Here is a 245,738-nt window from a genome sequence, read left to right as displayed (position 1 = left end):
AATTACTGTAAAAGAATCAGGCAAGAGGACTACTGGCAAGAAAAGGAGCATTGATGCTCATTTGGAGGCCGCTAACAGGGATGCCCACTCTTCAACATCACTAAAGCAATCTACCATGGGTGAATCTGTCAGATTCCATCACATGTTAAACGCTTCCAAACGTTTCTGCGCAAATCAGGAGATCTTAAGACAATTGCTCCCCGACTCCATAATCCTCCATTCTACACACTTTTGATTCAGTTCCCTGACAGAGTCCCATGGAGCCCATCAAATGGCACAAAACGACCTCCACTGGTCACCCATGGGACTCCACCTGTAAACTGTTTCAAAAGTGTGTAGAATGGAGGATGATGGAGTCAGGGATCAATCTTCTTAAGATCTTCTGATTTGCGTGGAAATGACTGGAAACGCTTAATTTAATGTGTGATGGGTCCCATGGGTGACCAGTAGAAGTCATTTTGTGTCGTTTGATGGATTCCATGGGACTCTGTCTGGAAACGTGTTCAAAATTGTGTAGAAATGGGGGTGAGGGCTGCATTTGATAAGATCCTACAAGTCTCTGGTAGATTAGGCTTCAGCATTAGAACATCATCTGAATTGGTAGTACACATGAAATTACCAAAAATCATAAAGAATGTGTCCCTGACATAAGAATGCATTTGTAGTCAGAATATAGATTACCCTTTTTATGACTCTGACATAATGGGAAACAAAACCTGATAAGCTTTCTATCAAAGTATTTGAGTGAAAGGAGCAGAGGATGCAATGTTAGATTTCAGACTGATAATTTATTAGATGAAGATTGCTACTACTGCATATCTACACAGAATATTGCAACATGCAGATCATCTGCACTGATTGGCAGAGTAATATAAAATAAGATAATAAACTGAATTTTTACATCTCCTCACAGACAGATTACTCTGTAGCCTACGCCTATATGGCTATATTTTCCTTTAGTTTCCAAGATAATGAATGGCAGGGTGGTACTGTCACACCCAGTAAGCAAACAATGGTAGAATAATGATAATTGAGCCAAGCCAGACTACGAGAATTATTGCAGAGCTATGATTTGGGTGACTGTTGTTCTTAGATAAAGCACTCTGTTTTGGTGCTAAAATCCTACCAGTCGGAAGGTCAGCAGTTCGATCCCGGGCAGGGTGAGCACCCGCCGTTATCCCCAGCTCACCTGTCCACCTAGAAGATTGAAAGCAGAAATACGAGTAGGTAAAATAGGTACCGCTTTTAGCGGGAGGTATTAAAAAGGTGCCCTTAAAAGGACATCAATCAAAGGAAAGTTCCTCAGCATGGAAGATGGAGCGACAGCACCCCCTGTGGCCAGAGGCAAGCACAGCCTCTAAGATACTGGAAATAAAATGGGTTTATTTCCCTTAGCTCTTTTTGTGTGTTTGTACTTGTTAATTGTATAATCAGCATTGAATGTTTGCCATAAGTATGTTCTGTAAACCGCTCTGAGACCCCTTCGGGGTGAGAAGGGCGGGGTAAATAATAATAAATAAATAATAAATACTTGTATGATGCATAGGTTAGAAACAAAATACCAGTTAAGGGTTAGTTCTTTATAATGGTCTGATTTTTGTTTTTACTTATGAATCATACAATTACTTTTATAAAAACGTAATAACAATAGATTTTGAATTATCAACAAGGATTAGTTGAATCTCACAGAGAGCCAACATGGTGCTGTGGTTTGAGTACTGGAATAGAATGAGAGAGAGCAGATTCAAATCCCTTCTCAGCCACAGAACCTCAACCACATAATCCCTTCTTAGCATTCCAAAATATACAAATAATACTTTTAGAACAATTTTATAGACTTATTATGCCTGAGGATAGGAATTTGATATAATTCTGTTACTCACAATTTAGGAATTTAACTAAGGTCCATATTTTAAGCTTTATGTTATTTCACATTGTTTCTTAGCAGAAATAGAATATGCAGCAACGCAATAAGCATCAGAGAGCAATGGAATTAGTGATAGATTTCTAACTATAGACAAATGTATTAAATGACTGTATGCATAGATAAATTGTATGAATTTATAAATAATATATATCATATATTTTAAAATACGTGCATTGCAAAATCTGAGTAATCACTCTACTACCCAGAGTTGCAAACATATACAAACCTCTACTGTAAATGTACTAATTTCAAAAATACCTGACAAAAAATTAAAAATGTCTGCAGGAATGCTAGTTGTCCTTTCGATCTCCAGATTAGTTCAGTGTTATTACATTGTTTTATCAGTTTTGTGGGTTTGTAATTACCATGCAAATCCACGTGGACCTCAGAACAGGTTTCAACAGTCCCATTTCCTCCCCAGACATGAGAACTGACCGAACAGGTTCTAGGGCTTTGCTTGGAAGAGAGAAGTTAGTTTAGGGATAGCGAGGGTGGGAACATAACCAATTATTATTGCTTGGGGAACTGTGTGTTAAAAGCAGCAGCTCCTGTAAAGAAGATAGTACAATCCTTCTTGACGTTTCCATGAAAAAGACAACTTCAGTTGGACTTTTCAGGAATTATTTCTGTTTCAGCAAATACGTTGGAGCAACTGGAGAAGTTTGTCAGAAGATGGAATAAATGGATGCTTAGTCTGAGGACAAAGGAAAGAGCTCTGGACGGCTGGCTACTTGGGATCTTTATTTTGGAAGAAGGAAAGAGCTCCTGGTGTTTGGCTACCAGGGATCTTTACTGAGGGAAAAGGAAGATTCGTCTTGAGAGAAGAAAACTGAAGAATCTCTACACAAAGAGGAAGCACAAGAAGGAATACCATCTTACAATGTTTGGCTACCCAACAACAGAAACAATGACCTGGCTTCACAAAAGCTATGGGAACTCCCAAGGGAGTACAGGGCAACTGAAAAGTCGAATAGAAGATCTCAAAAAGCCTTGGAAGAAGGAAATCAGCCCTTCCATGTTGCAGCACAGTGAGACTGCTCGACTGGCTGTGGATGCCTTTCTGGAACAAGGAGAAGCTGGCTACCTACAAGCCATTGCTCAGGAGAAGGAGCTGCCCTTTCTTTCCATGCTGGACATGGATTACATGAGCCAACACAGCCAAAGCATCCCTGAGTCTCCAATGAAAGGTCGTGAATCAGGGCTCACTAGAGAGGACAGCGCAGACAGAGCTTCACTTCTCTCCGGAGTCACATCTGGGACCTATTTTCCATTGATGTCTGATGTTGATCCCCCACATCTAGAGCTGGGATGGCCTGCGACAGTCCCCATCACAGCATACGATCAACAAGAAGTCAGCTTGTATTTCCAACGAGACAAGGCAAATAACGTTAAGGAAATACTGAGATCTCTAATAAGCAAAGCCAAGTCAGTAAGTAGACCATTTGATATTATATAAAAGGGGAAGCCAGGGCTAACCAATGGGGGTGAACATTTATTGAATCTCTCTCTAGGGTATTGTAGAGTAATATAGAAAATAGGAATCAACAACAAATGTCGATATATTATATTATATTATCTCTTTATTTGTCATATTTCATGTGACTTTTGATTTGGGAAGAGCTGTAACTGGAGGAAGGAATGAGTTTCATGCTTTTATTATATAGGATTGTAGGGAGCAAATTGAAATAACACCAGAAATGACATCATCCTCTGACCCATGCTGGGGGGCTCTGCACCCTGAAATGGACTGATAAGACACTATTCCTGTTCAAACTGTAATCTGCCATTGAGTGGCTAGTCCAGGCATTCGCAAACTTTGGCCCTCCAGGTGTTTTGGACGTAACAGTTGAAGTCCAAAACACCTGGAGGGCCAAAGTTTGCTCATGTCTGGGCTAATCTGTATTATTGGGGACATTCTAAGGAGTCTGGAAATAGAATGAATTTGTGATGCCCAATGATGGCATCACAAATCATTTTGTCCACTAATTTGATTATTTACAATAAATGCAGTGCGGGTCAGGTGTGTGGACTTCATAACAGCACACAACAGATATGCTCGTCCATGTCCTAGTATTATATGACAAATTAGAGAATTGTCATTAAAATGTAAACTTTATCTGCTATCTTAGTTAGGAAAATATTCAGGTATGGAGAAAATGTTTATTCCATCATAATTATTATGCCCTCTGAGCACCAGATGCCAAAGGCCCATTGTAGCTCCAGAGCCTGTGCTTGGCCATCTCTTAACCTAGAGTTCTCCAAACATTTAATGTTGATGACACACTTTTTACACATGCATTATCTTGCAAAACAGTAATTCCATTTTACTGGCAAACCAGAGGTGAAACCAACCCTTACAAGAGATACAGAGCTGTACATAAATTGTATAAATGAAATGTATGGGGACACAACAAATATCATTAAAAACTTTCCTTTATATTTTTAAGATATATGATTTGTAAGATAATAACATACATTTCCAAGATTTTTGTCATTTCTCATTACATTTACATGGCACACCTACACAATGTGGCTGACATACTAATGTATTATGACACACAGTTTGGAAAGCTCTGCCTTAACCGTTGCCACAAAGGACTGTGGGCAGGAATCAGTCGAGGAATATATGTGGAAAATGTTACACTACAAGGACCAACCCACATGGCTCCTTTGAGAAAGATATATGATTAGTATTCAGATTCCTGTTGATTCCTGTCCTCGCATGTTCCTCCCACAATCAAAATTTCAAAAACGTTTCTTAAGAATCAGTCTGAAATATTAATCTCTGTGTTAGATCAGAAGGATCCAAAAAAGATTCTTTTTGTATTAGGATAGCATTAAGATTAATAAATGGTGAATTGTAAAAGACCTATGAATAGATTTGAATATTAATACTGTTCTCTAGACATAATGTGTATAGATTTCAATATAGTGTAGATCCATTTAACTGTTTCTGAAGAATTGTGGACCAGTGGTCCATAAGAACGAGACTGTGGTCCACGGACTCACCATTACTACACTGTTGTCTCAAAACCATGTGGCAATGAAAGCAACGGGTTTTGCAAACTCTCTTAGAGTGCCAAGACAACAGGGATGTCTGGAAGGGAAAAGCTGACTAAAGAAAGACGAAAGATTACTACTGCTACATCAACTCTAGATAATTAAACATGGTTCTCTGTAAGTGAACAGAACGACTACTGGATGGCATATGCTCTGTATTAGAAACTAGAGCTGATGTGGTCTATCCAATGCAGTTTTCTGAATCAACACCCCAAATAACCAAACCAAATCTAAAGTTGACCAAAAACTGATTTGTAATCCTTTTGTATTAATGTTGGAGAGTGATCCCTGGTCAAAGTGGTCCCTGGTCAAGTAGTCCCTGGTTAAAGGGTTTCTGGTCAAAAACAATTTTGGGAACCACTGCTCTAGAGCATTGTCATGAATTTACATTGTTCTAATTTGCACTGTTTTATGTTTATCGTAAGCCACCTTGAGTCCTTATATTAAGAAAAAGATGGAATAAAAATTAAAGTAAATAAAATAAAATAAATCTAGGATATTCTACAACCAAAACAAAATCTTAAAATATAGATTTTGCTAAGAATACATTCTGAAGTGGTGATTATGTATTATAAGGAAAACCTAGCATTTTTCTCATAATGTAAATACGGAGATGGGAGGGCTTGATTCATCCCTACACATTGATTCTCTACTGTAAATGGCGTTCCCTCAACACTTTTCAGTAGTCCAAAAGGTAGAAAGCTTTAATGGTAATCTATGAATGAATGAATGAATGAATGAATGAATGAAGGAATGGTTTTTTAACTCCTCCCTGCTACAATTTTTCCCTCTATAAGGGCCTCTTTCATTCCTGCACTATATCACAAATACACGCCTTATGAACACATAAGAAAAAAAAAACAAATGTCAAAAATGCCTGAATGGTTAGGCATTGTGACAAAAGTAGCAATTTCTCTCTGTTCAAATGTCCAGAGACCGGGAATAACTGTCTATATCTACCTTTCTTTAGGAAGACCATATACATTTTGTCCATTTGTGCAGCTGTAGTACAATAGACAATAAAAATGTATTTTCAGACTGCAAGAAAGCACTTTCCATTGCTCCACCCTGATAATATCTTCCCTGTATAGAGAGAGAAAGAATCTTCACAATACTCTTCATTGGTTTTCTATTTGTAGGCAGGGTTATATTTGGAGGAACCATTCAGAAATATCATGCTTTTGTCTGAAGTCTGAAAGGTGAGGTTAATTCAATCAGCTCAGAATTTGCCTATCCGAAATTTGCTGCAGGAGTAGGTTGGGCATACCTTAGTTCATAGCAGAAACAGAAGAACTGACAAGGGCTCCTCAGGCGAAAACTCATTTGGTGCAAATACACAGAGGTAGTTGTCATTTATGGTTTAGATCAGTAGCGGAGTTGCTTGCTGGAATGTTGTCATTACAAAATCAGCAAGGAAGTGAACACAACAGGATTACCATGATCAGAATTTGTCACGGTCTTCCTGTATGCCTAAGAATTAAATAGAGGATATAGAAGTAATAGTATATAGACTCATCACTATAGCACTTGGATGAGAAAGACACATATTATAAAATCAACCTTTCTGTGCAACTGCAAATGTCAAAGGTTATGATTACATGGCAAACATTGACACAGCTAGAGCATCAGTGACAGGAGAGCCCTGACTGACTGATGGATCTTAATACACATACATTATATGAGTATACACATAAACAAAGTATTTTATGGGATACAGATCCATCGGGGAAGGTTCCTAAGATACATGTGAATACAAAATAGCATTTCCAGAGAAGAGAATCAACATGGAAACAATCTAGAAAGCAGGAAGAGATGTGAGTCTTATGCAAAAATAAAAAAAAATGAATCACTTTCTTTGGAAGTATTTTTGCTGGCTTATTGCCATAAAATCAGCATTGGCATATGGCAACCCTATGAATGCATGGTCTCCAAGACACCCTGTTATGAACAGCCCTGCTTATCTCTTGAAAACTCCATGGCTGTCCGTCCATCCGCCTGTAATGTATGGGTTATTGTAGGTTTTCCGGGCTACAATAACCATGTTCTAGAAGCATTCTCTCCTGACGTTTCGCCTGCATCTATGGCAGGCATCCTTAGAGGTTGTGATGCAGGCGAAACGTCAGGAGAGAATGCTTCTAGAACATAGCCATACAGCCTGAAAAACCTACAACCTCGTAATTCCAGCCATGAAAGCCTTCAACAATACACCTGTAATGAAGTCTTCCTCTTTGATTGCTGCCCTTCATCTTACCCATCATTATTCTCTCATGATGTCTCCAAAATATGACCTCAGTTTGGTCATTTATTTTCGAGGGAGACTTCAGACTTAATTTGCTCTAAAATCAGCTAATTTTTCTTTTTAGCAATCTATCATATCCGTTGCACTTTCTTCCAGCACCCAAACCATCAGTTTTCCTTACTGTCCAGTTTTCACAACCACAGAGAAAACAGAACTATTACAGCACAATCCTGACTTCATGTTCAATCCTTACACTTGAAGATTTTTTCTGGTTCCTTCACAGCTGTTATTCCAAATATTAACCCTCTTTTGGAATTTTTGATAAGTCTCCATTATGACTAGGCTCGTATATAGAAAATATTTAATAATAATAATAATAATCTTTATTTGTACCCCAAAGGGACTTGGGGAAGCTCATAGAAGCACTCCAAATGCCACATACAGACAACAATACACAAGTATACATATAATGACAAATACAATAAACAGTGCATAAAAATCCCACTGATAAAATTATAGAAGTATGTGTTTAAAATTTCTAAAACACAGTAGAACCTGCAAGTAAGCGGGCTATCTGTTGTAACAATCAAGGTGTGGGGCAGTACAATCGATTCATCACGTTGACCATGGATTACTAAGAATCAAAGGCCTGTCTGAAGAGCCATGTTTTTAGACTCACCCGGAAGGCCTGAAGAGAGGGGGCTAATCTAATTTCTTTAGGAAGGGTATTCCTGAACTGGGATGCCACCACCGAGAAGGCCCTCTCTCTTGTCCCCACCAACTATACTTGAAATGGTGGTGGGACTGAGAGAAAGGCCTTCTCAGCAGATCTTAATGCCCACACCAGTTAATAGAAGGAGATGGTGTTTAGAAGACAGGTTGGACCCGAAGCGTATTGCAATGTCTCAATCTCCCAATTTAAAGTTATGTAAATACTCTATGTGAAAACCTGCATTGTCTACTAGCTTGAGTGTTGAACCAGGACTTTGGGAGACTCAGGTTAGAAGCCCTTGGACATAGAAACTTAGTGGGTGATCCTGGACAAGCCACACTCTCTTAGCCTCAGAGCAAAGGCACTCCCTTCAAACAACACATCTTGCCCAGACAACCCTGTAATAGAGTGCAATAAATCAGAAATGACTTGGAGACACAAAACAATAATAAATAATCTCTGATTGTGGTTTCATTTCCTTAATGTTCCTCATTACATTGAGGTTGTTCCTAATTTTTATTGTATAGATGCTTTCTCTTTTGCATTTCCTCAACAGTTCCATGTTTTTGCTATTTCTACTAGTAATATAGTGTCATCTGCATGTCTTAAATTATCAATGTTCCCTCTACCATTATTCTACCCTTTCCACTTTATCTAAGGAAACTGAAAAGACAAATGAATGCATTTTGCTAAGATTTATACTCAGCTGTGCTCAATGGGTTTAGTAAGGAAAGGCAAATAGGGATGCAGCCTGATATGTTGATTCTTTATTGTTCATTCATATGTTTGAGGAATTATATTCTAAAAACACAAGACTAGTATTTGTCTTTCTAAAACATTTCTAATCCTTTCCTCCTATCTGCATAGGTGATTGCAATTGTGATGGATCTCTTCACAGATATGGAAATACTCAGTGATCTAATGGAAGCGTCAAGCAAGAGGCACGTGCCTGTTTACCTGATCCTTGATGAAAAAAACTTGAAATACTTTGCTGAAATGTGCACTAAAATGGATCTCACAATGGACGACTTTCCAGTAGGTTTCTTTATCATTAATGCCCTTCTCTCTCCCCCCCCCCCCCACCAACACACACACACAACTGGTATTCATCAAGCTTCTAATTCCATGGCTGACAGATTAATGGATGGAATAGCAGGGTGATGCTTGCCATTTAAACTGGTATGCATAATATCAGTAATCACATTGATATATCATCACAGCCCGCTGTTTCCTTTGTAAAGGAATTCAATGCTGAATAGATATTCAGATGACAGGCATAAATAAAAGAGGACCTTTTGGACAGTGGTGGATTGACAGGGGAAATGTCACGTGTTTCATTTTGTCTGTCTTTTGCCATTTGCATACATAGAACTCGGAGAAGGGAAAGTATGGAACAATATTCCCATTATGAATGCATATAAAATTACAAGTTATGGTATGCTACCTTAATAACAAATACTTTACAATGTGAACTGCCTCTGCTGAAGAATACTTTGTTTAACCACAGTTGGCCCTTCACGTTTGAGTTTCTGACTTTTGCAGATTTGATTATTCACAGATTTGATTAAGATATTAAGTCTAGGCATTTTCAAGTCCTCTAGTATCATTCTGTGGCTAGCGTCAAGTGCTGGAGGACCTAGTAATTCCTAGAGAGGCATTCTTCCAAGTGAAAAGCATTTTTAAATCAGATTTTCCCACGTTCACCGGGCTCCTGTAAATGTGGAGGGCTGGCTGTAATGTGAAAGCTGTATGTCGTAGGTGGCATCTATGTCATTCATTTAATGAACAACATTGCATTTTTAATGGTGTGTCTTTCTGCCAAGTGGATAAGAAGAAGAAAACAGGAATTAAAAACAAAATGAGACCATAACTTAAAACTATACGCTATCCCAGAATACTTGTAGGATGTCAAAATACACAAAATAATCTATGTCAGGAAAAAATAATATGCAAGGTATATGATATTCAGTACATAGTTCAGTGTATTCATATAAAGTGAAGTGAAAAGGAGCAACCGCTCTCAAACATATTACAGTTATTACAACCATAACTTAAAAGACAATTAAAAGCAGAATAAAAGTAGCCAGCCACATAACTCCCTTCAATAGGAGACTGGCTTATCCACCAAACACCTGGCTACATTATAAAATGGCTGTCCCTGCCAAAAAAAAGAAAATAGTATGAGAGTCAAAGGGGCAATGAAGATCTCTGTATGGTTTTCTTCATCCACTTTAGGCAATACTGAATGTAATGGTGCTAGGCGAATTTGTTTATCAGTGGTTCCCAACCTGTGGTCCATGGACCACCAGGGGTCTGCAAGAACGAAAATATGATCTGCAGTCTCACAATTTCTACATCGTTGCCTTGAAACCACACAGCAACAAGAATGACTGGTCTCGCAAAACCCTCTTACCCACGAAAGATTACTACTACCACATCAGCCCTAGATTATTAAATATGGTTTTCTGTGGGCGAGCAGATGGCGACTACCCGATGGCATATGTTCCATATCAGGAACTAGAGCTGATGTGGTCTGTCCAATGCAATTTTCTGAAACATCATGCCAAATAACCAAACCAAATCTAAAGTTGACCAAAAACTGATTTGTAACCCTTTTGATACTAATCTTGGAGAGTGGTTCCTGATCAAAATGGTCCCTGGTCAAATGATCCCTGGTCAAGTGGTTCCTCTTCAAAGTGGTCTCTGGTCAAAGTGGTCCCTGGTCAAAAAAAGGTTGGGAACCACTTGTTTAAATCAGAGTTGTCATGTGGATGGTGGTGCTTGGCCAGAGCTAGAGAACCACTATCACCTCACAAGTATTTTTTGGCCAGACAGGCTCATTTCTGAGCTTCTAGTAGAACACAACTGAGAAGTAGAGCATCCAATGATATATTCCATTGTGATTTAGCTCCTTAACAGTACATTTGTTTTTTAAAAAACACGCACAAAACATACACAATAGGCCTATTGCTGTCATGCCTAATTTTGTCTTCTATAAATAAGGGTGTGGACTATTGCCCTGATGAATCATTCTTAGTTCACTTGATCCAATATTCTGTTTCCATTTTTAATGAACACATTGACTATCCTCCTTAACATTTAGCATGTTGGAAATCCAAAGACAAGAGTCCACGCTCTTCTAAAAAGTAGTACTCTGTTATACTGGGAGATTTTTATTTATTACTTCTTTGGAAATACTGCATTCTAACTTGTAGCTGTTGTTAATAAATTCACTATGATCATCTCAAGTCTTCTTGAGATGCCATAACTTTCCAATATTCAAATAACAAATAGTAATCCATAAAATGGTCCGAGTCCTAGAAATTATTTTCAGTATTTTATAGTCATGTAGTATTTCCAGAACATTCCCCATCCCATAAAGCAAAACAGTTCCTTTTCCCACACCTCCAGCAATTATTGTACGCTTTTTAATACCTCCCCACTTAAAGCTGTACCTATTTATCTACTCATATTGCTGTTTTCGATCTGCTAGATTAATAGAAGCTGGGCTGATGGCAGGAGCTCACCGCGACTCAGGTTTGAGTTTGATCAGCAAGATTTTCTACAGCTGGTGGTTTAACCTGCTGTGCTAAAGCCCGGCCCAGTCTATTATACAGTATATACCTTGTGAGCAAGTAATAGAGATGTACAAAAAAGCACTGCAAACCTTGATGATTCTGGGTTTTATGTAAACTTTTGCTAAAGATTCATTAAAATACTTATTGAGACACATACTGCAACAACTAGTTGCAAGTTTCATGTTGTGTATGTATTATTATGTACATACATAACATCATTCCAGAAAAGTCCATCTGTCTTGGCAATTTCTATCTCCATGACTTCTGCTTTTCATTTCAGAACATGCGGATACGCTGTGTGAGTGGAGACACGTATTACAGTAAAGCTGGCAAGAAGCTCACAGGGCAAGCACTTGAGAAATTTGTGCTAATAGACTGTGAACAAGTCCTTGCAGGAAGTTACAGGTGAGAAGTCATGAACAATGGGTCTAAGGATGTTCTTGCATGCTAAGAATACTTTTTGGAGAGGACAGCAATAGTGTTGTTTTGGAATCTGTGCATTTGTATAACATATTCTCTGTCATTGGAGGTATTTTATTTTGTTCTGTCCTACTACTGGTGAGCTAACGATTATATAAATAGTAGGCCTGGGTAACAACGCAAAAATTTGTTTCTAAAATCGATTTGCATTTGGGGGTTTTTTTTTGTTTCTATATTTAAAATAATTACAAAATTTTCCTTTTAAAAAGTTTGATATTTATGAAATTTCGTAAATGGTAAAAAATTAACGAATCGATTTCCGAAACAATAACGAATCGATTCGTTAATGGCGGACGCGACCGCGAAATACGCTAAAAAACTTCCAAAAACTTCTGAAGCTTCCCTCTCCCTCTGTTCTTGACTGTTGGTGTGATATTATAAATTTTTTTCACTAATTAAACCATAAAACTGGCCCAGATGCGGAAATAATAACGAAACGACCTCAGAACAATAACGAAACGAATACAATAACGAAATACGAAGCATTTACAAAACGTGTTTAAAAATTCGTTTTTTTTAATAATTGCTCCAGAATGGTTCGATATCGTTTTGTAATTGGAAAAATTAACGAATTATTAACGAATTACGAATTAACGAAACGAAACCGCCCAGGCCTAATAAATAGTACTTCCTTTTTATCTTCACAAGTTTTGTGATTGACCCATATCTTCAAATATATTTTCAAATACACAGGTATACACATGGAACATGGCAGAATTTGGAAGAATTTGGACTCATAGAATTCTGGGAGTTATTGTAGTAATAACTGGTGCAATTTATTAATTTATATAATCAATCAATTAATCAATTTATATAACTTCAATTCCTTTGAACTGGATTGGCTCAGTGGGTTAAACCCTTGTGCCAGCACAACTGTTGACTGAAAGGTTGGAGGTTCAAATCTGGAGAGCGGGGTGAGCTCCTGTCTGTCAGTTCCAGCTTTTGATGTGGGGACATGAGAGAAGTCTCCCACAGGATGGTAAAACATCTGGGAATCCCCTGGGCAATTTCCTTGAACATGGCCAATTCTCTCACACCAGAAACGACTTGCAGTTACTCAAGTTGCTCCTGCCATGAAAAGAAAACGCCTTTTTGAAGTTATTTTATCTTTATTTCAAGTTACCAGATTCCCCCCATCCCTATCTTGGAAGCTAAGCAGGGTCAGTCCTGGTGGGAGACCACTAAGGAATAACAACAGCCAAGGCTGTATTTCAGCAGAAGGAAACGCAAAATCACCTTTTGTATTTCTTGCCTAAGAAAACTTCAAAAAGTTCACATGGCTGACATAAATTGGCAGGTGACCTGAAGGCACACACAAACCCAAAGTATAGCTTTCATATCTCACTTTCTGTCTGCATGCCATTCCTTTGGCTTAGTTTTTATGAGGAAATAGTTTTACTAAAAAAAACCCTCAACAATAACCATCTTGTTTTTGCTTGACTGATAATTCCTCTAATCACCCAATCTACCCCTGACTCGTCAGCATTTGGCATATCAGAAAAGCTTTAGCAATAGCTTTCTTCTTGTCCTTCTGTTTGATTTAATGAGCAATCTGCCAAACTTATGAAATCTTCCCACAGTTAAGAGTCACCTGATACCAAGATGGGGCCTCTTTTCTGCATAACTGTGAACAGGAAGGATTATAATATTGACTATCTTGAGAGTCAACAATGATGAAAATCAACTTGTCTAGTCATATTGGCCGCTGTGCTTGATGGTGAACTGTTAAACTCTGAAAGCATAGTTTTGGTTATCTTAAGAAGGAAGATCTTTATAAAAGGTCAGAGGCTTTCAGTTACTTTTCCTGCTAGTTCCTAGTTCTTGAAAACATGTTGAAGGGCTAAACTTTCATAAGAGGTTATTCAAGTCCTACAGCATACAGAGGGTTTTTACCTTGACCCCTGAGCAATGCTTCAAGCTAGAATTGACAAAGTGCAAACACTCTTCCTATTTGCGGCTACAGTCAATCTCTGTAAAAATCTACTGCCTAAGAGTTGCCAAGTCAAGTAGTAGGACTATCCTTATTTCAGTGGCCTTTCTTTACAATGCTTCCTGAAGAACTATCGGAATAGATTTAGAAGGTCAAACTGGAACACCAAGGAGGATAAATCCAGGAATCCTGGTGTCATTGGGACTAAGTGATTCTTTAATTTTTGCCCATCATTTTGGATTCATGATCTTCCTTCCATGAATAGAATTGATACACTCACTTTTGTGTGTGTGTGTATGTGTCAGGAGCAACTTGAGAAACTGCAAATCACTTCTGGTGTAAGAGAACTGGCCGTCTGCAAGGACATTGCCCAGGAGGCACCTGGATGTTTTGATGTTTTACCATCATTGTGAGAGGCTTCTCTCATGTCCCCGTATGGGGAGCTGGAGATGACAAAGGGAGCTCATCCACGCTCTCTTCGGATTTGAACCTACGACCTGTCGGTCTTCAGTCCTGCCAGCACAAGGGTTTAACCCATTGCACCACCAGGGGCTCTGATACACTCACTGAAGGAGCTACTATAGTAGAACTTCTACATAAGAATGTCCCAACATAAGTATATTTCATCTTACAAATCCTCGCTCAGCCTAGAGTGACATTTTGACATAAGAACGCTGTTTGATCTATGAAGAGTGCAAAAGAGGATTTTTTGCCCCTAAACCAGTTCTAACAACAAGGTAGAAAATAATAGAATCATAAGACCCTAGAGTTAGAAGAGACCACATGGGCCATCTAGTCCAACCCCCTGCCATGCAGGAAAAGCACAATCAAAGTAACCTTGACATATGGCCATCCAGCCTCTGTTTAAAAGCTTCCAATGAAGGAGCTTCCACCACACCCCAAGGCAATGAGTTCCACTGCTGAACAGCTCTAACAGTCAGGAAGTTTTTCCTAATTTTTAGATGGAATCTCCTTTCCGGTAATTTGAACCTATTGTTCCGGGCAGGCATGTAGCCAAGGGAGGGGGGAGGGGCTTGAGGGAATTCAGCCCCCCCCCCCCCGAAATTCTCATGATGGTCCGTGAGAAGGCCTTACTGGTACATTATGTTTATTCATATCATGATCTGATCACCATGCTCAATATATCCCATATGCATGGGGGTATTGGGGTAACAATACAAAAGGTTTGCTAGGGTAGACGCTCTTTCACTCAGGCTCAGCCCCCCCCCCCCCGAATCAAATTCAGCTCCCCCCGAATCAAAATCCTGGCTACGGTCCTGGTTCCAGGTACTAGTTTCCAGGGCAGCAGAAAGCAAGCATGCTCCCTCTTCCTTATGACATCCTTTCACATATTTATACATGGTTATCATATCTCCTCTTAACTTTATCTTCTGCAAGCTAAAAATACCCAGCTCTTTACGTTTCTCCTCATAGTGCCCTAGACCTTTGATCATTTTAGTTGCCCTCCTCTGGACACCTTCCAGCTTGTCAATATCTCATTTTAACTGTGGTGCCCAGAACTGGACACAGTTTTATTCCGGGTGAGGTCTGACCAAAGCAGAATAGAAAGGCACTACGACCTCCCTTGATCTAGACACTATACTGCTTTTGATGCAGCCCAAAATCCCATTGGCTTTTTTAGCTGCTTCATCACACTGTTGGCTCATGTTCAACTTGTCCACAAAGACTCCGAGATCTTTCTCACATGGGCTGTTGTTGAGCCAGGCTTCACCCATCCTTTATCTTTGCATTTCATTTTTTTCTGCCTAAGTGTAATATCTTAAATTTGTCCTTGTTGAAATTCATTTTGTTAGTTTTGGCCCAGCTCTCTAATCCGTTAAGGTCATTTTAATTCTGATCCTGTCCTCTGGATTATTAGCTATCCCTCCTAATTTGGTGTCATCTGCAAACTTGATAAGCATGCCCTCTAAACCTTTATCCAAGACATTAATAAAGATGTAGAACAGTACTGGGCCCAGGACCAAACCCTGCAAGTACTCCATTAGTCAACAAATTACAACAAAATGACAGAAAAAGCATTTCAATAGAGTAATGTTATGTAGTAATTACTGTATTTACGAATTTAGCAACAAAACATTTCAATGTATTGAAAGAGCTGTGGATCTGGGCAGAAGGTAGACTGCACTGGATAATACAGAACATTGGATGAGTGAAGGTTGGATAATTGAGACTCTGGTGTACCACTGTATCTGATTTACAGTGATCCCCCCTCCTTTCCTCATGCTATAGTTCATCTTATTCAACAGGGTCCCCCAACACTGTAGGTTTTTCAGAGAGCCATAGGAACTGCAATGAGGATAAACGGGTAATAGAAAAGTCCACTTCCACCAGCCTAGCTGTTCACACTTGAGTCTGTGTCCAATTACTGGAATTTATAATTGCTACCTTTCAGGTTGTTCCTCATTTTTGTTGTATAGATGCTTGGAAACCACAGACTATAATAACTTTACCAGTTTGTTTGCATAGTCAAGTAATAGTTTTAGTATTGCCTAATGGACATCAAGCACATGAACCCATCTTGAGATAATGATCTTCAAATTGTTCCACGGTTCAACAGCCTAACGCTGAAACAGTACCCATGGTATAAATTACTATTTCTGTCCAACCAACTTCCATGTTTTCTTAAAGCAAGTAATATTTGAAATTTGAGTAACAATATTGGTAGTTAATGATGTTTCTGGATATTTTCTCTTTCAGTTTTACATGGCTGTGCAGCCAGGTCCATACTGGCTTGGTAATACACTTCAGAGGAAAAGTTGTCGAATGTTTTGACAGAGAGTTTCGATGCTTATATGCGGAATCCAGATCTGTGAATCAACTCAATATCCCCGTTGCTGAAAGGTCCATATTGTCTTCTCACAGAACCTTGAAGAACTATGAGCCAGTTTTAAAAGGGTTTCACCAAAATGAAAGTGAAACCTCAAGCCCCTCCAGCAGCCTCTCCAATTACAGCATAGCCAGCATAAAGAAATCGCCATATTTAAACCAGGCAACGTCCAAGGACATTTCAGGCTTACTAGGGATTAGTAACTCGAAATATCAGCCTAGGGAGCTATCAGATTCTAGCTGCAGTGCTGCAGCTAAATTAAAGTATCAATTCAATGAAATCTCTAATTTGCCAAGACTTAAAACAAATTTTCTATCAGCATCATCGCCAATACTAGGCGACAATACAAGAAATGGGCACGATTTGCAGTTTCGGCCTGAGAATATTGGAACAGCCAGCAACAGGGCATTCCCATATAACCCTCAACCAAAGGACAATGTAAGCAAAATACAGAATAATGAAAAAACAGCAACTCATGGATTCAGCAAACTAGATCTCATTTACAACCCAACTAAATCATTGAATAGTGGCCTGAAAGTCTCAGTTCCTTCTTCTTCTGGTGTCTCTGATGATGCAGCAAGAGAAAACAAGAGCAACATACACAGAGATGAAAAAAGGATGACTCTTGGTCACAGTAAATTGGATATGATTACCAATTATAACAAATCAAAAGCAAAACAAGTTCACAGTCGATTTGAGATGTAATCTGTGATGTGGTATTAGCAAAATGTTTATCATAGCCAAACGTGCCATGCATTTGTAAAAATTAATTCCAAAATATAGAAGCTTGATATCTGTTTATTATTAATTGATATAGGTGTCAAAAACATTTCTAAAATACTGAGATGTCTTTGTAAGAAGTTTAGAAAAATTGTCATATATGATATATGAGAGCTAAAGGAACTCTGGTACTCCATAATTCTAGAATTAATCTGAAAGATAAAATACCTTGAAAGCTGGAAATAGGAACAATCTGAGATGTCTTCCTTCTGGACATATTTATTTACTGGTTCTCAGATAACTAGATTACTAATTAATGGTGGTTTGAGTGATGGATTGTGGTCAATAAACTCATTGGATGACCTTGGAAAAGATGTTATCTTTCTGGTCAATGCCAATGAAAGTAAATTGCAGGGTGGGGCATCTATATAATCCTGAACAATTTGGAGAAAGGATATAATTGAAAATGCTATAAACCAGTAAATAAATATGAGCGGAAGAAATCACTCACTTAAAAATAGTACACTGGTTTTGGTACAACTCTTTATCAGAAGTGGAAATCTCACCATAATACAAAAATGGTGCTTCCTGTTTCCTAGTAATTGACTTTTGTCATTCTGTTTAATAAATAATGTTAGTTGTACAATGCAATTATAATAAAGATCTCTGAGTACTGAAGACTGATATTAACTATGTAAGAAGACATACCAAAGGGTGGGTATAAATGACTGGAAATGTCCTGAACATCACTTGTGTAACCTGAATTAGGTTTGCATTCTGTCTGACTTCTGATTTTTTTTTAAATTACAGGAACACAATCTCATATCAGTGGTCAATCAGATTTTCATAATGGGTGCCCACAACCCCAGGATAGTTCCTTGTACATGAGTCACTGAAAAGGAATTAAGGCACAGTCCAGCCAAAGTCTCTTTTATTTCCAAGGGAAGTTAATTGCTTCATTATCTAAAATCAGCTAAACTTAAATATGTTTAGCTTTGACTACCTTATGCTGTTACTTAGTAGGGAGGAACAGGTTGTTATCACTAACGCTTACTATTTCTCATAATTGAAATTGGATGTGTTTTGTCTGTCTGGTTTTTAGAATATGTTGAGCTAGTATAGCCAAGAATTTCTGGGCTTGCTGTGGGAATCTTTTGGAAAAATCACTCATTTTAATGTTCTCTTCCAATTCTATAATTGTATGACAGAGAAAGAAGGAGAGAAAGGATGTTGGACAGGGTATTAGTGACGCCAAACAAGGAAACAGACTGCTACCAGTAATCTGGCAATCTTCACAGTGAGGCAAATGGATGCATACATTGGGTTGCTGTGAGTTTTCTGGGCTGTATGGCCATGTTCCAGAAGCAATTCATTCAGTTGCTTCCGACTCTTCATAACTTCATGGACCACCCCATGCCAGAGCTCCCTGTTGGTTGTCACCACCCCCAGCTCCTTCAAGGTCAAGCCAGTCACTTCAAGGATAACATCCATCCATCTTGCTCTTGGTCTGCCCCTCTTCTTTTCTTCCATTTTCCCCAGCAACATTACCTTCTCCAGGCTTTCCCGTCTTCTCATGATGTGGCCAAAGTACTTCATCTTTGCCTCTAATATCCTTCCTCCAGTGAGCAGTTGGACATTATTTCCTGGAGTATGGACTGGTTTGATCTTCTAGTGGTCCAAGGCACTCTCAGAATTTTCCTCCAACACCACAGTTCAAAAGCGTCTATCTTCCTTTGCTCAGCCTTCGTTATGGTCCATACAGCCCAGAAAACTCACAGCAACCCAGTGATTCCAATCACGAAAGCCTTTGACAACACATTGATGCATACATTACTCAAGGTTTATGAAGGGAAGGACAGAGTGAGAAGAATGAGATCTGGAAAACTGAAGAGAAGAAGAAACTGAAACATATTTTCTCTTAAATATAGGAAAGGCAATAAATTTGCTACTTTGGGGAACACTCCTGAAAATGTTCCTGGTGCAGTAGTGGAGGGACACTCTGGGCACTGAAATGGGCATAGTTTCCCTACCCCTATCTCTTAAGTCCCATCTACACTGCTATATAATCCAATTTCTGAATCCAGGTTTTCTGCTTTGAATTGGATTATATAGCAGTATATACTCATATAATCTGGATTCAGAAACAGGATTATATAGAAGTGTAGATCCAGCCTTAAACAGAGGGATTTAGGACCTTTGCCACTGCTCAGATAATATGGATTCTGTCTGGGGTAACTTATATCAACTTCTAGTACCCAACACAAGGATAGTTAAATGAAGCAGGCCAGGTTATCATCAGCAATCCACTGGACTATTTTAAAGTATGGAAATCATCCTGGGAAATGAGCAGTCTCTTTTGGCACTATTAAGCTACTTATGGTAATTGCTCGTAGATATCTAAGCATATACATGCCTTTTACGGGGTAACAAATTACATTGTATATAAGGTATCATTCATTTTGTAAGGATTTTCATGGGAATTGAACTATCTGCATCCATGTAAGAACATTGTTCTTTTAAACCATTTATCATAGCTTCTAATCCATCATAAACTTTATCATTGCCGTAAGGCTGATATATGCGGTATAAAAGAAAAGCAAATAAATAATAAATAAATTATCATCAAGTTCTTCCTTAATTTGCTTGTGCCTGATAAGGCATTATAAAATCATTTCATAAAGGCTTTAACTTGTACAGGATTCTGTCCCTTGTATTGACTGACTATTCATTAATATCGTGACAGAAGTGTTTTGGATTTTCATTTTTGTTTAGATTTTGGAATATCTGTAATTGAATAAAGTACATAATCACATATCTTGCAGATGACACCCAAGTCTAAACACAAAACAATTTATGTTTCATATCCATCTTATAGCCTAAAGGTAATCTTGTACACAATATTTTAATAATACATGAAACACATTTTGTGTACATGAAGATATATAAAAACAAATATGTCATTATCTCAGCCACCCATGTGGATGAGTCTGGAATACTTTGGATTTTGATATGCAGGATAAGGAATACTCAATCTATATAGTCATAAATCTCTTAATGATATAATGAAGGCAATTTACACAGGATATAATATATTTTCATCTGAGGAATTTACACAGCTTCAACAGGCTTCAGCAACTACACAGGTGCACAAGGAGTATTCTCTTAATGGTATTCATACTACTACTACTACTAATAATAATAATAATCATCATCATCATCATCATCTTCATTTATACCCCGCCACCATCTGCCCAAAGGGGACTTGGGGCAGCTAACACGAGGCCAAGCCCAAAAATACAATACAGCAAAAAATTAAAATAAAATAAAAATACAGAATGCAGACAACAAAAATGACATCAGAATAAAATACATACAGTAGCAAAATAAAATAAATAAAGCCAATTAACACATTATAAAATCGAACAAAATGGGCAGGCCAAATGGACGAGGTAAAATGATAAAACCCTGGATGAGGTAGGAAAGAAAATATATAATTGAGGGGGGGGGGGGGCAAAAAGAGTAAACAGTGGGGTAGGCTTTCAGTATAGGACAGGGGAAAGTGCATCATAGGGGCAACATTATAGATGGAGCAAACAGAAATGGGATAAATGGTCACTCTCCAAATACTTATCTAAGTATATCTATGCTTATAACCATACCAGTAAGGAGCCCCCGGTGGTGCAGTGGGTTAAACTCCTGTGCCGGCAGGACTGAAGACCGACAGGTCGCAGGTTCGAATCCGGGGAGAGGCGGATGAGCTCCCTCTATCAACTCCAGCTCCTCATGCGAGGACATGAGAGAAGCCTCCCACAAGGATGAAAAAAAATCAAATTATCTGGGCATCCCCTGGCCAACGTTCTTGCATACGGCCAATTCTCTCACACCAGAAGCGACTTGCAGTTTCTCAGGTCGTTCCTGACACGACAAAAAAACAAAGCAACAAAAAACCATATCAGTACCAGCATAAATTATTATTTTAGGGCAACATATCAGGGCAGTCACCAGTCTTTAGTTTATCAGGAAGGCTTTAATCAAAACATCTAACGTATTTGTTAAACTTAATAGTAACATGAATTAAGAGTACTATTATAATATAAAAAAGACCATTCTAAATAGAAATTTTAATTCAGTTTGCATTAATGTGATTTTTGAACTTGCATCTTCTTTTCAAGCTGGATAATCCTGGGGCCAATATTCTTGCTCAAAGCTACACACATATCATCGTTTACTTTCAATCGATTCCTGGACTTGTTTTTGATTACAGCAAAGCAGAAAACCCTTGTCCACATAAATAAGTTGTGGAGTAGAGCATAAGATAGCACAAGGCGATTCCTCAGATTTTAGTATAAAAATTGCTTTTTTACACCAAAACTCCTCAAGAGAATCAAATTCAAACACGTCCTTCCAATTTCTATCATTTTGAAATTCAATTAGCAATTCCTGGATTTCTTCTGCAACCTCTCCAATTTCATTCAATTTAAATAAGACAAAATTTATATGAATATTGAGGACTCAAAGTGAGTAAAACAACTGGAGTCATCAAATCATTAAACAGCAAAATAGAATCACTAACACAGCTGAGCAAAATAAAAGAATGTGTGTGGCATGAGTGTGTGACACATGATGTCAATGGCTTGCTTTCCCTCTGGCCTCCCGTAAAATCAATGCAGTTCAATAACAGATCTGATGAGGCAGAGAAGGCTAAAGACGTTGTAAAATTACAGTTCCCAGAATTTGATTACGTGGAGCCATGGCAGTTAAAGGGATGGTAAACTACACTAATTTTACAGTGTAGATTCACTCTAGGACCTCAGAATGTGTTCCAAGACCCACTGTGGATACCTGGAACTACAGATAATAATGAACCCTATATTTTGGTTACATTTGGATTAGAAGCATACTATAGAACAGTACTGAAGGATTTAAAGAGGGTCACAAACATGAATGTTGTTTTTGTAGATAAGGTAGTCATAGTATACAAGGGATTTTTTTTACATTCCTGAGCATTTGTTATCATTCTCAGACTAACTTGTACTGTACCCAATTTTCCACTGACACAGAAAGAAGAAAAAGAGAGATACGTGTATTTGCAATTATCAAGTTCAATTATATCCTGTATACAATGAAACTGAAGACGCCAAGAAGTTGACAACAGAATATTCACTGGCTTTTCATGGCACACCAGTTCTGCCAGGTTTGTAGCAATATAAATGCTACAGGTCTCCCTTAGGAACAGCTTCAGAAGAACGGTGAAGACTGCCACCTTCTGTCGAGTTGTTCAATTAACTGGTGCCAATTTGTTCTTATGGGGCTAGGGGCTTGGAGGTGAAGCAGAGCTAACAAGCGTACCACATGCCACCAAAGTAGAACTTTTTGCATAACTTTTTTAAAAGCCAGGGTTCTGGGAAGAATTTGCTTTAAAACAGTGATTCTCAACCCAGGAAAGCTTTGAATTATGCTGGAATTAAACTCCACGCTGGCCAGCTCTTCTGGGATTTGAACCTCAACAGATCTAGCCCCCGACTCCAGTTGTTTTAGAACAAAATATTGTTTAATTAATCAATCCTAGACACCTTAGGCATGACAGAAGAGAAAGGTTGTAGGCTGAACTTGTTCGTTCTTATTAGTACTGGAACCAGAGTGTTCCAGGGTCTAGTGAAGCTACCATCCCCAGCATTTTATTTTATGACAGTTAGCATTGCAAGTGTGTCAAATGGCTCATTGCAAAACAGATAGCTTTTCATGCAAAGGGACCGACTGGGACCCACAAATCCCTCTTTATTTCCTCAGGAGCAGCCTGACTTCTGCCAGTATGGGTTCCCAGGCTACCCCCTGAGCCCACTCTGTCTGCATTTCCTCAAAAACTCCATAGTGGGAGGCCTCTGCCAGTACGGGTTCCCCTACCCTCTATGAGTTCCTCATGTGCCTGTATGTTATTAATAACTGTATGTACATATATGAAATATGAAGCAAGCTGACATCTTTGTGAACTCTGACCAGCATTCCAGAACCTGGGCACCTCAAGCTGCCCCAGGTCTTCATCTTTGTTTAAATGGACTTTCAAGCACCTCATATTATGGACAATAGATCTGTAGCCCCAACCTCAAGCCTCGGAAGATCAGGTCACTTGAGAATTGGGAAACTTATGGAGATTTTTTTTGTCATGTCAGAAGCGACTTGAGAAACTGCAAGTCACTTCTAATGTGAGAGAATTGGCTGTCTGAAAGGACGTTGCCCAGGGGACGCCCTGATGTTTTGATGTCTTTACCATCCTTGTGGGAGGCTTCTCTCATGTCCCCGCATGGGGAGCTGGAGCTGATAGAGGGAGCTCATCCATGCTCTCCCCAGATCGGAACCTGCGACTTGTCAGTCTTCAGTCCTGCCGGCACAGGGCTTTAACCCAATGCGCCACCGGGAGCTCCACTTATGGAGATGCTAATAACTTCTCATAAAGGACATTTCCTCTCTGCGAGGAGAAGGGAATGTTGCAGCCTTCCTAAAACAATGACATTTCCGGGTTGTTGTAGGTTTTTCAGTTTGTATGGCCATGTTCTAGAAGCATTCTCTCCTGACGTTTCACCTGCATCTATGGCAAGCATCCTCACAACCTCTGAGGAGAGCAATGTCTAATCTCGATAAAATAGTGAATAGTAGAGACATCATACTGGCAATGAAGATCCGCATAATAAAAGCAACGGTATTCCCCATAGTCACCTACGGATGTGAGAGCTGGACCATAAGGAAGGCTGAGCAAAGGAAGCTTTTGAACTGTGGTGCTGGAGGAAAGTTCTGAGAGTGCCTTGGACCACGAGAAGATCCAGCCAGTCCATACTTCAGGAAATAAAGCCTGACTGCTCATTGGAGGGAAGGATAGTAGAGGCAAGGATGAAGTACTTTGGCCACATCATGAGAAGAAAGAAAAGCTTAGAGAAGACAATTGTGCTGGGGGAAATGGAAGGGAAAAGAAAGAAGGGCCAACCAAGGGAAAGATGGATGGATGGCATCCTTGAAGTGACTGGCTTGACTCTGAAGGAGCTGGGGGTGGTGACGGCCGACAGGGAGCTCTGGCGTGGGCTGGTCCATGAGGTCACAAAGAGTCGGAAGCAACTGAACAAATGAACAACAACAAGACATATTTACTATTGTAGGGGCAACAAAACCAGAATATTTCCCAAAAAGGCAGAAGCCCCCTTTCTAATAGGGAGGGAAAGGATGGACACCACGAAAGTTGATTCTTTTAAACTGCAAAAAAACTATTTATTGCGTGGCCATAGCAATAGCGACAAACAAGCATACAGGGATGCATCAAAGGGTTTGTCGCAACCCCCAATGGGGCTGCAGAGCATTTATAGTAAATGGAATATACATTTTCATTGGTTCCCAAAGACAAATCGTTTCATTGGTCTAAGTTAACTATACAGGGATCCTAACAATGGCACAACTATAACATAACTATAGTCCATTGTTCTCTGACCATGACTGTATCTTATCTGTTAGTCTGTTGCAAACATGGCTTCAGAGCGACTGGGAAACTTGGGGGTTCTATCTAGCCAACAGCTAGCTGGTTTTGTCCGGATATACTGTTATTCTTGAATAGTAACTTCTTCTTTGGAGCACTGATTTCTCAAACAATCGGCATTTTCTGTGAACATAGGCCTACTGCAGAAATAGGCCAATATGGCAGTAAATCATGACATATGGACAAAGGGAAAATATCTGAAAATTCCCTTTTTAAAACCACGTCCCCTCCACTACCAAGGATAAGATGGATAGATGGTATCCTTTAAGCGACTGGCTTGACTTTGAAGGAGCTGGGGGTGGCCATAGCCAACAGGGAGCTTTGGTAGTAGGAAGAAGCTGAATGAATAAATAACAAGATATATTTTGGGTAATGAAAAACACTTCTAAAGAACTGCTATTTTATGCACAGACATATTATCTGTTTCCTACAACAAAAGAGATTCCATCTGAACACGAGGAAGAACTTCCTGACTGTGAGAGACGTTCAGCAGTGGAACTCTCTGCTGTGAGTGTGGTGGAGGCTCCTTCTTTGGAAGCTTTTAAACAGAGTCTGGGTGGCCATCTGTCAGGGGTGCTTTGAATGCAATATTCCTGCTTCTTGGCAGGAGGTTGGACTGGATGGCCCATGAGGTCTCTTCCAACTCTTTGATTCTATGATTCCTAACAGATTGGAGACAACAGGTCCTAACAGGTCCTGTTCAGTCTAACAACTGAAGCCAATTGCCTTGGATAATTACATTTCGTTGTACGTATACCACTGGAAAAGATTAAACTCAAGCGGGTTTTTGGCTCTTCTCTACAAGGTTATGATCTCTAAAAGGTCATGCTTTTCAAAAAAATTTAAAAGTGGTGTCCAATTGCAATAATTCCACCCTTTGTCTCTATTTTAAAGCATGGCTTCCAAGATTGGTAGGTAGTTGAGACATCCTCAAGGTCCAGCCACCATTTATGTCATTCTGTCAGGCTGACTCAAATAACAGCATATATTGGAAGTCATAGTTTTAGAACAGAGACAAAATGTCCTTGTATAAATTGTAAAAGTTCTTAACTTGCTAATGAGAAGAAGAAGATATAGCAGGCATGGGCAAATTTGGGCCCTCCAGGTGTTTTGGACTGGTGGGAGTTGAAGTCCAAAACACCTGGAGGGCCCAAATTTGCCCATGCCTGAGATATATAATGGGGAGGGGGGAGACAATGATGATTGTGAATATGGACTCGGAAACTCACTCCTTCTTGTCACTCTAACCAGTATCAGTCTATATTCCAAGTTGACAACGTGGTAGAATGAACCGGAACTGACGTCATTCAGTTTCCAGGCGGCGGCTGGTTAGTTCGGCGGTAGGCCGCGTGTAAGGGGTTCCCTTCTCTTCCTTCCTGCTTTCCTCCTTCTTCGGTTCCTTCGTTGGCGGCAATGGCGGTGCGGGCCAGCTTCGAGAACAACAACGAGATCGGCTGCTTCGCCAAGCTCACCAACGCCTACTGCCTGGTGGCCGTCGGGGGCTCCGAGGGCTTCTACAGGTAACGGAGGGGCAGGAGCCTTAGGCCTTTCTAGGCCCCTCGGCGGCCTTTCCCTCTACAGTGGCGCCTCAGGCCTTCTTCTGGCTCGAAGCCTTCTGGCGGAGAGGAGAACGAGAGGCACTCCAACCTAATCACCAATGTTTATGCCTCAAGCCAGGTCTGGGCCAACTTGGGCCCGCCAGGTGTTTTGGACTTCAACTCCCACCATTCCTAACAGCCTCAGGCCCCTTCCTTTCCCCAATCAGCCGCTTAAGCGGCTGAGGGGGGAAAGGAAAGGGCCTGAGGCTGTTAGGAATGGTGGGAGTTGAAGTCCAAAACACCTGGTGGGCCCAAGTTTTCCTTTAGCCAAACCCTGTCAAATTAAAAACATTTGCTGGAAATAATTGTGTATCATTAGAGTAGTGAGCTCACTTTTGCGTGAGTCCATTATATCCGCTTTCAGGGGTCTCTTCCTCTTCTCCCTGAGAATACTAATGATTCTGTGGAGAGCTTTGTTGAAAGGAAAATTGATTTTTATTTCCTCATTCAGGCAGGCTTAACTGGCTCCCTGTTCTCTTGGTGTGGTTAAATCAGATTCGTAATTCAGCTCTAGAGACTTTTGGGCCTGGCCTCATTTCCTGTGGAAGGGCTTTTGTTGTTCATTCATTCAGTTGTTTCCAACTCTTCGTGATTTCATGGACCAGCCCACGCCAGAGCTCCCTGTTGGTCGTCACCACCCCAGCTCCTTCAAGGACAATCCAGTCACTTCAAGGATGCCATCCATCCATCTTGCCCTTGGTCGGCCCCTCTTCCTTTTTCCTTCCATTTTTCCCTGCATAATTGTCTTCTCTAAGGTTTCCTTTCTTCTCATGTACTTCATCTTTGCCTCTACTATTCTTCCCTCCAATGAGCAGTCAGGCTTTATTTCTTGAAGTATGGACTGGTTGGATCTTCTCGCTGTCAAGGCACTCTTAGAACTTTCCGTCAGCACTACAGTTCAAAAGCATCTATCTTCCTTTGCTCAGCCTTCCCTATGGTCCAGCTCTTACATCCATAGGTGACTATGGGGAATACCATTGCTTTAACTATGCGGATCTTTAGCTGAAGGAATGATGTATTTTTCTCTTCCTAGTGTGTTTTTATAATTCTATTTTGACTCTTTTTTGGACTTTTATACTACATAATATTCTACATATTCTATTTTGTGAGTTGTCTTGATGATACCCATTCATAGAAAAACAGTAGAAAACTGAATAAATAAATACGTTGCGTTAAAGAGCCTCTAATTGTGGCACATAGGCTGGACCTACACTGCCCTATAATCAAGTTTCAGAATGTGGAATAACTACATTGAACTGGATTATAGGGCAGTGTAAAGGTAAAGGTTTCCCCGTGACATTAAGTCTAGTTGTGTCTGATTCTGGGGGGTGTTGTTCATCTCCGTTTCTAAGCTGAAGAGCCGCTGTTGTCCGTAAACACCTCCAAGGTCATGTGGCTGGCATTACTGCGTGGAGCGCTATTACCTTCCCACTGGAGTGGTACCTCTTGATCTACTCACATTTGCATGTTTTCGAACAGCTAGGTTGGCAGAAGCTGAGGCTAACAACAGGAGCTCATCCTGTCAGTGAATTTGAACTGCCAATCTTCCGATCAGCAAGTGCTGAAGCTTGGCGGTTTAACCCGCTGCGACACCATGGTCGTTATAGGGCAGTGTAGACTGTTAGAATCCAGTTCAATGCAGTTAATTCACATTCTGAAACTGAATAATAGGACAATGTAGATCCAGCCTTAGAGAATTCTAACAGGTAGGAAAGGACTCTGCTGAATTGGACGGAATCTACTGCAAGCCCTCCCCAAGGCATCATATACATTGTCAAGATTTGCATGAGCCACTGGTGTCAAAGATTTAATTGAATATTAATGGATGCAGGAGGTGTTTTATGGCCTAGAAAATGTAGCATTCTTCCAGTAACAGAAAATCATGCATGGTCCATGGGCAATGTGTCCATGAGACCATGTATGTTTCTAGTCACATGTACATTTCCTAACCCTAGATGTAGGCCTGATGAACCTGGAGCAATAATACTTCATTGAAGAGCTAACCAAAAGAAACTCCCCTAAGCAGATATAGCAAGCGCCTGCTTCTTTCTTTGCCTCATCTCCCATAGTCCTGCCGGTCTCCCTTATCCAAATCCTTTGGACCAGAAGTTTTTTGGACTTCTTCAGGTTTTAGAATGCAGTTCTACCCCCATATCTGCAGGGGATGCGTTCCCAGACTCACATTAATATGTGCATTCAAGGATAAGAGCAAATCCTATTAAAATGAAGGACCTCTGGCCCAAGAATACCCTAGAATTGTGCTAGATGAAACATAAGTTGTTCATTAACTCTAGTATTAAACACTAGTTTAAAGGTCTTTTCAGTTCCCTGTGTGTTTTGAAGCTTTGAATGAACTAAACAGAAGAAATCAATCTTTCTACACTATCTGAACATGCTTGAGCAGTCAAAAGTTATGTAATCATGAAGAGTACATTAGGATTGAAAAGTGATCCCTGGAATGGTGGAGCCTGTTCCTGGAACGTCTATGAATCTTAATAGAAAATCTGACTCATACTTTGAGCTTGCAAAGACAAGTACCAATTTCTTCTTGTTTTCACTTAATTGCAGTTCACTGTTACTGGTTTGCTTTGCATCAAGCATGTAAGCAAGAAAATGTGCAGGACTTTAAGCCATGCTATATATCTGTTTATAAATTCCTCCTTAAAGTTCTCATATTGTGTCGTTACACTGAACTTACGGGATTGATTCAGCTCACTCATCAAGACAACAAGCAGCATAATATCAGGAGCATTTCCCAACTGCTGATTTGGGAATTATATAGACAAGTTGGTACCCTGTATATAGGAGTTTAGCACTACACGAATATAGGTCTAAATCAGGAAAGTAAGTAGCAAAATGCAGTCCAGATGTTATGGTCACTGGCATAAATTATTTTCAAATAAGGTTCTTTTAAAGCAAATTGTTTTGATTGCACTTACATTAATTGAAGGGTTTCTTTCTGAGTGGCATTTTTTTGCACTATAATAAAATAAAGTGTTTTTAAAAAAGCAACTAATGCTGATTTAACAATTAACAACTGCCAATAAACACAAAGTCAAACAGTTGTTGATCCAGTAAGAGAGTTGGAAAACTGTGATAATAACCATGAATAATCAGTTTAAGAAATCAGAATTGTTGTTTGTTTTTTTTAACTAATTTAAGCAAAGATTTAAACCAGCAAATCTGTGTTACTATCCCCCTTTCCTCAAAGGTGAAAGGGTGGGAAAACTGTTTGGAGTATTTTGAATTTCTTGATAATGGAGTCTCAACCTATAGTTAATCTCTACATGCATGTGAAAATGATCAAATCTCAGCTTTCTGTTACTTTTTACTACCATACCATAGAACAAAAGGTTGGGTGATACTAAATTATAGTGCTGATTATAGTGTTGACTATTTGATATACAAGATAGCCCTTTCAGACTTTATAGAGCAGTGGTTTTGGCCTACAACTCCCAGAAATCCCAGCCAGTTTATCAGCTGTTAGGATTTTTAGGAATTGAAGGCCAAAACATCTGGTGACCCGCATATTGAGAACCACTGTTACAGAGACTGTAGTCATGGACCACCTCCTGTATTACTTCTACTGCTACTATTGTCGTTGTTGTTATTATTATATTTCTACCCTGCTTTTTCTCTCCACAAAGGAGGCTCAAAGCGGCTGACATTAAAAGCATTTCAATGCAATTTGAAATCCATAAATATGCAAACATTAAAAAAGAATTAAACATCAACGATTTTTTAAAAAAGTTAAAAACATTTATTTAAAACATAGGACACATTTCTGATACTGAAAGAGCACTACCGATCTAAGTAGATTCTCCCAGATTAGTGATAAGAGAATGTGATATTTTGCTCCTTTAGGTGCTATAACAAAATATGCCATGATGTGTTAAACTGTCAATTGATACAAGCAGTTATATTGTTTTTGTTGCAACAAATTTGAAAGTTGCACATGTTCTTCTTTTGTAAACATTGTTTGCTTTCTTTTAGTGTATTTGAAGGAGAGCTTTCTGACACCATCCCTGTAGTCCATGCTTCTATTGCTGGATGTCGGATCATTGGCAGAATGTGTGTGGGTATGTTGCATTACTTGAATTATTTGGGCTCTTTGTCTAGTCTTTTATACTCTGACATTTTCTAATAAAACAGAGGAAAAAAGAAAACCATAATAGAAGCTTTAAGGATATGAGCCTATCATAGAGGTCTTCTTGAGGTAATTTGAATGACATGCTTAACACACTCCAGTTTCCTTATTTATTTATTTATTTATTTAGTTTATTTATTTATTTATAACTTGGGAATGGATTAGATAACATACTGTTTTTTAATTTAATGCCTCTGTCTCTAAATTTGTCAGGAAGATTTTTTGTATGAAGGTGGGTTCACTCTCTCTTTGCTATGTGACTTATTTACATTAGCTTCTCACATGTTCTGCACCTGTTTCCTTTGTAGGCATATGTACAGTATGGACCAAATTTCACAAAGGTGTCTGATGTGTTAATAACTTTTTGGAGGAAAAAATTGAAAAGATTTCACACATAATGTATTGTAATATAATGTAATTTTTTCTCCTATATGATGCCACAGTGTTTTAAATTTAAAACAAAAAATAAAGGAGTTATTAAGTATTGGAGCCCCTTTGTCACTTTTGGCCCATGCTGTATATATACTAAGATTCTGTTCAAATGTTGTGTAAATCCCTGTCAACATTCTTCTGTGAGATTTCCACAGAATTGCAATGCAGTTTAGCAGTGCCAGAGTGTACCCCATGGCCAATCCATATGCCGAAGTCAGTGGGTGTTCTTTTTCCTGGCCATTCAACCCTGCCAGATGATGCCCATGTCTCTCTGTTACTGCTTGGTTGTAAGGATTCACTTAAGCTTTGTCAAGCTGGATTGTACACTTGATGAGAGGTTTTGTTGCACATGGAAGTTACCTAGAGCCTACTTTTTGCAATAATTGAAGAATCACATGACTTGGTATAATAAGAGGTTATGCCAGCATTTTTCAACAGCATTCCAAGCATAGTCCATCACTTTTGACAGTGGTGTACCATATAGTTTATTTGGGGAAAGAGGCAATGATGGCATTTCAAGAACTTGTGCCAGATGTACCTTATTCCCTTCTAGCCTATGGTTCTTTTTTGTCCACTAATAGCTTTGTTTATGAAAGGGGGAAAATGAAGACTGAAATTCAGATCCTTTATTTCTCTTTATATCTTTTTTTCCCTGGTGCCAGGAGCGACTTGAAAAACTGCAAGTCACTTCTGGTGTGAGAGAATTGGCTGTCTTCAAGGACATTGCCCAGGGGGTGCCCAAATGTTTTACCATCCTGTGGGAGGCTTCTGTCATGTCCCCACATGAGATACTGGAGCCGACAGACAGGAGCTCATCCCACTCCCCCAGATTTGAACCACCGACCTTTTGGTCAGCAGTCCTGATGGCACAAGGATTAATCCATTGCACCACCGGGAGCTACATTCTTTATTTCTAAAACAGAGTGTTTGTTCTTTTTTATTTTTAGGGAATAGGCATGGATTGCTAGTTCCAAACAACACCACAGATCAGGAACTTCAGCACATTCGAAATTGCCTTCCAGACTCAGTGCGAATCCAGAGGATAGAAGAGCGCCTCAGTGCCTTGGGGAATGTCACTACTTGCAATGACTACGTAGCACTGGTTCATCCCGACATTGACAGAGTAAAGGAATTGTTTAATCAGAATTATTAAACTTTTTAAATTTTCTGCTTATTTTAGTTTCGTGACTCCAAGTCATTTCCAACTTACGGAAACTGTAAAGCTAACCCTATCCGGTGGTTTTCTTGGCAAGATTTATTCAGTTTAGAGGGAGTTTACCAACAGGATTCCAGCCATTTTGCCTTAACATCTTAACATTTTCGTTAATGCACTGCGAATTTTGTTTTTTAAAGTGAACATTTAATTTGGTCTAAATACTCTGAAGTCATCAAATTCTCAAAAATGAGAATGCCACCCTGAGTCCCCTCAGGGAGATAGGGCGGCCTTTAAATAAAGTATTATTATATGTAAATGTGTTATAGTTTTTCAGTTGATAATCACTCAAATCAGATGCCAGATTATTGATAAAAAGTTTGATGCTCTGGCAGTCCTATTTTTGATGTTCCCAATGTTGCTTTTCCAGGAAACAGAAGAGATTTTAGCAGATGTACTGAAAGTGGAAGTATTCAGACAGACTGTAGCTGAGCAGGTCCTAGTAGGAAGTTACTGTACTTTCAGCAACCAAGGAGGACTGGTGCACCCCAAAACGTCCATTGAAGATCAGGACGAGCTCTCCTCATTGTTGCAAGTCCCACTTGTGGTAATTATGTTTTTTTTCAGAGGCTAGAGTGGTTGATTTCATTATAACGTTCTGTGAAACACTTTGCAAGCTTGGTTTTTCAAGTGCTGTCAGCATCACCAGTTTGGGTGGATGGATAGACATCTTATTATGTCACCATCACCATACCTAGATTGGCATTCTGTTTGGGAAAAGCTTTCATATGTTTCCCTTATGCCTGCATATATCATTTTTCGGTCACTACAGAGCTTGGTATCCCTTTCTTCTTCCATAGTACCCAAAGTCTCCTCTGCCCAGATCGGCCATTACATATATGGTGAAGAGCAGGCAAGGTTACAAGAAGCCACTCATGGGCAGTGAGGGAGCACTCTGGCATTGAAATGATTGCTTATGCTGGAGGAGTGTACTGATGAAGCATTATGTTCCACCAGCTTGATGAAGAATCTTGGGCACAGTCTCCTTACCTAACCCCTTTCTGCTCAGGTGGAAAGCCTACTTCAGGGTTAAAGGAGAAGCAACAAACAGAATGAAACACAGTATATTTATACTTTGAGCATCCACATACTCATGGAACGTGCAGTATGCTTGAAATAGAAGCACTTGTTTGTGGAGGGATATTTGTTCCCCAAAAGCATGCACTTGTTTGCAAAGGCCCAGTGGTTTCCACAAAAGTAGTCTTTGCCATTAACAATTTGGGTCTGGATGCTGTGTCATATGAGACTATAAAGCTTCATAAATTAAATCAAATATGCCTCATAGCTCCTGAATCCTTAATTCTTGCCTGTTCAAATATATCCTGCCTTTCCAGTAAGACCTTTTTCAGGTAACTCATGACATAGATTCCAAACACTAAATGATCTGTTACTAATGGATTACTAAATTCTGGCCCATTATGTATCTAGCCTTTGTTGATGATAGTTTATATTTAAGCAGTATTCTTTTTATTTGGACTCGCCGATCGGTGTGAGAGGAAATCCCTTAACCATTTCATAGCAGTCCACATGCCTGCCCCCCCCCCCCTCTCTCTCTCCAGGCTGGGACTGTTAACCGTGGCAGCGAGGTGATTGCGGCTGGAATGGTGGTGAATGACTGGTGTGCCTTCTGCGGCCTAGACACAACCAGCACAGAGCTCTCTGTTATTGAGAGTGTCTTCAAACTCAACGAAACACAGCCAAGTGCCATTGCCACAACTATGAGAGATTCTTTGATTGACAGGTATTTTTATTATTTATATTTTGCCTTCTTCTGGCTTATGTCCTAGGTAAGTCAAATATTGATTTACTTTTAAAACAAGTCATTGTTTCCTTTTAAATTAGGTAAGTGCATTGAGGTGAGTGATAGGTCAAGTTGTTACTTTAATACAGCTTCCCTGTCATAAATGGCGGCTTGATAGAAAGATAACTTGTGTTATAATAGGGCTGCTTGTATCACCTCCAGAAGATCATCATTTTTATAGGTAGCATAAGTACTTCTTTCATCACTTGAAAAGGGGAATAGGTTTCAGAGTATTGTCCATTCCTTGTTCCCTTTTTTGTATACCAGTTACTGTTTTCTGTGACTTGATTATCAAGGCTAGGGTTTTTGACAGTTTTTAAACCCTTCAGTCATGCAATCTGCTATCAATACAAGGATTTTATATTTTGTTGGTGGCTTAGGGAGTGGTCATAGGAGAGTGAATGTATTGGAAAACTGTTTTTTTCCCATGTATTAATATGGCATGTCTGATTTCCTCATCAGCATAAGTATCCCAAGTGGTGTTGGTGCATAAGGAATGGCTGTCCTATCAATGTTGCGTCCAATTGCCTTTGATACTTTATAGGGCAGATATGAAAACAAACACAGCTTTCCTTTAGGTATTTTTGGATAACCTTCAATTTGTTTTGTTTTTTTTTGAATAGCTTAACATGATGATCTCCCTGGCCACCGTAGAAGCTCTGCAGTAATGAAAACGCCTAATCACGATCGCAACACTTTCCTGGAGTCAATGTTTTCTTTAAAACTCCTGCAGTCCCAGAACAGAAGGACTTATACCACAATCTGCTTCAGAACCATATTGTTATAAACCTCTTTTCGCAAATTTTGAATGAGAAAGCACTCATGTATTCATTGTTTTGTCTGTGTGTTCATTTGCTTTCATTCAATAAGGTAATCAAAACATGTTTATGGTTTGTAAGAATACGCACCATCACATTGTTCAAACTATCATCTTTTCCTGCTCGTGAGGGATTTCTTCGTTCCAGTGTGGAGCTGTTCAAAATACCTTCCACTTTCCCAGCAGGCCAGATTAATAGAGTTTGAAGTTTGAAAAAACCAATTGTAAAAAAAAAAAAGTCAACACATTTAGTACTTCTAGCTGCCAGTGCCATATATCTGTGTAGAAATGCACAAAACCTATGCTTAAAAAGAACATCCGCTAATCAGGGAAGAATCCTTTTCCTCAAGGAAATAGTAGGCCTGGGTAAGAGGCATTTTTGAGCTGTTAATTCCACACTGTTGACCTCTACCGACCTCTCTGCTGTGTGTGTTATAAACATCAAGAGAACTGTTGAGTACTTATTTCTGTTATTGCACAGGGCTTTAAAAACCTTAGGAACTAGATGTTTTATGGTGAGGAGATGTCAGTTAAGTGACTCAACACTTTAAGCTCTAATGTTAAAGCCAGAATAATGTTGTGAACATCAAATTAAGACTTCTGAATAGATGCCAAGAAAATTAATATTTAAAAATACTTAATATATTAAAGAATCTTATGCAGGCATTCCTTGAGTTACAAACATCCAACTTACAAATGACCCATAGTTAAGAACGGTGGTGAGACAACAGGAAGTAAAAGAAATCTACCCCTCCGATGGGAAATTCACTCCTGAAAGAGTTATCATGGGGAAAAGGTGTTCTCCACTGAAGCTTTATCATCTATCCTTGTTTCTACAAGCCAAAATGTTCAAAATCCAATTATCACAGGAAGTGAGGTGAAATCTTCTCAACGGGCACAGACAGCAAAACAAACTCAATAGGGTAGTAACCCTTCCCTATGCTAGCCAAAGCTAAAGCTAGAGTTACACTTTAAAATATACCTGTTCCAATGTACATACAAATTCAGCTTAAGAACAAACATACAGAACCGATCTTGTTCATAACTTGAGGACTGCCTGCACTTAGTTAATGTGTTCGTGTGCTTCTGAGATCCAATGTGATGTAGCGGTTTAGGTGCTGGACTACAATTGGGAGACCAGGACTCAAATCCCCGCTTGGCCATGGAAACCCACTATGTGACCGTGGGCAAGTCACATCATCTCAGCCTCAGATGAAGGCAAAAGCAAACTCACACAGAACAAATCTTCTCAAGAAAACCCAGTGGCAGGTTTGCCTTAGGATCACCATATGTGAGAAATGACTTGAGGGTGTATAATACAAAGTTTCTTACTATGGCTCTCTTTATGCAATGCTTTTGACACAAAAAATTATGGCTGTTGATAGTTGATTTCTCTCCCCTCCCAATTAAGTGTAAAAAATTATTGCACCCTGGTTATTTCCCACCAAAACAGTTTGTGTAGTGAGCACAATAATGACATGCTAAGAATGTCCCATAGGAAAAACAAAATTGTGTGAGGATTTTACTCTTCCAAGCTTTTGAAAGCTTTTGCAGTGTGCATTAAATTCTAGGTTCTATTAGGTTCTACTTGTATTGTTCATGTATATTCATAATAATAATGCAAATAACATGTTGACACCCTCACTAACTCTGACCTGAATACACAAAATCAATTCCTTATATGCACTGTAGGGCACCATGGCTAAAATTAATATGGACTATGTAAAAAAAAGGGGAGGGGGCAGTATGCATTGAATTTTTTCATGGGTTTCTTTTTCTTAAATTTAAACTATCTGGCATGAACCTAAAACCGTAGCACACCAAGCTTTATAATTCTGTTGAAAACTGAAATTGGAGCACTGGTAAACAAGGAAGGGAAAAGGTTTGCTTCTCAACTTGCTATTTCTCCTCTAATGCTCATATGTGGGACTTGGTTTAGTATTTTTGAATTCTTCAGCTTTAATATATCCGTTGATTATGTTCAGAAAATGCAGACCCCTCCTGGCTAGTTTTAAATCAATCCATCAAATGGAGCATGACCCTAAAACCAATATGGTATAACATACCCATATCCTTCTGGTCCTTGGTTTTCCTCAAGTGGACTCAGTTTCCCTATTCTCTTTGGAATAATTGGGATCAAATATTAATTAATACAACTCCTAGTTTGATCCTGGTACAAATGGTAAAAGATGGTGTAAGGTGTTGGTGTTGTCTGTATAATAGAACCATTTCCAGAAGCTTGAATGACACAAACACAGCTTGTCATGCATGACTATTTGACCATTTGCGTATGTAGACAGACTGTATAGATCTGAGCAGTACAGATGTTTCTATATGGCTTGTATGCAATTTTGGGCATGACCTAACCGCACAACTTCACATAAAACATTCCATTTTTTTTAGAGGTATAGTAACCATTTTGAACTGGTACTATTAAATTAAATAGTACACGCCAATATTTACATCCAATTCCTATAATTTCTGAGTGGCCTGCAGAATAACAGCAAACATGAAAATGTTCAAAAAGAGCAAAAATATGACAACTAGCCAACAAAATTGACAAAAGCCATTACCCTGGGAGATAAAAACTCTACAGTATAATACCATACTTGTCCACAAAGGAGCATTACTTTTGAGCTCCCAAACAGCTTATATCTGCATAAGGAGGAATAGGGTTGCAGCTTTCGTTTGTGTAGCCCAGGTTGGACAATTGTTGGGTAATAGAGGCCTAAAACCCCGAAAGACAAAACCCCTACTGCTATCATCTCTAAACCTTGAATCTTTTGACCCAAAGTGGCCACTGCAATCCTATAAGGCTTGTAAGGCAGTTTCACCAAATTTGTGCATCCCTTTGACATGTTGGTCCCAAGTGAGGCCTTCCTGACTTTTTACAACTGATTTATGTTAGAAAAAGTTATTTTCTGAGACTAAGCAAGGAATCTTCTGCCACAGAACTCTGGCCTATATTAGTCTAGGGCAGGGGTCCTCAAACCTGTTAATCCAAAAGCTGGTTCGTGGTCCTTCAGACTGTTGGGGGACCAGACTGTAGTTTGCCGAGGGGTGGGGTGGGACATGAACGAATGTGATATGCACACTGCACATAACTTATTTGTAGTTAAAAAAAACATGAAAGGACAACAATATTTAAAATGAAGAACAATTTTATTGTCAAAGGCTTTCATGGCTGGAATCACTGGTTTGTTGTAGGTTTTTCAGGCTGTATGGCCATGTTCTAGAAGCATTCTCTCCTGAAGTTTCACCTGCAACTGCATCCTCAGAGGTTGTGAAGAACAATTTTAATCAACAAATTTACCAGTATTTCAATGGGAAGTGTGGGCCTGCTTTTGGCTGATGAGATAGTCAAGTTAATTAGGATTGTTGTTGTGTGTCAAGTCATTTCAGACTTAGGCCACCCTAACTCTAAAGTTTAGGGTGGGGGTTAGGTAAATGACCTTAAAAAGCCACATCCAACCACGGCCATTAGTTTGGGGACCCCTGCTCTAGGAGGTGTTTGAATATATGGGCGCAGGGGTCTATACACATGGTCTTGTGGGGATGTATGCAGCCTGCATTCCATGAGTTCTCCACTCCAGTCAAGCTCTTGCCAAGTCCTGAGATAATCATTCTTAATCTTACATGGAAAGCCAAACTAGGCACTTTCTATTCAGGATTGCAACAAATATATTGCATCATTTAAAATGCAGTGCAGTTTCCCTCACCTTTTAGAGATAATATATTTGTATCACTATGGCTTACATTGCTCAATAAAAGATTGATACTTAAGGGAATAAATGCAGAAATTGTGACCTACCTACACCTTCACTTTCTTACAAGACAACCTCATGAGTAGGAAACTCCAATTGAATGGGGTGACCCGCAGCATGGAAATTGGCAGGAGCTGCACACTCATTGGGAACTGCTCATGGAAAGAGACTCCTTCCAAATTTGGGTCATTTTGTTTTCATCCTGTAGTGAACCAACACATTACTCAGGATCCTCCAATTCTTGGGAAAAGCATTGAAGGCCCGTTAGGGCAGGAGGATGGCAGCTGCTCTTTGGCCAATCTTTTCCATGTATAGCAGTGGTTCTCAACCTGTGGGTCCCCAGATGTTTTGGCCTTCAACTTCCACAAATCCTAACAGCTGGAAAACTGGCTGGGATTTCTGGGAGTTGTAGACCGAAACACCATAGGTTGAGAACCACTGATGTATAGGATTCAATCAACTGATGGTGATTCATCTAGAGTTTTCCCTTTAAAGACTTGGCTCAGAAGAGATGGCTGCCTTTCATTCATGTCAGGTTATTGAGTAACTAAATTGCAAGTTTTTATACCTTCCTTCTCCATAACTGTATATTTTATTGCTCTACCCAAAAATCACCATCACTGAAAAATGTCAACATTCTACCATGTATGCCACTTACTTGCCCCTAAGTGAAAGGATGAAAACATCACAGGACATACATTTAATATTATAATGGTAACAATTTATTGTTGCCAAATTAAAATAGTGGTAATATGACATTTAAATATTAATTACATGACAGATTCTTAAAAACAAGAGCATTAAGAACTGCATTCACAATTAGTGTTTGAATCCAATTGCTTAGTCTTCCAGACTATGACTGAATTCAGAAATTTTGCTTATGTTAGTTGCTGTTTGGATTGGATCTGGCTTTAGAGCTGTTTGAAGTTGTGTTCTACACAGATTTACCTCCCAAGAGCTCTTTGTATGTGTCTGCTGTTGAAGAGTGGGAACATCAGCTAATTACCATGAATGTACAAAACATCTGACCAGCAGGTATTGGAAAATGGCACCCAGGTAATTGCCTGGTTCCTGAAATAAATTAAAATCTTTCAGAATGATTCAGCCTCAGGATGTCTTCCTCAGACACTGAAATGTACCTTTTGTGTCCAACATAATTTTCGTCTTGATGAGATAAGTGTAGAAAAAAATGACTTGTTGAGAGGTGGTTGGCTACACTGGCAAATGCTGGGTTTAAAAGAGGGCACTGAAGAAGATTGCTCAGGTGAATTGAAAAAAGGTTGAAGCAAACTCCTCTTGAGGTCTCCGACACTCACTGAGTGGGTTGGTGAAAAATGTCACACTGAGACATACACGGCACTGAGGCAGTCAGTCAGAAGGAAAGCGGCTCCACCGTGCAAGGCCACCTGGGTTTAGTTGATTTTCGTTCTTCTTCTTTCAGGCCCAGAATTCTATCTGACGCATCTAAGTCTCTTGAAGAGTTTTGTTTGTTTGGCAGGCGATCCTGTGATCCCTCTTTTTTATGTCTGCAGTCCATCGTCTTTGTCACGTGAACCCAAATGAGCCGCTGAGCCTGTCATACCCATTCTTGGACAGGCCGTCTGTAGTAGGTCACACTTTGCTGAACCTCTTTGTTTTTGAACTGGAAGATTGTGTATACCAGAACAAGGATACACAGAGATAAAATGCAGGGGATCACAACTGCAATTGCATTGACAGTGCTAGGCACATCGTTTATAGTCACCATAATATCCACATCGTCATGGGAAAGGCGTCGGTCTTTGCTCCGCTCAACCTCCTTTTGGTTACAACCCATCCAGTCTTTGAGGATTGATCTGGGGTACCCTGGCTCCACAGTCAGCCTCTGGTTATCGAACTTCCAGTATTCCTTACCTTTGTAAAAGTAGGTATAAACTGGAAAACAAAGCAGAGATTACTCCATATTAAGCCATTCCCAGGTTAAAAAAGAAAAACAAATCGGAAAATGGGAAGAAAATAAACATCTATTAATTATTTTAAGTACTATGAAGGCCTTGGAAGGGACATGTGCCAGAAGGACAAAAAATTCTAACCACATGTGTCTGAAGCCTCACAAAAGATCACATTTTAGTGCAAAACTCAACACGACAGGAATATATTAAAAGAGCAACACTGGCAATACTTACACCCTTCTTTGCTGACAAAAGCTCCTTGTGGGGCTTGGGGAATCCCTTTCCATACAGTGATTGGTTTGGGATAGCCTGGATCTGTTGCTCTCTTGTCTTCATTGTACCTCCAATATCGGTCTCCTTTGAAGAAATACGTTTTGCCTACGGGTTCCCACCGTAAAGCTGTGTCAATTCCTTCCCGGGGAAGACAGCTGCCCAGTTCCACCAGGCTATGTGGATACCCAGGTTCCGCTGTCACCTCCTTAAAAACCCAATATTTATCTCCTAAGTAAGAGAGGAAAGAAGAAATATACTTTTGTTATTACTTGTCCTTTCCCTTCCTCCCAGTATGATCTCTGGCAAATCAGAATGGCGCCTGGGTTCTTCTGCCTTGCTTGACTGCCAGTTATGGAAATGCTTGCCCCTTGCAGTTATTCTGGGAGGAAGGGATTGCACAAAGAAATGAACGCCAGGAAGAACACCCACAACAAAACATCTCCTCTTCTGGAAGGTTACCATGTGTGCATAGATTTTTTGTTGTGAGTTTGTTGCCGTGAGCGTTTAAGTCATTTCTGACTTATGGAGACAATAAGGCAGCCCTATATCAGGGTTTTCTTGGCAAGATTTGTTCAGAGGGAGTTTGCCTTTACCTTCCTCTGAGTTGAAAAAGGATGGCATCTGCAAAAGTCACCCAGTAGGTTTTCATGGCTGAAAAGTGATTTGAACCCTGGTTTCCAGAGACATAGTTCAATACTCAAATCACTACACTATATTGGCTTCTCAGAAAAAGTGGTCTCCCATATAGGTTTTAGTTGATGCTTTGGATTATTTCCATTTTTAATTGTGGAAAAATTCTGCAGTGTGTATAATGTTTCTGTTTAGTGATTTTGCAAGTCAGATCTTCTTGTTTCTAAGATAAAGGTATTTTCCCTATCCGTGAATCTGTTTTCCATTTCCATCAATGAGCTGCCAGAACACTCCATGCCCTTGGAACAATTTCAAGCCTTACTGCATGAGTTTTTGCCATTTTATACATTTAGTTCAGAAGTCCATTTTGTTTAATGTGGCTCACTTTCATTTGGTTGGGCACAGGATCACAGTTTGGCAGCTTAATTAATTTACTTCTGAGTAAATTTTGTTTTTCATAGAATCATAGAATCATACAGTTGGAAGAGACCTCATGGGCCATCCAGTCCAACCCTCTGTCAAGAAGCAGGAAAATCGCAATCAAAGCATCCTCGACAGATGGCCATCCAGCCTCTGTTTAAAAGCCTCCAAAGAAGGAGCCTCCACCACACTCTGGGGCAGAGAGTTCCACTGCTGAACAGCTCTCACAGTTGGGAAGTTCTTCCTAATGTTCGGGTGGAATCCCCTTTCTTATACCTTGAAGCCATTGTTCCGCATTCTGGTCTCCAGGGCAGCAGAAAACAAGCTTGCTCCCTCCTCCCTATGACATCCCCTCACATACTTGTACATGGCCATCATGTCTCCTCTAAGCCTTCTCTTCTTCAGGCTAAACATGTCCAGCTCTTGGAGCCACTCCTCATAGGACTTGTTCTCCAGACCCTTGATCATTTTAGTCGCCCTCGTCTGAGCACATTTTTGTATGCAACACTGCAAGTTTGTGTTTCATCTTTGCTATTAAGAGTTAAGATTTTTCTGTTCATTTCTACTCTTGTCTGTGTGTCTTGTGCATGGGACGTGGCTAAGATCCACTTGCTGCACAACAGAATAGAGGGGTAGCGTGACTTCCCTGAGAACTTCTGTTGAGAATTTATGTGATATAGTAATGTAAGTGCTGGACTTCAACTCCAGGACGCTAGGATTTGAATCCCCAGATGAGCTTGGGCACGTCATACTCTCTCGCCCTTAGAGGATGGCAACGTTAAAATTACTTTGAACATATCTTGCCAATACCCTTGTATGAAGGCATACAAAAACAATTTACTACTTCCTGTGTATTTTTAACTAGGCCTTTTAACAATTTATCTGCATATTATAAATATTAGTGAGACAGCCCAACAATGAAAATTATGAACAAAATGAAATTTCTTATTTTTTTTCCAAAACTGACTTTTCTCTTGTTAATTTGATAATGTACACAGCACAGACACTGCATCAATTACATTATTTTTAAAGGTTATTTACCTTTAAAGAAAACAAATTTTCCATCAGATCTTTCGTAAGCAGCATCAATTTTTGCAGGAAGCCCTTTCCAGAATTGTTCAATCTGCATGGGATAGCCTTCTTGCACACGATTGTTACGAAGACGCCAAAACCAGCGGTCCTGATGAAAAGGGAAACATCATTTTGAGAATATAGGTCATAATTTAACATGTTGTTAACAAGATCAATTTCTCCTTAAAATACCTTTGTGGACATTTTACATCAAGGATGGAAAATGTGGCTCTGGGACTACATGTGGCCTCTAAACCCTTGCCTCCTCTGGGCCATACTATTACAGGTAAAAGGGGTGAATTCCCATTCCTTGAAGTGGTGACTCACCTTTTTAATGGGTCAAAGCATTGTTTAACATCTAAAAATGTCCGTTTCTCAAAGCCAGTAGTGAACTTCCAGCTAACTCTGGCTGGGGTTTATTTTACCATTTTTGCACTCCACGTGGCTCTTGGAGGTCCCAGAGGGAGAAAATTGGCTCCAGACTTACACCTCCATTATACCACCCATCCCAAGTGGCCAAAGCCTGATGTAGAGGGTCTTCTGTTCTATATGTATATTTCAAGTTTTATATGTAAAACTTGAAATTATTTGTATTACTATCCAGAGCTGCTAAAAGTAATGTTTAAGACAACAAGTGTGGTTCAGTGGTTTGATAGCTGGAATAAGACTCCAGAAAATCATGGTTCAAATCTCTGCTCAGCCATGGAAACCCACTGGGTGTTCTTTGCCAAGTCACATTCCCTCAGCCTCAGGGGAAGGCAACGGCAAAGCTCTCCTGGATCAATCTTGCCAAGGAAAACCTATGTGAGGGTCACCATAAGCTGGAAGCAATTCCAAGGCACGTGGCAACAATGGCAAAGCTCAAATTTCATGGAACACTGCTATGTTCCTTTCTCTCTACCCCATGCTGCTTGGCGTATTCCCAGGCCTGCTGTTGCACAGTATGGTACCAAATTTCTCTTCCATCTTCCCAACCATCCTCTCTCTCCCTCCCTGTGTTTGTGTGTGTGTGTGTCTGTCTCTACATCAGGGAGTATAACACACAAAGGCACATAATATCAAAGGCCAACCAACTTATTTTGGCAGTCACCTCCAACATCCCCAGAAGTAAAACAACATTAACTACTGGATAGATTCCGTTTTAGCCCTAAACTAAACTTATCAAAACCATAGGATTTCAGTTAGGTGAGAATAACAAGTTCAATGTGTTGTCGAAGGCTTTCATGGCGCGAATCATTGGGTTGCTGTAAGTTTCTCAGGCTGTATGGCCATGATCCAGAAGCATTCTCTCCTGACATTTCACCTGCATCTATGGCAGGTATCCTCAGAGGTTTATGAACTATCTCTTCAGTAAGGAGCAACAGCCCCCCCCCCCCATGGCGAGAATTGAGCACAACACCTTCCAAGATGCCAAAAAGATGGGGAAAGCCGATACACACACACACACACACACACACCTCTTATCTATGTATAATTGTCTGTCTAGTTGTGTATAAAACAGCACTGAATGTTTGCCGCATATGTATGTTCTGTGATCCGCCCTGAGTTTCTGACAAAAGCTCCTTGTGGGGCTTGGGGAAGGGCAGAATATAAATAGTGTAAATAAATGAATATATAAATAAACACTGTACAGTAAACAAATAAATAAACACTGCAAGTTCTGGTTGTTTCTTCAGACAAAGACTGCAAACAAATCCACTATGTGGCATGCATTAATTTACAGAACTACAAATATTAAATGACAATGAGTTTTGCTGGCATGCAAATGATGACACATTTCTTTCCAGTATAGAAGACTGAATCAAAGGTTGCTCTGATAGGGAAGTTGTTATTACCTTAAAAACAAACATTTCTCCTCTGAACAAAGCCACAGTGTTAAAGTTCCCATCACAAATGTTGGGTTTACTGCCTGGAGAAGAAGGCCTATCTCCTAAAGGAGGTCTAGGAGGTCTTGAATGTCTATCATGTTTTCTTTCTGAAGTGGAATGGATTCTACGGACAGGAAGGGTTGGTAAGGGTCTGGTGGGTTCCAATGGCTCGGCAGGAGGACCTAAACAAAAAGGAAAACAGCAGGGTTGGAGAGCCAAAGACAGAAGAGACTCGTATTCAATCACAGAAAGAGCTGAGTTTGCTGGATGCAAATAAATAAATAAATCTTTGTCAGGCTTTTTGTAACATTGTCTATTAATATTGTCCAATATTTGTACATTACACAGCATATCCATTGGTCTCATTCTCTGTCCACAAAGTCTCCAGTCTTTAGGTCTTCTGTATCATTTCACCCCAAACTCTTAATCCATTCGCTTCCATGGCCAAACCAAAAAGCTTGCATGATCCTCAAGGAATATTTATCGTACTATTTTGTGATCAGTGCTCTGATGTGCTCTCTTGTGCTCTCTTGCCTTGGCTGCTTTGACTAAAATCTATTATTGGCTGTGCTAAATATAACCCCCGGTATCTGCAGGTGAATATGGATGTCTAAACTAGCCCTCTTTCTATCTTTGGAAGCTTTCCACAGCAATAGATAACTCATAATTTTTTCGTGTCTAAGAACTTTAAGGTCTACACATTTATCCCTAAATTTTTCATGTAACCCTATAATTTTGCACGGCATCCTTGAGGAAAAACACAACAATATCCCATTCCCACGTTACAAAATGGGCCAATTAACCTCTCTTCCAATGAGAAGACCTCTCCTTTCTACAGTCTTCTCTTTTTTCATAGTTATTTTTCTCTTTACTAGTGTTTTGGGAGGTGGTATCAATAAAGATGTGCATTCTGGAGAGGGCAACTCCCTAATGACTATGGTAAGACTTCCATATCCTCAGGGGATACATTCCTAGAGTGTTCGGATACACAAAATCACATATAATAGCAAACTCTGTTAAAATGAAGGACCTGAAAGCATAGACCTAGAAAATGCCAAGAAAGGATATATTTTGTTGGGTGTGGATAAATGGCATGGTGGATACTTGTCCCACCAATAAAAAGACCATACTCTGCATAAAAATAGGGGGAAATCAAGCAAAGAATCACGAAAAATGGCAGACTGCTGTGAGGGAAGGAATAGTCTTCTTGGGATAATAAATATACTGTAAGTAAAGCACACATCTGCATATATGAACAAAATGAGAAGTTTAAAGAAATGGCACAACTTACCATAGATCTTCTGAATTCCTTGGAGATCATCCTGTGGTAACTTAAAGTTGTGCGTTTCCATGTACTGATAAAAAGGAGCCATGATAGCACTAGGGTCATTAGAGTGCTCAAGGCCTAATGCGTGACCCAATTCATGCACCGCAACCAGAAAGAGATCATTTCCTACAGAAGCAAGATGTATAATAGTTAATGTCTATATCAACGCTGGGGAAAATGTAAGCCTCCCAGGGATGAAAACTATAATACACATACATTTGAACCAATACAGCTACCAGTAAGAGATTATGAAAGATTCTGTTCAGTTTTTTGCACTCTTCAGACAAGCAGTCACAAATTAAGACAATACCAGTCAATACCAGAACTTGTACAATAAATAGATATGGAATGATGTGCGATTACTATTGGCCCAGGTTACACTTGAGATTATGTGATTAATTGTGAAGATATTGTCTTAAATGTTTGTAATTGTTTTAATGTATTTTATAGTTCTATTTAAATGTTTATTTTAATTGTACATTGTTTTATGGCATTGAATAGTTGTCTATGTGTAAGACGCCTTGAATCCCCTCCAGGGTGGAGAAAGGCGGGATAGAAATGTTGTAAATAAATAAGTAAATGTCCAACACACAAAAAATAAAGCTTCCTTGCAAAATACATTCTTGGACTTTCCATGGAAATGTGAAGTTGTGGATAATGGTGAATCTTATTGAAATTAGCAACCTGCAGCAGAAAAGTACCATAGAATCATGCTAGAGGACTTAGTAATGCTTAGAGAGAACTTCTCTCTACAGTCTGAGCACTTACCTGAAGGAATTTATTTACCCTAAATAAATATTTAAATTGCTTCCACCAGAAGATGACCATAGAATCTTTCTGGAAGACCTAGAAATGCTTAGTCAGAACCTCTCTCTAAGCATTTCTAGATCTTCCAGTGAGATTCTATGGTCAACTTCTGGTGGAAGCAAATGACAAAATCTTGGTGGATTGCCTAGGAAATAAGTGAAACTGCAGGTATTTGTGCCATGTATACAAGGGTCATAGATTAGATTCTGTGTTAGAAGAGACAGCATCATAACAAGGGGTGGTAAACTGCACTGTATGTCTTTTGTTTTAACATTCAATGTGTTTTTATTGCTTTAAAAATATCACATAAAGTCAATGGCTCAGTTGCAGGGATGTAATTCTGTCCCAAGGGAAGACAGAGCAATTGTAATAATTTGAGGAAATGGATTTTCCCATAGAAAACAGCATTCCTTTGTAGAAAATGTTCTAATTGAAGACTTGTTCTGCACAAAATGTGTATTGTTTGCACATAAAAATATAGGGAGCCACAATGGCGCAAAAGGAGCCATGGTGGCACGGTAGGTTAAACCCTTCTACTGCTAAACTGTTGATCTGAAGCTTGGCAGTTTGATCCGTGAGACAGGATGAGCTCCTGTCTGTCAGCTCCAGTTCCTGCCAACCTAGCAGTTTGAAAACAAGTAATGTGAGTAGATAAATAGGTACTACTTCAGTGGGAAAAGGCAAAGAGACACTTTAGGCAATCTTGCCAGCCACACAACCAAGAGCCTGTCACACAGGCTCTTCGGCTTGAAAAATGGAAGACAGCACCTCTCCAGAGCCAGATATGAGCTCCGCCTCCAGAAGCCAGAAATGAAAGGAGAAGCCTCTGCCTTGGTTTGTGTTTGTGTATCTCTGTGTATGATTGTAAAGGCATTGAATGTTTGCCTATGTATGTAAATGCTGTAATCCACTTTGGATATAAGGAGATAAGGGAAGAATATAAATAAAGTAGAATCATAGAATCATAGAATCAAAGAGTTGGAAGAGACCTCATGGGCCATCCAGTCCAACCCCCTGCCAAGAAGCAGGAATATTGCATTCAAATCAACCCTGACAGATGGCCATCCAGCCTCTGCTTAAAAGCTTCCAAAGAAGGAGCCTCCACCACACTCCGGGGCAGAGAGTTCCACTGCTGAACGGCTCTCACAGTCAGGAAGTTCTTCCTAATGTTCAGATGGAATCTCCTCTCTTGTAGTTTGAAGCCATTGTTCCGCGTCCTAGTCTCCAAGGAAGCAGAAAACAAGCTTGCTCCCTCCTCCCTGTGGCTTCCTCTCACATATTTATACATGGCTATCATATCTCCTCTCAGCCTTCTCTTCTTCAGGCTAAACATGCCCAGTTCCCTAAGCCGCTCCTCATAGGGCTTGTTCTCCAGACCCTTGATCATTTTAGTCGCCCTCCTCTGGACACATTCCAGCTTGTCAATATCTCTCTTGAATTGTGGTGCCCAGAATTGGACACAATATTCCAGATGTGGTTTAACCAAAGCAGAATAGAGGGGTAGCATTACTTCCTTAGATCTAGACACTATGCTCCTATTGATGCAGGCCAAAATCCCATTGGCTTTTTTTGCCACCACATCACATTGTTGGCTCATGTTTAACTTGTTGTCCACGAGGACTCCAAGATCTTTTTCACACGTACTGCTCTCAAGCCAGGCGTCCCCCATTCTGTATCTTTGCATTTCATTTTTTCTGCCAAAGTGGAGTATCTTGCATTTGTCACTGTTGAACTTCATTTTGTTAGTTTTGGCCCATCTCTCTAATCTGTCAAGATCGTTTTGAATTCTGCTCCTGTCCTCTGGACTATTGGCTATCCCTCCCAATTTGGTGTCGTCTGCAAACTTGATGATCATGCATTCTAGCCCTTCATCTAAGTCATTAATAAAGATGTTGAACCTCCAGCAAAGGATCACCGCCTTGTCGGGGCGCTGGAGCTTGAGCACCTCAATGATGTCATGAGCGAAACCGTGAAGGGACACCCAAGACGGGACGGTTGTGGCAGAGAGGTCAGACCAAGCGTGATCCCTGGGGAAGGCAATGGCAAACCACTCCAGTATCCTTGCCAAGAAAACTAAATGGACCAGTACAACCAGAGATATGTCGGTATGCCATTGGAAGATGAGACTCCCAGGTCGGAAGATGGCCAAAATGCTACTGGGGAGGAGCAGAGGATAAGTTCAACTAGCCCCAGATGTGATGACGCAGCTAGCTCAAAGCCGAAAGGAAGGCTAGCGGCCGACGGTACTGGAGGTGAACGACGAATCCGATGCTCTAAAGATCAACACACCATAGGAACCTGGAATGTAAGATCTATGAGCCAGGGCAAATTGGATGTTGTTATTGGTGAGATGTCAAGACTAAAGATAGACATTCTGGGGGTCAGCGAACTGAAATGGACTGGAATGGGCCACTTCACATCAGATGACCACCAGATCTACTACTGCGGACAAGAGGAACATCGAAGAAATGGAGTAGCCTTCATAATTAATAAGAAATTCGCTAAAGCGGTGCTTGGATACAACCCAAAAAATGACAGAATGATCTCAATTCGAGTGCAAGGAAAGCCTTTCAACATTACAGTGATCCAAATATATGCCCCAACCACAGCTGCTGAAGAAGCAGAAGTAGATCAGTTCTATGAGGATCTGCAGGAACTACTGGATAATACACCAAAAAGAGACATTATTTTCATTACAGGAGACTGGAATGCCAAGGTGGGAAGTCAAATGACAACAGGGATCACAGGCAAGCATGGTCTGGGAGAACAAAATGAAGCGGGACGCAGGCTGATAGAATTTTGTCAGGAAAACTCGCTGTGTATAACGAATACTCTCTTCCAACAACCTAAAAGACGGCTTTACACATGGACCTCACCAGACGGTCAACACCGAAATCAGATTGACTACATCCTTTGCAGCCAAAGGTGGCGGACATCCATCCAGTCGGTGAAAACAAGACCTGGGGCTGACTGTAGCTCAGATCACGAACTTCTTATTGCCCAATTTAGAATAAAACTAAAGAGATCAGGGAAAATACACAGACCAGTTAGATATGATCTCACTAACATTCCTAGCGAATATACAGTGGAAGTGAAGAACAGATTTGAAGGACTAGATTTAGTAAACAGAGTCCCAGAAGAACTATGGACAGAAGTCCGAGACATTGTTCAGGAGGCGGCAACAAAGTACGTCCCAAAGAAAAAGAAAACCAAGAAGGCAAAATGGTTGTCTGCTGAGACACTGGAAGTAGCCCAAGAAAGGAGGAAAGCAAAAGAAAACAGGGATAAGGGGAGATATGCCCAGTTAAATGCGCAATTCCAGAGGTTAGCCAGAAGAGATAAGGAACTATTTTTAAATAAGCAATGCATGGAAGTGGAAGAAGACAACAGAATAGGAAGGACAAGAGACCTCTTCCAGAAAATTAGAAACATTGGAGGTAAATTTCAGGCAAAAATTGGTATGATAAAAAACAAAGATGGCAGGGACCTAACAGAAGCTGAAGAGATCAAGAGAAGGTGGCGAGACTATACGGAAGATCTGTATAGGAAGGATAATAATATTGAGGATAGTTTTGACGGTGTGGTGAATGAATTAGAACCAGACATCCTGAGGAGTGAGGTTGAATGGGCCTTAAGAAGCATTGCTAACAACAAGGCAGCAGGAGACGACGGAATCCCAGCTGAACTGTTTAAAATCTTAAAAGATGATGCTGTCAAGGTGATGCATGCCATTTGCCAGCAAATATGGAAAACACAAGAATGGCCATCAGACTGGAAAAAATCAACTTATATCCCCATACAAAAAAAGGGAAATGCGAAAGACTGCTCAAACTTCCGTACAGTGGCCCTTATTTCTCATGCCAGTAAGGTAATGCTCAAGATCCTGCAAGGAAGACTCCAGCAATACATGGAGCGAGAGTTGCCAGATGTTCAAGCTGGGTTTAGAAAAGGCAGAGGAACGAGAGACCAAATTGCCAATATCCGCTGGATAATGGAGAAAGGCAGGGAGTTTCAGAAAAACATCTACTTCTGCTTCATTGACTATTCTAAAGCCTTTGACTGTGTGGATCATAATAAATTGTGGCAAGTTCTTAGTGGGATGGGCATCCCAAGCCACCTTGTCTCTCTCCTGAGGAATCTGTACAAGGACCAAGTAGCAACAGTCAGAACTGATCACGGAACAACAGACTGGTTCAAGATTGGGAAAGGCGTACGGCAAGGCTGCATCCTCTCACCCAACCTTTTTAACTTGTATGCAGAACACATCATGCGATGTGCGGGGCTGGATGAATGCAAAGCTGGGGTGAAAATTGCTGGAAGAAACATTAACAACCTCAGATATGCAGATGACACCACTCTGATGGCCGAAAGCGAGGAGGAGCTGAGGAGCCTTCTAATCAAGGTGAAAGAAGAAAGCGCAAAAGCCGGGTTGCAGCTAAACGTCAAAAAAACCAAGATTATGGCAACAAGAATGATTGACAACTGGAAAATAGAGGGAGAAACCGTGGAGGCTGTGACAGACTTTGTATTTCTAGGTGCAAAGATTACTGCAGATGCAGACTGTGGCCAGGAAATCAGAAGACGCTTACTTCTTGGGAGGAGAGCAATGTCCAGTTTCGATAAAATAGTAAAGAGTAGAGACATCAGACTGGCAACAAAGATCCGCCTAGTCAAAGCCATGGTATTCCCTGTAGTAACCTACGGATGTGAGAGCTGGACCTTAGGGAAGGCTGAGCGAAGGAAGATAGATGCTTTTGAACTGTGGTGTTGGAGGAAAGTTCTGAGAGTGCCTTGGACTGCGAGAAGATCCAACCAGTCCATCCTCCAGGAAATAAAGCCCGACTGCTCACTGGAGGGAAAGATACTAGAGACAAAGTTGAAGTACTTTGGTCACATCATGAGGAGACAGGAAAGCCTAGAGAAGACAATTATGCTGGGGAAAGTGGAAGGCAAAAGGAAGAGGGGCCGACCAAGGGCAAGATGGATGGATGGCATCCTTGAAGTGACTGGACTGACCTTGAGGGAGCTGGGGGTGGTGACGGCCGACAGGGAGCTCTGGCGTGGGCTGGTCCATGAGGTCACGAAGAGTCGGAGACGACTGAACGAATGAACAACAACAAAGATGTTGAACAGGACCGGGCCCAGGACGGAACCCTGCGGCACTCCGCTCGTCACTTCTTTCCAAGATGAAGAGGAAGCATTAGTGAGCACTCTCTGTGTTCGTCCACTTAACCAATTACAGATCCACCTCACCGTAGTTTTGCCTAGCCCACATTGGACTAGTTTCCTTGCCAGAAGGTCATGGGGGACCTTGTCGAAGGCCTTACTGAAATCCAGGTATGCTACATCCACGGCATTCCCCGCATCTACCCAGCTTGTAGCTCTATCGAAGAAAGAGATCAGATTAGTCTGGCATGACTTGTTTTTGATAAATCCATGTTGACTATTAGCGATGACTGCATTTGTTTCTAAGTGTTTGCAGACCGCTTCCTTAACAATCTTTTCCAGAATCTTGCCCGGTATCGACGTGAGGCTGACCGGACGGTAGTTGTTTGGGTCATCCTTTTTTCCCTTCTTGAAGTGTATTATTATTATTATTATTATTATTATTATTATTATTATTATTATTATTATTATGGAAACCCCCACATGCACATTTCAAACAGAATACTTCTTGAACTGAGAAGATTCTTGTCGGCCCAAGTTTCTTCTTGTCAGAGTTTTCAAATATTTGGAACATTTTTTAAATATTTAGAAATTATTTTTTTAAAAAATCCTTTTTATCCCTATTTACTGAGATAATTGCCATTTTCTAGATGATCAACTTCTCTCCATTCAGTTAAAGCCCCCCAGAAATGAACCACAAGCTTCAGTCCTAGATGAATGACTCAGTACATTCCTCAATACACTAAATCCCCCTCGATGGACTGTCACCTTGTCGTGGTGAGGGGGCTTGCGTGTTCCGATGAACCTGTAGGCACAACAACTGGAGTCGTGCACTCCCAGGAGTGGCTGCGGGGGAGGTTCCAGACCAAGCACAGTCTGAAGACCCAAAGACCTCAACGGCGGAGCAGGCGGAGGATAACATGGTACATGTTACAACGGCTGCGAAGGCGGAAGAAGGCTGCAACAGACTGAGAAGCCACGGTCATTGTGTTAAACTACATCACCAGTGGAAACTCACTCTGTGAAGTCTGTGTGTTGATCAGCTGTGCACTGACCTCCACACATTAAAAAAATCCACGCACAGGCGTCTTCCAAAGAAAATAAAAACCAAGCAACCAAAGTCCCATGGCGATCAGCGAGTGGCGACGGGGGCAGGACTGTGAAATCTGGAAGCCCCTAGTCACAGACTGGCACATGGGCGGTGGGTACGGACTCAGTCGTTCTACCTCAAGGTCCGAGGCAGTTGAGTAGTTCGGCAGCTGTATCCGCGACTGAGCAGCCCTATTGAGGACCCACTCTGCTCACCCCACATGGGGAGGGGGCTAGAAAAGGTGCCCCAAACATAGTCTGCCTCACTCATCCCTGACTGGACTGCCGCGTCCAGTGGGGTCACCACCCTGCGGCCAAAAAAGAAAAATGAACTTTGGTACGTGGAACGTACGGACTCTGATGGACAACAGTGGCAGTGAACGCCCCGAACGCAGAACTGCCATCATTGCAAGGGAGCTGGGACGCTTCAACATCGACATAGCAGCCCTTCAGGAGACCCGGAGAGCAGGAGAGGGACAGCTGAAGGAAGAAAAAGGAGGCTACACCTTCTTCTGGAAGGGACTGCCCGAAAAAGACCAAAGAATGCACGGAGTTGGCTTCGCCATCAGAAATGATCTGATGAAACATCTGTCCGAAGCACCCACTGGCATCAACGAACGACTCTCAACCCTCCGAATCGATCTTGCCAAAAACCAACGGGCAACCATCATAAGTGCCTATGCACCAACACTAGATGCTGACGAAGACATCAAGGAGAAATTCTACTGTCAGCTGGACACCGTCCTATCGGGGATACCTAAGGAGGACAAAATCATCCTCCTGGGGGACTTCAATGCAAGAGTCGGGCGAGACTTCGACCTGTGGCCAGGGACCATCGGAAAAGACGGGGTTGGAAACAGCAACTCAAATGGCATCCTGCTTCTCACCAAATGTGCGGAGCACAACCTTGTCATCACCAACACGCTCTTCCGCCAGAAAAACAAGTTCAAGACATCATGGAAGCACCCCCGGTCAAAGCATTGGCACCTCTTAGACTATGTAATCACACGCGCCAGAGACCGCCGTGACGTGCTCCTCACAAGAGCCATGATAGGTGCTGACGACTGCTGGACTGACCACAGGCTAATTCGATCCTCGATGGCTATCAAGATCGCCCCCAAGCGCAGACTCCAAGGAAGGAAGACAAGGCGCAAAATGAACACCCAAGCCCTTCAGGAGCCCTCCAGACGAGCCCATCTCCAAACAGCACTCAAGGACCATCTACCCACAGAACACCCCGAAAATGTTGAGGAACATTGGAACAAACTGAAGACCTCCATCATCCAAGCCTGCAAAGAAACTATTGGATACCAAGCCAAGAAACATCAAGACTGGTTTGATGAAAATGACGTCGAGATCCAACAGCTAATTGACAAGAAAAGGAAAGCCTTCCAAGCATGGCAGAGAGACATCAACTGTGCTGCTAAGAAAAAGATCTATGCTAGTGCAAAAGCTGAGGTCCAAAGAAGGACAAGAGAACTCAAGAACATCTGGTGGACAAAGAAGGCCGAAGAAATCCAACACCTGGCAGATACCCATAATGCTCAGGGATTCTTCAAAGCCACAAAGGTAATCTATGGACCAAGAAACCATGGCATACAGCCTCTACGCTCATCAGATGGAACCAAACTCCTGAAGGACCAAAACTCAATTGCACTACGTTGGAAAGAACACTACCAAAGCCTCCTGAACCGCAGCTCCAATGTGGCCGAAGAAGTCCTCTCACAAATCCCACAACAACAAACCAGGGATGAGCTTGCAGCACTGCCTAGTTTGGAAGAAGTCAGCAATGCCATCAGCCAACAGAAGAATAACAAAGCCAGTGGACCAGATGGGATCCCTGCTGAAATCTTTAAAGAGGGAGGACCTGAGCTAACACACCAACTCCACCAGCTCATAGAAAAAGTGTGGGTGACCGAGAAAATCCCAGCAGATTTCAAGGACGCCACCATCATCACCCTCTTCAAAAAAGGGGAAAGAACAGACTGCGGAAACTATCGAGGTATCTCCCTTCTAACCTCCGCTGGGAAAATCCTCGCAAGAATCCTTGCAAACCGCCTTCTGCCCCTCTCAGAAGACACCCTCCCAGAATCCCAGAACGGCTTCCGCCCCTCCAGAGGAACCGTGGACATGATCTTCACTGCACGACAACTCCAAGAAAAATGCAGGGAACAAAACCAACCCCTGTACATGGCATTCATCGACCTTGCAAAGGCATTTGACACAGTGAATCGCAGCGCTCTCTGGACCATCCTCCACAAAATCGGGTGCCCTAACAAATTTGTGAACATCCTGCGGCTCCTCCATGATGACATGATGGCAACAGTTTTGGACAGCAGTGGCTCCCAAAGTGACCCATTTAAGGTGGAATCTGGTGTCAAACAGGGATGTGTTATCGCCCCAACTCTATTCTCCATCTTCATCGCTATGATACTTCACCTTGTTGATGGGAAGCTTCCCACCGGAGTGGAAATAATCTATCGGACAGATGGCAAGCTATTCAACCTCAGCAGACTGAAAGCCAAAACCAAGGTTACAACAACATCTGTTATAGAACTCCAGTATGCTGATGACAATGTCATCTGTGCGCATTCAGAAGAAGATCTACAAGCCACTCTAAACACCTTCGCAGAAGCATACGAGAAGCTGGGCCTGTCACTGAACACTGAGAAAACCAAGGTGCTGTTCCAGCAGTCACCAGCCGTCCCCTCTCCAATGCCAGTAATACAGCTTAATGGTGTAACATTAGAAAATGTCGACCATTTCCGCTACCTTGGCAGCCACCTCTCCACCAAAGTCAACATCGACGCCGAAATACAACACCGCCTGAGCTCTGCAAGTGCAGCATTTTCCAGAATGAAGCAGAGAGTGTTTGAGGACCGGGACATCCGTAGGGAGACCAAGGTGCTTGTCTATAAAGCCATTGTCCTCCCAACCCTGCTCTATGCCTGTGAGACGTGGACAGTCTACAGACGTCATATGCAACTCCTGGAACGATTCCATCAGCGCTGCCTCCGGAAAATCCTGCAAATCTCCTGGGAAGACAAGCGGACAAACGTCAGTGTGCTGGAAGAAGCAAAGACCAACAGCATTGAAGCGATGGTCCTCCAACATCAACTCCGCTGGGCCGGCCACGTTGTCCGGATGCCTGACCACCGTCTCCCAAAGCAGTTGCTTTACTCCGAACTTAAGAACGGAAAACGGAACGTTGGTGGACAGGAAAAGAGATTTAAAGATGGGCTGAAAGCCAACCTTAAAAACTCTGGCATAGACACTGAGAACTGGGAAGCCCTGGCCCTTGAGCGCTCCAGCTGGAGGACAGCTGTGACCAGCAGTGTTGCAGAATTCGAGGAGGCACGAGTGGAGGGTGAAAGAGAGAAACGTGCCAGGAGGAAGGCGCGTCAAGCCAACCCCGACCGGGAACGCCTTCCACCTGGAAACCAATGCCCTCACTGCGGAAGAAGATGCAGAGCAAGAATAGGGCTCCACAGCCACATACGGACCCACAGGGAAATCCATAATGGAAGACCATCTTACTCGTCCAACGAGGGATCGCCTAAGTAAGTAAGTAAGTAAGTACACTAAATTGTTTTCAGTGCCTCGTTTCTTAAATTGTATTTCACATCAGGCCTGTAGTTTAAATAATGTTCTTAAGGATTCCATGCGGTTTTAATATTTATCAGCAGACTTTCATGTGAAGCTAGCGTATGTATGAGAAAATAAATACATGAACATATGGACATTTTTTACATAGTTAATTTGCAATGACCAAGAAGATCTTCTTATGCATGCGAGCTCTAATGAGCAAACAAAAGCTTCAACAGAAGGTGAAAGCACACTCATGTTGTTTGTTAACTCTTTCACTAGTGCTATCAGAAGATTTATTGCACTGTTACACCACAATTGCATCCGGGGTCTCTGTACATTGGTTTGGGAAATCTGGTCAATAAAGAACACATAGGCAATTTTGCATAAATCTTAGTGGTGTCCAAGAATTTGTAACTCTTACAGTTTTGAAAATTCTTGTACAAGACCTTGCCGAATGGAAGACTATATTTGGATATGGGCTCACCTTTCCAGATTCTCTCTGCTTGGATAGCAAACAACCTGCTGGGTTTCATCCCTGGATTGCACAAATCTTTGTGTCATCAAGTTTCCAGTCCTCGGTGAGTAGCTAGACTAGAGACAGGGCCAAACTCAGGGATTCCTTTCCCCACCTTCCTAGGCATGTTTCCGACAGGGCTTTGACTTTGTTTTTACTGCTAGCCACTGTCTCCTCCTTTTGATAATGTAGTAATGGAATTCTGTGAGGGAACTTCCTTTTAAGTTTGAATTGCCCTGGGAAGGCCATGCAGTCTCCACCATTCTTCTTCTGCTTTTCTTTCTCTCACTGAAGACGCATTTTGCCTCTCTATAGGTAAAATGTAGCTGCATGGACTTCACCTTTTACTTTCTTTAGAAGATGAGACTTAGCAAGATAGTTAGCTCCAAGGCTTTTTTTTTATATCAAGAATGTATTTCTTATTTACTTTAATAAATCCTTTTGAACCTAAAATTCTGACTCTGCAATCCTGAGCCATCCTAAAGATGAAATACACATAAGTGACCTGTTCTACATGAAGGAGAAGAAGAGACCTGACTGCTTTTGTATCCTGTCTTTACCTGCTCTTGGTGGTGCAATGGGTTAAACCCTTGTACCAGCAGGACTGCGGACCAAAAGGTCAGCAGTTTGAATCCAGGGAGCAGGGTGAGCTCCCAGCTGTCAGCTCCAGCTTCCCATGCTGGGACATGAGGATGGTAACACATCCGGGCATCCCCTGGGCAATGTCTCTGCAGACAGCCAAGTCTCTCACACCAGAAGCAACTTTCTCAAGTCACTTCTAACACAATAAAAAAGTTATGTTACTTCGAATGTTTTCCTTCCACTCTCTGCAAAATACCCACTCCTGCATTAAGCATAAGGACACTGATGGATCCAAGCTAATGTCTCCCTATGTGCATACACCTCTCTTTCATTTCTTTTGCTGCTTCTTATTTAAGACTGTAGGAGTTCTGAATAGCAATCTATTGCACACATACTTTGTAATATTGCCTGGTATTTTTTTTTAGATATGCTGCAAATAAATGATTATATGCCATCAAGGAGACCATTCTTCACACGAACTCTGCCCATTTTATGAGCTTTCAGGATCAGAGAAAGTAAAACCAAAATTAAATGATCAATAGATCTGGCATATTGGTGCCTCTCTCAATCCGCTTATAATAGGCTGTGGGATTCTTTGTGGTCAAAACAGGAATAATGTGGTAAATAAAAATAAAACAAATAGAAAGCGAGCAAGTGATAAAATAAACATGATGTGCAGTTAGGAATAATGGCGAGTCCCGTCCCCCCCCCCCCCCCACATAAAATAAAATGTAACCAATTTTAACAGTTGTTAAAACTGTTGTTTAAAGAAATCCCCGAAACAGTCAAGAATCCATTTTGCCTCAGTACTTTCATCACAGCTGAGCAATTAGACTTCCCCAGTTCTGTGAAACTGCCTCCGAGGGTGGCTGATTTCACACTGTGGTATCAGCTCAATGAAGACCACACTGGGGCTTGAAAGATTTGTATTTCTAACATAATCAGTATAATTAGAAGAAACACTTCTAAGTTCAAAGTTGGAGCTTTGTTTTTAAAATTAACCATATTTATAGCACAAGCATTAGGCTCAAACACAGCACCGCACAGAACTCTGCAAAATATGAAGCAATCCGATCTGGGGGTAGAGGCAGCATTGCAAATATGTTCAGGCCCAGACTGAGGGTCCATCCAGACAGTACCCAAAACACGAGGTTCCCCATGTTAAAAAGGGGGGTGGCTACATGACATTAGCAATAAATGCGCGCTGATTCACTACAAAGGAGGAAAACTGCCGAAAATTCTCCTTTTATTTCCTTTTATCGGAAAATGTGTATATTCGCATCACCATATATCCCTACCCTCACCAAAAACATGAGATTTCCTTCCCCCCTCCCCTGTGGAGACTGCCCCAGCACATGTTTAGAAGCTTTCTTTGGAGGCTTTTAAACAGAGGCTGGATGGCCATCTGTCGGGGGTGCTTTCAATGCAATTTTCCTGCTTCTTGGCGGGAGTTGGACTGGATGGCCCAAGGGGTCTCTTCCAACTCTATGATTCTTTGTCAGCTTCTAAAAAACCCAAAACAGCTGATCAGCTAATTGGGCTGTCAAACGGACACACAGCTGATTTAAAGGAAGCACGAATGGAAAGCAAATACAACTCCCTGAAACTCTTTTATTTTAAACTGCATAATATTAAACAGAGCTTCAAGAAACAATTAGGGGAAGGGAGAAATCCTGCAGAAGTTTTTTTTTAATCCACTCTATTATGTGCTGAACCTCATATGTGCACATGCAAATCTGCTTATATTTATATTAACATATTTGCATGTGCGCATATACAATTCAGTGCATAATGTGTCTTTTTTTAAATCCCCCAGATGTCCCCTGTCTGCCCTCTATCTTGTTCTGATACAGAGGAGGCCTGTCAGGATGGCGGGGGAAGAAATCCCAGGACCTACAGGTCTGTGTGGGGACTCGTTCTCAGGTCCCGGGTTTCTTTGTCCTCCCTCTTAAACCCATATTTTTGTGCTGTCTGGAAGTTCCCGAAAACAATTATTTTGCCTATCACTCTATGTACAGTAATCAAATGAAACTGAGTCTTCTTGCCTCTTCCACTAGTTATTTCTGCCTCAAAGGCCTCTGAATGCAATTGATATCACTGTAATGTCAATATATATTGTACACGTTTAAAATGTCCATGCTGCTAGCTGTGAAAGAGTTAATATTTGGGGCATTATGAAGCATGCATAGAACAGACAAGGAAGATGTTGCAGAAGACTAGGAGGCTGAACACTGAATTGATAAGCTGATAACAGTGGGGTATAAATATAGCAGACACAATTTGTTCTGCTCTTTTTCTTCTCTCTTGCATCGGGACCATGCTAACAAGCGTTATTGCAATGAATGAAATGTAACCAAAGATAAGAGCCGCTGCTGAAGCAGAAACAACTGTCTGAAGTCAGGGAACTAGGTGATAAGAAGCAAGTTGGCCAGCAAATTGCATTGTTAGTTGAATATCTAGTACGTGTCTAAAATCCAACTGAGTAGACCAGGCATGGGCAAACTTTGACCTTCCAGGTGTTTTGGACTTCAACTCCCACAATTGTTTGCCCATGCCTGGGGTAGACACTGGTGTTTGCATATGACACAACTATAGCTCTATGATTTCACCTTAACTGGCGTTTCTGCATCCTATAGAATTTTGGGTTGGGTAAACAGGATGTTAAATCAAGAAGCTTATTTGTGTTTTTTTAAATGCAAAAGTAAAATCTATTCCTCTCTATTGCTGAAAAATCAATGTTTTTAGTGCTTGTTGTAACCTGCCTCGAGCCACAAGGAGAGATGGATAAGAAATATTATTAATATTATTATTACTTTAATTTTTAAAGTTCTCAAACCTTGACATGCTTTGAAGTGACAAATTGAGCACAACATGTGGTTTGACTTAGCATTAAATGCATTTGAAACACTTCATGAGACATCTACTGGCACTTGCTGATCATGTGTTTTTATGTAGAATCTCAACAAACATGACATCTATTTAATCCTATATGAATCAATATGTCAGGTCTGCCTTCAAGGGAGAGCTAATTTCAAGAACGCTCTTTCACGTTACAGGGTTAACTCCCGGTTTTGGGGAAAGCAAAGCTCCTGTCCACTACTAGCAGTATTTGGACCAATTCCCACAGGAAATTCCTGAATGTGTGTAATGACATCTTTTCTGAAAGATTGATGCTGATTGAAAATTCATTTTAAAGATACTGTTCAAATACAACACTTGAAATCTTACCATCATGGTTAGAATTTCCCAGCGTCCATGGCTCATCCGAGTCAAAATGGGTATCACCTCCTATTCCTGGGCCAGGAAAATAGGCATGGGCTAGAAATCCACCCTCCCCATCAAAAGGTGAACTGTCACCATGAAAACCAGAAGCAAAAAATATCATGATATCGGCTTCCTTTCTGTCACTTTTAATTTCATGGTAAGGAACTTCTTCAAAGGTGAGTGGAGTAACCCGCTGCCAGACATCAAATGCTTGCCGGATAGCTTTCCTTGTATCAAGCTCTCCAACCTTCGGGGTGTAGTTGTGGACACTGTATGGAGAAGAAGAGGAGAATTTTAGTCTCTGGTATTATTTTATTCTCTGGTATTAACAAACACACTCCAGGTTGAACTGCTGTGAGTTTTTCGGGCTGTATGGCCATATTCTAGAAGCATTCTCTCCTGATATTTTGCCCACATCTATGGCAGGCATCCTCAGAGGTTGTGAGACCTCACAACCTCTGAGGATGCCTTCCATAGATATGAGACCTCACAACCTCTGAGGATGCCTTCCATAGAAATGAGACCTCACAACCTCTGAGGATGCCTGCCATAGATATGAGACCTCACAACCTCTGAGGATGCCTGCCATAGATATGAGACCTCACAACCTCTGAGGATGCCTGCCATAGATATGAGACCTCACAACCTCTGAGGATGCCTGCCATAGATATGAGACCTCACAACCTCTGAGGATGCCTGCCATAGATATGAGACCTCACAACCTCTGAGGATGCCTGCCATAAATATGAGACCTCACAACCTCTGAGGATGCCTGCCATAGATATGAGACCTCACCATCTCTGAGGATGCCTCAGAGGTCCCACAGCTCAGGAGACACCAATGGCCCTCCCTCTAATGACACTGCAAGTTATAGTGAGAGCCATGAACATGCCCAAGAGCCCTGCCAATGTCCTCCACAAACAATCCTGTTGCCACCCATACAGAGAGCATGTAACCCCTCTGCTACACCAGCTCCACGGGCTGCTAGTCTGCTTCTGAGCACAATTCAAAGGGCTGATTTTAACCTTTAAAGCCCTGTATGGTTCTGGCCCAGACTACCTGTCCGAATTTATCTCCCATTATGAACCATCATGAAGTTTAAGATCAGCTGAAAGGGTCCTGCTCTCAGTCTCACCACCATCGCAAATGCAACTGGTGGGGATGAGAGACAGGGCCTTCTCAGTGGTGGCCCCCGCCTGTGGAACTCCCTTCCCAGTGACATCAGACTGCCCCCCTCCCTCCTGTCTTTTAGAAAAAAACTTAAAACTTGGTTATGTGACCAAACATTTGAATAATAGAAACAGGAATTGGGAATATGATTTAATGTGATATGAATGACAATGGACCAACCCAGACACTGATTTTAAACCGGTATGATTTTAAACAAATCACCGGGTTGTGGCGCAGCTGGTTGGGAGTCAGCTGCATTAAAATCACTACTGAACAAAAGGTCATGAGTTCGAAGCCAGCCTGAATCAGAGTAAGCTCCTGACCATTTGTCTAGCTTGCTGTTGACCTTTGCAGCCCGAAGGACAGTTGCATCTGTCAAGTAGGAAATTTAGCTACTGCTTATGCAGGGATGCTAATTTAACTAATTTACAATGCCATAAAACTCTCCAGCAGCATGCAAAAGAATGAGGAAGTACTCCATTGGCATCACAAGTGGATGGTAAAGTGACAGCTCCTCAAAATTCAAAAAGCATACCCTCATGAAGCTGGAATGTTAAATAGCCTCTGTGTGTCTGTGTCTATATATGTTGTGTGTCGATAGCATTGAATGTTTGCCATGTATATGTGCATTGTGATCCGCCCAGAGTCCCCTGCATGGTGGGAAAGGCAGAATATAAATATAAATATAAATAAATAAATAAATAAATGTTTTCATTAATGTAATGTATTTTTAAATGAATCACTTTAACTGTATTTTAATATTGTGATTAGCACTCAGACGGGTGCTTGTTGTGAAGCTGCCCTAAGTCTGTCCGTCCCTCCCCCCCCCCCCCCCCCGGGAGTGTGTGAGAAGGACGGGTTACAAATGTATGAAATAAATAAATAAATAAACAATATATGCATGGATATTTCAAAGGACACAACTACAAAGCATTCATTTTTTTGAGAAGCTTAATTTAATTATGATATTGATGAACATTTCCTCCTCCTTTGAAAAAGAGGCTGTGAAAGGCATGCCTTGTGACATTGCTATCTATTAAGATTCACCTAGGTAGACAGAATGGTAGCTTTCTCCCTGAAGGGACTTGGTAATCACTTCCACCTTGAAAGTTTGGAATAAATTAAGAGAAAATAACTACCGAAGTCGTCTTTTGAGCTACATTTAGAAAGAGTAATATGTCGAACGTTAGATCAAAGATAGCAAAAATGTAAGATTAAAGGGCTTTAAAAGGAAGAAGGCGAGGTCATGCTGCCTTTGAACAAGAATCTGATCAGATCGGAGGGCCTCTTCCTCTTTTTTCTCCACCTTTTGCAAATTAGTTCTTTTGTAGGACATTCTCCAGGCAATTTGACTTATTGGTACAAAAAGTAGTAAAATGCTTTCTAATAATACAGGAGAGAACAGCATATCAGATTTGGGATATGGCATAAGACTAGATAATGAATATTCAAGCAGCCTATACTCTTTGTCTTCCCAATTTCAAAAAACAGGCAGTAATTCAAATATTTTAATTAAGCAAGAGGGAACTCAGTCACCATTCCCAAAGCATAGATGTTCTACCCTCTCTTTCAACTTCTGCACAACCTGAAAAATAAGGTCTGCCACTAGACAGAGCACAGAAAAAATGCCTTTATCAGAAGAAAAAGGAATTCAGACAAAATTAATAAAAACTGTTGGGAATCGGAACTGTTAGGCCCAAAAAAATAACCCTCATTTGGGGAGATTCCACCATAAATATAGCAGACTGCTAGAAGCAGACTTCATAACCAGCGTGTGGTGAGTCAGGATTAGCTTTCGTTCAACAGGATGGCACAGGATTACACAGTCGCAACTTTAGGTTCAAAATATTTACTGAAGTAAAAAGAAATCCATTCTAGATAGAAAAGGGTCTTGGAGCTAACTAGCTTGCTAAGTTCATCTTCTAAGGAAGGTAAAAGGATAAAATATCAAAAGTATCCATGCAGCTTCATTTTGCCTGGAGAATGGGAAAATGCATCCTCACTGGAAGGGAGACAAAAGCAGAGATAGGGTAATGGAGAATGACCACATGGCCAAAAACCAGGGCAATAAAAATACCTTTAAAGAGGAAGTTACCTCATCCCTCATAGAGATTCCATTGATACATCTTCGGGGGGTGGGGGGTGGATATAGCACTTCCTGGAAAAAGCATGCACAGGAATGTGGGGGAAATGAATCCCTCATTCTAACCCTATATCTAAGTCTAGCTACTCATTGAGGACTGGAGACTTGTGCAGTCCAGGGATTAAATCCAACAAACCAGATTTGTTAATATCTGTATTACCTTCAAATTTGTTTACTCATTCATATAATGCAAGTTTGTGAGCTAGGCTGTTTTCAAAGTTTTTACCAGATGACAATGATTTCACACCAATACTGGGTTCATAATTGCTGCGGCCACACCACAATCTACCTACTGGACAGTCTTCTGGAGATGTGCTTCTTCATTCTTAACTGAGCTACTTCTTGAATCGCCAGCATGCAGTTTACCCTCAGGACTGTACTCAAAACCTTGCAAGCCATGGACATAGCCTCCGAGGTTCCATGGAAGTAATCATAATAAAGCTTCTTAATTTAGAACCCAGAGTTTCTACATACTTTTAACAATCCAATATTCTTTAATCTGCACGCTTGGATGTCCCTTCATAATGTAAACTCTGGTCAAGGTGAAGCTAGGGGAAATGAGGTTGAACTTGCAATTTAGCAGTGATGGAGAAGGGACAAAGCAAAGTAACATGAACACTGTTCTCCCCTCTTTGCATAATTTGTACATTATAGCTAAAGCTAATATAATGTTTCAGCAAAGATGGGTTATTTATTGTGGATACCTATTTATGGATGCGAGAGCTGGACCATAAAGAAGGCTGAGCGAAGGAAGATAGACGCTTTTGAACTGTGGTGTTGGAGGAAAATAGGTATCCACAATAAATAACCCATCTTTGCTGAAACATTATATTCACTTTAGGGATGAGGAAATATTTCAGCAATAGAAGTGTTGGAAATAGCAACCTTCTTCAAGCCTCCATTAGTAATTTGTTTGTATATGATTCAGTTTGCTTACTGTATTATATATGTATGTCTTGATATGCAGTGTTCCCTTTACTCTATGCTTTCCTGAGAAGCTGTAGGAGGGGCTGCAGACCACATGATCAGATCTGAGACTGCTCAGAGCTCAGACTCCATTTTAGAGGCAACTGAAGAAAACACATCTGAAGAACTGCTATATTTTCTGCATTGGCATAATCTCGGTTCCTAACAGATCAGAAACAACTGGGTTATCAGTCTAACAACTGGAAACCAAATTGACTGTCATAAGTACATGTGGTTATATACCACTGAAGAGAAGATTTTACTCAAATGAATTTTGGCTCTCCTCTGGAAGATCTTACTTTTACAAAAGGTTATGATTTTCAAATGGTTATGAATGCCATTTTTCTCCAAAAGGTTACAGAGATTCTGGTTTTCCAAAAAGAAATAAGGCACTTTTGGTTCACTGTGCTTCAAATTGTCTATCATAGATTACAGGGAAAATATGCCAGAATGCCAGAATGACCTGGGAAATTATAAAGTCATGCCTAGAGAAACAGACTGTGAAACACCATGAAACCCAGTCAACTACTGAAGTATTAAACTATTAGATCATACCTGTATGTGATGTGCTTTTGTCTCCATTTTTGTCCAGTTAGTGCATATCGCTTACTCCTTCGTCTATGGCTTAGATGGGGATGGTCAGGAACGCCACAGCGAGGCTTCTTCATCCACCTGGAAAGCAAAATATCCCCAGAGTCTGGAAAAATGAACTAAATGATATGGTTCTGAAGTATGCTGACCTGTTTGGTAGCTCAGCCACAAGTAATAAATGCCAAGTGATGGGCAATTAAGGTGAGCTAGATGAGCTACCTATCTGCCAGGGTAGATGATTGTACTGCCTGGAAAAGGCTGCCAAATGTAATAAGGAGATAGCTTTGCACTGGCCAGTACTAATGATATTTCTCTCATTTCCTTACTCTGTTGACAGTTATAAACAAGTTAAATGTACCATATCTTTCCAGCATTGCCTTCCTCCATAAGGAAACTGAAAAGATGGCCTCTCTGGAATGTCCAATCATAGAGGGAAGACAGGAGCATGACATTACTGTTCAATAGTCAAAGCTTTAGGATCCATCCCCCCACCAATCGCTGGCCAGGCCTACCAACCAGAAGGCATTGTACAGGGTTAGTCAAAATGCATAGGCCAATAAGCCATTCAATTGAATAGCTTATTGGCCTATGCATTTTGACTAACCCTGTATTGTGCATCTATTCCACCTTCTTCTACTAAACAGGTGGAAAAGATGGCTTATGTGAAAGGAAAACATAGGAAGAGTGCCAATGAAAGACAATGATATCGCTGTAACATTTTGTGTTTCCAAGAAGGGTACTTGCATAATTAAGGAGCCCCTGGTGGTGAGGTGGATTAAACTACTGAGCTGCTGAACTTGCTGATCGAAAGGTTGGCGGTTTAAATCTGGAGAACAGGGAGAGCTCCCACTGTTAGCCCCAGCTACTGCCAACCTAGCAGTTTGAAAACATGCAATTGTGAGTAGATTAATAGGTACCACTTCTGTGGGAAGGTAACGGCGCTCCATGCAGTCATGCTGGCCACATGATCTTGGAGGTGTCTACGGACAATGCTGGTTCTTCAGCTTCGAAATGGAGATGAGCACTACCCCCCAGAGTTGAACATGACTAGACTGAATGTCAAGGGGAAACCTTTACCTTTATGTAATTGCAATAGTTAAGTCTTGTCTAAAAGAATTCTTACTCCCTCAATAAATCAATGCATTTACAAAATATCGTCACTGCATTTCATATTAGTTGAAAGTAGGATAAAGGACAGGAGAGAAGGCTTTCTATATGATTATGTGAATGCGATACCAGTTAAAATTAGGCTCAGTTTATATCAGGAGATATATTTAGAATGGTTTACAACATACAGCCGTAATATCTCTGTGTGGATAAGATCGTAAAATTAATTTCTTAAAACTTTGCTAATCACCATGAAGTGGGCCACACTGTATTCTGTGTTATCTATGAGTCTGGTTTTGTTTCAAAAGATCTATATGATGCACAGACTTCATACTTGTTAAACCAATTTAGTTAAACCATTGCAAATCCCTGTGTGAATACTCTTATTTTGGATTTAACATGGATTATGCCGGCATCAGCCTGTTTCTAGTTAACTCTCTTTAGCGAGAGAATAGATTCACTTGGTTAGCTGTCTGACCCAAGGAAGACATAAACCATATGGGATAGGTAAGTTTTTACACAACTATTGCTGATGAATCTAATTTTCGCAAAGACAATACTTTCAAGGTGCTTTCAAACACCACTTACGCAATAGTGGTCTGGTCCAACACTCCTGTTACTGGGATGCCATAAAACCTCTGCATAGTGGTGACTGCAGACTGCATAACTTTTCCTGAGTGCAGAGCAGACATTCGGGTGTCAGAAGAAAGCAGATAACCATAGGTTTTCAACCAGTTCTGAAAAATACAGGAAAAGAGCAAAGACCAAATCATTATTTAGCTTGATTTGATATTCCATATATGAGAATGTTAGTGTTGTTATTTAAAGAGCAATATATACTGTTAGTTTAAATTGTGAACTAAGGCAATTTTCTTCATTCTACTCTGCTCATTCGTTTGACTTGGTTCATTTGACTATTTTGGGATTTGAAAGGAAAGCGCAGCATGAGCAAAGTCTAAGCCCAATAAGCACTGCTAGCCTGGTAGCTTCCAAGAAGCGGCCGAATTATCGTGTGTGTGCAAATTTAATTATTTCCTCTGTCCACAGAACATTAGTGTTCAGATCTCAATCTCAACTGATATGCTTGCTCGTTTAACTAGAGTAGAGTCTCGCTTATCCAATCTTCACTCATCCAACATTCTGTATTATCCAACCTGTCCGGATCCACAGCTGTTTCAATACATTGCAATGTTTTGGTGCTAAATTCGTAAATACAGCAATTACTAAATAACGTTACCATGTACTGAATTGTTTTTTTCTGTTGATTTGTTGTAAAACATGATGTTTTAGTGCCTAATTTGTAAAATCATAACGTAATTTGACCTTAATAGGCTTTTCCTTAATACCTCCTTATTATCCAACATTTTCCCTTATCCAACGTTCTGCCGGCTTGTTTATGTTGGATAAGCGAGACTCCACTGGATATGCAAAATATTGTGAAAGAGATTTACCAGACACACTCTTTTTACAAACTTGATTTGAAAACCTGAATGTTCCAGCAAGCATTCGAGATTGATTAGTCCCTAATTATACATGCCCAGTCCCTAAGTTGCCAGATAGTACTCAGTTTTGCATTTCATTCACTTCCCTGGCCTTATGATACACTATTTGCACTATCCCTTTCCAGCCCTTTTATATCTTATTCATGCCCATTTTAGAAATCTTGGTCATTGTTTTTGTTGAACCTGTTCAGATGGATCTCCAATGTAATGTATTCTGCTATGTCTAGTCTGTTTTATCTCGGCTGTTATATTTTATGATGCACCTATTTTAATGTGCTTTGTTTTATGGATTGCTTTTGCTTTTATGTTTTGTGGACATCTTGTCCCATTTGTAAGATGTCCCAAGTCCCTTCAGGGAGATGGTGGAGGGTTTAAGAATAAAGTTATTATTTTATTGTTATAAATGGCAGAACTTGCTGGTTGGGAGATTAGCAGTTCAAAACCATGGGACTGGGTGAGCTCCCACTGTTAGCTCCAGCTTCTGCCAACCTAGCAGTTTGAAAACATGCAAATGTGAGTAGATCAATAGATACCGCTTTGGTGGGGAGGCAACAGTGCTCCATGCAGTCATGCCAGCCACATGACCTTGGAGGTGTCTACAGACAATGCTGGCTCTTAAGCTTAGAAATGGAGATGAGCACCACACCCCAGAGTTGGACTCAAGTAGACTTAATGTCAAGGGGAAACCTTTACCTTTACTTTATTTTATCACATTGATCATTCATAATCCATTAGGAGGGCATTCCACATAATTTAATAATGGCAGTGCTTTGAGCTAGGTGTTGTTTTGGTGAGAATCAAATTAGAAAGTGGTAAAAGGGAAAAATAATGTATTTAATAAGATGAACAGTTTTTAAGATATTCTAAGCATGAATTCAGAAAGGAACACAGAAAACTATTTAATGTCAGGTCAGACTACTTGGCCATTCTAATTGGCACTCTTCTCAGTTGCAATCATTTCCCATTCTTGCTACTTTTTAAAAGAAGATGTGAAGACGTTTCTTTTAACCTGCTCTTATAGTTGCTATTCCAGTTATTATTATGATTATGGAAATAGATTTAACTATTGTGCTTGTTTTCTTTTTATTGGTTTATAATGTTGCAGCTCAACTGCCTTGAGCATTTTTATAGTAGAAAGGTGAGATACAAAGGTAAAGGTAAAGGTTTCTCCTTGACATTGTCCAATTGTGTCCAACTCTGGGAAGTGGTGCTCACCTCCATTTCTAAACTGAAGAGCCGGCGTTGTCCGTAGACACCTCCAAGGTCATGTGGCTGGCATGACAGCATGGAGCACTGTTACCTTCCCACAGAAGCAGTACCTATTAATCTACTCACATATGCATGTTTTTGAACTGCTGGGTTGGCAGAAGCTGGAGCTAACAGTGGGAGCTCACCTCACTTCCTGGATTCAAACTGCCAACCTAGATCTTGGGAAAGGATCAATTTATGAACAAGAAGAACTCGTTGCCTTGATTCCTAGTGTTGGCAAGAAGACAGGCGAAATAAGGACCAGCACTGAGCATATTATTAGTACACAGAGCATGTTATTAGTACATTAAAATCTGCAAAGGATTTCTAACTGTAACATTACATCTGCCAGGTAAATAGTTTAGATGAGAAATTGAAAAAAGATTGAAAGTGTGTTAGTTTCGCTTTGAAAGCAAGCCATAAAGCAACCTTAATTGGTATCTCTACCTATGTATCTTACAATACGCTTCAACAGCGCACAATGCACATGGAGATTGCAATTCTGATGGTAAGGTGTTTGCAGACCTGTCAAGTATTGAGCAAAGATCACAAGTTAAATTCAATATATTTTCAAGGCAGTAGTGAAGTAACAGGAGATGTTATCAAGCAAATGTAACCTTATTGTTCAAACGTCACAGATTATTGTAAACAAATGGTCAAGATTATGACAGCCAAATGAAACATTCGATTAAGCTAAATTAAAATCCCTTAAAATCCCTTCAACAGAAAGAAAACCGTTAGTGATGTTGCGGCATGTGGAAACACAGGATGCCATTCTTTCTTTCGATTGTGCTGGATTTCCACAAAAAAATCCCCTATAAGATCATTTTGCTTCAATAGTCCTTCAAACACATTCATAATTTCCTTTTCTATTTACTTAAGGCTGTTACCTCCCAGTGTGGAACACATCTCACCACATTAAAACAGTGGATGTGGCTCTTAATGAGACATGCAGCATTATCACGGGGTGCCTGCGCCCTACACCACGGGAGAAATTACACTGCTTAGCCGGTATTGCACCACCTGACATCCGCCGGAAAGTAGCAGCCAATAGTGAAAGGACCAAGGCAGAGACATCTCCAGCTCATCTCCTGTTTGGGTATCAGCCAGCACGTCAACGACTTAAATCTAGAAATAGTTTTCTAAGATCAACAGAGACACTCGCTGGAAGACCTCAGCAAGCGAGAGTCCAAAAGTGGCAGGCTCAAACCCAGAACCTCAACCAGTTGTTGATACCAAATGAGAGACTCCCCCCTGGGCACACAGAGGACTGGGCGACTTGGAAGGCGCTGAACAGACTGCGCTCTGGCACCACAAGATGCAGAGCCAACCTTCAGAAATGGGGCTACAAAGTGGAATCCTCTACATGCGAGTGTGGAGAGGAGCAAACCACTGACCACCTGCTGCAATGCAACCTGAGCCCTGCCACATGCACAATGGAGGACCTTCTTGCAGCAACACCAGAAGCACTCCAAGTGGCCAGATACTGGTCAAAGGACACTTAATCAACTACCAAACTCACAAATTTTGTATTTTGTCTGTTTGTTTGCTTTGTTCTGTTAGAAATGTAATATAATTGACTGGTTGCCCTGACACGATAAATAAAAAATAAATAAATTCCTCTAGTCACCAGAATAACTACTATATGAAAAATGGGCTGATTCTTGGTCACTTTAGTTGAGTCACATTTTTGATACAGAGGAATTGATCAGCAACTGAACATACTAGAGAGGTTTGGGAAGAATTTATAGGAGTTGTAGGTACTAGAATGTATAGTTTACTTGCAATCTAAGAGCACTCTGCAACTTCACCAACGATGGACCTCGAACTTACCACACAGAACCCCCATGACCAACAAAAAATACTACAAGTCTTTGGATGGATTTATAGGAGTTGTAGTTCACAGTATTTATATTCCGCACTTCTCACCCCTCAAGGGACTCAGGGAGGATTACAATGCACATATACATGGCAAACATTCAATGCCATTAGACATACAACATATATAGACAGACACAGAGGCAATTTAACATTCCAGCTTTCCGGTTTCATGATGATATGCTCAATTCCGACCACAGGAGGAGGTGCCGCTTCACTGTCCACTTGAGTCCTTGATGGAGTACTTCCTCATTCTTACACACGCTGCTGGAAGGTTTTATGGTGTCCTAAATTAGTGAAATTAATCTCCTCGCATAAAGCAATACCAAAATTTCCTACTTGACAGATGCAACTGTCTTTCGGGCCGCATAGGTCAATAGCAAGCTAGACTATAAATGGTCAGGAGATCACTCCGACCCAGGCTGGCTTTGAACTCATAACCTCTCAGTCAGTAGTGATTTAATGCAGCTGGCTACTAACTAGCTGCGCCACAGCCTGGTCCTGTTAGGAATGGCGGGAGCTGAAGTCCAAAACACATGGAGGGCTGAAGTTTTCCCATGCCTGAAATATACAGTACATTTTCTGATTAATGTATATATGGGCAGGAGGACTGTCAGAGGCACTAAGCGAGTTATGTTTGAGAGAATCTAATTTATTCGCATATCCCAGCTGAGTTTTCCCTTCTCCTCCTCGATTCATTCTTCTCGGTTTCTATAGCCCTAACTATTCTCTTGAGCTCACAGAATAACAAAGCTCTTTGCATCCTTGGCTCATAGCTTTGTTTGGTCACACTGGAATATGATGCAAACTGGCTTTTGGAAAGACAGTTGGAGAGAAATACAGCCTCAATATGTGTAGTGCATATGCTACATGAGTCGTGTGAGCAAAAGGGAGAGAACAAATCTAAAGCTTGACTGAGTACAGAACAAAGGGAGGGAAGGTGCAGGAGAGGGAAGGATAACTAGGGACAATATGAACCAATGCAATACTGCAGAGGGTGCTCATGTTTGGTTTCCTGCTTATTAAGGTTATGTTCCAAGCTATTAAGGATATGATCAATATTATTCTAGAGCTTGGGGAATGATACATTTTGGGACGATTGCTCCCTGAATTCCACAGCCAGCATGGCTAGCTATCATTCAAAAATATTAGTCCCAATCTCTCCATTATTACCAAACAAACATTTCCGTTTACTTGCATTAAAAAGAATCTTAAGAGGTCTAATTATATCAAGAAACATACCGACAGGGAGGTAAAGCACTAATTATTTTCATTTATATTGTAGTTCTGAATGATCTAACAGCAGCACATTATGAAATACCATAGGGGCCAAATCAGGCACAGCTACAGAACTAAAACATGTTTCCTGGAGCCTTTTGCATCTTGCCAAGAATTGTTGAACAGTTTGATACAATTTTGAATAACATTAATTACCACTAGGATAGAAATTAGCAAACTGCTTCACATATATTACAGTGTTCCCCCTCTACTTCACGGTTCGCATTTCGCAGACTCCCTGTTTCACGGGTTTTTGCCTCCCAGTTTATGAATGGTTGCCGTTGCCCAGAGTGGCATTCTAATCCCGCCTCCTGGCAACGATGGAGTGTGAAAAGGGGTTTCACTCTCCTCCTGGGGAGAGAGGGAGCCAATCAAGAGAGATTGCAAAGCAAAGCAAAGATAGCTAGCAAAAAAAGGTGTGGGGTGCCTTTAAATCTCTCCTCACTTCTGCCTCACCCTCGGAACTTGATATACATATATAGCGTCCCTACTTTGTGGATTTTCACTTTTCGCAGGTGGTCCCAGAACAGCCAATCAAGAGAGACAGCCACAATAAGTGAGGGAACACTGTATATTTAGTGACGTTAAAACATCTTTGTAAGGGATGTCAGTTTTAACCCTGTCATATCACAGGGAAGGTCTTTGAAGCCACAAGAACAGTGTTTCTCAACCTTCCTTTTCATCCTCCCCTAAGAGCCCACACCGTCCTTAAGATCTTCCGGGGACGGTCTTCTCTCGCTCCCACCCCTGTCTCAGGCATGGTTGGTGGGAACGAGAGGGCATTCTCGGTGGTGGCCCCTCATCTCTGGAACTCCCTCCCCAGGGAGATGATGCTAGCACCCTCCCTAACCACATTCCATAAGGAATTAAAGATGTGGGTGTTTTGTTGTGCATTCAGTTGAAAACTCCTGTGACAGATGATTTCAATCATGACCTTAATCATGACCTGAATACAAATTCCTTTATTTATTACTACATTTTTAAGTTAAGTTGAATTGATCCTGTTAAATTGCTCTATTTCTGTGCTACCATTCCTATGCTACTATATCGTACTATCCACCTTACTGGCCACCTTATTCTTTAAGTAGTCTTGCATATTGCCCCCCCCCCCCCAAATGAGTCTGTTGTTGCTTATGATGTTTGCTTATTATTGTTTATGCTGTTTTGTGCTATTTGTGCTCCTGTTATGAATCATAATGTACATATCTGATATGCAGGATGTATTTTCATTCACTGGACAAAATTTGGCACAAAATTTGGCAATACCTGATACGCCGAAATTTGATTACTGGTGGGGTTTAAGGGGGGGGGGTGATTTTGGGAGTTGTAGTTGCTGGGATTTATAGTTCACCTACAATCAAAGAGCATTCTGAACTCCACCAATTATGGAATTAAACCAAACTTGGCACACAGAGCTCCCATGACCAATGGAAAATACTGAAAGAGTTTAGTGGCCATTGACCTACAGTTTTGGAGTTGTAGTTCACGGTTTTGGAGTTGTAGTTGTAGTACCTCCAGAGAGCACTGTGGACTCAAACAATGATGGGTCTGAACCAAACTGGGCACATATACTCAAGATGCCCAAATGTGAACACTGGTGGAGTTTGGGGAAAATAGACCTTGACACTTATAGTTACTGGGTTTATAGTTCACCTACAATCAAAGAACATTCTGAACCCCACCAATGATAGAATCGGGCCAAACTTCCCACAGAAACCCCCCATGACCAACAGAAAATACTGTGTTTTCTGATGGTCTTTGGCGATCCCTCTGACACCCCCTCGAGACCCCCTCCCAAGGTTCCCAACCCCCAGGCTGAGAAACGCTGCACTAGAAGACTTCTACCTAATGCTAACTAATGAGTTTACGCAGGAATCTGAATCTGAGCTCAGGATTTCCTGGCTCATAAATCAGGCCTCTTCAACTCTGTCTTTATATCTCAGGACCTGATCCCAAATTATCTGCTTATCCCAGATTATATGGCAGTGGATACTCATATAAGCCAGTTCAAAGCAAATAATTTGGGATCAGATCCTGGGACATAAGGATAGTGTAGAAGATACGATGCAATTATTATAATTATTACAATAATCTTAAAAAGTGATTCCCCAAATTATTATTCTAAATCTATATTATCAAAACTGTTTTTTTTTTCAACTTTCTTCCCCATCCCGCTCACATCCCTTTACCTGAAACTGGAATGACCAATAAATTGAACCAGGCTTCCTCTGTTGATCTGTCACAATTTCCTTTTCACAGCTTGTACTATATCATATCAATCTAAGACATTGTAAGCTATGGGGACACCAAACAATACTGAAGGAAGGCTAACATGACTAACAACCCATTATGAATACTTGCTGCACTAGGAGATGATTCCCTTGGTTAGAATACACTGGCTGCTGTTTCAGCACAATGTCACAAAAGAGGACACTAGGCTGGCATTGCAGAGAAACACGTCAGTGCAAATACTCAACCAATCAACCAAACATTCAACCAAACCGAACCTACTCAAGTTCCAAACATGGTCTCCCCCTATTGCCACTAAAAAGAATATATAGGCTAAAAGAGAAAGAAATGCCGGTGAACCAAAGGAGCAAGCACCTAGAAAAGTATCTACCATATATACTCAAGTATAAGCTGACCCAAATATAAGCCGAGGCACCTAATTTTACTACAAAAAATTGGGAAAACGTATTGATTCGAGTATAAGCCGAGGGTGGGAAACGCAGCAGGTACTGGTAAAATTCAAAATAAAAATAGATACCAATAGAATTACATTAATTGAGACATCAGCAGGTTAAATGTTTTTGAATATTTACATAAAACTGTAAATTAAGATAAGACTATCCAACTCTGATTAAACCATTATTCTAACTTTCTTCAATGTAAATGTGCTCATGTATCCTTCCAATAATAGAGTAAAATAATAAATGCAATAAATATAATAATAGAGTAAAATAATGGAAATCTAATAATAACAATAATAAATAGAATAAAATAATAAATATAATAATAATAATAATTAGAGTAAAATAATGAAAATGTAATAATAACAATAATAGAATAAAATAATAAATGTAATAATAATAATAATATAAATAAATAAATAGAGTACAATAATAATTGTAATAACAATAATAAACAGAGGAAAATAATAAATGTAATAATAGAGAAAAATCAGAAATGTAATAATAATAATAATAATAACCCAGAAAAAAAAAATAACTTTGACTCAAGTGTAAGCCGAGGGAGCGGGGCTTTTTCAGCCTAAAAAGAGAGCTGAAAAACTTGACTTATACTCTATATATGGTATTTCTATTTGGAATAAATATTTACAGATTTGTTTTAAAGCCTCACACAAAAAATAAGTTGCCTCAAACTACTGTGTTTGTGTTTTAAATATATCCTTAACTTTTACATTGAATACATTTAAAGCATTTTATATGTATACCTATTCAAGATATCAACTGATAAATTAGGCTTAACAACAGAAATGTATCATTGTTGTTAGTCATCTGATTCCAAACTGCAATGATATTTTCCAGCCTAGTGCAATATTTTGTGAGATGTAATATTTGTTGTTGTTATAAATGAAGGAAATAATAATAATAATAATAATAATAATAATAAACCTTCTTGCAGCAAGATTGTGAATACCTGCCTTAAATTTTATCCTCTATCAATCACTTCCACTACTTAACAAATCTATAACAATACAAAATAAGGGTATATCTATGCAATTAGAGCAGTTTTATCTCACTTTAAGTATCATGTTTCTACTTTATGAAATGCTGAAGATATAGTTTGGTATGATATCTTAGGAATTTAGGATTCCCAGAGATGATTTCCGCTTAATAAAAGGATTCTGCCAAACATTTTGGTGTCTGACTAGTCTATATTTCCCAGAATTTATAGGATGGATCCATCAGAGTTAAAGTAGTATCAAACAGCTATATGTATATACATTGCAGATACACCTAACAGCGCCAAGGAATGGTCACTATTATTCCAACATTTCATATATCTGAACGTTATACTAATTCAGTAACATACCAAAGTAAATAAATATAAATATAAAGGACTCGTTTGGTGGCTACTCTTTTGATTAAGGAATACCTTTTCCAGGAAAATAAGGATGGTCCAGTTGTGATATTTTACCACGTTGTTCGTGTTTTTCATGACTGTATCATAATGTATATACAACAACAACAAAACATTTTATTTATATTCCGCTTTATCTCCCTAGAGGGACTCACAGCGGATTACAGTATACATATAAGGCAAACATTCAGTGCCTTTTTACATGATAAACAACGGCATACAATAACACAGATAAAGTAAAGGTCTTCCCTTTTTTTCCATCTCCGGAGTCTGGAGGCAATGCTTAACTCCGGCCATGGGAAGATGCTCTTGCTCTATTTTCCATGCCAAAGGAGTCTGCTGTCAGTAGACATCTCCAATCTTTTTTCTGGCATGTCTTCCTGCCGAGGCGGTACCTATTGATCTACTCGCATTGCATGCTTTCGAACTAGTAGGTTGGCAGGAAGCTAGGAGTGACAGTCGGGAGCTCACCCCGACTCATGGCTTCGAACTATAAACATCAACAGGACAGAAGGTGGCATAGAAATCATTTATTTCTTTTGTAACCCAGTGTTCCTGCACTAGAGTACCAGTATGGATATGATATGGAAGGAATACTACATCAGGTATAAGGATATATTCTTCACTAAGTTTCTTCTCAAAGATAGTAATGAATAATTTCAGCAATTTTCTTCCTGCTATGAGACATTATTTCACTCAGGTTTCAGAGGCTATTTGGAATTCAGGATTTATTATGCATAACATTCATGCATGGTTGATCAGAAAACAACATTTTATTCATGAAAATTAATTCCTGAACAGAAAAATGTATTTCCTATGCAAATGTATCACGTGAAATTCTACATATATAAATAATACATTTACAGATCTAGTATTTTCTGCACAGAATACAGCATTATCTACATGGGAATTAATTCTCCATTGAAATATTATTTTTCATACAGAAAATTCTGCTTTCTGTGCAAAAGAACTATGAGTAAGTTTTGCACAAAATATTTATTTGTTTGTTTGTTTGTTTATTTCTAGCATTTATATGCCGTCCTTCTCACCCCCAAAGAGGGACTCTGGACAACTTACAACAGGCAACCATTAGATGCCAAACAATACATTAAAATACACAGTTACAATTAAAACAGCAATTAAAACAATTATAAACATTCAATTTAAAACAGTCCGGCGGTTCAAAATCATAGTCCAGGTCAATCCATTGCAGTAACTTAAAACATTATCTTCCCAGTTGCTACATCTACTGCTCAGATGCTTGATCCCACAGCCAGGTTTTAAGTTTTTTGCGAAAGGCCAGGAAGGAGGGGGCAGACCTAATTTGATTGGGGAGGGAGTTCCACAGCCAAGGAGCCAACACAGAGAAGGCCCTATCTCTTGTCCCCACCTGTCGCACCTGCAAAGGTGGTTGGACTGAGAGCAGGGCCTCCCCAATGATCTTGATGTCCTTGGTGGTTTGTAGAGGGAGATACGTTTGGACAGGTTCAGTAAATTAAGTCCTGAAGAACAAAGATTCTCATCAGTCAAGAAATCTTTTCATCAGGAGTTTCACAACACTCAAAAAACCATACTTTTCCACCATTAAAAATATTTTGAATAATTTTCCATCCCTACTAAACTATTGGGATTCCTAGCCACATAAGGCTCTAATGAAAATTTCTAGTAGCTAGAACAAGGCTCAGAAATTAATAGATAGGCAGAATAAAATAGAGAGATAGGCAATGCAGTTTTTTAAAATTTTATATAGTACAGTTCCACCAGAGTTAACCCAAGCAGCCAAATTCCATAATAATTTGGTAACTAGAATCATGTTCATTCCACGTGTAACACATTACAGAGCTTGGGATGTTGGCTGACTACAGCCATTCCTGTCTAGGAATCACCGCAGGTTAAGAACGAGATGACTCTGGTAAAAATGCCCCACTGATTCTGGGGCCACGTGGCTCTCCTTTGACAATGCTGAATAAAATAGTGCTTCCAGATGGACAGAGTCCAACTCTAGCAATTAAAAGGCACTGTGCAATTATTTTATCTATTTGGTCTTAATGGAAATTCTGCATTAAGGAAAAATGTGGCAAAAGGACAAAATAGACAAAAAACAGGATCATGAGCAAAAGAAATTGATAATTCAGTGAAATAGGCAGGGTGATGGTGTGATAAAAGCCACATCTGAAATTGCTCAGCAGGCATCTCTAAATTGTGAGTTTGTACTACAGATAATGCATTCTTATCTAAAATATGTTCTACATCAATCGACCATGACAAATTCTAAAAACTACAGACCAATGCTATAATTAACACGTTAATTTGGTACCAATTCTGCCCTCTTAAACTGAAGGTCATGGTTACAATAAAACACACATAGTCGCTTTAATAACATCCACAGGACCTCTCTACTGATTCCTAGAAATGCAGTAACGCTAATAGGACAAGACCACAATAAATATCTTTGACACCAGGTATGAGCAAACTTCGGCCCTTCAGGTGTTTTGGATTTCAATCCCCGCAAATCCCAGCCAGCTTACTGGCTATTAGGAATTATGGAAGGTGAAGTTCAAAACACCTGGAGGATCTAAGTTTGCCTATGCCTTTTCTACGCAGAAATATAATTCATTGATAGTTTAGAACAGTGCTTCTCAACCTGGGGTCCCCAGATGTCTTTGGCCTACAACTCCCAGAAATGCCAGCCAGTTTACCAGCTATTAGGATTTCTGGGAATTGTAGGCCAAAAACATCTGGGGACCCCAGGTTGAGAACCACTGGTTTAGAAAGAGATCTTGTAGCATCTCGGAAAAAGAACTTGGTAGCAGAAGCTTTCATAGACTGTTTACTTCCTAAGATGCATGGAGTTAAGTGCCTAGGACCAGTCCTTTACAGGCAGACCGTATGGATGAATAGCCATAGAAATGCAAAACTTATGGGAATGGTGATGGGGTTAGCAAATTCAGCTTTAACTATGGTCACTGGGGGACAAAGACAAAACCTCCCAATCTCGAACAGTTACTTACCTACAAAAGAAAACAGTTGGGAAGACAGGTACAAGACACTGCCACAAACCCAGACTTACTCAGAATATGTCAACACAGGACCTAATTTCGTCACCCATAACATTAAAGGTGCTTTCGTATGCTCATTCTCTAATATCATATATACGATCCTCTGCCAACAATGCCCTTCAACATTCTACACTAGACAAACAGGCAGAGGACATAAATCAGATAATCAGAATGGGAATATATAAAAGCTAGTTGCAGAACACTTCAGTCTTCCAGGGTTTTCCATCTCTGATCTCAAAACAGCAGTACAAGAACAACAAGAACAACAACAACAGAAGATAGAAAAAAGAACAGTGGAATTGGAATATAGTCTACCAACAATGGTTTGAACAGAAGCAATGGTTTCCTGGAATACTACTCATATTATAGGTTTCATGGCTATTGCTGACAACGAGGATGAGGGAGAAAGATGACTTGTCTCAGCATTCGAGTTGGGCTCAAATACAGAGCAACTGCACATGCAGCTAGACAGCAAACAGCCCACCACTTCAGAAGAGGAACAACAGCAACTCCAAGTGGACAATGAAAGACTTACCACTCCGGACCAGCTACAAGTATTCTGGACTGGCTACAATTAAGGACAGATGGGATTCAAGTGCAGAGATCTAGACATTTGGCTGAGAAGAGGGCCAGAAAGCGAGATAACTTGAGAGATCTGAAAATGTAGCTGAAGTTTGGAATAACTAGTTGCTGGAAGCAACGCCGGCATTTTAGCTGCAGCCTGAAGCAACGTGTCTTGAACTTTGAATCTTTGAAAGATGGACTGTACTCTGGATGTTGAATTCTGGATTGTAAACTATTTTTGAAAACTGTATTGATGAGATCTCCTGGCTTTGGAATATTGGAAATGACATCCCTCCTCCTTGCTTAGATGATTTATTATAATGTGTTGACCTCAGACTGTGCTTGGATTACATTTGTGTTCTTCACTGATTTACAGATACATGCTAGGCAAGACTCAGACAATAACACTAGTAAGCACCCTAGACTCACAAGGGCCAGTTTATCACATCTTTTTTTCTAACATCACACAACATCCCAGGACCTCTCTCCACCATATGGTTTACTCACCTTGGCTTAAGGGGACTTCTTTCCTCCTGTTTTCGTCCCACAAGAACCACAGTTAAAACTGAACTTATCGCTTCATCACCCTACACGTAGATTTTGCATTTCTATGGCTATTCACACACAGTCTGATATAAAGGTCTGTTCCTAGACACTTTACTCCATGGATCTGAGGGTGCATCTCCACCGCAGAATGAGTGCAGCTTGACACCACTTGGACTACCATAAATCAATGCTATGGAATCTTGGGACACCAGCATTCTTGGGCCGAGGAGGCTAAAGACCTTGTAAAACTACATCTCCCCTGATTCCATAATTCCATGATACTGAGCCATGACAGTTAAAGTGGTGTCAAACTGCACTAATTCTGCAGTGTATATCCACCATTAATCTAAGTAAGGCTTATGTTACCAAGTTCTTTCTCTCAGCTAGTCTCTGAAGTGCTACAAGATCTCTTTGCATATTTACATCTTATACAGGACATTTGACTATTTACATCAACACATCCCAAAGTAGATATTTTGAATGTTTCTTATAACAAGAGCTATTCTATTCTTCCTCTTCCTGATTCATTCCATCATGCTGGCTAGGCTCTTCTTCTGGAATATGTTTCCTGCAGTCTGTTTGTTTCTCATTTCTATTGCCTACAGGGTTGATGTTTTTCTGTGCTTTCTTTAGAAGGCCATGCTACCTCTACGATACAACAGAGGGTAAGCCTGTGCCTAATCATGTGTGACAGTTTGGAGAAGAAGGGTACATACTAAAAATTGAAACAGAATTCAGTGCCTCAGACATTACTGTTCATTTAAATAGAGTTTTAGGAGACACACTGATAATACATTAGCAAATCATGTTTGTTTATTTCTAGCATTTGAATTAGAAAGTGAGGCTGAGAATACTAGTTGTTCCTATAGTTCAAATGGCTAGAGTACAAAAGGTTCAGGATTTGAACACAGGAACCAGTTACATTTTTGCCATCTCCATGAATAATAGATTCTAAGACAGTGTTTCTCATCCTTCCCAGTGCCACGACCCCTTAATACGGTTCCTCATTTTGTGGTGACCCCCAACCATAACATTATTTTCATTACTACTTCATAACTAATTTTGCTACTGTTATGAATCATAATATAAATATCTGATATGCAGGATGTATTTCCATTCACTGGACCACATTTGGCACAAATGCCCAATATGCCCAAATTTGAATAGCGGTGGGGTTGTGGGGGGATTGATTTTGTCGTTTGGGAGTTGTAGTTGCTGGATTTATAGTTCATCTACAATCAAAGAGCATTCTGAACTCCACCAACGTTGGAATTGAACCAAACTTGGCACACAGAACTCTGACGACCAACAGAAAATACTGGAAGAGTTAGGTGGGCATTGACCTTGAGTTGTGGAGTTGTAGTTCACCTACATCCAGAGAGCACTGTGGACTCAAACAATGATGGATCTGGACCAAACTTAGCACGAATACTCAATATGCCCAAATGTAAACACTGGTGGAGTTTGGGGAAAATAGACCTTGACATTTGGGAGTTATAGTTGCTGGGACTTATAGTTCATCTACAATCAAAGAGCATTTTGAACCCCACCAACAATAGAATTGGGCCAAACTTCCCACACACAACCCCCATGACCAACAGAAAATACTGTGTTTCCTGATGGTCTTTGGTGACCCCTCTGACACCCCCTGGCAACCCCCCCAGAGGTCCCGGCCCCCAAGTTGAGAAACACTGTTCTAAGAGAATATGTCTAGTTTTATTAGAAAATATAAACTGCACTACTGTTGTAATTCCTTTTCTGCGCATTTATGTATTTCCTTTCTTTCTTTATTATATTTATATACCATCTTTCATGTTTTTGATTTCTCTCCCCGTATATGCTCAATACAGATGTCATAAATGTGTAGGTATAAATTTATTTATGTGTGCATATTTATCACATAATACATAATTTTGGGGGTACTTGTCAAAATAGATTTATGGTAATTAATTTACTGTTCATTCATGCTGGCAAATTAACTTTTGCCCATTCAATTCACAACTAACATGGGATCTCTCCACAAGAATAATACAGCTAAGGTTAAGCAACTACAACTGCAAAAGCAATTCTACATGCAGTTCCTCAATTATAAATCTCATTAAAGGCAAGGAGACATATTCAAACATTATTAATAGGACTTCATTCTTGGCTGTCACACAGAACTACCAAGAGAGAGACAAAAATATTATAGTAATGTTTACATTAACAGAATCATGTGTGTCAATCCAGAAAATTTTAGTCACTCGAAGTAACTGTTGACTGGTACTAGATAATTTAACAATATTTAAGGTAATTGATCCAAAACATACACACTCATCCATCAAATCCCTACAGAAGATTCTACAGCTAGGTCCCTGGTCAGTACAAGTGCACTCCCCCATTCCCAAGTCCAATGTAGCCACAGCATGTGTGTGTGTTTAATACTTGAATTTCCTTTTTGGTTAGCTAATCCATGCTAAAACTGAAGCCCAGAGCACTATGTCTGGTGTACCCAAAACCTTGAATTCCTGCATTAGAATTCTTGATTTCCCTTCCCTTAACTGAAGAGTGTTCTTCTCCTCTATGGCTTTGGAAATTCAGAGAGACTTTCAAAAGGGTGCTTACTATATAGCATAAAGGGCTGCTGTTTGAACAACACAAATTGCAAGATCCCTTGGGTGTTCTGCCAGACACTACAAGCAGTGTGTCTATGTTATGAAGCAGACTGGTCATGCATCAAGTGTTTTATGCATAGGTCAGGGACACCAGCTGTCAAAGCCTAGTGAAGGTTGTACAACTGCAGAGGTAACTCTGTGGGAATGTAAGAATATTAGGGGAGGGTGGGGGAGAGAACATCGCAAACAGTAGCATTTAGAAAATGGGTTGTCCTTATTTTATCCCTACAATAGCACCTGTCTAGTCAGAATTGTCACAAAATTCAGAACATAAAATACAATCCCCTTGTTCCTTTATGTTGCGCAAAATGCTAAAATCATACTTGGAAGATGCCTCATGGATCATATAGTACAGTGGTTCCCAACCTGTTTTTGACCAGGAACCACTTTGACCAGGGACTACTGGGCCAGGGACCATTTTGACCAGGGACCACTCTCCAACAATAGTACCAAAAGGGTTACGAATCAGTTTTTGGTCAATTTTATATTTGGTTTGGGGTTCTGATTCAGGAAATTCCATTAGATAGACCGCATAAGTTATAGTCAAAGGCTTTCATGGCCAGAATCACTGGGTTGTTGTTTTTTTGGGCTATATGGCCATGTTTTAGAGGCATTCTCTCCTGACGTTTTGCCTGCATCTATGGCAAGCATCCTCAGAGTTAGTGAGGTCACCTTTGTAGATGGCTGATTCTCTCACTCCAGAAGCTCCAGAAGCAACCAGAAACTCTGAGGATGCTTGCCATAGATGCAGGCGAAACGTCAGGAGAGAATGCATCTAGAACATGGCCACATAGCCCAAAAAAACCTACAACAACCCACATCAGTAATAGTTTCTGATATAGAACATATGCCTTAATCAGCGACAAGGAAGGAGTAGCAGGTGGCGCGAAAGAAATGGAAATAAAATAAAATAAATAAAGAAGAAGGAGGCTCACAGACCAGATTTTTGTCCTCGTGGCCCACTGGTGGTCCACGGTCCACAAGTTAAGAACCACTGATCTAGCCCAACCCACTTAATGCATAATTTCCAGCTAAAGTATCCTCAGCAGGTAGCTCTCCATCCTCTTTTTGAAGAATCCCAAAAAGGAGGCCCCATCACTTCTCTAGAAAATTTATTTCCTTGCAGAACCACTCTTACCATCTTGAGGTTTCTTCTAAAGGGCTTTAGCACAGCAGATTAACCACCAGCTGCAGTAAATCTTGCCAACCAAAAGGATGACAGTTCGAAGCCCGGGTCAGGGTGAGCTCCTGGCCTTTAGCCCAGCTTCTGACTACCTAGCAGTTTCAAAAACAGCAATGTGAGTGGATAAATAGGTAATGCTTAAGCAGGGAGGTATTTAAGACACTCATAATGAAATGCCAGAAAAAATGCTGGCGATTCGATTCAGGAGAAAGTTTTCAAACAAAGCTTTTTGGCAGGGAAAGTGGAGCAGCAGCACCCCCAACCCCTGTGGCCGGAACCAAGCACAGACTCTACAATGCTGAAGATGGGAAAGCCTTTATGTACCTCTACCTATGCTGTCTGTCTTGTCAGTGTATAACAGCATTGAATGTTTGCCATATATGTGATTTGTGATCCGCTCTGAGCCCCCCTCAGGGTGAGAAGGGTGGAATATAAATACTGCAAATAAATAAATAAAAAATAAAAATTCTACTGTTCCTGTAATCTCAAACCATTAGACCTGGTCTGATCCTTTAGAGCAGCAGAGACCAGGTCTGCCCTTTCTTCTCTGTGACAGACCTTGAGATATTTTAAAAGTGTGAACCATGTCACCCTTCAGTCTTCTCTTCACCAAGCTGAACATGCCCAGCTCCTTCCAGTTATAAAAAGTTGCCTCACATCGTACTTCAGATGTGGTCTTTATTTATTAACAGGGTTACTACTGAGACAGACTGCACACAACAAGTAAAAGAAAAGCTTGCAAAAGGAAAAGGAATAGATCAACATCCCAGCCACCTCCACACACAGTTACTATGTTCAGCACAACAATGAACACTAAGTCATTACTACAACAGCTTTTCTATGTACGTGTTTTTTAGCATATGAGCAATACATACTCTGACAGACAAACAAGGTAACTCAGAGAATAACCAAAGCCACAACTGTAGACATATAAAGAAAATACAACATATACTTAGGGCCCTTCTAGACAGGCCCTATATCCCAGGATCTGATCCCAGGTTTTCTGCTTTAAACTGGGTTATATGAGTTCGCACAGGCAGATAATCTGGGATAAAAAGAAAACCTGGGATCAGATACTGGAATAAAGGGCCTGTCTGGACGGGCCCTAAGTTATCCGAGGCCCCTTCCACACAGCTGAATAAAATCCCACACTATCTGCTTTGAACTGCGATACATGACAGTGTGGACTCAGATATTCAAAACAGACATTGAGCGTTATTCTGCCTTGATATTCTGGGTTATATAGCTGTGTGGAAGGGCCCTAGGACTCTTAAGCAAGGGGCAAAAAATACAGCATTCACAAACCTATTTTTATAAGACAGCAACACTGTGTTACATTACATTTGTCTTGGGGCCCTTCCACACAGCTCTATATCCCAGAATATCAAAGCAGAAAATCCCACGTTATCTGAGTGTGGACTCAGATAACCCAGTTCAAAGCAGATATTGTGGGATTTTCTGCCTTGATATTCTGGGATATAGGGCTGTGTGGAAGGGCCCTAAGTCTCTATTTGCTTTTAATGACTGCAATGTAATATTAATATGGTCAGTTTATGGTATAGTATGGGTATAGAATCATACAGTTGAAAGAGACCCCAAGGAACATCCAGCCCAAGCCCCTGGCATTGACTGTTTAGAAATACAGCCATTTAACCCAGAATATCGGAGCCCCCGGTGGCGCAGTAGATTAAACCCCTGTGCCGGCAGGACTGAAGACCGACAGGTTGCAGGTTCGAATCCGAGGAGTGGCGGATGAGCTCCCTCTATTAGCTCCAGCTCCTCATGCGGGGACATGAGAGAAGCCTCCCACAAGGATGATAAAAACATCAAAATCATCCGGGCGTCCCCTGGGCAACGTCCTTGCAGACGGCCAATTTTCTCACACCAGAAGCGACTTGCAGTTTCTCAAGTCACTCCTGACACGACAAAAAAACAAACAAACAAACAAAAACCCAGAATATCAAGGCAGAAAATCCCACAATATCTGCTTCGAACTGGGGGCCCTTCCACACAGCCCTATATCTCAGAATATCAAGGTATAATATCCCACATTATCTGCTTTGAACTGGGTTATCTGAGTCCACGCTCAGATAACGTGGAATATTCTGCCTTGATATTCTGGGATAAAGGGCTGTGTGGAAGCCCCCCCAGTCCACACTGCCATATATCCCAGTTCAAAGCAGATAATGTGGCATGTCATTCAGCTGTGTGGAAGGGACCTTCGGCATCCAAAGAAAAGGGTCAGGCAAGGAAAGGTTAACACAAAAAAGCTTAAGTGCAAACACAAAAAAAGCTTACAGAAGCTGCAAGTACAAACAATTTTCAACGTTTTGAAAACATCTGTCCCATATTCACTGTCCCAAACACAGAGTTGGAAGAGACCCCCCAAGGGCCACTGAAGCCAACCCCATTCCGCCATGCAGAAAGACACAATCAAAGCACCCCGGACAGATGGCCATCCAGCCCCTGGGTTGCTGTAAGTTTTCCGGACTGTATGGCCATGTTCCAGAAGCATTCCCTCCTGACATTTCACCTGCATCTATGGAAGACATCCTCAGAGGTTGTGAGGTCCTTACTTAAAAACCTCCAGAGAGGAGATTCCATCATGCTCGGAGGCAGTCACATATTCCAGTGCTGAACAACTCTTGGACAGGAAGTTCTATATTCCTAATATATAAGTGGATTGGTATGGTTTTGGTTAGGCTTATTGTGAACAGAAACTCTCAAGCAACCAGAAATTACACGCATGGGACACCTATCAATTCCCATAGCTGCTGGTTAACTGAGGGCCCTTCCACACAGCCCTATATCCCAGACTATCAAGGCAGAAAATCCTACAGTTTTGGAGTGTGGACTTAGATAACCCAATCCAAAGCAGGTATTGTGAGATTTCCTGCCTTGATACCCTGGGATATAGGGCTGTGTGGAAGGGCCCTGAGTCCACACTCTGATAATGTGGGGTTTCTTGCCTTGATATCCTGGGATATTGGGCTGTGTGGAAGGGCCCTGAGAATTTTTTATACTCCTTCTTGGTTTTCTAGAATCATAGAGTTGGAAGAGACCTCATGGGCCATCCAGTCCAACTCACTGCCAAGAAGCAGGAATATTGCATTCAAAGCACCCCTGACAGATGGCCATCCAGCCTCTGTTTAAAAGCTTCCAAAGAAGGAGCTTCCACCACACTCCGGGGCAAAGAGTTCCACTGCTGAACGGCTCTCACTGTCAGGAAGTTCAGATGGAATCTCCTTTCTTGTAGTTTGAAGCCATTGTTCCACGTCCTAGTCTCTAGGGCAGCAGAAAACAAGCTCCCTGTGACTTCCTCTCATATATTTATGCATGACCCTCATCATTTCTCCTCTCAGCCTTCTTTTCTTCAGGCTAAACATGCCCAGCTCTTTAAGCCGCTCCTCATAGGGCTTGTTCTCCAGACCCTTGATCATTTGAGTCACCCTCCTATGGACACATTCCAGCCTGTCAACATCTCCCTACATTGTGGTGCCCAGAATTGGACACCAAAAAGGGGCTGGTGAGCATGTAGATCAGGCATGGGCAAACTTTGGCCTTCCAAGTGTTTTGGACTCCAACTCCCACCATTCCTAACAGCCTCAGGACCCTTCCTTTTCCCCCTCAGCCGCTTAAGCGGCTGAGGGGGAAAAGGAAGGGACCTGAGGCTGTTAGGAATGGTGGGAGTTGGAGTCCAAAACACCTGGAGGGAGGGCCCAAGTTTGCCCATGCCTGGACCAACAAAACAAAACAAAGCCATTGCGCCCGTTTCTGTGAGATGGGAGGGCATCTTTTCCCGATCCCAACGTTTCCCACTGAACCCCCAACCCGTTTCCTCCTCGCCCCCATGCACCCAAATAAATCGAAGGGGCGGCCTGGCTAAGCGAACCAAGGAAAGGCAAAGGGGCGCCTGTCGCCATGCCAGGAGAGAGGGGAAGGCAGCCCCTCCCTGCCCGCACAAACAAGAGAAGGAGGCTCCATCCTCCCCTTCCCTTTCTCAGTCTCTCTCTGGGGGAGGAATGTCTGGGAGGGAGAGGGGAGGGGGACCCCAAAGGAGACCCCAAAGGAGACCCCAAAGGAGACCCACCCCAGCGCAGCTCCCTCCCTGCCCATCCATCCATGCATCCTTGTATGTACTATCTATCCATCTGGGCATCCCTACCGGGCCGACGCTGCTGTCCCCGGAGGCGCAGAGCAGGGCGCTGAGGAGGGGCAGCAGGAGGCGGCGGGGGCAGCAGCACCCCCAGGCCGGGGCCCCGCGGCATCCCCGCTGCCTCCGCGCCATGGCGGGGCCCATCCCTGCACCTGCTCAGGAGGCAGGCAGAGCAGGGCCCGGGCGAGCGCGCATGCGCCCAGGCGGCGGCGGCGGCGGCAGCGGCCAAAGAGGTGGTGGGGTTGGCACTCACTGTCGCGAGGCCCTTCCAGCCCAGCCAAAGGAGAAAGAGGGCGCGAGGGGCGCGCGGGCATTGGGCCTCGCCTCGCGCTCCCTGCCTGCCCGCCTGCCTGCCTCGCGCCTCTCTGGACCACTGTTGCAACCCAGGCAGGCTCTTCTTAAAGATGCACTTGCAGGCATGGGCAAACTTCGGCCTTCCCTCCAGGTGTTTTGGAATTCAACTCCCCAAATTTTTGGCAGCTTCAGGCCCCGCTTATGCAGCTAAGGGGGGAAAGGAAGGTGCCTGAGGTTGTTATGAATTTATTTATTTATTTATTAGGTTCTTGTGGGTTTTTCGGGCTATATGGTCATGTTCTAGAGGCATTTATCCTGACGTTTCGCCTGCATCTATGGCAAGCATCCTCAGAGGTGCCATAGATGCAGGCGAAACGTCAGGAGAAATGCCTCTAGAACATGGCCATATAGCCCGAAAAAACCCACAAGAACCGAGTGATTCCAGCCATGAAAGCCTTCGACAATACATATTTATTTATTTATTTACTAGCTGTACCCGCCACGCGTTGCTGTGGCCAACCTTCCCTCCTTCTTTCTCGCCTTTCTTTCTCTCCTTCCTTCCCTTTTTTTCTTTCTTTCTTTCTCTTCCCTTACTCTTGCCTTCCTCCCCCCCTTTTCCTTTCCTCCCTCTTCCTCCCCTTTCTTCCTTCTCTATCTATTCTTGGACTGCAACTCCCAGCAGTCCTCCTGATCAATCTATCTATCTACCAGGCATGTAGCCAGGGCGGAGGGGGGGGCGGGGCTTTGGGGACTTCAGCCTCCCCTCCCCCGAAATTCTCATGGTGGTCTGCGAAAATGCCTTACTGGTACATTATTTAAACCAGGGGTCTTCAAACTTTTTAAACAGAGGGCCAGGTCACAGTCCCTCAAACTGTTGGAGGGCCGGATTATAATTTGAAAAAAACATGAATGAATCCCAGTGCACAATTTTAACACATATAAATTTATTAATATTTCAATGGGAAGTGTGGGCCTGTTTTTGGCTGATGAGATAGGATTGTTGTTGTTGTTGTGTGCTTTCAAGTCATTACAGACTTAGGTTGACCCTGAGCGAGGGCCAGGTAAATGACCTTGGAGGGCCGCATCTGGCCCCCGGGCCTTAGTTTGAGGACCCCTGATTTAAACTGTTATGTTTATTCATATCATGATCTGATCACCATGCTCAATATATCTCGTATGCATGGGGGTATTGGGGTAACGATACAAAAGGTTTGCTAGGGTAGACCCTCTTTCACTCAGACTCAGCACCACCCCCACCCCCCGAATCAAACTCAGCCCCCCCCCCAAGCAAAATCCTGGCTACGGGCCTACTACCTACCTATCTCTATCTAATCCAGGGGTCCTCAAACTAAGGCTCAAGGGCCAGATACAGCCCTCTAAAGTCATTTACCCAGCCCTCGCTCAGGGTCAACCTGTCTGAAACAACTTGAAGGCATACAACAACAACAACAATCCTATCTCATCAGCCAAAAGCAGGCCCACACTTTCCATTGAAATACAAATAAGTTTACATTTGTTAAAATTGTTCTTCATTTTAATTATTGTATTGTTTTAAAGTGTTTTTTTGCACTACAAGTAAGATATGTGCAGTGTGCATAGGAATACCTTCATGGGTTTTTCCCCCCAAATTATAATCCGGCCCTCCAACAGTTTGAGGGACTGCAACCTGACCCTCTGTTTAAAAGGTTTGAGGACCCTTGATCTAATCTATCTATCTAGAGGATTGCTGGGAGTTGGAGTTCAGGAATAGGAAATTGGAAATATGCAGGGATGGGGATGCTTTCAAAGAAATCCAAGGAGAAGAATGCTTGCAGCTTGGAAGCAGTGCATTTGGATCATCCTCCTTTCCTGAAGGTCCTGGTCTAGGGGATGCTGGGAGCTGTAATCTGGAAGAGAGTGTGGATAATATGCTATTGTGTGTTTTGTTTGCTGGGGGAGTCGTTTTTGTGCATGCATTGCAGCATCTTTTTGCCTTTGGGGCTTTTAAAGTCACTTCTGCTGTGTTTTTCAGTGTTTTTATGAGTAATGGTCACTTGTTGGCCCGATAGGTGTCTTGTGTCCAAATTTGGTGTCAATTCGTCCATTGGTTTTTTAGTTATGTTAATCCCACAAACTAACATTACATTTTTATTTATATAGATTTACCATATTTACATACCACCTTTCTCAGCCCGGAGGCAACTAAGGCCGTTTTTCAATCGGCAAAATTCAATGCCCCCAACAACATAAGATATAATTAAAACATTAACATATAATATAAACCATATAAAAGCAACAGAGACAATAAAAACAATAAAACACAAGTCCTCAACGTCTCATTATTAAAATCATTTTTCAGTCACATCGTCCAATCGTTCCATGGATCTAAATTATCCTGTTACACTGCATCTGCCAATGCTTGCTCAAAATGCCAGGTTTTAACTCTTTTTCAGAATGTTAGGAGGGAGGGGGCTGATCTGATATCCTTAGGGAGGGCGTTCCATAGCCGAGGGGCCACCGCTGAGTAGGCCCTGTCTCTTGTCCCCGCCAGTCGTATCTGCAAAGGAGGTGGGGTCAAGAGTAGAGCATCCCCAGACGATCTTAGAGACCTTGATGCTTCATAGGGAGAGATGTGTTTGGACAGGTAAGCTGAGCCCAGGCCTGTAGCCAGGATTTTGATTTGGGGGGGGGGGGGGCTGAGTTTGGTTTGGGGGGGCTGAGTCTGAGTGAGAGAGGATCTACTCTAGAAACCTTTTGTATCGTTAATCCAATACCTCCATGCATATGGAATATATTGAGCATGGTGATCAGATCATGATATGAATAAACATAACAGTTTAAATAATGTACCAGTAAGGCCTTCTTGCAGACCACCAGGAGAATTTCAAGCCCCCCCCCCCCCCCCCCGCCCGGCTACATGACTCAGCTTTGGCCGGATCCAGGAACTGTGGGATTTGAAGTCCAAAACAAACTGGAAGACCCACGTTTGCTCATGCCCGAGATACACTTTATTAGGCTAATTTATCTTGCCAAGTGTGAAGGTTTAAAGAGAGCTTTCAGCTTTAATAGGTAAACGTAAAGATTTTCCCCTGACATGAAGTCCAGTTGTGTCCGACTCTTGGGATTGGTCCTTTAAAGCTCATGCATGATTTCTTTTTATTGGTTTATAATGTTACATCTAAGCTGCCTTGAGCACTTTTTACAGTAGAAAGGTGAGATACAAAGGTAAAGGTAAAGGTTTCCCCTGACATTAAGTCTAGTCGTGTCCAACTCTGGGGGTTGCTGCTCATCTCCATTTCTAAGCCAAAGAGCTGGTGTTGTCCATAGACACCTCCAAGGTCATGTGGCCAGCATGACTGCAAGGAGCGCCGTTACCTTCCCACCGGAGCAGTACCTATTGATCTACTCACATTTGCATGTTTTTGAGGGCCCAAGTTTGCCCAGGCCTGAGATGCAATTTATTAGGCTATTTTATCTTGCAAAGTTTGAAGGTTTAAGCAGAGCTTTCAGCTTTAATATTTAATATAATATTTATTTACCATATTTATACCTTTCTACAGACATCATACGCAACTCCTGGAATGATTCCATCAGCGCTGCCTCCGGAAAATCCTGCAAATATCTTGGGAAGACAGGCAGACAAATGTCAGCGTCCTGGAAGAAGCAGAGATCGTCAGCATTGAAGTGATGCTCCTACGCCATCAACTCTGCTGGACTGGCCACATTGTCCAAATGCCCGATCACTGTCTCTGAAAGCAGTTACCCTACTCCCAACTCAAGAACAGGAAACATAATGTTCGTGGACAGGAAGATATTGAAAGTTGGGCTTAAAGCATAGACACAGAGGAGTGGGAAGCCCTGACCCTTGAGTGCTCTAACTGGAGGTTAGCTGTGGCCAGCAGTGCTGTGGAATTAAAAGAGGCATGAAAGGGGGAAACATGCCAAGAGGAAGGCTCATCAAGCTAATCCCGACCAGAACTGCCTTCCACCTGGAAATCAATGTCCTCACTGCTGGAGAACATGCAGATTAAGAATAGGACTCTACAGTCACTTACGTATCCACTGTCAAGACACTGCACTTGGAAGGCCATCATACTCAGATGAGGAATCACCTGAGTTACCATATTTATACCACGCCCTTCTCAGTCCTGAAAGGACTCAAGGCTGCTTTACACGTAGGCAACTATTCAATGCCATAAAAACAACATACAATTAAAAATAAACATTTAAATTAAAACCACATTAAAACATTTAAAATATGACATCAACTATTAAAACCACACCATCCACAATTGTAATCCGGGGCCTTTCCAGTGGTCATTGCACATATTACGTATCCATCTAATGCACTACAATTATTCTCCGAAGGCTTAGTTCCAAAGCCATATTTTCACTTAATAATAATAATACTTTATTTATATCCTGCCTTATCTCCCAGGTTTACAACAAGCCGTGGCAAACATTAAATGCTGCACCATACTAAATAAAACTTTATTTATATTCCGCTCTATCTCAGGGCGGATTCCAAACATAAAAGGCAAACATTCAATGTCCGAATACAACAAGACATCCATAGTGACAAAATTTAAACAACCCAACATATAAACACAAATTATAACTTAACAACTAAAATTAAATAAAAAACACAGCCTGTTATAACAGACATAAGACAAAACATCAAACATCGAATGGAAACAATAATTTCCCATTTCCTTGGGGTATGAGCAAACAAAAGAATGAATGAACCAAAGTCACCTGAATCCCAAAACACACCCAACATCCACATCACAATAATAATAAAGACAGTATCAAACATTAAACAAGGACATAACTAAGTTACATTTTCACAGTGAAACATTCATAACAGAATTAAATTGTCCAACCACTGAAATTGTTCTGTTTAAAGTTATAAACTACCTGAGCTAACTACTAAAGTGAGGAAGGTATACTGATTGCAAGTAGTCAAGGGTGCATCTAAACTGCAGAATGAATGCAATTTGACACCACTCTAATTGCCATGGCTCGATGCAATGGAGCAGGCATGGGCAAACTTGAGCCCTCCAGGTGTTTTGGACTTCAACTCCCACCATTCCTAACAGCCCCAGGCCCTTTCCGCTTAAGTGGCTGAGAGGGAAAAGGAGGGACCCTGAGACTGTTAGGAATTCTGGGAGTTATTTTATTTATTTCGTATCATGCCTATGCTAGAGCCATACATGCAATTTAGCTATGTAGGTCCTTTATAAACCTTTTCACATTGGTTTTGTGGAGTTTTCTTCCATCAATTCTTCAGTAGTTTCAAAATTATAAGCAACAAATAAGAAAAGCTATCTTAATTAAACTAATAATAGCTATTACTAAGAATATTCTGTATTTTATAGAACTCACCAGGATCAGAGATCAGGTGAACAAAAGAGAGATTGTTTTGTAATGACTTTCACTAGGTAATAGTACATTTTTATAGAACAGGTTGAGAGTGTTTATCCATACTTAAACTAAGCATGCTTGGTTGTCATTCCCAATATTTTAAAAGTCTCAGCAGTCTTTCATCTTAAAGATGCTAGAACCTATCTGATCTTGGAAGGTAAGCAGAGTCAATCCTGGTACTAACCTCGTACTTGGTTGGGAGACCACCACTTAATATTAGGCACTATAGGTTTCCAGAGGAAGGAATTGGCAGAATAATTTCCGAGGATTAAAAAATTCTAAAATCAGGACAGTAAGTAAAGAACAACATTAAAAAAACAGTGAAATTCCAGACAAGAAACAATCAGGGCCAGCTAATCACCTCCTAACAAAGGATTACCCTGGGCAGGAAGCAGCCAAGCCCTGAAGCTGCAAGGCTAGTCAATGCTAATCAAAGTGATAAATTGCAACATTTACACTTGCCTCCAACAGACAAGAGTTCTTTCTCCCACCCTGAACATTCCACAGATATATAAACCCTACATGGTTTCCAACAAATCTCTGAGGCCATACAGCATGGAAAACTCACAGCAACCTAGTGATTCTGGCCATGAAAGTCTTCGACAACACAACTTCTGAGAATTTCTTGCATTCCAAAAAATCTATAAAATCCATGGGGTCGCCAAAAGTCAACAGGTGACTCAAAAGTACATTTGCAGTCTTTCTCTCAAACCAGATTTTCTTCACCTCATCCAGGCCCTGACAATAGGAACCTAGCCTTTCCTGTACCAGCCTCTGCCTCCTACCGTTTGTAGCTTTTAGGATGATTAATTTTCAAAGACTTGTCCCCTTCTCGGGCCTTTTGTCTGAAACCTGAGGTGCTGAGCTCTGCGGTCTGCATAAAAATTGATCAGAATCTCACAGCATGACTCCTTCTGTTTGTCAAGAGAAACTTCTTCAAAACGGCATTCGGTTCTGATGTGTTTCACCTGATTTATTTAAAAAGCTGTGTGTGCACAAGTAGTTGTAATTTGTTGGGAAAAAAGTATTTTCTGTTTCCTTATGTGTAAATTGACACAAGGGTATTCTATATTCAAAGGTCTATAAACATTCAGATTATCTCTCCCCCCCACTCTATATATAATAGTATAAACAGAATGTGTTTCAATGTAACTTTCTGGCAAACTGTGTACAGTATTGAAAATTCCTTCTGTTGCTTCCAACTGTGTTGAATCCATTTAAAGTGAATGTTTAACATCCTGAACCCTTTAGAGCAGGCATGGGCAAACTTCGGCCCTCCAGGTGTTTTGGACTTCAACTCCCACAATTCCTAACAATGGGTAGGTAATACTGTATGTCTTTATTCGCCAGGAGCACCTGGTGCCATAATGGATTAAACCAGTGTTTCTCAACCTGGGGGTCAGGACCCCTGGGGGGGGGGTCGTGAGGGGGTGCCAGCAGGGTCACCAAAGACCATCAGAAAACACAGTATTTTCTGTTGGTAATGGAGGTTCTGTGTGGGAAGTTTGGCCCAATTCTATCGTTGATGGGCTTCAAGGGGCTCTTTGATTGTTGTTGTTGTTCATTCATTCAGTCGTCTCCGACTCTTCGTGACCTCATGGACCAGCCCACGCCAGAGCTCCCTGTTGGCCGTTACCACCCCCAGCTCCCTCAAGGTCAGTCCAGTCACTTCAAGGATGCCATCCATCCATCTTGCCCTTGGTCGGCCCCTCTTCCTTTTGCCTTCCACTTTCCCCAGCATAATTGTCTTCTCTAGGCTTTGATTGTAGGTGAACTATAAATTCCAGCAACTACAACTCCAAAATGTCAAGGTCTATTTTCCCCAAACTCCACCAGTGTTCACATCTGGGCATTTTGAGTATTTGTGCCAAGTTAGGTCCAGATCCATCATTGTTTGAGTCCACAATGCTCTCTGGATGTAGGTGAACTATACACCCAAACTCAAGGTCAATGCCCACCAAACCCTTCTCATGTTTTCTGTTGGTCATGGGAGTTCTGTGTGCCAACTTTGGTTCAGTTCCATCATTGGTGGAGTTTAGAATGCTAATTGATTGTAGGCTAACTATACATACCAGCAACTACAACTCCCATGAGAGGAGCCTCCCACAAGGATGGTAAAGCAACAAACATCCGGGCATCCCCTGGGCAACATCCTTGCAGACAGCCAGGCCCGTAGCCAAGATTTCGTTTCGGGGGGGGGGGGGGCTGAATTTTTTTCAGGGGGGTTTCGGGGGGGGGGCTGAGTCTGAGTGAAAGAGGGTCTAGCCTAGCAAACCTTTTGTATCATTACCCCAATACCCCCATGCATATGGGATATATTGAGTACGGTGATCAGATCATGATATGAATAAACATAACAGTTTAAGTAATGCACCAGTAAGGCCTTTTCGCGAACCACCATGAGAATTTCGGGGAGGGGGGGGGGCTGAAGCCCCCCGAGCCCCCCCCCCCCCCCGGCTACATGCCTGCAGACAGCCAATTCTCTCACACCCGAAGTGACTTGCAGTTTCTCAAGTTGCTCCTGACCCACACACAAAAAACCCCCACTAATTTAATTTAGATCATACTTTTCTCCCAATGTGGGACCCAAGGCAATTGAGACCATGAACTGAGACAAGATACAATTACAAGGTGCTTTTGCCAGTGTGCTGTAGCAGTTTGAGTGCTGGGCTACGACGGGATGCATGAATTCAATGCTCCACTGGATGACCTTAAGCATGACTCTCGCTGAATCTCAGGGGGAGGCAAAGGCAAGCCTATTCTCCACAAACCTTGTAAAGAAAGCATATAACAGGCTTGCCTGAGGGTTGCAATAAGTCAGAAATGACTTGAAGGTACACAGCAATAATCTAAACAGTCCTAATGATAAACACGTTTTAAACAATTACATATACTACCATATAAACCTGCCAGTATTTTAGAACAGACCTAAATATCCTAAAGGCACCACATATCATCTGATGTTGGAAGCTAAGCAGGGTCAGTTCTGATTAGTAATTGGATGGGGACTGCTAACAAATACCTGGTGCTGTGGGGCATATTTCAGAGGAAGGAACTGGCAAGAGTTTCCTTGTCTAGGAAACTCCTATGGAATTCATGGGTTGCCATACGTCAGCAGAAGATTTGAAGGCATATATACACATTTTAAAACACGAGTAAAATAATTTTAAAACACAACAGAAACAGCAGAGATACATTTTTGGTATACCCACTTTATCACAATGTGCCTGTTGAAGAAGAAAAAAGGACTTTATCTGCTGGAAAGAAGAGAGCCAGCCTTGTATCTCTTGGGAGGGAGTTACACATCCCCTTATTTCACCTAACGTGGTGAGACCAAGAGAAAGCTCTCTCCTGTGGATCTTAAAAATCAGGCAGCTTCAATTAGAGAGAGATAGGTATTCAAACAGTCTGGATATAAGTTGTGTATAACTTCATAAATCATAGTTTGCATCATACTAAAAAATGTACCAATATATATCATTTATTTCCTGTGACCTGAAACTGTATAGCTACTAAGAAAATAAGATCTGTATCTCATTTTCAGGGCAGGCGCTTGACAAATAGGATTGTGGGACTGCCCTCATTCCAGTAGTGATTGTGACAGGACTAGTAACAGGGACTAGCAATCCATTAATATGATTCTGGAATTGCAAAGAGATATACATCGGTGGCCCAGAAAAAAATCGTTGACGGAGTTATACGAGTGGAATGAGTAAGTGGTTAGTATTGTGTTGAATTGCCCCTTTTCTAGACATGTGTGTCTTCTTTGTGAACACTCAGAAGAAATGATTATTCTTGCTGTTATTCTACCAAACATCTGGAAGGATTAATGTTGTTTTTCCAAGGTGTCCAGTGACTATATACAGTATCAGAGCCCTTATGTTAAAATAGAACATATTACACATTTGCTCAGTTTCTGCCACCATTAGATATTATGTTCCAATGGCAATACTCCTTTTTTTAAAAGGCCACAGCGATATTATGTTCTATCATCTGAATATTTTTTAGTTTAGCAAGCTCATAGAACAGGGTTTTTTTTTCGTGTCAGGAGCGACTTGAGACACTGCAAGTCGCTTCTGATATGAGAGAATTCGCCATCTGCAAGGACGTTGCCAGGGAACGCTGGGATGTTTCATTTACCACCAAAAATTATCTGTTAGTTCTCTGGCTGAGAGATGGAACTTGTTTAAATGGATGTACTACCTATACTACCTAGCATGTTGAAAGCATCTTTGCTAGTCACCCTTTAACTCTGCTACAATGGAAACTGTATGAGCAAAAGGTTTATGAGCAACCTAGGGTGAATTTCTTCAATGATATGTAATAAGTCCTGTTTTAAACATCTGAATTATTACCATATTATTTCTGCACATTTCTTATTTTTATGTGACCCAAAAAAACTAGTAAAATGTGTACTTTTTATAATTCAGGAGAGCCATAGATGATAAGATTCTTTGTACATCCATACAGATTAATTTTTTAAAAAGCCAAAGGAGTATTGCACCAATAAGGATTGTAAATATCAAAACCTTGCTCTCTCACCAACTCACTAAACAGGATTGGGCCAAGATAACTTGATGCCTAAGGTAAAAGACGGCAGCCATTCTGTTTCCTGTAACAAAGACAACCAGCCATTGATTTTTTACTTCAGCACGAGCAAAGGGACAGTATATGCCACCATACTGGAGAACAACAGCGTAGGTGGCATATGCATGTTACGTGGCACAAAGAAGTCACAGAATTTTCATTCAAGCTAATTATGAAAACCATTTCCACAGATACTGAATGTTCCTTTTATTCCTCTTATGAAAATGGAATGTTTTCCATGACTGTTTCACTGACTCATCTTGAGATCAAGAGCTGGATGTTCAGGAAAGGATCATTAGGCCACTTGAGAAATGCTGGCAACCTTGTCCATACCACCCCTAGCAGTCCACAGCAGCCTGTGGTTGGCTCAAATGATGGTTTTACAGAAAAACAGAAAGGTAGTCTGCAAAAAACAGTGACATAGCAACATCAGTTACTACCACACTGGAAAGAGCTACCATTCAAATAGTGCTGCATAAATTTGTATGACATCTTCCCATTCAAATAAATTTTTATGTGTTCCCTCGCTACTTCGTGGTTCACTTTTCGCGTTTTTGCTGTTTCATGGGTTTTTGCCTCCCAGTTTATGAATGGTTGCCATTGCCCAGAGCAGCATTCCAATCCCACCTCCTAGCAATGATGGAGCGTGGAAGGGGGTTTCAACCTCCCCCTGGGGAGAGAGGCAGCCAATCAAGAGAGGTTGCAAAGCAAAGCAGAGATAGCTAGAGGGCAAAAAAGTGTGCAGTGCCTTTAAATCTCTCCTTGGTCCTGCCTCACCCTTGGAACGATATACATATATAGTGTCCCTACTTTGCAGATTTTCACTTTTCGCGGGTGGTCCTGGAACGTAACACCCACGATAAGTGAGGGAACACTGTAATCAGAAATGGAAAAAAAAATCAACTGAAAGTGAAGTTGCTCTGAAAATAACTAGATATCTTAGGCTAAGGCGGAAGAAAGGCTGAGGCATAAGGCTCCTCAAAATATTAGCAAAGTTTAGGTCATGTTACTCCCTGCCTTGCCTATAAAAATGTTTTACGTTGCCACTGACATAAAGAGTTCTTCATGGTCTTTCTTTAAACTCAAAGAGACAGATAAGGAGACATATTTTATTCAAACAATTTCCATATGAACCTTCCAAGCTACACTCATTTCACTATGTGAGATGTCACAAATTAATGTTTCTTCATTAAAATGAGATGGGAAAGGTTTCTGAGAGTAGTCCATATTCCAGTATGTAATTTAAATTGATTAGCCACTCCACTTTTTCTTAATATATTCACATACAGCACAAATGCATATAGCAGGTCTATACAGCAAAAGCGGTAACAACAATGTTTCCAAGAGTCTTTGGTTATGCCTCCTCAGAGACTGAGGGGAAAGAAGTACGTCTTTTAGTAGGTGCATATATAATATTTGCACCTTGTCAACACAATTTTGTCTGCTCTACTGCATTTATTGTTCCTTGAAACCATCTTCAGTAAACACTATCAAGAGCCTCTTCAGCTTTTCCGTCCCAATCCTCCTGTTTCAATGGAATCATGTCAGACAGAAGAATGGTATAGATGGAGAACAGGAAGCGATGTTTGAATGTTGTGGTAAAACCACTTTGTGGTGACTCAAATTTAGAGAAGACATTTTCAGCAGCAAAGAATCAATCAATATTCTTGAATGATCAGTTAGGGGCCATTCACAATTCCCAAACATAACAAGCACCGCTGTGCCATCTCTTCTTTGCTTTTTTTACATCCAATTCAGGTACTAACCTATCCTTCGAAAACTGTAAAGGACCAACATACGTTCACAGCCTTCCACACTTTATGAGGACATTTTCACCAGTTTAATGTGGAATGGTAACAAAGGCTAGAGAAAAGGACTCATATAAGAAAAGTACAATCTCTTGAAAAAATGTGCAAAATGCCAAATACAGGAAATTTTAGATATCTGAACCAAGCTCAGCACACTGCTTGTCTGATATGTGGTTTGCTAATGATTCGATGATGTCAAGTAGGAGAGGTTGACTGAGGGCTCGAAGATTTGGCAACTTGGAGACCTTTTTTGGAGAGGAGAGAGAAAAAAAACACACACACTAGTTATTTCTGTAAATCCAGTCATGCCTGAAACATGCACAGTCATCAAATTCACATGTATTACATTTGCCATCATAGTCTAATAACACCGCTGCAATGTTCGTAAGGAGAAAAATTCAGACCAGCTGTGTCACTGCAAAGGTTATTTAAAAAACAAAATAATCTTCCACTGGTGCTTTTAAAACGGTCTAAAGCTTTGATCTTATACTTTCATAAGAACTCTGTTATGATCAGCATTTACAATTACCATGAATGATCAAATTAATATAGAGGCAACAGATATAGTTTTCTAGAAAGAAGTTATTTGCTTTTGCTTTTTGCTAGATGCAATCAATTAACTATACTTTACATCCACCATGGAGCCTTTCAATGCTGGATGTTACAAATCCATGCTGCTCTATCCTTTGTTCCTCCTCTTGCAACCTTCTGCCCCTATGGGGTTTGTTAGTGCTCCAGAAAAGATCTGAAGGGTTTATGGAAGAGGGACAACTGCCATTCCTCCCAGTTTTGTTTGTTGTCAGGAGTGGCTTGAGAAGCTGCAAGTTGCTTCTGATGTGAGAGAATGGGTGTCTGCAAGGAGGTTGCCCAGGGGACGCCCAGATGTTTGATGTTTTACTATCCTTGTGGGGGGATTATCGCATTACACCATCCAGTTTTGTTGATAGAAGCCCTTCTGGATGTAGAAATATACAACTGGATCCTTGCCATTAAGCATTGAATACTTTCTTTCCAGATCCAAAGATTGTATCAAAATCAAGATATTATTTTTCACTTAAAGAAAACTGACTGGTCCAATGTTAACATATAAACCTATCATACTGAGTTTGATATGTATTTCATTTGTCATAACACAAGGAACTTTAACCCTGAGAAACACCTTTTGTGGCTAAAACCTCCTGTCTCCTGGTTCTCACCTTTCTCAAATTAAGCAGAAATGTGGTTTTGGTAAACCATTTTGTGAGAGACTTTCAAAGCCAGTAGAAAAAGATGTTTCAAATCACAGCTATTAAAAGATGGAATTTTAAAACACCAGCACTGGTATTAACACTTTATAGCAGAGTAAAAAAGCAGACAACTGATGGCTGAGATTGTAGAGAAAGAAGATTTTCAGCAAGTTGATCGCTGAAATATTTGACTCTTATTGACATGACACATGTACACAACCCATGAAGTGCATACTGTCAAACTCTTTCTTAAAGTGCTCCCATTATGTTGATTCATTTATTTTTAAAAAGAAAAAATAATGAAAAAGAAGGCTTTAACATGTCCTTGGTGACAGATAGATACAAATCAGTGAGTACAAGGTGTATTTGCAACCACTGCTGATGGACTGAATACAGCAGAGTTAATTCAGTCTCACTACGGTTGCATGTTACGTATTTCTTGACACTCGTCAGATTCACAAAATTTGTTACTGACAAAGGATTCCACTATATCACATCATAATTGCTTGTTTTGAGAGCATAGTAAAGGTAAAGGTTTTCCCTGACATTGTCTAGTAGTGTCTGACTCTGGGGGGTGATGCTCATCTCCACTTCTAAGCCAAAGAGCCGGTGTTGTCCATAGACACTTCCAAGTCATGTGGCCAGCATGACTGCATGGAGCCCCGTTACCTTCCTGCAGAAGCGGTACCTATTGATCTACTCACATTTGCATGTTTTCAAACTGCTAGGTTGGAAGAAGCTGGGCCTAATGGCAGGACCTCACCCTGTTCCCGGATTCGAACCACCAACCTTTCAGTCAGCAAGTTCAGCAGCTCAGCGGTTTAATCTGCTGTGCCACCAGGGGGCCCTTGCTATGCAATTCATATGTGGAAAAGAGGTTGGCTTGGACAAATCAAATCCTTTTTTGAATTTGTGTCAATCCTGACCAACAATGTAGATGTTTTATGATTTCATGAAAACAATATTAGCAAAATTTCCAAAACATATACTCCCTTTGCACAATTAACTGAAAGTTCTAATTAAATGCATTGCTAGAAAGAACATTATTGAGCAATATGTGAAAATATCAACAAAAGAACAGTTGAGAGTTAAAGACAGACAACAGATAACAGAAGGGGAGCTGAAGAAATTGTTCAAAAGTTATCCACAAATGTATACCATGTATGTTATCTATATATTTGGCAGTATTAAAAGCAGATAATAAAAGTATAGCAAGGGAGGAACAAGAATGAAATGTCAGACTACCTTAAGCTGTTTTCAACCATGGCAGAGAAAGGGGACAGCAGATGCCCAGAACCCCAGAAAACATCCAACCAACCTTGGTGAACTGGTGAACAATGATATGCAGGCAGTGTCTCTTCATATCCAAAGCCTGAGTCTTGTCAGCTGCCTCTAAAATCTTAAACAAAACATTTTAAGATGTGTATGATTATTTTCTGGAAAAAAATGTAAATTTGAACATTTGACAGTCTATATAGAGGGGTTTTGTAACTGGGACAGGAATCTCCCTGGAGCTGTGTACTAACGGTACACCTTCTATGGCATTAATTGTACGAGGTTGTATCGTATCTTCTACATGTTTGAAATCTACACAAAATGTATCTTCCATTTTAAGGAAATCTAGATACACAGTCTGCTATTACAAGGATTAGCCTAGAACTTCCGTAAGTCTAGAAACTAAACATGTCCAGGTTCTTCTTTTGCATGTGAAGGAGGAGGACTAATGTAGGCTACTCCATGTAAGTCTGAGGCTTGTCGTGGTGTTTTCTTATGAGATAAGTCTGAACTGGAACATGACAAATACTGAGATCATAATATCACATGGATACACTAAACTGTTATGATAAGCCTACTATTGATTGTTCACTCAGAAACAAATTAGGCCTGTCACAATTTTAAATTATTTTCAGAATATGGTTGGGAGATGTATAATCCCTGCCATGTTTTAGACTATAACTCCCATGTTCCTGGCCACAGCTAATGATTACAGTTCTAATCCAGAAACATCTTGCATGGACATACATTCACAATCCCCAATTCAGAACAAGCCAGATATACTTGATGTTACATGAATAATGTCACAGGTATGCAGAGGTTTGTGTTTAGGAAGTACTACATTTAATTTTCAGTACGCTATGGCAATGAAATTTATCTTGAGGATAGGAATATATCATGCAAAAATGTATGGCCTTTTAAATGGATTATTTCCAACGGAAAGAAATATGCTGAGGATAAACTGCAATTAGTTGCAAATTGATCTGATGGCATTTATTACCTGGAGCACATTTTCCACCGTAACATTCATTTCCAGATTCTGCTTACAATATGCTTGGAGTCGGTTATTGTAGAATCCATAATAATAAGGGGCAGCAAAGAGGTAGCTAAAAAAAGCCAGTTAAAGAGAATTCATGATTCGAGTTGCAAGGAACAAAGGAACCATAAACCTAAATGGAATGGCAATAAGGACAAACAGGGATTTGACCTCTGCCTGCGTTTTCTAATGTGTTATTGTTGTAATTGCAGCTGGCTGCCTCCTTGAAAATTGTCTTTGGCTTTGGGCCATGCATAGTGCTGCCACTTAAACTATGCTACATATGCAGCAGCTGTTACCCAATTTCCCGTGAACTCAAACATTCTAGAAAGAGAGAGTGTAAGCAGAAAAAAGGCACAAAACTGGTGCCCTTGGAGAAGATCGTTGACAACCTTTGATTCGTGGACTTTGAGGCTAAAGGGCTGGGGCTTTCTGATTAGCAGAGATGATCTTATTTGCCAACTCTGATCAGTTTCTTTGAACTTGGCTGCAGTCACACAATAGAAGAAGGTGGGTAAATGGGTGGGATAGGTTTTGCTTGCAACAAAGTAGTGTCATGCGCTATTCCCGTTGTAATCCAAAGAACTCGAGTGGGCAATTAAGAACCTTTCACTTACAGTCACAAGAGCAAACAGATGCAACTGATGAAGAGAAAATTACTATATGCTGCCGAAGGCTTTCATGGCCGGAATCACTGGGTTGCTGTGAGATTTCTGGGCTGTATGGCCGTATTCCAGAAGCATACCCTCCTGACGTTTCGCCCACATGCATCCTCAGAAGTTGTGAGATATCACACCTAACAATTATACTGATGTTTAATGATTTATGTTACAATTGTTTTTAATTGCCCTATACTTGTCTCGTGATGTTTTGTATCGATGTTGTTCACCGCTTTGAGTCGCATGAGGGCTGAGAAAAGCAGAATATAAATAAAGTAAGTAAATAAATAAATAAACAATCTCTGAGGATGCCTAGAATCATAGAGTTGGAAGAGACCTCGTGGGCCATCCAGTCCAACCCCATCCTGCCAAGAAGCAGAAATATTGCATTCAAAGCACCCCTGACAGATGGCCATCCAGCCTCTGTTTAAAAGCCTCCAAAGAAGGAGCCTCCACCACACTCCAGGGCAGAGAGTTCCACTGCTGAACAGCTCTCGCAGTCAGGAAGTTCTTCCTAATGTTCAAATAGAATCTCCTTTTTTGTAGTTGGAAGCCATTGTTTCGCGTCCGAGTCTCTAGGCCAGCAGAAAACAAGTTTGCTCCCTCCTCCCTATGACTTTCTCTCACATACTTATACATGGCTATAATGTCTCCTCTCAGCCTTCTCTTCTTCAGGCTAAACATGCCCAGCTCTTTAAGCCGCTCCTCATAGGGCTTGTTCTCCAGACCCTTGATCATTTTAGTCGCCCTCCTTTGGACACATTCCAGCTTATCAACATCTCCCTTCAATTGTGGTGCCCAGAATTGGACACAGTATTCCAGATGTGGTCTAACCAAGGCAGAATAGAGGGGTAGCATGACTTCCATGGATCTAGACACCATACTCCTATTGATGCAGGCCAAAATCGTTTTTTGTTTTGTTTTTTGTTTTTTTACCGCTACATCACATTGTTGGCTCATGCTTAACTTGTTGTCATGTTTAACTCCTGCCATAGATATGGGCAAAATGTCAGGAGGGAATGTTTCTGGAACATGGCCATACAGTCCAGAAAACTCACAGCAACCCAAAATTACTATAGTTAGTTACTATAGTTCTCCTTCTTTGGGAATATGGCTACAGGCAATATCAAAGTACCTGCATTTCTCTACACTAGAATTCCTAAATAAGGTGAGGGTAAGTAGAATTGATGGGTTCCATTTAGCCATATCCCAATATTTCAATGGAGGAGCTTCTTTAATTTGCAAACTTTGCAACTGATGCTACACACACACATACTTGCCCTATTAAAAAAACCTGAAGACACAACTAAAGCAGGCACCCAACAAGGCTTCAGTTTGAAATATGAGGGAGAAAGGAACTTCACCTGAGCCGTTGGACTAATGGATTCAAAGCATGATCTCTATTAAGTTAGTTGTGCTTTCTTCTTGAACATGTAGGGATACTTAGCTCTTAACTTCTAAATCCTATTATAGTCTTTCAGTCTCATTAGAGCTTCACCCTAGATGGAAAATATATTTACCACTAGCTTGCCTAGATTCAATTCTGTATGTCTCAGAAAAATGAACTGGAAATAGTACAACTCAATAACTTTAAAGTTTGTGCAGGTATGGAAGAAAGAAACAAATCCAATGTATCAAATCAGATAAAGGATACAGGGAGTCTTCAGGAGGCATGTTCACTTCACCATAATAAATATATCTTAGCATAGATTCAAATGCTTGCTTGCTTGGAACCATTTCACCAATGGAAATATTAACCTGTCCATCTTCTGGCATGAAAGAACGAAACATGGCTTCAAAATAACTGGGAAAAAATGCAAACATGGGTTTACTTGGAAGACAGTACTTAGATGGCTGCCTTTCAAAATGGAAGAAAGTTTCAAATGGAGTGCCTCGGGGTTCTGTCGTAGGGCCATTACACATCAACACTTTTTACCAATTAGATGATGGGGTGGATGGGTCTTTATCAAGTTTGCAGATGATGCAAAAACTGAGAGGGGCGGATAACACACTGAGAGGGATAGGAAGAGAAATCAAAAGGATAAAGATAAAATAGAAAACTGGGCAGAAATTAGACACCAATGTAAAATTCAACACTTAGGTCACAAAATGCAAATGCCAAGATATAGGATGTTAGATACCCAACTTAGCAGTATTACATGTGAAAAGGGCCTAAGGGTTATTGTTGATCATAACTGAACATGAGCCAGGACTGCAATACCATAGCAATAAAGGCGAATGCTATTTTAGCCTGCATTAACAGAAGCATTGTTTCAAAGTCAAGGGAAGTAATAATGCCACTATAATTCTGGACTGGCCAGGCTCATCTGGAGTAGTTTGTTTATTTTTGAAATTCTGAGAGAGATATAGACAACTTGGAGCAGGTTCAGAGAAGGATAACAAGCATGGTAAGAAGTATGGGAAACAAAACATATGAGGAAAGGTTGAAGAAGCTGGGCATGGACTGCTTGGCGAAGAGAAGACTGGGTGTATGGAATATGATTGCGCTTTTTAAATACCACAGAGGGGAAGAGGCAGGACTGCTCTCTGCTGCTCCAGAGGTAGGACCAGGTTGTAAGTTATGGTTGTAAGTTACATGCAAATAGATTTTGATTAAACATGAGAAGGGACTTCTTGACAGGAAGAGGAGTACAGCAAACTGTTAAGAGAGGTGTGGGGGTCTCCTTCTCTGGAGGTCTTCAAAAAGAGGCTGGACAGCTACCTGCTAGGGATATTTCAGCTGAATTGAACAGGGGGTTGGGTTCAATGGCCTATGAAGTCCCTTTGAATTCTATGATTTTATGAAAGGCAAAATTGGTTGAATCATTAACCTTGGAATTTTGGTTACACAGAAACTCAGACCTTGAAAGAAAAACAAAACTCCCACATCTAGATTTAAGGGAGATTCTGAAAACAGAAGTAATCATGATTTAGATGTTTATTTCTATAAGTGATAAGAAACACAAGGGCAGCAAGGAAGAAACATGTATGCCTGAGGGCCGCTTCCAATCTTACAGAGCCAACACATAAGAGAAAATAATATTCTATCACCCAGAAGGGCATTGTCTGCATTAGTGGACAACATATTTGAGTGGACGTACCTGGAGCGGGCTGCAAGAATAGCTTTATGAGCAGGTCTTGGGTGGCCATCTAAGAGTAGAATAATATCACAAAATTCTAATCCAGCACCTTCCAGATAAGCTTTCATATCCTGAACCAAGGAGGTTCCTAAGGAAGAACATGAAGGGAACAAGAGTAACAAATACTGGCCCAAACAGTAAGAGACTTACACATTTAACTTTAAGTGCATGGCTGGGAACACCTACAAGAACATGGCTGAGTGAGCTCAGTCAACCACAGTCAAATCAGATAATTTGAGTAACGACAAGCAAAAAAGTTACTTGTAATTCTTAAGGCTAGAAAGTTTTTTACACAATAAATCATTTGAGGTCAAATGTATCCTAAAATGTTGCTTATCAGCTAATAGCCATCAAGCATATTACCCGTATTTACTTAAATCTACTGCACACCTACATTTTCAAAACCCTGAAACCAAAAAAAGTATTTGCTGCCAAATATAATGTGCAGTGGCAAAAAGTGCACTTTTTGTAATTTGTTCCAAAAAAGTGTGCATTACAGTTGCTGTGTGTTTAGAATGCCTTCTTCAAAAATAAGAAGTGTTAGATAATCAAATCTTCCAGCAACGGAAAAAGTAACAGGTAATACTTAATGGAAAGATGGGAAAGAAAGGAAGACAGGAGGAAATTGGAAGAAAGATGGAAGGAAAAGAAAAAAAGGAGGATGAAAAGGACGAAAGGAGATGGATGGAGGTTACAAAAAAAAGAGAAAGGAAGAAATTGGAAGGGAAGGGAAGGGAACAGGGTGGGATGGAGAGAGGTAGGAAGAAAAAGATGGGAAGAAAGAAATAGGAAAAGGGAAAGAAGGGAGGAAGAAAAAGAAGAAAGGAAGAAAAGAAGAAAAGGCTGAGGGAGAAAGAAAAAAGGTGAGAAGGAAGAAAGAAGAAGATAGAAAATAGAAAGGTAAGAAAAGAGGGAGGGAGGGAGGGAGGGAGGGAGGGAGGGAGGGAGGGAGGGAGGAAAGAAAAATGGGAAGAAATGGAAGGAAGAAGAAAAGAGGGAAGGAAAGTAAGGAAAAAGGAAGAAAGAAAAGGATGAGAGAGGAAAAGAAAAAAGGATGAGAAGGAAGAAAGAAGAAGATGTATGGAAGATAGAAGGTAAGAAAAGAGGAAGGATGGAAAAGAAAGGAGGAAAAGGTAAGAAGAGGGAAAATGGAAGTAAGGAAGGAAAAGAAGAAAGGAAGGAAAAAAGGAAGAAAGGGATGAGAGGAAAAGAGGAAAGGAAGAAAAGAAAAGAAAGCAGTAAGGGCAGAAAGAAAATAAAGAGGAGGAGGAATGAAAAGGGGATAGGAAAGAGATAGAAAGGAAAGAAAAAGGAAGAGGGAGAGATGGATGACAAGAGGGCAGAAGGGCGGAAGGGAAGGGAAAGGAAGGGAGGAAGGAAGGAAGGTAAGATGAGGGAAGGGTGGAAGGGAGAGAGAAAGAAAGAAGGAAAGGAAGGAAAGAAAAGAAAGGGAGGGAACGGTGGAAAGGACAGAAAGAAGGTTAAAAGGGGGGGGGGTGCCTGCCACAAAACAAGGCCGCTGCTTCCTCCTCTGAACCGAGTGCATGCCCCCTTCACCTCTGCTCACCAGAGAAGAGGATTAGGAGGAGGAGGAGGAGAGGAGAGCTCCCTTACCCTCCCCAGTCATTTCTTGCTTTTGCAGCAGGAGTTTCAGCAGGAGACGCAGAGCAAAGCTGCTACTGCTGGACAGCGGCGCCTCCTGCTTCAACTCGTGCTGCGAAAGCGAGAAATGACTGGGGAGGGAAAGGAAGCTATTTCTCCTTCGACCTCCAAGTTGGGGGACGAAGGAGAAATTGCTTGGGGAGGGAAAGGGGCACCGTTTTTCCTTCGTCTCTCAGCTGAGAGGCAAAGGAGAAAGGCTTGGGGAGGGAAGCCCCTGCTTCACCATCAGGTGGAGGCTGGTGAGTTCACTAGTCTCACCTGGTGGAGGAACAAAGACACCTTCAGGAGCACAATTGTAATGCGCCATCAAATCTAATGTGCATCTCAATTTTGGCTAAACAATTAAGCCAAAAAAGATGGGCATTAGATTTGAGTAAATACGGTAGATAATGGGCAATGTATTTTGTGTTAAAGCATACATTCAATAATCTAATATAAGTCTATGATACACTGGCTACTGCAGAGCTTAAAGATAGTAAACTTGAAATTCAGACATGAAAACAAAAGACAATTTAGAATGTGAATTTTCAAAATAAAATTTTGTGTGTGACCTTGCTTTTAAAAAAATGTTTAGGAAGCATAAAACTGTTAGAGACTGTGAACCTAATTTATACACAACTACAAGACAATCTCTGTATGAGATACAAAAATATAAATATGTTGCTGCACTGCTAGAGAACAGCATCTTCCTTACCATTAGGGTTTATTATAGCTCCCTTTAACTGAAGTAAGTACACCTTGGACTCAAATATTTTTTAAAAACCATTTGAAACATTGCAGTCATATGAATAAGAAAATACTGGTTATGTATTTTATTAATATTATTATACCTTATGATAAAGGTGAAAAGTCAATTGTTAAAATTTTCTCTGATTCATTCTTGCTAGTAAAAAAAACACACATCGATCAGCTAAGAATGGGTAACCGATAAAAGATTTTCTATACACTGGCAAAAGCAAAAAACTAGAAACATAAAACAGTTATGAGTTACTATATAGTTCATAGAAAGCTGGACCGAAGTAATCTAGGGAAGAAGGAAGGTTTTTAGATTATATCCCCTCAGATAGCATGCTTTCATTTTCAGTGAATGGATCATCATCAGTAATGTAAGAGATTAGCATATATACTTGAAAAGATTATTTACAATTGCAGATGGACTACCAGGGAATTTTTCTCTTTCCTCTCATAGTTTTGTCCAAGGATTATCCCCTGTAAATCACTCTGGCTTTAGGTTTAAAGAGGAGATTCTATCAACATTAAACAAAGAGAGACAACTGGAATAAACACATTGGCAGAACCAGTAGCATTCTCTGTTTATGGTATTTCAGCTCATAATTTGTATAAATTGCTGTATCACTCAGTCAATTTACTAGAGCCATCAACAGATGGGAAGATGAATTTATTTCATTCTAAGGTCCTTTAGCAGAATGTAGCATCAGTTTATCTCTCAGGTCATCAATACGAGGAAGCCAACTATCCAATTTTGTTTCCCACAACAATACACTTATGATTTTAGATAAACTGTATATCAAGACTCTGCTTCTTTGAGGATAGTACTCCTTCACTGGACTGTTGTGACAGTTAAACAAGCCATGCAAGCAGTATTAAACTAGAACAACTGAAGGTATTCATGACCAAGATTTGGATCTTTATTGACATATATGTAAGAACCTTACCAATATCAAGAGGTTGGTCAGAATGTGTTCGAAGTGGAGGCTGCTGCTTTCTGCGTACTATTTCCACTATCAAAGCTGAAGACAGGTGTTCAAACTCTTTCATCATTATCACCTGATTAAAGTGTGATTCTTTCACCACAAAATTCAGACAGTGTTCCTAGGAGAAAACAACATTAATTGTTACTTGAACAAACACCACTACTTTGTAAAATAGTAAGAAAACAAAAACAAAAGATCAATTCAGGGAGTGCTGTGGTTTTTCACTTTGAATATGTTTTAATGGCTTTTAATTGTGGAATTTTTAATACTGTTTATATTTAATTTTGTTTTAATGTTTGTATATGTGTATATTTTAAATTGTATGCAAATCCTTTTCTGTTAAGTCACTTTGAGTCCCCTCTGGGAGAGGTAAAGTGAGGTATAAATAAATATAATAAATAAAATTGTATTTGGCATATTTTTTCTACAAGTCTTCCACTGTTTAAATAGAGTTATGTTGTTGTTGTTATTACTATTACTATTATTATTATTATTATTATTATTATTATTATTATTATTATGGTGGTGCAAGTGTTAAACCACTCGGCTGATGAACTTGCTGATCGAAAGGTTGGCAGTTCGAATATGGGGAGCAGAGCAAGCTCCTGCTATTAGGCCCAGCTTCTGCCAAACTAGCAGTTTGAAAACATGCAAATTTGAGTAGATCAATAGGTACCGTTCTGATGGGAAGGTAACAGTGCTCCATGCAGTCATGCCTGCCACATGACCTTGGTGGTGTCTACAGACAATGCTGGCTTTTCGGCTTAGAAATGGAGATGAGCACTACCCCCCAGAGTCAGACACAACTAGACTTAATGTCAGGGGAAACCTTTACCTTTACTATTATTATTACTACCAGTTTTTTTCTCTTAAAAAGAATCACAGAGGTGAACAGTAGTAAAAACAATGCAATTTAAAATCTAAGCTAGCTAAAGAATTAAGTAAAAGGTAGAAGTTTTGGACATCTTTACATGTATCAACTATTAGTAATAGTATTAAAACAAATCTAGCTTTGTCCACTTTGATTTTGGATTATGTTGTAGGCCTAAAACTCTGTATTGAGGAAAACACTTCATCTTGAACATCTCCTGCTTTAGTTCCTGTGACTCAATCATTTTTAATTCACTGTTATTTCCAATGGCTGCAGTTTTCTCTCCTAGCAATGTACAGAAAGCTCCTGTAAGCACAAACTGCTCAAACTGCACACATTTGCTGACTCAACAACAGCTGGAACAAATAAAATACTTATGGAAGTAGGACAACTCTATAGATACTTCCCATTATGATGAGTGCAGCTGAAAACCAACAGGCCTAGTACTGTAACTCACTAAAAGGGAGGACATTTCAAAATCACTGATATGGGGTCAGATACTGAAGAACCAGTTTTTCACATGACATCTATGGATTTAATGCTACCTGGAAAAACTGCTTTCAATAAACTTTTGTTCATAGTCTTCCACAAAACTTACCTTGAGCTGATCTAGCTGAAGTTTGTTGGCATTCTCGCACACCACAAGCACATTCTGGAGATCTACTGAGGCCTCAATGTACTGGACACACAGCTGTTCCAACCGTGAAAGCTTGAAATTAAGGGCCAATTTGTAGACATCCATGATTAGCAGAACATCTTGCACATGCCCTGAACAATACAAAAATAAATTCATTCTATATAATTGTGAATTTTAAATGAAATTTCAAATAATTTTATTTGTATTTATTGTTTTAATTGTATAGTCATATATTATTATTTAATTTTTTTTAAATGTTTGTATTTGCTTTGTTTTCAATAGTGATTAGATTGCATGTGGTTGTTAACCGCCCTGAGTTCCCACAGGGAGAAAGGCAGGATAAAAAGAAAAATGACGAGGATGAGGATGATGATAAAGGTGGGTAGAAGCTGTAATTACAGGTTGGGAAAGGAGTTAAGATCTTGAGCTTGATATTAACACATTGCTCTCATTGGATTTTAGTAGCCTAATATTCAAATATAATTCAAACACTTGAGCCCCTTAACATAATTGCAGGCAATGAGTATCTGCAAGAAACAACCCAGGAAGAAGCAGAGTAAGAAAAAATGCATGCTGCTCCTCCAAGAAATAACCTACCTTTCCGTGGATATTTGATTTTGTCTGTGTAGAGGAACTGCATGAGCACCTCAAATGGCTGGGCTTCAGCTTCCCGGATAGTCACTTCCAGCAGGGGTTGCGGGTGGCAGAGTTTGACACTGCTGCCAGCTGCTTCCTTCTGTGGTGACCCTTGTCCTTCTTCATCAAGTTCTTGCTTAGATTTCTAGTATAACAAGAAGGAAGAACCAATTCTACACAATCCTAATCTTGCTATGTATAAAAGTCGGTAAAGATTTTCCCTGACATTAAGTCTAGTCATATCGGACTCTGGGGATTGGTGCTCATTTCCATTTCTAAGCCGAAGAGCCAGCATTGTCCATAGACGCCTCCTAGGTCACGTGGCCAGCATGACTGCATGGAGCATCATTACTTTCCTGTCAGAGCAGTACCTATTGATCTACTCACATTTGCATGTTTTCGAACTGCTAGGTTGGTAGAAGCTGGGGCTAACAGCGGGAGCTCACCCTGTTCCCTGGATTTGAGCTGCTGACCTTTTGGTCAGCAAGTTCAGCAGCTCAGCAGTTTAAACCGCTGCACCACCAAGGGCTCCCATGCTATGTATAGCAGTTTCTAAAATCTATTCCTCCATGCACTCATACAAAAGTATCAAGGGAAATGTTTACACCAACCCTATCTATCTATCTATCTATCTATCTATCTATCTATCTATCTATCTATCTATGGAAAATAATGCTTTCCTCTACATCAGTGGTTCTTAACCAGTGGGTCCCCAGATGTTTTCGCCTTCAACTCCCAGAAATCCTAACAACTGGTAAACTGACTGGAATTTCTGGGAGTTGTAGGCCAAAACACCTGGGGACCTACAGGTTGAGAACCACTGCTCTACATAATGTTTGTTAATAAAACTAAGAATATGCTTTTTCTAGACCAAACAACCCTGTTCAGGCATTCATGTAAAAATCTGGAGAGCTAAATAAGTAGTGACTATTTAAATATCAATTCCCAAATATTTCAGTGCAACTGACCAGAAGTACACAACATGTCAGCTAGGAATCAAATCACAGAATTGTAGGACTTGGCCACGGTAGTCCACACTCTGGTTACATCCCGTTTAGACTACTGCAACGCTCTCTACGTGGGGTTGCCTTTGAAGACGGCTCGGAAGCTTCAACTAGTCCAACGCTCGGCAGCCATGATACTAACAGGAGCGGAGCGCAGGGAGCATACCACTCCTCTGCTGCACCAGCTCCACTGGCTGCCGATTTGCTACCGGGCTCAATTCAAAGTGCTGGCGTTGGCCTTTAAAGCCCTAAACGGTTCTGGCCCAAGCTACCGATCCGAACGTATCTCTGCCTATCAGCCCGCCAGGACCCTAAGATCTTCTGGGGAGGCCCTGCTCTCTATCCCACCTGCTTCACAGGTGCGGCTGGCGGGGACGAGAGACAGGGCCTTTTCTGTGGTGGCCCCTCGGCTGTGGAGCGCCCTTCCCATGGAGGTAAGATCAGCCCCCTCGCTAATGGTGTTCCGAAGGAGATTAAAAACTTGGATGTTTGAACAGGTATTTGGTTAATCAGTGCAATGAATGTGACGATTACAGGAATGAAAATATGGACGACGAATTTGGATCACGACTCTAGTTATGAGATGCATTGTGTTGTTATTGTTGTGTCAATATTGTATATTGTGCTCTAATGGTTTTAAATTGTATATCGTTGATTGATCTTATCCTTGTTGTAAACCGCGTTGAGTCGCCTGTTAGGCTGAGAAACTGCGGTATACAAGTAAAGCAAATAAATAAATAAATAAATAAATAAATAAATAGGAGTTGGAAGGAATCACAATGTCTCCATGTACTTGTCAGTTTCACTTTGATAAGGCAGGACTGAACTGTTTAGCCAAATGCTGTTACAAAACCTTCTGCAGACCTTTGTCCTCAACACACAAAGCGCTGTGGTGCTGATGAGTGTTTTGGGATGTTTGAGAGCAAGGCTTGGTTCCTCCCCCCCTCCCCTCCACACCATACAGTACATCCTCTGCGAGGACTGGGAGTCTAAAATCCATTTCTCTGCAAATCATACCTGTTTCAACCGTTCTTTTGCTTGCGTAATTTTCTTTCTGAGCCACTTACAGCGAGCAGTGACAATGACAGTATGCCCTCGAACTCTCTCTTCTTTCTGCGCAGAATAGAGAAAAAGAACCTGTATTTTTGGCAGACTGTTTTAAGATTTGATAGATTGTAATCATATAGTTCTTTTCTTTTTGAAAAAAAAAGACAGGTTGCTGAAACAGCAACTGTTGTTCTCTCAGTAGTCCTCCGAGTGCAGTCACTCATGGGTTCAGCATCTGCATAGCAATTACCAAATGTTTAAATATGAAGTAACTTCCTTAAAATCTGAGTTCTGCCTCAGGCATGTTTTTTGTGGGGGACATAATTTATCTTCAAATCGAACGCTTGTGGACGATCAAAATGGTTTAAACAGTGGATTTTAATGTCAAGATAAATGATTTTAATGTTTATGTATGTATATAATCTATTTATGACCCGGAACTGAATGTTTGCCATTTGTATGTTGTGCTCCACCCTGAGTCCCTTTCAGGGTGAGAAGGGTGGGATATAAATGTTTTAAATGAATAAATAAACACTAAACTTTATTTCCTATCTTGTCTTTGTCCCAAATAAGCTCATGGCCATTAGGGATATGGTTTTTCATTTTACAGACCATCTTTCTATGCCATTTCACAGCACCACATGTGCTGTGGAATTGTAACAGTGTCATTTTCCTTTCCTTGCATGGTTTTTACCATCTTTTGCTTGACAAAGAAGCTTCTGAACTTCAAAAGGTAATACAATTGATGTAATACAATGGACTTTTTCTTCTAATAAGACCCAAGCAATATTCACAGATGCTCTTTCTGTATTATAGGGAAAGAACCTGAGTGGGAAATTCTTGCCCCTTTGGTTGTGTGAGTAAAGGATGGGAGAGAGACTCTCCAAAACTAGCCTGGGTATGTAGAATCTTCTGGAACAGACCCAGTGTAGAACCAATGCATGAGATTGCAAAGAGGGCATGAAGAGTACCCATGTTATGAAAACAAACAGATCCATAATTGACAACATGAATTTAAAAATGACCTTTAACTGTATTTCTCAATCAATTATGCTGATACCAGTTATTATGTATTTACTGACATCTTTAAAATCCAGTAACTATACATAAAATGAAGAGAAGCGATGACAAAAAATATATAGTTCTCAGTTTCCCATCTTCTAAATTACATCACGGCAACCTGGTCATAAATTCAAAGCTTTCAGTATATTTCTTTACTTGCTTTGTAGTAGATAGATGCAATGAAACATTTCTTTATCAATAGCACTCTTAACATATATACATTTTAAAATAATTGAAAGGGACGAAGAATTATGCTAATAGCATTGTTCTGGATATTATTTCAATAAGATATAAACAAAAACAAAAACATTTTGGAATTTCTTTTCCATCTCTAGTGTGTTCAGCATTTTCATTGGAACGCACCTCTCCAAGAACAAATTCCAGATCACTGAATTGCCTGGTTTCCCAGAGTCTCCCATAGTCATCATGTAAAGTACATTTTGGATAACAAGAAAACTGAAAATAAAAATTAAAGTTTTGTTAAACGCTGGAAAAGAAGTTGACATTAATTGTACTGTTGCATTATATTAACTGCAGGTTTGAAACATCACAGATTCTCTGTATTCAAAATCAATGCTGCCCACTAGCATTTTTGAATTAGTCCTCAGTTAGTTAGGCAGAGCAGGAAACACTTTTATCACATTACCAAGATTTTATGGTCACATAAAAGAATATACTATACTGGTTCCAGATCTCAGAAGCCATCCAACTGCAACAAAAATTAATACAGTACACTGCTAAACACGTCTGTTATCTGCCAATGACCTGGGCAAGCCTAGGACAACCATGTCCCATCTTTTTGGGAAAAAAAACCTTTCTTTTTTATCTAAGGCTCTGAATACTGGTCAGAGTGTTTTATGCATACTTACACACATTCTTCCTAATTACAAACTCATGCTTGAAAGCAGTTTTTTAAATGGCTTAAAAATAATTGAAAACAGTTGGCCTTGTATTTCCTTCTGCTCACTGCAGTTTAGCATGAAGACAAAAGTAAACATAAAGCCTTTAAAAAGGAATTAGTCTTTGATTAAACTTGATTACACAAAATGTTTTTACATATTACCTGAAATCTATACATTTCTCCACTCCTGATATTATTATCCACTGTTCCACCAAAAATGTACATTGCATCACAAATGACAGCTGCAGCATGGAACAATCTTCCAGTTGGCAACTAGAAGGAATGAGAGAAACTGCATAGGTATTGTAGCTATCACACATATGAAAGAATGTCTCCTTCCTTCCTTTGATTCTTGCTGTCACATGACATGGATTACGTCTCTGCACAATCCAGAGAATGACATGCAGGGCAGAAAAGATCAATCTACAAATACCTTTTTCCTTACAATACAAAAGATAAAAGAGCTTTATCTCCATCACATCTGAGCAAGTTCTCTATGACTAAAACCCAAAACGGAACAGTGATCTCACCTCATCCCCTTCTATTAAGACAACAACAACAAAGAAATAACAAAACATAAAAATCACTAAAGTCCAGTAGGAAATAATGGTGCGGCCCGTGCATCCCACTTACAAGTACTTCAGTGTCTAAGTGATACTTGAACGGTTAAAAAAGTAATCAAAAACGAAACTTTTTTACCTCACTATCGGGACTTGCATGGATGACTTCCCAGGTCTGAGAATCCACATCATAACAGTGAAGCTCATTAGGCAATGTGTTGTCTGCAGCACCGCCAAACACGTAGAGATGGCGATCAAAGGCAACCATTGTGTGGCCATATCTTCTTTGGGGAGGAGGAGGAGAGCCTCGTAGCAAGTGCTCAGTAGGAATTCTTGTCCAGCTGATATTAGAAAATAAAGGCAAGTTACAAAATGATTATTTACTCTATAACCCATCTTTCTCCAGGGATAAAACCCACGGTAATTTTCAGTATCTCAATCCTTAGAGAAAGGTTGAATCAAATATATTTCACTGTTTAATCTTTGCATTTGTGTTCAGTCACTGCAGACTGCAATCCAACTGGTTATGCATCATTTCTGGCTAACATTTTCCTTTCTTTGTAATAACTGCTTCACAAATTTTGCCTACAAGATCATGAATATTTAGACTGCAACTCTAAACAGAATTAGGAAGTAATTCCCAATAAATGCAACAGGACTTATATCTGACAAACTATGTATAAGATGACACTGTCTTCTTTGTAGCTTCTCTTACACGGGGGTTGTTTGCAAGCCACTAAAACATATTACATTGTTGGAGAAAGAAATTAATAACTAGATGTATTAAATGTGCATAGTGTAAATGAGATAAATTACACATGCCTACAAAAGGGGAGGGGGGAAGAAGGGATCAATTCATGGTATTTGGGTCCTGAGTGGAGAAGTGCTATACTTGACGAAGGCTTTCATGGCCGGAATCACTGGGTTGCTGTGAGTTTTCCAGGCAATATGGCCATGTTCCAGAAGCATTCTCTCCTGATGTTTTGCCCACCACTTCTTTGGTTTAGTTAGTCTGCAGTGCCTTACATATTCCTTCATTCGTACTTGGGCGCTGAGTTTAGTGGTCCCCATTTAGACTTGTCCACAACTGCATGGTATACGGTAGACTCTGACTTCCAGAAAAGTCAGCCATAGCAGAGTACTTGATGAACTAACCTGGACATAGCATATTATTTGAGAACACAGAAATGCTGGACCACTCTAACAACCACTATATCGGGCTACACAAAGAAGCCATTGAAATCCACAAGCATGTGGACAATTACAACAGAAAAGAGGAAACCATTAAAATTAACAAAATCTGGCAACCAGTATTAAAAAAAACTCTAAAATTAGGACAGTAAATAAAGAATAACACTCTGAAAACAAGGGAATTCCAGACAAGAAACAATCAGGACTAGCTAACACCTCCCAACAAAGGATTCCACTGGGCAGGAAGCAGCCAGGCCTTGAAACTGTAAGGCTTTGCAATACTAGTCAAGGTGATTAATTGCAACATCCACACCTGCCACCAACAGACAAGAGTTCTTTCTCCCACCCTGGACCTTCAACAAATATATAAACCTCCCTTGTCTAGTTTCCAAAATACCTCACAACCTTCGTGGATACCTTATTTATTTATTTACTTCCTATATTTATACCCTGCCCTTCTCACACACACACCCCCGGGGGGGGGGCTCACAGAAGCACCACAGGATGCCAGCATCATAAAACATTCAACAATACATTAAAAATATTAAAACAATAATTAAAACAATAGATTAAAACATTCCTATTAAAAATCAGAATCCAAAATCCAAGTCCAGGTCAATTCATTATCACAAGTTGCTTAAGTCTTCTTTCACTTGCTGCCATTCAGTGGTCGAAACGTCAGGAGAGAATGCTTCTGGAACATGGACATACAGTCTGGACAACTCACAGCAACCCAAGTGCTATAGTATTTCAGCTTTCTGGTTCCAACTCTTAGAAAGATCCGCCAATAGCATGAGATATTATTTATTAGTAACATCATACAGGAGACTAAAACTGTCCAAAGGAAATATCTTGGGTCTGAATTACATTGAAGAGAATTCAAGGGAGCTCTGGTCTTCAGATCTAATATTAACAGGTGTACATCACTGCATCAACAAAACCTTACACCACAAAATCATCATCACATAAAAGTACCACAGGCTTTCAAAGGCTATGCCTGCAGCACTGAAGCTCTGGCAAATCCTACAAGGTAGGTAATGCTTTGAAAATGGCTCTGGGTTTGTAATGTTTCTATCATATGAGGATTAGATCCTAAAGAACATAAAAATATTAATATAAATAATTTTAAAAGGATTGTCAACAGAAGGATGGTCATCAGGTAACATAGAAACTGTACATGGAATGGGTGCACTCTGCATTAATGGAGGGACCATTCTCAACACTGAAATAAAAATATCTCCAAAAAATTAATGTACAGTATATGGGTAGCCAATAGATGTAGTCTAATAAGAATTTTACCACAGCTTGTGCCCCCTCTTCCTAGTTTTATTACTATTATAATTTTCTCTACAGGTCTTTTCCATAATAGGTAATTATTATTGTGGAAGCGACAGTAAGTAACTCAACTATTTATATCCTGAAAAATATTTTTTTAGGATCATAGAATCATAAAATTGGAAGAGACCACAAAGGCTATCCAGTCCAACCCCCTGCCATGCAGGAAAACACAATCAAAGCACCCCTGACAGATGGTCATACAACCTATGCTTGACAATCATTCAGTGCTGCTTAGTTATTTTTCATACACACGTTTTTTCCTTGAATTCAAACTGAAAAAGATTATTGGTGATCTTTGCTCCACTCTGGCCTGAAAAAACAAACATCTTCTCTTTACAAACAGCTACAGGAAAATTGCAACACGAAGGAGGAATCTCGCCAGTCTGTTTAATCTGAAAAATAGCAACACAAAATAAATTGCTTGTGCGAATGTATACATGGTAGAACAACTGTCAATTTAACATCTGAATCACAACCTATCCTGCTTATATTGTCACAATACAAAGATTAACAAACCATGAAGTCAGTAATGTGCCAAAAATGTATCCAGTCCCAAGATCTTATTAGCAACTTGCTGCAAACCTTGTATACATCTACCCAGACATAAATCCTATTAAATTTAATGAGACTAACTCCCAGATAAATGGATATAGATACTTATAGGCTGTCTTAGGTACTTAAGGTACCATCTATTATGGAATATAAAGCAAGGATCTAAAGAAAAACACTAGTGCATGTTAAAAAAAGAAAGGATGGGCTCTGAGCTTATTTTACCATGTATCAGTGTCATAAAAACAGCTGATCTTTAGTTACTTCAAAAGCACTTTGTAATTAGTTCAATAAGACTAAATAAAACTTTTTTAAAACCATCTCCAATAAAGGAGTTAAATCTCATGCTTGGAATAAAATACATCACATTGAGTAGGCTGTGTGTAATTTTTTTATTTCAATTAGCATTCCACTGCACTGAGAGTTAACAGTTGGCGCAGAGTTGTGGTTAAGGTTAATGGGGGTCATTTAATGCACACTTTTGAGTTTCTGCACTCAACATTACAAATGATGTGCTTTATTTTACAAAAAAATGTGTGCCAATAATATTTTTAGCAGGTTCACTACTTTTTTTCAATGCTACAATAAATTGTATCAAACTCCAGGCTGTTATTCCCAGTTAAGCATGTTACACAATTATGGTAATTCCACTATAACCACCATGGCAGTATGTTATGGTATCCTGGGATTTGTATTTCAATGAGCCCCTGGAGCAAGCCAAATGAGAATGCTAAATATGCCTCTCCTAACTTCAAATCCCAGGTTTCCAAAGCATGGAATCAGGCAACTGAAGTGGAATCTCAGCGCTACGATTATGTACCATGACACGACCCAAGGTGAATAAATGGGACTTGATTACCAACACTTAAGGTAAATTCTACTGAATTAATTGGGATTAATTGAATTTAGCATTACATTACTGAGTTCCAAATGCATCTCAACTGAAAATACGATCTATTGATGTATTTCTTCTGTTACATCCACAAACTATAACATTCTCTAGTGGAGGATTTGGAGAGAAGGGTCAGTAATAATCCAAAACCAATTTATCTAAAAATAAAATCCAGATAGTGTACAATTCACTCACTCAAGACACATCTACAAGTCTCAAACACTCTCCAAATTTCAGGATTCCCCCTTACCTACTTTATCATCTAGATACAGTCTAAATACACAAAATATTATTGCAATCCTATACACACCTATCTAGGATCAAGCAATGTTACTCATATGAATTTCTGAGGAAATATGCACAGGATTACGTTGCATGAGTATTAATATCATCATCATCATCATCATCATCATCATCATCATCATCTTTTGTTGGCATGAAATCTCCTCAAAAACATTTACACAGAATTTCTTGTTTTATAAATTGAAATTAGTTAAACTTCACTTTATTTAACAACAATGAGTCTTGGGGCACATTAAAAACTGACAAGCTTATTGCAGAAAATGGTTTGATGGAGCCAGTCCACATTTTGACACAATTACATTTTTTAAAACCAGCAATAACGAAAGTATAAAAAGTCACTAAATTGAAAGGTTTTAATTTTTAAAAAATATTCACTCCTCTTACCTCTTCCCAACAAGTTAGATCTCTGTCTTGTAAGTTAATGGTCCACATGTCATTTAACCTGTATTGATAGGAAAAGTTGTTTTAAAATATTTTTAAAATGTATACTAGATAACCCTTACCCTCCATTTTGCAGAACATCAAACCTTAATGATATACTGAGAGTTGCAATAAGACCCAATTGTTTGCAGCTTATTGAGCAACTGGATTTTATATGAACCCACATAAAACCAAATTGGTTTAAAGTTGTGAATTATTAGTTTATTAATAGAGGCTTGTTTTAATTGAAGATGCATCATGTATCTCAAATGTAGCTGTAATATCACATGAATTATTATGAGCAAAACCGTTATAAAAAGATCGTTACATACCTTGCATTCCCATCATATCCCGCAAAAATCCATAGTTTATCACTATAGACCGTTGCACCATGAGCTGACCGGGCCACAGGCAATCTGAAACAAAAACAGGTAAAAAGAGATGATCTACTACACAAACCAAATATATGTCTTGTTTCCTAGAGAGCATATAAATACTATATAAATCCTAAGTACTTCTTGGGTGGGTTTGCTTTCATCTTATTTTGCTTTCATTTTGAGAACATGGCATAAGAGTTGCTTACTTGATCAGTGAGAAAAAGGCTGAACCTAAAGTTTATGGAGATCACATTATTAGTATGGGAGCCTAAAACTGCAGGCTATTTCTCAGAGGGAGAAATTCAAAGAGTGTCCTAATGCAAGACCTATTTGCTGATGCAACTGTGATTCACTGTTATTATTAGATGCTAGACCGAAAACAAAAATCAGCTAGATTGTTGTTTTTGAATCTGCACATTCAGATATTTATAGATCTACTATTATTATATCATTAATTTGAAAGATAAATGTTCATTACTGAAGGGTAGGTTAATTATTTCTTAGTTAAGTTTTTATAAAATCAGTTAATGCACAGACAACAGAAAATCTGACTGTAAAACTACTGCTGCCTGAATCCATTTCTGGTTTAAAGATTTACACATATGCATGGGTTGGGCTGTAGATTTTTCGCGCTATATGGTCATGTTCTAGAAGCATTATCTCCTGATGTTTCACCTGCATCTATGGCAAGCATCCTCAGAGATTGTGAGGTCTGTTGGAAACTAGGAAAATTGGATTTCTATATCCACACATATACAAACCCAATTTTCCTAATTTCCAACAGACCTCACAACCCCTGAGGAAACTTGCCATAGATGCAGGCGAAACATCAGGAGAGAATGCTTCTAGAACATGGCCATATAGCCCAAAAAACCTACCACAATCCAGTGATTCCAGCCATGAAAGCCTTCGACAATACATTATGCCTAGGTTCTTACCTTCCTTCAATCTTCCACTCAGTCCACTGACCTGTTGCAAGCTTATATTCAAAAAGATCGTTTTTATTCTTCAAGTTGGAATTGGAATAGATATCTCCAGTATAGCCACCTAGATAACAACATTATTATGGGGAATAATGTAAATTATTTTAAAGTGAAAATATAAGTTTCTAACATAAAGCAATAAAATATAGTTAAACAAGAAAGTCAGCTGAGGTGCAGAACTGAGGTGCAGAGAACAGAAGCCCCAAATACATTGAATTCCAGAATGAAAACACTTCTAGCCAGAAATACAAATTATACCTGTTTTATACACATTTTATTCCATAGATAAATTATATTTATTTTTATTAGATTAAGCACAGCATTTTTATGTACAGTTTGACTCCTGTATCGACAGTGGATATATTCCAGAGCTTTGTATGGATGTATGGAACCAAGATAATAGTGAACCCAATTGAAATTAAGGATCACTGGTCAAGAATATGGCAGAGTTGAACTGGAGGACCTGTCCTAGACAATGCCTAGAGAAGACACTGCTGGTACTGGTCCCACAGATATAGGTGTTGTACTTCACGAGAGCATGGTGCAGGAGAAGAAACAGATATCATGTTTTGAAAGTGAAAACGGTGGGTTCCTTACTGCTTCACTGGGATGGCAGATTGGCACTATAACACTTTAGGAATTGTACAAAGATATAAAGGTTGATCATAGGCTGAATAAAAGGAAGAGTTTGGACTGTAGTATGACTGGCAGCTACTGCTCAAAACTGTTGTTCAGCACTGAGGGATTAAACTGACAAAGGCAATGATGATGAAGCTCAGAATAGCCTCTATAATTGAGACTATTTGTTGATTCCAAAACAACCAAACATACATTTAGCTGGTTAATAATAATAATCAAACTTTATTTTTAACCGACCCTCTCTCCCCAAAGGGACTAAGGGTGGTTAAGGGTTTAATTGAGGTTTTAAAGGAACACTGCTTGTTGTGTACGGCTTTGTGACCATTACAGAATCCAGCTAAACACTCCTCTACAGAGCTAGCTAGGGAGGAAGTAGATTTATGATTTTCACATCATTTATTCCAGCAACTAGAAACCACATCCACCAGGGACAGGAAAATGGATTGCTCCTCCACATTTGTCTTAACTGACTGTAGATGTACCCAGAGCATTCATTTCTATGCACCCAAAGTTTACACTCACATCCAAATTAATTCAATGCCCCCAAATCATGTTGGCTCTTACTATAACACAGCATAATTACTTTCTTCCACTGATGTTTTTTGTTTTTCATTACAAAGCAACCTTAATTCCTTGAGTTGTCCTATTCACTACTAGTAATTATCTGCTTTAGCTATGATGCCACAAGCACTTTGTGACTTCTGTGAAGTACTTTTGTTTTAAATTTTTGCTATGGATTCCTTCCACAAATTCTGCAAAACTTCAACGTTGTATCTTCCTGGACAATTTGCTGATTTTAAATGAGGTAACTTACCGAATACAAACATGCTGCTTCCATAGACTACAGCTGAGTGGTGATATCTAGGTGCTGGTGGGGTTCCTGTGGTAAAAGCCCTGTGTGATCCAACAAGTCGCAGCACAACATACAAAGAACCAAAATAAAGCGCTCTCATGAAAACAGCATTATTTTTATCTCAAAATACATTTAAATATCAATTCAGTGGGTCCTCTGTATCCACTGGGGTTTGGTTCCAAGATCTCTTGTGGATATAAAATTCTATAAATGCTCCAGTTCATATTGGCACAGTAAAATGGTGTCTGTTAGATAAAATGACAAACAACTCAAATGAGTGCCAGAGACAGCCTGTGGATTATGCCTAGCACACAGAAAACCCAAGGTTTGGTTTTAGGATTCTTTCTCCTAAATATTTTTGAGCCATGGGAGGTTGAATCCACAGAAAAAGAAACAATGGATACAGAGAGCCAATGGTACACTGCTGCAGACACTTTGGTTGGGAGACTGTGTCATCAATGCAGGAGGCCAACGAAGCTTCACTATCATAACTATATCTAACAGTGCCACTCTCACAAAACCTGCATGACCGCACCCCAACCAAAGTAGTTTTGAAACACTGGAGACTGGTTGCTGGACAATAACATCTGGAGCATTCTGCCAGATGTGTGAAAAATAAAGAACAGCAGCTGGATTAACCATTGAGAAAAGCAGCTTTCCTGAAACAACTGCCCTTCTCAATCTGTCCTACAAACAAGAGAGTGCAGCAGACATAATTTTCCAGTGCCTTGAAAACGTTTTGTTTGGTGAGTTGCCAGGCTGCAAAGGTAGGTTTTGGGGGTATGCTGGTCATTAATGAGTATAAGCAGCAATCCCCGGCAGTTTCGAGATTATAAATCCAACTAACCTGATACTGAACTACTACAGTAGTAGGCACAAGATATATGGAAATCTACTGGTGGATGTTTTTATTACGAGTGTAGGTCAGTTGGTTTTAGATTTCTAAGCATTTGATTCCTATCGATGTAGTGGCAGCTACACAAGGCTTTTGGGAATGGGTAAGTTGTAAATTAACTAATGAGAAGGATGATTAGGAACAACTTTTTATGCAAAAGAATTACAAGTTAATTCTGGTATTAGAAACAACAATCTAGGCTGAGCATGTGTACATAGCTGAAATGAAAATCATGTGGCTTTCCACAATTTATACTTTGATACTTATATAGAACTCTTCATTTCAGATGAGTAAAAATGTATAAAACATATTAAAATATTAGAAATATGGTTGTACCTGCACCAAGAACAGTCCTTCACATCAAATCTCAACAGGTCATTCAACATAGTTTTTCTTTAGAATAAGAGAGAAAAATAGAAAAAGTTATTTTCGGGTACTATAAAACATTACCTCATATTAATTGCAGCACTTGTACCTATGTATATCTATTAACAATTGTATTGATCATAACAGGCTAAATATTTATGTGTTGATATTATGCCAACAGTATCTATCATCATTTATATTTAATACTAGCCATCCCCTGCCATGCCTTGCTGTCGCCCAGTCTGCTGATCTGGAAAATAAAGTATTGAGAAAGTGTTGGTTTCTAATATATGTAACTGATTGTGGGTAAACAATATTTCTTGTTGTTTCTTTGTCAGTGTGGATGTGAAGATTGTCTGATTTGCCTACTCTGGAACATGCAACATAACATTGTCCTTCTTTGGGGGTCCCTTTCAAATCTTTAATACTGTAAGTGTGTGTGTGTGAATCATATCTATCTATCTATATCTATAGCTGGATAGCTTTATGTCAGGGGGGCCTTGATTATGTTTCCTTGTCCTGGTGAAGGGAGTTGGACTGGATGGCCTTAAGTATTTTCTGTTGGTCATGGGGGGGTCTCTGTGGGAAGCTAGCCCCATTACTGACTGTCTCTTGAGGAGAAATTAAAAGGGTATACTATCTGCAAGGCGACTCTATGAATACCTGACACTGTGGATAGCAGAGAACCAGAAATCGAAAACATTTCCCATCAGCCTGTTCTATGGGCTGTTACAGAGGTGCCATGGGAAGCAACCAACAGGTGGAGCCCCCAGTGGCGCTGTGGGTTAAACTGTTGTACCGGCAGGACTGAAGACCGACAGGTTGCAGGTTCAAATCCGGGGAGAGCGTGGATGAGCTCTCTCTATCAGCTCCAGCTCTCCATGCGTTCCAGCTTTCCTATCCAAACTACCTCTCCTTATGAGCCACATAGGACTTTAAGATCATCTGAGGAGGCCCTGCTCTCGATCCCACCTTCCTCGCATATGAGTTTGGCAGGGATGTGAGACAGAGCCTTCTCAGTAGTGGCCCCTTGGCTATGGAACGCCCTCCCCTGGGATATAAGATTGACTCCCTCCTTTCTAACATTCCGCAAAATGATTAAGACCTGGATCTTTAAGCAAGCTTTTTCTACTGGAGCATAATTAGACGTAAACAAATATATGGAATGACTGACAATTCAACCGGACAACGATTTTAGTAAGGAGATGCCGAGGATCTTGTTTTGACAGATATATTGCTTTTTATATTACATTTTAAAGGCTGAATTGTTTTATTAATGGTTTTAACTGTATTTTGATATTTGTTCTGGCATCAAATTGTGCTGACTAGGAACCACCTTGAGTCACCTCTGGCTGAGAAAGGTGATATACAAATACGGTAAATAAATAAATGCGGGGACATGAGAGAAGCCTCCCACAAGGATGATAAAACATCAAAACATCTGGGTGTCTCCTGGGCAACATCCTTGCAGATGGCCAATTCTCAAACAACAGAAGCGACTTGCAGTTTCTCAAGTCGCTCCTGACATGGAAATAACAAAACAGGCATGGGCAAACTTCGGCCCTTCCTCCTGGTGTTTTGGACTTCAATTCCCACAATTCCTAACAGCCTCAAGCCCCTAAGGGCTTGAGGCTGTTAGGAATTATGGGAGTTAAGTCCAAAACACCAGGAGGAGGGGCCGAAGTTTGCCCATGCCTGATCTACACTGTAGTATTGATGCAGTTTGATCCCCTTTAGCTGCCATGGCTCGATGACAGCTGCAGCTGGACCAGAGGCTGGCCTCACCCGTTATCTCCGCCGAAGACGTAGATGGCATCCCGATAGGCGACCACGGTGTGTTTGCTGCGGCTGAAAGGAGAAGGAGGAGGAGAGAGAGGGCCTTGACTGCTCGCCCGCCTTGTGAGTGAGGCCTTTCCCCTCGGCCAGGCCTCCCTCTCCGCCGCCCTCCTTCCTCCTTCCTCCTCCTTACCGGGCCCCCACAAACTCGTCGCAGGGCGGGAGTCGGCGCCAGCGGTGCACCGTCTCGAAGGGCCCGAAGTTCAGCGTCAGGTACTCAACGCTGTCCGAGCAGCTGTGGTCGAAGTCCACGCTGGGCGCCACTTTGGAGCGGCCGCCCGCCGCCTCAGAATCCTCCATGGCGCTCCCGGCCCGACTACCACTCCCGGCATCCCCCGCGGCCTCCAGCTAATCAGACAACGCGCTTGACTGGACGTCAGACTACACTCCCCAGAAGGCCCTCCGTCAAGCATGACGTCAAATCAGCGCGGCGGCACACTTCCCTGGAAGTTGTTATTGTTTCCCTGGGAACCGCTTGGTACAGGCTGGGTGCCTCTTCTCCGAAATGCTTGGTTTTGAATTACCTTTTATTCCCTCGGATTTTGGAATACCTGAGTACAGAAGAATATATATTTCATGGAGAAGGGACCCAAGTCTAAATCCAGATTTCACTCATGTACATTGTCACACATCGCCTGAAGGTAATTTTGTCCCATATTTATAATGTACTAGCCGCCCCCTGCCACGCGTTGCTGTGGCCCACATGGAGGTTCTGTGTGGGAGGTTTGGTCGAGTTCAGAATGCTCTTTGATTGTAGGTGAACTATAAATCCCAGCAACTACAACTCCCGAATGTCAAGATTCTATTTTCCCCAAACTCCACAAGTGTTCACATTTGGGCATATTGAGTATTCGTGTAGAGTTTGGTCCAGATCCATTATTGTTTGAGTCCACAGTGATCTCTGGATGTAGGTGAACTACAACTCCAAAACCAAAGGACACTGCCCACCAAACCCTTCCAGTATTTTCTGTTGATCATGGGAGAACTGTGTGCCAAGTTTGGTTCAATTCCATCGTTGGTGGGGTTCAGAATGCTCTTTGATTGTAGGTGAACTATAAATCCCAGAAACTACAACTCCCAAATGATAAAATCAATTTTTTTGAGTGAAGGACATACATTGGGTTGTTAGGCGTATTGTGTCCAAATCTGGTGTCAATTTGTCCAGTGGTTTTTGAGTTATGTTAATCCCACAAACGAATATTACATTTATATAATTCAAATTGAAATTGAATCCAGACAAGACAGAGGTACTCCTGGTTAGTCGCAAGGCCGAACAGGGTATAGGGCTACAACCTGTGTTGGACGGGGTCGCACTCCCCCTGAAGACGCAGGTTCGCAGTTTGGGTGTGATCCTGGACTCATCGCTGAGCCTGGAACCCCAGGTTTCGGCGGTGACCAGGGGAGCATTCGCACAGTTAAAACTTGTGCGCCAACTGCGACCGTACCTTGGGAAGTCTGACTTGGCCACGGTAGTCCACGCTCTGGTTACATCCCGCCTTGATTACTGCAACGCTCTCTACGTGGGGTTGCCTTTGAAGACAGTCCGGAAGCTCCAATTAGTCCAACGGGCGGCAGCCATGATACTAACAGGAGCGGGGCACAGGGAGCACACAACTCCTCTGCTGTACCAGCTCCACTGGCTGCCGATCTGCTACCGGGCTCAATTCAAAGTGCTGGCGTTGGCCTTTAAAGCCCTAAACGGTTCTGGCCCAACTTATCTATCCGAACGTATCTCAGCCTATCAGCCCGCCAGGACCCTAAGATCTTCTGGGGAGGCCCTGCTCTCTATCCCGCCGGCTTCACAGGTGCGGCTGGCGGGAACGAGAGACAGGGCCTTTTCTGTGGTGGCCCCTCGGCTTTGGAACACCCTCCCTATAGAGATAAGGTCAGCCCCCTCGCTGATGGCGTTTCGGAAAAAACTGAAGACATGGATGTTTGAACAAGCATTCGGATAATCCGACGAACGAATTTTGACGATTAAGGATTGGTAATTACAGACGACGAATTTGGATTGTGATTCCAGTTACGAGATGCATTTGGATTGTTATTGGTGGCCCAATAATTCTGTATTTTATATGTGTTTTTATGCTTTTAACTTGAATATTGTTGTTTTTAGATGTTGTAAACCGCAATGAGTCGCCGACTTAGGCTGAGATATTAGCGGTATACAAGTGTAATAATAAATAAATAAAATAAATAAATATATATATATATAGAGAGAGAGAGAGAGAGAGAAAGATTTATTTGTTTATTTACTTTGTATTATATCCCGCCCTCTCTCCCTCATTGAGCAACTTAGAGCGGCTAACACAGGCATGGGCAAACTTTTCGAGGTCAACTCCCACAATTTCTAACAGCTGGTGGACAATTTCAACAGAAAGGAAGAAACCATGAAAATGAACCAAATCTGGCTACCAGTATTTTAAAAAAATCAAAACAGTAAATAAAGAGCAACACTCAAAAACAGGGGAATTCCAGACAATAAACAATCAGGGCCAGCTAATCACCTCCCAACAAAGGATTTTCCCCAGACAGGAAGCAGCCAGATTTTGAAGCTGCAAGGCCATTAAATGCTAATCAAGGTGGCCAATTGCAACATTCACATCTGCATCAAACAGACAAGAGTTCTTTCTCCCATCCTGGACATTCCACAGATATACCGAGTGAGGCAACATTACTTCCTTTTTTTCAAAACTTAATGAAACCCATTGTATGAATCAGAATTTATTTTTTTAATAATGTAGGTAATAATGCATACCTAAAGTTTTGTTTTGCATAGTTTTGAAGATCAAATTAGGTAGGTGACGTCCCCCATTCTCCATACACTGAGTAAACCGATTTCTGAAGTTTGGTATGACTCTTGCCAGCATAGCAGTCGTTATGTTGGCAATTTCTTTCTGAATGTTGGTCTTCAAATCTTCTAGGGTCCTTGGACGGTTCACATAAACACAGGATTTCAAAAACCTCATAGAAAAAAATCACAAGGGGCCTAATCTGGAGAGCGGGCTGGCCACTCCAAATCCGCTTGAAAAGTAGGCCTCCATGGCAAAAGCACGCTCCTCACTGTTCCAACGCATGATGGTGACTGAACTGTGCCAGGATAAAACTTTATACTCCCACCTCTCGAACGAGACCACTACATCTTCAACCGACTGAATGACGCACATTTTAAAAAAGGAAGTTAAGCTGCCTCACCCAGTATAAACCTCATTTTCCTAGGTTCCAACAGACCTCACAACCTCTGAGAATGCCTGCTATAGATGTGGGTGAGACGTCAGGAGACGTTTGGAACATGGCCATACAGCCAGGAAACTTATAGCAACCCAGCCAGTAAGCTGTCTGGAATTGTGGGAGTTGAGTCCAAAACACCTGGAGGGAGGGCCGAAGTTTGCCAATTCCTGGGCAAACATATTCAATACCCTTCAACAATCATTTTGTTTGGGAAACAAAGTTTATCAATTGACCCTTAGAAAACAAAAGTCATTTAACTTATGGTGACCCTGAAGCAGAACTTTCCAAGCATGTCATGTTGGTGTCACATTTTTAAAATCATGTATCAGTTCACAACACAGTAATTCAATTTTACTAGCAAACTGGCAATTAACTAGCCCCTTATAATGAAATTTGTTTATTATATGTTTGCACACAACACATAATAATGAAAGGTATGGGCACGCAACACAGGAGATGGCCTTTTCAGTATCTGCTCCCAGGCTGTGGAATTCCCTCCCAAGAAAAACCAGAATGCCTTCTGCAAGCAGGTCAAGAGCTTCCTTTGCCAACAGCTTTTAAGGAAAGGTAATATAAATTTTAAAGGCCATTTAATGTATTTAATGTATTTGCTGTATTTTAAGTGTTTTAAGGTACATGTTTCCCCTGACATTAAGTCCAGTCTTGTCTGACTCTGGGGGTTGGTGCTCATCTCAGTTTCTAAGCTGAAGAGCTGGCATTGTCCATGGAAACCTCCAAGGTCATGTGGCCAGCATGATTACATGGAGCAGCATTATTCTGTTTTACCACACTGTTATTCATTTTTTAACTGTTGTATTTTTCTACACAAAGCATGTGAGTTGGACCAGAAGTGACTGGTCTTTGTGGTCTCCACATGACACATAAAGTCCATTCACCTTAATGCGGCCTTGTCCCGCCTTCCAAAAAGTTGCAGGATGCTTCATGGAAGCTCTATGGGCCAGTGTAAACAGTTGGGGCACTTCCTATTTGAATGTGTCTATGGCTGTTCACATTACCATCCCACTTTCCTCTGGCTGGGGAGTCGCAGGGACAGGAGATGGCAATTGCCTTCCCTTGCCATTATGGCCTTTGCAGTGGCTTCTGGACACAAAAATGATAATTGGTACTCCGCACCTGGAACAATGATGTGATTGGAGAATGGAGGGAGGAAAAGAGGGAGCGGAGTGGTGAACACTGCCATTTTTATGTTCTGTGATTGCTATTAAGACCAGATCAACAAGAGTAAGGTAAGAGTGGCAGTCTGGTGGCATTGAACCAGTTCCAGCACCACTAGGACATGTGGATGCCATTCAGCCACCAGCTTGTGGCTGCACGATGCAGAGACTTGTCAGTTCCTCAACTTGCTGAATGGCTGTTTGTGTGGACTCTGGTACCCCACTTCTGAGCAGCAGCACCATTTGCGGCATGTGTAGATGGCTGCCTATTGTGCCTTGCCAATGTTGAAGAAAGAAACCCTGTGACACAATACTGTAGATGACATTTTATTATAGTTTAATGAGCTAGGTCAAATTTAGTCATACTTACAGTACAGCCACTGTAGTCAATGAAACTGTTATTGATTTCAGTGAGTCTAAACTTACAACTAAGTGTAGACCCCAATAAAATGATTTCAGCAAATTCTTGTGAGAATAGTAGGCGGTCGGAAACATTAATTATTATCATGCTGTATTGCAGGTGACACATCAAGAGTACAAAAAAGTTTCTAGCAAAACTTTGGCATTATTAACAAGATATTCAGGACTTTTTGATTAAAAAATTAGACTAGATAGAGATTAGAGAAGTCTGTGACTTTCCAAAAGTTAACGCAACAAATGGTGAGGGGTATTGCAATTCAACTTTTGTAGAACTTGGAAGGAAATACCTGGCCATTGCTGGAAATTGAAGTCTTAACTGCATTATTTTTAAAACAAACTCTTGCACATCTTGAACACGGCTTGGCTCCAAATTCTTCTAAAATGTTTAGTTAGTATAGAATCTTAGAGTTGGAAGGGACCCCGTGGGACATCCAGTCCAACCCCCTGCCAAAAAGCAGGAAAATCGCATTCAAAGCAGTAGCTCTCAAACTTATAGCAATGGCTTCCCCAGGTATTGTTCTTCATTTGTTCAGTCGTTTCCGACTCTTTGTGACCTCATGGACCAGCCCACACCAGCTGGGAGTGGTGTTGGCCATCACCACTCCCAGCTCCTTCAAGGTCGATCCAGTCACTTCAAGGATCCCATCCATCCATCTTGCCCTTGGTCCGCCCCTCTTCCCTTTTCCTTCCATTTTCCCCAGCATAATTGTCTTCTCTAAGCTTTCCTTTCTTCTCATGATGTGGCCAAAGTAATTCATCTTTGCCTTCCCTCCAATGAGCAGTCAGGCTTTATTTCCTGAAGTATGGACTGGTTGGATCTTCTCGCGGTCCAAGGCACTCTCAGAACTTTCCTCCAGCACCACAGTTCAAAAGCATCTATCTTCCTTCGCTCAGGCTTCCCTATGGTCCAGCTCTCACATCCGTAGGTGATGATGGGGAATATCATTGCTTTAACTATGCAGCTCTTCGTTGCCAGTGTGATGTCTCTACTCTTCACTATTTTATCGAGATTGGACATTGCCCTCCTCCCAAGAAGTAAGCATCTCCCGATTTCCTGGCCGCAGTCTGCATCTGCAGTAATGTTTGCACCTAGAAATACAAAGTTTGTCACTGCCTCCACGTTTTCTCCCTCTATTTCCCAGTTGTCAATAATTCTTGTTGTCATAATCTTGGTTTTTTTGCGCTTTCTTCTTTCACCTTGATTAGAAGGCTCCCCAGCTCCTCCTCACTTTCGGCCATCAAAGCGGTGTCATCACCACTTTGTATTGCATAAACTATAAATTCTGATTTCTGAGGATCTCTTCCATTGTTTTTATTGTATTAGTATTTCTGCAGATTCTATTTCCATGTGTACAATAAATCAGCCATAGATTATACAACATCACGGGAATCAAGGTACACACACAATTGGATGTTAGTTGTGATTGAACTCATGCACAGAATTCCATAAACAGAATTATAGTGGTCTAATTTATAAAGTGACACACCAATGGGATGGCAACCTAAATTAACTAATTGATACATGTTGCTATAGTATCAACATCACAGGGCAACATAATCTAACCACGTCAATCATATGCATTTTTTTTCTGAATGAGGCAGCAGGTTCTGTACAACTGAAACATCCCCATGTGAACAAAATACGCCTTGTATTAGAATAAAGAACACAGTTACTTAACTTGCAGTGTTTATTAAGTTTTATGTTCACAGAAGACACAAACAATATTTATAGATAGTTATTCAGATTCTAGAATTGCATTTAATCTAAATTAATCTGTTTTTCATTAGTATGAACCTCTGACAATTCCCTAAAAAGATCAGTCCATTAAAAATCAAAGTTACTTCTATATTCCTCAATCAAGATTTGGCATAGGGATTAAAGTAACAGGCATTTAAGTAGTAATAAAAATGTGAGGTACTCTTCTGTCTTTTCTGCAGTATGCAAAGTTCATTCGGATATTAATAAGCTATAAAACAGGGCAGGGATAAAAGTTATTTCTACTACCCCTAGATAAACTTTTAACATGCCATCCTGAGCTATAAACTCCTGAGTGTGTACTTTATCTTATGCATTTCAAACACAGGATAAGTTATGGTTTTTACAATTATCTTATGAGAAATACAAATCACATTAGAAATTCTGAAAAAAAGAAGGAAACGGAAGGGGAATCTATTTAAATGGAAAAAAGGTTTAATACTTGGTCTTTATAATGCATTGTATCACAGGCTGTGGTTTTCACTAACCATTTATACAAAAACCTATTAAGGCATCTATTTTAAGAATTCAACCTAAACATTTTTGGCAAGATAATAGAAACGTACTTTATAAGTTGCAATATGTCATTGCTATTTGTGTCCTTTTGAACAACTTAATTGGTGTCAGCATATCACATCATTATTTCTATAAAATATTCCAAGGTCCACACGGACTATAAACTCCATCAAGTATTGTTATCCACTACCCCAAAATGTAGCTATTGGCTAGTTACAGATATAAGAATGCTTCCTTCTCACTAGTTTATGTATATCTAATATTATACATATATAAAGACATTTAAAAGATAGCTACTTTCACAAGAAAATGTGGGATATAATGAACTTGAGAACAATCGTGAGTCTAATCTACAATTTCCTAAGAGCACTAAAATCATGGAGTGCTAGAAACTACATCAGGTTACTTGCAGTACAATGGACAACTCATCAATTTTGGTCCAATGCTGTCTTCTTGGCTTTTTTTGTCCATGAAAAAATATGCAGAAAGGAAGACATAACTGTTTTGCAGTCCTCTATGAAATGAATAATCATGGCACTTTGGGGAGCGCGTAAGTTACTCTAGGTTTCATGCAATAAGCATTTAGTTGATGTTGCACAATGGTAGCAGGCCTTAAAATAACAATTGTATGAACTCAGTGGTAGGGAAACAAGGCTGGTGTACTTTATCACACAGAAAATAATAAACACTGCTGACTTGCATTTCGATAGAGTTGAAAATTACTTAAAGGATATCCCCTTAAATAATTTCCCCAATTCTCAGCAACAAAGACAGAACATAGTTCCATTGAGACTGGCAAATGCACATTAATCTGTGTAATCCAAGAGGCAATCTCAATACTTAAACATTCAGGAATATTAATCCCTAATGTTTCAACACAAGTATAAAACCAATCTTTGCAAATTATTAAGAAGAAAATATGGAAAATCACAACTGCAGCTGAGAGAAATGCACTCTGCATATAGTACATACAAAGAGCTTGAAAGTATGTAACCTAAGTATGTCTCTTCCAACTGAATAGGTGAGGGGCAAGAGAAATACATAGTGGCTCTTCATCATCTGGGCGTCCCCTGGGCAATGTCCTTGCAGACAGCCAATTCTCTCACACCAGAAGCAACTTGCAGTTTCCCCAAGTCGCTCCTGACACGACAAAAAAAAAGAAAAGAAAGAAAAGCAAGTCTCCTTCATTTCAGTTTTTCTAGGCCCTTCCCTTTCATGCTGTATTATTCTTTTTATTTTTGTACTGTTCTATAAATTTGCAGCCAAGGTCTCCATAATTCAGGGCTGAAATAAATGTCCGCTGTTAAAGTAAAGGACTGTTAAAACTCCTAGCTGTGCTCGAACTAGAATGACTCATGGGCTTTTGGTATTAACATGGTATTAACTTTGAGATAAAGTACAGCACAATACATGCAAAGCAGAACTACCAGTCATCCCACTACATGGAGCATCTAATCCAACATACCTTCAGTTGCAACATGTGTGAAATGCCTCTATTGCATGTTTATATTTGGTGAAATATGAGCTCTTTTATTTTGCATATCTGATTTTGTAAGACACATCTATGTTGCTTTGACATGTGACACGAACTATATAAAATCACTGACTTCCCTCACAAGATTAAAAAGAATGGAAATACTTTCATAGTTTGAAAGGGACAGGAATACCAGGCACCAAAGGTACATAGTTAGATCCTTTCATTTGCAAGAACATTCATTATATTCAAATGCAACTTGAGTTTTAGAATGGTTACTTTGTGCCTTCAACAGCCCACAGCACATAAGCAAATTGATGTAGGTGCTACACATTATGCAAAGACAAGAAGTGATCATCCAAACTCAGAAAGCAATCTGAATATGTAGAAATTTCTTCCAGTTCAGAGAAAGCTGGAGCTCCTCAGTGTTAAAGGAACATATTTAGTATTTATAAGAGGTTCCTAAAATGTCTCCTCTGAGACCTTTAAAAAGAAAGATAACAATGTATGTTTGAATAGTTTTTATTCAGTTTTCCCAAAAAGGGAGGAAAAGGCAAAGAGGTGTTTGTGAAATGCATCATTGTACTTACTTGCATGCCAGCCAGTAAATGTTTCATTTTACTGCTCTATAAAATACAAATACTGATTTGTGGGTTTATGATGTTTATATATTTCTCGTCTGTATAGGAAGCTATTTGAACTATTTATGAAGAAAACAGACAAATGAAATACAATCAGAATTTCATATAAAAAGATTTGGTTGGAAAACCAATTATCAGTAACCACAGGAACCGAGGCTTCTTTATGTAGCTTGTCTGCTTAGTATGGGTACAAAAACAGTTTTAGTAAAGGAGCCTAAGTGAAAGCCATTTACCTCCATCTGCAAAGAGAGGTTTAGAATAATATAATTTTTGCAAGTTTTAATCAAAATGCTTGCACTGTAAGAAGATTCTATTTCATTCAAGTTTTTTTATTTTTAAAAGATGTCATATGTATGGTCAGTATAATTTACCCTGTGTAATGTTAAGTGCGAAGTGGGGAAAATTCCCAATTTATATAAATATCCAAACAAACAACCACAATTTTCCCATTCCATACACTGTGCTGTGAAAAGTCAGTGACGTGCCTTTTCAGTGGAGCAAAGAAAAGTGGCTGCAGGGCACATTATTTTAATCATCTTCTGGAAAGTTGATCTGAATAGTGTTCCCAATGTGCGAATCCAGTATGAAAACTCTACGCACATCTCTTTGTTGCTCTCTTAACCTCTACATCTTAGGAGGAGTAATTACATTTGTAGTATCTGATGAATAATTAGAAATGTTTCAGGTTTAAGTCACAAAACATGAAATAAACCACAAAAAAAGGTCCAGATATGATCACAGAGGTTTATATGTCCATTATATGCCAATGGTTTGAAGAACCCTTCTTTCATTGTCATTGAGATGGTCTGAGAACATTGCATAGCAAGGCTGCTGGGCAAACTGACGTAAGAAGTCTGTAAGATAAGCCTAGAAGAAAGAAAAAAGCCATGTTAATTTAACACACACACACACACATACCCAATAGAGTGATCATAGCATGACAAATTTAAGATATTCAGAAGATCTTGCAGGAAACATGCCTGCACAACAAATGAATCAACCAATGCATATTAGGAACTGCCTGTACACATCAAGAGTTTGCTGCCAAATAATTAATAGACTGTTTCAGTTTTGAATGTACTGAATCATGGAAGATAAGCCAAAGACCATGCATTTTGTTAGTTTCAAAACACTGTGCTGTCATTCTGTTACTGAATGCATTCAAGTGCTCTAAAGACCTCTATGACTTCTCACCTCCACTAAGGATAATCCTCAGAAGCAATCCATAGATTCCTCACCACTTGGAGGCTCTGACTGAAAAGAACATGTTTTGACTTTGAAACACGGTTTAAAGGCTGTAAGGAAAGCGTCAACACAGCCTACCTGTAGGTCTATTTGATAAAGAGGATCTTTCAGTGCATCAGGATCATCCTCGTCCTCATCTTCATAATAATCTTCATCTACAAAGCAAATGAAGTTCAAGTGAATGAAAAGGAAGTTACTATATTATCTATCATAATGTTGTTTCTTTAAAATGAAAGCTACATTTTAAATATGTAAATACTTCTAATAATAGAGTTATGGGGTTATTTAAACAGGCTTGCCTTTACAGAATCCACAGCAGAAGCAAGATTCTAGATAAACATCCTGCAGAATAGGTAAGTGGAATTCTTCAAGAAATACAAGCGTCTTTGGTGAAGCAGGATGGTGAATAGATCAAGCTTCTCCAGTTCCTTGCCCCATATACTTTTCAAGCTCTTCTTATGGGTTAATCTTTGTAACTGGTAAATTAAGGGCAAAGAGTGGGTTCCATCAAAAATGTGGGGAAATAACACTGGGGCTTTCTTCCACCTCAGACTTTTGTGGTAGTGAATTTTTTCCTCGCCTTCAAATCAGTGTTTTTAGGTGCATGACGGTGGAAATTGCTGGTGGAAGTGCACTTTGGATATCAATCTGTGTGCAGCTATCACTTCAGACTGAAAGTTTAATGCTCCACCAACTGCGCAAGGTACTACCTTTATATAAAAACACATTTTTCCTCCTGGAGGACTATTCCAACAATAGAGCCTTCTTTTGCAGTTAGAGAATATCCAGCAGTTTTAACTGAGGTTTGTCATCTCATTTTCTATGCATTCCACAAGAAGCTTCTTGTTACCTAGTTCTGAAGATTTGTGTGCATATTCTCTGAAGCTCGTCTAAAAGTAGGATGTCTGTGATAATCCCAATTTAGATCCTTTTATTCTAACATCTGTAAATACTTCCAGCTTAGTCACCTGCTTTGTTTTCCTTCCATTCCAAGAGACAATTTCTCTTTATGTAACAAGATTTAATTTGACACTAAAACCCTTTTCCATTTTCTAGGTATACTACCCTTCCTCTAAATTCACCAATTTAGAAGTGTTCCACTCACCATACTTGTTTGTAGCAAGAATATCTGACAACAGCTGTCCTGCTAACCCTTCGTCTTCCTCCTCTTCCTCCTCTTCTTGATCTTCCCACATAGTAGATTCCTCTGTTAAGTGACAGAAGTGGTTATGCCATGAGGACACAGATTGGGGGGGGGGGGGGGGGAGGGGTAGGAGTTTAATAAGGAGTCATATTGTCCATATTGGTGTTTTCAGAACTGTAGATTCCTGAACAGGAAATACCAAGAAAGCTAAAAATATATGAACACAAACCTTAGGCCCGATACCGGAATATATTAAAATGCATGTTGATTTCTAAAATATAAGTATATGTACCTTGGTTCCATTCTGCAGCTGTTTGTCGAGTAGCATTTGCCTCCATTGCATTAGAAAGTTCATTTATTATTAGCTTTAGGATCTTAACTAACAATGGAATGTTTGTCCAACGTTCAGGATCTGGATAAAATACAGAAAAAATATATATACATATACAGTACACACACACACACATTTAACAAAAGATGCTGAAGCATATAGAGCACAATGAATTGTGACTATTTGCACCAGCCAGTCAACTGTGGATCCTTTCTGTACTCATTATAAAACTCTAGTATTAAAAACATACAAATGCAGAGTTATTTGAGTTGACCATAAAATAAATTCTAAAGTTCATATTATGGTATTGCCTTTATCAAGCCCACCAAAACTATTTTTGAGACTGGTTGTTTTAATAAATATATTATGTATAATGTATTATTCAAACTATTTTAAGTATTGTATTTTATGGTATTGTACATTGGGGAACTCTCTAAACATTATCAACACCATGGTGTCTACAGCATGCAAAAGAAGGAAGTCCTTCTTTGCAAAGCAGGAATGGAGGACTGTTTTATTAGTCCAATTAATTTGACACTAATTATAGAGAAAATGGTTTCATTTGCTCTATAGCAAATACAGAAGCAGAGACAGAGCCCTCTGCTGGGCAGCCCTACAGATTTCTATGCAACCATCACCAGAGCCGGCTCAAGTCATGACATCTGAGGTGCCAATAGACTCTACATGGCAGTAGGTCTGTCAAAACTAATGGGAAGGGAAAAAGACCCTCCTTGATGCGTTGCAACAACAAATGCAAGAGGGGCAAAGGGAAATGCTTTTTAAGTCTGCAAAATGTTTCAGCATCTTTTCTATTCATATGAAAAAGTCTTAAGATTTTCTATGTATTAGTTGAACTAGAATCCAGAGATAGGCCATGAGGTATGCAACTCCTCATTTCTTCTAGCAGCAACTATGTTTAACTCTTCCTGATGGGACTTCTACATGCTAAATTAGAACTCATCATTCATATATATACACACACACACACACACACACATTCATTCATCTTACTAATTTTTATCTAAGGAAACATTTGAAAACTTACTTTTAGCTGCTTTTGATCGTGTGCGTATTCCTTCTTCCATATTAAATATTTCCTCCCCTTTTACTCTTATATCCTGAAGACGTTTGTCATCTGAATTGATACCGTACTGGAGGAGTTTACACAGGGCTACAGAGCTAAAATTTCAAAAATAATGTACCTCTTCATAATCAGATAAGACTTTATTTCTATTATTATTATTATTATTATTATTATTTATTAATCCCAGTTATAAAAGACCTAGCCACTCAAAAAAGCATATGTGCAGGGCTGCAAGAACGTGATCAGATAGTATATATCTTCCAGATCTTTAGGCAAGGAATTACTTATAGATCTCAAAAAAAATTCTTTCACACTCACAATGATAAAATGCAATTAAAAAAATCTTCTATTTAATGTTTAAGATAATTTGTCAGATTACAGTATCTTTAAATATACAGTATTGTACTGGTTTTGAAGTACAGTAGTCTCGCTTATCCAACATAAACGGGCCGGCAGAATGTTGGATAAGCAAAAATGTTGGATAATAAGGAAGGATTAAGGAAAAGCCTATTAAATGCCAAATTACATTGTGATTTTACAAATTAAGCATCGAAACATGTTTTACAACAAATCAACAGAAAAAGGAGTTCAATACTTGGTAACATTATGTAGCAATTACTGTATTCACGAATTTAGCATCAAAACATCGCAATGTATTGAAACAGTTGTGGATCCAGGCGGGAGGCAGACTGCGTTGGATTAGCGAAGGTTGAATAAACAAGATTACTGTAATAAAACATTTCATCAAATTGCCAACAGTCTCATCAATAAAACCAACAGATGAAAGTCACAATTTGAATTCAAATGTCATCATTACATTCTAAGGCTTTCACTGTATGGATGGATTGCCATTCACATCAAACAGAAACAGATGTTGGTGCTTGACAAGAAACACTAGAATGTTTAGATCTATCCTAGACAAGAGATTCAATATAATTGGAAATTGATTATCACATCCTCCAGTTAGGATAGAAATACATGCAGTCCACAAGTTATAAACATCCAACTTACATTTGACTCATAGTTAAGAATGGGGGTGAGATAACAGGAAGTAAGAGAAATCTATCCCTCAGAAGGGGGATTCTCTCCTGAAAGAGTTATCATGGAGAAAAGGTGTCTCTACTGAAGTTTTATCCCCAATCTTTGTTTTCACAACAAGCCATTTTTTTCAAAATCAAATTATCATAGGCACAGGAAGTGAGGTGAAATCTCACACCAAAACAAACACCACAGAGGTATTAACTCTCCTGCATGCTATCCAGAATTAACCAACTAACTCTATCTATCTATCTATCTATCTATCTCTGGAGTTACACTTATAAAATGTACCTGTTCTGACTTACATACAAATTTAGCTTAATAGCAAACCTACAGAACCTATTTTGTTCGTAACTTGGGGACTGCCTGTATTTACCACTTATTAAATCTGCTCCCTTCTGAAATGGTACTTTGAGAAATGCCCTGTTTTAGAAGGTATGCTACATTTATGTAACCACTTCATTGCAATGTAACAATTTTTCAACCATTAAGCCCTAAACAAGGCAATTCAGGCACTTTTGCAACCCCTGAAGCCCTTCAGGGGTTGCCAAGCCCCAAACTGGATATGTTTGTGATAGCAATTTTTGTCCCCAAATCATCCCAAACACATTCAAAATAGGCATGTTTCCTTCCACTCAACACCACCTCCCTTTTTCTTTCCCAAACACTGAAAATCGGAACCCTAGTCTCATTCACATGTAAAAGTCTGTATACTTCAATGCAGATTGCCCTTCTCATTATATGCCAACATGGGGGGCTCTGGTTTGTAGCTTTAACGGTTGGATGAAAACAAAACCATGATCAAACCATTTTCATTACAATGAGCATTTTTCACATTTTGAGGTGCACACTATGATTAAAAATACCTTACCTGACCTTGCCTTCATATTGTCCATAGAACAAGTGTTGCCGACTCATCCACTCTGACATTACAAACTCCAAAGCAGGTTTGCCTGTTGGTCCAGGTAGGCTGCAAAGGAATTCTAATAGTGGTTCCAGCTGAGAATGAACCAGGTGAGCAAATACCATGATCAAAGACTGCAAAAGAAACACAGTAATGGAGACATTTTTGTATTTGTATTTTTTGGAGCTTCAGAGAAGCCTTGGGCCTCACTAAACTACAAACCCTAGAATTCTGCAGGAGGCAATCACAGCATTTAAAGTGGATAAATGCTAAAGTGTTTAATGTTTTATTATGTGTTTTTAATTCTTATATTTTATGTTTTAAATGTCTTTTTATTGCATCTTATGATGAATTGTCTCATTTATTTTATACTTTGTTATGGTGTTGATTGTAATTTGTGTACGTTTGTAAGACATTGAATTTTGCTACTATCTCTGTGTAAACCAATTTGACCCCCCCCCCCCCAGGGTGAGAAAAGTGGTATATCAATACTGTAAATAAATAAATAATAATAAAGTGTGATAAGGCCCATAGTTAAGTTTTTTAACAAGCACACTGTCAAGGTTTCTTTTACTTTCCAGCCTCCTTACCTGCATTACAGTAAGTGTTTCTGCTTGCTGCATTTTACTAAGAATTGCTCTTAGAATCTGGTCCAAATTCTCTCCTAATTCACTTCCTGCTTTAGAAATCAACGTAGAAACTAATCTGCCTACAAAGGCAGCTGTAAACTCCGAGGTGCGTGGATCCAGAAGTTGGCTCACCACCTGCATCACATACCACAGTCCATTGTGGCCTTGTTCATCGTGCCACTGTGCAATCTGCTCCAGAGCTACTGAGATGTATGCACGTAGACATTCCCCACCATTCTGAACAAATAATACAACACATAGTCAAGACTCACCCTTCCAATCCACTGAGAATCCAGCCATTCCAAATTATACATTATAAACATAAAGGGGGAAAAACAGCTAATATTGCAGAAGATCTTTCCATGTCCTTTTGTACCCTTGCTCTACACTTAGTTGCCTGTATCAGAATGACTGTAGATATGGATAGATGATATTAAATATTTTTATATTCAGTACAAACTGACTATAAAAACTTATTATGACTATCCTTGGAACTCATGCTGTAAATATCTAGAGAACAGCTTAAAGAGAAATGCTTCCAGATGGAAGACAAAGTCTAGAATAAATGTAAACAGCCCTGAAGTTATAAATGTGATTCAAGTGTAACTAATGACTCACCAAGAAAGCTTTTATGTATTAAACAGTTACCTGGCACTTCTATTTCACAATGTTAAATATCCTATTCAGTATGCAGCTGGTTTGACTAAGAAATTTTTCCACTACTTCCCTTCCTCAGCTCCCCAGCACCAAAAAATAAATAAATTACCTGCATAGTAGCATGGTCATCGGTATGAAGGCTACACTGAGCCACAGCAGGGAAAGCTTGGCATATTAAGAGCTCTGAAAGAGGAGGCTTAGTATTTCTCACAACAGTTGTTAAAATGTCTATAGAAGTCTGAAAAAGAAAAGTTCAGAAAGGGGAGATTACTGACTAGAAAATAACAAAGTGCGCATCAATAGAAAGGTACATCTATCCCATTCCTTGAAAAGTGCTGTCGAGGGATTATGACTTTTTATTTGCTCTTTGGAAGTAGGCTATTCTTGAGTTAGGATATGAACAATCAACATTCTGACACCTTAATGCTTCATATTTTTCACTTAGCAAAAGTGATTTCCTTATGAGGAACAAGAAACAGATTGATTTTCAGGAATCACTTTTGTCATCTTCAAGATGCACAAGATTCTTCAAGATGGCCACTTCAAATAAAATAAGAAAAGTAGAAATCCTAATGTTTATGGATTGGACTTGATTAAGTTAGCTGTATTTATTTGCTACTGAAACTAACGAAACACAATAGTCATGATTCAAGTCCACCTGATTTCCATGAGACCTGGACTTAATCTAGATCCTTACCACTGTGAAAAGGCCTCACAACCTGTCAGAAAGTACTCATAATTGTAGGCCAACATAAATCAAGAAATAGTAATTGCAATGTAGCTCTAAGGCCCCAAAGATCAAGGATTAGTTATATACATTGAAAAACACACACACCCTCCCATGATTGAATACACTTTTCAGAAGCAATTTGTGAATATGTTTCTGTGTTCTATAAAGAAGAAACAAAGGGGGGAGAGAGAGAGCGTGCTTCACATTTTGAAAGTTGTCTGAATACTTACTGCACAAAGTCCTGCTGGAATCTTATCAGCAGGAGCCTGCATAATACTGACAAGTGTTGGGATCAATCTCATCTGCATTGCATCTTGGCAAGCCTGTATTTGTGCTAGTTCCTTAAAGATATCTTGAGCAAGAGAGGCAACAACAGGATCTAAAAGAGGGACAGACACCAGTAATTACTGATGAATAGCTAGATAAAGCTGCACAGCTGTAATAAGAAATGCTAGCATACTTGTTTTAAATGTTATATAGACTAAAAAATGTTCTCAGATATCTAACAGTGTACCTCTGTAAGTATGGCAGCATTTGCCTTAAAGAATTAAGTATGAGAAAAAGACTCAGCTTCAACAACTGACTCTCTTCTTTTATGTGTTACATGTGAGAAGAAAACATTTTTTTATAATAAGAGCCTTAGACTAGTTTAACCCGGTGATGCAGCAAGTTAAACCGTTGAGCTGCTGAACTTGCTGACCGAAAGATCAGCAGTTCAAATCCAGTGAGCAGGGTGAGCTCCCGCTGTTAGATTCTGCCAACCAAGCAGTTTGAAAACTTGCAAATGTGAGTAGATCAATAGGTACCACTCTGGCGGGAAGGTAATGCCGGCCACATGGACAACATTGGCTCTTTGGCTTAGAAATGGAGATGAGCACCACCCCCAGAGTCGGACTCAATTAGGCTTAATAGCAGGGAGAAACCTTGACCTTTACTAGAGCTCCATTAGAAGGATGTCTCTTCTACAACCAGAACCAGATACCAAACTACACTTTTTCTAATTTGATTATAGACTATTTGAGAAGCTCCTGATCAACTTTAAAAGAAATGGAATAAGCTAAACCTTTGGTTACAGTACAAAGGATTTGAGAATAAAGGTTAACTTTTGTTTGCATTTACATCTTTCTAGAAATAACAATAAGAGCATCAACAACAAGGAAGAAGCATCAGCAGTGTGAAGAACATGTTTATGATTCGGGATTTAATGTGATATTATGAAACACAAGAATCTGACTGCAAAAACAATGCAACATGTCATATAAATTATTTCATGCCTGTCCTGTCATAATATGGCACCACTTTAACTGCCATGGCTCAATATATGAAATCCTGAGATTTGTAGTTTGGTTTTTTTATATATATATCGTGTCAGGAGTGACTTGAGAAACTGCAAGTTGCTTCTGGTGTGAGAGAATTGGCCGTCTGCAAGGACGTTGCCCAGGGGACGCCCAGATGTTTTTGATGTTTTATCATTCTTGTGGGAGGCTTTTCTCATGTCCCCGCATGGAGAGCTGGAGCTGACAAAGGGAGCTCATCCGCGCTCTCCCCGGATACAAACCTGTGGCCTGTCGGTCTTCAGTCCTGCTGGCACAGGGGTTTAACCCACTTTTTTAGTTTGGTGAGGCACCAAAGAAGGCCAAAGACCTTTTTAAACTACAACTCCAATGATTTCATAGCATTGGGTCATGGAAGTTAAAGTAGTGGTAAACCGCACTAATTCTACTACCCTTAGATGCTAAAAGAGCGAACAAGTGAAATACTGAAATTAAAAAAAATCTTAGCTAACTTTTATTTTGCACTGAACAACGTATTTTGAATTATCTGTTCATATAATATCAAGAGCTTAGCAGAATACATACCATTACTATATTTGAGAAATATTGCAATTGTGAAGGGACAAATCTTGTTCTCTACACTTGCTGTAAAGGCTGGGTCAACTGTGCAGACGATGCAAAGTGTTTCCATCACAAGATTAAGGACCTCTGAACTAAACTGAGCTGCTAAATGTATGAGTCCATCAAGGATACTAGGAAGGAAAGGCTGTAAGACATGGGTGCTTTCAGAGATTTTCAGTTGATCGCAATAACTAGGGGGAAAAGTCCAGAAAATTTCAGCAAGATTAGTAAATCGGAATAATTTCTCTCATTATCACAGATTTAAGATTATTGCCCCAATACTTCACATCTTAGCAAAACAGTAGTCTTATTTGACATTTCCCCACATGTGGCCCAAATAGACTAAAATATGCCTTATCTCTTGATGTACATACCCCCAAATAGCCCTTACTGCAGAAATTCGGACAGAAGGTGGTTGGGTTTCATGAAGACCACTAACTGTAGCTTGTAGAAATTGCTGGATGAGCTCTGGGGACATGGCAACTGTGAAGCGACTTGCAGCCCAAAGAGCACGGCCAAGCAGAAAAGGGGACACTGGAAGAAAAGTATGTAAAGTATTATTGCTACGGTATCCATCCTTCTGAATCTTTACACAGCAGAGTCTTCTGCAATTGGGAAAAGCTATTTAAAGGATATAGCAAGGAGGTAAAATACTTCATTTGAATACAAAGATTCTTTCCCTGAGTGTATCTGAGACAGGGAAGACAAAGCACAGACAGTTCCCAAGTTACGAAAAAGATAGGTTCTACAGGTTTGTTCTTAAGTTGAATTTGTATGTAAGTTGGAACAAGTACATTTTAAAGTGTAACTCCAGCCACACACACAAACATATATATATATAGAGAGAAATATTTCACCTCACTAACTGTTCCTGTGTTAAGTCGATTTTGAAAAAACTGGCTTGTTGTGGAAACAAGGATTGCTGATAAAGCTTCAGTGGAGACACCTTGCTTTTGATTGATTTCTTTCACTTCCTGTTTTCTCACTGCCATTCTTGACTTTTGAGTCAAATGGAAATCAGATGTTTGTAACTCGGGGACTGCCTGTAATTCTATGAGGGGTGGGTGAAAAGTCTTGAGCCTACCTGTGATGCAGTTGTCCGATAGCAATGAAACTTTACAACTGTTTCAGGAATTCCCCCTACACGTTTACACTTTTCCCATCTGTATTCCAGTTTAGCTAACCCTTGGAGAAATAATGATTTCTCCTGTGAGTCTCACCAGTCCTTAATAGCATCCATGACAGCAAATGAGGGTGGAGATGTCCGATGTTTCTACTGTTTCATCTTTGTGTTATGAGTTGACTCAGGGCATCATCTATGTTGGTGGGGAGACATTTCAAATGAGCAGAAAAAACAACAGCCATTGTTGCTCTTGTTCTGGGGTCACATTCTGGTGTTCCCACTTTGCTGAAACCTTCTGCATGTGTAATTCATTGTAAATAATCTCATGGGGGTTGTTATAATTTTATGTGACTTGTTTTATACTTTTGTACCATTTTTACCTGTTGTATATTATATGTGCAGCTTGGAGTGCCTTATAAGCTGCCCCGAGTCCCTTCAGGGAGGATATAAATAATGTTAATTATTATATTATTATGCACATGTTTGTGTGGAATTCCCAGCTTTTCTGCTAAGAATCGCAGCATCACTTGACAGAACCATGTTGTGCACATGTGCCACATTCTTGTCCCTTGTTTCCCTGTTGACCAGTGAAGGTACCATCACCAGGGGCAGTGTTTGTTTCTCCTGTTGCCTCTGGCTCAGCTCCCGTGGACTCACTCCTGGCAGAACCAAGGCCCTGACTCTGCGGCTCAAGGCCAGCAACAACACCTGCTTGCCCCAGAGGCTGGGGCATAAAAAGAACTATGCCTGCAAGGCCTCAGGCCTAAGCAAGTGAAGGTACCATCATCAGGGGCTTTGAGGGAAGGGGCAGCGTTGTTTCTCCTGTTGCCTCTGGCTCAGCTTCTAGGGACTCACTCAGCTTCTGGGGACCGCTTGGTGCTGCTGGACTCTATCTTGATTGGCCTCCATTTCAGCATCCTTGGGTCAGCACAGAGATACCTACATTTGTTTCTTCCAGCCATGGCCCTTGATTCACCTGAGCCCTCTCGAGTGAACACTGCGACCCCGGTTTGGCATCTCATTCTTCTCCTGATGGAACATCTGCTCTGTTAAAACTATTTTTTAATATGTTTTATTGCATTTATATGTTTTAATTGTTTTATAATTTGATATGTTATATTTATTATTTGTTGTTGTACTTATTGCATTTATATGTTTTAATTGTTTTATAATTTGTTATGTTATATTTATTATTTGTTGTATGATGCGGCATTGAATGTTGCCATAATCTGTAAGCCGCTCTGAGTCTCCTTTGGGGTTGAGAAGAGCAGGGTATAAATACAGTAAATAAATAATTAATAAATAAATTTGCAAATTATTCCCACCCCTTTTGAATTCTGCCACACACCCTTTCACTGTTGCATAATGTGAAGCAGATTCTCCCAATATATCCTGCATGTCCTTGTGAATCTATTTCACCATAAATTCCTTCAAAAACCAATAGTGAATTATAATGTGACCTGAAACAAAGTTTTAACTAGTGGGAGTTCCCATTTTTCCTGATGTTTCCCCCTGTTGTCAGAGAGCAACACCTAGGATGTGGGCGAAATCTGGCAGGAAGTATGATGATGAATAATTTCTCTTCCACATAACATATTTTAATCATCTTACAGTGCCTCCTTCACAGGCAGGCTCAAGACATTTCACCCATCCCTAGTAGAAAGTACTTAACATTTCTTTCTTCTGTGTATGTTGCGTAGAGAAGTATTAGGGTGGTGGTGGGGGGAGGGGTGCTAATGTGGTATGGTACAGGAAAATAGCTGAAGTATCTGGTAATTTGTATATATCCCCTCCTTGCTTTTGATGGATGAAGCAGAAAAGAGATGTTTAATGCTTTCAAAGCCATGGGTCCTGAAAAAACAGCAACACTGAGGTGCAGGGAAGAAGAAACCACTGCTTCTCCTACTCTGAAGCTCTTCCTCATTGTCAGAATTTAAGTAGACCTTAAGGTTAGATGTCAATGATTTATAAATTAATCACAGCTTGCATAAACATGGAAAAGCAATAGTATACTTAGAAGGTTCTTTGATTTTTAAGCATCAAATCAGTAAATCAAATGGTGAAGTACCTGACAGATTGAGGTCTGCAAGAACAACACTTGTTAGAAATCCATGCATGTCAAAGTGTATCCTGCCATTCTTCACACTGTCTGTGATAAGAGATTTGACTGAACCTAAAGCCAGCATGCAAGCTTCATGTATTTTCCACCTGCAAAATATAAGTGACTTAGGTTTTCCTATATTCATCTTTCTAGTTTAACCATTAATTCCATGGGAGTACAGGTTGAGCCTCCCTTATCCGGAAATCTGAAATACTCCAAAAAACCACATCATTTTGCTACCAGTCACCCACTTTGGGGAAAGAGAACTAGTCACATGTTCAGTGCTCATCAATAGTGGGTGGGTCCCTATATTGGGAGAAAGGCAGTAGAAAAAGGAAGTAAATAATAATAATAATAATAATAATAATAATAATAATCCAATACAACAGCCAGCAGAGTGATCTTGTTTGCTGTGGACTCATCTTGTTGTGTTAATAATAACAACAACAACAACAACAACAACAACGTGTGCTGAATGGCAGAGTGTGTGTCCTGGAAACTGGCCACGGAAGGAGTGGTCTCATTAAATGCTGCCTGTATCAAGACAGAGTGAAAAAGGCTCATGGGGTGATTTTCCCTTCCTTTTCTGACTGTTTTGCTAAGACGGCAGGAAGTATGATGACACCCAGGAAAAATGTCTGAGATATCTGCCTTTGTGCAGGGGCCTTGTGTAAACAAAATGTCCTTCCTCCTCTTCTCTCTTCCCATCAGAGCTCCTTCAGAAAAAACTGAGCCGACGCTGGGCATGTGGCTAGCTCCCCTTCCCTCCTATACCTTATTCACTACACATATGCAAGAATAGGTATTCCAAAAACCCCAAATATTCAAAGTCTAAAAAACCTCTAGTTCCAAGCATTTCGGATAAGGGAGACTTAACCTATACTGTAAACAAACATTTGCAAACATGAATTACTGTATACTTTAAGTGAAAAGTGGGGCCCTCTATAAAATACAATACTTTCAGTATGTTATTCCAATTACTTTACTCTATACTGAAGATACAATTTGCTAGAGATGTAGTTCATAGATGATTTGATTCCCTTAAGTGGTAATTGAAAAAGACTGCACTGGTGTAGTAAAGACTATTTTAAATTAGATTAGTCTTCAGTATTAGTCTTACTGAATTAGTATTAATATTGTCTGTGAATGGCTTTAATTGGATCAAGAAGATATAGAGTTGTTTTAACGTTCTTGCAGCCTTTTAGATAATTCAATCACTATGTGAAAAAAATACAACTGAACATTTGAAGATCTAGTTTCCCTTAGTCTCCTAGAAAATGTAGATTAAAATTGTTCTCCACAGTACCATTTATAAATGATATAATCAACAATTTATGGCCCAATAAAACAAGAGAAGATGCTGACCCTTTTGCTGAATCTTTTGTTTTCTTTATCCTACATCAGATGTTTTCCCTCTTAGTATTATTTCGTGATTATTTCAGTGTTGAGTATATATTTCACAGCAGCTTTAAGTATGGCTGATACTGGACGGATCTAAAACAAGTCATTTGGCTAAATATTGTTAAATACCAATCATTATGTTCTTTGACACCTCCCGCTCCCTTCACCCTCCAGAAAACTGTAATTATTACAAAAATCAGTCCCAAAATACCATGTACCATGCCAAATTTCACCAAAGTCCTTTGCCAAGTAAATATGATGGCAGTGATGGCAGCACAAACCCTTAGCTCATATGACTGGTGATACTTTGATATCTTACATGCATTTCTTTTATAGTCTTCTAAACTCTGTATTCTTGTTTTGAGACACATGATTGCAATTCAAGCACATAGCAAACAAAACTAATGCATTTAGCATTGATATTTATTATGTATTTTGCCACTACTGCCCCATCATACAAGGATGCATCTTACATCAGAATTTGAATAATTATTTTGTTGAAGGAAAATATCTGATGAAATTAGAACGAGACAGAGTTGAACATCAATACTATAAGACCTCTCATATATTTCTGTCATTACATGGGACCTTTTCAGACTGTACAATTATAAGTTTGATACACTTTAGCTGCCAGACTGCACCCTAAAGAACCTGGGAATCGGAAGTCTTTTGAAGCATCAAAGATTTCTGGAACAGGATTCAATACAGCATCAAACTATGAATGCTAAGATTCTACAGGATTGGGCCTTGGCTGCTAAAGCAGTGAGAAAAGATGGCAAGATATCTTCAAATTGGTTATGTGTATTAGACATTCCAAGATGATAGATTATCTTTGGTTTTCTATGGCCAACTAGATGTTTATGAGGAGCCATTACAGAGGTTAGGAGTGCCACTTATGTTCACTAGCAACTTCTGCTGAGAGGCATGTTTCTAATACTAACAGTAATACAGCTTACCAATGTTCAGCACCACTGTTTTTTGCTTGTTCAGCTTCCTGCAAGTGTCTTGTTGCTGCTGCAGCCAAAGCTGTTGCACTCTCATTTTGGAAATCGGCTGCCACAGCCTAAAGAAAAAGATGACAACACCTCAAATTTGGTATGATAAAGTCTATAACCTCAAAATATAGACAACATGGACAAGACAGAACTGTTAAGAAAAATATCCTCGCTCTTCATTCTGTTTCAGACTGACCAGGAGGTTTAGCAAGGCATCCAAAGGGAATGCAGTGATTACATAATATAAACTTCACAAAACAGCGACCAAAATAGATATTGCTTCAGTTCCAGTCACAATTTTAAGCAGCATACAGGTAAAAACAGGGGCCGCCTGGTGGCGCAGCGGGTTAAACTGCTGAGCTGCTGAACTTGCTGACCAAAAGGTCGCCAGTTCAAATCCGGGGAATGGGGTGAACTCCTGCTGTTAGACTCAGCTTCTGCCAACCAAGCAGTTCGAAAACAAATGTGAGTAGATCAATAGGTACTGCTTCTGCAGAAACGTAATGGCTCTCCATGCAGTCATGCTGGACACATGACCTAGGAGGTGTCTATGCTGGCTCTTCGGCTTAGAAGTGGAGATAAGCGCCACCCCCGACACAACTAGACTTAATGTCAAGGAGAAACCTTTACCTTTACTTTAAAGGTAAAAACAAAGGTTTTGGGGTTTGGGGGGTTGTGTGTGCATTTTTGTGCAAGACTGTGTTTTTTCACAAGCTGAAATTCATACCTTGGCTCTCAGCAATCTGGTGTGTTTACAATAGATATAAAATGCATATCAATGCCTATTTGCTGTTGTATGCTTTCAAGTTGCTCCCAAACAATGACAATGTTGTCATGGGATTTACTTGGCAAGATTTGTTCAGAGGGGCTTTTACAACTGCCTTCCTTTGAGGTTGGGAGGATATTATTTCCCATGGTCATGAAGCAGCTTTCAATGTCTGAGTAGGGATTTAACCCTGTTTTCCAGAGTTGGGGTCCAACACTACACCCTACTGGCTCTCTTATGCTCTAAATTACCATTACCATTTAGGGAAGAAATGGGGAAGCTGTAGCCCTCCTATATATTTTTGGATTTTGATTCCCATTTGACCAAACAAACTTGGCCAAAAGTCAGTAATTATGAGAGCTAAACTTCAGCAGCATCTAGAGATAGCAAAGTTTAAGTAGTTAAGTATAACAAGTCCTCGAAGCACTTTTAATAGAACTAAGATTATTGCACACCGCACACTGCACTTGCCCTATAATCCTCGTATACCACCTGCCACATTAGCACTTTTAATCCTGTACCCATTACTCTGGCCCGGCCCAGTTTTTATTGTGTCTTGATATACTGTCTATTGCATGTCGTTAATATTGCTTTAACTGTTTTTAATTTTGCTTTTGGTGTTATTTGTTTGTGTTGTGTTTTGTGGCCTTGGCCTTTGTAAGCCGCATCGAGTCCTTCGGGAGATGCTAGCGGGGTACAAATAAAGTTAATAATAATAATAATAATAATACTCCAGACAGTAGGTATTCTCTCTTACCAGCAGTAAGTCCTGAGCAGCAATTCTAACTGTGTAGGAAAAAGTATCATCATCTTCATCTTCAACAAACTGCTGCGGATTTGCAGTCCATACTTTTATCTGAAAAAAAACTGCAGCTCAGAAACTTACAGCAAACTCTGCTCATCTAAGACTATATATTAAACTATGTCAACTGCACTATGTTAGATGCACTAAAAGTTTCCAATTTTATTTTTCCTATAACATATTGACTCAATGAAATAAAATCTATACATGGTTACAAAAGACAGAATGCACTATATTAGAAAATGTTTGTTTCTCATCCCTACACCAACATTTTAAAACAGATTTTTTTTTCTCCTTATTTTTATACCATAGTGAGATACTGAAAGGGCTCCTCCTAATTACTGAGTCCAGGTGTTTAAATTTTTCATTTCCCATGTCCTTCTGAGGAAAAATAGGAAGGTAGGCAACTGAAAATGTTTGTATATCTTCCTCTTTTCTGGTCTTCTCTTGTTCCTTGTCAACCAAACCTTTGGCTGTTGAGCCATTTGCAACCAAGCAGTCTCAAAATCATATGAGATGATGAGACACAACTAAGATTTCTAGCACTCAGTTCAAGCTAGCTCACATGAAAATAAATGCCAACATATCTCAAGAAAGTCAATAGTCTGGATATTTTCTATTCACAAAAGCAACTGTGAAATATTTCAGAAACATCTTTAGTTAACTATTTAAAAAAAATCTGCAGCTCAAAAATGCAAAATGCAGCAAATTCAATATATTTTCAACAACAGTTAATGCAGTGACTGAATAGCTATAGCAACGAGGATGCAATAATAATAATCATCATCATCATCATTTTTTTTAAACCATCTTCTCTTCCTGGAGGGACTCAGGGCGGTTTACACACAAAAAAGGCAAACATTCAATGCCTCAAAATGGGTACAAACATATCAAAATAATACACGATAACAGATAGTAACAACAATAAACATACGATTAAAGAATTGAGCAGTGAAATAAAACGAGAACAATCCACTCAGATGTAAAAAGCTAAAACATGAGTAAGCATTACAATATACACCTTAAAAGCAAATTCAGAAACATTACATTAAAAATGGCTGACAATGGTACTTCCTTTAAGATGTATTATTTATTTATCGTATCAGGCAAGCAATACAAATGGGCTTTATTCTAAATAATTGTTACATTTAATGATTTATTTAACAAACAACCAATACTAAAGTAACTTTTTATTTTAATTTAATTTGTATAATGCTAAGCAGTTCTTTTCAAGAAAATATCAGTTTTGATGGCATATGACCATCTTGATAAACCCACCTACCTATTACTTAAAAACTGATTTAAGATACCTCAGCATCTATATTTTCTAACTGTAACTGGTAACTTGAAAATGTTCATATGATGAACTTTTAAAAACATAATTTGCACACTGTTGTGCTTACCTGTTCCTCTGTAATCTGCATATAGAGAATGACATAATATATTAGCTCTGGCAAAGCCTTCTTCACTGTACTTTTAAATTTGTGGTTTTCCAATAGAGCATGAACAAACTCAAATATGCTGAACACTAGGTTTTCAAATCCCAAAACTTCACCTAAATTTGTAAAAAAAATAGGTGTTAATATTCTGTGACAGCAAATTTAATAATTATTATGAATAGCTTTCAAATAAACATTTCATTCCATGACAACTAGTTTATTTTTCAGACTCAGATCTAGCAGACCTTTGGTAATTTTTGTTGGTTTTCATCACCATATTTGAACTGCAAAGAAATTACACGCATATAATTTTTAAAATAATATTTTAAATTGTCGGCTTTCAAATGATTGATTCCTTCAATTTGCCCAGCCTCAGATTCCCTCCCCACTACATCAGAATTTAATCCTACAATATTTGCACAAGATGATTTCCAAAAATGACTCATCTATGTGCTGAGGGGTCTTGCACGATTGATTACATGGTTATTCCTCTAGCAATCAGAGTCTTACCATCAGAATCCACTGGGTCCTCAACTTCTTCTGTGTAATTTACTTCTGTTCTTACATAGGTAGAAATAAGTTAAGGAAAAATAATTCAATTCAATCTATATACTACCAGATTACAATGCTTTTCACTGAGGCTCAAATTCTTCATAGTAAAACAGGGTGGAGTTGAAGAAAAATAAAAGCCTTCTAAGGCAAAGTGAGATGTACATAGCCCTCCAGATACTGGACTGAATTTCCTAGCTGTCCTGTCTGGAATAGATAAGGGGGAGAAATGCTGGGAGCTGCAGTCTAACAACCCTAGGAGGGTTAAATGGTTCCTTCTTTGCTTTAAGAACTAGTGGGAGGGGGGAAAAATTCTGTTTAGAACCAAGTCCAAAATTTCAATAGTAAGGGTTAACATGTGGCTAACTTTCAGAAATTTGGCAAAATTACATGTCACAGAGATATATTTATTTACTTCCATATATACAGTTAGCTAAAGGATAAACAACTGACTTCAGCTTACCAGCAATTTAACTTCAATCTCTGTAATTAAAAACGTTGGTTGACAATAATGTATTTGTAACAATGAACTGGTCCAACAAAAATACTCTTACATTTGTTTTACTTTTCTTATTGACGTTTTTGTTCAAAATACTGAAATTTAAAAATATTTAAACAGTTTCTGTCTTGATTTAAAATGGCAAGCAAAAAACATAATTCCACTTTTCCTAATACTACATAAGCAACATAATCTGAGGCACAAAAATTATTTCAGAAGAGAAAATGAGGTGTGAATGTAGAATGAATATTTCTACACACTTTTTGGGACCCTAGACAAAGTCACAGAAATGCTACTCAACTGTTCTTTCCCAAACACAAAACTCATTTGCTCCTTAGGGAAATTATGCTGCATGTTAAAATTTACTTTATCACTGGCCTTTCTTTACCCCTGCCTGCCTTTCTGCTTCCTTTGTTTAGAATTTTCTTTAATTTCAAAACAAGCAAAAAGGGTATAAGGCTGCACTTTCTGTAAGTGTATTCCAAACAATAGGAAGAATCTGCTGCATTGAAGAAATCATGTGCCTTGGGTAGTTCTTCACTAAGGCTGTCACTGCCTAGAAAAGAAAAAAGAAAGACCTTTACAATCTCTAAGAGATAAAATTAAATACTGATTGAGCAACCCTACATTCATACTTTTTCATCTGCAGAATAGAAAAAAATTCTACCTGAGATACGAACAAACTTATATTAATAATATACTTCCTGAATGGACACACACATTTTACAACCTACAGAATAATTTATGCTGTTAATGGTTCTAGCAGTTAAATTCATGTGAAGTAGTGCCTTAGTGCAACATGACAACCCCAGTGGAAACACTAGGAAATTAAATAAAACCAAAGAAAAACATCACAGGGTTAAAAAAAAGATTAATAACCCCATTTTCGTCACTTACTATAACATCAAGATATTCAAATTTCTGGGTTAACACACTACTGTATTTTATATACTCACCTTTAAAACCTCCATTTTAAGTCCACTATCTGATGTAGGACCATCAGGCATTTGCAGGGCCTGCACAAAGGCTTCGGTAAATTGCTGAACCACAGGGAAAATCAGAATTTTGGCTGCCCCCTTTAATGAAGGAAAACATGATTTAATCTTTAAATTATAACAATTTCTAAATTACTCAGCATTGGTAGAAAAATTATCTGACTGACTGTGTATCAATTCCACTCTCATATCTGCTTTTCAAAAAGATTTAGCTGTTTACAATCATTGTAACCTTCAAAGACATAGGTAAACCTCCAAATTGTATTGAAACTATATGTGGAACTAACTGCAATAGTGTTGTCAAAGGCTTTCATGGCCGGAATCACTGGGTTGCTGTGAGTTTTCATCATACAGCCCGGAAAACTCACAGCAACCCACTTACTACAATAGCTTTCCAGATTACAATGGGCTCTTAATATCTGCTGGGGTATGGCTCAAGAACCCCCTATGGATACCCAACCCCATTGATGTTAAGGGCCCATTACATACAGTGGTATAGGAAAATTGTGTTCGTTAAATAAAATGGCAAAATCAAGTTTTGCTTTTTGTAATCAAAAAATATATTTTCCAGCCATAGATGGTTGAATCCATGGAAACATGGCTATTTATTAAGTAGAACACCTTAATGGATGTGATGTTCTCAGAATCAACAACATTCTGATACAATACCAACAAACTGGGAGTAAATCTGGGTATCTATGAAGACCTTACACCTAGTAGAAACTGGATGCCTGTCACTGTCACATAGGGCCCTTCACACAGTCACATAACCCAGAATATCAAAGCAGAAAATCCCACAATATCTACCTTGAACTGGATTATCTGAGTCCACACTGCCATATATTCCACTCCAAAAGAGATAATGTGGGATTCATTCAGCTGTGTGAGAGGGGCCCTAGTTGAAGATTGACTTCTAGTTGCCACTTTGTCTCTCCTTTGTGGAGAGAAAAAGTGGGGTATAAATAAACATAATAATTATTATTCATTAGCAGAAACCATAAAGTAGACCTTGCAAAACATATCAGTAGTTATCAGTAGTTCTAGATAGTTCAGGCAAAAACTTAGTCAATTTCTAACTCTAAGAACTGCACTGTACCATTAAAGTAAATAGAACTAAGTATGCGTGTCTGCAACAATAATGTCAACCTTAAATAGAGAGGCGTATTACACCAGCCTATCCTGTTTATAACCCATCACCTCCATCAACAGCTTGTTAGGGGCTCTGCTGACCCTTATACTGACAATATTCCACCAATTAAGTTTCCTCAATTCCCCAGGGAAAACACCAGCTGGTTTTATATTTTGGCCGGGCTTACCAAAATTTCATTGCATGTTTAATTCAAGAATACTCAAACAAACTGTTCTATCAAATCAGTTGCCCTTCTTGTAGATTGTGGGGTGGTTTTACCATACACTACAACCAAGTGACTTTTGTTTTTGAGAGTCATGTCAAATAATAATAGAAATTGCAAGTGCCTCAGCTGAAGATTTCCTCATTTTGCAAAGAAAACATTTCCAACCTACAAAAAAAACCAACATTTCATACAGCAGAAGCCATTGAGTTCCAGAGAGTATAGTTTGTCTACAAATAACTCAGGTTAAGTTCCCTTTTCAATCTTGATGCTTCTTGGCACCCTCAATCATTTCACTATCTTTATACTGCAAAGAATTAACACAAAAATAAATCCCATGAAAAGAGTACAATAAAATGTTATTCCACCAAAATCAAGAGAGTTCACTAATAACAACAACAATAATCAGTAATTTACCTTTTCCAACTCCTCCATGGTGCAGATCATATGGGCGCAAGTGGTGAAAATTTCTACAGCACGTGATCTTGTACGAATACCATACACCTAATAGAAAAGAAGCAGCTTCTCAAAACATGGATGAACTCTGTCTCTTTGATTTGCAACAGCTTTATAATGTCAAAGCCTACAGAAGTGATGGCAAACCTTTTACAGACAGGGTGCCAACCCCCCCCCCCTCCGGAGAGGGGGAGTGTCATAGGTTAACCACCACTATCCAGCAGAGAAGTACTTCTCAGGTTATTTGTTCTGTGGAAGCAGCCATCTTTTTTCTCTCTCTCCAAATGTGCTAGAGATTAGTACAATACTTGTACTCTTTCTGTCCTAGAAACTCACCAGGGATCAGCAACCAAGAGCTCAGGGACTGGCCCTGGTTTACCACTGGTGTAGAGGATTACAGCAATATCTGTCTCACAGGACAGAGAACTATTCCAGACCGCAATGAGTCATAGAATCAAAGAGTTGGAAGAGACCTCATGGGCCATCCAGTCCAACCCCCTGCGAAGAAGCAGGAATATTGCATTCAAAACACCCCTGACAGATGGCCATCCAGCCTCAAAGAAGGAGCCTCCACCACACTCTGGGGCAGAGAGTTCCACTGCTGAACGGCTCCCACAATCAGGAAGTTCTTCCTCATGTTCAGATGGAATCTCTTGTAGTTTGAAGCCATTGTTCCGCGTCCTAGTCTCCAATGAAGCAGAAAACAAGCTTGCTCCCTCCTCCCTGTAGCTTCCTCTCACATATTTATACATGGCTATCATATCTCCTCTCAGCCTTCTCTTCTTCAGGCTAAACATGCCCAGCTCCTTAAGCTGCTCCTCATAGGGCTTGTTCTCCAGAACCTTGATCATTTTAGTCACCCTCCTCTGAACACATTCCAGCTTGTCAATATCTCTCTTGAATTGTGGTGCCCAGAACTTGACACAATATTCCAGGTGTGGTCTAACCAAAGCAGAATAGAGGGGTAGCATTACTTCCCTAGATCTAGACACTATGCTCCTATTGATGCAGGCCAAAATCCCATGGCGAGATAAATGGGAAATGCCTAAAATGGGTTCAGAACAGGATGAAGCACTAGAGATTATACTAACAATATACCTTTTTCTAAAGGAGCACACAAAAAAATCAAAGGAAGATCAAACTGTACTTTATAGATTACAAAAAAACTCTTTGACTGCATATATCTCATTTCTGACTTTCATGCATAGTTGTAAAAGATGGACAATGAAGGAAGAACACTAACAAGATCAATTTATTAAAATGTCTTGCTGGAGGAGAGCTCAAAATGATGAATAGATGGATGCTTGAGCAAATCAAGCACACACTTTTGCTAGAAGTCAAAATTACCAAACTGAGGTGGCTGGCTAGCTCTCAAAATTCTAGCACACCAAGGCATAACTAAATGGATTTTTTTTTTTAAAAAAATGGGTTTTAAATGGCATTGCTTGCCCTCTAAAATTTCTTCCATTATGACTGGATGAGCAGAATTACAAGGTCAGTAGTTTTCTTTGGCAACTCAGCAGCTCTTCAAAATGTTAGTCATTGTTCTCTTTTAAGTAAATTATGAGAAGCAGTGCTGATTGATGATATTTCTACTTTTTGTTGAATGCATCAATTTTGGGCACTGTGAACGCACATTACATCTAAATATACTGATGGTTGCTTTAAAACCGATTTTTCACTAATCCTACCAAAGGCTAAACAACAGTTTTTACGCATACCTCCGCCATTGTAAAAATCTTGTACATTTCAGGTAGAATAACTGGAGCAACAAGTGGCATCTGTGTGTCAGTCACCTCCCGCGTGAATTCTAGGAAACAGTGAGATAACAATAGGCTTACACAAATAAAGTGTACTTCCATCATGGTACTTTTCATTTTCATAGCGTTCATCAATTCTGATAATACACAGGTCTATAACTAAGCAAAACAAGGATTAAAATATCATTATTATTATTATATGATTGAGAACTCAGCTCTTACAAGGGCTGTAAATTTACATCTGACTGTAGTTGGGTGCTTGCATTAACAAAGTCTCCCCAACTTCGATGTACAATAAAAATAAAAGATTACCAGATAGAAGAGCTCTAGCCTAATCTTCTTACCATCAAAATTTTATCATCTCTGTGAAAACTAGATGGGTTCTGTTATGGAGACAGCTTGTGTAACAGTGGCATGACAGACCAACAATGAACTGGAAACTAATTATTAAAATTCTGGAATTACAATGGTGAGGTAGGTGAACATAGCTGTTATTCATTGCCTTGAATCTTGGAATGTTTATCAGAACATGCCATTTTACCTGTGAAATGCCTAAACTATTAATACCAATTTTTCTCTCATTGTGAGTATATACACACCTGTAAGCACTCTCATAGCTCCATGAACTGCATTCAGATCCCCACTGACCAGCATTTCCATCAACAGATTGAAAAGCTCGGGCCAAGCTTCAGGCCAATCCCAATGAGCTATTGCAGATACTGCATAGGCAACACTCGAACGCACTTTGCTGATTGATTCTCTCAACCCATTTGGAAGCAGTTCCCTAATGGCAGCTTTTGCCTGTGCATAAAAAGAACAAAGGTTTTATCAATGACCATACATAATTTGTATGAGTCTGATACAAGTCATACGTACATAATAGGATATGCTACTGTATTTATGCAAGTGCCTTTACTATAGAATGTAAGTTATACATTTTCCTAAACTTGGACATTGTGAATTATAATATTTAAAATAAGCATTACCCTTTCTGTCGTCTCAGGAGGTCTAAATTTATCTGACTGGGAACACCAGTGAGTTTCCACATACTGTTTCAAAATCACAGATGCCAGCTGTGAGGAAAAACAACAACAATGTAAAATACCAAAACGGTCATATTCAGGATTAATTTCAAGAACTGTATTACAATGGTCATAAATTCAGGAAAGACTGACCTGACGTATTGCCAATGCGCCTTCAGGATCTACAGTCAATTCTGCCAAGTGAACGCCAAATTCTGAAACAAAAAAATTATCAGTTTCAATTTTTCTAATTATGAAGAAACTATCCTGTCATTTCATCACATATAGCACTTGATTCTTTGCCCCATTCATTCTATACAGTTCCTTCCCACTTTGGGAGTTTAAACTTATCAAACATTTAACCAAAAAGATCTTTTTAACTGAATAGATGAAAGAGAAAACTCAAAGAAAAAGGTAGAAAGAGTTACATGAATAGTATATTTTGTCATGTGAAATAATTCTTTAATCTTGCAAATAAACATAATACAGAAGGGTATGTTCCCAATGAAACAAGCTCCATAGTAACAAAATGAAGAACTCAAGTTTTACATTCAGGACTTCATTTAAGAAATGGGAAAAAAATAAAGCAAGAGAGTAGCAGTAGCAAAAATCAAACAAGCTGTCTTACCCAATCTTAAATGCATAAGGATTTAGGCCAAGTAATTTAGAAAGTAAAAAGCCGATCACTTAAATAACGTCAAGCTTTGAAGTTATAATCCTGTGACTATTTTAAATATGCATATCACATTTCAAGGCAAAAAGTATTAGTAGAGTAGTTCAGAGCACAGCTAACTTGGATGAGTAGAATTGTAAAACATTTAAAATATAATAAATCTAAATAATTCCAAGCTTCTTCAGGTTTTAAGACGAAGATTTCAAGATGTGCAAGGGAAGAGAGGAGTCTTGATTTGGAGTGAGTATCTTAAGTTTATTAGTTTTCAGAGAGCAGCAAGGTGCTTCCCGCAATTCCAGGCATGCCAAATATAGGAATACAATGCAATTTTCCAAGCTCTGTACCAAAGTGATTTGATACATTTTGATAGTTTTGATCTATACATAATATTCTACTCCTAGTCAACAATATGCTGCCAACTATTGCATTTTTTCAATTTTTTGGATTTGTTACTTTTTGGAAACAAAGTCCACATTGAGGAACTCCTAAATATGGCATGACTGCGACTGTGGCCTCTGAAAAATATCAAGTTTAAATGTTCACATCTATACTTGCACCTCTTTTAAAATAATGGCGTATGATACAAGGATTCATGATACAAAGATCAAAACTATATGGAACAATTGTCTCTTGTCTTGAGTAGAGAACTAAAACAAGATTCATATTTGAGTCAGCATAAAAGCTCACAGATTACACTTTGCTCTTTCCCTAGGTAGCTTTTCAATATGTTGGCATAAAATTCTTCAAAAAGCAACAATGTAATTTACATGTGTCAAACCTAAAACTCCAAATTGTTATAGGGTGCATTATACTTAATTCCATCTGGCCTTCTCTTGCCGTCACTTTAGGAAAGCCAGTGGAATGACTCATTTGGTTGCAGGCAAATTCAGACTCCAGCAGGGAAATTTCTAAATGTTGTCTTATGCCAAGAATTACCTGTGCTTCTGGTCAATAATCTCTGTTTGGAAATATATTCTTTCCCCTGCCCACATAATGATGTCCAAATGCAAGCTTGAAGGGGAATTACAGCTCCCCATTTGCATTCCCACAGGGGAGTCCTATCAATTACAATCCATTCTCTACCTCTACCTTAAGGTCCATTAAGTTCCTCCCTCATTAGACCTGCTTTGGTCCTTTCTACTGATCCAAAGGCTACCAATGAATTCAGTGAATACATTGACTAATATCTGTAAAAATAACTTTAAAGAAATGAACTATTATGGTCTGTTATGAGACTTCAAAAATAAGGAGGAAACTACAGCATTAGTTCCACCATTCTGAAGTTACTTGCTTAGTACTATCTGTTGACTGTGTTTAAGATTACTCAGTACACAGTGTTTACTCAGTAAAATCAAATCATGTAAAAGACAGGAAAAAAAGGCAAGGGTTATCAACCGTCGCAACAATGGCTCACCGAAAGGATCTTTGTTTCGAGAAACATTTTGCTTTTGAGCAAAGATTATTTTCATTTTATTTCAGGGTGAAACAGGAAACTGCATCAGGCAGTCTGGAGAGTACCATAAATAGTTGTCTAACTCTTGAGAACAGACAGGAATTCTATACACTATCTAGCAACTGGATTTTATATATACTACAACTGCCATTACACCAATTTTTCTTACAGTAAAAGTAAAATGACATTGTGTGCACATACTCGTATGTCATGTCAAATGACCCAGCAAACTCAGGAATAATAATGGAATTGAAATATGTGCAAGCATATACTGAAAAAAACACAAAACATCACAATTATCTCACAAAATGTGGAAATACTCTAAAGTTACTTGCTCTCCAGAAACACAAAACGACTGCTGAAGCTACAAGATATACTAGTGCTCTTTCCGGCCACAGAGGGAAAGTATATTCTTTCCCCCCTCAAAGACAAACCTATCTTCACAGTAGCAGTCTTGAATTCACGTAGAAATCATCAGGATTACATTCCCAAGCATTTTCTATTTCCCCTACATAGTAATTCTGCATTAAACTTCATGAGGCTTTATAGCTGGCTAGGCTGAAACTGTTGTTTCTGGAAATGCACTTTTGTTTTAATTTAACATGATTAAATTACTTATGAGAGGGGTTTAACTCTTCACAGGTATGAACCAAATTCTCAAATCATGCACCCTTTTGTCTATCTCCAATTGACTGGGACTGCTTAGTAGAACATATCAAAAACACACACACTTGCAATCTAAAGCCACCATTATATTATTCCCATGAATCTTCTTCCTCCATAGCATACGAAGTATGACACTACTGAGAAACAAGATAAAGACCAAAATTAAAAAGTCATATTTCTTTCTTCAAAAGTTCATTAAATATGACAGGATGGTTTCTATGGTAGGAGTAAAATGATACCAACCAAAGCATAATTTTTGCAGTTCTCATTGTTGAGAACTATTCAGATTAACACAAATTTATCCATCTAACGTTATTTAGTGAACCAAAGTGATAATAGGATTGGTACTGGAAGAATAATAAGTAGTGAGCTGTCACTGTGCTTTGTACAGCACATCAAGTCTGTTGATGCAGAAAGACCTGGATGAGCTACATAGTAGATAGTGCTTCTTTAGAAAGGTAAGCTTTTCATTTAGTCTGATTCACTGTTTCTCAAACCGTGATCCTCCTGGTGTTTTGGATTTCAGTTCCCAGAAATTCCAGACAGCTTACCAGCTGTTAGGAATTGTGAGAGCTGAAGTCCAAAACATCTGGGGGAGTAGAGTTTTGAGAAACTCTGTAGTTGATGACAGGCAAACACAACTTCAGATGTAAGCTACCTAGGAGAGGTCTAACACCGATTCCCCCTTACCTAATCCCCTAAGACTACCATATATTCCATGGGAAGAATATATCTCAAGGGAGGCAGAGGCCTTGTTCTACTCAAAAAAATGTGAGTTGTTTCCCAGTATTTCTTACGACACCAGGAAAAATGGATTGTGCAATATAAGACCTTACAAAAACTATTTGTTCTCACCTTGCAGAGTGAGGAAACAAGCTAGCAGCCCAGGGATTTACTTGTCAGCCTGTGCAGCAATCTCCAGGGGGGCACTGGCAACAAGGGATTTCAGCTTCCATCAACAAAGGGGTTATATGAGCTTTTCTACATTTATTAAATATAACCTGTACCCATAGAACAACCATGTGTATTCAATAAACTGTATGCCATCTTGTCATACAAATGGTTTCCCCTCATTTCAGAAATTGCAGAATCTGCTTTGATGGAGACCTGCATAGTGCAGGCCCTCAGAGTTACTACAGAAGCCAAGACATAGTAAAAAACTGCACAACTGGCCTTTATCCGAGTGCAGGCGCCATCAGCCAGGCTCAGTGAACACCACATACTCAGGACTGAATCTTGATCCCCGAGTGCTCTCCCTCCGCAGAACTGTGTTTAGGCTATACTAGAAGAGATCCAGAAAACCTCCAATGAGAACTACAAAGCAATTTTACCTTTACCCTCCAAGTCAGTGGAATCATGATATGACCACTAACTATTTGTTAACATATGCATCAGAATAATCTTAGCTCAAGGAACCTGTGAAAGTCTTAACCAGTTTTTGACAAACGTGATTCAATAAGATCATCAGGATAAGATAGAAATAATGTTGAAGGGTGGCACCTGGAGTTTATTATTATTTATTTAAAACTTTTATATCCGGATCTTCTCTACCTCCGTAGAGGGACTCAGACCGGCTAACAGCAAGGATTAAATGCTCATAATAAAGTCTAAAACAACATACAGAAAACAACACATTAAAATACATACAGGATAATATACATATAAGCCAAGAGTTAGATATAAATCTTGCTTCTAACAGCTTCAATTAGTTCATCAGCAGCCTTTTCTAGAGAAGTCAAATCAGGATTAAATTATCAGGATACTACATAGGCTGCCTCCAAGGGCAGTGATGAAACTTCAATTGGCAGCTCCATTTCAGAGCAAGGTTGTAATTAGAGATGGCAGGCAGTATTATGTCTCACAATTTCAACATTGCTTCTGAGATAAGTTAAAAGTGCTCTTTTTACCTTCAAAATTCAAAGACACTGTATCAAGAAATTATTTATCTCACAAGAACTTGATAAAACATGGATGTCAGTCCTATTCTGTATACTTCTAACATCGCAAGGGACAAAATCTTCACCTGTTCTAACACCTGCTCTAAAGAGAGGCCCCTTTGACTGACAGTATTAAACAATCATCTTTCAGTAGTCCCTTCCTCAGTGCTGTAATTTAACAATAGGATATTGGTGATATAATTTTAATGTCTAATTTCTGATATTTAAAACTTTTGTGTTTTTAGTTGAAACAAAAAAGTTTTTTGTATTTTTAGTTATTTTCAAAGTTCCCCTAAAAGTAAAATAATAGACAAAAATATTTTTGAATAAAAAGTAATTAGACTATATTTTACAACAAAAGCAATAGCATGATAGAAATACATTATTGGTGATGAAGCAATACTGCATTCAAGGTGGGCATGACAGGGAGGAACCCAAAGAAAGTGGTCTCCTCTTGCCCCCTTTACTGACTTCCTGCAAGCTGGAAAGAGACCCTGGAGACTTGCTGCCTGAGGATCTCCTGGTGGCAATTTGCAGAGCTCCTAAAGGCAAGAGAAGCAGGCAAACAGATGAGTCAAGAGAAGGACAGCAGGATGGTTATTTGGTGTGGTAAGCAGATGGGAATGTGAGAGGATTTCTGGCTCTCACAGTAGCCTGGGGTCTGGCTCAGTTGTAGAACTTTTTGCCTTTCTCCTATACTCGGCATCTACAGGGAACAACACCAGAGAAGCCTGGTTTTCTTTCTCCTGGCCTAGAGATGTGAAGGCAGAGGGAAAGGTAAAACTTGGGGGGGGGGGGGGGACATTTCAAACATTTTTATCCCTTATATGCCAGAGCAATTTTTGATCCCCACCCCCCCAGGAAATGAAAAAATGGATTATGGAATATTATAATATTTAAGACAGGAAGTTCACATAACATTTGTTTTTAAAATCTACGTAAGAGGAAAATATTTATGCCAAAATATGTAGTTACAGATCACTACAATTGGTCTTGGTTTCCTTTTCTCTGATCACTTTGTTGCAATAGCTGTCTGCTCAACACTCTAGAGAACTAGTGGAGACTAGTGTGTAAAGCCTTTGGAGTTTGTTTTTGCTATTCCAGTTATAACAAAACTGACTGAAATGCTATCTAGTGCTTTGATCTGTTGAACTGGGTCCATAATTATATGCATTCAACTGAAGATGAGTTCAGAGTGAGGATAGCAGACACCTATAAGGCTGGAAGTACAAGCAAATTTCCCTCTTGGCAAACTCCTCTCACACACTTTCATCTCAAGCTATACCTTCAGCTTCCAAGATCACTGACATTTTCTAACAGTAACAGTAAATTTATCTCTAATGATACTTCAGCTCTGTAATGTAAACACGTAACATTCACGATTTGCACTAAATGAAGAAGATCCTAGGTGTGATCAAGGGTTTCAGGAGCAGCAAAAGGTCCAGAAATATTCACATCTAAGTAACTGATGAGGCTAATACCATTTATAATGACTATTCTAACTGGTATTGCAATGACAGCCAGCTGTTCTGACACAATTCAGAGCCTTGGGATCAAGGCTTCTTGAGCTTGTTGTTGTTCATTCGTTCAGTCGTCTCCGACTCTTCGTGACCTCATGGACCAGCCTACGCCAGAGCTCCCTGTTGGCCGTTACCACCCCCAGCTCCCTCAAGGTCAGTCCAGTCACTTCAAGGATGCCATCCATCCATCTTGCCCTTGGTCGGCCCCTCTTCCTTTTGCCTTCCACTTTCCCCAGCATAATTGTCTTCTCTAGGCTTTCCTGTCTCCTCATGATGTGGCCAAAGTACTTCAGCTTTATCTCTAGTATCTTTCCCTCCAGTGAGCAGTCGGGCTTTATTTCCTGGAGGATGGACTGGTTGGATCTTCTCGCAGTCCAAGGCACTCTCAGCACTTTCCTCCAACACCACAGCTCAAAAGCATCGATCTTCCTTCGCTCAGCCTTCCCTAAGGTCCAGCTCTCACATCCGTAGGTGACTACAGGGAATACCATGGCTTTGACTAGGCGGATCTTTGTTGCAAGTCTGATGTCTCTACTCTTCACTATTTTATCGAGACTGGACATTGCTCTCCTCCCAAGAAGTAAACGTCTTCTGATTTCCTGGCTACAGTCTGCATCTGCAGTAATCTTTGCACCTAGAAATACAAAGTCTGTCACGGCCTCCATGGTTTCTCCCTCTATTTTCCAGTTGTCAATCATTCTTGTTGCCATAATCTTGGTTTTTTTGACGTTTAGCTGCAACCCGGCTTTTGCGCTTTCTTCTTTCACCTTGATTAGAAGGCTCCTCAGCTCCTCCTCGCTTTCGGCCATCAGAGTGGTGTCATCTGCATATCTGAGGTTGTTAATGTTTCTTCCAGCAATTTTCACCCCAGCTTTGCATTCATCCAGCCCCGCACATCGCATGATGTGTTCTGCATACAAGTTAAAAAGGTTGGGTGAAAGTATGCAGCCTTGCCGGACGCCTTTCCCAATCTTGAACCAGTCTGTTGTTCCGTGGTCAGTTCTGACTGTTGCTACTTGGTCCTTGTACAGATTCCTCAGGAGAGAGACAAGGTGGCTTGGTATGCCCATCCCACCAAGAACTTGCCACAATTTATTATGATCCACACAGTCAAAGGCTTTAGAATAGTCAATGAAGCAGAAGTAGATGTTTTTCTGAAACTCCCTGCCTTTCTCCATTATCCAGCGGATATTGGCAATCTGGTCTCTGGTTCCTCTGCCTTTTCTAAACCCAGCTTGAACATTTGGCAACTCTCGCTCCATGTATTCCTGGAGTCTTCCTTGCAGGATCTTGAGCATTACCTTACTGGCATGAGAAATAAGGGCCACTGTACGGAAGTTTGAGCAGGCTTCTTGAGCAATATAAAGCAAACTAGTGTCAACTTCCCTACATTTTCCCTTTCAAAACAATACTATACTATAAGTTCAGCCAAAGTGTAAAAAAAAACCCACAAAAAACCCAATCACATATTCAGGAAAAAACAGGTAGAAAATTTGATAGTCATTAGGCAGATAAGAGTTAGAAAGGCCAGACTACCTCATGGTGATTCCTTGTTCATACTATATCATCACATAATGGGACACCAAGCTCTTCAAACTTCAGGTTGCTACTACAATAAGGAAATCTCATTTACACGTAAGTAGCAATCCGCTCATCGTTTTGGCTGCCAGGTACATGCAAGCTTTGCCTATAGTTCAGACCCACAAGCTCTGGATACTTGGCAAACTACTGGAAATATGTTAGAGACATGATGCTTCTGTAGTGGGTGAATGGGCACATGGAAGTCAAAAACAGAGCAAGTCTTGCTCATTTTGATCCAGCATTTCTTGGAAATGCAGGTTACCAAATAAATCTGCTAACAGATAGAGCAAGAACAGATAAAACAACACAAGATACAAAGAAAACATAAAATGTAATCCTTTGAAAGTGAACCATGAAAGGGTCACCCAATAAACTCTTCATGGGCTTCTTGAATCTTACAGAGGCGTCAATAATAATAATAATAATAACAATAATAATAACAACAACAACTTTATTTATATTCCACCACTATCTCTCCAATGGGGACTTGGAGCAGCTTACACGACGCCAAGCCCAAACAGAAAATTACAATAAAATAAAACTGAAAACAAGCAACTACTTCATTCTTTTATAATACATATGGGCATTTTCAAAATTAGGTAAATAATGTTTTTCCCTGTTATGGGTTCATATAACTGGTAAGATTACCTCTTCTGCCTCTCCCCCCCCCCCCCCAACTCAACAATAACATCCACCTTTGCATTCTACAGGTATCTTCAATTATGTTGCATTAGATTAGACTGAGAGGTTGTATCAACTGCAAGATGTATTAAACTGATGGCCTGAAAAAAGATTTCCTTGAACTAACAGCATAAAACTATAAAACGCAAGATCTGTGTGTCATTTTCAGAAGCAAAGTATATGCAGAAAGAAATATTGGGGCAAACTTTTGAAACAAATCACAGTATCACAAAAGTACTAAATTGGCCATGACCTGCTTCTGATAATGGCTGTGGCTTTGTCTTTTAAAAATGCAGCTCCACCTGCATTTATGACATTTTTGCATCATGACGGCCCAGCAGCAATCCTGACCACCCACACAATGCTGCTTGCTATTTCAAGAAGTTTCTGCTCTCTCCTCATTGGTCATTTATAATAAATGCTTTGGACCAAGAAGAGGAAAAGACTGAAATTGCATTTGCTAATTAAAATCTGCTATTTCAAAACCTTCAAACAGAACCATTCCTCTCTTTCCCTCCCTATATATATATATATACATACATACATGCACTTTGATGGGGGAAATCTACTATAGAATTTTCACAGGATAACACACACCATAACTAATGGTGATACTAAGAAGATTTTTGGTTCCATATGGAGTAAGCTCTCCCCTTTTGCAGGGGTCAGGGACACAGGAGAACTGCAGATTAAAAAAAATTGCAGTTGTTAAAACAAGTAAACATCTAAAAAACCCAGGATTCCATAATGTGTCTGGAATACATATTTGGAGACTTTACAGAAATGTATTTGGTTCTAAATGCTTATTTATGTTTTATTTTATAGATGGTTTTATGTGTTATATATGCTGATAGTTTTGGACTTGTATTGCTTTTAACATGTTGTAAGCCACTAAGGGTCCCTTTGTGGGAGAAAAGTGGGATACAAATAATAAGTTATTACTATTATCTATAGGAATTTTGGTTTTCCAGAATTATTATTATTATCCTGCTTTTCTCCCATGGGTGTGATTCAAAGCGGAGTACAATAGTTAAAAGCAACAAAATTACATAACATAAAATACAGCATAGTAAACAAAAATACACACTACACAAAACAAATTTAACAAATTAATAAATCAAAACATTATACCATTAAAAATTTTTCCTGAACCTCAGGCCATTAAGATTATCCATTAAAACAGTTACGTTAGGCTCCTAAAAACTCAATTTTTCTTTAGGTCAGTGGTGCTCAACCTATGGGTCTCCAGATGTTTTGGCCTTCAACTCCCAGAAATCCTAACAGCTGGTAAACTGACTGGGATTTCTGAGAGTTGTAGGCCAAAATACTTAGGGACCCACAGGTTGAGAATGATGCTTTATTTTTATGAGATGTGTTATATTTTTATGAGATGTGTTTTATTGTTTACCTGTGCAGCATTAAATTTTTGCCAGATATGAAAGCTGCCTTGTGTCCCTTCTTGGGTCGAAAAAGGCGGGGTAGAAATGAGGTAAATAATAAATAGACCGTGTTAAAATACTGCTGGTCTAAAGCAGCATTCCCACAATATACAGTTGCCTATTGTTGATAGAATCATACAGTTGGAAGAGACCTCATGGGCCATCCAGTCCAACCCCCTGCCAAGAAGCAGGAAAATTGTGTTCAAAGCACCGCCAACAGATGGTTATCCAGCCTCTGTTTAAAAGCTTCCAAAGAAGGAGCCTCCACCACACTCTGAGGCAGAGAGTTCCACTGCTGAACAGCTCCCACAGTCAGCAGTGGAACTCTCAGCTCCAGAGTGTGTTGGAGGAAAGGCCTGGTTGAATTTATGATCAAATTCCAGTTGAAACTAACTTCAGAACTGCATCGCAGGGCCTCTATCCCCAGAGAGGTGTTTACTCTAGAAATCTCTAGGTCCTGTCAACAGGACTGGAGGAAGAAACTCCTAAATGGCATTTTAAATCAAATCCGCAAAAGTCTGAACAAGAAATGAGGAGGGTTGACTGTATAGTGAAGCACAAACTAAGTCTGTACATACATTATTATTATTATTATCATCATGTATTTAAACAGCACCATTGCTGTACATGATACTTTGTGAGGGAATGAATAATGAACCCATGCCCTGCCCTCAGGCTTATAGTCTGTTCTTGGAGAGAGGAAGGTAAGAAATAAGTATGATGATGTTCACACACTGTCATCAGCATCACTGGCCTATTTCAGGTTCACTATAGGTGCATCCACACGGTAGATTTAGCGCGGGTTGGCACCACTTGAACTGGCAGGGCTCAATGCTATGGAATCCTGGGGTTTGTAGTTTGATGAGGCGCCATGCCATGCGGCGCCTCATCAAACTACAAACCCCAGGATTCCATAGCATTGAGCCCTGCCAGTTCAAGTGGTGCCAACCCGCGCTAAATCTACCGTGTGGATGCACCCAGAGGAGGCCCAGGCCCCTCACTCGCTCGCTCCCTCTTACCTTCTGTCACTTCCAGCACCTTCACTTGCTCCTCGGCTGCGGCGCGCACCCCCTGCACCGGGCACAGGATGCCATTCAGAGTCTCCACCAGCGCCTCCTTCAGCCCCTGAGCCACAGGCCCCAGGCCTCCGGGCCCCACCACCGACATCCCGGCAGGAAGAAAGAGACTTCCCGGAAGGAAGGAAGGAGGAAGGACTGAGGGGAGAGAAAAGGGCCGCGGACGCTGCTGCTGCTGCTGCTGCTGCGGATGCCGCCACCGCGCGCCAAACGCAGCCGCGCGACGACGCCGCTCGCTCGCACGCACGCACGCACAGCGCTTCCCCTGCCCAGGCTCCCGACAGGCGCGCTTCTCCCACAGCGACCCCCGCGGTCGGCGGAGGAACTGCAAGCAGGGCAGCGCCTTTCGCTCTGGTTTGTTGTAGGTTTTTTCGGGCTGTAAGCCATGGTCTAGAGCAGTGGTTCTCTACCTGGGGTCCCCAGATGTTTTTGGGCTACAACTCCCAGAAATCGTAGCTAGTTTACTAGCTGTTAGGATTTCTGGGAGTTGTAGGCCAAAAACATCTGGGGACCCCAGGTTGAGAACCACTGGTCTAGAGGCATTCTCTCCTGACGTTTCGCCTGCACTTTGGCAAGCATCCTCAGAGGTAGTGAGGTCTGTTGGGACTAGGCAAAAGGGTTTATATATCTGTGGAATGACCAGGGTGAGACAAAGGGCTCTTCTCTGCTGGAGCTAGGTGTGAATGTTTCAACTGACCACCTTGATTAACATTCAATGGCCTGACTGCGCCTGGGGCAAACTTTTGTTGAGAGGTAATTAGATGTCCCTGCCTGCTTCCTTCCTGTTGTTGTGCTGTTGCAATTTTAGAGTTTTTTTTAATATTGGTAGCCAGATTTTGTTCATTTTCATGGTTTTCTCCTTTCTGTTGAAATTGTCCACATGCTTGTGTATTTCAATGGCTTCTCTGTGTAGTCTGACATGGTGGTTGTTGGAGTGGTCCAGCATTTCTGTGTTCTCAAATAAAATGCTGTGTCCAGGTTGGTTCATCAGGTGCTCTGCTATGGCTGAATTCTCTGGTTGAAATAATCTGCAGTGCCTTTCATGTTCCTTGATTCGTGTCTGGGCGCTGCGTTTGGTGGTCCCTATGTAAACTTGTTCACAGCTGCATGGTACACGGTAGACTCCTGCAGAGGTGAGAGGATCCCTCTTGTCCTTTGCTGAACGTAGCATTTGTTGGATTTTCTTGGTGGGTCTGTAGATAGTTTGTATGTTGTGTTTCCTCATCAGCTTCCTTATGCGGTCAGTGGTTCCCAATAACACTTTTTCTCTGGGTGGATCTTCATCTTTTTTCTCATGGCTTGTTCTTGGTCTTGCAGCTCTTCTGATGTCTGAGGTGGAGTATCCATTGGCCTGGAGAGCCCAGTTGAGGGGGTTCAGTTCATCTTGGAGGAGGTGGGGTTCGCAGATTCTTTTTGCACGGTCTGCCAAGGCTTTAATGGTGCTTCTTTTTTGACTTGGGTGATGGTTGGAGTTTTTATGTAGAGATATCTATCTGTGTGTGTGGGTTTTCTGTAAACGGTGTGACCCAATTGTTGATCTGGTTTGCGGATGACTAGGACATCTAGAAAAGGCAGTCTTCCTTCATTTTCTTTTTCCATTTCGCTCTCCCATTCTTGCGTCTTAAAAGAATGGGACAGTTTTGATAATAATGAGAATGCATCCATTCTTGCACATCTCGAGTCTCAATATTCTGTATATATTCCTTCATTGGTGAAATCCATCGGGACGAATAGTTCAATTATGTGTTTATCTGGAATATCACTAGGCACTATTATGTACATAATAAACAGTATGCACATTAATATTATTTTACTGGCATAAAAGCACAGTATGTCACAGCATACGAGATCTATATGCTGGATTCCGTATCACAAAATCACAAGTTGAACACTTCCCAAGCGTCTAGGACTGTGTTATTATTATTATTATTATTACTATTATTATTATTTGAAACATAAGATGAGTCCACAGCAGACTATTGTATTGGATCACACGTCGGACACTTCCCAAGTGCCTAGGACTATGTTATGTGTCAGCGAATAATGCGTGCAGATCCCAGTAAAGTGGCCTTCTGCAGCTGGCAGATGATAATTTTGTCAGCACCGATTGTGTTTAAGTGCAGGCCAAGGTCTTTAGGCACTGCACCCAGTGTGCGGATCACCACTGGGACCACCTTGACTGGCTTGTGCCAGAGTTTTTGCAGTTTGATCTTTAAATCCTCATATTGTGTCAGCTTTTCCAGTTGTTTCTCTTCAATCCTGCTGTCCCCTGGGATTGCGACATCGATGATCCATACTTTGTTTTTTAACACGACTGTGAGGTCAGGAATATTATGCTCCAAAACTCTGTCTGAATTTGGAAGTCCAAGAGGAGTTTGGCGTGTTCATTCTCTGTAACTTTTTCCGGCTTGTGATCCCACAATAATAATAATAATAATAATAATAATAATAATAATAATACAATTAGGAGCCCCCAGTGGTGCAGTGGGTTAAACCACTGAACTGCTGAAATTGCTAACCAAAAGGTTGCAGGTTTGAATCCGGGGAGCGGCCTGGCGGGCACGGGAAATTTGAATCAGAAAACTGTATATTCTATACTAGCTGTCCTCTGCCACACGTTGCTGTGGCCCAGTCTGTGTATTTGTGTTTGTATATATGTGTGTGTATTTGTGAATATGTGAATATATGTGTGTTTGTGTATATATGTGGTTTTGCACATGCATTGTTGTTTTTGTTGTGAATGATGTTACTGGACCCTGTAATGTTGCTCCCCGAGTAGACGTGGAGACAAAGTTGGCATCTAGGTTTGTGGCAGGGTCTTGTTCCTCCTGTATTACCATCCATAGTATGTATCCTGTGGTGAGTACAGTAGCTGCTTACAATTTTGAGATTGAAAGGCAATAAATGCCAGTCTCCCAGAGCTTGTGAAAAGGATAAATTCATAATGGGCTGTAGATTCCCTATTTTGTGGGTCTAAGCAGTTGTGTTAGACTGGTTAGCAGTAAACAATAGATAGGGTGTTCTGAATGCTATTAATTGCTATAGACCATATTCACAAATTCAAATTCAAATTCTTTAGAAGAGGTATTAAGAAGTACAATGGCTTCATGGCACATTACATATATTAATACAAGATTTCTCAGTACTACATATCTAGAAATTGTCTCAAGAGATGATTTTGAGCCCAGGGAAACAAACTTTTGGTAAGGAGAGGTATTACTGTCACACTAACACTAGCTGACCACTATAAATCACTAAGATCAGAAAAACCTGTGTCACCTTGTCAAGCCCTGTGACATAAGGGGCAAAGGAAAATATTGGGATTTTCTAGGTCCTATTGCATTTTATCTCATTTCACAACTGTATAAATATGCTTTCTACTTGAGTTCTTTATATCATTATGCTACATCTGAAAAATGCTTTTATATCCATGAAAGCTCATAGTTAGTCCTAAATATGCTGCCACATTTCTTTTCTTTTCTCTCCCTCCTTTCTTCCTTTTTATGCTGGGATTTGGAAATCTGTGCCAGAGACCTGTCATGCCACTCTAGATTCATAGATTCCATAGAATGTAGTTATGAGCTTGAAAAAAATCACTGAGCCTTAGCAATTTTCCTAGTTACCTCTTCCAAAATACCTTGACTCCAAGGAGTCCTTAAAATTGGGTTAGCGTCAGTCCCTGAAAGGAAGAATTCAGCTTCCAGCTTCTCTTTTTGCAAGTGCTGCTATCACCACATTTCTCTTCCCACTCCTATCACCTTTGCATATCACTACCACCATCTTCTGTTCTACAAGGGTGTCCTGAGAATGGCCTGCTGCTTCATCTTCTCCTCCTCTTGCCTCTTTATGTAAAGACTAGCCATCTCCTGCCACGCATTGCTGTGGCCCAGTCTGTGTATATGTGCTGTGTGTGTGTATATATGCGTATATGTGTGTGTATATATTTGTGTATATGTGTGTTTGTGTATATATGTGGTTTTGCGCATGCGTTGTAAAGTATTTTGGGTGGGGTTTTTTTGCTTTTTAAGTCCCTTCTGCTGTGTTTTTCAGTGTTTTTATGAGTTATGGTCACTCGTTGGCCTGATAGGTGTATTGTGTCCAAATTTGATGTCAATCTGTCTAGTGGTTTTTGAGTTATGTTAATCCCACAAATGAACATTACATTTTTATTTATATAGATAAGGGATCTTCTAGAGGAGCTGGAAGGCATCAAAGGAATAGCTAGTAGCCTGCAATCCTAGCCTTACATCATTGTGGTTCTTGGCCCATCTTGCTAGAAAACATCAGGAACAAATGAAATACTGCCATGCATCACAACTTAGGAGAATATTATTTGATACAAATATTAAGCATTGTGTATTTATTTCTTAGAATTTGCTTAGATATGCAAGAAGAATAGAAACTCTACCTAATTTAGATGTTATGACTGATAATAACTTGGATTGCTGTTTAATTGGATATGTTGATTTCAAAGTAATATTCAATGGGGAGAAGAGTTGAGAGCATCTATATATGACACTACTGCCCAGTCTTGGTTTCTAAAAACAAGCTTTAGTTTTTACTAAACCAGGTCTAATTTATTAAAAGGATCTTAAATCAAAGTTAGGTATAATGCAGTCTTCCAGCCATTGTTGAAGGTATTAAAGACAGGTAATCTAATTGTGTACTTCATTTTCTCCTAACGATTTTCCCAGCAGCCCTACCCAAACTTATGCTGTAAAATTTAAAATTTGACTGAAAAAGCCACTCTGGGGCATGACTTACATGGACAACTCTGGTACTAATGGTTAAGGCCAATGAAAGGAAAGATAATGGGAATAAACATCAAAGAGTGGAGATAACATCCAAGTGTTAGGCATGGGTCATTGTTTACTGTTGTACCACTCCTTGGTCTCAAACACTGAGGACAGAAAATATCTGAAGTCGAGGAGTTGAAGAAAAGAGGTATAGAACCCCACATTATTTTAAAACATGTATCCAAGTGTCGTGTTGCTGCATAATTCAGATACTAAGAAAATACTATCTTTTAGAAAATTATCATATAAGAGTTTCCATTTAATTACTGTGCTGGACAAGTTAAAACCCAGCGAACCACAGAAAATTCATTCTAGACATGGATTACTAGTAGCCAACTAAACCCTGTATTAATAAAAAATACGTTTATTTTTATAAACAGTCTTTAATCACTCTTTCAAAGATTAAAGAGACTTGTAATGGCATACATTTTTGTAGATTAGATCCCTTTCATTTGAGCTCCTGTGTACAGAGGACACATCCCATTTAGATTATAGATAAATTAATGTTAATTTCCATTTTGCTTGTCATTTTTCCTATTAGTTTTTTGTCCTATCCATTGTACCCCCCCCCCCCTTCAGTTGACATTTCCTTGTCCCACATATCTTTGTCTTCATTGTTGGAAGATACAAGCTTTCACTATCTTCTTTGCTTACACTGGGACATGCTGTTTTCCCAGTGGTGGCTTCTTTCAAACAGGTATAGATCTAGCAGGGGAAGATGTACTTCACCAAGAATCATAGATCTTTAAGATCTTTAAAAAAAACTTGTACTACTGCACTTGCTCAAATAATTAGGGATGAGGAAAAGAAAGAACATCAGTTTTGTGTCATTTACTTGTTTGCTTGCCAAATGACGAGGACAAGACTTGGCACAACATGTATCTAGGCTCCCCAGAACCTAGCCTGAAAATGCAGATGCTTGGATGGTATAAAATGTAGTGTTTGAAAACATGTAGCGTAAAACTGTGGGAAACAGTTGCAGCTGAGAATTTCCGAAGACACTTGTGCTAAATTTTGTAACATAACCAAGGGTTTATTCCACAATATAAACTGCAACATTTGATACAAGCTACCAAAAAGAAGAAAAAGCCAAAATACAGCTGTGGCCATTACTTTACAGAGCTTTCCTGTCTTCTACATCACTAGTCCATCAGTGATACTAGAACCTAAACATTTGCTTTCTGTACATCAACCAATGCTAGAAGCACCAACACGCTGTTCAGAATTATAAATCCAGTCACTGAAACCAGACACAGAAGTTATTGCTCAGATAAATAAACCTAGTCTACAAAATCAAAGTGAGGAAAAAAATCTAAAGTTTTCAAAAAACGTTCAAGAGAGGAAACAGGGATTTCTTTAAAAAGAGGAAATACAGAGCAGGGAAACTTTAGTGCAGTGTTTTGCACTTAAACAGAGTTGATCAAGTGTGCTGGTAAATTCCAAAGAGGTAATTTAATGCTATACATGAAAAGGTGCATGTTTGATGCCTTCTAACTGGCGAAACCCCCCAGCTGAACAATCAGCATTTCAAACCTCAATAACCACAAACACCTTAAAGGATAAAAATACAAAAGTGTCAAATTGTTTTAAGTTCTGAAAAATGATCCCATGAGGATAGAAGTAGCACCATTTCCAACTTGGCTCTAAAACCAGCCCAGTGGCTTTATGGAGAAAAAAATTCATCATTTTCTGTGGCAGAGTTCTTGAACACCCATCAGGCATTCTAGGAAAAATCCTTTCCAGTACAGCTTGCACAAATATAGTCTTCTTTTTCTGCCATTTCTGGAGAGACACCCACACATACTTGGTGGAACCATTGGTTGCAGCAACCATCACACTGTACCCAATCCACCTAGATGGAAAAAGCAGACAAACCTTCAGAGGGCCAAACATAGAACAATTTTCTCAAAAAGCACTGCTATTATATTATAACCAATGCTCAGTGGTGTCTACTTTGGATGTAGACAGTAGTGGAATAGTTTCAGAGGACAGCAACAAAGACAACAGTATTCCTATGATTTCTACTTAGCTTGTTAATGTATTGCAGCAAAAACCAACAGTCTCATGGAACTTTATACAGTGAGACGTTGAAGAATGGAAGACTGGAAACTTTGGTGAGGCATCAGAACAGTAAAACTACTATAACATTAAGGTATGACAGATAAAATACTGTCAAACTGTATTAATTACACAGTGAAGATACACCCAAGTTAAATATGTGAGAGGAAGTCACAAGGAGGAGGGAGCAAGCTTGTTTTCTGCTGCCCTGGAGACTAGGACGTAGAACAATGGCTTCAAACTACAGGAAAGGAGATTCCACCTGAACATGAGGAAGAACTTCCTGACTGTGAGAGCTGTTCAGCAGTGGAACTCCATGCCCCTGTGTGTGGTGGAGGCTCCTTCTTTAGAAGTTTTTAAACAGAGGCTGGATGGCTATCTGTTGGGGGTGCTTTGAATGCAGTTTTCCTGCTTCTTGGCAAGGGGTTGGACTGGATGGCCCATGAGGTCCCTTCCAACTCTATGATTCTAAGGTTATGCTTTGTTTCTGTATGGTGGAAGAATTTCTTATTCTAGAGGTTGGGGCACCAATCAGGTTAAGTTTAATCTTAATCAGAGACAAACGGGGTGGGAATGGGGCATGAAAGAATTCTGGCATACTCAGGCAGTTGTCATACATTGGGGAGAAAAATCATGTTCTCTATTGTCCCAAAAGGGCACATTTCAGTAGATGCTTAGACAAGTTTTGCAATGGTAAGAGCAACCACTGAATGGAATAGTGGATGTTTCCTTTTGTAGTAGAGGCTCAAAGGCTATCTGATGGAGTTGTTCTAGCTCTGGGTATCTGATATGAAGCAGGGGATTGGATTAGATAGTGGACAAGTCCCCTCTGACTTTATGATATCATTACATTATGCATTTATTTATCATAATACTATTCCTAAACCCTGAACTTACTTCATCACCTTCAGGCTGCAGGCAGTTGACAGCTGGACAAATGGCATCCTCATCTTCAGATTCTTCCTGTTCAGACAAGGACATATCTGAAAGAAGCAACTGACTTTCACCAGATCGCTGAATGTCAAAAAGCTTTTCTCTTTCCAATTTGCTGGTATTCAGTTCCCTCAACTGAGCCAATTTCAGTTTTTTCTTGTTTGGAGTTATTTTCCTGACTCTTGTTCTCATTTCGCTGCAAAGATCTCCTCTCTCAAAGCGTCTCTTCAGTTTCCTTTCCATAGAGCAAATTCCATCTCTCTTCCCTCGGCAATCATTCTATGAGAAATATATATTAAAATAAGACCATCTCTCTTCAGTCATCAATTACACTTTAGTTTCCATTACTTGTTCCCGCACTGAATAAGCAGCACCTCTATAACACTGTTGCAAGATCAAACGGTTGTTCCACAGTATCAAATGCAAGTACAATTAGGAATTTATTCTGTTCCCCTCCTACTACAGTTCTTTCTAGCATCAAAAATATGCTTGACATCCTTTCCTAGGAAGCTTCCATAGGAAGCTGCCAGAGGGTGGGGGGGGGGGGGAGGGGGATGCCAGTCATTTTGGAAAAAGTCGTGTAATGCCCTGATGGATCATGGCCAGGTGCTTCCAACCTTAAGATAATTACAGAAATGTGCATTATATTGTTTGTGTAATTTTTGAACTGAATAGTAAAGATAATTCCTTTTTTAAAGTGCTTATAAATCAGATTTAATTACAAATAGTTTTAATCTTTAAAGAAAAGCTTTAAAGTAGATCATGTGGATAAATACTTCCGAAAATATAAAAGTTGCTTGTTAGGCCACACAGTTGTGTGTACATTTCCCTATATCAGTGGTGTTCAACTTGTGGCCCTCCGGGTGTTTTGGACTTCAGGTCCCAGAATTCCTGGTCATTGGATCAGCTGGCCAAGGTTTCTGGGAGTTACGAGGCCCAAACACCTGGAATTTCAACATATATTGAGAGGCAGAATTCCAAACAAAAGGGCTCACAATTTATTTATTTTAGTTTTGACTATAAGGCGATCAACATAAATTTGACAAAGGAAGGTTATATAAAAATTAAACTTTTATGAGGAAAAGATGAAATTCAATGTTTTGCACAATCGTAATATAATAACACAGCCAGACATAGTCATTATGTACAGTAATTTTTCAGAAGGTAAAATCAGAATTGGTTCAGCATCACCAAATTTGAGATTAAAAAGTTGCTCACATTTCTGCAAAAATTTTCATCACATTTTCCTTGAAGACATTAAGTCTATCTCTTCATAGAGTTCAAAAGGGCTCACAATTTCAAATCTACCTGAATATCATGTCCTAATAAAGAATTGGTACATTTGGAGTATTCTCCTCCCCTATATTTTTGAGGAACTTATGGTCTCTGGGATAGAGCCTCAAATGTCTGAATGGACTTTATTATTACTAATTTGGCTTTGTTTTGAAGCAGAAATGCCTAGGGCCAAAAGTATCTCATGCATGTTCTCTAGAGAAATTCACAAACACTTCAGAGGGGGTATTTTTGGGGTATAAGATAAAACAGTGGGCACTGAGTCTGGGAATAAAGGTGTCATACTAGCATACTAAAGAGAGTTAGCTGAAGTTTCACTGCTCTAGGCTAGTAAAAATGGCTAGACTAATAATTCGTGCATTTGTGAGGCTTAATTCATTAATTTTCCCTTCCTTTCTTCTATCCCTTTAAACCAGGCATGGGCAAACTTTGGCCCTCCAGGTGTCTTGGACTTCAACTCCCCAATTCTTAACAACCTGTAAGCTGGCTGGGATTTCTGGGGGTTGAAGTCCAAAACACCTGGAGGACCAACGTTTGCCTGTGCCTGCTTTAAATAATCAATGTCTCCTAAATCCAAATGTGAAGCTTGTATTTAATGAAGAAGCTTCCATACATGAATCTTTTGAATGAGAAAAGGGGCATTCAATAAACATTTATTTAAAAATGCTCTATCACAGTACCAATGCTCACTTTTTCGTTTGCTAGTCCCACTGGTGACCTCTGCTCTGTCTTTGAAACAGGGCTCTCCTTTGTGAGCAAGATCTCGTACAGCTCTTGTATTTCTGGTAATGAAACCTGTAGTAACTGTGCTTCCATCATCAGTTCATTCAGCTCTGTGCTTATGGCTAGAAAAAGACAGAAAAAGACAAGATTTTTTTAATTGTTCAGGATTTCAGTTGCAAAGCTTTAGAAATTTTATTTCCAAAACACATGTCAAATAAAGGAAAAACATTTTTAACCTTTCCTGAAAATATGAGCCGCCTTAAAAGAGTTATGTTATACTCTAGAATTTCACATCCCTTAAGACTGAAGATGTTAAGTAATAGTTGTTATGTGCCTTCAATTAGATCATGATTTACAGTGATCATATTCTAGGTTTTCTTGGCAAGATTTATTCAGAGTGGCTTAAATACAGAGACATTTGAACTCTGGTCTCCCAGAGTCCTATTCCAGCACTCAAACCATTATAGACACTGTCTTCCTAAGTAAAGCATATTTACCATGAAGAGGGATGCAGTTTTGTCCTGTAGAAAAAGGAGAGTGTAAATGCATGGGTCTGTTATTCCAGTCATGAGGCAAAGAGAAAGATGTGGCACCAATTGTCTGTGAAACCTAATAAAGAAAAGCAATTAAATACTTTTTTGTTCAGCATGCTGTGAATTTGAATAATCATGGCATAAAATGCAGTTATAATTAATCATTCAAAGAGCCAACCTGATATTTTAGGGGGTTTTGTTACACTTCACTATAATTAACCATATTTTTCCTAAAGACACATGTATGCAAATTTAAAAAAGAACAGGATGTTTTTCACATAAGCAGACAGAGCATCAGCAGCAAAAATCAAGAGGGGAACTGGAAAAGGACAAACTAATCAGCTTAATTTCTACTCAAACTATTTTGATGAAAAATATTTGTGTGAATCACAGAGGCCACCCAAAGGAGAAGCTGTAATTATAATGGCCCTCCAGGTGGATTTTAAGTCCCAGCAGCACTAGCTAATATTAGCAGGTACTGAGGAATTCTGGGAGTTTCTAATCCCACAGACTCTGAATAGCTACACAATTCCCTCTCCTGAAAAGAACAACGCTCCATTTGGTACTTTGTGTCAATTATTTCAGTTTTTGTAAAAAGGCAAATTATTCAAGAAAAATTACAGAACTTAGAAAAGTGCTTTTCAGAAGCAATTTATTTCTATTACTTAATATGGCATTTGAAAAGTAAATCACTGCCACTACTCATTATTGTGTTGAGAAGGTAACTTGTTATGCTGTTACACTGCTCGTTACTTTTCATTTAGTTTCTCATACTTTTTGAAACCTTAGAATTGGCAATACAATAACATAAAATGTGAAAATTTACTGCCAAAATGCATCTTTTTAAAAAGCCATAAAGATCACTTTTGAAAATAACTAGGCATAGTTGCTTATAACATCATTAGGTAGGTTCACTCCTTCTACTAAAGCTACTTTCAAAGTGATCTCATAAATCTGTTGCTTATCAAAGTAACTAATTACAACAGGTTTCCTCAACCTTGTTTAAAGCAGAGGAACTGTTCAAGGTCTTTCAGATTGTTGGGGGGGGGGCAGACTATAGTTTGGAAAAAATGAATTAATTCCTATGCACACTGCACATATATTTATAGTGCAAAGATAGATAGATATATAGATAGACAGATAGATAAATACAACAATACAATACTTGAAATGAAGAACAATTTTAACCAACATAAACTTACCAGTATTTCAATGGGAAGTTTGGGCCTCCTTCTGGCTGATGTAATAGTCAAGTTAATTAGGATTGTTGCTGTTGTGTGCCTTCAAAGCCATTTCAGACTTAAGGCAACCCTAAGTCTAAAGTTTAGGGCAGAGGGTGAGTAAATAGAGGTTGCTTACCTGTAACCGTATTTCTTCGAGTGTCCATCTGCGAAATTCACACCTATGGGTTTTCCTTTGCGCATGCGCAGAAATCCGGAACATTCTAAAGTTTAATGAAATTAAAAATGATTATTTGTGAGGCTCCGCCCCCCTCCCCGCCCCCTCGGTATATATGCCGCTGCATGCGGCTGAGGAGTAGTTCCCCAGCGCTAATCGCAGCTAGGTCTACAGGCATGACAGAGGGGAGGAAGGGCGGGTTGTGTGAATTTCGCAGATGGACACTCGAAGAAATACGGTTACAGGTAAGCAACCTCTATTTATTCTTCGTGTCCTCTGCGAAATCCACACCTATGGGTGAATAGCAAGCTACTGACCTGGAGGTGGGTCATGCCACGCAGGAAAAAAGGACAGCTCTGCCAAAAGCAGCGTCTTTCTTCGCCTGAATGTCCAACTTGTAGTGGGAGGCAAACGTGGATGGTGTAGACCACGTAGCTGCCCTGCAGATTTGATCCAGAGGGACTCCTCGAAGAAAGGCTTGAGATGTGGACACCGAGCGAGTCGAGTGCGCCACGATGTGAGAAGGAGGTTCCTTCTTTGCCAATTGGTAGGCTAGCCGGATCGTTGAAACAATCCAGGAGGCCAGTGCCTGTGAGGATGCAGGATGGCCCAACATGTCTTTTCTGTATTTCAAAAATAGCTTAGGAGACTTCCTATAGGAGGAGGTCCTATGCAGGTAAAAGGAAAGGGCCCTCTTAACATCAAGGGAATGTAACGCTACCTCCAACGGGGAGGATGGGTTGGGGAAAAAGGCCGGCAGGATAATATCCTGTGACATATGAAAATAAGAAACAACTTTGGGTAAAAACGTGACGTCAGTCCGAAGGACTACCTTGTCCTCGTGGAACCTGATATAAGGAGGGTCGGAGCGGAGGGCCGTCAATTCACTCGACCGTCTGGCCGACGTGATGGCCACAAGGAATGCTGTCTTCCAAGACAAATGGGAAATGTCACTAGAGGCCATAGGTTCAAAGGGAGGTTTTGATAACTGGGATAACACTAGCTCTAGGCTCCATTGAGGGGAAGGGAGGGAAGTAGGAGGGTGGACATTTTTGTAGCCCTTGAGAAACAATTGAATCAGGTGGTCTTGAAAAAGGGACGGCAAGCCGGATTTTTTACGATAGGAAGAGATTGCTGCTATGTAGCATTTGACTGAGGAAAGGGAGAAGTTTTTGTTGGAAAGGTGCATTAGGAAGTCTAGTACCACAGGAATTGGTGCTGATAAGGGAGTGAATCCCACTGCTTGTGTAAACTTCCCAAATGATGACCATTTATAATGATATGACTTCTTAGTGGTTGGTTTATGGGCGGCCAATAGCATTCGTGATACTTCCTCAGAGAGGTTCATTGTGGCCTGATCCTCCACGCCGTGAGGGAGAAGGAGTGGAGATCTGGATGGAGGACTAGTCCATTCTCCACTGAGAGAAGGTCTGGGGTCGGGTCGAGGCGGAGGAATTCTTTGTTGGAGATCTGGAGCAGGGGAGCAAACCAGTGTTGGCGTGGCCACCAGGGGGTGACCAGGATGCAGTCTGTGTTGTCCTGAATTATTTTGGCTATGACGGGGGATAGGAGAGGAAGTGGTGGGAAGAGGTAGAGTAGGCCTGGGGACCACTGGAACAGGAAGGCGTCCCCGAGACAACCTGGGGATGCGTGAGGGTGGAGCCTTGCGCAGTAGAGAGGGCAATGAGTGTTCACGGGGGATGCGAACAGGTCTATCCTGGGGATGCCCCACTTGCGGGTGAGAGTCTTGAAGTGTGTGTGATGTAGTTGCCACTCGTGATTGTTCTTTGAGGATCTGCTTAGAGAGTCCGCTAGTGTGTTGTCCTGGCCTGGTAGGTGGATAGCAGTGAGAAGGACATTCCTCCGAATGCACCATTCCCAAATCCGTGTTGATATGGCTAATAGTGTCTGAGAGCGGGTTCCCCCTTGCTTGTTGATATAATATTTGACAGCGGTGTTGTCTGTTACAATTTGGACTTTGCGGTTCGAGATGACGCGGACAAAGGCTCTGAGGGCCTTTTCTACTGCCATCATCTCGAGCGCGTTGATGTGGAATTGGCGGTCTTGGGGAGACCAATGGCCGCTCACTTTGAACCCTTTGAGGTGTGCTCCCCAACCTGAGTTGGAGGCATCGGTCGTGAGGGACATGGAGGGATGGGGTTGGATGAAGGACATCCCTGATTGAACATTGTACTGCTTTGTCCACCAAGAGAGGGAGTGAAGGACGGGGTGTGGTGGATATAGAATGCGAGATTGAGGTTCCCGGAGGGGGTCGAAGGACTTGATGAACCAGCTTTGTAGCGGCCTCATCTTTAGACGGGCGAACGGGGTCACATTTGTGGTAGATGACATGTGGCCAAGGATAGATTGGATAGCCCAAGCCGAAGATCGTCGGGAGTGCTGGAGGGTTCGGATTGCTTGCTGAAGTTTGAGGAAGCGGTCCTCTGGGAGGAAGGCTTTCTGGAGAGTGGAGTCTATCACGGCTCCTATGAACTGGATTCGTTGTGTCGGGGTGAGATGGGATTTTTCCTGGTTTACAACCAGACCCAGGTCCTGCAAAAGAGACAAGGTGTAATGAATATCGTTATGTAGTTGTGTTCTCGAAATAGAACAAAATAACCAGTCATCCAGGTACTGAAAAACTGTGATGCCTTGTTGGCGGAGATGTGCAGCTATGACAGACATGCATTTTGTGAACACTCTGGGTGCCGTGGACAAGCCGAATGCGAGAGAATTGAAGGAGAAGTGGTTGTCTTGCACCGCAAAGGTCAGGAACCTGCGGTGGGCCTCCCTAATTGAGATGTGGAAGTAGGCGTCTCGGAGGTCCACTGTCGCCAACCACGATTGTGGTGGAATGAAAGGGAGTATGTTAGGAAGTGTAACCATGCGAAATTTGCGGGGTGTAATGAAAGTGTTGAGTCTGCGTAAATCCAGGATGGGGCGTAGACCCCCATCTCTTTTGTCTATCAGGAAATATCGAGAGAAAAAGCAGCTGCTGGCATTCTGTGAAGGGCTAGGAGATATGGCGCCCTTTTGAAGGAGAGAGTGTACTTCCTCCCAGATCTCCTGGGAGGGTTGAGTGAGGAGGATCCTACCCACAGGTGGGTAAGAGTCGAATTCTATTGCGTATCCCCTTTCGACTATGTCCAGGACCCAGGCATCTGTAGTGATAGACTGCCATGCTGGAAGAAAGGGTTGTAGCCTGTTTAGGTATGTAAGTGGTTGTGTATGTATGGAGGGATGAGTGGTAACGGTTACTGGTGTGCTAAAAACGACGTTTGTTGTTGTTGGCAGGCCTGGTACCACGGTACTGACCTCTGAAGGGGAGCTGTGGCCGTCTTGGAGCTGTAGACTGGGCGTAGGATCTTTGACGTCCCCTGTAGAAGGAGGTATTGTAGGGTCTGTTGTAGTAGTGGGGGCGGTAGTAATATGAGCCCCACCGTTGCCGTTGGTGAGAATATGGTTGTTGGTCATATTTGAAGACCGTTTGTTTCATCTTATGAGAATGCTCAAGTTGTGAATCAGTTTCAGGATTGAAGAGTCCTGCCTCATCCATAGGAAGGTTTTCAATAAGGGTGCGTTGTGATTGGGAGAGGATTGCAGCCCTTAGCCAGGCGTGGCGACGAAGGGCCACTGAGCCTGCAATGAGTTTCCCTGAAGTGTCAGCTGTGTTCCTTGCAAGGTCTTTTTGCAAAGATGATAAAAGGAGGGCTTCTTGTTTAAGAGCCAGAGCCAGTGGTTGGTTGGCTGGAGGTAATAACTCTAAATAAGGGGATATCTTGTTCCACCAATGGGTTTGGTACACACTCATGTATACTCCATAGTGAGCCATGCGTGCAAACAGGCATGCTGAGGAGTAAAATTTTTTGGCCATAGAGTCAAGTTTTCTTCCCTCTTTGTCAGAGGGGGAAGTCTGGTTTGTTTGTACAGGTTTTGGCTGAGCATCCGTTACAATGGAATTTGCTTTAGGCATTCTAGAAAGCCATGAAGCTGAGGACAGATCAATACGATATAAATTGTCTGCTCTTTTGGGAGTTGCCGGGACCATAGTCGGGGCAACTCCAGTATTTTTCAAGATTTTTAGTAAATAAGGTAAAGTGGGCAACACAGTGGAAGCTGGTTGTTGTTGTTCAGTAGAGGTGAAGCATGGGTCTGCCACAGTATCTGTGGGTTCAGGTGTGGCAAGATTCAAAGCTCTAGAGAGTCTTATGAAGAGGGCAGAAAATTTTTTAAACTCTTCTAAATTTTTAGGGGAAGGGTCAGAGTCTGGGATAGGATCATGGAGAAGCGGGGTGTCATCAGTGGATTCAAGCTCCACTGCTTCAGAGTCATGGTGAACTAGAGTGAGGGGGTCTTGAAAGGGTTGGGGAGGGTCCGGTTCCGTTTGATCTTCTGGAGGATGAGAGAGTGTAGCTGTTGGGGGTGCATGTGGAGGCTGTGGATAACTGAACTGCGGTGGATAATGGGCACTGTAGTCCTTGGGATGGTTAGGGGGGGTGGATAGTAGAAGGGATATATTGGATAGGGAGGGGGAGGAGGGTAGAGATGGTAAGGGTAGTCCTGGGGACCATAAGGATGGTATTGTTGAGGAGGGTGAGATCTAGCCCTCTTGGGAGGGTGGGGGTTAGGAGAGGGCTGAGGGGAAGGAGAAGGAGAACGCTGGCGGCGGCGTGGGGCTTGCGCCGCGGAGGCTTGTTGTCCTGGAGGAGGAGTTTCCCTCGGAACCGGGGAATCTGGTGGGCTGAGGGAAGGAGGGGGTGAGGCTTGGGAGGGAGGGAGGGGCGGAGGAGAAAGCTCCGCTGTGGGCTGGGCTTGCAACTCGAGCTGAGGAGCCAGGAGCTCCAGGGGGGGAAGATAAGAAGGATCGTCCATGTGGAGCATGGCTGGGAGGGGCTCCTGGAGCTGGAGGACGGAACCGGGGAGATGAGGCATCGGTTCCAGCATAGGAGGACTCAAGGGCTGTTCGCCAGTGAGTTGCCGTCCCTTTTTCTGTTTGGTAGATTTTTCTTTCGATTTTGCAGCCCTTGAGGCTTGCTTAGAGGGCTTGGATTTCTTTCTAGGCGGCTCCGCGGGGGAAGCGCTTGCCTGGCCCAAGTCCCGCCTGTCCCCAACGCGTGGGGAGGAAGGCTGGGGGGGCTCTTGAACTGGGGAGGAATGGGAGGGGGCGGGAAGAGCCTGGGGAGCCAAGGCACGCTCGTAAAGCAGAGCCTTCAATCTGGCGTCTCTGCCCTTGCGGGCTCTAGTGGTAAAACTCAAACATATCTCGCAAGTCTGGAGATTGTGAGCCTCCCCCAAACAAAGTAAGCATTTAGAATGCTTATCGGCCTCAGGGAGGGTAGCTCCGCAGGCCGAGCAATTTTTGAAATAGGGAGAAGACATCTAGCCTGATTAGAGAGTCGTCAGCCAGTCCGGGTCAGGAATGGAGAAGGTGGAAGCCAGAAAAAACAGTCCAAAGGTCGATATAGCCAGTAGATACAGAGAGAACGTTCCGAGATGCTGCCGGATTAGCGCGGAAAAAGGAACTACTCCTCAGCCGCATGCAGCGGCATATATACCGAGGGGGCGGGGAGGGGGGCGGAGCCTCACAAATAATCATTTTTAATTTCATTAAACTTTAGAATGTTCCGGATTTCTGCGCATGCGCAAAGGAAAACCCATAGGTGTGGATTTCGCAGAGGACACGAAGAATAAATGACCTTGGGGGACCGTATCTGGACCAAGGGGTCTACCTTTGGGGACTCCTGATTTACAATCTGTTATGATTACTTTTAATAAACCGCTATCACAAGTGAGGCTGGTGGGGACAAGGAGCAGGGCCTTCTCAGTGGTGGCCCCCCCATCTATGGAACTCACTCCCGGGGGAAATCAGGGCTTCAACTTCCCTCCTTGCCTTCAGGAGGAAGGTAAAGACCTGGCTCTGGGACCAGGCCTTTGGGCACCCTGACAATTAGACATGGAACCAGAATGATAGGACCAACAATGTGTGGAAAGTAGAACCTAACTATGAGTCGGTTAAACACTGACCAGCAATGAGGTTTGTATTGTTTTTATTGTTTTAATTGTTTTTACGGGTTTAGGACTATTCCTGCCGATAATATTGATTGTTTACGTTAATTGTTATCAGTGTTATAATTACTGTTGTTACTGATGTTATGTTTTTGATATTATGTTTTTGTAATACAGGCATCGAATTGTGCCTTGTGTGTGTAAGCCGCCCTGAGTCCCCCCGGGTGAGAAGGGCGGGGTATAAGCAACTGCAATAAATAAATAAATAAATAAATAAACACGTATGTGCATTCTCACACACATACATAGAAGTACATATGTTTTTATTAAATAAGTCTATAGTTAGTGAAAACCATGTGTAAAATTATATCCCTTCAAAAAAACTAATCCTGACACATTAACTGTGACATACTATTTAGAGGAAGATCTTTTTAAAAAGAAATGAATTTTTCAATCATGTTTTATTTCTTATATTATTATCTAAAACTTCTAAGTAATTTCAAAATAATTTGCCACACAGAATACTAAATAAGGAGTCAGGAACATCAGCCTTTCTATAAAGTACACAGCTCTTTCTCATTTGAGTGATGGATACGGAAAACCTCAGAATGGGAAAGTATTTTCACCTGTTTCAAAGTGATGTAAGGAAATATTGCCTTCACCCCACTTTTCTTTCACTTAGTGAAAACTGTTTTGGCTTCCTAAAGGGACTTAATTTTATGTAATATTCTCATTCATAGCAATTAAGATTGTAAGGATTTTCATTCTTCCACAAAACTAGCACTTTGTCGGTACAGTAAATGAATGGACAGACAGAAGCAAGTTCATAGGCAAACAGTTGAGATAGTACTAATAGAGCAACACAAAGCAAAATGTGCAAGAAAAGCATTATCTAGGACTATCAAATGCCCCAAAAGTTGCTCAATATCTTGATAACTTCATATCATCTTTATCAAGACTGAGGTCTTACCTTACTAGTTTCCTGCAATTGGCCCACCATGGTTTGCCATCTGCTGTACAGTATCCCTGAACCTGTGTTCTCTTGTATAAGTTTTACATTCCCTGAGGATAGCATTTGTTGCACTCTGTGTTGCCAGTTCACGGTCCTCTCTATCAGGTACCTTAACGCATCTCCCTCAGGCAGCCTCACACGAATACGCTGCAAGGAAGCCAGTAAAGGCAGAATCTTTTCTAAAGGTGGCTTTTCTGATCGATGGCAGTGTGGACAAAGCCACACTCGTGGCTCCTGCAAACTGCTGGGGACTGAGACACAGCTGGTATGGAAAACACCTCTGCACAGCTCACATTGGATCATTGGTGCTGCTGGCTCTTTCTGGCAAAGGCAAACTTTGATCTCTGTATCCTGTTCATTTGAGAATATTTTTTCTTCATTTGCAACTCTCAGGCCATGAAGTGCTTCCATCTCTTTTAAACGAGCTTCGGTAAGTGTGGCCATCTGGAAGCAAATTAATTAAAACATTCAAATTTCTCAAGAGATAAAGGTTTCTTTAACTTAAGGGCTCAACTGCTCTAACTCTTGCAAGGAAGTGTTTGCTCTCAGAGGGGACCATGATGCTCTCTTATATCAAAACTCTTTAAAAAAATGATTCACAGTTTTACATGTAAAAAATGTTAAGTGATTTATATACAGAATTCATATCTATTCAAAGAAATTCTATTTCAAACCAGTAGATTAATAATTATCTTCTTTTTGTATAACATGTTTCCTATATCTGTGAGCCCATAAACAGCTACACTAGCCAAAAAAGGATTACTGGACACCTTCATAGCTGTTGCGATCCAGAGCAGCGAACGAGGCCCTAAGATAACTATCCACCACACTTGACTGTGAAAAACAATCCTTTTTTATTGAAGAAGAATGATTACAAAATAAAGGGAAAATGCAAGTCAAAAGCCACAGCAAAATCAGCAAACATGAATTTAAATGGACAAAGCAAAACCCAAAGCCACACTGAAATACTGGAACCTGTTAGCAATCCACTAACCGTACTTGATATCCTAGAAATCTTTCAATACCATGGCCAGGGAAACCGGGAGAACTGCCAAGGTCTTCATCAATTCTGAAACGATGCCTGAACTGAGAAAGTCAGCCCCACGGAAGGCAATTAAAGCCCAAGAATTGGTTCCGTGAACCGCCCTTCTGCTTTGAAGCCAATGTTTTTAATTCTTTAATTCGAGACGACCTTCGCAAGCTGAGTGATTTATTTCTATCTTGCCAGATCTGGCCCCTTCTGTTGTCATTAAAGTTACCAGGTGCAGAAGGGAGGAAAAGGTCAAGGCTTCCCTCTGAAACATTCTCATGAACACTGGTACTTTCATTTTCCAAATCTACAGAAGTTCCTTCCTCACTAATTTCAGGAACATTGGCATTTTCCAAACCTACAGCAGTTTCTTCCTCACTAATTTCAGGAGCATTGGCATCAAGAGGTACATTTTCATTAGCATCAGTAAATATATTTTATTAGCATCAGGAGGAACAAACAGAGAATCAGGTTCAAGTTCAAACTCAGGCTGAACCCCAACAATAGCTGGAAAAAATAAACAATTTCATAAAAGAATTTATTGAATACATACCGCAGCAGCAGTTTCCTTACTCTCAGATAACGCTCTTTCTAAATCACTTAAACTCTCCAATTTGGTGCTCCTTTTTTTCCCATTCAGAGCAGGTTCTTTTAATTTCTTTGTTTTTCTTTTTAATCCCGATGTGCCAATATCACATCTTGGACACAACACCTGAAAAAAGTAAAAACACTTTTAATCCATTTTGTTTGGTGAAAAGACATCTGAGGAGTGACATGACTGTATTTTTTAAATACCTCTGCAGGCCCTTCCAGACAGGCCCTATTTCCCAGGTTTTCTGTTTTAAACTGGATTATATGAGTCCACACTGCCAGATACTCTGGCATAAACAGAAAACCTGGGATCAGATCCTGGGACACAGGGCCTGTCTGGAAGGGCCCTATGACAAACAAGATTTGTCCCAGAGCGGAGGAGGCAGATTTACTACCATAGAGAATCAGATCAGGTCAAATGGTTTCAAGTTACTGAAGATTAGACTTAGATCGAACATTAAAAGGAACTTCTTGACTTTAAGAAAGATTTGGCAATGAGGCAATGGACCTCCCTCTCCGGGAGTCTTCAAAAAGAGGCTGAACAGCTTTTTAGCTGGATTTCCTGCACTGAGTAGCAGGTTGGACTCAATCTTTCCAAATCTATGATTCTATTATTCAATTATCTTACCTTCCTTTTGTTCCACAATACTCACAAGTTCATAAAATACTCACAATGCTAAAAAGTTAAAGTTAAATTTAAAAATATAATACTGGAAGTCATTTTTCCTTGCTAATTTATCTGCCAGAGTTCCAAATGCCTGCCATCCACCTATTTCAAGTGATTTGCAAAATGATGGAACTTTAGCAAACATCTAAAAAGCCTCCTGAAAAGTTAATCCCATAACAAGAGAAAAAAAGCAAAGATTGTACTGTTCAGTTGTTGGAGCAAGTAAAACTGTAGCATGCTGAGTATTCTATGTAAAAACCCAGCTAGCATGCCATTTTAACAGTTATTCCTTTTATATGAGCTTCTACAATATTTTTAGAATGTGAGGATATCAGATTATTATTAATAAGTATTATTTTATTAATAAATCCTGAGAGCATAATTAAAATTTATTCTAATCGAGGACAGCAAAGGAATGAGACTGAAGCCATCATCTCTAGGTGACTGGTTCAATGTGAAAATAAAATTCTCTTTGTCCACTTGCACATATTTTGCCCCCTTAAGAGAAGCATTCTGCAGCACAATTCTTTCCTTTCATCAACTATAAAGTTCTTCTCAAATGAACAAAGAGGGCCACCCGTGTCCTAAAATAATTCTTCACTGACTCAGCCGTTATGTCCTCACGATGTCATTAACTCCCCACATGACCCTGAGAAGGAAAAAGGGGGAGATGGATGGCATTGAAGCACTGCCTATGAAAATAATGGATGCAGCTGTGTGATAATGGCATCCATCACAGACAAACAACCCCCACCGTCAGGAAGCACAGCATTCATTCTGTAAAACTCATAGGCAAACATTTCATATGGCCCTATTATTTGTTACTACTTTCTTTAATTTTGTATTACACAACTTTACTCATACCAACTGTCTTCCAAGCAAAGCTACATCAAATTTAAAAGGCATACCTCAAGAAGAGAGTAAGATGAGTTTTCAGTCAAGAAAGTATTGCTTGCACAATCTTTCCAAGCTTGAACCTCAGCTACTAATGACTCTAGTCTTGGCAGGTATTCCAAATGTACTGGGATAGAGCGACTTCTTGACACAAGCTCCACAAGCGTATCCAATACAGGAACACGTCCACCAGCCTAGCAGGGCAAAGATGTTACAAACAAATGTCTTAATAACACCAAAGTATGATGAAGTTGAAGATATAGAAAACAGCTGAATGAAACACTTTATGCCACGTGGAATGAGTCATTTCTCATTTCAATTTATTTGACTATAATGATTTGTTTCTAGAGCATATTTTGCTGTTAGATAGCATATTGTCTTTGTTCATATGTCAGTGATACATTTCACAAAATATGTATAATTTATTCATATGTATGCTAACATATGTAAGAGCCATGAGAATCTTATACTACTTTCCATGATGAAGCATTGTTTGCAATATTGTTAGACTTAATATTTTGCTAGGGGTTGAACATCACAGAGCCCTCAAAAACTAAGTTGCAATAAAATGAAACAGTGAGAATTCTTTAGCAATGAATAGATACATTTTCTTACCTGCAGACCCTCTACTTCCTGTAGCCAATCTTTGGCTTTTTTTACAGCATCCTTCAACGCTATGCCATTTGGAAGATAAGCAGGAATTTCCTCTATCTCCTTTACTGCTGCTTCAAGGCTGCTTAATGTTTGCCGGGGTCTTAAAATAAAAACATGTACACATAATATACCATATTGCAAAAACAATTGTTTGCCAAAAATTATAATAAGCATATGGCAAAGAAAATCAGTAAGCGATGTCACCCAATAATTTAACAGGACCATATTATACCATACTTGTAGATAAATTGAACTCATGTATAAATCAAGGGAAGATTTTGATCCAATATTATGGATTTTGCTTAGAATATGAATACAACACCCCTATCTCATTGTTGACTCCCGACTGTATTTGGAGTCTTGCTGCCTCTGAAGCCAGGGACACAGTTAGTGTGACTAATCACTGCTGACAGCGTTATCCTCAAGGGATGTATCTTTTAAAATACTGGAAATTGTTGACCATTGCCACAGCTTGCAGAAGCAAATTCAGCAATTTAATTATGCATTGCATTAAGTTCTTCCTCACCATTCAAAACGTACCTATCTTCTTCACACCATGCATAATTGTATGGACATATATCACATCCTCTCTGATGTGACACAACAATTTTTTCTCATACTTTTGTACAAATTAAAAACACACCTATTTAATTACATGGAAGCACTGAATAATAACAACAGCAACAGTTGTGAGAAAGGAAGATGCTCCTACCTGGCTTTTATCAGAGTTCTAGCCTTGTCATCCCAGTGTTCAGATACTGTTAAGAGCTCTTGTAGCTTAGCCATTGCCTTCTCAACTGCTGGGTGAGGAGCTAGTCCAACACCAGAGTCTATGAGCCTTCTCATATCATCTAGGGTGAGCGAATTTTGGTCTAAGCAAATTTGATTTACATCTTCCAGCCAGCGCGCTTGCTCTAGGCGTATTCTTAATTCGCCTAACTGGGGAAGATCAACATCAAAGTCAAAACTGACATCCAAGAGTCCCTGTAGTTCTGAAGCACTGGGAATTTCTTCAGAGAGGAGTTTTTGGCTATATTTCTGGAAGTCTTCTACCCGGTTAAGAAGATCCTGAAACGTGAACAAACAAAATGTATCAAAGTCTGAAGTTTGCACACTAGAATTTGAACTGTTCCACATCATAATTTAATGGAGCTGAGATTGCTATGGTCACCCTAATGGATGATCTGCGTGAGCATCAATAGGGGAGTGTATCCATCCTGACGTTTTTGAATTTCTCAGCAGCATTCGATATCATCAACCCTGATATCCTTCTCATATCAAGTACGGCTGGTGGGAATGAGAGAAAAGGGTCTTCTCCATGATTGCCCCCCACCTGCCTCTGGAATTCCCCCCTAAAGAACTAAAAATGGCCCCTGCCTTCTCTACTTTAAAAAACAACTAAAAACTTACTTATGCTCACTAGCATATGGAGAGGAGGAGGACTAGAGGTTAGACAACCAATATATTTTTGATCGGAAATTACTATTATATTTTGGTCCTGTCAGCTAGGCCGGCATTGTGAACATTACTGCAACTATAATTAATTTTACTTATCTTTTAATTGAACCTTTAGTTGCTCTATAAATTGAGGTTTATGTTCTTATATTACATATATTTTAACTGATTTTAGGGTTTATATCATAATTTACTGTTCAATGTTAGCTTACTTTGGGGTGCAGGAGGGTCATTTTTTTATTTATGTTTATGGTTGTTTTAAGGCATTGAATGTTTGCTTTTGTGTTTTTCTCTGCTGGAATCTGCCCCGAGTCCTCTTCGGGAGATAGGGACTATTATTATTATTATTATTGTCAGTATTCTTATAGTTGTTATTATTATATGCCTGAGGAGTTTGAGAACTGAGCGTACTATAATCCAGTGGTTATAGCCCTATTTCTCAGGTAGGTTCAAGATGGCGATGCCTGGGGAAAGCTGTTTCCCCAAAAGGAACTCTTATTTGGCATACTACAAGGTGCTATCCTATCCCCAATGCTTGTAAATAAATACACAACATCCAGGAGTGCTTATTATCAATTTCAGCTGTTATACCAGCCTCAGGAAATATATAAAGGTCTAGCTAACTTATCACTGTATTCCCTTGCTTTATTTTAAGCAAAAGTTGTTCATATCTTAGCGTCAGTGATGGCCTAGAATTAATATATCATTTATTCTTCTGTATAAGTCAACCTCATTTATAAGTTGAGGGCAGATTTGGGTAAAATTATAGATTTTGTTATGATCTATGGATAAGATGAGGGTAATTCCATGGTGAAGGGAACATGCCAGCATTGTCTCAGGGGGACAACCACCTCTGGGACAATTTTTGTCTAAATTTTCTAAACTTATACACAGTACATTACACACATTTTGAAAAAAATTATGGAGACAAAGATCTGTTCCTCCTTCAAAGGAATAAAGTTTGAATTGGACCAAGGTAGATCTTGAGGATTCCAATTTTGTCAGCCAATTTTATGTTTGGCTTCAACATGCTGTTTTTAGTGGTTTGGCAAAGTTGACATTTTCTCATTGCCAAGACAAACTAATTCAAGTTAATATAACAGCAGCTAAGTCTTTATACTTCCCTGGGATCCATTAACTGGAGATGCCAAAATCTCTACAGATCATGCAGGATATACTGTAATCCAATGCATGCTTCTAAATTTTTATAGGTGAAACATATATCTGAGCAAATATGTACAAACCTTGACTCCCACTCTATATGCTTACTAGCATTTATCTACTTCAAAAACAGGAGAGAGACAGCATAGGGTGGTGGCTTCAATGTTGGACCAGGGTTCAAATCCCTGCTTGGTAATGGGAACCCACTGGTTGACCTCTGAACATTATAGAAATATGGCAAATGCCGTCTGACCAAATCTTGCTGAGAAAAAAGTTCACCATAGATTCATCCAAAGTCAGAAATTACTTGGGATGAACAACTACAAACCTTTATGAGCCACTTTCATAACAATAAATTTGATCAATTATCTATCTAAATTGTTTCATATTTAAAAACATAAAATACTGTCTTAGTATTTTTTTCCTCTGGAGGAGGAAAAACCCTCTGTATTTCTAAATCTCAAAGATACCTTTAACAATGCTGTTTGGCTGAGAACACATGGCAAAGCATGGAGTTGTCTAACAAATAAGCGGAGTTCATTCACAGTCAGCTGATTCTGAGATTTTCCTCCTCCAGACCGGTACCTACAGTAACACAGAAATATTCGTAACACTAGAAAATTTCAAGAGTTTCATTTATGTTTGTAAAACAATATAATATACTACTAAAGAAGTCAAAGAAAAAACAGAGAACCTATGTTTTTTATTTGTTCTACACAATTGCAAACCTTATCACTATCACCTCAATGGTTGAAAAAATTTTGAATGCGTCCACCTGAGGGTGGGTGACCGGGACAGATTAGGGATTCTGTTAGTGTACCGTCCACCTCGCTGCACTACAGACTCCCTGACTGAGCTAGCGGGGGTGATCTCGGACCTGGCATTGGAGTCCCAGCGGCTGCTTGTGCTGGGGGACTTCAATGTCCACGCCGAGACCACCCTATCGGGAGCGGCTCAGGACTTCATGTCTACCATGGCAACCATGGGGCTGTCCCAACAGGTATCTGGCCCCACCCACAGTGCTGGACATACATTGGACTTGGTTTTCTGCCAGGGATGGGAGGAAGGTGGCGGTGTTGAGGAGTTATCCATCTCTCCGTTGCCATGGACCGACCACCACCTGGTCAGCTTTAGATTAACTGCACCCCCTAACCTCTGCAGAGGTGGAGGACCCATTAAGTTGGTCCGCCCCAGGAGGCTTATGGATCCGGATGGATTCCTGACGGCTCTTGGGGAATTTCCTGCCGCCTCGGTTGGTGATCCTGTTGATGCCCTGGTCGCTCTCTGGAATGGGGAGATGACTAGGGCAATAAACACGATCGCTCCAGAACGTCCCCTCTCAAGTAGCCGAGCTAAACCAGCTCCTTGGTTCACTGAGGAGCTGGCAGCGTTGAAGCGAAAGAAGAGGGAACTAGAGAGCGTGTGGCGTTCGAATCCGAGCGAGCCAAATCGAACACGGTTTATGTCCTTCTTAAGGGCATATGCCGCGGCAATAAAAGCCGCAAAGAAGACCTTCTTTGCGGCCACTATTGCGTCTGCAAAGAACCGTCCGGCCGAACTGTTCCGAGTTGTCAGAGGCCTGTTAAAACCCACCATTCAGGATGGGTGCCCTGATGACTCGGCAGCTCGCTGTGAAGCCTTTGCTCAGTTCTTTGCAGACAAAGTCGCTTTGATCCGCTCTGGTCTGGACACCATATTAACGGCAGTCTCCGAGGATGTAACACGAGCATCTGCTTGTCCGGTTTTGATGGATTCATTTCAATTGGTTCAATCCGAGGATGTGGACAAGGTGCTTGGAGGAATGAGAGCTACCACATGCATCCTAGACCCCTGCCCATCCTGGCTTCTGAAGGAGGCCAGAGGGGGATTGGCCGAGTGGGTGAAGGTGGTGGTTAATGCCTCCCTCCGGGAAGGCATCTTTCCAGCCAGCTTAAAGCAAGCTGTAATAAAACCGCTGTTGAAGAAACCATCACTGGACCCCACTCAATTCGTCAACTTCCGGCCTGTTTCCAATCTCCCCTTTTTGGGCAAAGTCCTGGAACGTGTGGTGGCCTCACAACTCCAGGCATTCTTGGTAGACACGGATTATCTGGATCCGGCACAGTCTGGCTTCAGGCCGGGGCACGGTACTGAGACAGCCTTGGTCGCCTTAGTGGATGATCTGCGCCGGGAGCTCGACAGGGGGAGTGTGTCCCTGTTGGTGCTTCTGGACCTCTCAGCGGCCTTCGATACTGTCGACCACGGTATCCTTCTGAGACGCCTCGCGGGAATGGGTCTTGGAGGAACTGTTTTACAGTGGCTCCGCTCATTCCTCGAGGGTCGGTCTCAGAAGGTGTTACTGGGAGACTCCTGTTCAACCCCACAACCTTTGTCTTGTGGGGTTCCTCAGGGCTCAATATTGTCTCCCATGTTGTTTAACATCTACATGAAGCCGCTGGGTGAGATCATCCGGAGTTTCGGAGTGCGATGTCATCTGTACGCGGATGATGTCCAACTCTGTCACTCCTTTCCACCTGCTACTAAGGAGGCTGTCGAGGTCCTGAACCGGTGCTTGGCCGCTGTGACGGTCTGGATGGGGGCGAACAAATTGAAATTGAATCCAGACAAGACAGAGGTACTCCTGGTCAGTCGCAAGGCCGAACAGGGTATAGGGTTACAGCCTGTGTTGGATGGGGTCGCACTCCCCCTGAAGACGCAGGTTCGCAGTTTGGGTGTGATCCTGGACTCATCGCTGAGCCTGGAGCCCCAGGTTTCGGCGGTGACCAGGGGAGCATTCGCACAGTTAAAACTCGTGCGCCAACTGCGCCCGTACCTTGGGAAGTCTGACTTGGCCACGGTAGTCCACGCTCTGGTTACATCCCGTTTGGACTACTGCAACGCTCTCTACGTGGGGTTGCCTTTGAAGACGGCCCGGAAGCTCCAACTAGTCCAACGTTCGGCAGCAATGATACTAACGGGAGCGGAGCGCAGGGAGCATACAACTCCTCTGCTGCACCAGCTCCACTGGCTGCCGATCTGCTACCGGGCTCAATTCAAAGTGCTGGCGTTGGCCTTTAAAGCCCTAAACGGTTCTGGCCCAACTTACCTATCCGAACGTATCTCGGCCTATCAGCCCGCCAGGACCCTAAGATCTTCTGGGGAGGCCCTGCTCTCTATCCCGCCTGCTTCACAGGTGCGGCTGGCGGGTACGAGAGACAGGGCCTTTTCTGTGGTGGCCCCGCGGCTATGGAACGCCCTGCCCTTGGAGGTAAGATCAGCCCCTTCATTGATGATATTCCGAAGAAGATTGAAGACCTGGATGTTTAAGCAGGCAATTGGTTAACCCAATGCAACGAATGGTAACTGACTAAAGGACTGGCAACATGGATGACGAACTGGATCACGTTTTTAGTTAAGAGTCGAACTGGATTGGTATTGATGTATGAATTGTGTTTTTATGTTTTTTATGTTTTTTATGCTTTTAACTTTTTTACTGTTGATGGTTATATTATGTTGTAAACCGCGTTGAGTCGCCGGCTAGGCTGAGAAACGGCGGTATATAAATATAGCAAATAAATAAATAAATAAATAAATAAAAGGAAGAAGACAGGTGAACAGCAGCCATGTCTCCTTGACTGTATAATCAGACTGTCTGGCCGAGCAACTGCTTTCAAAATTTCCAAGTAAGGCAAAACTGCAGAACCTCTTGTATGACCACAGAGAGGCCATACAAAGTATTTATTTATTTATTTATTTGATGCACTTATTAACCGCCATTCTCAGCCCATTAGGGCGACTCATGGCGGTGTACAGTACACATAAAAGACAATTACAAAGAAGCCAATTACAACAACATATAAACTATACAACAACTACATACTACACTAAAAATCCGCTTCGTCTCATAGTGGAATCATAACCAGTCTCATATTCCTTGTTCCATTCCAGTCTTCTTTACCACATTGTCGTAGCACTTAGTTAAATGCCCTCTCGAACAGCCATGTCTTAAGGCTTTTTCGAAAGGACATGAGGGAGGGCGCCTGTCTGATGTCTGCAGGGAGAGTGTTCCACAGCCGGGGGGCCACCACCGAGAAGGCCCTCTCCCTCGTCCCCGCCAGCCGTGCCTGTGAGGCAGGCGGGATCGAGAGAAGGGCCTCCCCAGACGATCTCAAGGTCCTCGTGGGCTCATAGGCCAAGATGCGGTCCGAAAGGTATTTTGGGCCGGAACCGTTTAGGGCTTTGTAGGCCAAAACCAGCACCTTGAATTGGGTCCGGTAGCAAATCGGCAGCCAGTGGAGCTGGGACAACAAGGGCGTTGTGTGCTCCCTGCCACCCGCTCCAGTTAGTAACATGGCTGCCGCGCGCTGAACCAGCTGAAGCTTCCGGGCCGTCTTCAAGGGCAGCCCCACGTAGAGAGCGTTGCAGTAGTCAAGGCGGGATGTGACAAGAGCGTGTACCACCGTCAGACTTCCCGAGATACGGGCGCAGCTGGCGCACGAGCCTGAGCTGTGCAAATGCTCCCCTGGTCACCGCTGAAACCTGGCCTGGTCACCGCTGAAACCAGTACTCTCTAGAAAGTAACCTCTCTTTAAATGAAAGCTGCTGAAAATAATAGTTTTTACCATCAAGGTACATGGCTTTACACTTCCAATTTAATACAGTTTATTGTTTTAATGCCCTTTCCTCAGGTCGGAAGGACATCACGCTGTTTTCACTGTCTCATCTTGTTTTTGTAATGATTTGAACAATTCATTATCATTAATAGACTCTGTTACCCAAACATATCCCTATATGGCATGGGAATTATTTAAGTTACAATGTATTGTCGAAGGCTTTCATGGCTAGAATCACTGGGTTGTTGTAGGTGTTTCGGGCTATATGGCCATGTTCTAGAAGCATTCTCTCCTGATGTTTCACCTGCATCTATGATAAGCATCCTCAGAGGTTGTGAGGTATTTAAGTTACGTTTACTGTGTGAATTGCTACTGTAGTTCTCTGCACTATCCTTCCTTCTGAAATGTAACACATTTTTCAAGCACTCCATGAGTATTCAAAATCAGACAAAAGATAGGTGATAAACATACCTAGTTTGCCTCTTGCCGTTAAGCAGTTGCTGTGCAACTGAGGAACATTTTTCTGCATCCTGAGTAACTAATCGAAGATGCCGCAGCAAGTCATTGTCTGGAAACTTCCTCATTTCAGATTCTTCAATTAAAGCTTTAAAACTCAAAAGACCTTTGGGAGATTAATATTTTGTGTAAGTAAGTGAATAAAGCAAAATACCTGTATTTGTATTGCAAATTGCCTCAGTCATTCGGGTTTTTTATTTTCATTTTTTCCCATTATCTTACAGACACATTATAACATTCAATCCCCTCTTCTTTCCATCCCCACATACTTAGTTAAGTAGCAAAATATGCTTTATGAAGGATAATATTAGGCTAGTATTGGACTTAATAGAATATTATGAATTCAATCATCAGAAAGAATTGGCCATACTAGCCTTAGATGCAGAAAAAGCATTCGACAATTTGAAATGGGATTTTTTAAAAATACTAATACAAGAATTAGATATGGGTGATACATTTAATAATGCAATACATGCAATATATGACTTACAAAAAGCTAAACTAAGAATTAATGGACAAATGATGGAGGAGTTTAATATATTTAAAGGGACAAGACAAGGTTGTCCCTTATCACCATTGATATTTATAATGTCATTAGAACCATTAATGAAATATATAAGAGAAGACCAAATGATCCAGGGTGCTAAAATTGGTAAATATTAATACAAAATAAGAGCATTTGCCGATGATGTGCTAGGGATAATGGAGGACCCAAGTAAAAACATACCAAAATGGATGCAGAAGATAAAAGAATACGGGTTGGTCGAAGGACTTAAAGTTAATATGTCAAAAACTAAAATATTAACTAAGAATGTGGAGAAGAAGAAACAGGACATGATCAAGGAATTAACAGGAAGAAATTAACAGGTCTGGAAATAGTTTTAAAAATTAAGTATTTAGAAGTATGGATCACGACTAAGAATGGACAACTATTAAAGAATAATTACGAAGTGGCGTGGAAAAAAATACAAAAGGACTTACAAAAATGGAAATATGTGAAGTTATCACTGTTAGGTCGTATTTCTTTAGTTAAGATGAATATACTACCAAAATTGATGTTTCTCTTCCAAAATTTACCAGTAATTAGAAGTCAAACAATTTTTGTAAAATGGAAAAAAAATTATCTGGGCTGGGAAAAGACCAAGAATAAAATATGATTAACTTAATTGACAAGAAAACTAGAGCCTATCATGATGCATGCGCTCTGTTATGGATTAAGGATTGGATTCTAATGAATAAAGAAGGCTTTCTAAATATAGAAGGGAATGACCTAAGAGTAGGCTGGTATGCCTACATGTGGTATGAAAGAGAAACGAAGGAAAAGAATTTTGGAAATCATTTTGTCAGAGCATCTCTATTGAGAGTCTGGCAAAAATATAAAAGACATTTCTATAGTAAAACACCTTTATGGGTCTCCCCAATGGAAGCACATCAGACTTTTGGGATGGCGAAGATGGCCAACTTATAGAGATCTGTTAAATAAAAATACGAATGATATAAAACCCTATGAGGAGTTAAAACAGATATTCTCTAATATTACATGGCTGCATTACATGCAAATTAAAAATTACTATAACCAAGATAAAAAGTTGGGCTTAAATTGGGAAGGAGGGACCTGGGATAGGATTTTAAAACTGGAAAAGAAAGTAATATCTAATATTTATAATATATTACTTACCTGGCTAACTGAAAAAGAACAGGTTAACAGCTGTATGATAAAATGGGCTCAAAATTTAAGAAGACCAATTCAAATGAGAGAAAGGGAGCAATTGTGGAATAAAAAATTGAAATATACATATGCAACAGATTTAAAAGTAAATTGGATAAAAATGTTCCACAGATGGTACACTACACCTAAACAACTAGCAAAAATGTATAAAACAGTCTCAGACAAGTGTTGGAAATGCCATGAACAACTCAGCTCCTTTTTTCATATGTGGTGGACATGCAAGTAGCATCCAAGTTTTGGACGGAAATACATGAAGAAGTACGGAAGATTCTAAAAATAAATTTTATTTAAAAACCGGAGTATTATCTATTAGGGTTTACAGATTTAGACTTACAATTAAATGAACAAGAAGATAAACTTTTTACATTCATTACAACTGCCGCCAGAATTGTTTTCGCAAGAAAATGGAAACAAGAATTAAATCCACCCATAGAAAGGTGGTTAGAAAAAATCAGGGAAATAAAGGATATGGATGAACTGACTTTTTTGTTGAAGAAAATTATGGGCAATACTTTAAAAAGAACAAATTGGGACCCTCTCCACAGCTATCTGGGGAAATTGCAAAAACTGACATTTATTTTTCAAGTAATATTTTTAATAATAAAAAGACATTAACCAAGAAGATGGAATGGAAGTCAATTTTCTTTTTTACTTTTTGTATTTTGTATTTTTTTTAATCATTTTTCATTTTTCACTTTTCATTTTTTTCTTTTTCTCTTTCTCTTTTTTCTTCTCTTTACATATTTCTATCTTTTTCCTTTCTTTCTATATTATTATTGTTCCCACTCTTTCGTTGTATTATGGAAAATCTAATAAAATTCTTTTTTTTTAAATGCTTTACTGTCTACCATTGTAGATTTAATGTATCTTCAAAGCACTGATAATTTCAAGTTGTTCCACCAATTTTATGCAAACTAATCTTATCTACGTTTACTTTAGAGTACATTTCCCCAAACTCACTGGCATTTTTCAGTATATATGCTTACAACAGCACTCTTCACATCAGACTATTCAGTTATAATATGTAAAAAGTAAAGTTACCTACTTTTCTTATTATTCACTTTTGCTTCCAAAGCTTCATTGACATTAGAAGCCCATTCATTGTAAGACTCTGCCCTCAATTTAAGTGCATTCCTCATGGGATATAGTTCATCAACTGTATAGCGATAACTATGAAAGTAAAGAATATGAACAATTTGAACAAATTTTAAAATTTAAGCAAAATATTATGGTACATATTTTAAAAGTTTTCTAAAATGAAATTTTATGAACACAGGAACAACTCATACGTGTGATTTCACAAAAAAACACAGTACCACTAGAAGTTTGAAAATGTGGAACACCATTAACCATGGTGGAAGGGATCCCTCCCCCACAACCTCAGAAGCGGCACTTTCTGTACCAATGTTCCATTTTTCAGAAGAATTAGGAGTGAATCCTTATGTTGGAACCTACATAAGCAGTCACCATACCCATCAGGCAGGCAATTCATCACTATATAACTACTACTGCCGCAGAATACTTCTATCAAAAGACATCTAACAGAAGCAAACTTGCTAATTTTGCAATGCCAAAACTGACAGTGAAATCCAAGTGGCCACCCTATACATCTCTACCAAGGACACTATCATAATGAATGCAGAAGTCGCAGAACTCAGTGCGGGAATTCCTTCAGAAATCAGTAAGGAACTGTGTTCACAATTTGATACAAAGGTTCTACCATCAAAACAAGTTGGAAGATCTTGACCATGTTGCAGAGACCACAAAGAATTCATTGTTTCCACTTCTATTCATTGTGAGATTTATTATATTTATTGTATTTCTGAATTACTATCAAGTACAGTATTCATGAGGTAAAAAACAGAAAAATCGATAAGGCAACATACTTATTTAAGTGAATTAATTCATCAGAACAAAGCAGTTACAAACAAAAATGCTTACCCCATTTTATATTGATAAGTGGGACATGTACAGAGATCCTCCACATGATACAGGCATACCAATGCACCAGGGCTACAAGTACAAGATATTGCAGACATATAGCAAGTGGTTTTACATTTCATGCACTGCCGTTCATCATCAGGCAACACTTCCAAATTCATTCTTTCTGAATCAGTAACTCCCTGCAATGAAGCATACAGGAAGTTCATAAGCTAACATAGCAAAGCAGCTCAAATACATAAGGTGGGTAGCTGTGCTTCACTAATATAATATGAAAGTCATGAATTCTCATCTTCCACACCAAAAAAGGCATCTTGAGATTTTTTCTGAACACTTATGAGGTAACTGAACACAGATGAAAATGTTCAAAAAAAGGACTAGCCCTGACCACGAGGGCCCTGATCCACGTTGTTAAGTTTGAGGGGGTGGCTCCCTTGGTGTTTCTAGGTTAAAAGGGAAGAGGGAATTCAAGAATGAAACAAATTGGAAAGGTAAGAAATACAAGAATGGAAAGTAAAGAAAGACTGCTAAGAAGTACTAAGTTTTGTTACTGGTTGTTGATTTTGATCCTTGTTTAATATTGTTATAATGCTGTTGTTTTATTTTGTTTTATATTGATGTTATATATTTTAATGTGTCACATTTTAATTGTTTTGATCGGGCTTGGCCCCATGTAAGTTGCCTCGAGTCCTTTCAGGGAAATGGAGGTGGTGTACAAAATAAAGCAGTTGTTGTTGTTGTTGTTAGGTCTGGAGCTTGCTAGAACACATCCTGCAAGAACGCAGGCAAGAAAAGGTCTGACCTCTTTGGGGTCGCTCCCTCCACATAGTATCACCAGAAGGTCCTGCTTACAAACAGTGAATGGGAGGAACAACCCAATGTATAGGATGTAAGGCCACTTCTCTATGGAAAATAACTACTTTTTCAAATTTTATTTTTTTTAAAAATTAAAAAATCAATTGTGTTGATGGGAGGAATTTGTACTACTTTTAAATAAAAGGATTGTTCCTAATATCACAGCTATTCAAGAACTTAAACTAGTACAAAGATAGCCACGCTACTTGGGATTACAAAAACACTCACATATTTTGCTGTTTCTCAATTAGTTGCTTTATAATATGGGTAGGAAAAAGGCTGCATGTTGTCTTTCAGAAGTTCTTTAGCAGCTCAAGGAACTCCCATGGACCAAATCCATTATAATTTTCCATCAAGGTTAGAAAATAATTCAACAAAAACTCAAAATAACAACTTATGAAAAGGCAACCCATGGCTATCTCCATGACCTTTCTCCTCCAAAAAAAAATTGTTTTTTTCAAAACTGGAAATAGACTTCTGGTCTCTTCCAGGTGTTTCTCAGAGATTATCTGGACCAAGGAGAGTCAAAACTGAATCCCTGAACATCTGCAGCTTGCCAATCTCTAGTTTAATAATGTTTCATCGCTTGACACTTTATGTAACAAAACATACCAGCTTAAACACAGCCTCCCGTAAAGCTTTTTCATCTTCAATCATAATAGCCATGTCTTTCTCAACAGTTGATGCTACCACCACATCAAGAGTCTCTGCTTTGGCAGCCATTCTACATATCATTTCATCATGAGAAAACACACAATAGCGGTTTAATAAGCGATAGTGTTCCACGCACTGACGACCCAACGGCAACTGAAAGAAAATCGACAGCAAATAATTTTCATATGTTATTTAATGTGGGAATAGTTGTACAAAATCAGTACCCTGAGGGGGAGGGAGAGAGAGAGAGAGAGAATGTGACTGAAAAATGTTACTGTAATTTGGTTTGTTATACTTTTTAAAATAAATCAACAGCAGACCCTTATAAAACACTGCATCAAACTATTTACTGCTGATGAGGGAAGTATTTAGAGAATGCAATGAGAGTCTTAAAACTGGATTTTTAAAAAATGACATTTTGAAATCTAGATATTTTTCATTAGGATTGCTTTTTCCAATGCATGAAGTTAATTTTGCATGCTAAACAAAGAAGCCATCCACACCCCTACAGAAGCATTTTTCTTGGCCAAACAGTAAAATAACATTAAAATGTACAACATACATTTCAGATTGTGTTTTCCAATAACATTTCATAACATATAAAACTTACCCAGTCAACAGTGCAGAAATTAACAGCTTCAGCAAAGTTGAAACCTTGGTTAAAGCCACTGTGATAGGCTCTTGGGAAAGTAATCACAAATTCACCAGCACACTGGTTGGTTCGGTAAATCTAGGATCAAGCAAAGAACACTAACATAAGACAAAGGGTTACATAAAATTAATAGTTCTCAGCTTTTTCTTTTAGGAAAGCAAGAGATTCCCTAAATGATACAGACACAAAATGTAATTATAATTTGTTAAAAGCAAGGTGTGTTATATAGAGATGTATAATCTCTCACTGTTTTTAAGCTCAGAGATGGGTCAGGAAAAAAAACCAAATCAACAGACTGGTTGGCTTAACTTTTTTCACCTATCATTAAGCTTTTTAAAAAAATAATAAAAAAATAATTGAATCAGAAACAACACAACTACTTTTATCTGAAAAAAAACCCTCAAATTATTCCCATGCCATGGAGAGTATCTTAAAGATTGAAGCTTGCATCAGAAGGAAGAGAGATTAAAAACAGACGCTTGGTGACATACCGGCACACCATGAGACATCAGTGTATTGGGATTCATAATTGTAACTAGTTGATGTAAAAGGTCTGGCTGAGATTCAAATAATTCAGGAGCCAGCTTCTTCATGACTTCTTCCAGCTGCTCAGCTGCATATCCTGGGGCTCCATACCATGTTTTAGGTTCTCCCCTGCAATTTTTTAAAGAAGAAAAATCATTGCAATTTCTACCAGACTAAACTAGAAGAAAGGTGATGGGAGTTGCAGCCCAACAGAATTTAGAGGGTTGAAACTCAGCTTTATATCTGGGTTTTTTTTAAACTTATTTATAGGGTCCCTTTCACCAGACACAGGACCCAAAACAGTTCACATGTGTGTACTACCAGTAAGCGAATATGTTTTAGGAGTAGACAAGAAGGCACAGAAGGTATAGTTGGTACTCAGAATTCACCAATTCAGCAATCCATGGTGTGAAAATATTTCTAAAAAACCTAAAAAGCAAACCATGATTTTGCCATTTTACTGCACCATCATATTGTGGTATCCACGGGGAGTCCTGGAATCAAATCCCAGTGGATACTGAAGGTCCACCATATATGCATGAAACCAAAAATAGATATATCTTTAATGTTTTAAAAGATCATTTAGTTACACGTATTACTTAAATCAGGTTACATACACAGTAAAGCTTGCTATGGTATAAACTCACCAGTGCAGATAATTGATAGAATAGCTCCAGTGATCCTCAATATGCCAGCAAAATGAAGAAAAGCACATGCCTACGTACAGCCAGGGCAACTTCATTCCACATATATCTGCAGTGATGTGAGCAAGTACAGATTCTTCCATCACAGGCATGTTGTTCAAATTCCATCCGCTATCAAGATATTCCTAAAAAACAAGCAAGAGTACAATTCATACTTCTGAGAAAAGTAAGGTGATGCAATACAGGTTATCTATAAGTGTAGTCTTCAAGTCGTCATCTGTCAACTCACACAAATGTGCTTTGGGTTAACTGGATTTGTGCAGGGCATGTTTTGGAACCTTCCAGAACTCTTACATAAGCATCAAATGTCACAGCTACATTTCTTCAGCTGTACTCCAACCCAGAGAGGGCTATGGGGATCTGTCATCTTTCATGAGGTTCCTTAATCCCACTTCAAAATGTTAAATGGCATTGGGTACAAGTTACTTCTCTTGTATATTCCTTGATGCCAGGATTACTTTCAGAGATTCTTCTGTAGGTGCTCCCAATAAGTCAGGTAACACAGAGGTTTCGTAAGAATACTTTTTTTCTGGGTCCCGATTCCTGTTCAGAGCCCTTCTCCCATGCAAATGTTAGGTGATTTTGTTCAGGACAGGTGCCTTTCTGTATATTTTCAAGTTGCTGAACTTTGTAAACTGAGGCTGCTCATTTTTATTTTGATATGCATGCAGTTTTAACTCATTTTCAATTTGTTTTACATTTTTATTTGATGGTTTTATTTGGTTAACATTTAAGTTTGTATGTCACTCAGAGAAATTACAGTTCATGAATGTTATAAAATACTGGAATAAACAAAGTCATTTGAAGGCTATGGAGAATGTACATTTATCATTCCTTTCTCAAACAGCATGCTGATTAATTTGGGATCTGATATGCTATATTATATTTGTACTAGCATAGTATCAGTTAAAAGACTAGGATCAGCTCTGGCTGCTCAATAGAATTGGACTGTATATCTGTCTTTAAATGAAACACATTCCAAATGTTAATTGAGAATTAAATCCTACCTCTTCTTCTGGTTTCAGCTTAATTTTCCCACCTCTCACGGGAAATCCACTGCCAAATTCCTTTGAAGCAATATCAGCACCATACTCTACTGTGACATCCTCCTCAATTGTGCTAACAAGACGCCAGAATTCTTTCTCAACCAATTCCGTTGGAACCATCTGAATAAGAGGCAGACAAAATATTACTCACTGGCAAAGATGAATTAAAAGAAAATAATACAATCTCAACATAGTTAGGAAAGGAAGCAAATTGAATGGGGAGAAAATATGAGAGGTGTTGTAGATTCTGCCAGAGAAAGCAAAACCATCCACTGTTTACCCTACTATAGAATGAAGCCAAATTCACAGGGGGAAAACAACAACTAGCAAAACACTATGCTAAATCATTTCAACTATCTTCTTAAATCAAAACATGTGAGAGTGAAAAACTGAGTTAGCTGCATAGTGACTATCGCATTAGGTCCCAAGCAGCATATATGTCCTTTCTAAAGGAAAATGCTACCCTGTAAATTAAAATGTACTTGCACTGAATTTCTTTAAAATAGGACTTGGCAACTGCATGAAAGCCAAGGGCCAATTTTCCCCCAAACTCTACTTCCGTCTCATCTCGTTCCCTCCCACATCCCACATTCACAGCTAAGTTATTTATGCTATTTTACATAGCAACAAAGAATTCTTGCTTTTTAATTGATATTTTAATAAATTCTATAATGAAATCCAAGTTATACATTCATTAGAAATATGAACATACATGCACTGGCATATTAAAATAATCTGACTTGAAGGCATCTGCCATTTCTCCAAATGTGCGAAGAGTGTAGTCTCGTGCTGCCTGCTCAAAACCAAATGCTTCTTGTGGTTTATTACACTCCTGTGTAATTAAAAGACAGTAACAAATTAACAGAAGATTTTAATAATACCTTACATAATGCACCCAAATTCAATAAATAAATAAATACTTCTAAAATAGGATGATGTTCTCTTTACAAAGGTGGACTAACAGGGTCCCAATTCTGCAATAAGGGAACTATAGGCTATAGCAGAAAAGTGGCAAAGGTCTATGGCTGCTCTATAATACCATGAAGGACATAGTAGAGGCAGATAGGCTGACCCCCAACAATGGTGGAGAAGATTTCCTGTAAACCTGGAGGGTGGGACAGGATGAAGGGGAACAAATGTTGACACTGATCTCCAAGATCGGAGGGTCAATATAAAAAAAGGAATAATATTTTGGATTCATGTTACTCTGTCTCGAATGATAATTTTGGGAGCCTAGAAAAAAAAATCTTCACATTTTCTTATTACCTGGGCTAGGCATTGAGGGCATCTCCAATCCCCCTTGGGAACATCATGAAGAGGTGGTATTAAACAAAAGGTATGGTAACTGTCATCACAACCATCACAGAGAAGCAGACGGTCCTCATCATTACCACTGCCACATAAGAGACACACATACAAATCCACCTGTCAAAAGAAATTGCCCAAGTAATTATTTGGGCTTAGCCCCATGTTAGCCGCCCCGAGTCCCTTTGGGGAGATGGTGGCAGGATATAAAGTTTATTATGTATTATTATATTAAGTAGAAGATAAATAACGCTGGTCCCAATATCTTATTTATTTTCATTGCAGAACTCACAATAAGTCAGCTCTGAACAATATGTAGAAATATGCCACATTTATTCTTGAATACGTTTACAGATGGCCCTTTGGATTCATTGGAACCACCATTTCCAGAGACCACAGATCATCACACCCCGTATCAGTAAATGGTAGGGATGCAAATACAGATATGATGAAGCATGCATGTCCATGTCAACACCATTAAATATGGGGTATGATAATCCTTTTTTTTTTTTGTATCCACAGCAGGTACCAGGAGCAAACCTCTGCAGATATGGCAGGCCCACATTAATAGTTTGCTGTCAGATATGAAAAGTTATCAATAATACAAAATATATTTTGCGAAAAAACAATCTAAAAACAGATTGATAAACAAACTAAAAGTGGAGTTTAGAAGGTATGTCATCACCAAAATTATAGTTTTCAAAATATAGGTCTATTACACTTCCTTGGGGTTTGTAAGATTGTTCATTATCACTATTACAGCTAAGAGAAAAATATGTAGTTGGACAGTTTCTGCAGAGAAGAAAAATAATCCAGTTAGCCAAAACAGTAAAGGCAAAACAGTTTTCAAACTGAAGAGCAAGAAGGAACATTTGAAAGAATCTTTAACTAGTGTTTGAGACAATCTGTTGGAGAACTGAGTGTCAATAATGAAATCCCATTCCAGATGAAACAGATGACATGGAACCTTGCCAGATCAATATTTTTATGAAATAAACAATAATTAAGTGAAGTGTCCTATTGTCAAATAGTTTAACACCAGTCAATAATGTTTCCACTATTTGAATAAATAAATGTTTCTACTCTCTGGATAAATTAACAACCACAAGTAAGAATACTCACAGCATTAAAGCTTTTCTTAGAGCGTCCCTTTGGTTTTTCTCGATCTGTTTCCCAAATCGGTTGGCTGTTTTCAACAACTTCTTGCTTCACTATGTTTTGAGCTTCTTTATCTGATAAAGCACAACTTGTGTTCATTGCAAGGTTAAGACGAAAAGAGGAATTATTCAATAATTACACAGGCTAGTGTCTAACTCTTAGTTTACTGAATTTTCTCAATTTCCATTGAACAATCAGATTTGCAAGTATTCACAACAGATGCAAGGATTCTAAAGAAAACAACCTTTTTGCTTTATTCCTATTCACATGTCTCACAGCAGACATATTATTTGCAGAGGGAGTTCTCCTGTGTGAAAGATGTAGCATCCCTATCTACTTATAGGTGGGTTGTTGTGTGTTTTCCAGGCTGTATGGGCATGTTCCAAAAGCATTCTCTCCTGATGTTTTGCCTACATCTATGGCAGGCATTCTCAGAAGTTATGAGATCTCACAACCTCTGGGGATGCCAGCCATAGATGCAGGCAAAACATCAGGAGAGAACACTTCTGGAACATAGCCATACTGCCCGGAGAACACACAACAACCCAGTGATTCCGGCCATGAAAGTCGTCGACAATACTTACAGGTGCTTTGTCTATCTAAAATGTTTTTGGAAAAAAGGAAGCCTAAACAGAGGAATTGCACCAGAATAATTGCCAACTTTTAAAAAAATCATTGTCATAAAATTCAAATATTTTTAATGGTTCTGAAAACTCAGAATTTTGGCAAGTGCTACAACCAAATGAACCCAGATTTACACTTCTATGCCAAGCCAGAATATTTAGATGTAAATGTACACAGAAACAATCAAATTTAACAATATTTATTTTATTTTTTACTGATACACTCACCAACATCAGGTTTTGCAGAGGTGCTTCCCATTCTGCGTCTCAAGTTGTGAGTTTTGGTTTCTGTAGTTTCCTCTGCATCCGTTTTAATATTAGTAGCCTTGAGGAGAAAAATCAGTTTAATGTTATTCATTTTAACATCTTCCTCACAACAGAATTACTTGTCCTGGACTAATCATATGCAACAATGGAGTGTTACTGTCAGTAGTCGAAGAGGTGTGGCTATGTAATTCACCCAATTACAAGGAACCAATGCAGACAAGTCTAGATTGGTGTATATACCCTATGTATTCAAATCTAATTCTCTGCCTTTTTGGGTAATTAACTTCGCCAAATTAGTGAGTGCATTACATTTGCTAATATGGTAATCTTGATGATGAGCCAAATTATTAGATTCAATGCTGCATTAGACTCAAGTAAATATGGTAAGTTTCAGAGATGCTGCATTTGGCATACAATCTAAAAAATCTACTAAAACTCTGTTTTTGTGAGAAGATTTTACAACAAAGTTGCTTAAGGACTACTGCTTTCAAAGTCTTTAAACATGTCTCACTTTCTCTGGCTTGTATCTTGAACAACCTCTCTGGCATTAACCATTTCTCAAACTCTATTTAGTCTTTGTTAAGCAAATGTAATTTATTTTCTACCAAACAGTTGAATAGTTAACTGCAGCAATAAAATCTAAGTACAACAAAACTAGAACTATTATATACAATTAGTAATAAAATGTCAACCTAGTTTAAAAAATACAAATAAAACAGGAATCAGATTTCAAATCCTGTATATGTGGGAAACTTGATAATACGTATTCACAGTTACATGAATGTCAGCCTCCCCAAGGGAAGGCAGTGGGGAATCATATGTGACTCTTCAGTCCATTCAGAGTGCCAACCCAAAAATAAATAAAAATTAAATAATAAAAACTGTAGAAATTGCGTTGAAATACTATAACTGCTATAGTCTCTAGAAAGCAAAGGACCTTGTGAGAGCCTGAATCATTATCTTCCCAAAATCAGAGTCAACTCTACCTCGGCTCTCATGCGTTTTGCTCGACGTGCAGATGGACACGTTTCCAATGGCTGGACAGACTGTCTTTGAGGAATATCATGGGGTTTATATTCCTTTTCCTTTGTTTCATTTGTAATATCTGGTTTCTGAAAACACTAAAAAGGTAAAAAAAAAAGTGAATTGTTTCTCTATGTCATAAATCAAAATCTATATAATGTATATTTAGTTGCTAGAAAAAAATACATGACTACATTCACTAAAATTCCAGTTAGGATAATTAGCTCTACTTCCTATAAATATTGTATATTATTGCTTAAATCCAGAGTATTTTTAAAGTAGCTGCCCCCCCCCCCCCAGAAATCTGCTCCAGAGAGTTCCTGAATCCAGCAAAGCAGATTCTTGAAAATCCTACGCAGCTAAAAAAAACGACAAAGCCTGGATCAAACACAATTGTGATCCATGACAATTATATCACAATGTTTATAAAATATTTAGAAGTGTTTATTTTTTATAAAAATATCCAGAGTATTAATATATATAAAATATACTCAGAAGTAAATATTTTATAATCAATGTGATTTATATGGCTTCTCAACAGCAAATGGAGAACAAAATCTTAATTATTCCAGGTTCAGACAATGCAGTAATTCTGCAGTGGAAATGACAACAGAGCTTAGAACAAAAACCCATGACCCTACAAACCTATGATATTGTGCAAGGGGCCACAAAATTTGACAATCCCAGCATTTCTGTGGTTTGATGTGATGAAGAAGACAAAACATGTATCATGGGCTCTCCAATACATAATTAGTTTAAGGTCATATAAATCCATCATTATTTTTTATTACAACAAAGATGAGACCCCATGGCAGTGCAGCTAACAGACATTACTCTCTCCCTTTTTTTACTGATATAGCGATCAGTAAAAAAAAAAGGCTAAATCGAGAGTGTCTGACTGGCCTAAAGTCACCTTCGTGGTTGAACAGAAATGTTGGATCTCAACATGTGTAAAGACACAAACAGTTTCGATAACTGCAGTCTTGTTTACTGGGTAGCAGTGTTTACCAAGAAGCTCCAATGAGCCCAGTCTGGTTTCATTTAACAACTATTTGGCAAGATTCCGGTTTCCAGAATTATCAAATCAACCCCCTCACCCCCGCCCCAAGATCATACCTTTTAAAAGTTGAACTACATTTACCAATGCACACCCCAATCCCAATCCCTGCAATCATTCTATATACAAATAGTGATCTCATTGCTTTTTATGTAACCAAAATTTCATAATTCCAACATAAATCGGAAGTAAATATTTACTAAAAAAGAATTTATAGAGTTCTAATACCCAAACATAAAAAAACTCAGGTTGGATGCTATTTGAATGCTGGGTTGGTTGTGCACAAAAACTGAGTATCTTGGGAAAAAGCACAACTGACTACAACCCTCAATAGGCACAATATGTAAGACAATGTTTTGCTGAAGGTCTCAATAGATGCGAGACAAAGTAAAAAATGAGATAGCAAAACTCTACGCTGTCCAGGATCACCACTCAGAGCCTTTTGCCATGGTCTACAAATATACTCTCTGATAAGCTGGGGAAACGTTTCTACTAAATAAACTGTAGTATTAGTATCACTATATTGCGATGCTTAAGGTAACATCTCATCATAGTAATGATGATGTTTTTGTATAATTCTGGACTGTGAATTGTTTTTATACTGTGTCTTGAATTTTGTGGTTTCTATGTTGTACACCGCTGTGAGTCGCCCCTGGGCTGAGAACAGCGGTATATAAGCAAAATAAATAAATAAATTAGTACAAAGTGTAACAAGTAATTTTTTTTTAATATGTCTACTCCAACCTATGAATATGAAAAATGATGTTAGAAGATGCATTGTGTCTTTATACATCCATTTTTGTTGCCTTAGGTGTCGCAACTTATTTGTCTCATAGTAATGACAGGCAGTTGGGGATAAAGGTCAATACATGAAACATTCATCCTTACATTCTGTTTTGCTTTAAAAAGAGAGAGAGAGAAGCTTGTTTATTTTATATCCTTCAACTTACTCTTTTTAGTTTGGTAATCCCATTATTTTTATTTCTTAATCTTATAATAGTGCTCACTGCTTCACGTCTCCCTTCTTGTAAACAATTTCACAAGCATAGGTTGGAGAAGTATGATAGTAATGGTAACAAAATACATTTTAAGAATAAAATGTTATCTTTCACAAGCTTCCCAAATACAGGAATGGCATACAAAATGCCATTACCTCAAGGCAGCCAGAAAGGAGTTTTATATGCTTTGGCAACCAACACACCAATTTCATCCCAATTCTCACAGCTATTTGCATAAATCAGCACCTCAGCACACAACAAGCATTTCAATGATACAAAAAAGATTGAATTGTTAACAGAGTCTACCTGTCTATGTCAAGCAAAAATATTTTAGAGGAGAATTATGTGAAGTGCAAGATTACAGGTTGAAAAATATATAATCTCATTAAGATACACTCCCACAGAAATTTAAGAAGTACTATGCTTAGTTTGGGGACACATTAGCTGGAGGTGAAGAAACCATATGCTCAATGAGGGTTCAAGAAAAATGAGGAGGGGAGTGCTGTTGGTAGATTCCTTGCTCATTCTTATAGCATGCACTAAAGTAGAAACACATGTTAAAGCACAATCTCATAAGCAACAATAGCCCAAAATAAAAGGAGATGAGAACCTTAGGTAAAGGTGTAGAGTGACTGCAGAAACCACAGAGTGCATTTCTATTTTGATCTCTCAGCTGTGTTGGGGAAACGTATCTCCTTCTACGTCCCACCTCGGAGTTTAAAATCTGCTGAGGGGGCCCTGCTCTCGGCCCCACCTTTATCACAAGCGAGACTGGTGGGGACGAGGGACAGGGCCTTCTCGGTGGTGGCCCCTCGCCTGTGGAATGCACTCCCCGGAGAAATTAGGACATCAACATCCCTCCTCTCCTTCAGGAAGAAGCTAAAAACCTGGATGTGGGACCAGGCCTTCAGGTAAGCTGGCAGATGGACAAAGACAACCAATAATGACCAGAGTAGGAAAGGACAATGACAATGCTAAGTGGTTTACGGATTTGGTGAACACTGACCACAAGATGTTTTTATTGCTGCTAGTATACTGTCTGATTGTTTTAATCAGTTATAACTGTGATATTATGTGGTAAATTTGTGTATTGTATATTGCATTGTATGTTGTAATTGTTAGGCATCGAATTGTGCCTTTTGTAAGCCGCCCTGAGTCCCCCCCCTAGGGGGTTGAGAAGGGCGGGGTAGAAGCACCCCAAATAAATAAATAAATAAATAAATAATGGATTTAAAATTGTAAATGTTAACTCTGACATACTCATGTTTTCTCAGCTGCTATTTATCTTGTTAGAGAGATTCAGAGATATCACCATTTTCCTTCAGTGTGTTAAAATTACAGCATGCAAGGCAGGCATAACAACAAATAATGCTGCTATTCCAATGTTTTAAAGTGAGAATGACTAACAAATTCCTCAAAAGCCATGAAGACCACTTCAGAATCCAGAAAGTGGAACTAAGTGAAAGCAGTGGAAACCTTCCATGGAAGTGACCACATCTTCTTGGGATTTGTTATACAAAGAAATGGGGAAGTTAGATATCTATTCCGGACTTAAGAAAGCTGATTTCAACATTGAAGACACTGCTGCACATAATTCAACTGAGAAAGAAAAGTGTGAGGTGTCTAAGGCAACAAAAATGGATGTATAAAGAACTTCGAGATCAGCTGTGATTTAAGAGGAACAAGTACAAGAAATGAAAGGAGGATTTTCTTACTAATCCTTTATTCTTTCATAACTTCCAGATGAGCTGAAAGACTTCCTGATGAGCTAAGATTTAAAACTGGCATGCACAAGAGATAAAAAGGGGGAATCACCAAAGAGGGATTCAAATAAATAGTCAGCATGTGTAGAAAGTCAGAAAACCTAAAGCACAGAATGAGTTTAGGCTTACTAGAAAGGATAAAAACAACTGGAAGGGCTTTTTGTTATGTCCATAGCAAAAGGAAGAACAAGAAAAAAATGTAGGCCACTGCATGAAGATGATGAAAAATGCTAACATGGGACAGAGAAATGGCAGAAATACTCTACCCCTTATTTGCCTCAGTCTTCTTCCAAAAGGTAAACAGTGCTCAACCTGGGGAAAATAGGGCAGATAATATAGAAAGGGAAATGCAGCAAAGAATAGGAAAATAGGAAGTACAGGAATACCTGACTACTCTAAATGAATTGTATTATCCTGGGACTGATGGATTAAAAGAACTGGCAGAAATATTCTCAAGACTACTGGAAAAAAATATTTGAGAATTCCTGGAGAACAGGAGAGACCCCAGCAGACCGCAAGAAGAAAAATGTCCCCATCTTCCAAAAAAAAAAAAGGGGGGGGGGGTCAAGAACCAAACAATTTGCACCCTTTCAGTCCAACATCAATTCCAGGAAAGATTCTAGAGCAGATCATTAAACAGATATTCTAAAACCACATGGAAAGGAATGCATTGACCACTAAAAGTCAATATGGGTTTCTCAAAAACAATTCAAGTCAGATTAGTCCTCCTTTCATCTTCAGTTGGTAGATGAAAGGAATGATGCAGATGTAACATATATTGATTTCAGTGACACCTTCAACAAGGTCCCATATGAACTTCTTGCAAACAAACTAGGAAAATGTGGATTTGTTACTATTATGTGGATTTGTAATTGGTTGACCAACCAAAAATCCAAAGAGTGCTCACCAATGGCTCATCTTCATCCTGGAAAGAAATATCTAGTGGGGTGACACAAGGTTATGTCCTGGACCCAATGCTATTCAATATCTTTATAAATGAACATGATGACAGAATACACAGCATGTTTATTAAATTTTCAATTGAGACCAAATTAGGAGAGGTAGCAGGATCAGAATTTAAAATTATCTTAATACAGTGGTTCCCAACCATTTGTTCTCTAAGTGTCTGAGATATCAACTCCAAGAGGGGTAATTTTCAGCTTTATAGCCACTACTCTTCTACCAAAGTTTCCAAGCATGTGTTCTCTGAAAATGTGATACACAGCTAGAACCACTTGAGGGTACTGTGGGGCCATCCCACAGAGAAAATGCAGCCCAAGATTTTCTGCTCATTGCAGATCACCCATCCTTTCAAATGAACAGAACTTTTGACTTTCTAGTAACTAATAAATTCAGACCAATAGATCCTTTAATTAGATTTCCCCCCTCTAACCCTGGATACTTGAAATGTTATAGAAGCACTAGTAAGCCAAGATTATATAGTAGTTAGTCATCTATCAGCACTAGTTGTCTGTTTTTCTTTATGATTTCAAACAAATTTCTATGAGGAATTTATATAATTTTAAAAGACAGAATAATCTGGGCTTTGAAAGAAATTCTGTACCTCAAAACATCTGATGTAAATATCGAAAGTTTTACAAATGGAAAAAGGCATTCTTCCTATGTAGAAAATAATGCTTTTAATTAACAAAATGGTTAATTTTAAGTGGAAATATCTACCATTATATATAAATTATGTTCCTATCCTGCCTTTCTCCCCAAAACTGTGACACTCTTTTAAAAATACTTGTAAAGAGTTACATAAAATCAGTATCACAATTTACAATAACAAGTATTTTACTTTACACTTGTTAATATTTATTTTAAAAATATTGGTCTCAACTCCTCCCTCTAAGACAAGTTAACAAAAAATCTTTGAATGATAAAAATGTGTTAATGAAAAAACAAAGTAATAGACATGGATCTCCTTATGCTGCAGAAACTTAGCAGCCAACAAAGACTGAGTACACAAATTATTTCTCCATATTACCAGGAAATAGTACTGAGCTGGACATCTGTACAAAACATCCTTCAGAAAACACCAATTCTACTGAAGTATTATAAGTCCTTTGATCAAGGGTAACCAATTTAATGTAATTCACATTTACAGAACTATTCATAAGAGCCATATGATTAGCATCCAAAACTGAAACCCCAAGTACAACTCAAACTAAAAACATATGGCTTCATTGAGTCTCTTCACAAAAAATGTGGCAGTAATTTGCATAGAAGGATGGACAGGAAGCACTTAAAACAATTTAAAACAGAAAGGGAAGCACTGTCATTCAAAAAGTTAAACATACCTTTTCCAGAACTGCATCATCCATTAAACACATCAGTTTGGAACAAATGTCAGGTGCCTATTGCAAGAGAGAGCTTGGAGAGTTACACTTTAAAAGAACGGTGACCTTGACAGGTAAGGTCACAAATAGTCATTTGAAGCGTGTGATTATTCTTACTTCTAGTGTGATTATTTTCTCAACAGCTGCAGATTCATTTCAGAAACATCAGACACCTAAACAAGGCCTCGTTTTTCAACAGTATATTGTATGTGAGACAGATCTGTTTGCAGATGCAACTATTAGATCTCCAAAAACATGAAGACAAGCAAATTTCACAAAAAGCACAAGAGACAGACAAGGTAGACAATTAAAATGAACCACCATAGCAATATACAAAAACAATGACAAATAAGCTAATTAGGTCACCGTTCTGGACAAAATGATGTATTTTATTTTTTACAACCTGTAATATATTTCCAGAGGGTTAGTTGTAACAAATACTTCTCCTGACTAAGCTATGGGCTGAATTCAATTACTAGTCCAAATTACAATGGATCCATTCACTGACTTGCTGAATAGTACACTAACTGTATATAAATCACATTATTCAAGGTAAGTTGGAACTAGATAGTGGATTTAGGTCAAGGCCCATATTTATTACTGTGTTATATCCTACTAAGTTTTATTTATTTCCCCCAAATTGGCTGACTTTAGGCTTACTGGAATTTAGCATTCCACACCACTCCAAAAACTACTCTATGTTTAATTTAGTTCCGGGTTAAGAGAATGCATGTTCTGCTTCATCACTAGCTGATACAGATAGTCAATAAATTCCAATTAAAAACTATGTGGACTATAGGCTGAGGGCTGTATGAAAGTCAGACTTTCATTGCCCCTGTGTACAGAAGACACACCTGGAGTCCCTCATGTCTTGTCTCAGGTTTCTCTGAGGATAGCTACTTTACACATTTATATCACTTTCACAAGAATCCTAGGATTCATGGTTTGGTTGAATACTCAGCTTAATGTACTCTATTGAATACAATATCAGAGTAATCTAGCAGAGAATTCTAGCTGCACATGATGGAACCATTACAATTAAAGCAGAATCAAACTGCTATGACTGTGGAGCAAAGATATACACTCAATTCAGACAGAGCCAAGCAACAAAAATGTTTCTTTCTCAGGTATTCTTACCAAACATATTGTCATTTTTAACATAAACACCATTGGATAAAGGGCCCAAATATTTCACAGGATGGATCAAATTACTGTCTGCATAATCCTTGTGCACCATCTATTTTCAGTTGATTTAATTCACAATGATATAATAACACATGTCCCCTTTTTATGCTGATTTAGTCCACATGCCTAAGTGAAACACACAGCCAAAAATCAGGTTTGATCACAATATTGGGTGCTTCCATACCTCCCTAATTTTCATCACGCTAACCTGGTGATGCAGCAGTACAGTGCCACAGAGTCAATAATTTTTTTGCATAAAATCTAAAAATGATAATTCAGTGAATACAAATAATGAACATAGACTATGTTTGAAATACACTATGATCAAAATAAGGGGTGGTACAAACACACATAAATTTGAAATGAGAAATTTTGTGTTGAAGACTTCCATTGCCTGTGTTTAAACTAATAGTTAGTGAGCAATGTAAAAGTAAAATTTCTCTTTTTCCCCTTGTATTCAAACACATAAACATCAGTGTACAACATTATACATACAAGTATAGATATAGCAAAAGCCAAATTATTTTAAAATTTGAGAAGAAATAAAAAACACAGAGGATTTCTTAGAATTACACAGTGGCCTAGTACAAGTTTCAGAGAGCTGTGGTGGGCCACTATCTTACTCCAAATGCTACAAGCACAGTTGTCCAGAGCAGATGTTGTCTAATAATAACAGTAGTAGTAGTAGTAGTAGTAGTAGTAGCAGTAATACATTTGGGTTTTAAAAGCCTTTAGGGTTTACATACAGGCTGAAAGAAAGGTAACTAAGCAGTTTTCTGCTTAGTTCCAGCAATGTGAGGCTGTCACTTAAAGGTTCCTGTAGTCGCTTATGTGTATAGGGAGTATGTTAAATAATGCAATGTCAAACAATTAATGTTTTTAAAACCCAGTTACAGCAATTTAAATTCAGTCCAGAAACGGATTGCCAATAAAATGAATACAAAATAGTTAAAAATGATGGTATTACTATCTTGGACAAGCATATGGGCAGCTCAGGCTTCAAGACAGCTTTCAAAAGCAACTCTGTATAGACCATTACAGTAGTCTATTCTGTATGTAACTAGTGCCTGTGTACTGATGGTAAAGATACAATCGAGAATTTCCCAACTAACTTTTGGCACAGGAAGCTGATTTCTTTCAGACACATTGTTCTCCTTAAGCAATAGAGCACTATCAGATTTATTAGATGAGCAGATATCAATTCTGTAATATCTCAGAAGCTACAGCTGTAGATTTAACACCCATGTTCATGGCAAAGTGAGGTATCCTCATTAAATGGAAGCAAAAATTAATCCACAATTGAAATTAAAGTCAGCACACATAAAATGCTTGTTGCAGAAAATAGTGCCAAAAATTCTCAAAGTCAGCAGCAGTTTTAGTTCTGACTAGTTTTCAACTGTCTTTCAACTGTCAAATGAATCAAGATCACTTTTCCTTTCTGTTGAATAAGAGTTGCCATTATGAGATGGTTTATAAAACTAAAAACAATAGCAAATATATAGAAGGTTATGACTTTATATTTAAGGAAAATCCTGTTATTTTAAACATGTCTAAAAGCCCGAAATGTTATCTTTTGGAATATTTAAACATTAGCTATGTAAAGGAGGAACATAAAAATTAAGCATTGCTGACATGTTTCAAAGCTCTTTTCTTCTATGGAAAGCATTTTTTACAAACTAGGTAGTCAGGAAAACTCACCAGTAGGCTAGCTCCAGTCTGGAATAAATTGTAAGGATAAAGAATGCGCTCATAATGAGAACGAATATGCGAACCCACAGCTTTGCCAGGTGTAAACCCCATCTTGGTGGCTATTTTAGTCCACTTTCTGTCCTTACAGACTAAGTCAAATCCACCTTCTTCTGCAACTAGCTGTAAGGAAAATAATTGTGCATCAGAATCTTATGTATATACATAGCTATTCCAGGCAATTAAAAAGGAAACTGCTTTACTCTGCATAGAGAATATACTGTTTAAACAACAGTCTGATATTTATAAAATCAGCTTCAGCACAATGATTTTAGTGAACCATATAAAAACAAGGCTTACCTATATCCTGAATTCTAAAATGCTCTTCAACTGCAGAGTTTTCATGATTTAATCAAGTCTATTTTCAGAATCCTGTTGATACACTATGCCAATGTAACTATACTAGTGTGGGTAGCGCTGACAAGACCAAAAAGGGTATGGATAGAGCATCCATGAAAAAAAGTCAAGCAATGGAGAAAAGGACTGCTCAAAGCATTTGTCATCTTCTCTTGCTAGCACTACCTTAATGCTGCAAACAGTACAACCACCAATACAGTGCATCAACAGGGATTCAGCCTTAGTATTAACTTACAAGATGCTGAAAATAATTTTTGTCACCCTAATAGATTTACAGTACTTACTCGATTAAGCTGGAATAAGTCCAAAATCTTTCTTTCTACATGTGGAATTTTCAGTGAGCATCCTTGAAGTTCCCAGAACTTTGCAATCTGGTCCAGAAAATTGAGTTTAACCCGGGTTTGGGCCTATTAGAATAGAAAGTGGATATATTATACAGTTCACTATAGCTATCATTTCAAAATTTCAACTAGAATATTCTCTCATCTATTTTATATATTGAACAAAAACTAAAAACAGAGTGTTGGCCACTGATCCTTCATGCTAAGGAATATTCATTCACTCATGCCATTACTTCAAGCAGCAGTATCAAAGAAGCATCTGCTATACTTTTGAGATATTATTATTATTATATTTATACTCCAGTTTCTCTCTTCACAAAGAATCAAAGCGACTTACATTAAAAGGATTTCAATACAATTTAAAATCTACAAATATACAAACATTAAAACAGAATTAAATATAAATGGTATTAAAAATGCACACTTAAAATCCACAAAAAATATTCAAAGCTAAAAACCACACCACCCTCTGACTAGATCTTTAAAACCTTCTCCTTTAAAAGCCTGTCTCATTATAAAGATTTTAGCTTGCTGCCGGAAGGACACCAGGAGGGAACCACCCTGGGCAAGGTGTTCCAGAGTCAAGAGGCAGCCATTGAGAAGGAAGGCCCTTTCAAGCTTGAGATGGAGATGGGACCAAGAACGTTTATACAAGAAGATACAGTCAGGCAAATACTCTGGATCTGAATAAGGTTCTTCTGAACAAATACAGATGATTTTCTATCAGAGCTGTGAAACATAGGTTTCAAATACACACAGATTTTAAAAATGGCCAAAACATATATTTTACAGAATTCATCAAGTTGGAAGGAATTTATAAACAGAGAGGACTGTAAACAGTGGTGGATCTGTGTTGGGACTGGCACTTTTGAAACATTCCTTAACAGTGTCCCAGTTTTGCTGAGTTCCTCCAAATTTTCTTCCTGTCCTTGTTTCATATCAGGTTACAAAACTTTTCATGTATTTCAGACTTATTTACAAAATGTACCTAAATTACATATTTTCCCAATGACTATTTTTTCCAATTCTGTGTATTTTAGGTATTGACATATTAAAATACACACATTGTTCTGTACATGTTTTGTTTCCCAAAAATGCCATTTAAAACTAGCAAATCTATGCGCAATCAGGGCAAGAGCACGTTTTCTTTATATCCCATGCCATAAATTAATTAAATCTGAGGACTCACAGAGACAGGGATTTACAGTAATTAAAACAAACCAATCTTTTTACATTTTTCTCTGTAAACATTATATAAAACAATAAGTATAGTTAAAGAAGGGTAACTCATGTCCATGGTGCAAAAAATCTTAATATCATGAACAGAATATTTTACTCCTTAAAGCTCTATTTTATTCAGGGTACAACAACATCATGCCTAAATCCAGAAGTTGATGAAAGCCTACATCCCAACTGCCATTGTCTTGGACTTGTAGGGATATAATAGTAATAAAGAATGTAGACATAACTAGACTCTTTTTTTGTGACAGGAGCGTCTGCAAGGATGTTGCCCAGGACGTTGTTTTACCATTCTGTGGGAGGTATCTCTCATGTCACCTCATGGGAAGCTGGAGCTGACAGACAGGAGCTCATCCCACTCTCCAGATTTGAACCGCTGACCTTTTGGTCAGCAATCCTGCTGGCACAAGGGTTTAACCCATTGCGCCACTGCGGGCTCCAGAACTAGACCCACAAGCATTTTACAACATTGGCACCTGAACAGTAGTAAACAATGCCCAAATTTCAGCTACTAATCTGTATTTTAAGGATAGTATTTTTGAGATATAGATATTGTGATGGCTTAAAAATGAGGAGGACTGACAGCTATTCAACACAAGTGTTTCCCCTTACCCTTATGTGAATATTTGTTTTCTGGTTCTGGATAGACTAGTATTGTGAAACACTCATGTTTCTGCACACGCGAACATGGCGCATTATTATATCCTATGCAACTTACTGGAATTTGCACTGGAGTCAGGAAATATCCCAGAATATACAAGTTATTCTATCTGTCTGGATGTAGGTTAAATACTACTGCCTTTTTCTAAATACATTGTAAGTTCTCAATTCAATAGGGCCAATTGTAAAATAATTCACATAACAGTACCTCCAACTCATTCAATCTTTGGATTCGTGGAGTAAAGTGAAGTTTGTCAACATCACATGCAAATGGAGGTTGCCAGTCCTAAGGAGAAAAGGAGAAATACTAGTTACATTGGAAGTCCTGAAACACAATTAAGATTATATTTTTCACCCCATCTAAATAACAGCATATATAGTCATTTCACATAACATTATGAAAGACAGTGTGCTCTTTTAATAGTATTAAACTTTAACTTGTTTTTCTTCTTGTATTGTTGGGGGAACAGTCAATCTTTCTATCTATCTGCCCCTACAGGTACGACCATTCTGACATCTGAAAGGTCAAAAGATATCCACAGATTTAAAGTGCTGATAAAAACTTAAGACTACATATAAAGACTGTGGACTGTTTTTACTAAGTACTTTATTGGTATGCTTCTTAACATAACTTTTATGGTCCGTAGAAACTAGGAGGAAATGACTGAGGAGATCAAGCTTTGCTTCTGTATTTTAAAAAGTTCACACTATAAAAAACAGACTTGCATTTAAAACTCCATGTTTAAAATCTACAACAAAGGTTTAGAACATAGTTTATTACTGGCCAAGTTCAGATGTCTCAGGTTTGTATTAGACATCAATATTGAGAACTGTTCGACAGGCTCTTTTGAGACTATAATAAAATGATTATATGCTATTGTAATCTATCTTCTATCTATACACATAAGCATCTATATCTTCTTTATCTATCTATGTATATAATAAAAGTCAGTGTTTGTATGCGGCGGACGGAAGTGCGGCGGACGTAGGGCGGCGTATGTGCCAGCTTTCTGATTGGCTGCCACTGTGGTACTATTTGCATATAGTCTCTGATTGGCCAGCCTGAAAGTTCCAAGATTCTGAGGTGACAAGAGAGCAGAGAAAAAGGCCTTAGGATGTGTCAGAAAATTACCAATACAGACCAAACTTGGCACACAGAGCCCCCATGACCCACTCTACATCCTACTGCAGTTTGGAGGAGGATGGACTATGGATGATGGGACTAGCAGTACCATCACCCACTTTCTGAGAACTCTGTGAACCTTATCAATGACTGCTCAAGACCAAACTTGCCACACAGAGCCCGCAAGACCCACTCTACATCCTGGTGCTGTTTGGAGGAGGATGGATCATGGATGATGGGACTTGCAGTACCTTCACTCACTTCCTGAGACCACAGCAACATTCATCCAATTACTAATAAAGACCAAACTTGGCACACAGAGCCCCCATGACCCACTCTACATCCTCCTGCAGTTTAGAGGAGGATGGACCATGGATGATGGGACTTGCAGTCCTATCACACACTTTCTGAGACCGCTGTGAACCTCATCCAATGACTGATCAAGACCAAACTTGGAACATAGACCTCTCATGACCCACTTTACGTCCTGGTGTGGTTTGGCCGCTGATGGATTAGGGGAGTTGCAGCACCTTTGCTCAATTCCTGAGACCACTGCAACCTTCATCCAATTACCGAAAAAGACCAAACTTGGCACACTGAGTCTCCATGACAGTCTTCATTCTGTAACACTGACAGAAACCTTTCCAACATCAAACCCTAAGCATTTAAAATATTTTATTAAGGTCATATAATAAATCAATTATTATCTTCTCAAATTATAAGCAAATTACCTTTTTGAAAGTAAAGGTGTTTGGAGATAGAATATAAAATACTACTCATATTACAACACAACACTTTGTTAATTTATGATTAAATTAAATTAGTTTCAAACTACCCTTTTGAAATGATTTTGTCTTGTCATTTTCTCTAATTGTATGTTCACTGTCGCTTTTGTTATATTCCATCTTGAATTTAAACATTATAGTTTAGAAGGTTGTTTCACTGGTAACAACAGTCTGGTTGCTACTGACAGAGACTTAAGTAGGATACTAAACATAATCAAAAGATTAGATGAGCACAATAACTTCACCAGCCCTATGAAAAACCATATCTATAAAGAATCCTCTCTCATGTCACACTGAAGAGCCCTTTGCAAGGGCTACTGACTGCAGAATTGGTCTGAAGTGGCAGTACCGGGGGCGCTCACACTGGACAGCCACACTTAGCTCTGTCATGTTATCATTGTCATAGCTGTGGCCATGGAGTTCCAACGAGCTCCTGACCATTCCTAGTTGTCTTTGTTGACATAAGCAAAGGTGCCTATGTAACTTGGGGAGGGGTTAAAGAGGGGAGATCTCTCTCCCCTCTCTGAGTAATGATTACACTGGCAAAGATGTCCAAGGACAGCCAGGAACTCTTTGGAGGTCTGTGGCCACAGCTATGACAACAACATGAGAGGTAAGTGCTACACCATTTTCCTCACACAGGATGACAGTACTGGCTTGAGTACACAGTAGGTGTGGTTCCAAATCAGAACTAGCCAAGCTGTTCATGCTACCCCAAAATTCAGGGAAGTTCTAGAGCATTCCCTATTTTTCCTTAATGCATGGCACAGCCACAGTAAGGGGCAAGATGGCTTAGTGCATCATGTAAATGCCACAGACCTGATTCTCACCCACTTTGGCATATAGTGCTCACATTGATGTCCCCTAAGACTAGCCATTCCAACAGGTTGCAAAATTTATTAATATTCAATTTCTGAAGTACGCTCATGAAGCAAGCTTTCCAGTTTTTCTATTATAACTGAACACATATTTTTTCTCCGCTCTAGTGGTATATACCCTTTTGCATATGCAGTTTAAATTTATGTTACCACCCACACAATTTTCCTCACCGAATTGGTATTTTTGGACTGACTTGGATTTTTCGAAAACATTTCATCAGTTTTCAATATAGATGTATTCTTTTGCTCCATATTTGCTACTTTTCCCCTTCAATACAATACAATACAAAGCTGTATTGTACTTTCCCCCTTCATTAATGCAATGTAAGTGTTGCTGTGACCATCACAACTATTGTATCAGCCATAAAAGCTCTGTATTTTCTAGTCTGTAGCAAAATATGCTTTAGTTCTTTTCATTAATACAAGATCAGTGATATAGCAATGAATTATTTTCCTTCATGATTTTGGGCGCCACTATATAAACATCCCAGATGGAAAAACTCTTGCATAGTGATAAAATTATTAGAAAAGTTTAAAATCATGGTCCCTTGATATAAAATGACATGCTACCTAAAGATAATCAAGATGATCATTGCTTATAATATTTAGAAGTACTTGAAGTTAGAAGACTATATTACTCTGGAATTCTCTAGGAGCACACAAGACAGTTCTGAAGACTTCCTATAGACCAGCGGTTCTCAACCTGTGAGTCCCCAGATGTTTTGGCCGACAACTCCCAGAAATCCCAGCCAGTTTACTAGCTGTTAGGATTTCTAAGAGTTGAAGGCCAAAACATCTGGGGACCCACAGGTTAAGAACCACTGCTATAGACCAAGTAATTTGGGAGACAGTAGTACTATATATATAAGAAATTTGGGTCTTTCACTCTGAAACCAAGGTTAACTCATCCACATGTACAGTGGTCTCTAGTGAGGTGTGCTGGGGTAGAGGGTTACACCAGGTGACACCATCATAGGGAATGACACTCTTTCTCACAAGAGCCCATATATTTCCTGTAAGATGACAACGTACATTTTTCTCCCTTTCCTTTTTTCATTGCTCTGCCATGACCTTGCGAAGGGCTCTGGTGGCTCTGACCCAAGAAAAAGGTGCCAGAGTTAGAGGCAGACAGAAGTGTAGTGGATCCAAGCATCTTCAGAAGCAAAACCTCAGAGATGGAAAAAAAAAGCAATGGCAGCTTCTAGGGGCACTATGCTCTGAGCTAGGTTGATGGGTTGGGGGTGTTGCTCCTACTACTGCCACTTTCCCAATAGAGGATTGCTGGTGGGGTGAGCCTCCAAAGAAAAAAACAGGTCACGGTGGACACACTCAATGTCACGTATTTTCTTATTTGTGCAAAATCTTCTATTTGTTCCATCCCACAGTCACTCTCATCAGTTATTTCTGCTGCCCTACAGTCTTCCCAAAATGGAGACAATTTGGAAATGCAGAAGGTGTATGTGTTACATCAATGAGGGGCGATGTACATGAGAGTTGGGAGGGTGTGGGGATCCCCACAATAGATTCAATCCTGGGAGAAGCTGTGTTTTCAAATTTAAAGTGATGAGCTGTCAAGGAAGACACAACCTTTTGCCATTGTTCCCAGATTGCACTGTCAAGAGAGGTGTGTCTTCTCCAGTGCAATAAAAGGGGGAACTCGAGACAGGGAGATGGGACATACAACCCTTGATGTGAGGTCACAATATCAGTACATTACAAGAAAATTGCAAGGAAAGATGGATAGGTTGAGATTCATACAAATGGGGGACTAGCCAGCAGCTAAGCATAGGAGGAAGTCTCATGCCGCTCAGGAAAAGAGCCCCCCCCCCAAAAAAAAAAACAGCCTCTGTCTGAGACTTGGTATCAAGTCTGTAATGAAAAATAAAACTCAGAAGGTAAGACCAGGTAGCCATCTTGCAAATGTTGTATAGAGGAATACAACACAAAGACACAGCAGACTTTTGCTCTAGTTGAGTGGGTTCTAGGTTGTGCAGATCTTTTGCCAGCAAAGTCAAATGTTATTCTGATAGTCACTGTGACCCATTTGGACAGATGTTGTGGAGACAGGAAGTTCCCTAGCAGTCTAGGTGTTTGCTTGTTTTAAAGAAAAGAATTATCAACATAAAAAGCCAAAGCCCAGTGGAAATTTAATAAGTAGAGAAAGTGTTCCAAATCAGATATAGGATTTGAAGGATTGCTGGGAGAACAATATCTTGATTTACATAGAACACAGGCACCATGTTTATCAGGAAGGAAGTGTCCACCTACAGGACCACTTTGCCTCAATGGACACAGAGGTAAGCCTGATCAACCTGAAGAGAAAAGAACTCACTGGCAGTTCTTGCCAAGGTGACCACAATGAGGAATGCTGTCTTCAGGATGAGTAATCTTAGGTCACATGAAACTATGGGTTCAAATGGTCTCTTAGACAATTGGAACAGAACTAGATGCAAGTTCCACTGAGGAGTGAGTCCAACCATAGATTGGTGCGTATTTTTATACCCTTTCATGAGGATTTTAACCAATGGGTCGTAGAAACAGGAGGACTTGCCTATGTGTTGGAGAGGCCAAAACACAACTGATAAGCAACATTTGATGGAAAACAGAAGCAAGCCTTTGTCTGACAAAGAGATGAAAAAGTCCAATTCCATTCTATACATGCAACCTCTGGTGAAATTCAATGACCTTAATCAAATTATAAGCATAAGAATATTGAATATGGTGTGTGTGCTGCACCCATAATGCACTTGACTGAAGGGTGTTATAGAAAAGCTGAAGGGTGTTAAAGAAAAGTGTTGGCTTTTTGGATTGAAGGTCTGGATCACCTTCCCTTCGTGGATGGTGAGAACATCTGGATGTAACAGAAGCTTCCTATACTGTCCTTGGAACAGATGCAGTAGATTTCTTCACAGGCAATTGCAAGAGATAAACCCAGGGTAGAAGCTGAGGATAATGAAAAAGCAGGAATCTGAGCATAGACAAGATGTAAAGCCAAAAGAACGACCACAAGCTGCTACTGCTTAACTTGACAGTGTGTGAATGCTTTATTATCAGCAACTGGTTGGGGTATGTTTGAGTCTGTGTGACTGTTGTAGAGGCTTCCTTCCAACTCTAGTGTGTTGTCGAAGGCTTTCATGGCTGGAATCACTGGGTTGTTGTAGGTTTTTTTGGGCTATATGGCCATGGTCTAGAGGCATTCTCTCCTGACGTTTCACCTGCATCTATGGCAAGCATCCTCAGAGGTACTGAGGTCTATTGCAACTAGGAAAAAGGGTTTATATATCTGTGGAATGACCAGGGTGAGACAAAGAATGTCTGCTGGAGCTAGGTGTGAATGTTTCAACTGACCACCTTGATTAGCATATAATGGCTTGACAGTGCCTAGAGCAAACTTTTGTTGAGAGGTGATTAGATGTCCTTGTTTGTTTCCTCTCTGTTGTGCTGTTGTAATTTTAGAGTTTTTTAATACTGGTAGCCAGATTTTGTTCATTTTCATGGTTTCTTCCTTTCTGTTGAAATTGTCCACATGCTTGTGTATTTCAATGGCTTCTCTGTGTAGTCTGGCATGGTGGTTGTGAGAATGGTCCAGCATTTCTGTGTTCTCAAATAAAATGCTGTGTCCAGGTTGGTTCATCACCAAACGCAGCGCCCAAACACGAATCAAGGAACATGAAAGGCACTGCAGACTATTTCAACCAGAGAAATCAGCCATAGCATAGCACCTGATGAACCAACCTGGACACAGAATTTATATAAATGATATATAAACCCTTTTTCCTAGTTCCAACAGACCTCACTACCTCTGAGGATGCTTGCCATAGATGCAGGCGAAACATCAGGAGAGAATGCCTCTAGACCATGGCCATATAGCCCAAAAAAACCTACAACAACCCAACTCTAGTGTGCTCTGTCTCAATTGACAGTTTCAAGACATACTTTTCTAGTTGAGTATATACATTACGAGACTTTTTAAAAACAATAACATACTCCATTATGAAGCCAGTTACTGTAAAAACAACAAAATGATTTTTTTTCAATTTTACTGCTCCATACCCATTCAAATAAAAGACGTGTATGCTCTAAAATTTACTTCTGAGTACCTTTATTTCAGAAGAAGAAAAAAGGAGCTGCCTTGGAAAAATCCTTGCAAAGGCTCAAACTTCCCTTTGTATGAGGACTGAAAAATCAATGGGGTTTCTGCAATGTTGGAGGACTCTCCATCTTAAAGAGAGCAATAGCTGGTAAAATTTATTTCCACAAGAGCAGTAGAATCTTTTTGAGGAACAAAGTTCACAAAGCTCATTTTCAGATTTTTTTCCTGAATCTTCAAGAAAAGAGAGTGATTCTTCAGACCAATTGCATACATACGAAAGAATCCTTTTAAGAATTGCAAATTTCCTAATGACTGTCCTGACGACTCAAGAATATGCAACTAGTGAAAGGGGTTTTCCCCTGACTTCATCTCAATCTCACAAAAAGGGTATGGCAATCCCCTATCAACAAATTCTACTAAGAAACCTCCATAATAGGTTAGCCTTACGGTTGCAATGTCAGCATATGACTTGTAGACTTGTAGACAAACAAGAATAGCAAGGATTAGAGAAATCTCTTAATACTCATTCCATCCCAGTCTTCTCTTTTTCCTTTTACTAATTCTCTCCACAAACCCATTCATTTTTTCTTTTACTTTCCTCCCCATTTAATCAAACAGCACAACTTTCTCTTCCAATTGTTTCCAAAAGTCTGTGGGCCTTGCAAAGGCAAACACCAAATGAAATGCTGAAAGGCCTTCTAAAGAAATGGAATATCCCAGCTCTGATTGTGAAGTCACAAAGCAACTTACTCAACATTTTAAACAAAAGTGTATCATTCAAAATTTCAAACTCATTGGGTTTTAGAAACTCCCTGAAATAAAAAAAGGTTAGATTCGGAGCATAACCAATATGAGCATCCCTAGAGAATGAATTCTACAGCTCCCATGCTGCATGCTTAAGTATACAACTAAAACAGTTTAAGCTCTAGTACTTCACAAACACTACCAGCTAATAGACAAACAATTCTAATAATGTGAATACACAAGGCCTTGTTCTTACCTCCATTGCGTTACACAATAATAGGGCATGAATATCCATCTGCTTCTTGGGCAGTGCTCTAGAAATACTACCACAACTGGGAATGAGCTCTGCCTCCCAACTCTGCAGCAGCTTTTCCTATAGTCAACACAGAAGCTTCTGGTGCTGGTGAAGCTAAAAGGGGGAACATTTCAATCTTTGGAATAAAGATCTATCTGTTTCTTGGACAGACTTCCAAAGAAACCCCCATTGCTCCAAGTTGGGGAGATGCTATAAAGTAAATAACTAGGCATTTAGTGATTGACTGTTGCAAAATAATTGTCTTCAGGAGAAAATTTGGGCTAGTTACTTATGATGTGACTCCCCCCCCCCCTTTTATCATTCAAAATCATTATTCAAAATCATTATTTGACCACAGCATTTTTATTTATGTAACTTATTTAGAAAAACACTAGAAGCTACTATAAAATAAAGTGAGATACAATTTTTAAAAAAAATATTTACAAGAGGCAATGGTTTCTAATATTAAAACTTTGTGAAAATGGGGCATTTTGCTAAGTTTTCAACATAACAAGTGTGTCTGGATATTAACAAACACAACAAATCTATTTAATTCTGCTATAAATTAAATCATTGAGACAATAAATTGGGTTGTTGTAGTTTTTTTCAGGCTATATGGCCATGGTCTAGAGGCATTCTCTCCTGATGTTTCGCCTGCATCTATGGCAAGCATCCTCAGAGGTACCTCTAAGGATGCTTGCCATAGATACAGGCGAAACGTCAGGAGAGAATGCCTCTAGACCATGGCCATACAGCCTGAAAAAACCTACAACAACCCAGTGATTCCGGCCATGAAAGCCTTCGACAAGACAGTAAATTCATCAAAGCAGCCTTCAAAGCCATATATAGGTCAATATGGGAAATAAAATCATCATCATCATCTTTAATTACTTATTAATCGCCCTCCATCCGAGATGCTCCAGGCGATTTACATAGCAGAAATTATACAGGATAAAACACATACATACAAATATTAAAATTAACATGAGTCAAATGTTCTAGTAAAATGCCAGGTCTTAAGTGCTTGGATAAAATGCCCTAAGTCACGCATGGCTCTCAAATAGGGAGGCAAGGAATTCCAAAAGGCAGGGGCAGAAAGGTTTCTCCTTTCCCTTTTTCTTGTTTCTACTAGTCTTCCATTCTTATTCCTTCCCTGATATCTTCTAACTGTAATCAGAATCTGGTAACTATGTTTAGCATTAACCACAACTGCTTCCAAATGGTTTTTTTCAAACTCACTTAAAACTATGGTTTAAATTATGATTTAAGTTATGGCATTTGGTATCACAGTAAACTGTTTTCCTAAAACCTAAGAAAATGGAATTAGTAGAAAAGAGAAGCAAGAAGAGGTATAGCAAGTTTTCAACGATGTCTCAATCCTCTCTAAACCGTAAGTGTTAAATGCAAGGCCCACAGGACAAATCCAGTTCACCATGTCATTTTATGTGGCCAGTGAGGCTTTCTGTGCCAGGGGAACATAGGTGCATTAATACAGTCTTACAATTACTAACTGCCATTTGAAGATAACCATAAGGCTGATGTGGCCATTGGTGAAAATGGCACCTTGCTCTAACTATGGTCTGGAAGATTCAAGTAGGAATTCAACCAACATGAAGCAAACCACATATCTGCAAAGGTTAGAATATGACGAGAGGGTCTTGGGAGCCCCTACCAATTAAAGTAGTATGTAGGTTATGATAGCAGGTTTTAATTCCATTGGTGAAGAAATCTTTGGCTTCAGTGACCTGTTTATTTGACACAAACAATGTGCAAAAGTGGAATTAAGAAATTAAGATAAGCCTTGCTTAAGTAAACAAAAACATTTCAACTTTCTAGTGACCACATAAAAGCTTCTTCCAAAATGTATTCCAATATTTCAATTTTTGTGAACAAATATCTACATCTATGCTTTTTCACAAAGGAGGGCTGCTATGTCACTTATATGCTATTCTTCCCTTTTCTCTGTGTAATTCTGTCCATGCATGCTCAATAAGGGATTTTAGAGACAGCTGCTCTTTATATTGCCTGTTGTAGGCAGGACACACACACAGCTATAGTGCATCAGCTGAAGTAGAATCACATTCTTTTCTAACTCAATCTTTATTTCATTGTTTGCTGCAGACGCAGGACTGCAACCCAACACTGAATGTCTCTGTTTCTCCCACCCGCTAGAATCCTCATGATTCTGATGCTGAAAAAAAAATTCAGCTGGACAGAGAATAAGGAAAGGGGGGGGGGGGGCAGCATACAAAGATTTATAAAAACTCCTTTGTCAGAGGCCTTGTTAAGTGAGGCATGCATGTAACATAATTAGTCCAGCATTTGGAGGATCAATTGAATTACTAAACAACTAGGCGACTGTATGCTTATAATGGGTAAGATTCCATATTACCATTAAATGTTTTGAGAAAGTCCCAAGCAACTACCTAGTGCTTCTTCCTACAAATTAGGTTAGGGTAATAATAATTTGGTTTATTAATTGTAAGTCTAGCACAAAATGACTTCATAATTGGAAAGGATTTGATACTTCAGTTCTGTCTACCACTTATCTAGCAGAGGTACATGCTGCCTTTCCATGTATACATTATACATAATAATAAAACACTCATCTTGCTATTTTTAAACTTTTAAAATCAAGAGGACATTTATTCAGAAGTATAAGCTACTTCTATGTATTCATGAAGCAGTAAGTGAAATTATGTGCTGTTATCTAGTTTGCTCAACCAAGGTTACATGTTCACATTAATGCACAGATTATGCTCATACAACCTTGCATATAATATACATTCTTAAGCAACATTTATTTCAATAGGATGCAAGTGTTTTTAACCATCAGCCTGACTCTGTGGAGAATGAGAGGAACAACAACCCACTTATTTCAGTAAGATGCCTAATTTTGTACAAGATGTCTGTATGCTGGACTGCAGGCTATACCTGTTTGCAATCACTGCAAAAAAACAAAACAACAATAACATGGCAACCTTAAAATACTAAACAGACGAAAACTGGAATACAGATTTTTGTTTACTTGTATGAGGTAATGTGTGCTGCTATCCTCATGCATTCCATTCCATGGGGATTCTTTCTTTTACAATGATTGGGACATGGACTAGTTCATTGTTCTCAAATATGGCTGTTGTACCATCAGGTTTCCATCTGTCTACTCATATACCAACAGCAGCTGAGCGTTTTTTTACAGAAATAAGCTGATTAAAACATCTTCTCCCTGGTCTAGAGGACTTATTTTATACATATACTATTCAGACCTTTCCCTTGGATAATACCACAACAGTCACAAACCGAAGTCTTCAAACACATACAGCCTGGACAATCACAAATTTAATTCTGGCCCCCAGCAAGCACCACATTGAAATAGTAAGTTTTAGAAAGCCACTTGCAAAACATACAGCTAGAACACTTCTTTCAAAATGGCAGCAGACTGCATTTTGCTCCAGTGGCAAAGCAACAGTAAAATGGAATGGAGTAGAGGGATTGTTATACACACACTCTGTTATCATTTCCCCCATAATCCCACCTCTGTACCTGCCAGAAGGTACAAAAGTGATGAGTCTTTAAATCTATTGAGTAGAACAGGGCCAACCATTTTCTGTGTCCTTGAAAATTTACGTTCTATATATCAATTCACAGATAATTATTATTTTTGTGTGATGTGACCCAATCACCAAGCCTTATGAAGGTGGTGTCAGTTACTAGTTGGGGTTTCAAAAATATGAAACAAGATGAAAATGCCACAGATTTGAAGGTGGGAATTGGTATGTTTCCCAAATGATTTTCATGAAGGGCAGATTGGCAATGATCAATTTTACTTTTCCATAAAACTGCAGTAACGTATATGAAATCTGTGTCTTGTTTACATAACTACTGCAAATTTATTTTAACTATGTCTTGGCTGATAGAACTGAGGCAAAATATTACAGCCAAAATTCGGCCATCCCAGTATTAGAAATATAAAGACATACACTCAACCCTTGCTATATTCAATTGATTACAGATAATCAATAATCTACTCAGAAACTATTTTGATGATATAGATATTTAAAGTGGTGTCATGCAAACACAGTATCAGATGCCTTTTTTGGTGGTGCAATAGTAAACTTTAAAATGTATATATGGGACATCATAGAAACTGGAAGAAAAACATAAAAATAGCATTACTATATTACATAGCTTGTTTTAAAATCAGAAGACACTACAACTTTGTATGAATGCAAATGCTAACCAACAAGCATTGCTCCCACACAAACCATATTGAAATAAATGAACTGCACAGGAACAAAGGTTGTTAGATTTCAGCCAGTAGAACAAACAATGTTCCTACATAGTACTTAAATGCCAATACTGTACACAGTTACATTTTCCAACTAAAATTAAAGAATACACTGAAATTTTCTCAAATTAAATCAATGGCTGGTACTAAAATTTCACTGTAGAACTCTTAAGCTAATCAAAATGCTTCTATCTTCAGATCCAAATTGAACTTTCAGGTGTTTTCTATTATAATATTTGCTATTTGGATTCATATTTATCACTAGGTCTCACTATATACAGAATGCCACAAATCTGATGATATAACATCCATCTCCTTTTAATGGGAAAATCTTTGTTTCATTAAATTCACCCTTGTTCAAAGTTTATCTTTTTCAGTAAGTACACATAAGGCCACAATAAAGTCAATGTGTTGTTAAACTGAGAAGCAATACCACAATTATGGGAGTCATTGGTTCGCAACAATCCTTTTTGCAGCCTGCTATAGTGCCTGTTTATACTTCTAATGATGGAAACCTAGCACCCTTCCCACTATGTATTGCACTCTAAAATGGTGGCCATGTCTCCCTAGCATTCTGAAAGAAACGATCTCTCAAAACTCCAAAGCTGATATTTATGACTTCTCAACTGTAAAACATAGGTGGATATATGAGATTTACGGCATATTGCTGTAGGTTGGCCAGATAAGTGCTTTTATGGGCATGTAAAACAGGGAAATAAGGAAAAATAAAAGCTCAACCACAATGCCAACATGGAGGGCAACACCCAAGCAGCTGCCTCACTTAGGTCTTTACATGGACTGTTGGATAGTATGTTGAAAAGAGGCAGCCCCAGAACAGACAAAGCTCAAACTTTGTTAGACAAAGCCACTGAACCAAACAAGTCTTACTCTCAAAACATTCAACCCTGTTAATGGGAAAACTATGACAATGGCTGCCTTTTTCTAGCCATAAGAAATTCTTTACCACTATTTTTGTTTTTACTGCTTTACTCCATACTTCCTTCAGATACTTAAAACATCTTCTGGGTTAAAACACAGTTCCTCAGTTGAAAGGTGGGCGTGTGGACCAGTTCAGGAGTCCTTCTAAAGTTTACTGTTTTTTTAAAAAGGGTATGTATTTGTTTATTTCATGCCTGAGATGAAACAAAAGCCTCAAAAACGACTGAAGCAATTGGTTTTATTGTTCAGAAGGCTCAGTTGATGCTAGACCTTTGATAAGTTTTAATCATTTGAAAGATTATTTATAATTGATTTGTATAAATTTTTAAAGTTTTAATATTGTGTTTCATTGTTATTGTCAGAATCTGGAATTGAATTATTGCCCTGAGTATCCCCCACCCCCTGGGACGTGTATGTAAGAAGGGCAGGATATAAGTACAGTAAATAAATCAACGGTACAGTAAGTAAGTAAGCAAGTAAGTAAATAATATAATATAAACTGCCTTTTAGAGGGTGATGACCATCCCAGAGGAAACCATCCCGAGAAGGGACTTCACAAATAGCCAGGAATAACTTCAGGGGTTGATCTACAAATCCAGAGGCTTAGAAGTGTGTCTTGGCGTTTGCGTGTGTGTGTAACGTACATGAGCACTGGTTTTTAGTCCCCAATCCCTCGGGTCAGACACACAGCAAGACAACTTTATTCAGGCCCTGGAAGAGAGGGAGATGGAGGAGAGAAAGCTCCCCAAGACTGAAAGTGGTTGGGGGGGGAGCGTGGGGGGGCTGGGGAGGGGGAGCTCTGGCAGCCATATTTGAGTGGGTCTCCCTCACTCCCTCTTAAGCCTGCGTGGTTGCGGGAACAAGGAGGCGAGGAGGGCATTGACTTCAGCAAACCTGTAACTAGTCACGGGAGGAGAAAGAAAAAAAAAGAGGGGGGGGGGTATTATTCCAAACTGCAAGAGAAATCAATATCAAAACAGTGACGCCTTTTAATGAGCCCCTCCTCCTTTGGTGAGGAATGCTGATGCCAACTCCCCCCCCCCCCCGAAATACCCCCTTGAAATGGAGATATCCCCCTCCTTGAAAAGCCAACATTAAGCAGAGGAGGAGAGGAAGAAGAGGGAGAAGGAGAAGGCGAAAGAGGAAGAGAAGGAAAGGGGGGGGGGGGAGAAGAGGGAGAGGGGAAGGGAGAAAATGAAGGAAAAGAGGGAGAAGGAGAGGAAGAAGGGCAGGAGAGGGAAGGGAGAGGAGCAGAGTAAGAAGGAAAGGAAGAGGAGAGGGAGGACGAGAGGAGAAAGAGAAGAAGAGGGAGAGGAGAGGAAGAAGTAGGAGAGGTGAAAGCGAGGGGGGAAGGAGAAGAGGAGAGGGAGAAGGAAAGGAGAGGAAGAAAAGGGACGAGGAGGAGGAGAGGTAGAGGAGAAAGAGAAGAGGAGGAAGAGAGGGAGAAGGCAAAAGGGAGAAGGAAGAATAGGAAAGACAGAGGGGGAGGCGAAAGAGAGAGGGGCAAGGAGAAGAGGAAGAGGAGAGGGAAAAGGAGTAGGAGAGGTGAAAGAGAGGGGGGAGAAGAGGAGGAGAGGAGAGGGAGAAGAAGGAGAGGTGAAAGAGAGGCGGAGAGGGAGGAGAAGGAGAAGAGAGAGAGGAGAGGGAGAAGGAGGAGAAGTGAAAAGAGGGGGAAAAGGAGAGGGAGGAGAAGGAGGAGAAGAGGGAGAAGGAGGAGAAGTGAAAAGAGAGGGGGAGAAGGAGAAGGAGGAGAGGGAGAAGATGGAGAGGTGAAAGAGAGAGGGAGAAGAAGGAGAGATGAAAAGAGAGGGGGAGAAGGAGGAGAGGGAGAAGAAGAAGGAGGAGAATGAGAGAGGGGAAAGTGAGGGAGAAGGAGGAAAAGAGGGAGAAGGAAAGGGAGGGGGAGGAGGAGAGGAAGAGGGAGGCTCGGGCACTCCAGACGGGAGAAGTTCCTCCAGAGAGGGGTCTGTGCGAGGATGCGAGAAGACGCAGGAGGAGTCCTAAACTGTGAGGCGAAGAAGGGGGAGGGCCTCGGCGAGGGGGCTCCCTCAAGGCCGAGGAAGTTTCTTCATTCAAAGAGGGGTGTTTTGGACGAGAGTGGGGCTGGGGAAAGGGCGCCGAGGGGCCTGCATCTCCAAGGTAGGCAGGCAGGCAGGTAAGGCCTCTCTCCCATCTCCGGCCGCGTCCCTCCCGGCCTGGGCTGGCTCGCTCGCTGGCTGACTCACCGGCGGCGGCCGCACCTTGCAGATCCCGGTCTGCTCGGCGATGGGCCGGATCTTGTGGATGAAAGCGAAGGGGTCGGCGAACTCCTCCCAGCTGGGCTCGAAGACCGGGCACTCGGGGGGCGGCAGGAACTCGGCCATGGCGACACGGGCGGCCTTCTCCTCCTCCTTCCCCGGCACCCGCTCTCGACGCACGGACGGAGGAACAATCCCCCAACAGCCGCCGAGGAGGAGGAGGAGGCGGAGGAGGCAACGAGGAGCGTCGATGGAACGGGCGTGTGCTTCCGCCGGGGAGGAAAAAGAGTCCGTCGAGGAGGAGGAGGAGAGGGAGAAGGAGGCCCAATGGCGCCCCCTTCTTCTGAGTCATACCCCCCTTCTCTCTCTCTCTCTCTGTCTGCCCAGCCCAACCCCTTTGTTTGTTTGGGGGCTCAACGGTTTTGCATTCGAAAAAGGCTGCGCGTGCACCTTTCTCCCTCTCACGCTTCCCTCAGAAAAAAGCCTCCCTTAGTGACCCATTTCAGAAACTACTTTGTGGGATGAGGCAATCGCCCAGGCCTGGGCCAACTTGGCTCCCCCCCCCCTCCAGGTGTTTTGGGCCCCAACTGCCACCATTCCTGACAGCCTCAGGCCCCTTCCTTTTCCCCCTCAGCCGCTTAAGGAAAGGGCCTGAGGCTGTCAGGAATGGTGGCAGTTGGGGCCCAAAACACCTGGAGGGGGGCCCAAGTTGACCCAGGCCTGGTCTAACCGCCCAACAAGGGCAGTCCCCATATAGAAAGCCTTTTGTCAATCGCCATCAGTCACCAGGCAACTTGAATGCAAATGCACACCAACACTGCCTTTTAAGAACATTTTCGCCATGCTTTTGTATTCCTGTTTTGCAAGAGCTGGATTCCTTTTGTTTACCTCCCAGTTCCCCGATTCAAAATGGAGACCGGAGCCATTGGTGCTTTTCTCTCTCTCTCTCTTAGCAAGTTGTGTTTGTTTTGCTCTCTGGCTTTTGAATGAAGCCAAAGAGCCATATTGGCCACTGAATGTATTTATACTTGGTTGTTTATTCGTTTAGTTTATTTATTTTTTTATTTATTTACCTTACTTATATACCGC

At 39.9% G+C, this 245,738-nt stretch overlaps 6 protein-coding genes across 11 annotated transcripts; 2 read left to right on the top strand and 4 right to left on the bottom strand.

Annotated features, from left to right (window-relative positions):
• Positions 1 to 2,370: 2,370 nt before the first annotated feature.
• FAM83C (family with sequence similarity 83 member C) lies at positions 2,371 to 20,050 on the top strand. The gene is made up of 4 exons (XM_060772429.2): positions 2,371 to 3,356; positions 8,806 to 8,973; positions 11,797 to 11,921; positions 16,645 to 20,050. The coding sequence occupies exons 1-4, from the start codon at positions 2,808 to 2,810 to the stop codon at positions 17,477 to 17,479; spliced, it is 1,677 nt and encodes a 558-aa protein (XP_060628412.2). The 5' UTR covers positions 2,371 to 2,807; the 3' UTR covers positions 17,480 to 20,050.
• A 6,258-nt stretch (positions 20,051 to 26,308) lies between these two features.
• Positions 26,309 to 35,035, top strand: EIF6 (eukaryotic translation initiation factor 6). Its single transcript, XM_060772430.2, has 6 exons — positions 26,309 to 26,533; positions 30,605 to 30,690; positions 32,138 to 32,313; positions 32,774 to 32,950; positions 33,963 to 34,144; positions 34,828 to 35,035. The coding sequence occupies exons 1-6, from the start codon at positions 26,427 to 26,429 to the stop codon at positions 34,835 to 34,837; spliced, it is 738 nt and encodes a 245-aa protein (XP_060628413.1). The 5' UTR covers positions 26,309 to 26,426; the 3' UTR covers positions 34,838 to 35,035.
• A 4,449-nt stretch (positions 35,036 to 39,484) lies between these two features.
• MMP24 (matrix metallopeptidase 24) lies at positions 39,485 to 89,659 on the bottom strand. Of its 2 annotated transcripts, none has more exons than XM_060772431.2 (9): positions 89,474 to 89,659; positions 67,881 to 68,029; positions 66,150 to 66,266; positions 61,280 to 61,584; positions 46,270 to 46,431; positions 44,946 to 45,160; positions 43,081 to 43,219; positions 40,951 to 41,217; positions 39,485 to 40,699 (listed from the first exon to the last, which is right to left on the bottom strand). In XM_060772431.2, the coding sequence occupies exons 1-9, from the start codon at positions 89,606 to 89,608 to the stop codon at positions 40,362 to 40,364; spliced, it is 1,827 nt and encodes a 608-aa protein (XP_060628414.1). In that variant the 5' UTR covers positions 89,609 to 89,659; the 3' UTR covers positions 39,485 to 40,361. The 2 variants fall into 2 exon arrangements, with proteins under 2 accessions (XP_060628414.1, XP_067324231.1); XM_067468130.1 differs by lacking the exon at positions 89,474 to 89,659 and adding an exon at positions 70,490 to 70,565.
• An 11,184-nt stretch (positions 89,660 to 100,843) lies between these two features.
• LZTR1 (leucine zipper like post translational regulator 1) lies at positions 100,844 to 129,966 on the bottom strand. 3 transcript variants are annotated; one of them, XM_060772433.2, is made up of 20 exons: positions 129,763 to 129,966; positions 129,579 to 129,641; positions 127,764 to 127,820; positions 126,494 to 126,573; positions 124,996 to 125,104; positions 124,013 to 124,096; positions 123,645 to 123,702; positions 121,769 to 121,908; positions 119,127 to 119,328; positions 118,590 to 118,700; positions 117,890 to 117,982; positions 116,435 to 116,530; positions 114,375 to 114,558; positions 113,739 to 113,908; positions 112,231 to 112,387; positions 108,854 to 108,980; positions 107,407 to 107,556; positions 105,058 to 105,163; positions 104,101 to 104,181; positions 100,844 to 101,801 (listed from the first exon to the last, which is right to left on the bottom strand). In XM_060772433.2, the coding sequence occupies exons 1-20, from the start codon at positions 129,927 to 129,929 to the stop codon at positions 101,685 to 101,687; spliced, it is 2,352 nt and encodes a 783-aa protein (XP_060628416.2). In that variant the 5' UTR covers positions 129,930 to 129,966; the 3' UTR covers positions 100,844 to 101,684. The 3 variants fall into 3 exon arrangements, with proteins under 3 accessions (XP_060628416.2, XP_060628418.2, XP_060628417.2); XM_060772434.2 differs by having other exon boundaries at positions 101,718 to 101,801; positions 104,028 to 104,181; XM_060772435.2 differs by lacking the exon at positions 107,407 to 107,556.
• An 8,741-nt stretch (positions 129,967 to 138,707) lies between these two features.
• IPO9 (importin 9) lies at positions 138,708 to 174,994 on the bottom strand. Of its 2 annotated transcripts, none has more exons than XM_060772437.2 (24): positions 174,729 to 174,994; positions 163,913 to 163,974; positions 163,724 to 163,810; positions 163,337 to 163,538; positions 162,699 to 162,787; positions 160,939 to 161,025; positions 159,131 to 159,250; positions 158,630 to 158,730; positions 157,637 to 157,695; positions 157,091 to 157,242; positions 155,643 to 155,741; positions 154,081 to 154,187; positions 151,691 to 151,830; positions 148,874 to 149,033; positions 148,464 to 148,690; positions 146,835 to 146,983; positions 145,984 to 146,112; positions 145,179 to 145,454; positions 144,556 to 144,722; positions 142,608 to 142,741; positions 141,524 to 141,643; positions 141,193 to 141,294; positions 140,166 to 140,242; positions 138,708 to 139,709 (listed from the first exon to the last, which is right to left on the bottom strand). In XM_060772437.2, exons 1-24 carry the CDS (start codon positions 174,874 to 174,876, stop codon positions 139,599 to 139,601), a joined length of 3,105 nt encoding a protein of 1,034 aa, XP_060628420.1. In that variant the 5' UTR covers positions 174,877 to 174,994; the 3' UTR covers positions 138,708 to 139,598. The 2 variants fall into 2 exon arrangements, with proteins under 2 accessions (XP_060628420.1, XP_060628421.1); XM_060772438.2 differs by lacking the exon at positions 174,729 to 174,994 and adding an exon at positions 167,725 to 167,743.
• A 5,595-nt stretch (positions 174,995 to 180,589) lies between these two features.
• Positions 180,590 to 244,962, bottom strand: KDM5B (lysine demethylase 5B). Of its 2 annotated transcripts, none has more exons than XM_060772439.2 (28): positions 244,638 to 244,962; positions 229,476 to 229,553; positions 227,312 to 227,434; positions 226,623 to 226,793; positions 223,701 to 223,757; positions 217,543 to 217,677; positions 216,518 to 216,614; positions 215,631 to 215,740; positions 214,470 to 214,628; positions 213,916 to 214,035; positions 213,165 to 213,323; positions 212,101 to 212,282; positions 211,420 to 211,582; positions 210,887 to 211,006; positions 210,235 to 210,429; positions 208,768 to 208,949; positions 207,872 to 207,996; positions 205,053 to 205,203; positions 200,460 to 200,574; positions 198,086 to 198,441; positions 197,335 to 197,473; positions 196,734 to 196,913; positions 195,121 to 195,279; positions 193,496 to 193,981; positions 185,086 to 185,197; positions 184,556 to 184,710; positions 182,545 to 182,851; positions 180,590 to 181,433 (listed from the first exon to the last, which is right to left on the bottom strand). In XM_060772439.2, the coding sequence occupies exons 1-28, from the start codon at positions 244,773 to 244,775 to the stop codon at positions 181,414 to 181,416; spliced, it is 4,494 nt and encodes a 1,497-aa protein (XP_060628422.2). In that variant the 5' UTR covers positions 244,776 to 244,962; the 3' UTR covers positions 180,590 to 181,413. The 2 variants fall into 2 exon arrangements, with proteins under 2 accessions (XP_060628422.2, XP_060628423.2); XM_060772440.2 differs by having other exon boundaries at positions 182,537 to 182,851; positions 244,638 to 244,961.
• Positions 244,963 to 245,738: the final 776 nt, after the last annotated feature.

This window comes from Anolis sagrei, chromosome 4 (genome assembly GCF_037176765.1).
Source record: "Anolis sagrei isolate rAnoSag1 chromosome 4, rAnoSag1.mat, whole genome shotgun sequence".
Taxonomy (NCBI): Eukaryota; Metazoa; Chordata; class Lepidosauria; order Squamata; family Dactyloidae; genus Anolis; species Anolis sagrei.
Note: the sequence above shows the minus strand (reverse complement) of the source record. Positions and strands in the feature narration are given on the sequence as shown.

Coding starts and splice junctions, on each gene's coding strand:
- EIF6 (XM_060772430.2), top strand. CDS start 26,427: ATGGCGGTGCGGGCCAGCTTCGAGAACAACAACGAGATCGGCTGCTTC. Junction 26,534..30,604: donor GGCTCCGAGGGCTTCTACAG/GTAACGGAGGGG, acceptor GCTTTCTTTTAG/TGTATTTGAAGGAGAGCTTT. Junction 32,951..33,962: donor TGTTGCAAGTCCCACTTGTG/GTAATTATGTTT, acceptor CTCTCTCTCCAG/GCTGGGACTGTTAACCGTGG.
- FAM83C (XM_060772429.2), top strand. CDS start 2,808: ATGTTTGGCTACCCAACAACAGAAACAATGACCTGGCTTCACAAAAGC. Junction 3,357..8,805: donor TAATAAGCAAAGCCAAGTCA/GTAAGTAGACCA, acceptor CTATCTGCATAG/GTGATTGCAATTGTGATGGA. Junction 11,922..16,644: donor GTCCTTGCAGGAAGTTACAG/GTGAGAAGTCAT, acceptor TTTCTCTTTCAG/TTTTACATGGCTGTGCAGCC.
- LZTR1 (XM_060772433.2), bottom strand. CDS start 129,929: ATGGAGGATTCTGAGGCGGCGGGCGGCCGCTCCAAAGTGGCGCCCAGC. Junction 113,909..114,374: donor AATCAAATATCCACGGAAAG/GTAGGTTATTTC, acceptor TGTATTGTTCAG/GGCATGTGCAAGATGTTCTG. Junction 105,164..107,406: donor ATGCCTCCTGAAGACTCCCT/GTATCCTTTATC, acceptor GGCTTTTTTTAG/CTACCTCTTTGCTGCCCCTT.
- IPO9 (XM_060772437.2), bottom strand. CDS start 174,876: ATGTCGGTGGTGGGGCCCGGAGGCCTGGGGCCTGTGGCTCAGGGGCTG. Junction 151,831..154,080: donor AACAGTGGTGCTGAACATTG/GTAAGCTGTATT, acceptor TATATTTTGCAG/GTGGAAAATACATGAAGCTT. Junction 144,723..145,178: donor AAACACTTACTGTAATGCAG/GTAAGGAGGCTG, acceptor TTTCTTTTGCAG/TCTTTGATCATGGTATTTGC.
- KDM5B (XM_060772440.2), bottom strand. CDS start 244,775: ATGGCCGAGTTCCTGCCGCCCCCCGAGTGCCCGGTCTTCGAGCCCAGC. Junction 227,435..229,475: donor AAAGATTGAATGAGTTGGAG/GTACTGTTATGT, acceptor CTATTCTAATAG/GCCCAAACCCGGGTTAAACT. Junction 214,629..215,630: donor CTAAGAAAAGCTTTAATGCT/GTGAGTATTCTT, acceptor TTCTTTTGACAG/GTGGATTTGTATGTGTGTCT.
- MMP24 (XM_060772431.2), bottom strand. CDS start 89,608: ATGGGCCCCGCCATGGCGCGGAGGCAGCGGGGATGCCGCGGGGCCCCG. Junction 61,585..66,149: donor CAAAAGCACATCACATACAG/GTATGATCTAAT, acceptor TTCTCCATACAG/TGTCCACAACTACACCCCGA. Junction 41,218..43,080: donor AAAATTTGTTTTCTTTAAAG/GTAAATAACCTT, acceptor TCTCTTACTTAG/GAGATAAATATTGGGTTTTT.